Source organism: Leptidea sinapis, chromosome Z (assembly GCF_905404315.1).
Source record: "Leptidea sinapis chromosome Z, ilLepSina1.1, whole genome shotgun sequence".
In the NCBI taxonomy this organism is placed as follows: domain Eukaryota; kingdom Metazoa; phylum Arthropoda; class Insecta; order Lepidoptera; family Pieridae; genus Leptidea; species Leptidea sinapis.
In genome coordinates, this window is record NC_066312.1 from 2,596,704 (window position 1) to 2,832,806 (window position 236,103).

Here is a 236,103-nt window from a genome sequence, read left to right on the forward strand (position 1 = left end):
TAGATAATCAAAATATTTATGAGTATGAATATACAGTGTGTTTTTTTTAAGTGGGACAGTATGGGGAAATCCTAAAGTATAAGAGATACAGGGAAACTGTCTTAGGAAACATTAGGTACTTTTTTGTGAAAAAAAAAATAGTATAGTCAAAATTTTGGTCAAGTGTGAGTTGTCCCTAAAAATGATTAATTTTGATGAAATTTTTTTTTGACGCACATCTACTCAGTTTCATGAGGGGATCATTTTATTGTATGGGAAGAAAAAAATCGGGACAGCAGAAGTTAGTCAAATTTAAGAAAATCGCTTTCATTATTGCAACCCGTGTAAATTGCCTACCACTGCCCACTGCAAGGTTTTTATTAAAAAAAATATTGCTTATTCCAGTTTTACAACAAATACATAGGTGCGTTTCGTAAAACTGAGCTCTTCTTAGTCAAGTTTTTTACATTTGTCGTGAGCTCATCCACTGTTTTATTCTATGTATTGAAAAAACTATTGTCTCGTCACATTGGACCAACCACACAGAAATCTGAACCAACTGTGCCGTTTCATATTATTTGCATATTAATGCAAATTATTTATCAATGACTATTTCATCAATTATCATCATCAAAAGGTCATTTAAATAACTAATAAATGGTTTTGAGTTGGTTTTTCTAAACGTTCGCATTTATTTATTTATTCGAACACAAGTACAAATTATTAAGATTGTATATAGTCTAGTATATCTACTAACCCTCTTATTCATAATAGTCTGCTAACTTAAAGCATTGCTAATTCTCACTCTGTCTTCTTCTATTGACCTAAGTCAGAATGAGAAAAAATACTCCTTAGCGGCTGTTTAAAGTTAGCGGACCATTATGAATAAGGGGGTAATTTAAGGCATTCACAGCATTTCAAAATATATATTTACAAGAGGCAATAACAAGACTTAAAAATTTTAAACAAAATTCTAGTAAATTAAATGAAACTTTGTAGAAACAAAATATGATTGAAATTGACAATTTATGAGTAATTTATAGAGAATATAAGTAATTTTCGTTAGACATCCGCTGAGTTGTCGTTGAATAGATCTAAATAGTAATATATCTAATAGCCAACTGACCTAACAGCCCGATATTAGCAGCCGCGTTAGCTAGTAGTTTTAAAATACTTAAGGAGCTAATGTCAAGCGTGGCTCACTGTTTACGACTTGTCAGTCAAAATCGGTTACAGTAACAGTAGATTCGTTTTTCTTTTCTATCTTGCTGTTAGAAATGTTCTTCTGTATGGTTTAACAGTAATCTTGAACTTCAGTTACATCATCATTGTTCATCGAGATTTAATAAAAAATAAAACCCGCTGAGTTTCTTGCGCCCGTTCTTCTCAAGGCTAAAGCAAGTTTTTGACGTTTAATAAGCGCTATTAAATCCTATTTTGAATTAAAATGTTTGAATTTAAATTTTGATTTGAATACAAATAACAACCGTGAATGAAAATGTCTCCCACTCTTTCAATCGTCTCTTTGCACACACTCCTTCTCTTTCGTTTATATTAAGACGTTTCCGACGGTCGGTGAGCGAAATATCTGAATTGCACGCAGGCAATACGCGATGTCTACGAGAAATGAGTATCTTAAAATCTAATTAATTATTAAAATAATCTTTCCGTTTGTTTGAAGTAACGTAACAATTATTTATTTTAAACTTATTTTTAATCACCGTGGGAAGTTTCACAATATTATAGAGGTGCACGGCCATTGGACTTAAACGTAGCGAAAACGCTTCTGCTGTAGAAGACTCTACGCGCAATGTATCTCACATTGTTGTAGCTTATAGTCAGTGTTCAATATTATGACAAATTATTCGCATGGCAAATAAATTCCTATTGAATTTTGTGTTTTTACCAAAAAATAAAGTGGAGACCGACAAAATCATACGCACAATAAAACTCACTATGGCGAGATACTATTTTTAAAGTGAAAAGTTTACTTTAATTAACTTTAGCGGCGTTGAGCACTTTTCTTGGGATGCGTATAAAATCTTAAACTTGCGTCAGGACACGTGACCTGATCGAAAATTCGTAAGAGAGTCGTTGTAATTATGGATGAAAATTGATTAATTAAAATAAGCGTAAACGGGCGCAAGTGAAATAATTGTAATAGCTCTAAGTGTTAAATTTTTTATGTTATATAAATTTTCTATTTTGTGTATGATAGCGCAATAAATGAATATCGTATTTAACCGCATTGATTATTAATTATTACTGCTTTACGGCAGAAAATGGCACGTCAATATATGATTGAGGACTTATTTTTGCTCGGCTTTATTTGCCAGTAGTTGCTCCATACAACTGTCATGGAGTTTAGCGGGAAAAAAAGTATTCATGAGCCAAACCTTGCTGAAAGTGCATGCCAAAATATATTAGATAGTTTAAAATGTAAGCGAAAAACAACCATCGTATTAATTAGTGGACTTCATACGTGTAACGAAAACTAAGAATTGTAACATGAGGTAGTTATGGAACTGAAAAAACTTCTACATGACAATTAAAACATATTTAGCGATAAAAATCAAGATCCTTCAAATAAATAACGTCTGTTTTAAGATTAATTTTTCCAGTGAAAATCTAGGCGTAGAGACCAGTTTATTTTGTGGGTGTGAACGCAAATTTGCAGTTAGGCTATGTAGCGCTCCTGTAGATAAACTCGGGAAAAATCTACTATTTTTAATAAAAAAATACTCAGGTTTAAGTGTCAATCTTGACACAGAGGTAAATACAATAGAAACTAGGTCTGTCTGCCTACTGTTTATGAAAATAGGATAGTTAGTTGCGTGCTCCGTACCAGTCCAATGAATGATCACCTTTTGTTGTCTGTTGTATGTTGGCGCCAATGCGTTGTGCGAGACAACACGATTGAGACAGAAAGCGGCGCGCTATTAAGGACTTGCGACTCGAGACCGCATTCGTCGGCCGCTCGCTCGGCCACACACAATTTTACCTCATTACTTGCTCGACAGTTAAAGCGGCCTGAAGTGTTTCGAAACCGTACGGCGCTTAACTCTTGAAAACTTTTAAATTTTAGTTTTAATAAATCAAAACGGCGGCCATAATATTTTTGGGAGGTGATCATACAATTGATCACAACTTCAATAGTCAGTTATAGCCCGGGCTTAATTCAGCCGCGAGTTTTATTTAAGAAAAAAGTCGAGGTTATTTATTGTTGGTTTCAATATTGTAGTAGGTAGCTCCGTGAAGGAATTGAAAATGACGAAAAAGCAACTTCACAATCAAGCAGCTATACCGCTGGCTCCTGCTGTATTTAAGGTAAGTTTGTAATATTATTACTTTTCATTAATGCGATATTTGTAATGCTAGCGATAAGTTCAAAAAAATATTTTATACACAAAAGTAGTTGCAAGTGCGAATGTTTTACAGCAGTGCTCGTATTTATGACAGAAAGGATAAGAAGGTGACAATACATAATTATTTTAAGTTAAAACCAGGAATAATGATAGAAAACTATCAATCAAATAAGTGCAGTTACTATTTCCAATGTAATATTTTATCCAAGATTGCTCAAAGGAGAGTTCAGATAGAGCTCTTTATAAACGTTATTTAAAGTAAATAATATACGAACAGGCTATTATTTCTTACAAGTTGGTGCAGGATATACGAAATAAATTATCGAATAATAATTCAAGATTATCTTTATAATATGATACTCTACATTGGATGATTTTAGGTTAAGAATCAGAGCGTATCAAAATATGTAGGTATTCAGAAAATTTAATTAATGAATATGTTATTATTCTAATTTTTAGATACTGTTTTGTAGAAATATCGCTAAAGAAATGCACGGTCGATCTTTCCGGTCTGTTACACTCAGGACGGTGCGGCTCTACATATACGTTATATACGAGTACATACAAACTAATTTTACATTAATGATATCATAGTTGGTGTGATTTTTACGACAACTGTATATTTATATATTTTACATGTGGTAAACAAAAAAGATTTACTATACCGACATTAAAAAAAAGTTACAGAGATATGTCTCTACATTTTTTTTTGGATGACTAAGATTTTAGAACGACTGTTTACTTGAAAATTTCATTCATTCAGTTCATGTCTAAAAAAACGTTTATTAATTTGTTTCAAGTCTTACTGAAATTAACAGGTACAGTTGCATCTTGAAGGTGTTTTAAAACTGAAACATCTGATGCAAGGCAATTTGGATTTAAATGAAATTACATTCGAAATCGCAAGCGGAAATTTGGGTTGCTTAAAACAAGAACTACTCATGTCAAACACTAGTAGCCCCCAGAGGTTTTCTAATGAGACTGTTATGGAACTCATCTGACTATAACAATGAATATTTTCTCTGACAATATTTGTTCACATCTCTCCTCCTCTCTCCAATACTTAATATATCAAAACTAGCTAAAACGCATGTACCCCTGTGGCTTTTTCATTTAAAATAGACAAACAACATAAACTCTTAACTTCTAATTGACACCGTCATTGGTAAAATCTCGAAACTTCTTAATTCTTACTTTGCAAATGATCAACTACTATACAAACGTTCAAGTCAACTTATGAAATGTATATAATTTCAAAAATTCTTTCTTATTTGTGTTTCAAATTTGTGTCTACTAAGACTCTACGTGAGTCATTTTTAACTTAACTTTTTTTTAGTAATATATAAAAGTAGAGACAACTTTCAACCACTACTAGAAAAACACATTACATCTTTCATGCCTTGTAAGTGCGTTATAACTATTGGATCCTGATGAATAAAGTAAATATTTGCCACCAATGGCGGTTCACCGACAGTGACAGATTGTTGAAATACAGAATGAAGCGCTTTGTTGGCTGGTGATTGTTCGCTGAAATTGTCTTGGGTTTTAACATAAATCTATTTATATCACTTTGTAATCCATCATTCCATAATCGCGTTGATTGGACCATCTTATCACTAAAATGAATAATATTCAAAAAAGATTGTCGAAACGTAATTCAATGTAACTTGGATGTTTCGGAGGTCAGTCGGGAGAAACAGGCGAATAGTAAAATAAAAAATTAAATACAACATTTTTAAGATATTCGTTAAAAAATCTGTTATTTTTTTTGTTAATTGAGTCACAGAGCAAATATTAATTCATTATAGTTCTATTGTTAGTTGTACTTGATATATTAAATATGAACATCTAATTCCTCAGTGAAAATATATACGCATAAAAACTACGTTTAATTTGCTTTCACTTCGGAACATTTAACAACCATCAATCAATAATGCAACTAAATAGTAGAAAACAAAAAATAATTTTCAATTCTAAAGTCATAACAATAATGACCGCTTTCTCTTGTCACGCAAAATGGCAAAAGGTTTGAATTTTGCATTGAATGAAGTGTGCGTTTTGTTTAACATTATACTGCACAGTTCCTTTGATATGTTTTCATTTGATGACGTAATCCTATTATCGATTTTCTACTTATTCAGGCGAAACATGTAATTACACTTAAAGTACATTTTTAAGGGATAAAGAATTTCTATCAAACATTCAGTCTAATAAAGTAAGGCATTTGAAATAAATAGACTACAACGAATTTATTTCAGAATATTACATATATTACTTTTATATAACTAACGAAACTTCTTTAATTCATGCTCAAATTCTTATAATTCCTAAGGCACATTTCCATTGTCTTACGAGCATAATTTATTACTTCTAAGACTTTGTGGACTCCTTAAAAAACTTTTAAACGACATCTACTAGATTTACAAAGCACGTGGTCTCTCCAAATGCGGTCGTTAGCCGACAATCGGTGCTCGTGAATGGAAAATTCCATTCGACGGCGCGGTCGCAAGCGGCCAGTCCAACCTAACGCTTCGAGTCACAACAGTAACTGTATGTAAATTATGAACAATGACTTCTTAAATTCTTGACAAATATCTAATTCAAGAGCTAGAGACACTTTTTTACTTACTGTAATATGATATATGTGTATACCATCTATATGTTGTTTAATTTTAATCATTAATAAAGTAGAGTATAGAAGTAGGCGTTACTTTGCGGAAATCCATAATTCTATACAAATGATTTAAGTTCCAATTAAGTAGTATTAGTAAAGTAAGTAATTCCGCCAATATTAGCGGAATTAACACTAAAGAAAACTTAAATCATTTGTATAGAGTATATTAATTACGCCAGTGACATTACTGAAATAAATTATTATATATTTAAATCATTGGTATAAAATTAACATAAATTATTACATGTGTTTTCTATTCAGCCATAATAGAGATATAAATATACATAATTGTGTAGGGTTATTCCCTTCTAACACATGCAGGCTAGTTTTTGTAGAGACCATTTTCAAGTTCCATTCGCCAAACACACATGCATATTATAAAATCCACATACAATGCTATTCAAAGGAACACAGAACTGAGGGGACGTGCAGGCTTTCATAAACATTTTAAACGAGTTATTATTGTTCTAGAGCCCGGTTTGCAAACATTCCACGACAGCGCGTAAAATTTCCACCATCATCTATCATCAGATAATCAAAATATTCTTATGCAAGTATAGTTAAACTTTAACTCCTAGACTATTTTTGGTGAACAATTATAAAAATATTAATTACAATGACCAACAATTCAAAAATTTCATTTTAAATAATATTCGCTTCGTTTAAATGAAATTTTGCTTTTGCAACATTGAATTTTCAAATAAAAAATCGTTTAGAATGAAACATTTAGTGTACAGAATACCCAGACAGATTATACTATACCAAACAATTCTAAATATAACACAAAAATACAAGGCAGACAAAAAAGAATCCAACAAAAGCTAACCTTGAATGCAATGGGTTACCGAAATTTCTAGAACACGTCCCATGAGTATTTCTCAGAAACAGCTCGTCTTGCTTTGGAAAAGACATCAACGATATGATACACGGTTTTATTGTTATTATATGCTTTTTATGATATATATGATAATTATTTTAATGTGGTGTATAACTAAATAAATATTTAAACCGTTCAAAGATTATTCGTTGCTTATTTAAACTACGACTTATAATTTAAATTTGGAGTCTTAAAGATTAATAAGTCATGACTATAACAGATATTTGTCTAATTTGTTTAATTTCTAAGCGGAAGAATTTTTTACTGAGCACTTTGTGAGCATTGAATGAAACTCTTCTGTCACGCTCGAATATGTAACTTTCGTTCAGGTAAAGATTGTTAATGCCATCATCTAGTTCAGTATTATTTCTGCCTTGTCTCAAACTTTCAGCAAACTTTCATATTTAGAACTCGAAAGCGATTGTTCAAATCCTGTCTGAGTTACGAAAGAGACAAGGCTAAAATATATACAGTCAATCTCATCAACAGCCAGACAGACATTCACTGTGGGAGGTTATTGTGTGGATGTGTATAGCTCTACTACTTTCACATAATAATAACATTGTTTTAATGATTTAACTGTTCTCGCGTGACACTCTAGTAGAAGTTATTATTAGACTTATTATTTAATATTTAATAACCACGACATCAATGGGAAGAGGATTTATACAGTTGCAGGCAACTTATGATCAAGAGTAGCTTATTAAAGAGGATACTGTAATAAGTTGTAAGAGGCCTTTGTCTGTTGAGGACAAATGGGCGTTGAGATATTTAATTATTAATATATAGTATCATTTAAACTAGGCTTCGAAAAGTCTGTAAATATCTCGAATAATGGCTTTAAAAAAATTACGACATTATATACGTTGCACAATAAAAGTACATTATAATATCATTGAAGCATTAGATATATTTTGTAGTAGAAAAGCTATCGCAACTCATTATCGCGTACATATTTATTTAAAAATAACAGTTACTTGCCTCGGTTTGTAAAACTAATGTTAATGCTTGAGTTGTAGATAATATATCATACGGCCTTTTTGTACACCAGAAGTAGTTACGTCAGTTTGGTATAGTGAGAACTTTCAAAGAGAATAAATAAGTGCGAAAGATGAAAGAATTACTAGAACATGTACAAATAAATAAATCAAATTAAACAATTCCATCAATTCAAACAAGGGTCTCAATGTCAGAAAAACGGCAGATTAATAAATACAGTATGAAACGATTAAAGAGTTCGTATTTCTCTTGTTGAGTAGTACGAGTAGTAGCTTACCGCCATATTATAAGACTGTATTAACGGGGAAGGCTCGTGAAATTAAAAAAAATTGCCAACTACTTAAATTTCAATGACTGGGCAACTTCTGGCTTACACAGCTCTGTGCATACTTTTTCGAATGGGTGTTAGTTTTTGACTTTCAATTAGTGAGATCATATCCTATTTCGAATAATTAATATTTTAAATTTGATCTTACCCCGTGCTCAACAACATTCTCAAAAAGGGGTCTAAAGCATTCGCATACATACATTTATAAGAAGTGCTTTGGTATAGGCATTTTATTGCTTCGTCCTTTAATATTATATACAGCACTAACCAACCTACGATTCACGTTATCCGAGTCAATAGAGGAAATAATCTAAAATGGCCTATCATGCCTTCTCACTCGCCCACTATTTCTAACAATACAGTTAACACACACGGCGGTACCGTGTGCATAAAAATAATAATATTAACAATAAAAAATAATGTCAAAATTTTAAGTGAAAGCTATTATTTCTTCCATATGGAGTAGGCTTATAATAAAAACACGGATTAGCATAAGTTAGACAGTATATCCCTAAGTGGCTAATGCTTATCCCAGTATATAATATGCTAGTTTTCCCACTGGCCCCTGAACCCCTCTAACAGGAATACAACAGTACAATTGCACTATGGTGATAGAGATAGGTATTTCATCGAATCAGTGAGAAAAGTTGTTTTTTGTATGAAAATAAGGGACGAGACGAGCAGGACGTTCAGCTGATGGTAATTGATACGCCCTGCCCATTACAATGCAGTTTCCTGAGCGGCACTTCAACTGCTCTCGTCACCTTCAGACATGAAATGTTAAGTCTCATTTGCCCAGTAATATCACTAGGTACGGCGCCCTCCAGACCGAAGCACAGTAATTATTACAGATAACTGCTTCACGACAGAAATAGGCGCCGTTGTGGTACCCATGATATAGCCGGAATCCTGTGCATAGGAGCCTCCCACTGGTAGTGTGTGAAGTACTGCAAGGTACTGTGATTACCCCACAGCAGATGACTGCAAAGCTAGTTGGTTAATATTAAATTAGGTCGTTCGACTATTATACAATATATTTCAAAATATTTTCATCTGAAATAATAACAAAACGCACGTCCAACATGCAGAGTTTTTAATCATGGTATTATGGTGTTTTATAACTATTTTCAATAACATTTGTGTAACAATAACGTTTATTTTAACACCGCATTCGATAAACGCAATTTTAACACGTATCGTGATTATCAACGAGTTATATTCTCTGCTATAAACTTTTTGGTCATCTTTTTATATTCTGTGGTTGTTCATGACTTGATTATACGATGCTATTCATCGATTCAAACGCACGAAGATAAGATAAGCGAGGCCTTGAATTCGTTTTTATTATAGTGTGTAAGCGTTTAGCTTCAGGGAAACGTTTTGGCGAACTTGTTTAAAGTTTATTCCTTTTGTTTTGCTAGTTTTATATTCAAACATGTCTTGTAACAAATAATAAAAACGGCAAGAACCTCAACCTGAAAGTTCTTCATTACATTACGTTCTTACATCATCTAACGCGTGCTGCCTTATTGTCGTTGGAAACTAAATTCGGGATCTACAGACAAACTAGCTTTCTCACAACAACAGCCTTGTGAAAATCTTCTTAATGTTTATCCATGACATCACAATACAAGTAATAGAACTATAACGTAACCCAGAGATAGGGGTTGGTACATCATCATCATCAGCCGGAAGTTGTCCACTGCTAGACAAAGGCTTCCCCGAAGGATTTCAACGACGATCGGTCTTGCGCTGTCCTCATCCAATGTATTAGGTCCATCTTGTGGGGGGCCTACCAACACGGCGTCTTCTGGTACGTGGTCGCCGTTCGACGACTTTACTGCCCCAACGGCCATCTGTCCGTCGAACTACGTGCCCAACTGTATGGTTTGGTACCAATAAAAAGTAAAATTACGGATTTACAACGCGGGCCCGCGGCGCGTCGCAGCAAATTTAAGTCGGACAGCGACCAGTCTCGGCGCTCAATAGTTTTGTCTGCCCAAGATTGCTTAGCGGCCATGTAAATCGTGTGTATGTGTGCGTGTTTCGGGCGCTTTTGTGTGAAGTTAAAGTACTGTTCTATTTCTGTATTCTTATGATATGCATAATAATAATAATCACATATCCCACTTCGAGGACTAGTGTTGTATTACAACAATGATTTCATACTCAGTGAAGGTGATTCCTGACTTTATTATTATCCACTAAGACATATTTCGCGATACACCGACAGTCGATAGACAAGCCTAACCGATGGAATGGACTAACATTAGGCAAACGAAGAGTCAGCAGACCAACCAAACGGTGGACTGATGACATAATAGAGATTGCAGGAAAAGGCTTGATGCATAAAAGCTGGAGGAGGCCTTTACTCTAACGAGATCGACTCAAATAAATAGAAAAAGCAACTAATCTTACTAACACCAAACAATTTTATCTTACCTACTAATACCACTAGTAACTCGCTTTGTGAAAAAAGAGTAATGATAAATGAGGCCTTATTATTATTATCCACTAAGACTATCTGTACGTCCCTGGAGTACAGTCCAAGTTGAAATACCTGTACCGAGCTTAAATAAATAACACAGATCTCTTTAAATACTGGCTGGTACTCCCCTTCCGATTTTTTAGAAAGTTATTCCATGGACATTTTTCTCAGTAAGATTCATTTTCGTGCGTAATCTGATGTAAGCAAGGCGATGCTGAGACAAAGCAATATAAATAATCTTAATTCCTTAAATTGTTTTGATTTTTAATTTTGGTAGAAATTATTAAATTTTTTAATTTTAGATTCAAAATCGGCGGTAAATATATTATTGACATAGTCATGAAGTTCTCATATTTTATATTTTATAAATTCATGAATGCAATAAATAATTGATGCTGGTTTAGTGAGAAAAGAAAGTACAATATAATAATTGAGTCTTTCTAATTTGAAGTAGTTTTATATTTATTCCAAGACGGTACAAAGCTATTGAATGTATAACAAAATTTCATGACAAACGTTCATTAGCTTCGCAGTAGCATGAAAATGGAACCTGGCACTCCCTGGTACAATCTACTTACGGCTGCTTATGATATGCCCGATCTATAGTTTAAGAGTATTTCGAATCCATTTATATCAATCGAACTTGAATCTGAAAATAGCCAAAACTTCTTTCTGTCACAATGTTTCTTCTAAACCGTAACATTGCTCATATCTTGGTACCCTATCTCAACTTGATATTGGCTCAATTGTAGTGACCTTTTCGTAAAAGCCACAATGTAAATAAAATAATAGAACTCATACGGATTTTAAAAAAGTTATCACCAATATTTTTTCCGATTCATCTATCGGTTACTGAAATGGCATTATCAGGAAATGGAACAAAATAAACAGATCGCCATTTTGAGTCTTAGAGTCGGCCGTTAGTCAAGGCAAGGCTAATGAACACAGTATATAATAAAAAAGGACGGAAATGTACTTGTGTGATAAAAGTAACACAGATAAAGTTGTTTTTTTTTTTAAACTTTACATTCTTAATATAATACTCCTAATAACAAAAGCCGCCTTCAAGTATGGTCTGGTGCAACTCAGAATCAGCTCGAACCATTTGACTGCGTCCAACGCAGAGCTCTGTGAACTGCTAGATAACTTGGCGTTGCGTAGAGACGTCTCTTCATTGTGTGTCTTCTATCGCATTTATCACGGGGAGTGTTCCGAAGAGCTCTCTCACCTGATTCCTGCCGCCGAATTTTACCTTCGCACGAAACGCCACAAATTAGGATATCATACCCACCATATGGTTGTCTGGTGTCGAAATAGCTTTGTTGTACAATGTTTCCACAACGAACCGACATGGATCTTACTTAGGATATTAACAATTCATTCCTTTTACCGGATTAGAGTATAAAATTTTTGATATTGACTTTGAGTATAACCTCAATAATTAATCTTGCAGCCAATTTACAGAATGTGTATTAAATAAACAAACAAATGCAATTTAATTTAAAATAATAGTAATTATTCATATATATTATATTATATGCTATTATTATAAATGTGTTAGTAACTATGCTTGCATGTTTGTTACTCAACCACGCAAAACCCTGCTGAATGGATCTTAATAAAATTCGACAAATGTCTCTCGACGTTTTATAAATGTAGGTATGTAATTTCAACGCGGACGAAAATTGTTAAATATAATCCTTGCAATACACAACCAATTATATTCTAATCATGACAGGTTATCGAAAAAATATAATAATAACCTGAGTCGATCACGACTGAACAATCATGCGAGTTGGTGAAAAAATGTATAATTCTCTAGAAAACGGTCAATGACCTGTATAAATATAGAATCGGATCTATGAAACCCAACAGCTAAGATGAACATGTATTATGCTTTCACGTAATGAGTTGAAATAAATCTAACGCTTTTGATTAAAAACATTGTAATATTTCGCGAGCCTGTCTGCATTACATTAGATATTCAGGGGTGGAGTAGTTGGACTTACAACAGAGCCACGTTTTATTAAAAAATGGCTCAGTCGTAAATCCTACTACTCCACAGTTGAATATGTAAGTGACCCGACAGCCTGGGACTAGATTATGATTATTTTATAGCAATAGCAATGACAATTCAATATTGTATATTTGATTAAAAAGAGCGCAAAAAAAATGCTGGGAGAGTTTCTTGCTCCGCTTCTTCTCTCTCAGAGCGCCATTTGCTTCCGAAGCGGTGTAGCGTCTAGTATAGACGTTAGAAATGACATCAAAAAGAATTCTAAAGCAATCAATTTTGAGAAAATAAATGCCTTTTATGCCTTTTTAATGTGTCATGGATGGTTCTCGTGTCGCTTATCGCTGAACATTCATCAAGCACTTTTTAATCGTGATATATATATACATTTATGTGATCCCGCATCCATCCTATGTTTGACGTACTTAGTAAGGCCAGTGTGAGGAACATAAAATATAATCGTTAGTCACTTGACATTTGACATTTGTTTGAAGGGTGCATCTAATATACAAAATTTTAAACCTTAGTGTTGGAACTGGTTTTAACCAGTTTAGTTGAGGCCCTTGTCACTTCAAAGCTTAAACTGTGTATATCTTATAGGTATCAAAAATTGTGTATTGACTTAGAAACAAATCGCAAAGTAGTAGAAACAAGTTTCTTGAACTTCTTATTACTATGACTACCACTTACTTGCCATAAATACTGTGACCTCCCTTTGCATACTGCTTCAGGAGCTGTTTCGATTTTACCGCCCTGTTCTTCTTTAAATTATCAGTTAAGAAATGACCAGTACGTCTCTTATAGGCTGCAAGTCCTAAGTCATCTTTCAAAATACGCGACATGGTACTAGGTGCTATTTTCATCTCCCAAGATAAAATCTTTTGCTTTCGGACGGGATTTCTTCGAATTCTTTCCCTTACTGCTTTGACCACCTTTTTCATACGAACACTACGGGGACGGCCAGATCTTTTTGTCACAAACAGTGGAGGTCTCATTGTACCTATTAATAGCCCGATACGCAAACATTCTACTAAGACAAAAGAACAGAGAGTTTTAAAAATTGCATTTGGCTCCATACCTACCTTGTGTAATGTAATCACAGCGATTCGGTTTTCTTTATCACCCCACTCCATTTTATACTTTATTATTAATTTGTTAAAATTACTGTCTTATAAACGTAGTAAAAAATATGTTTGCTGTGGTAGCTTATAAGTGATATAACTCTGTGTGTGAGTGTTATTTGTTAGTTGCCCAAATAAATAAATAAATAATAAATATTGTACAATGTATTGGCGCCTAAATGAGAAAAATCATATAAAAATCATAGATTCCAAATTCAAATGAAATATTTTATTTATTTTAAATTGTAACAGTATTTATGGCCCTATTATTATTGTTATAATTTGACTCTTTTGCTGTGCGGCAAATGATTCAAGTGGATCATCTGATGGAAAAGGGAAACCAGCTAGGTGCCCTATCAACACCAGAGGTCTTGAAGAGAGAGGAAGACCATTTCCGGCCTTCGAAGTAAACGTTTGCTTTTAGCTCTTAGCGGCTTGATAATTACCAATACCGGTAGCTGGCAGCTGATTCCATAGAGTGATTAAAGTTTCTTGCAAATCAAGTTAGCTGTAGAGCCCTAAACATCAACGTTGATGGTGAAACTGGGCTACCCGTTACTAACCAATTCATCACAGAACTCTGTGTTATATATGTGAAATTATCTATATCTTGGAATACCCCCACACCCACGGACCTTGTGTTGAATACACACCCTTAACATCCTTCAAGTATGTTTGTTCAAATTGTCTGGCTAATAGCTCATGTAACCGTGTTTGACTGTATTATATTCTCACGAAGATCTCATTTAGTAGTTAACGTAGTGTTCTTATCGAAGTTCTCTTTATCTTTTTATCTGTAGCAATTATGATAATAGTGCAGTTTAATATCAGAAACATTTATTATGAATACCCACGTCAGATCACATTCTGATATCAACCCGGAAATTAGAATCCAGACAATATTATTATAATCATTTTAAGATAAGAATCTCTGACTAAACCGATAAGTGATGTCGCTGATGTTTCATCGCAATTCACAATTTTTCCGTAGTGGAATACAGAGGACTTACATAAGCTGCAACTATTCATATTTCCTTCACAATAAAATGAGATTTCAAACAAATTAACTTGTTGTAACTAGTTTCAAGCGGTTTTCAAGTGACGTTCGGTTTTCGTTTATAAATTGCGAGGTTGTATTGACAAAGCAACGACTGCATTCAATTTATTGTTTAGCGCGAAAGTAACTGTTTCATGGATAAAGATGTTTTATCAACAATTTTTTTATTCAATACAATTCATAGGAATCGGTGTGAAAATTGTGATCTTAATTTTTTTTTTAATTGTTGTTAACCAAGAATCTATTGACAAGAAATTTATAGTAGAATAACTCGTTATTATGATCGATCTGGAAGTAAAGAGAAATACTGCAAACGCTATGTGTCTACTGTCTTTCATATTATTATATCTTTCTTCCTTTATGTCAGATTACGTAGATACTGATATCAAACCGGAACTCAGAATCCAGACAGTATAATTATAATCATTTTAAGATAAGAATTTCTGACTAAATCAATGTGATAGCAAGTTACTTAACTTTTATCAAATCTAATGATATTTACGATATAGTCGCCTTTTAGAATACACTTGGAAAACCATTTTTATAAACTTAAAATTCGTTTCTACTAAAACTGATTATCCGGCAAACATAAAAATAATGTACTGAAGTGGCTATAGCTTAAATAGTAATTCCTTGAATTGCAGTTATAGCATTGCATGGTCCTGGATCTGTGAGACGAGGCATTATCTTGATGGAACAAAATAATAGTTAGTTTACTTCTTCGTTTCTCAATTTTTTTTTAGTCTTAGTTTATTTTAATTCAGAAACGCCACAACATTTGCTTCGAGATTTCAGGCAGCAGGAGCGTAACCGAACAACGGAAACAATTCCTTCGATCTGCGGCATCGCTTTCTGACGCCTACAGCAGTCTGAAATGGCTTATTTGGATATCATGGCATATGTAGATGATCTGACACGCACAATAGCCTAATCAAGAATTCTAGTGCGTAAATAGCCCAGTTCCCAGTCAAACTTACTAACGCCCATATGATTTTAAGTCTCTCCGTCTTTGCGAATAGCAGTATCTCTTTCATTTATTTGGGTCCATATTTTTATGTAACAATTACTTATTAAGTTGTGATTCAGGTAATTAAGAATTCAAGTACTGTGACTTATTACAATAGGAAAATGTCGTCATTGCATGTATCACCTCAAATAATGAACCGTTTAAAACCAGTTATTTATTTCGACAGCACAGCGTGGTTATAAAAAGAATTATAACATTCTATTTATTACGCAAACTTGATGTTTCAAAAGCGATAAGCCACACGCGTATACTTAGTACCTACGTACATACTTGATCAATCGGTTTGATGTATTTGTGTGTCAATAAATTACTTGTATTTAATTTTACGAATAAAAAAAATAATGAAGAAATAAATAAAGGAATGTTAATGAACTATTCAATACAGGCCAACAACATTTGTTTGTAATCTAACACTTCCATAGTTTGTATAAAATGCAATTTCATGAAATACGTTAATATTGCATCATATTAAACAATTCACTGCTATTTGTTTCAATTAATACATTTTCTAATACGTCTTTCCCTTATATATATCTAATTATCATGAATATAATTGAAGTACATACTCAATAATTACTTTGCAGTCAGTCATTACATTCACAAAATGTTTATATTATCGTAATCGCATCTAATTTTCACGAAGTAATTGTAAGCTATATTTTATTTATAAATGGTATAATTATATGATAAGTTTGTTTTATGTATCAACATTTGACATGCAATATTTAGTATTTATTAATATTTTTTAATACATAAGTATTATATTTCAAGATCCCACCGTTCGATTCTGCAGGTACGTTTTTTTTGATTAAACTAATTTTAAATGAACGATTAGGGATTATAAAATATGTAAGTACCTGTAATTAATTTCCTGATGTAAATTGCTACCATATGTTTTTTTTTATAAATTGAACGTCGTTGTAAAGGAAATTAAGTGAAGAACTGAGAAAAAAATGGATGCCAGCTCTCTTGCTTGCGGCCATTTTTTAACTGGCAACCATAGTTTATAGTGAATAGTAATACATAGTTTATCGTAAATAGTAAGATAGAAATAAAAGAAATTATTTTTCGAAATTTATCTGTTTGTGGATGTGTGTGTGCTAATCTTAGAAAGCGTTAGTTGATTGGAATAACGCGCCTTTTACTGATGTATTGTGGCAAGTTTATCGTAGTATTGAGTTTTATTCGTTTCATTCCAATTGGTTCACAAAAAACATAAGTTGAATGAAATTACAAGCTGAAATAGAAACGAACAAAGTGGCGGATACCAGTGATCTGAATATAAGCTGTTATCAAAGTCATTGTGAAGCTCACGTCTGACAATGAATACAATATACCTGGCAGTCCCTACCCGTGAACGATAGATTACTAAATGTAAATAACACGAAGAAGCCATGCAATGCGACAAAAGCAGGAAGACGATACTGCCTCGCCAGATATATCATAGAACTGCTATTTCATGTATACTATTATTGAAATAGGTATTATTTATTAATGTATTATATTGACACATATAGCTGAATGTTAGTGACTCCGAATTCCAAGTCATGGATGTTTATATGTATTTATGTATGATTAAGTAATTTTCTGTTCCGTGCGGGCTATGCCTAGCTTGGGGCAACATAATTTGTGCAAAAGTGGGTCAATATTATTATTTTTACTCTCGGAATAAAATGAAATTTCGGAAAAACTAATAATTAAATAAGTAATAAAAAGAATACTAGATTTTTTCGTTGGTAAATTTAGTCGGTGCTTGTTCTACAGATTACTTAAGTGAATCAGCTGTCTTGTATTCTAAAACTGACCATAATTTTTAGTCCAAGGGGTACCAGATCTGGGCTAGACACAAGAGTCAGTCTTCACTCTTGTTAAGTCCGCAACGTTGACTTCCAACCATGCATGAGTAGTTCATACCGTGTGATGCAGAGTGTTGCGAGAAAGTCCTAGGTTCATTTCTAAGGTTTCCCAATACGATCAAAGACAGTCTCTTCATACACTTTGGCTAGAGACGTATCTTTTGTCACAAAGATTAAGCTTTGTGACTCTTTATTCTTTCAAAAATGAAACTTCTTAAGAGCTATGTGAGCTACACTTTGTCAATTTGCTTCTTGTGAACTTGAACTTCTTTAGTTATGGACTTTTTTTCACCCGAGAAAGGATATTTTTGTTCTTAACACAAACGTGTGTCGATTGATCAAATGTTATTGTTCTGTAAATCGACAGGCTTCAGATTCTTTCTTCTTCTTTTAATATACGCGATTGAGTCTTAGCGCGAATCTTAATTTTTTGTATTATTATAGTATAGCATTTCGACGAATGCTGGCTTAAAAAGCATGAACATTGACTAGTCTTTTAAGTTTAACTGCACGATCGCTTGATCTTTTATGTACATACTATGAACTGATGTACTACATAGACATATATATGTCTATCGTATCACGATATGCGAACATACGTCTGATATCTAGTTTTTGGAGTGTTTTGAAAATACAATTCTGTATTTTTTTTCATCCCATTCTATTATTGTGATTTAATTTTTATTTTTACTTCAATTATAATATGAAATTCTGTAAGTTTCTAACATAATAAATGAATTCCAAACATGAATTATATAACAATTTTACCTATTGTTAGTCTAGTTATATTAATTAAGTATCAGGTAGAATAAATGATGATTTTAAATAGAGTTTACAAAGAGAACAAATCATTTAAACCAATATGAATTGCTGTTCTAACGCATATAACATAACAGGAAAATAATAAATTCTAAAAATAACATTATTCGGGTTCGCACAGAAAGGGATAGCCAAACACATTACTATGATGAAGAGGGAGAAGGCGCGAGACACTATAATTGACGTGTACGTACGAGTATGGAACGTATTAATCTTAATATAAGACCCTTAGATCATTAGAAAAAATTTTGATTGAAAGCAAGCTCCTCTATTTTGACCAATGCACGCACATTGACATACAAATCGCGAGTGCAAGAACGTCACTCAAACTAAAGTAATAAAAAGCCAGTCAAGCAACAAAAGGTTCTATCTTATAAATTATCTAAGATGAAACCTTTAAATGATCTAGGTTGTTAGAATTTCAGTCATGTGCCAGTAGACCAGAATATCAAGAAGTCCATATAACTGAAGCTGGACGATGTATAATAATAACACTCTATATTCCATAAAAAAAAAATATCGAATGATGCGGAACTCGAACCCGCGACGTCTCGCGTTCCGTGCGTTCATAAAATGTTGTTTTCAAATTTTATTTGTGTAACTAATCCCAGAAGTGAGGGTTATCACTTTAAAACATAACAAATTACCCTATATTTTGTTTAAGAATTTATTTACAAAACTCAATAGTCAATCCATTTATTACGGAGTAAAATCTTCTTACTTCACAATGCAGAAGTGTTCCAATACTATATTATAATAAATTGAATTAATAAAAATAAATTATTCTTAATAACAACCTTTTCCAAGAGAGCACGGGTTGCCGTGATCACTAAAAAAAATTAAATCAATTCGTCAAAAAAAATCTTATTTTCTTTTTTTTCTTACCAACTAGGTTCTATTTTCTACCCCCATACGTTATTGAAAAATATCTGTCAAAAAACATTTTGTCCCGCCGAATCGTACAGGCGAATAATGTATAGAACGTCATTGCGTATAATATATTTATTAATAATACATACTCGTATAAGGTAGTATAGAAATTACTAATTGAGGTTGTTCAACCATTTAATAATAATTTACTCAATGATAGCTTTATTGAAAATAGAATAAGATAATTGGTATTTTATTATTGTTGCCGTCACAATTAAATTCGGGTTAAATTCAAATAGTTAGAAAAGAAGTGTACGCTTCACATCCCCATAAAAATAAAATCTGAAAACCGTAATTTAGGAGTTGTTTTGACGTGCATCCAGAAATGTATGCGCGGGATACATTTCTGCATACAATCTGCGCAAAAACTAGTTAGTAGTTACTACTACTTATAACTTCTTACTAAAAATAAAATTCTAATTCGTAAAAATACGACGCGTAGGTTTGTTATAAAAATAATATATATTAGCATATGTCAGTATTACAATGATAGAAGAACGGTAGAAGTAATAAAGACATGAGTAGCTAATAGTTTTGCGAAATTCTAACGGAACTAGAAAGTAAAATATCTTTTAAAACGGTTACTAATGCGATACCCAGTAATGGTGATCATTCTACGGACATATGATTGCGAAACCGAAGTGGAGTGATGCAGATAGCCATTAGGGCAGTAAAGTCCTCGAATAGCGACCAAGTACCGGAATACGCAGTGCTGTAAGCCTACAAGATGGACCCATGGTCAAGATTGCCGGAATACGTTGGATGAGGGCAGCGCAGGACCGATCGTCGTGGAGATCTTTGGGGGAGGCCTTTGTCCAGTAGTGATTGTGTTCCGGCTGAAATGATTATGATAAAGTAATTTAAACGATAACAATTTACAGAAAGGCATAATACACACAGGATCAAACAAATAATTTGAAAATATTAAAGGTTTTATTAGACAAGTCTTAGTCTATCCCCTTCACGAGTTGCTCTCACTGACTAGGCAAACTTAGTAAGAACCCGTTAGTCCAACTTTAGACGTTAGTTCTAGGAACAAAACTATTGCAAACCTCAACGGGTCTTTATTTATTTATAAATTGCGTTACAAGCGACTGGCTGAGATCTACAGTGCGTACTTATACTTTGCTCAGACTTTACTAACGTAAAACTTAGCTAAGTGTAAGCTTAGCATAATCTTTAGTTTCGTTTGTAGAGTCATTTGACAGCTGAAATTATTATGATTTTTGACGAAATGTTACTTATCAGGCCTATAAAATTATATTATTATTATTTATTTATTTATACTATTATTCATTTACAGAAAGAATCTTAAAAGCTAACATAGTCCCGCAAAACTGTTTGGACAGTTTGCCCGCATGATCAAGTCTCTTGTTATACTTTAATGCTTATTAGAACATTGATTTTATACAAGTGTAATTAACAAATATTGATAAAAATATAATAAAAAATCTAATTTTAATTTAATATAAATACTTTACCACATTTCATGCAGTTAGCATTTATAGCAATATGTTTTACGGAAATGATAAGATTAACGGGTCAGTAATACCTACTTTTTTCGTTGCAGTTGAGTTTTATGAAAATAATTTGCCAAGCAATTCTATAACAATATTTTTTGGGGATCACAAAACCTGCTAATACTCTAATATGTATAACTACTGAATTTCTTTAATATCTAAAACCTAAGCAAGCGATGGATAGTCTATGCTCTTGAACAGGAGTTAATTGGGTGCTCTACTATTACGATTGGCAAAAATTGTTTAACTTTATATTTGTTCAATGTTGTGAATAATTGAAAGAATGGAGTTATTTTACTATCTCCCTTTTCCTTCTTCTTCTAGAAGCTTTAAAATTTATTCAACCAAAATTATAAATAAGTTAAGATTGAAATCCTTATTATAATTTTTTCACACCGAATGCCAGGCAAATCCAATACAGAGTTTTATACAAAGTGCTCTGACTTATGTGATAAAATAATTCACACTTCAAAGACAATGTAATAACTATATATAATATATAAAGTTATTGTGTGGGTATACAGGTTCGTTGACCCGCTGAAATTTGTTTATTCAAAACTAAGGCAACGCCCCTACCTTGCCTTTGGAAAAATGTGAGTGTTGAATTATGATTTATGTTATTACAATTTTAAGGATGCCACAAAAAAGATTAGTGTACTTCAGTTATTTGCACAGCATCATGACGTACGGTATTTTACTATGGGGTCATGCTGCTGACATTGATATAGTGTTTGCTCTGCAAAAGAGAGCTGTTCGTGCTATATATCAGCTTGGTTATAGACAGTCTCTCAAAGAAAAATTAAAGAAATAAATATTATGACTCTTCATTGTCAGTACTTTTATGAAAAATTAATATACGTTCACAAAAATCATCACCTTTTTGCTCTTAGTAGTGATTTTCATTATTATAACACTAGAAATAAGGGATTGCTTGTAACTAATTCTAGTAGGCTTCATAAGATACATAATAGCTTTAAGGGTAAATGTATACACTTCTATAGTAAAGTCCCAGTCACTGTTCAGGCATTATCTATAAATAAATTTTTTATATAATCTATAAGTTTTATAAATAAATGGCTCTGTCGTAAATCCTATGACTCCACAGCTGAATATCTTAATGATCGGACAGCCTGGGACTAGATTTTGATTATTTTATAGCGATAGAAATGACTATACAATATTGTATATTTTTATTGAAAAGACCGCAAAAAAAGAATGCTGGGAGAGTTTCTTGCGCCGCTTCTTCTCTCTCAGAGCACCATTTGTTTGCGAAGCGGTAGTAGTATCTAGTATATTAGAAATGACATCAAAAAGAATTCTAAAGGAATCAATTTTGAGAAAATAAATGCGTTTTATGCCTTTTAATCCTATCAGGGCCGACTTTAAATTTACATAATATTAAGAGTAAAAGGATCATTATTTTTTTTCTGTTTTATTTCTTACTCTTTTCGTGGATAGAATAACATTTTTGGGGTCTGCTAGTATAATAGTACACCGTCCTTTATAAGTACATGTGAATATTATTCGCTAATAATGATGAAATTTAATTGTGAACACTGCAATGTAACTCCACTAAGTATGAAAGCTACGCCTTGCACTGAGGGTGATCGTGATTTGTTATCGGGAACTTTTTTCGGCGCCAACAAGGGGTGGAATCCAGACTGTGACGTCAGTTAATATATTTCACCATTCATTCCTTGCTACCTTGTCATTACAAGCAAATATTTGGAATATTAATGTTATATGGACTTATTATTATTGAAATGTTAGTGGATGAGACTTGATAGATGATTTTGTGTTTTATACCAAGGGTTCTGATGGTATGTAACGCTAAAAATTGATTTCATTAATGATTCAAAAGTGTACTCAAATATTCTTTTCAAAGTTTGTGTCGATTTTTTCCTGATTGATATATAATTCAATAAGCCTATTTAAATACCTTAATATTACTATAGTGATAATTATGTCGCATTACAATAGGCCGATTGTATTAAGAATGAAATTGTATCACTAATTTCAACAATTGATTATAAGTCATTTTGGACGCGCGGTCTAAGGCGTCAGATTTAAGCTTTGGTTCCCGAGTGGTAGAGTAGGTGCGAACCCCCCCACATCCAAGGTTTCTTATAGTTTTATTATTTAGGAATAATAATAATAATAAGTTAAGCATTTTTTATTTACATTATTATGGTCATATTATATGTCATTTTGTTAAAAAAAAAGTTTTATAAAACCACACAATTGCATTTTTTGATAATATTCCGTCAGCTTAATAATTTATAATTATCATATCATATTATGATTCAATATTGACAATTGACTCTGTAACCGTCATCACCTTGTAAAACGTACAGATATTATGTTACGAGGAAGTGATTTCTAATTGTTGCATAGATCAGTCGCCGGTCGTCTTGCAACGCTGTTGAGGCTTTCCGCAATTCTAAGCCAAAACCTTCAACATTTTACAATTGAGTTCGTTTTTATAAAACTCGTAGGGTTTCCTTCTGCAGATACAAATTCTTAAGTCATCTTTTTGATCTGAAACATTTTCTGGGGCAGTTTACAGCATAGTATAGTAATATATAATATTGACACACGCTTACACAAATTAATTTGTCCCAAACTAGGCATAGCCTGTACTATTGGTACAAGACAACGATATATTTAATACAATATAAACACTTCTACAATATATTATATACATATTTAAACATACATAAATACTTAAAAACATCAACAAACTCGGACACAAACATTTTCATTATGTGTTTTCCACCTACCTTGATCTCTCCCGCACACGCACTGCATGCCGATTATACCCAAGCTAAGACGAATACAGAATCATCTTATACTAATCATACTGTACTAAGGATATGGTATAAATAATTCCGGTATATTATGTTCTAACTGAGTCATCTTGATCCGCCTTATACGAGCGAGCGTTACATAGCCAAGCGTGATACTGACAGCTAAATGCCCATCGCGTCATAAAAGTATTTACTTCAAAAGCGTCAACTAACACAACGAAGAAATAAAGTTTCATGCGATCAAAAAATAAATGATTACCGCCAAAACAGAAATGGGCCTGGCTTCTTCGGTTTTTCGTAGAGATACATAAAACAACAAGAAATACCGGTTTTAATATCAACAATTAGTTGAATTGATAATATACATTTAAATTTGTGAAAGTGTTGCTGAATAAGTATCAATAACCAGCCACCTATTGTGATCCATCCAAACATTTTCGATTACAGATTCTGTGATTCAACTTATTCACATGATTACAACGAGACTTAAAAGCGATGTATGTATTGTCCTCGTGGGCATAGTAATTTAGTTGACTGATTATACCTGTTGTAACTTCTGTTCAGTGCAAGGTTATACTCTGTGACGCGCTGTTATATAACTCCTCTTGTTGTAACTAAACGGAAGTTAAAATAGACCTTATATTGAGTCGGAGATTTATATGCCCATCAATTGCGTGTAATAATATGCTTGATATACAATGTATATTAAATATAACTAAAATACGTACTGGACTCTTCAAACATCGATAGATATTAGAGTTAAAGATGACGGTCTAGAGACATGTAGACCGTTCCAATGAAGACGAAAGCAAGTATCAGTACAGATCAGTGCCCATCGCATCAAAAACCTAAGCTAGTGGTCCCAGGTTTCGAATACCGGTAGGTGCAATCATTTATATGATGAATATGGATGTTTGTTTCAGAGTCATGAATGTATATTTAAGTATGTATTTATGTATGTTTAAGTAAGTATATTATATTAAATATATTATCGTTGTGTTGTACCCATAGTACACGCTAGTTGCCTAGTATTGGCATGTCTAGTTTGGGGCAAGATAATTTGTGTAAATGTGTTTGTTCAATATTATTATTATTATAAAAAAGTTTACACTTCAAAAGCGTCTACTAAAGCAATAAAATAATGAAGTTTATTATTTGTATTTCCTATTATATATTGCCCTCATTATTTGTCGCTTTAAAGAAATATTTTCGTAATCTAGATCTCGTATTACATAATACTAACTTCCCCGACTCTTTGTGTTCTTCGCTTTCCAAAATTTCCCTTTTTACGTAGGTAGTATGTCCTTTCTCAAATTGGTATAGTCTATTTTTGTACCAAATATAATCAAAATTAAAGTCAAAGTTAGGCGTGAAAGCGTGACTGTATCCACTTGAGTCCACTCCATACGAAGTTTCGTTCCTATTTTTCATCCCTACACAAGTCGAAAATTAAAATTGGTAGAACAAATATTTCTTTATAACTTATCAAGTGCCTAAATACAGAGTTTCATGGTGTTATCTTCGATAATGACAAACATCAACCCCCTATTTCACCACCTCCAAACCTCTAATTCGCGATAAAATGTCTATGTCCTTTTCTAAATTCTATTTTATCTCTGTACTAAATTTCTCAAGTTCGTTTCAGTAGTTTAGGCGTGAATGCGTAACAAACAAACTCACATTTATATTAGATAGAGAACTATACGCCTTCATATACAAGTACAGAGAGCGCCGGTGAACGATAGGTTTTCCTTCTCTTTCATTCGCATCGCCACGCATACTATTCCTGTTTCATTAGTTAGCTTTTTAACCGACTTCAAAAAAGAGGAGAGTCTTCGGTATGTTTTTTTTTTATGTTTGTTCCCTCAAAACTTTCGACTGAGTGAACCGATTTTGATAATTCTTTTTTATTTGAAAGCTGGTGCTTCCCGTGTGGTCCCAAGATAGGTTTGTAACTACATACATAGTAATAGGTGAGATGTGCTTGAGTCTTGAGGAGGCGAGAGCGGGTCGCGGCGGAAGGACACCGACTCCAAAAATAACAATAATCGTAACTAGAATTAGATTAATTAATTAGATTATATAAAAATACTCAATTATTTTTATACTTTTTAGTGCATATTATATCTATTATTTTGGAATAGTGTTTTTGAAGTCGGTTGTTTTTTTGTTATTTTCGCCATTGTACTTTAAATACTAACCCGGCCTTACCGGAAAGCCTTTATATCAAGCTCGGTCGGACAACTAGCTGGCTGTCATAGAGTCGTCCTACCAAGCAGTGGTCCGCATCCATTTGTTTTGCTTTCACTGCGCATTGCACGCACCAGGGTCACGAGTGAACCGCGCTATGTTTCCTATCCACCCGAACGTCAAAGCGGCTTTGGAAATATGCGGTCGACTCTAATGAGTTACGACCTTTAATCTTCTTTCATTATCAGCTGGAAGACGTCCATTGCTGGACAAAGGCCTACCCTAAAGATATCCAAGACGATCGGTCCTGCGCTGCCTTCATCCAACGTATGCCGGCGATGTTGGTCAGGTCATTCGTCAATCTTGTGGGGGGCCTACCATCTTCCGGTACGTGGTCGCCATTCGAGGACTTTACTGCCCCACCGGCCATCTGTCCGTCGAACCATGTGCCCTGCCCACTGCCACTTCAGTTTCGCAATCATTCCGGCTATGTCGGTGACATAGACATAGTGACATTTGTAATCTTTTTTACTTCTTACAAATTATTGTGTCGCATATAAGAGGCGATAAGGTTTGTTATAGTGTTTGGTTATTTTCCTTTACTCAGGCTGAACAATTGTAACGAATGTTACGGGCTCAATCAAGCATGTTACGAAGCAAATCAAAGATGTATAAAAAAACAGTGTTGTTACTATTGGCCTTGTTGGGGACATTGTTCTTTTGTTTATTCGGACTGGTTAACACCATGCCACCTAATTTTATAATCGCACTATACATGTTCATATATAGAGTTTTATAATTCGCTGAGAGGGACAGGCCGACATATAGGGATGGGATGTGATTAGTGTCATTATTCTTAGGACAGTGCATTCACGACGAAAAGAATTGGATTGAAGAAGATTGGTGAGAAGACTCAATGACTAAGTGTCACATTTAATGTTTTTGTGTAATTTTCTGAGGTAGCACATCTACTTTATCTAAATAAAGCTTCGTTGAGCAGTAAAATATAAAAGGCCCAAGTCGCGCAAGCTATTTTTATAGAGTTTTCACTGAACTTTAGTGTGCACTGCGAGTTAGATGGTATAGGAATAGTCAAGTGCACTTAACTATTTCAATAGAAAAATGTCGTATCCTATTTGGTTTTCGGTGTGTACATTACATAATCATATCATTAATAAATACACAAAGGCAATAATTGATGCTCTGAATTGACGAGTAAATATACAGATACAGGAAAAACAGGTAGTGTTTATGAGCATAATGACACGTTGATTATACTTAGTTATGTAGATGTTTGTTGCTTCTCCTGTGGCAGTTAATGATGAGATTAGATATGAGACGATAAGTGCCATTTCCGTTTTATTTGCCATAAGTAACAATTCCTCAAATTTCGCCAGGTGGCATTATAAACATTACTTTCAGTTTGAAATTTTTACGGCATCAAATCGTATGGTCTATAGATAGAAATTTGAATGTGTTAATAGTGTTAATCACATTTATATGGTTGGGCGGTTTTGACGCACACCAGCACATAATAGAATTGATATTAATATGAACTGAAATTCGTATATAAAGGGAAAGTGTGCATAATATTCTTATACAAGTAAACACTTGACTAACAAAAGCACAGCCAATTAGAAAAATACATTTTGTGATCGACTACTGAGTTCGAATGAAATGTTGGATAACTATAATCAACATTACCAACCACAAACCATTACCACGACAGTCTCCCAGAGGAAAAGTTCTTGCCCTTTTTCCGTTTATCCCCGATCTGTTTCACACAACTCAACATAACAAACAGCTCTTAATATGCAATTTAATACCAGTGGGAGGCTCCTTTGCACAGGATGCCGGCTACATTATGGATACCACAAGGGCGCCTATTTCTGCCGTGAAGCAGTTATGTGTAAGCATTACTGTGTATCGGTCTGAAGGGCGCCGTAGCCTGTGAAATTACTGGATAAAACAGACTTGACAACTTGTGTCTCAAGGTGACGAGCGCAGTTGTAGTGCCGCTCAAATTTTTTGGGTTTTTCAATAATCCAGAGCAGCACTGCATTGTAATGAGCAGGGCGTATCAATTACCATCAGCTGAACGTCCTGCTCGTCTCGTCCCTTATTTTCATAAAAAAAAATATAAATTAAATTGCGTTATTATGAAATGAAAGTTCTTTATTCATTTAGGTACAATTTGTACACTTATGAAAGTCAATTTTGATGCCATCGGTTCAAATGACTACCAGAATGCCTTGTGCTGAGACGAACTGGCAAGAATAAAATATAATTAATATAGAATAATGGCAACATATCTGAGATGGATTGAAATAAGAGATCACCAAAACATTTCATAGATCAGTCATTGAATTCTATATCGGAATGCCAATCTAAGATTGCGATTGACTAAAGATATTGACGGTCATTCGCTTACATTTTATAATGATCTTGACTTATTGTAGCTTGAACTAGTAAAGTCAAGTAGAAACTAAGAATTCTATGTTTGTGACCTAGATCAGAAATACTAAAAATGATCAGAAATAAGAACATCGAACGTGACTTCCATTATATTATATAAAACTTGCATTAGTACGTGCTTCAATATATAATTACACGTAATCTTTCAAAATTTAGGTTAACCATATAAAATGCAATCACAAAAATACTGTATGGACGTTTTCATTTACATACACAAGTTAAAAAATCTATTGTGTGCTTTTATGAAACCACGATGCAAGTTTAACTTTTTTTGCACTAATAAACATAATAACCGAAAGAAAAACCAAAAAAAATTATTTACCTGTGGGATTTTTGCACAGGATGCCGGCTAGATTATAGGTACCACAACGGCGCCTATTTCTGCCATAAAGCAGTATTGTGTAAGTATTATTGTGTTTCGATCTGAAGGACGCTACGCTAGTGAAATTACTGGGCCAATGAGCAAAATCTTATATCTCAAGGTGACGAGCGTAATAGTAGTGCCGCTCAGAATTTTTGAGTTTCAAGAATCCTGAGCGACACTGCATTGTAATGTGCAGGGCGTAACAATTACCATCAGCTGAAAGTCATATTATTTGTATAAATAATTAATGAAAGCTTTATACAAGCGTATCACGCTTTCATTCATTATTTCAAAAGAGATAATCTGGTCACCAGTTTTTTTTATTTAAAAGAATTATACTCATTAATAATTAAACTAAAATTATTACTGTATTTAAAGATACTAAGGTCGTGTACAAGTAATAAAATCAAATAAAGCTAGAACAGAGTTACTTAAAAAAATATTTAAAATGAAGAAGGCGTATACTTGAAGAATTGGAACAACTATTAAATTAATTTGAATTTATTTATTTTACCAAAATACACACATCATTACAGAATATTCCAATGCGATAAAGGTACATACATTATTAACACATAAAAAAAGGCCATGCCACACTACAAAACCTTGGCTTTGAGTTGAGTTCTGGTTTTTAGGTGTGGCATGGCCTTTCTTTGACATATTTAAAACATTCGTAGTATATTTTACCAAACCAAATTTGTTGTTTATTTAAACACAACTGCAACGGTTAAATGTATGTACGAAAAGCGATATGAGAAAATCAATTGGATTTTTATCCCTGCTAATGTAGTGTATATTTATATTTAAAGATGAAACTAATGTGGAAAGAGTTTCTATAATTATTGTGGATTATTGTAAAGTGGGCGAGTATAAATAACATTTACGGCTATTTTCTATATTCAGGAATTTAAATAAGTGATTTGAGAATAATATTTCAATCCACTTTCTTCTTTTGGAATTTCGATAACGGACCTATGGATTGTATATTTATTTATTTGTATATTACATAAAGGTATAATAAACGATGATATAAAATATGGATTCAATATTATCTTAAAATTACATTCTTATGTTGAATGCAGGCAATGAGTGTGTTTTTTTTAAATCAATCGGTTTTCAGATACAAGATGTATGTCTTAAGAGTCCTTTGATCCATTTACTGTATAAATGTCGTCTGGTTGACATACTGCTTTCAGTTTCCAATCTCTTATTAAATATATATCATTTACATTTTATTCTTTTCGTCAATCAATCCAGAATTAATTTACAAATCCATATTATCGAAACCGCTTCTCTGTCACATGTAGTCAAATGCCATTGAAGAAAATGATTACCAAAGCATTGGAGTGCTTTATGATTTTACGAATAAATTGGCTGTAAAAATATGAAAAATACGAAATAAAAAAATAGTTTAATAAATATTGGATCGCCAATTTCATATTGTGGTTAAATATAGAAATCAGCGGTTAAAAGAATCTTTGAACAGTCCAATATGGCTTCAGACAAAGTGATACTTTTTACCCCCTGAGCATCAGTTTGGATTGTGCGCAGAAAAATTTGAGTGCCTAATATATATATATATAATCTTTGTATAAATGTTTCACATTTACCAAGGGTTTAAGTGTTTATTCGGTATAAATAGGTGATCACCAAGATCGCAGATTAGATGAAAATTATATTTCCATCTCTTCTTGATTGTAAATAATGTTTTTGCAAAACTAAATGACCTCATGAAGAAGGACTTACTAATAATAGTTTGGAGTGGGTTGGATGTTTTGCTATTGAAAATAGAAACATACTAAATCTTCAGATTTATTTTAAACTACCTATTTATTATCTGCGACTTCGTCCACATCTAGTTAGTAATTGGTGTTCCAATTCTGCCACATGCATATATATACAAAAGAATCATTCTAAGCATTTTATTATTTTTAAGCGATATCTCTCACTTGTGGGATTAAATATACTTAGTATCAATATGTATGGACGATTCCTAATATTCAATTATTGGGGTTTAGCAGGCTATCAACTGTAAAGTAGATCCTATAGATAGAGACAAACATACCAAGATTTACGGATCAAGCGGCATGCGACGTAACCTGAAAGGTGCGGGTTTGAATCCCACATTGTCAATATAATTTGGTACCAACTCAATTTGTATAATCATATATTTATCGTTAAGGCTGTGTTCGTAAGAAACGTATTCATACGACCGTTTTTCTTTAACTTACTTTGCAAATCCGACTTCCACAAATAAGTCAAGCGACGAAAGACAACCTCGTTTAAGCTAAGATATAGCGTATGATTGCCCAAATAATTTCGAAACTGACGTGGCAGTGGGCAGAGCACATAGTTCGAGGGACAGATGGCCGTTGGGGCAGTAAAGTCATCGAATGGCGACCACGTTCCGGAAGACGCAGTGTTGGTAGGCCCCCCAAGATCGACCGACGATCTGATCCGTCAAGATTGTCGGAATACGTTGGATGAGGGTAGCGCAGGACCGATCGTCGTGGAAATCTTTGGGGAAGGCCTTTGTCCAGCACTGGACATCTTGCAGCTAATGATGATGATGATAGTGTATGACAATCACAAATAATGTGGCTTTCTCTTGGCAATAAAACTTTCAAAATCAGTTCAGAGATTACTACTCTATAACCTCACACACATTACCTCTTTATGTTTACCTATATAATTGTCGATAACTTCGTTTCTTATTAGATCCTTCAGCGAATTCGTGATCTAGTCGTACCGTGAGAGTGGCCTTGAATCTGTTTTATATCCAAACAATTAAAATAATTTCAAATTAGGCACACTTCTCTGGACAGTCCTTATAGTCTATTGTTCCTTTTTCTGTAGTATTCCTTAACGGAAGAAATAAACTGGTCATCTGGTCTGTTGACAGATCTTTTCTTGATACTTATATAATTTTTGTATTTCTATATATTGTTTTTTTTTTGAAGAGGAGGACAAACGAACGTACGGGTCACCTGGTGTTAAGTGATCACCGCCGCCAACATTCTCTTGCAACCCCAGAGAAATCACAGGAGCGTTGCCGGACTTTAAGGAAGGTGTACGTGCTTTTTTGGAGGTATCCATGTCGTATTATGGTGTTCCGGAAACACCGCACAAGGAAGCTTATTTCACAGCTACGCCGACTCATCCAGATGGTCGGGATGATATCCTAGTTTGTGGTGTATCGTAAAGGACCTTGTAAAATAAGGAGACGTTTATCAATAGAATGTAAATAAAACAGAGCTAACACGTGTTTTACTGCGCCTTCCAAATGTGAGTCATTAATTAAGACATAACTGTTCAGGGTCATCTATCAACCTTCCAAATTAATATCAATTCCACATAGTATTCTCAAACTCCCATAATCTTTATGCAAATTGTATTTAACGGGATCATTAGAAATGTTAATATTTGTTACTCCGTCAGTAAAAGCGAGAAACCGGAAATATAAAAGTAGATTGATAGATCTGAATTTATTTTGTATGGTAAGTTATATTTATTTAATCGAAGTATTTATCCGTATATCTTATTTATCTGTATATTTCTTGACCTCACGGGAGGTGATTTTTTGCCTTTTATGCCTTTAAAGTATAACTCTGGGGCACTGGACACAACAAGTTCTGTGAAGCATTTTTGTAATCCTTCTTGGGATGATTTTTTTTATCATGTCCAACGTTATCAGCTATAAGCAATATATAATATCTGCATCTAGCCTCTTTTACCTATTCTGTGGGAGTACCCACAGAATAGGTAAAAGACATCTCTTCTGTGGTTATTCCGACCCATGAGGTCGGTAATAAATTTTGGGTCAACATAACTTTTTTATCCATGTTACGTATAGCCTAAATGTTGCTCTAGGCTACGTTATAGGCATTGGTTAGTATCATGAAAGTCTGTCCAGTAGTTTCAGTGTTTAATGCGTTAGCGTGGATAAAGAACGGACAGGCAGGCGGACATTTTTTTAAATTTTTTATATTCGTTCCTCTACAGTTTTGTTGGAGCCATCTCGTTAAAACAGCCAGTCGATTGGAGGGCTAACCCATATTTTATTGATTGTCGACGTTCAATTAAATTGCTAGTCCGATCGTTGATTGATGGGTGTAGCATCAAACAGCCTTTAACTCGTTGGCCTATCGTAAGCTAGCTTGTTATAACAGACTTATGCAGGCAGGTGACCTTAGCCGTCAAATTAAATATATGGCGACATCGTCCAAACAATGAATATTTTATTAATATGTTCTTGAACTCGATAAAACCCTTAGAAGACACAAGTTTGTGTGAAGAGTATGTTTGAACAGAGCCTGCGGAAAACTTGGAAGATACTACCGACGTCCGATTCCGTAGTCACTTGGAAAGTGAGGGACAAATTCGCCTCATAAAGTGTGCGTGGCAAGCCGAGACAGTACTTCACGGATAGTGATAGTGATACTTAATTTTGCCTGTTTGCCTTTCTGTTTGCGACCGCCGCGGCCGTCACTCTATGAGGCGTGAATTCAGCTTCATTTGGAGTAGATATTGATCTCTTCTCACCTCTACTTCTGACATTTTTTGATCTCTGATATTATGTTGCCATTTGTCCGTTTGCTCCGTTTCAAATAAAAACCTCAAGTGACCTGAATAATTAACCATAACCTAACCTTACAAAATATTAGAAGGAAATGAAAGTTCACTTTTATTTATTGGCTAAATATTTTTCAGTTATTTCATGAATTACCTTTCAATCAATGCACTGGCTTACTATTCAATTGACCAGCAGATTTGAAATACAAATACGAGTTAGATTAAATTAAAAGTTCAGTCATATTATTAGGTTTTCTCTGATAATGTCATATCATTTCGAGGCAAAGAACGAATGGTATAATGTGTTGGTTCCCGCACCATTTGACTTAGTGTTCAAGGTGCCTGAACTACTGACCCTCGGTGATACTAACCTCTCTAATCATTAAAGTGCTAAATCACTGCTATCCGGTTGAAATTCATTGAGCAATCTTGCAATATAGTTATTTGCATCCTGATTTCGTGTTATATATACCTCCTGGTCTATTTGAGGAGTCTCTATATTATTTATAAACTAGCAGTAGTCCATGACTTGACTTGTGAATTGCCTGAACCCTAATTTATTTTTAGTTAGTAGCTTAGTTACTCCTTAGGACATAACTATGTATCAGTAAAGGTCCCATCCAAATCAATTATTCAAGAATTGCCGTTTTTAGCGGTAGTGCTTATGTAATATTATTTTACCACTTCATTCTTGTAGGAAAGAATAGGCTGCATAGTTCCTTCCACATTATGATCACCCAAATTTTAGCTGTTAATAACCAATAGTTCTGAAACTAGGTTCATCGCTTCATATTACGAATATTAGAAAAGAAAATGAAATCACGTATGACATTTCGGTAGGACTGAAAAGGTTAAAAGTTATTATGAGTCTTGAATATTTGCCAACACGTTTGTGTTAGTTGTGTGATCATTATGGACGCTGTTATTGTAAAAAAACAGTACTGTCAATACTTATAAGAGTTTGCAAACATCTCATTACTGTGTGTGCCAACTTTGGCGTATACATAGTATAGATAGCAACATTAAAAAAAATGTTAAACTTGATCTTAATATTGTTTATTGGTTGATTTAACGACACATTTTGGAATAAATCTTTTCACTCTAAAAAAAAATAAAAGTACCGAAATTTACTTCTAGTGAAGCCCCGCCTTGTTTAGCCGTTTTCAAATGAACCTGAACAAATAAACTGACAGACAATAGCGTGAAGTTAGATATATGACTATCTAATGAATAGTTGAATAATGTAATAACTGAGTCTTTCAAGCGACTTCGTCTGCTTGAATTCATAATAAAAGAAAATTTCGAAAATTTTTCTGTCCTCTCCTACTCAAGTACGTAAAATTTTATGATTGGTAATTAAGGCGTGAAAGGATCACTAAAAATAAAACAAACTCATACATGAGTGTACACATAGAGTTAATATTTTGAGTTGTAAATGTTTTGTACTGTTATTGTTTGTACCTACGCCGATAACAACCAGCCTAAGCTAAACTCTAACAGCTTGGAAAAATCAGAACTCTTGAAATTGATAGAGTTAGAAAATATATTTGAGTAAATTTTAGACTCTTAGTAGTAGTAGTACTTGGAAGTTTAGTGCCACTTATTGCCTCGGAGGTGGTATTTACGGTAGACAGATGGTTTTTGGCAAAATTTTCTGACAGTGACTGAAAAATTAAATGTCTGACTGAATCACACACAAGATACACGCGTCTTAATCCTTTGAAATATTTTATTTAAATTGGGTACTGCTGTCAATGGAAACATTAGCAGCAATTTTTTTCATACAATGGTTTTGGTTTTTGTTGACTGTTTTCCCTTGCTTTTTAAGCCTAAATTAATATTTTCTTCAAGTAAGATCAATATCATCAATATATGTATTTTTCTGTTTTGATTTTTTGATAGTATTGCTCTTGTAATTGCTAGATTACTTGTAAGTTGAAACATCCGTAAACAGAAGCCGGTATACAACTTTGATTGTTGATTTTTTTACTGATGATTTTAGATTAAGGAGAAACTTAAGTAATTGAGCCGTATGATGTAGCAATCTTTCGAGTCACATCGATCTTTCATGTCGGAATTCGGTGTGCGGTCGCCTGACGGATTGCTAATGATTACAATTTTAAACGCCGTTGAAAATGTTTACATGTTTTTCGGCATAATCTGGAGGTGTGTCTTGATAATTTAAGAACAACCTCCCTTGACCTTCAAACGTGTTAATGCGCACTAGTTTCGACAAACAATATACCTATGTATCATCATCATACGTTTTGCGTACTTTACCTATTAGTGTGTACCATATCTCGTGATCAGGAACACAATAGGAATTATTATCACATAATATACTATAGGTACTTAGTTGTCGTGATGGCTATTGTTTACAGTACTGATATACGCCGTCGGTGTCATTTAATTTGTCACGATCGTTAAATACATAGTTAAACACAATTTCGCGAAACTATTTACTTTTTTTTATTCTATGATTACAGACAGATAATATATTTTATAATTTCATTAACAAGTTTTAAAATATATGTTTTTTATAAATAAAAACATATATAAAACACGGATGAGTAAAAAAAGAAGGACTCCGCGCCGTGATATTAGCAAGTGAAGCACCTTTATGCTAGTGTGTGTGCGGTTACGAGGGATACTAGTTACACAATTTTTTCTCCCTTAAATAATCATATATGGCCACAAAAACTTTCAGAGTATCGTTTTTACACTTTTTCACAACGCACGACAGCCTTATTTAAATATTTTATTGCGACGCAAACTGATCTGTCAGACGATGGCAAATCTCATAATGGCGGCCGATCGGCTTGTATTAGTGCAAGTGTGTGAGTGGGGCTATCTATTTAGTCGTTTACCGGCTTGTTTTGGTGCTTCACTGTTATGTAAGGTCATTTTTAACTCGTCCCTGATATAAAGTTAAAACGAATTTTGACACGCTGGTACCAAGCGAACTGTATAAGTTAAGAAGAAATAATAATCTGTTTGTAAAGTCTCGGTGTTTTAGCTTATATATACGTCATCTACGTATAATTCAGTGGTAATATTAACATAGTGGTATATAATATCATAGGACTTAATATTTAGTTCAGAGGCTGATGGCAAGCTTATTTACAAAGTTTAGGAAGACGGTGCAGTACTACAGAAGTTTGTATTCAAAATAGTTTTAACTTCTAACGTTCTTGAATAATTGTTATTTCATTATAAAAATTAAACTCAATTTTTTGTTAAAATTCTCTGACTAAATGTATATTAACATATATAATGTAATATATATTATATAGAACCAACAAGTAGTTAGGTGTATTTCGTATGTTAATTATCCACTTTACATGATGATGTATCACTTGTGTCGCTAGGTCTTACACAAACACACACACACGCAAAGTTTTTTATATTAATTAATATCAAATGATCCATTACTGAGAATACATAAATAAAAATTCCCTGCCACAATACATTTTTCAAAATGGTGCGGAGGATACGTATATCCAGTTAGTTACAATAACAACTTCTATTTCTGTCTACGATATTTTTATGTAAATTCAAATTCAAGAATATTTTTATTACATTCATCCTAATTTAGCTATCCTAGTTCCAAGTTTAGTAACCAGTTCTGTCCAGTTCAGCAAACAAGCGGACTTAGTTAACTACCACACAGATCGGAGCACTTGCAATGTCTTTAATGTAGATAGACTTAAAGTTCAATTTATTTTACTGTGATCGTAAGCCAAATATCGTGAATTCTTGGTTGAATACAATAATTAGGGGAATGGAATCGCATGAATACAATGGCCACATAGTATCTGACCACGCAATGTAAGGGGCCGCTGGGACCAGGTGGCTACCAGTTTGTTTGTTCATTTAAGTTTTACATAAATTGTATGCGAATTGAATCCAAAATTGTGCGTTTGTACGTTCGTTTGTTGTTTTCAAAAAGGTTTATTAAGTATATTTAACGGAAACGATAGGTATTTGTTTAAAGTTAACGGAAATGTTCAAAAAGTAAAATTTCAACTATTTTGCTCAAAATTGATTCCTTGGTAATACAGGAGAAAAAGCTGTATAAACTCCACCAGTCTTATTAAAATACGCTCTTTAAAATATAATACTTATAAATAATTGAATTTTGTATTTACTTACAAACTCATTTTACTCAAAATATTATTTGAGCTTAGTCACAATACGTATGTATGTGTGGTTACACTCGCAAGATTAAGACAAATCGATTCAAAGAATCATTAAGATCGGTCCATGTGTATACGATACATAGACGTGCATTCCCTATTAAATGAATTACACTTCTTTGATCGTGCAGGCGAGTAATTATAGCCAAGTATAGCTACAGCGTACTTATAAAAAATTATGTTATGTACTCGTATTTTAAAAGCCAACAGTACAATTGCGCTCGTCACCTTCAGACATACGATGTTAAGTCTCGTTTGACCAGTAATTTCACTAGCTACGGCGCCCTTCAGACCGATAAACAATAATGCTTACACATTATTGCTTCACGGCAGAAATAAGCGCCGCGGCCGTTGCGGTACCCATAAAATAACCGTCATTCTGTGCGAAGGAGCCTCATAAGAAACACTTGAGAAATAATATAATATCGAGATGAACGATTAGGTATTAATAAAAATAAAAAGATTTGCAAATCGGTGATGATAACTACTTGAATAATCATATTTTGCTTAGACTTCTTTATGGAAGAGAATTAACGAGCGTACGGGGCTGATGTTAAGTGATCACCCCCGGCCGCCCACATTCTTTTGCAACACCAGAGGAATCACAGGACCTTTGTCGGCCTTTTAGAAAGGTGTATGTGCTTTTTATAAGGTATGAGCAACGCCAGACATCCATATGGTGGGGATGATATCGTAATTTATGGCGTGGCGTGGGTTCTAAATAACACCAAGCAAGAAATTGTGAACTATGGTGATTATACCATCAAATGACCTGCAAGCTACTAATGCGTTCTTATTCCATAAAAAACTATTATATCAAGCAATTCTTTTATTCAATTCAATTTTTAGAATACAAATAAGCGTCTACACATCTAAATAAATTCCATTAGGGTAAATTTTCACGTAAAAGAGTACCATTATTTATTAGAGATTATTATCATCATAATTACATTCAAATTTATGATAGGGATATCACTCGCTGGGATTATTTGAATCAAAATTGATACAGCCAAAAAAGCAAAATACCAACATAAATCCATAAATAATGTTTAAAACAACATAAATGGCCTCTTCGAAAAGATCGCGAATCGCGTATTCTGAATTCTCAAACGATAGCCGTGATATATTTAGACTCCAAATATAACTCACGCGCCGTCACGTGGCAAAAACACGATCATACCGAGCCTAACACGAGTGCCAGAACGTGCAACGTCACTGGAGAACGGAGACAGAATTGTAATTATGGACTAGAATTGCGTGTTACAGTCAAGCCAACACAAACTGGACAATTAATAGCGGCAATTGTCTTAAGGATAGTCTACGATTTTAATATTTGATTTCTTCAATATTGTCACAAATATTTGGTGGCGGGGATCACTTATCTACAGCTCCAATACAATCACAAAAGTACTGATTTCATATTATTTAATTATTAATTCTTACTTAGGGATTGAGTCAGTTTCTATTGTCAAATTAATTTACGGAGTGCTATGAAAAATCTACGTCATCAGTCGACGACGCAGACGAATTACAGGAGCGCTGTAGACTTTTTGTTCATCTAAAACTTTAAGCGTCACATGTACTTAGTATTATTCTTTAGCAAATTTCTGATGTAATTATAATAATTTCATTGTTTCAGAAACCTCAAATGCGGCCTATGATTGCCGAGTATGATCCGAAGAAAAGAGGTGTAAGAAATGACTTATCTGATGTGGTTATGGTCAAGTAAGTGTCGATGTTCTATGTTATTCAACATCTGTTCGGGCATTCATCACAAAAAATAAATTTAATATAGCTTTGTTCGCCTAGTATCTGTAACCAACATCAGTATACCTGATGCCACATAATAAACTTTAATTTGTGCTTTTAAGTAAAATACTAAAAAGTTCATGAAGCATGATTCACAGCTTAATCTCATTTTCTTGAGTGGGTGACAGTTTTTGATGAATAATATTGCAGGAAATCTCAAAAATGTAATAATATTCATGATTTTTGTTCAACAGGATTTTGAAAAGAAAATGTAGCAATCTTTGATCCAACCTTTGCGACTTTAAACCTTGAGTAAGATCTCAATATAGAAACAAATGATCTACGGATCATAATTGTGCATATTTCATTGTTATTTAATCAATGTTTTGTCGTTAAAATGGTATTTTATATTGTATGTTGACTGTTAAGTATTCGCTCCCTATACAAGCTTTAAAATCGCTCGTGGCCGTTCGGAGACGATCCGGAAAGACGTGTGAGCAGCTTCCACGAGATCAAAGTCGTACGACGACCTTGACCATCTCGCTATGGACTCATACACCGGTACATCATTCCATTTTATGGTTTCAATTTTATATAGTTTTTGTTTTGGTATTGGTTAAATTTTGATAATGAAACACATGTCTTTATCAGGAGTTGTTATCAAAGCTGTTGTGTTTGTGCTTCAGCTTTGATTCATCTCTCACGCGCCATCTCTGTTCAGGTTCGGGATTGGCCCAGGTTCCTTTGTTTTTCTGTACAAATTTAATTTAGCTTTATGAATTATATCGACGGCTACTTATCTTTGATTTCGAACACTGTTATTACTAGCGGAGCGGTCGCACAACGTAAAGCTGCATTGAATTTCGTCTTTGGGTCATTCTTTTGTAAATGCCGAAGCTTAACAGAGTGAAGCGCTACGACAATATCACTTACATATTGGAGACCATAAGTAATTTAACACACTTTCACAATACACATATACAATGTACAAACAGTACCTTATACAAAAAGTATGATTATCAAAAGAAAAATCCTTGTTATTATTAAAGAATTGTACACAATTAATTATTCTTCTCTTAATCCATATTACATACGCGTTCGCAAGAACATTATCTCAAACGCACAAAATTGGCTGCATATTAAGCTTTATATGTTTTCATTTTTAAGTTCATAGTTCATACCTAGTTTCAGAATCGTTCATAAAACTACACATAATTCACTCACATTCTGACATGATATTATATTGAGCTATTGATAAACTTTATCCTTTATATAATAGATATGGCGCATAATTCACAGGTATAAAGTTGATCCAAATGAAATCCCGGTGGAACAACAGGCCGGATCGACTCTCCCACTTATGGAGATTCCGGGTCGGGATATCGAGAGCGATGAGCATTACAATCCATTTGAACATAGGAAACTCGCACATCCTACATCGTAAGTTTTTAAATACAATTAATCTTTCTATTTCTTCAACTATTCTGGCACAGCACAAAAAAACACAGAAATAAACCCATTTGCAAACAAAACGGGCACCCAAAACTTTTCTGTACAAGTACGGAAATCTTAAACAAAAAAGGCATTATATTCATTCAATTAATTAGAAACAATTGTCTGCGTATTTAAAAGGACTGGCAAGTTAGACGGAGGAGTATAACCAGACACTATGTTTGGCGTTCGTGGACTATGAGAAAGTCTTTGATTCGATCGAGATCTGAGCGGTGCTTCAGTCTCTTCAGAGGTTCCACATTGATTATCGATATATCGAAGAGTTGAATTGTTTATATGAAAACACCACCATGTTATGGGTAGTTGTTAGTTAGTTTATTATTCAAAATGCTAAAGAGCCACTCTAAATCTAGTTTGGTATATCTTTAAATTTTTTGACAATATTATGTATCTTTTTTTGAAAATATATAAAAAATCAAGTGATACGCAAGGTCTTTGAATGACTTCAACACTTTATTCATTGTTATTTTTCATAGATTTACCTAAATGTACTGTTCTTACGTTTCAGTGACATGGACACGTTAATACATCTTCTAAAGGGCTCACTAGGAAGTGGAATATTAGCAATGCCCATGGCATTTATGAATGCTGGTCTCTATTTCGGCTTGGTGGCAACTTTTCTCATCGGAGGCATATGCACTTATTGCGTTCATATTCTCGTAAAAACAGCCCATGAACTCTGCAGAAGAATCCAGAAACCTTCACTTGGTTTTGCGGAAACTGCCGAAGCTGCATTTTTGTCGGGACCTCCAGCTGTTCACAAATTCTCTAGGCTTGCTAAGTAAGTTTATTAAGTAATTCTTAACACTTTTTATCCACCTGTTTATATTATAGATGTTCAAAGTTAATAAATCCTTTTCAGATACGAAAGTTTCCTCTGTTATATAATGGTGACCATTTGCCCGATCCGATATCTGTATCCGTATCACCGTTTCATTCGTCGTACCTTATCAAATCAAAATCAAATCATATCGATCAGATATTTAAAGTGTACGAAAATTTTGTATTTTCGTGTCTTTTGTTTATATTTGAGGAAAAAACGGGTAATAGGTTCACATGATCGAAAGTGAAGCAACCGGCTTGGCCAGCCGCGTTAGCATCGGCATCAACTCAGGGGATCAATTCTGATCATAATAGTACTATGTAGTATCTATATCAATCTGGCGCGCTCGACTTAATATTATATAAAGTATACTTTATATCCAATTACATTCTAATAAGGATACTTCCACAAATTCTTAAAAAATGTTAAGTAATTTGTTAAGCTGAATAGTTTTTTTTAAACACTGGCAGTTATTAATATCTGCTGGGTCTGCATGTCACTTGTTACCCAATGACGTTATGTATAGAACGTCATTGTTGTTACCAAACAAATATTTTGCAACCACCGATTACTCCATCTGAGTATAATTTATTAATCTAAGTTTCCAACTCATAAAGTAAGACCCAAATTTGTAATCACATAATATTTGTATAATGTTCTTAGCAGAAATCAAATCTGCAACGGGTCAATATATGCAGAATAGCTTCCATTCCATTTCAGCTGTGCAAAGCTGGACAATGGTCTCCCCCAAAGATCGCCATGACGATCGTTCCTGCGCTGCCCTCATCCTACCTACTCCGGCGAACTTGACCAGGTCATTGGTCCAACTTATGGAGGCCCAATAACACAACGTCTTCCGGTACGTGGTTGCCATTCGAGGACTTTACTGCCCCAACGTCCATCCGACATGGCTGGTGGTATTTTCTGTTTTATGAACGCAAAGGATGTGGTGAAATTAGGCCCCCAATTTTCTTTTTTGTTTCCTATGCCTCTGCTTTTTAGCCAGTATATTTTAACAAGAAACTTTGTTCAAATTCACATTGACATCTAAGCTAACGAGAAGTTACGAGAACGTAACTACTGACGGCAAAGAATAATCGAAGTTCGAAAGCCAACAGTAATTGCTTAGTATGTTTGGATTGGAGTTCAACTACCTCCGTTTTTTAAAGTGTTATAGCCGTGATTAAAATCGGTGCACGTTTCATACTATCGTTATTTTTCTTTAAAACTCTCGCTAGACTGTACCAAACAAAATTTTGTATGTTAATTTTTCAACGTGTTCAATATCAATTGTATCCATTTCAGGGCTGTTATAAACTGGTTTTTGGTCGTCGACTTGTTGGGCTGCTGTTGCGTCTACATTGTATTTGTGGCAAAGAATGTGAAGCAAGTTGTGGACTTCCACGCCAAAGAGAGTGACTGGCTACCACAAGATGTCGACATCCGTGTGTACATGGCAGCTCTACTTCCACTTTTAATTCTTATGAATCTTATCAGGAATCTCAAATATTTGGCTCCTTTCTCTATGATTGCAAATCTATTAGTTGGAACTGGAATGGGAATAACATTCTACTATTTATTTCAAGACATCCCTGAAATCAGTGAAAGGAAACAATTCGCTGGCTTTGAACGGCTTCCCACATTCTTTGGAACTGCAATCTTCGCCTTAGAAGGTATTGGCGTTGTGATGCCTCTTGAGAACAACATGAAGACTCCGACGCACTTCATCGGATGCCCTGGTGTCCTTAATACTGGAATGTTCTTCGTCGTATCGCTGTATGCATTGGTTGGATTTTTCGGTTATTTGAAATATGGAGATAATACTGCAGGAAGCATCACTTTAAATTTGCCAGAATACGAAGTGTGAGTATTAATTACATAAATTGAGTCCGCACAAGATTTAGTATAATAATAAGGAATATTAAGAGATACATAATATATAAACATCAATCAGATCAAACATAATAACAAAAATAATAACATCTATCTTGCATAAAGACCCTGTTTTTCCTTGCATAAGGGTGACATAAAGGGTGGACACACCGAAAGAGGATGGATGAACAATAAAGTGATCTTATAAGGGTTCCTTTTTTTAAGATAAGGAACCCAAGAAGACGTCAAAGATTTCATGTGTATCTGATTGTTTTAACCCGAGAGGCGCGATTTAGAATACTAGATCGTCCCTAAAATTTTAGTTACAAATTTAATTTAAATGAAAATATGTAACATAATGTACTGTTTTTTTTTCAGCTTGGGTCAATGCGTTAAACTAATGATTGCTGTCGCCATTTTCTTCACCTATAGTCTTCAGTTCTATGTTCCTATGGAAATTATTTGGAACAATGTTCGCCATTGGTTTGGAGCCAAGAAGAACCTCGCTGAATACAGTATCAGAATAGCCATTATTATATTGACCTTGTGTATAGCCGTGGCTATACCAAATCTCGGGCCTTTCATATCGCTTGTCGGTGCTGTATGCTTGTCCTTTTTGGGCCTTATTTTCCCTGCTGTAATCGAGACTGTTACATTTTGGGACCGCCCCAATGGCTTAGGCCGCTTTAACTGGGTATTATGGAAAAACGTTTTCTTAGTTTGCTTCGGTATTTTAGGTTTCTTGACTGGTTCCTATGTTAGTATTTTAGATATCTTAAAAGGAGAAGAGTAAGACAACTAGTAAAGACATATATAGCAGGGCTTCTATGGTATATGTTAGGCCCGAGACCTAGTTTATTTTTTTAGCTTGTTTCATTATGTAGCACTTGAACGGAGATTCCAGTTAGTGTTGATGCTATCAATGCTCAAATAAAACTGTTTCTGTCTTATTAATAAACGCAATTTAAAGTAACTCCAAGTTTAAAATTACTTCTTCCTGTCATGTAATTATTTAGTGACAAAGGTAAGATAAGGTCAAAAAGTTTTAAACTTGGAATAACTTTACGTTGCGTTTATTAATAACACAGTTTAAGATTAGTTTTAAATGCAGGATTTTTAAGCTTCTCAACAAGTTTGTTTTGTATTTGAAAGCCCGAATCTCTATAACCATTTCGGAAATACATTACTTTTTAAATGTGTGAGAATTTTCTAGTGCATTATTAAAATGTGATAAAAGGATAGTTTTAATGAGAATTTTTGTTTAATGCGTAAGGAATACGATTGTGAAAATTAGGTTATTCGTTTGCAAAACGTTGACAATATCATAGGTAAGCTTACCTTTTACTTTTGGAAAATTATATATTGCAATTACTGACATACTATTATATTTTGTGATATATGTAATAATATAATGGCATTTTGATAACCAAAAATATACCAACTATGAGAGTAAACTAGTAAGGAAAGTTACTAACTTTTTTTCTATTTACAGCTTTAGTGCAAAGTATTATGATTAAATTAATTAGTTTTATTAGCACTTGATACGTTCAGTAATAGCTATAATTCAATTAATGTTATTTTACTAATAATTATATAAACAACAGTAGTTATGTGCTTAAGATTACTCTAGAGAATGCGGTTAATAACATGGAATACAGCTAATGTTTATTGTTCTATATTCAAAAGTAATCAAATTTTACTCCAACTGATTTTGCCCCTTTTTCCGACTTTATCAGAACGAGCGTTAAGAGAACTCAATGAAATAAAGTAAATGCAATTTCATTTCATATCGATGAGTGCGCGGTTCTCATCAATCGAGCGAAGTTACAAGGTGAACTGTATAAGTAGATTTGTTTGTTTAAAATTATGAGATTTTATTTTTGAATAAACAATGACGAAAATTTTATTCGAAAATCCAGTAGGTACGTGTGGAGCTCACATTCTGAATATTTTTCAGTTCTGTGAAAATCCTGCTTGAATGTTAAACATATTATCTAGTTATGAAAATATTTTTTTTTATATTATAAACCTTAACGACAAAACTTTTGATATAAATATATATAAAATATAACAATCTTCGATTCATGTTCTATAGAGTCCTCTTAAATAGCCAAGTGTGCTAGATCAGTTTCATTCAACGACCCATAAATTAAGTGGTCAGCACCTTAAGGAAGTTTTCACTTCAAGACGGCAACTTCACTTTAGTTCCGAAGATAATACCTATATAATTTAAATGTATTCAAGATATATCTAGCACATAGATAGTGTAATATTTTGTTTTATAGAACTGTTACAACTTCGTTGTAATGTTCAAGTCCTTGAGACGCTAAAATATAATTAAGAGCAATTATTTACTAACGTTGCATATAATTTATAGGCAGTATTTTCGTATCAAACGAAAATATTTTTTTATACAAATAGACACTTGACGAAGAAATGTTGGTAATTAGAATTTTTTAATAAGAAAGTGTAATGAGTTAACGGAATTACAAATGAATGTATTACACAGTACACGCATATATTTTACGATATATTTTCTAGTTCTTGGCTTTAACGAATGGTACGAGAGTAAACGTAAATATATATTTCTAAATTTAGACCATAAATACATATTATGATACTTAATATCAAATAGATAAAATTATTAGTTGCAATACGTACCTACCTACCTACTCAAGCGGAGTTCGTTTTATAACAAAAATATGCCTACAAATTATTGTGATGTGATTTTCTGTTATTGTAAGAATAACAATATTATGTACCTAACCGTTTTAAAATTTATAATAATTAAATAAATCTCGCCGTAGGAAATAATGACATAATGTTCCTTTAGTCGAGTCTGGATAATATTTATTAGAATTTAGATAGCATCTACTCGAACGGATATGTTAAAATTGCCTAGATGATTAGTAATTAATAATACGATTTGAGTAGTTCAATGTAGAGCAATTTACGATGGAGGATAGAAGTCGCAAAATTGACTGACTGAGAAAGTTTGAATAATAAATTAATTGTCTGTGCATAATAAAAGAATCATTATCAATGGCCTAGCTTATAAATTGAAAAATTATTTTGTATGTAGTTACATTGCAGTTAAAGTGTTACACGTAATGCCATGTACCTAATTTTGATACAATAAAAACCTACTGCGAATACTATGTCTACAAGTAGGAAATTATTCAAAATTTCACATGACTACAAATTGAATTATGAAACTTGATCTGAAACTGATAGAATCTGCCTTTAATTTTGAGCAATTTTGTTGAATTAACTAGTTTCCCAGTAGTTTAGTATATTTTGTTAATTTTATCATTATTATATTATGTAGGTAATTAATATCAAGCTCCCGTTCACCTCAAATGAAAGAATTTTAATTTTGAAAACAAAGTCAACGTTCAAAGTTAGTAAAGTTTGACTCGGTAAAAAGAAACAATAAGATCATTCCTAAAACTATATATTTTGGTAAAAACGATTATATTTTGGTTTTAGAGTACCTTTACACTTATCAAGGGAGTGGCGATGGTTTCGTTACAGTATTAAATAAACTATTTTAAGGGAAACTGTTGTTTTATTTCTCTTTAATTAAGCTGTTCTGTTATCAGCTCAAACAAATATTTGGATAATTATGAATTTCTGCAAAATACCACCCACTTATATAAATTTTACATCCCTTTAAGTTAAATATAGAGTCAAGGAAACGAATTATGATTTAAATGACTTGAATTACATTTCTATTAAAAAACGATATAAGTAAAACTATATTGATACTAATCTTTTAATATTTAAGTGAAATAATTGAGATTTAAATATTTCAATGCCGTCGATTTTGAATGTATGAATTATGTGAGGAATTCCGGCGACCTTAACCACATCGTCGGTGCATCTTGTGGTGAGGCCCCCCAACCAACAATGCGTCTTCCGTTACGTGGTCGCCGTTCGAGGACTTAATAGGAATACGTTGGATGAGGGCAGCACAGGACCGATCATCGTGGAAATCTTTGGTCTTGGCCTTTGTCCAGCAGTGGACGTCTTTCGGCTGATGATATGTATAATACCCTTTATGCAGTGGTGTTAATCTAAGAAGTCATTAATCTGTTTTAAAGTTTGAAGTTTAAGTGGTCCTGTTCATTGTTGGACTAAAAATAGAGGAAGGAACGTTAACTCATAATTAATTTTATCTTTAAAGATTTCATATTGAAATAATCGAGTCTTGTTTGGTGTTCTGCGCGATATGGGCAGCCTTGATCTTTTAAATCTAGAATGCTTATGAAATTATGTTGATTACGCTCTAGCCTTTCAATATGTACATTGTATTGGAGATTCCAAGACGGTAAAACGTATTCAAGTGCATTTCATACCAAATTGTGAAGAAATACAATTACAAATGGATTTCTCAAATAATTACAGGTACGTTTGATAAACCCAGCATTTGCCAAAATTTAAGGGCGATTTTATCATATATTAACATATTATGGTGTTGAGACATATTATGGCGCGCATATCTTCTCGTCTAAATGGGGCTACTGGAAACCCAAGCGCTGACAGCTATTTCGATCAACGGATCAGCCTAACTATCCAACGCAGAAATGCTGCCGGTATTCTTAGTACACTTCCCCGTCATGATAGTTTTAATTTAATGTAATCACAACATTGTAAATTTACTTATAAGCATAGTTTTGTTTGATTATGTTAATAAGTCTGTCAAAATCGCGAAATCTTAAGCTGCCTACCTACTATGAGTGCACCTATATCAAGTCAAATAATCCGTAAATTGGGTAAAATAAAATATATTTCAATAACAATTATTCTGTTTAACATTAATAAATTTAAAAGTAAAAAAAACTGAAAACACGCTTTTAGTTCTGTTTATTTATAAAACGGGTGTTTTTTTAAAATATTATTTGCATATTTTTATTATAAAGATATTAGATAAATTGGTTAAGATATTGGTTGAAATTTAAAATTGGTATCAATTCCCGAAATTATATAAATTGACAAATAAATTATTTTGCAAATTAAAAATGGAATAATTTTATCAAATTAATGTATTGTCATCGGTCCTTGATAAATCTACGAAGTTTGCACGAAATCTGGCCGTTTAAAGTAAGCCCAAATGAGTTGGTTACAAACAAACATACATGCAGGTGAAACTAATAAAAAAAAACATGCAAAAATAATCTTTTCTGGATGTCCATAAGTACGTGGCATGGAAATTGGTCGAAAAAAATATCGTACCGGAATGGAAATTGGTTGAAAAAATTACCATAATTGAACTTTTTTTTTATTAATATCATAACAAATTTAGAAAAAAGCTTTTTTTATTTAAAAATTGTTTTTCTAATATTTTTGGAAAATAAATAATATTGTAATACGGGGCCATATTGTACTATTATATATACCTATTCTTTGACAATACATTTACATTATATTTATCAACTGTTTTGTGTATGGCATATTTTTTTTAATCAAAATTTTGTCATAGTATATGTAATTTATTATTACATAGACTGAAGTTGGTAGCTTCATTCCGAGTCTGTGGTACCTATCATTAAGAAAGTCATATTTTATGTTATAATAATCTTTACCAAACGCTTTTTTACAATTCTTTTGAATTTCGTAACACATTTGTTTTTTACATTTTCTGGGATCTTGTAAAAGCATATACATCGCCCAACAACAGACTTACTAACTTGACTTAACCGATTAGTAGGCATATTGCTTATCAGGTTTGTTCCTCGTGTTAACATTATGAAAATAAAAGTTTCTTGAAAATTGCTTATGAACAAACATAACTTGAGATGCAACAGTTAAGATGTTAATTTCTTTGAAAAAATCTCTATGATTATTTAGGACCTACGTTTTATGTGGCGCGAAGAGCCACTTCTGCAGCACAAAGATGGTATTAATATCGGTTGCACAGCCCCATAGAAATACACCATAGGACATGGAACTATGAAAATGACTAAAGTAAGCTAGTAGCGCCGTATCTACGTCAGTTAAATTTCTTATATTTTTAACATTTTAAACGGTGATAGCAATGTAATGCAATCCATTACTAGGGATACGTTATTGAAAACGGCCGTAAATTTATTAGCCAATCCTTCAGTAGGGGGGAAATTATAATTAGGAATCAAGAGTAATGTCAAGAAATATAGTATCTTCCACCTGCTTTACCACTTCTCCGTTTCACAAAAAAATTGCATCTATATTTTGACATTTGGCACGGTGAGGCTAGAGCGTTATTATTTTCTTCATGTTAAACTTGGCTTCCTTTCACTTTGAATATGAGTGAAGCCGCAAAACAAAACTAATTACGTCGTGTTTTTTTCCGACTTACTTTCTTACTATTTTATCATTTCGCCATTAAACTCTCATAACCCTTTATCAGAACGGAAAGCTTCTCTTTTATAGGTATGTAGGTGTCAATGCTCGTGTTATAGTTGTCTCAAGTTTGCAAGTAGTCATTAATCGCGTCTTTGATTTCAGTTTTGTCTACAGATAAGACGGAATTATATATTTTGGTGATGCGGGAGAACGCGAAGAGTGCGTGGTGTAATGTTCTGATTTAATGATTTTCTTACGATATGTAACATCAGGCAGTATTGAAGATGTCTTCAGATCAGATACCTTTCATATGCATAGGAAGTAAAGTCTCACATTTTTGGCTGAAAAGTAGATTTATTTAGAGCAGTTATTTTTGTTATCAATTTTTTCCCTTATTGTGTCAACCAGGGAATATCCATTTCTTTCTTTTTTGTCCATTGAAGTAACAGACGCGCAGACATATAAACATATCTTTAAATTAATTATATACTATATTATATTACTTATTTATTTTTCCTCTCAAAATTATTAAACTACTACTCATTTTGTGCATTATAAAAGTCAGACATACACATTCTTGAACTATGGAATAACAGACCGATACACGGGGAGTCCTAATATCCTAAACACAGGGAAACTTAGGAGTTATAGCTCAGCCATGTACTAGTAGATTGTTGTCATAATGTAGACTACATGCCTACCACTCCAGCAAAATATCAATTTTCTGGAAAGGCACCAGTTTTTATGTCTGCTTCACATAAAACCTACTGTCTGTATGTGCCTAGGTTCTTTAAGAAGTCCTAGCAATAAAAACTTCGTACCTACTTGTCTAGATGCACTTACCAAACATAAGTATGTAGGCTTCTTCTTAATGTTTGTATCTAAAGGTTGTGATGTATAATGTTGTGTAGTAGGTATTATGAGTATGTAGTAACATGTACATGGCTTTTTTGTATAATACGTTTTTCTTTTGAGACAAAATAAAATATTTGTATTTGTATAAAGTACCTATGATTGATAGAAACTCCTCGTTAGCAGTTTTATTTATGTCCAGCACATGTTATTGATTTCTGATACAAACAATATAATATGTTGGTATATTTATTGACGCGATAACGTTGCAAGACAATAATAACTATCTACGCATTAATTCTTACTTGAATGTCAACTTGTCAACATTGCAAGTTATAACCGGTATTAAAACCTTGTGGGTAAAAGATCGTAAGGGCCGTGTATTCGGCGCAATTATGCGATTATTTCAAAACCGACATTGTTTGTTTTTCAAAGTCAAAGTCAAATAAACACATTCAATTAGGCTTAAACTAAGCGCTTTTGAATCACTATAAATATTTCTTTTAAATTACTCAATTTACTATTATAATATGTTCGGAAAATGTAGAACTCGTGAGAAGAACATACAAGAAACTCATGGACCACGCTTTTCAATTAACAGAGTAGGTAGGTATTTTACAATTACATTATCAATCATGTTCAAAGCGTTTTAAGTATTTCATTAAATGTAATTAATAATAAACTATATAATATTATATTGTTTGCCGAAATAACTTTAGGACGTAGTTAGGTATGTACTGATATAATGATAACTTATTGATTAACACAAAAGATTCACTGTTTTACAGAAGTAAATATTCAGTAGCTATATTTTCTGTTCATAATCTTAATCTTTTGCACAATTTTTAATACTTACTATGTAATATGTGAACGGTAATTTTGTTTTAATGGCAAAATGGATTGTATATATCTAAAGCAATGAAAAAAAACTACCTACGATACTTGCTATGCCTAAATAACTAAGCGTGTGCTGTATATCTAGTCTTGCCATAAATACTGAAACAAAAAAAAATTGACCATTTCAAATAACATTTATTACTTTTACAGTGTATTAGTTTAATACATAAATATTTATTGATTTTATAATATAAAAAGCTTATTCGAAGTGGTCTCCATTGGCTGCAATACAGTCCTTTAAACGTTGAGTCCAGTTATCAATAGAAGCTCACACTCTTTCCATGGGAAAAATTTTCACTGCCAATCGTTTTAGGTACTCCAAATTATCATGGCGATTAGAGCAAGCCGTACTTACTCTCTAAAACTGACCTTAAATCATAATAGATTAAGATCGGGACTAGACGACGGCCAGTCTTCAGCTCTGATTTTTTTTTTGTTTTTCTGCGTCGTGGCAATCTGTTACTTCAAACAATAAGCCACTGTTTTGGCTGCATATATCTGCTCAAAGAGTCATCGCCGAGAGCCCGAAATTGATGTAAAATTACTTTGCATCAAACTCTCCATTTATTATTGATATCTTTTACTGAGATTTGTGATATCATGTCTCTTAAGCCTGGTGAACTGGATGCCACCCTTTCCACTCAAAGACTTGGCTAGCTCGTTGACATGGGTTGTTAGTTTGTCCTGGTATTTCAGGCTAGTTTGGATTATTTCTTGCCGGACAGTTTTTATGCCGAGGTCTAGGTACATGTATTTATTACTAATTCACTGTGGGATACTGAATAATATTAACTTTTGATATACCTGTACTTTAAAAAAATGAATAAAATATAGGGTGTATATTTAGTGGGTAATAATAGCGGCAGCTTGTGATATAAAAATGACAGATTCCAAATTCAAATGTAATATTTTTAATTGTAACAGTATTTATCACCAGACTAAGTAATATATAGTAAAAATAACACTCCTAAACACAAAAGAAGGTTTCTTATCTTCAGTTAATATTTTTTTAAGTTAATTCGTAAGGAATTCAATAACGCATGTAGTCTCACTGCGTTTGTCAATTGAACTTATCTTAAGGCGGCAAGGCATAAATTGGATTGTTGGATGTTAATTACCTTGATGCGACAGTTTTAAATGTAACTTTCATTTGTAATTGTGTTTTAGTGTTATTATAATATATCAACATAAATATCTTTCCAGAATAAAAAATGCTATTGCACGCAAATTATACTTTTTTACAGATTTAAAATTATAAAGGTTAATGAGAAGAAGGAAAAACTAGCTAAAAAAAAAGTAATCCAAAACAAATATCCAAGATATTATGATGTCAAGTAAAACTACAATCTAAAAAAAAACAAAATGTCGATTACATGTTCTCGCTTATAAAATACAAATCAGGCAGACAACGTATGTACTTACACACCTTACTTTTATTCAAAACAACATAATGCTCATAACTATATTTAAGTGATATTTATATTACTTTATATGATTACATGAAGTTAAAACTAGCACCACCAGGAAGTGTATCTAAAATACTGGCATTATTTCCTCGTTGGATAACTTAGTAGTTATCAACGGCTGATCCGTTGGTCAAAATAGCTGCCAGCGCATTGGTTTCCACCAGTCTTATTGAGGCGCGTAGATAGTACTTTGTACATTCTCCGCGTCTCTGGGCTTCAGGGGCCCAGGTGTCAAAGGAACAAACATGTAAGTTTCATTGTGAGCTTTGCTGTCTTCGGCAGTTTGTTATTGGTGCTGGACCAAGAAGTAGCTTAGACATGATTGGCCAGAATGTCGATACAAGTCGCGTCCCATACCAGCGCACTTCTCCGTGCCAAAGCCACTCCTTGGGTCATTCCTTCAGGAAGATTGTCATCGCGACGCGTATAAATTGGCTGGTGTATATTAATAGCGGCAATTGCCCTACGGATGACTACATTGATGCTAGCGTGATGATTAATGCATTCTGCCGAGTATGGGCAGAATAGCCCAATCACCAAATCGCAATGGATGAGGATCGTTTAATTTTAATTGAGCTTCGAGCAAGCCGAAGCCGCTAGAATTGTAAATCATGTGATTTACAAAAATACAATTAATATTGCTCGGAAAAAAAGAGATACCTCGATCTTGTGAATTTTTATTTAATAAAGAACAAATTTCTGACTTCATAAAAAAAAATTCAAGAAGCAAGATTTCTGCGCAAGGAAAGAAAGTTATCCCTCATCTCAGGCTGCGACCTGGATCCAGCGACTTTAATAAAACCGGTCGCCCTACGATACCGTTGTATTACAATATAAACCCCCTCGGGAGTACAAATCGTATGCTCCTATGCAGCCCCATGCTTTTACTATAACTTTCCAATTCAATACAATCATTTACCGCGGGCTTACAAGCCTTCTAAGAAAACCATCTAAGCAATAAGGCTCATCTAACCAACGTTATAGTGTCAAAAGAAGAGGCAGTAAGAACTTTTGACAAGGAACAGCCGATTCGAGGAGGCAGATTAAGGATGTTCCGGGACATATGTGGCATTTTCGTCCTGCTTTTTCCGATAGTGGGGTGTGCCAGAGGTGGATTTGCTTGCGTCCAGTCGTGCTCATGTCGTTCCAAAATACTCGCTCTAGATCAAACATATCATGCAGCGTGGTGACACAATGCGTTTGCTTGGGAATGGGGATGCAGGGTTAAATATCTACGCTAGGTTCAGCCTTCATTTCCCAACTGCAAACTTAAAGCCAAGAGTTCTTATGAATCTCAATCGAGCGGTAATCAGGCAACTAGAGTTCAAATTGATATATCTGTCGATGGGCCGTCCCCTGACGAAACTAGAAGAATTGTACTCAAATAAAGACAACCCTAATATAAAACCTGTAGGTATGTACTTTTGAAAAACCTGATAATATACAAATGGGTCTACTTACACTTAGTTTATTTATGTTTTCTGCCACCACTGAACCACTCTAGCCTTTTCGCATATTTTAGGAAATTCGCCGTCTGGCGTCTGAACGAAAATGGCCTTAACAGTGAGCATCGCTTAATAAATATAGCTGGAATATCATCAGGGCCCGGCACTTTATTAATTTCGAGGCTTCTCTATTGCTTTTTTACATCTTGTTCATACACACTTGAAAAATGACAAGGTACCTACTGGTTACAAATATCTGAACCGTTAGTAAACGAATAATCATTTAGCGTCATTAAAGCTGTATAGTCGCATTTATTACTAGGCTTTTTTTCAAATACTTAGAAAATATTTAGGATTAACTTTTATGCTACTCTCCACCGTTTCTAGGTAACTTTTAAAGTCCACATTGATAATAACTTCACATCTATCTCCTAATAATTTAAATTCTATTTCAATTAGAGCATTGCGATAAGTTTTAAATAATATACATTTCGTTGTTTACCCAGAGATCTTCAAATTTAGCTTCCCAAGAATGAATTCTGTAACATCTATATTTTTTCAATACCGAAATCAAAACCCCTCCACTATCGAATTTTCTTTATGTAGTGGTGTCACGATCACGATGAAATACGTTATACCTATCGTCAATGAACTCATTATTTGAATAATAAGATTAAATTTATGAAATTAAATTACTTCTTACTTCTGTTCGAAATTTAATATTGAAATGATGGGCATACGATAGTATGCTGTAGTTGTCACCACTTATTATTGTTGTGGATTCCGTCAGCTGATTACTATTTTGTAAGTACCCACTTTACTTTTCACTTTTTCACAACAGTTTTATTAACGTGTGTTATATATTTTCGACACTTCACCTTTATTGTATTGTAATGATCATTTATATGCTATAATATTAAATTGTTAAGTGTAACTTGATCACGATCACTGAATTTAATACGTTTTCTTCACACACTATAGTACGGTATGGTTAGAAAAACAAATGAACGACGAAGTTCTCAGATAACCAATATTAAAAAAAAATATAAATGACTTCATAGCCTTCTCCGTTTATTGAAATCGACTGAACATAAAAATTCTTATTATTAGCTATTAAATGCCGAAATCTTATATATTTGCATGGTTTGGCTCAGTAGGGATTATATCAACCGACCAATAACACGGCGAAATGCGCAGCGGATTTGAATCGTATCAGTATTTAGAGAAGTGGAGTTGTAAGTATATTTGATCAACAATCGGTGATATTGAAACGACTTTCTTACCGGAGCTATATAATTTGTTATCGAAAATAAACATTGTATCAACAAAAGCAGCAGGATCATCAAGGGTTATCAGAAAAACAAAGTCCTCGTCTGACTTCGCCTCTGGGCTCTGATATCAACAGTGTTGCCAATTGCCATAATATCGTAGACTCTGCCAAACAAAAGTCGGTACTGGAATTAATAAAAAACTTTTGACACGGCCACGGCATCTATAATAAACGTCAAAAATAATTTTGACAAAGTCAATCGTGATTAATTAGTATGACCATTTTGTCAACTGTCAACGTCAATTACTTATTTCATTGCTAGATGGTACCTACACCGATGAATCGTGAGTGAAGCTGATTTTAAGAAATAAAGTTAGTGGTGACTTACGAAAGTTCAAATAAGTATAATAAGATAAATAGATAAGATCGAATAAATATTTACGATGCGCGCGCACAATGACATCAAAATTCGAAACCCTGATGTTGCTTGGTCACCTATACAATTTATAATTGTATCATACATCAGCAACCAGAAGCCACTTCTAACTAATATATTTAGAAAACCACAACCAATAGACGAGAATTAAATAAATTTCAATATAATAAATAAATTAAGGTAAAAATAAGAAATATAAAATTGATTTAGTGTCAATTAGCAATACTATATATTTCATATAGGTACTGGTTTTACTTATTTGTTACTCTCTTTCCATAAAAGAAGGGAAGCCAACAAGCAACTTATATTTCATGAAATGTAATTGAAGTAAACTTTATAATAACTAATTATATTAAATAAGAAGACTAACACATGGAAGAGATTTTGGTCGTTAAGTGAAATCAAAGATAATTTAAACACTACGTGAAATAATGAAAAACAAACAGTTGCCAATGTCAGAGAAACGCAAAGTTTTTAATCCTGCCATGTCTGACATACACATGCCATACTAGATCCTTAACAGAACAGCAGCAAAATAAAATCAATATATTATGTCAGAATGGGATAGAGAGAAGCGTATTGGGAGTAAGGAGAAGGGATAGAGTACAGATAAGATAAAACGGGTAACTAAGTTCAAAAAAGTTCAAAAAGTATACAGAAAATATGGACAGGACATATTATGTTGAGAGAAAAGAAAATGAAATGGACCAAAATAATAATATAGAGAAAGCAAACGAAGCAGAGGAAGACAGAGAAAGAGATGGGAAGATGATTTTAAAAAAGCAGCGGGCCCAGAATTGTTACGTATAGCAAAAGATAGAGACAAGTAGAAAGCCTTAGAGGAGGTCTTTGTCGAAAGACAAGCTGTTGCAAGGGACGAAAAACCGAATGCCAATGGCAGATAGATAGTTTAAATTTGAATAATGATATTTTTTTATCTCTATTAAACTTTTAATATGTTTTGTTAATTAAGTTCAAAATAACAGCAATAAATGGCTTATTTTATTTATTGTTGTTGCTTATTGTATTCCGTATCTACGTTAGGCATTTTTAGAAAAAAAATTGTCATTTCCATTGAAGGTCGGGTGTCATTATAAATTTATATTCTTCAAATTATAGCCCACTTTAAACGTATGATGCAGTAAAATGGGATAATGTTTCTATGTTATTCATTATCATTCACTCTCCTTCTATGATAACTATTAATCAATGTTGCCCTACTGATCGAAGTGTAAAGATATCCGATTTGACATTACTGCTTTCCGCCATTAAATATTTCTCATTTCACAATTCTCTTTTAGCCTACGGCGTGCTCGAATTTGGGGTCATCACTGAATTAAAGAAATAAGGTAAAACCCAGCAATAATTCTCTTAATTTTTCGTATTTGTATTTATTTAGATATTTTTCAAATATTTTGCATTAGAACATAAAATTTTGAAACAATATTGCTTTGAGCTACTTGCCACATGACGCGTAGTTGTCTTAGGTATAATATTATTATACGTACAAATATGGAAAATAAGCAGTTAGCTGTTAAGCACGAGGAATTTGGATGTATAAACATATTTTGTTTATGTGACAATTTCTATATTTTAAATATCTAATACACGCAAATATTTAAAGTTATTCCATTTAGTTTGTTCAAAATCCTAAATCTCCTTATGTTCTTTACCGATTGTTTCGAACCTTTTACACAAAATTGTATTCATATTATAAGAGGTATACTGGCTTCATCTTTGATTACTGTAGTAGTATTTGTAAAGAAACCGAAGAGTAATTATATTGTTTGCTGTTGTGTTCAAGATATTGTGTTCATTGTTCGTTAGGAAATACAACAAATTAATCCCATCATTGTTTTTATTTGTTTTCAAGTTAAAAGAAATTGTATGTGTTATTTTTATTATTCATTCAGAATTAAAATTAAATTAAAGATACTGGTCTTAATATTACTGTGCAAAACAATTACTATATTTATCCCAACTATTCATAAATTTTAATTCTATTTTTGTTACACTTGAACATCTTAACTAGATCACTAATGAGTTTTTTCAAACATATTGCCCAGCATACCGAAATTAATTCAAAATTCAAATATTTTTATTCAAAATAGGATGTGAAATCACTTATTGAAAGTCAAAAAAACTACCACCCATTCCAAAATTAATGCCTCAGGCCTGAGAAGAATGGGCACAACAAACTCAGCGGGCTTTTTTTTCATCAAAAATATGTATTACAATTAAAGTAAGATTAACACAGTAACATTGTACAATTAAACTTATTATTTAATAGCCTGAGGGTGGTCGCTTCATTCCCAATCTGTGGTATCATTAAGAAAGTTATTTATGTTATAATAACTTTTACCACACAAACGTTTTTTAACAAAAAACGAAAAAATATAGGGTATATATTTTTAAATTTTATTTTATCCTTCCATGGTTTGCAATAAATCCAGATCCTCTAAGAACTATTTAATTAATATTATTACCCTATAGATTCTAAAATATCGCATCTGATAAGCTCCGATTACTTAAGCTTTCCAGGACAATATGATATGGGTACATTAAAAAAGAAGCGAGTACACCTTTCTAAAGTGCCATATATTAAATGAACCCACAAGAAACTCTTGAGGGAAAAATTCAAAGAAATTCATATTACGACATTATTCATATAGTGCCCCTACTAGTCTATTGTCTGTAAAATAAGTATTTCTTTTATATGCAATGGTATTAAATTTTCCAATAAGGTACCCAAAAGTGAATCTGAATTATCTATATATAAATTTAAATAATTTATTAAATGCAGACTCAAGTCAAAGGCTTATTACAATATTAGTGATTACATTAAAAATATTACAATATGGAAGTAAATAGTATTATTATAGTTGTTACTTTTTAAAAATTTATGGTCCATCCTTGTGTTAATTTTATATTTTTTATTTAAAATATATATGTATTAAGTTTTGTGAAATTAGCATGTGTTTATATTGTATTTTTAGAGATTGACTTCTACGAGTAATCTGTTGATTTTATGTCAGTAAAGTTTTGACTTGTAAAGGCAGGCAACATCCTGTGTTTCCTCTGGTGATATTTCAGGTTACTAACTTGTTTTTTATTTAGTTTTATGTATGGTCAAGGCAAGCAGATATTGCATCATTGTTTTGTTAAGTAACATTATTAATTGACATCACAAAATGTATGCGAGCCCTACTTCAAAAATAATGTGACTGCTGGTGCAGTGAATACTGCCTTACATACTTCTTCATTATTAGTTTAATAATTATTAGTAGTCTAATGTTTCTTAGTATTTTGTTGCCTGTCTTATTACTTTAATCTCTTGTTACAGTTCCTGATCAACCATTTCATCTATTATTTCGCATTCTCAATTCTGTATACAATGGCTGACCGTAATCCAATCAAGTTTGGTCCTGAGTGGCTGCGTAATCTGCATGGAGAGGCTAATAGAAATAGTCAATCAACAAGTACGGCTGTGTCAGGCAACCAGCCAGTATCACCTGCAGGATCTAACAATCCACATCAAGTAACAAGTGCCATTAATACAGCTAATCAAGGTTCACAGAGAGATACTGCAGCTGGAGGAAATGTAGGAAATAGTCCGAGCACTTCAGGCACAAGAACAACTAACCCAGCTCCAAATATTCAACTATCCAGAATGAGGTACTTTTTTTTCTTTGCTATCATCACCACTTAATGCCATTTCACACTAGTTCCTCTTTATGTTTATAACTACATTATTTAATTATTTATTTAACAATCTGGTGCATAACTCATATTTGCATCATCAATATAATGTAGTCTTGAACTTTGTATAAATGATATACTTAAATAATGTAATTTAAAACTTAGTCTGGCCAGGAGTTCTATTCTAAACAATTTTTTTTATTTGTACTAGAACTATTGTCAATACTTGTACTTATTCACTTGTTACATATTGATGTCTTGGCAATAAAAAAAAACCAAAATGGCGACTTTTGGGCTCAAATTTGGCCATCAATCTATGAATGTTAGCCACTCCCTTTTCTAGAGATATCTTAAAAGACTCACTGGTGATGTTGTATAAAACCAACCATAATCTCTAGTCTGACTGAGGGACACAGTAATGGGGATAGGGGCCAGTCCTCAAGTCTTACTTGTGTTTTACAATTTAATATTTACTCCTTTTCTAACAAAATTAAAGGTTTGTGTCACCTTATAACCTCCTCCCCTATTGAAAAGTGACTGAGGCAAGATGATAATGTGTCTGTACATCCCAATCTTATTGTGCTATTTTCATTAATACACTTTTTAAGTATATAGATTATAGATTGATTTAAGACTTGTTATTGACAGTGAGCACAAGAGACTAGTCTTACTTTATGCGAGTGAGTTGTGTTCTCATTTTTCATGATAATATTGTTTGTTCCTTATAGAGCTTTACCAAACTCTATTTTAAGCTATACAAGTATAGCTGGTAATAGTATAATATACTAATATTAAACTAAAAACAAGCTTGAAGTACAACTCAATTACTGTTTGTTTTCTGTAATATCCCTTTTTCATTTTGTAATTTAATATAATATATCACAAAAGTAATATGTGGAATGGTAGGAAATGATTAAAGTTGTGATTTTATCTTTATTAATGTGTTTAAAATTTTATATAGAAAGAAAGTTTATAAGTAGTTGATATATGGCCAGTCTAAGTTATAGTATTAAATGCTATCAATTCACCATATAGTTTTGTGAATTTATTGCATTTGGAGCACTTCCGAAAAACTCACATTCCAGGCATGTCTTTGGCTTTGCTTTTTGCACGTTTTGTTTGCTTAATATTCCACGCAATACAAAGACTGACGTTCCTTAAGAATGTGACTTTTTTAAAAATACAGGTATGGCAGAGAGGAAATGTTAGCTTTGTGTGACAGAAATTCGGGGGCACCAGGGCAACTGCAGTCCAACACAGCATTGTTCCAACCATCCAGGAATTCACTATATGCACTAGAAGCCCATGAAGAAGAGGATCATATTGTAAGTACTTTATTATTTTACTTCTGGTACACATAATAATCATAATGGTGGTATAACAAATTGAAATAACAGATTATATTAATTTGTATTATTGTTTACCTGAATGAAAGACTTGTTATTATTATTAATAGCCCATTATTACATGTCTTTTAATTGTTAAGAATTTACTACACTACACTACAAAAGATTGTAGAGTAAAATACACTTAATGAAAAGTTCCTATTATTTAAAAATTTATTTACATAAATCTAAAAATAATAAACATGTAATTAATAGTGGGAGTGTGTGAGAAGTGGAGTACCTATACCCTGGAATAGGATTATGAACAATACAAGACCTAATAATGCTGCCGCAGCTGCTTTTCATGCAGGAAGAAGGCCACCTTTTTCAAGACAACACACAACAGGGAGGTAAGTTTCTCAGGTACTTTATTGTTTCTTGCTAATTATTACCAAACAAATTAAACATTTACAAGGAATAAACTCAAAATATGTGTACTGATCACCAACTTTTTAAATGTTATATATTATACATTATTACACATATTATGTTAGTAGTAGTAGTCACAATAACAATATTATATTAGTAGTTAATTAAATACTTCAGAAATAATCAATAATCTTTATTATGAGCCTGTCAATGAGTTATAATCATTAAATTATTACATAATTATATTAATGTATATATCTTGACTAAAAATCTTACAGAGGGGGGCCAACTACAAGACCTCGTTTACCCAGTTTTAATGCAGAGGAAGAACATCCAACAAGATGGAGTTCCAGCAATGGAGCTAGTACAAGTAGAACAGTTCCAGCTCACCAAACTGAATGGTCAAATTCCAAACTATTTACAAAGAGGTATTATACCTTCCTCATTCATCACATATGTGTATTAATAAAGTATTCACACTCTTGTGTAGTAGTTATTTATGTAACTGTTGTGTAATAAGGGGTATTAAAACATGAATGTGGGTTTATCACACGAGGCCAAGCCGAGTAACCTAATATCATCCATTACTGATTATATACAAATAAACTAAGTATTAATGAAAGAATTATATAATTTAGTAGTAATTTACATTTTGTATAGTGCAATTGTTAAAATTCACTTGAATATTATGCTCTTTTGCAACTTTTAAAATATCGAAGGAAAATGGCGGGGATTCGAATAACGTACTTTTTTTTACGAACCGCGCGGTTCTGCCACGCGCGTAACCGAAAATGTTATTTTTTTGAAATTCATACGGATACTACACATCAAGCTATAAGAATGTGGCTGTCTGTTGAAACTCTGCACATGGAGGTATTGAAAAAAAATAAAGGAGTGTTGTTATGAAATTCACTACAACATTACAACACTTGTTTGGATGATGTATTGGTTATTAGGACTTTGGGTGTTTTAATGTTGGCAATAAGCTAACTGATTTAGAATCTTTAATAGAGGATTTAAAGCATGGGTGTAGATAAAAGTATTTATTGCCCTTATTCAATTCATCCCATTATATCTCTGTAGTGTTTATCGTTATAATGTATTAGATATGATTTTAGACGGCAGCTAAGTTCAAATTGGAGACTACCAAATCGAGATGAAGGTGATGAATGGCGTGAGAATTCTGCTGGCCGGGGCAATGGACAACACCAACACCAAGGTATAGAAATTCATAAATATTATTATTTATTGCATTTTGAACTTTTATTAGAATGCATATGTATTTGTCGATTATAAATAAGTCATCAAGAATTGATACTCAGCTGTTAAAAGTTAGTTTTTTTGGTTTTCAAATTTGTATTTGAATTTTATAATAGATTTTTAATCATTATTTTCGTACCCATTATAACTGTTTTATTTATAGATTCTAATATATTCTTATAATAACAGTTTTTGTTCTGTTGTTTAAAGAACGAGAATGGAGTGAAAGACAAATACAGGATAGAACACGAAAATGGTACAGCAATCGCTATCGATCTTGGGGAGGACCTGATAGTCAACACAATGACGACCTTCCCGAATGGTTTGTATAGTATTTAAGTTATCCTATCCAAAGGGTAACGAATGGAAGCCTTACTACTAACACTGCTGTCTGTTTAAACACAATAGCTAGACAGTTGAAATTTTGAAAGTGTGTAAATAGTACAGCCTCTATAGCAACAAATAATAACAACAACTCAAATTCCAATGAATTTGCTTTAAATAATGCAGTGTCATATCTTGCATGATTTTTTGGGGATGTGAAAACAAGCATTGAAGTTTATTTCAAAGGGCATAATATTATGTCAAATCTGACACTGGGACCTTTATGGGTATTTTGTCTTTGCTGGACATACATGTGATAATATTCATTTGAAGGCATTTCGTTGATTACAGTTCAACTTATTTTAAATTTCCAAAGGTTGAAATGGAAATATTGCTGAAGCACCATATTTAAGTTTTTGTCCTTTGTGAGCCCTTCCGTCCACACATGGGATAAAACAGTTAATGTAGTACTGTTTGTTAGATAGATGCACAATAAACAGTTACTATGTATTTAATTGTGTATTAAGTTGTGTCACAGAAGATATCATCTCCTGTGCTATTCTTTTAGTATGCTATTTTAATTATTAAATTAATATTTAATTAGGACTTACATCTGAAGGCCGACCACCCTGCCTTTACTTCATCCTGTGTCTCCATTTAGGATACTTCTTATTCGCGTCATTTAAGTTTTAATTTTAAATAAATTTCTTTTTTATCATTACGAATAAGATCTTATTGTTACAATATCAATTTTAATGATGTGTTAATAGGGCTACAGACAATGCTGAAGCGGGTGCCGGAACATTTGATTCTACTGGAGCATTTCATGGATATAGCAATGATGATTCTAATGTACCCAAACAGGAACCACAGTACCGTAAGTTATACATAACAGTTATTTTCTATTTACACATCTATTTAATTTGTGTGTACAAATTGAAGTGATTAGTGAGTGATTAATTCTATTGTAATCATGCTAATAAACTGATGTGGCACTACTTGTAGTGTTATTTACTCATTTAATATAAAATCACAATTTCGTGATAATTTTCAATAAAAATGTGAAGAACACCTTTTCCCTATTTCCATCCTTCACCTATTTTCAGAATGATGTCTTGATTCTGAAATTCTGAGGATATGCATGATTATGTTGTTATTAATTGTCATCTAAAACTAATCTAAATGATGTTGAATGTTTTATTTAAAGAGTTAGCACGTTCACAAACACAAGGTGCTATATCATCATCAAAGACAGGCGAGGAATCTGATGAATGGTGGACCTCAGAGAAAGCTAAGAAGTTGTCACCAAGACGATTTCCTGCTAGAGATTTAAAGCCAAAGGTTAGTTATGATTAATATACTGGCTCAACTAAGATTATGAAATATCAAAAAGTATTAGGACATTATAATTATTGTTTTTAATATTTTTTTTTAAATATCCTATTAATGTCTTCTTTTCAGGAGTATTCTGAGGAATCAACTGAGAGTCCGAAGGGGCAAGAAAAAGAAAGTGAAGAGATAAGTGAAGAACAAGCTGAACAAATCTTGATTAAGCTGAATAGTATGAAAAAAAAGCCATCAGTTCAGCCAGGCACCTCTGTGTCTGATAATGACAATGACACAAATCAAAGAAGTGACCGCAAATCCTTTAATATACTGCAATTAGTAACAAATACAACTACTGATGCAGGCAATGATGATAATAATTTCCAATCTGTAATGCTTAATCCAAACAATACTCTTCGGCAAAAACATCAGAATATTGTCACAAAGGAGGTGCAAAATAAAGGGAGGCCTATTCTAAAGATATATGAAACAATTAATAATCTCAAGCAGACAAGTGGTGCAAAGTAAGGAATACAATTTTATTGAATTGTAATAATGTTATATACAGGACTGGGCTAGCATTAGTGGGAAGCTAAAGTTATGAGCATCAGAATAATCTCTTCGTGAAATATGTGAACCTAAGCAGCAATATACTCATTTGACTCTGAGGCCTCTGTCAATAAGACACTGCATATTTTTGCCTTGTTATATATAAAATAACTAGCTGACCCACCAAACGTTGTATTGCCGATATTAAAATCGCGATACAAAAGTAACTGTTGATCGTAGATGAGTGAAAATTTGTAGTTGTATGTATTTTTTTTATGCTGACTCATAATCAAACAAATTAAAAATAAATGTCAAAAAAAAAATTCGTGTGGACCACCCTTAACATTAAGAGGGATGAAAAATAGATGTTGTCCGATTCTCAGACCTACCCAATATACACTTAAAATTTCATGAGAATTGGTCAAGCCGTTTCGGAGGAGTTCAATGTTTAACACCATGAGAATTTTATTTATTAGAAGAAGATATTTAGGGATTAACATATTTATTATACACATCACATCTTTATTACAAACAGGTAGAGGGTTACCACATATGCCATGATCTAACAGCCTCGGCAGCTTTTTCCTGTCTAGTGTTGCCTCTGCCTATGATCTTCCCACCATACATCTCCTTTTTTTTAAAGACTGATGCACAGACATAACATAGACATTACACATATTCCATATTTAGTAAAAAATGACATTTATGTTAATACCAACCCATAAATTTTCATTCTTAATAAATTTATTTATTTCCAATCATAATTTCAGTGACGCTGTAAGATCTCATGAGGAGAAAATAATTGAAGAAATGTTAGATTTGAATCTTGATGATGACAATATTACGTCTAACATTGCAAGTATCTCTTTACCATCTTCCGCTAACGTAGGTTTTCAACAACCATCTGAAAATCAAGGGGAGTCATCAATTTTAGATCCATCAAGATTACAAAACCCACAATACGGCATTAACACTGCACCAGCGATGACTTCGTCAATTAATAACCCTGTTGAAATGCAACATTCAGCCTCCAATCAAATACATAGGTTGCCAATGGGGGCAGGTACGAGCAATAACATGATGCCTGTACAAGGTGGAATGGGTCAGGTTTTATCTAATACACAAATGGAGGGTTGGCCCTGGTCTCAAAGCTCTAATGTGGCAGGAGCATATGAGCCAAATGTTGGCTTGTCTCATATTGGAAACCCAAATGTTCCTCTATTATTTGCACAAAACCAACAGGTAAGTTATTACAACATAGTAGACAGTTATTATTAAGATAATCTGCCATATTTTGTTACAACATTTCTCTACATACTTATAATTTCAATTTGGAGACCTGATTGCATAATTAAATAACATTAACTTATGGAAGTATAAAGTAATGTATAATTTAGATTTTTTTTTAATTTTTTTTTTATTTTTTTTAATAAAAAGTAGAATGAAAGCAGTTTCTAGTTTCTACTTGCAGAACAAAAACAACAGTAACTTTCTATGTACTAGTTGCAGAATTTATGATATTTGATTCGTTCTCTGATAAATAAATAATGAATAAGAAACCACGTCTGAGAGTTACAAGATTTAAATATGATATTTGTTGTTGGTTTAATGATTGGTTGCTGATGATAAAAGAAAATTTATTGAATTAGGCGTTACTTTGCGGAAATCCATAATTATACAAATAATTTAAGTTTTCTTTAGTGTTAATTCCGCCAATATTTGTTTTTTAAACAGGCATCCTCAGGACGTGTTGTCTCGCCAAAATCTGGCATGAGAACCAATCTCGACTTAGTCTAAATTAAATCATTTATATGCTGATGATAAATATATTGCTAACTTCATAACTGTATTTTAATATTAACCTTAAAACTCAACAGCAACAATTGTCAAGTAGTGAAATGTATACACCAAATCAACAATTATTCAGCGGTGGTCGTAATATGGATCCAAACTCAAACCGTGCATTTGGCTCCCTGTACAATAGTACCTTCTTGCCAAATGTTAATCCACCCAGTACACCTGAATTGTCTGAACTTTGGTACTATGAAGATCCGGAGGTATGTTACTTATCTTTACTTCATTATGTTATTTACAGCGAAATAATTTTGAGTTTCTATATATGTATATATATTCATTATTAAAAATGAATATGTTGTGTGATCATTTTTACTAATTATTCCTTAGTTTCACTTAGCTGGCTTTTTTGCGAAATTATTTGTTTAAGACTGCAAAATATGTATGTAGCAAGTACTAATATATACAAATAATTTCATTAAAAGGGTAATAATTAATAAAAACCTAAAATATTCAATAAACGATTCAACATATATGTATCTGTGTACTGATTATTTTGTTGTTGGATGCAATTACTAATTCTGACAGTAATAACGACCATCATGTCCACAAAGCATCCTTACACAACCAATGAATTATTCAAGCTCTAAAGGTTGATGCATCCAGTATACCATAATTTATATTTATACAGTTTATTCTTTATTAGTTTATATTGGATGCAGCAACTTACAAACTAATTTGTTATGTATATTACAGCCATTGTAAAATACTCTATTTGATTGAAAAGACTGGCCGTAGAGTTGCTTATATTATGTTATTCTCACCAGCTCAACTTTTTACAAACATATGGTAAACTCAGTAATTTAAAAGAAATATTTGTAGTGACCATTGAAAAGCGCTTAGTTTACGCCTAAATGAATAAAGTTTATTTGACTTTGGTGGATCAGTCATGCATGTGGGATCAAGATCAGTTATACATGATTTTTCTATGTCAAATAGAAATAAACAGTTTTATTACAATATATTAAATATAACATATGATTGTTATTATTTCCAATGCATTCATATATTCTTTTGATTTAACTATGTATATCTAACTATTTATTTATTTTTTGTTTCAACCTTCTAAGTTGTTATTGTAATGTTGTATAGATATACGTTTAAGTACATTTTGGGCACAGCAAAATAATTTTAATTCAAGGCTACTGACCTTTTAATTAATTATTAATATCTTCCCTGTAATTGCTGGCTGAGTTTTTATTAATAAAACCATAGATACCATATTTAGTTTCTTTATCTTTTCTTGACCATTGACACAAAGTAATGTTTAATATATAGTTTGATCTCTTTAACACAATAAACATATAATATAATAAACATTTAACAGTGTTATTGTGTGTTCTTAAAAAAAATAGTGTGCTTAAGATGACATAACAGTAGATAAAACCTTCATCAATGCATAATACAACCATCTCTAGTTGTATATTAATATAGTAATAAAAATAAGCCTTTATTGATTCCGACAATCTTTATGTCTACAATATAACAGTTATGCTATTGGAACCCTACTCAGGGTATATGCCTCCTCCAGTTTACTCCATTTATCGTTCTTCTGGGCTTTAATTCTCCATTATTTTCCTGCCATTTTTATTATTTCATCTACCCATCTATTTTTTTGGGCGGGTTCTTTTTATTTTGCCAGATGGTCCTTCCCAAATTGTCGTTTCAATTGTCCATGAATCTCGCCACATGACCTGCCCAGCACCACTTTTGTGTGACATCGTACTCAAGATCATCTATCAGTTTTGTCCTTTTCCTAATGCTGTCACTTCACTACTAAGTTATTCTCACGAATCTTTTGAATTTTTCTTATTTTCAGCAGTGTTCTTTTGTGTTTAACAAAAATATGTGCTTAAGATGCCACAACAGAAGATAAAAACTTCATCAATACATAATATAATAATCTCTAGTTCTATATTCATATAGTAATAATAATAATTACTTATTATCTATAACAATGTGTGTAAATTGCTATGGTTGCTTTGATTGATCACACTCCCGTAGTCAACCCGAGCCACCACCTGAATGAGTGTTACAGGGCTGAGTATGACCACTCAGACACATACAATGCATAATAAAATGCTCAGAATGTCTAAATGAGTTTTCACTCTCTCTTTATATAAATCAAGTTAAAAAAAAAAAAACAATATTAATTAATATTATATTAATTGTGTATAGTAAGAAACAAAAAGGCAACATTTGGACAGAACTGACTGAAACATTGCTTGACAGAATTGGGAAAATAAAATAAGGTTTTCCTGCAATGTGTGCATCTGATCTTTTGATTTTGATTGTTAACTGAAGACCACACATATAGTTTCATAATAGTTTATGTGTGTGTTTTTATTTGAATAACAAATTTAATCCAATTCTTGAAGAGCAGGTTTGCTGTTACGCGGAATTTCATTTGCGAACGGATCTGGTCCACGTGCGTCCTATTATTTTATGGATGAATCACGCGTGCTGCACGTGGACCATGTTGTTTGGAGTAAATGCATGCGGACATCGCGTGACAGGAAAACCCGAAAATAATTATAGGCGTTATCATGCAGCTGTTGCAAGCGCGGTAGAGAAAATAAGGCTGCATTTAGTGCTCGACCGACGGACAGCGCTCACGTCGGTCGAGCGTAGCGAGTACTATACGCGCTGACAATGTTGCGTTTAGTGCTCAGCTGATAGCAAACTTGATTGCGTGTGTACAATTGCGAAGAAAAATGATTCAATTTTAAACCTCTTTAATAGGTGCGTACCTAGGTACTACTCACGCAAATGATAACGGAATAAATGGCGGAGAAGATAAATCTTGTTTACCCAATTATTATACAGTGTCAAATTGAAGGAGAAATTTATGCAATACATTCGAACATGAACTAGAACACGAATTTTTTTTACCATGTTGCACACGCGCGTATGGTTGGTCGCTCGGTCAGCGTCGCACCGAATGCACTAATTTATTTCCATAGCGCGTCAGAAGTATTCATCAGCACTGGACTGAACGGGTTTCATATGTTAATAGTTTTAGCTATGCTCGACCGACGTCTGAGCTGACTGTCCGCGTCGGTCGAGCACTACATGCAGCCTAAAAGTGCCACGCAACTATCGCGTGCTACAATTATGCTGAGATCCGCAACGTCGGCTCACTCGCGAGTCAGCTACTTTGTGTGACATGACGCCTTTATCGAAATAGATAACAAGTTCCCTCAAAATATGACATTTCAAAAATTTGAGTGAATTTGGTTACACCGTCCTCTGGCATTGAAAAGTCGAAATTATTATTCTTTAGCGTGATTGCTTGTTATAGAAAGTTATAACATTGCATGCGAATGTGACATCTATTTCGGACTAGTAGTGCTAAAAATTGTAACTAATAATCTAGCGTAGAGTGGCGAACTTGTTGCCGAATTGGATTGTTAAGTGGGAAAAATATCTAGATTATATTGATTTAAGCTTTTCGCATATATTATATTTAGTCAATTCATTGGTTAATTAGAAAAAAAGGTGTTTGAGGGCACTTCCACTTAACTGTTGGTTGCAACATATTTATAATTAATATTGTTTGGCTTGATGGCGTATCCTTTCGAATGTGTATTTACTCAAACAACGTCACGGTGAGAACCTTTCACCGTAAAGAACACTGTTGATGTATCTAAAACAAAAAAGACACACACAATATATACAAAGGGTTAGTTGGTTAAAAGACATACAAACTAAAGTTTGATATTTTTTTGTTACATTATATTTTTCTTATCTTCTTCCATTACGAGTTTCCTTCTTGCGACATTGCGATTGAATTACTCAATGAAAAAAAAGTCATTGAATGCATTAAACTTAAACTTATTTCCCATAATCCATCAACAATAAAGAAATAAGTAATTCATTATAGCAACACATTAATCTTAAGCTCGACAAAGAAAATGCTAACATATTTATGTGTATCTTTTGTTTTATGTTTTAGAAAGTGATACAAGGACCATTCTCATCGGTTGATATGTATGGTTGGTACCGAGCGGGATTCTTCAGTCCATCCCTGATGGTTCGCAGGGCTTGTGATACTCATATGCGGCGTCTTGGTTCTTACGGCCCATTCGTGCCTTTTATAAGAATGGTAAGGTGTAGCTTTTATTGTTATAATATTTAGCTTAGTATTCACTAACGGCCATTCCCAATATTCAGTCTTATCTCTTACTTCAGATAAAAATCGTAATTGTCGTTGACTTTTCTGTCCCAATAAACTTATCGACGGTAATGCACCTTATCCGTACAGGCTGTCTGCCAATGGGACGACGTATAGCTTACCAGCGATAGAATTTTGTTTGGAAATTGCAATTCACGCGACCCAATATAAGCGATAAGAATGACTTATCGGGTATATTGGGACAGCTTCAGATTATTGAAAGCTAATTACGGACAGTAGAAGGTAGTAATTTATCTCTATCTGCAGATAGTATATTGGGAACGGCCGTAAGTCATCTAAACATAATAAAAACGTGCCATTTTGTGTACATTAGGATATTTTTCAAATAAAAATTATGCCGGTACCTACTTTAAAATATGTCACATCCTATTTTGAATAAAAATATTTGAACTTGAATCTATGAAGGATTGTATTTCTAGTGTCAATGTATGTCTTGTACTATTTCAGGATTTGCCATATGCTTGTATGGTTCAACCTGGTAATGACTTTGTAAACAATCAAACCAACCAAGGAATTGCTGTAAGTCAAACCTTTACATTATATTAATATTCTACTTGTTAGACTGATATCTTTAAGGGAATGCCGTGATTATGTTATTGGTTACTACATGTGCCGATAGATGTCGCTAGTTGTATCCCAAGTAACAGTCTTTTATATTATAATAATCCAATGCTATGATGTAAAACGTCACAGTTTACCTCTTTTTAATGTTTACCCTAAATTCAACTTGACTGAAAATTTCAAGAATACGTGCTTGTCTTATGAATACTAGTTAAGTTGTTAACGAAAGATTTCCCTCAAGCACAATAGTGATAATAAATAACTGAGATCCATTTATCACTATCGAAGTTCATCAGTAAAAAGATTTAGAAAAATAAATCATTATTGGCTATGCGTCACATTTACTCATTTATTTAACTAATTATTTTTCACTGTATGGTCTTATTAACATTTTTTTTTGAATAAACATTTATATTTAGGGAATGTTTCCGATTTGAGCGATGGGCTTACCTGAAAGTAAGTGAATCATTTTCGGATAAGTTGTATTTTTATTAAACATGGCAGTTGCTTTCTAGGTGAATGCAATGAATGAAAATAGGCCCACTATATATCCTGGCAATGATGAGATAATAAATGTGCAAATGCATCCACCATTACCGATCCCATTAATGGTAAACAACTTATCTGCCCTTAAATTATTATTTCAAGCTTGAATTTATATTTTCTTTTGCTTGAAGAATGAGTTTGCCCAAAATTTATTTTACGAATTTCAAAGAGAATTAAGTATGTAGAGCGGTATGTGAAATAATTCTCATACTGAAGCTTCGATACCATCCGGTAAAATGGCGCTTTACTTCCCAATAGCTATAAACTCCCATTAGAATAATTAAAATTTACTTCAACTATCGAACGATACAAATCGCTCTATACTTTATCAAAACTCTTCAGATGATACAAGAATTGGCAAACGTTGGTTTGCTATATAAATTAAGTACCCCCCGCTCGTTCATTGTATGAATTATTTGTATTGCGAATATAATTTAGGTACTTCTAAGTCAAAAAAAAATATACGTTCCGAATAAGTAATCACCAAAACATATCATATACTAAAACCTCCTCCGAAACACGCTGCACTTATGGTAAAAGTATTATTACGATCATTCCAGTAGTGTTTAGTATTTGCAGTTAACTCTGTATATAAAATTCTCGTGTCACAATGATAGTTATCCACTGACCTGAATAAATACCACTGGGCAGGTTGTTCCATATGTTAACAGCAAATTTTTTATGCCTATTTTAAGCGCCACTCGCGAGCGTCCAGAGAACTAATTTTGACGTATAATGCAAATGGCTGCAAAGGAACGTACAATACTCTGAAGTATTTTTGCATTTTGAATTAATTTCGTTCGTTTTCCGTGTTATTTATACTTCAAGAATCAATTATAAGTACTCTATTTTTTATACCGAAACAATTCTTTATTGCATTTTTTTTATTAATGTATATGGCAATACAACGTTTGCCGGGTCAGATAGTTAATGTATAGATATATAATTTTATATTTGACTTTATAAACTTCATTGGGAGTTCACGACATTTCAGTGGTGTTTTCATTGATATATATCATTTATGTCATTTCAAACAGTTTCAAAAACAAAAAACGCTAAGTTGATTACAACAACACACGCTATTTACTGAAAGCACTTCGGTCGGAGCAGATGATAATTTCATTACGTGTACTTTGTAAATGCATTGAGACGGCGGGCCTGATTTTATTGGGCTTTTATAGATATTATATACTCTTTTGTATTTTCTACTTTATGTACACAAAAGTATGGTACCAAGCACAATAAATTAAAATGCATATAATTGTGAACATAATGATAGTTAACTGTGTTATTTAAAACTTAATAAATGCGGGAGAAATTGCGAGCATACGTTCTAAGTTATAAATTGGGTAGGTAGTGAAAAAAATTATTAAATTAGAGCAACGAAATCAGCGCGAAAAGATGGCCCTGGCCTCTGCACAGTGAATAATTCATGAAATGCAAAGTGTCTCTTTAGTATACGTACGTGATCGTTTTCGCGTCAGTGTCTCACCGCGAGGAGAAACGAGAAGCTGTGTGTGAGTGATGATTGCTCATAAATATATGTAGTTTTAGTAGTGTATAAATTTGAACCGGAAACGACAATCTGTGAAAAGTCTATAGAGAAATACCTAGAGGCCGTATTGTAAAATAATTATGTAAGTTTTTATTTTATAAATATACCGTTGATTGCCTCCCAAATACTTTGTATAAAACGCTTTATAACAGTGTTGTTATGGATATCCATATCCGTAACTGAAACTATCGGATATCCGATATAAAAAAATATCCGTAACCGTAACCGAAACCGAAAAAAAAGCTATCCCGCTACCTAATGACGTCACAGCGCGAGGTGCACAGCTAATACGTACGGGTTATACTTTATAGTATAATATGACACGTCGTGACAAGTTTTTGTTTTTGCCCGGCTGGCAGACTACCGCCCGCCCGTTTAGTCGTAGCTTTGGAGTCGAAAATCTAGAGTTTAGAGGTACCTACAAGCTACAATTAAAGTCGAATATAATCTTATTTGTATTTCATTTTACAGTTCCTTAAAACTTCATTTTACACTTCCTTTCCGTAACCGAAACTATCGGATAATCCGTAATAATTTAATATCCATTACCGTAACCGAAACCGATATTATATTTTACCAATATCCATATCCGGATCCGAAATTATATATCCATAACAACACTTGTTTATAATAACTACACAAATGGAGCCTCGATGTAATCACTAATGATCAACTTTTACACTTGTATGTAATGAAATAAAATATATATTATGTTCAATGGATATCCAATATATTCTATACAACATACAAGAGACGAACAACATAATTTTTTGTATCCGATTTGCGATGAATCTATAGCGAAACTGAAATTGAATTTTAATCAAACAGATACCATTAGCATGAGATATGTTTCAATCCGAAAACACGTAAATCATCTATTGTTTACTGAAATTTGGCTTATTTGATGCACTTATATATGGCTGAAGCTTAAAATGTGTTTAATCAAATAATAATAAAAATCGAGTATTCAAAGCATGTAAAAACATGATTATTTATTTCTTTTGATATAATTTCTAGTAAATAAAAATGAACGAATGATTCTTAGATTTTCAGATTGAAATTGGTACCGAACCGGAACCAATTTCATTTCGGTACAATTGTGTGCTTGCTGTAATTTTATTTTATTTTAAAATTTTACTTGGCATTTTACAATTTACATATCTACCTTATATGAACAATTATGATTAAATTTTAGAAAGCTTTTTATGTGAATGATTGTTTTCTATTTGTGCATGTATTTAATTTAATTATTTTTTTCAGAGCTCTCTCTGGGGTCAGACTAATCCGCAGGATCGTTTGTGGTCATCGCCAGAATACACCAATAATAATAACAGATCAACTGCCGACTTTGCCACAATCTTCAATGACCTGGTAATTACGTTTATATTTTGTTGCATGCGAATTGCGAATATACTCATTTTATCACCTGTGCAAGTCCTATTGACTCACGTCGTTTTCGGCACTGTACAAGCCTTTATATTATATAAGCACACACGAAGAAAATGCCTTCATATCGTTGAGATTTAATGGGTATATTCAAGCATAAAAAATAATAATATAACAATGCGCACATGTTTTTGCTATATTGCAGATTGTATCTGACAAGTTCACCCATATGACATTATTTGTTCACAAGTCATTGTATTTAATATCATTATGTTTGTATATTTAAAATAAAAATAGCACATGTATTTATTTGTTTATTTAATATATTTATTTTTGGCATAATTAAATATTTTTCAAGTATGCATTTAGGTCGTAGGTCGTATTGTATCATAGTATATGTATACCATGTACTTTCATAAACATGCATAGGGCTTGATGTAGTTGTGGAAAGAGTACTGAATGAAAGCTACTGATTCAATTAAGAAGAAATAGTTCTATTCAGCCCTATAGAAGGAGCTGGAGGATCACTATTCACTCAATTTTTGGTTTAAGTAAACACTTCAAGATTAGTTGATGACATACACTGTCCGTAGTCACCAACAAAGTTTCCAAATTTAGTAATTCATTTTCAAATAATTCGATCAATTTGTTATTACTACTTACAATGTTTTTTCGAGATTTGCTCAGTAAAAAGTAAGAAATCGCCCAAAAATCTGTTTCGACCCGATTATAAGACAGTCTTAATATGTGTCACAGGCACTTTTACATCTACACAAATACAGACATATACAAAATATAAAAAACTGACAGACATAAACATTACTTACCTATTGCTTGGTGATGGTGTGTTTTTTTTATGGTTTGGCTTTAATAGTATGCCATTAGTTTGATAAAGAATATCTATTTTCTGAAATTCATATAATGTTTCAAAGTGTATTGGAAAGTTGAGGCGCAATTCAGGCACTCAGGCGTATGACAAATATTATCTAATAAAACAACAAATAACATTATGAAGCTGTGTATTAGACTATTAATGATATCATTTTAGGCACTTTTATCTACCTTATAACCAACAGTTTATGATGCTAAATAGTACATATATTCTTCTATGTACACTTGATCAATGGATTAGCCGATTAAAAAATACACCGTAAAAAATTATGTTGTTATGTGTTTTAATGTGTTTAGTTAGTGCTTTAGCGCGTGTATAAAGTTGTCTAATGTCCAGTGTTTGGGCGTGTAAGTTGAATTTTTTTGCGTGCTAGTTCTTACGAGTGGTGTGGGCGTATATGAATCCGGGTGCGCGTAAGCATGCGTATGTGTGAGTTACTTGTGCGAATATTTACGCGGTTTTAGTGAGGAATTGTGAAGAACTAGTTTATTTATTGTATATCATCATCACGTGTGAATGAGCGCACATGCATGTTTGCGTATGTACAGGTGCTAAGTATACTAAAGAACCGTCCACAAGCCGACTACAAATTCGTGTAGTGTGTGAAATGGCTTCTAAGCCGCGACGTGAATGCCGTGTGCATCCTCGTGTTGCCTCCTACTATATTCAGCTACTCCGTTAAGTGTAGGGTTTTCTTTACTAACACAAAGGATTTGCGTTCCTCTCGCGCGAGCATCATTGGTAACTAATCTAGATTTTTCTCAATGCAATCTCTGTTCATAAACATATTTAATTCTCATCGTCTTTTAGACTTAAACTGATTTCTGCTAAAATAAATTCTAGTGCTAGGCTCGCCTAGAGTCGTCGCGCGTACCTTATGAGACTCATATGTGTGACGTATTTATAATGTTATGAAATGTTATAAAAAAAAATAACTTTTAGTGCTTTATTTGATAGCTAATTATAGCCATAGAACAGTAACTAATCTGTGTTATTAAACAGGTATGATTGATTGATTTTTAGATATAGTAGAAGAACCATTGCTCCTTTTGGCTTTCAGTAGTAGTTGTTGGCTTAGCGGGCGATATTTGGGTGAAATACGAGCACAAAACACAATGATCAAGGTTTTACACTACTTTAATTTAGATGTAACAATATTATGTCAAATATATTTTTAAGAAAATAGACATTAAGACCGAGCAGTGGGTAAAAGGCACCGATCTTATTTTTAATCCAACCTTTTATTACATGTTCTTAACAATGATCCAATTATGAATTGCTATCAATCTCCAAAAATGAGTCGCAAAAAGAACTGTCCGCGTCCCGCTGAAAGTAAAGATGGCGCATCGACCCCGCTTGAGGTACGTGCCCTGCTTCCGATTGGTCGTCACATATATATCAATTCTTAACTTTTATCAGATTATTAAGGTTTTACAGCTTGGAATAAAATTGAATTAAGAATTTTAAAAGTAATTAAAAATATTATCAAAAATTATTGTGCAACTATCATACCGAATCATAGAGTCAACTTACGAAGCTGAAGTCCGGTGACGGCAGGATCGTTTCGTCTAAACCCGAACTTTTCAGGGAGGTCGAGATTTAGTTCTACGTTATACACGACCGCACGGGTACCTGTTACCAACAAGGCTGAAGTCCCAAGAGCCAATTTAACCCGACACTATACCGAAGATATCCCAGACATCAGCCTGTGCGAGATTAGTATAGCCCTACAACAGCTTAAAAACAACAAGGCGCCGGGTGATGATGGAATTACAGCTGAGCTTCTGAGAGCTGGTGGTACTCCTGTACTTAAGATCCTCCAGAAGCTATTTAATTCCGCCACCCTCGAGGTTAAACCCCCCCCAAGCATGGCACAGAAGTATAGTGGTGCTGTTCTTCAAAAAGGACGATAAAATGTTTTGAAGAAATTTAGGCCCATATCACTTCTGAGCCTTGTATATAAGCTATTTTCTAGGGTTATCACAAATCGTCTCGTTATATAATATAATACGTTGGATAAGGGCAGCGCAGGACTGATCGTCGTGAAGATCCTTGGGTAAGGCCTTTGTCCAGCAGTGGACGTCTTCCGGCTGATGATCATATTAATCCTGTTACACGTACCTACTAAGTAAAAAGTCCGAGCGCGGCGCAGATCATAACTTCTACGGGAATGGGCTCTAATTTGCATTGTGGGAGGGTCCGGTCTTCAGTTTGCCTCCGGCTTTCACTTGATTACCACGCTATTTCTCTTTCTTTGCGGCCATTCTATCTCGCTTTTGAAAGAAGCTATCACCAAGTAATTGCATTTGTGTAACATTTTATATAGGAAAGAAACTTTTATAGAGACAGTACAGATCTTATATAAATGAGATCAATATTCTTTAATATATAAATATATATATATATATATTATATATATTGTATGTATTTTTACTATAAATATAATAATATATAAATATAGTTGCAAGTTATCTACAGATAACGCTCAAGTTGAATGCAGAGTTCAGGAATCCGAGTGCTGTGACCTAGTTAAAATTGATGACGATAATCATGAGTGTGTCGATAAGTTTAAATAATGCTTAAAGTTTAAAAATTTTATCTTTCACATTTTTTTCGTCAGTTTAACCCTATAATTAAATCTCAAATTTTTAGTCTGCCTTTCTTCAACACACACGTCTAATACATTTATCGCCATTTCTCGGGAAAGAAACCTGATGGACTCGGATCAGTCATTATTAAAAAAATATAACACGGGATCGCAACTTTAGTATTAACGCGATATCACGGTAAGCGACGAATACGGCACAGCACTACACTGTAGGGGGGAGATGCCCCCGCTGTTTATCTCACGCCACGACTGCATTCAACTAGCGCGGTAACTGTACTTATTGTAGACCGAAAACAAACATCACACAAGCAGATGAAAAAAAAAACATTTTCATGTGTTCTTTATAGAGGTTGAACTTTAGCTGTAGGTGTTAGTCCGGCACAATACTGCTCCCATGAGCATACGACATGATCATTATTCTCCGTACGCGGATAAGTTTCCAGTATGCACGATTCCTTAACAAACATGAAGTATTGTCCGTATTCTGTTCATTTCACTCACCTCTCTATTCTACTTACCAATGTATTTTACTTACCATGTTTTGGTGCACTCTAGCAGTGCACGTGTTGTTTTTTTAAGAGCCGATTACTCAAAATCAAGTATTTAATAGTCTATCTCTAGATATATCTAACAAACAACACCAATTTCACGACTGATTCGTGTACAAACTGCAATTTGTGACAGCTCCGTTGGGCAATTTTGCTCATTACGTATGCCTTTTTGACATAAAAAGTTGACCATGGAGATTTGTTTAACATTAGGAAGGATACGCTGTTTTCGTCTGCTGTTGTGAATATTTATTAATTTCCACCCAGGGATGGGTGCTATCGGACTATCCCGCGTATTATTGCAATTATACTTACACATGTTTGTCAAAATATTTTCGCTTTTATCAAAATTAAATATGAGACTACAATATATTTCACTTGCCAGTACGGCAATATAGCACAAATGAGCAGCAACAAGTAAATAATAAGTGAATGGAATTCATTCAGTTTCATTCTTAATAGATGCACAGAATAAATATTAAAACATTAATACGAATAAATGAACATAAAAAAATTAATAAATCTTTTTCTGAGTAAGTTGATGAATGAAACTAGATTAACTATAATATAGGTGTTCACAAAAAATGAAGCTGGATTGTTGATTGTTTCTCTGTTTGGTTTAGATTGCGTTAATTATTTCTTTGTGAAACTATTGCGTAACATTTTTCAGCATGCAAATGTTGAGTGGTGAATTGGAAATAGAAGACAAATACTGAGTTTTTAATGACGCAGAAAAAAGGGAAGAATTGAAATGAACATACCAAAATAAAATTAAATATATGTGATTCATTATTACTATGATTATATAAGTCGTATAGTTTCTGTAATATATTTTTTGTTACTGTTTTTTGTTCAAGAGTAACTTGTGAGTCGCTCTTTGATTTTATGCTCGTTTTTCCTTCATTTATTTGTCTTGATTAAAAATGAGTTCACTCTTATGTTATCATAGACATATTTTTTTAAGAGGGTAGAACCCTTGTCATTTTTGCTACATTATTTCGTTTAATAATTTTGAACTAATTTTTCATTTGAACTGATATTTCAATATAAGTATTTATTACTATTTAATAGTAATGAGTTCTATCTTTATTTTTATATTAATTTTTGGCATTTATAATAAAAAAAAACATGACAAGCCGCGACTATTTTGTAAATTTTCATAGAAGATATTTCTTATCGAAAGTACGATACGAATATCTCACCTAAGTATTTATAACCGGCTATATTGTTAATACTTTTCATTTAACTTAACTATAGTTGTCGTTGTTTACGGTTAACTAATTAGTATCTATGTATACGTTGATTTTTAGATCTTTGTTTGACTTAAAGTGCGACCTTTATTTTAGGCTAGATACATAATATGTTAAGTAACTCTCTGGTCCAGTTTATGTAGTAAGTTTTTTGTTTATAAATAGCAATTTAAATAACCGAGACTGCGAGTTTGACTTGCCTCACAAGAAGTTTATAGATTGTGTTAGTTGTTAGCATTGTAGACTTAAATTCGTTGATTTAGGATTGCTGTATGTGATATTGCAAGGTTTCAGACAGTTGTAAACTTTTTTTTACAGTCAATTAGACGTAAACAATTAGCTTTTTATTGCTATGAAACCTTAAAACTATAAATACCAGTTTCTAAGTATTTTTTTTACCAAATTATTAAGTGTGGAGGGCAGGTATCATATTATATAAACAAAACAATCTGTGTCTCTCTCTCATTTTGTTATTAATGTTAAAATACCGAAAAAAGACCAATTAAGAAGTCTATGAATATTTGACTTTAAATTATAAGATTGGACGGCTCGTAAATTTATGATAGTTAATTATATTCCTTATTATTATGCATTTTGGTAAGTTGTATAAAAACATTTCCATTTTGTGATAAATAGATTTTTCTGTGTTTGTATTTTGAGACTGACTCTAATGTACCTATAAATAAAATGTTTTAGATATCGTTTACTGCACATCTAATAGCTTAATATAAAAGTTTACATTTTGTAAAATATATAAATGTTTCTATAGAATAAAAATATATAAAAAAGGTTGTTGTCTTACCATTATGGTAAAGTGAGAATTTATTCTCGCCACAAGCACACAAGAACTAAATATTCTAAAGTCTGTTTTTCCTCACTTGCCTTAAATAGTAAACAAACACGACTTTGAATGAAATCCACTAATTAAAGCTATTAATCTTTTATATACATTATTTTTGCTAAAATTGCAAAAATAACAGATTCAACTTTCACAGATTGATGAACATAAGATTTTGACGTTTGGCTATAGAGATGGTACATTTAGAATGAATTATCGAGAATGGAAACAGAACTTTTATTTTGTTGTAAGGGCTTGGCACTGACTTCAAACCTATAACCTCCTATAGGTAGCACATTAAAATTTTGTAGCACATAAAATATTAAGAGGTTTTTAAGGTAAAAAGAAAACGTAGGGACATAAGACCCGTTCTTTATATTTGATAATGACCGAGTACTGAGTAAGTTGATGAATGAAACTAGATTTTCGCACCCCTAATTTAAATTCATACGCATTACGCACATAAACACTGACTATTCACACACTCAGATAGTATGTGTTTCAGGCGCAACGCGATACCAATAATTTCTTAAAATATCTATTTTTCAAATTCACCTTGACCCTCTTAAAGGTGGCTCGTAACAGAAATCTCCCGATTGCTTTGTCTTTTTTATTGGTATATAATAATATTATAAGATAGGCATACTATTTATCATCGAAATCCGAATAATAAGATTAATAAAATAACTTGTCGTATAATTTCTAACATTATACGCAATTCGTTCACTGCATAAAAACCATTAAGATTAGTCGTACATTCGTTCGATGATCCACATCTCTATGAATTATCTCTTGGTCCGAGCTGGTTCTCTGTACGCCATATTTGTTTATTATTTAAGACAAGTAAGGAAAAATAGACTATAACTATAACAATTTCAAATTTTCACCGCCTATTTTATTAATAAAAATTTAAAATATAATTAAAACATAAAGGGGACAGTTATTTTTGGTCGACGATTAGGCCCACCTCGAAATTGATGTGTAGTATTGAAACATATATTGATTTATTCCTTATAATCTTTAGATTATAACGGTATGTTTAGTTAGAAAAGGTCTAACCGGAATACTGAGAAATACGACTAAAATGTGAACGTCAAAATAACCTAAAAATCATATAGAAATGTTAATAATATATTGAGAAAACAGAAACGGCCATAATTAGGTAAGTATGGGTAGTACTATCTGATATCAAAATAAACAGAGCCTGTAGGAAGAGTAAGGATACAGCTGATAAATGATGGTTTACAATGATGCCCAGAACAGAAATGTTTATCACACAAGTAATTAATAGTCCCAGGCGTGACTGACATCTCAATACTTCAGTTTAGCAGTCAGGGCACTACCATAACTACTAAACCAGAAATGTATCAAGTGTTTGCCTTTTTATTATAATTTCATGGACCCGGTTAGATTTTACAATAAAATATGGCCTGATTACAATAATAAATTAATTACAATTTTACTAGCATAATACTATAAACAACACCATATCCAGTGGGCCCAAAAAAAAATTGTCTCCTTTGTTAATAGTGTTTAACAAAAATAAAGTCACCCAAATATACATCGATGAGAAGAGATGTTTTCTTTTTTTATAGAGCTGATAAGAAAAGCTATGTTTAAAAACATACAATTTATTATTATCGTAATGAGACAATACGGTTTCATGTTTATTGTTCTCTTTAAAGGCCTATGCCTACGTTTACGTTTTTCATAGTTACTAACATTTTGTTAAGGATAAATAAAACTTATTGTATCATATTTTTGTGTATAATTTATCTAATGTCTCCAGCTACATTAAAATTGTCTTATTATCTATGAGTACCTTTTAAATTTAAAAAATGGGAACTAAAGGCCCGCTCATAATAAATAATAACTGGGCAGCAAAATATAAAAACAGTATAATACAAGTGTACTGCGACTTTTACGACTTACCTTTAGAATATAATCTGGTGACACTCTAGTACAGCTGTTCTCTGCTTTTTGATCTCATGTCCTCACTTATCACCGATTCTATGGTGAGGGCATATAACATAATTACTATCATCACTTAATTTAAGACTCATTGTAGTGTGAAATTTATTTGGCCGTTTTCCAATTTAGATATTATAGTGAAAATTTAATTTTGTTAGTTTTTAACATTAATAGAATGAGCGTCTTTTTACTTCTACCGCTCGCCGTGCTAGGGCGCACGTGCAGGTGAAATCGAGGGCACCACTCAATCAATCAATTTATTTAGGTACACTTTGCTTTATCACGTAAATGGCAGGTACTATTACTTGGTATTAATTGTTTGGTAAATAAACGTGTAATCCAGTTTAATTAAGTATATTTTAGCTTCATGCTTGTAACATATACATACTCAACGCAGCAATGTAACTTGGTCCAGAGGTATTTCTTATATCTTGCTTAGGTTTATAGGAATAGGTACTGAAGGGCTATTTTCTGCAACTACGTCTACTGTGTCCCTATTTAAAGTGGAAACGCTGTGGGTGAATCCAGAGCCCAAGTGTGTGTAGGTTTCATTGTGATGTTTTCCGTCACCGTCAGAGCTTCGAATAAACGTATTATCGACAAAATTGAGTCGTAACCCATCTGAAATTAATTTTCCTACAGTCGTAATAAACAAGTATTAATACACTGACAGTTCACCAATAGTCATACAATCTTTTTCGTGTCAATGTAAACCTGTTTTTATGATTAAAAAAAAATTATCAGCAAAGTGGGTCATGAATCCATTTTGTCGATGGTACATATGAATATCTGGCGGGCGAGGACAGCTTGCCGTAGATGCTTTTCATTTGTTTTCAAGCGTGAAAGCGGGATCCAGTTTACCAGTGGGAGGCACCTTTGCACAGGATGCCGGCTAGATTATGGGTACCACTGGAGTAATGTGTAAGCATTACTGTGTTTCGGTCTGAAGGGCGCCGTAGCTAGTGAAATTTCGGGGCAAATTTGACTTAACATCTTATGTCTCACAAGGTAACGAGCGCAGTTGTAGTGCTGCTCAGAATTTTTGGGTATTTCAAGAATCCTGAGCAGCACTGCATTATAATGGGCAGGGCGTATCAATTACCATCAGCTGAAGTCTTCAGAGTCTCGTCCTTTATTTTCATAAAAAAATAAGACTACTAATTATATATAATTCCCAGAATCCGGGGATAGTTGTTACTATATATTTATGACATTGACATATTGGTGGCGTATATTAAATCTGTGATATTAGTAGATTGTGTACCACGAGTATAAAGCAGTGTCTTGGCTAAATGGATAAATTTAAAATTAGCGTTGCGATTGCAGCGAGGGGTTTAATATCACCTAAGGATAAGTCAACGGCGCCTATTCCTGCCGTGAATCAGTAATGTGTAAACATTGTTTTGTTTCGGTCTGAAGGGCGCCGTAGCTAGTGAAATTACTAGGCAAATGTGAATTAATATCTTATGTTTCAAGGTGACGAGCGCAATTGCAATTTTTGTGTTTTTCAAGAATCCTGAGAGGCACTGCATTATAATGGGCAGGGCGTATCAATTACCATCAGCTGAAGACTTCAGAGTCTCGTCCTTTATTTTCATAAAAAAATAAGACTACTTTATCTCCGAGGAACATATTACTCTACTTTTTGTACCAACTGAGAGGAAATAGAACAAATTTATTGAAGTAACGTATTAATTCGGAATAGTATTATTATCATGTTAGAAGTTTTAATTTTTAGTCGTCATGTTAAAGCATACTAATTACATGGAAGTCTTTGCTGTATTGTGCTCGATACCTTTTTTATTCTTTGTTGAAAAAACGAAAACTGGACAATATGTCGATTCGATCAACATTTTATTTGAATTTGTTAAATTTTAGTGTTTCCAGGGATTTTAGAATATAATATGTTTTCGGTTCAATATTATTATTATTTTTCTCTTTTCAATTTAGGACAGGTTTCAATCTACATTATTGTTATTTAAGTGTTCCTAGAGTTGTTTTTAGAGCCTTTCAATGAACAACCTTAAGTCGATATAGTCACAGAATATATAATTTTTGAGCAGATGATACGAAAAATTAATTTTTTGAAGTACTTAGTTACTACTGATTTTTTGGTGGAAATAAATAAACGCAATTTTTCATCAAATTTTAATATTTGAATCACTATTTTTTTTTTCACATAAACAACAGTTTTAGGTTGCGCAATGTACTATCCTTTTGTAAATTAGAAAAAAATAAAAACGAACACTCAAAAGGCTAATTCGTAAATAAGTTGTAAATACTAACATTTAAAATTAATAAATACTTACGTTTACTATTTCTTCTTTATCATATCACATAGTTATCAACTATCATGCGAATTATGGAAGATTAATTAATGAACGCGGATCTTATTTAAATTTCTGACTTATAAATATATTATGATCTTGTCTGTCGAATCTGGAGTATTGCTTTTTTAATTTTTTTTGATAGTGAATAAGTTGTTTCTTGCAATTTAAAGAAAGGTGCACTAATAAAAAATAGAACTTAATATTAGTGTGTCGATAAAGTGGTGTACAATAACAGTTCTATTTTTCATTCACTCATGTTCCATAACCGTAAAACATTCATATTTTTGATGACCTGAAGCTTTGCATATTGGTTCGAGTGTCCCGAGGCAAGAGACTGACGGCCATTCCCAATATTCTGTCTATCTCCGGTTGTGGCCTACTTGAGATAAAAAATCGTAACTATCGTTGACTTTTCTGTCCCAATAAACTTATCGACGGTAACTCACCTTTTCCGTACACTCTGTCTGTCAATGGGGCGACGTATAGCTTACCAGGGATAGAAGTTTGTATGGAAATTGCAACAGTAAACTGGCGATAAGAATGACTTATATTGGGACAGCCTCAGATTATTGACAGCTAATTACTGACAGTAGAAGGTAGTAATTTATCTCTATCTGTAGATAGTATATTGGGAACGGCCGTAAATAATCTAAAATGACGTCGCTCATTATTACGTTTCGATCACATCCTTTTGATGTCGCGATATACGCGGCAATACTGCGTGCAACAAATATAAGCACTAAAAGAATGACACAAAATATTTTGGACAATCGACCAGTTGAATTGCTGGCGAATGTTACTTTTTTCTACTAACTGTGCTGCTGTAACTGCAAATACAAGCCGTCATTTATTTTGCATACTGACACGGGTTATAGCACTGTATTTACTGTTCAAACTAATTAAATGCTTGTTGCTTAAATAAGTAATAGTACTTCTGGTCTTTCTATCTGCTTGACTTTTGGATGGCATCTTGTTATTTATATCTGCATGCATTTATATCTGACTACTAATCGACTCCAAACTTTCATCAATCCTAGTTTAAATTCGACATAGCGTTGGTTTGTATGATTTTGTCTGAAGTAAGGCCAGTGGGAGGTGATAAGATTGTATTCAAACAGATTTATACTGGATTTCGTTACGAGAGCCAGTGATATAAATATATACGGTATAAATGCCATTTAAGGCCGTCTATATTTTAGGCATTCAAGCTTATTGGAGCGTGTAGACCTCGGAATATGTTTTTATATTATTTATCTTGTTCCGTTGGCCTAAACTTCATTGATAGTGCTGGCTTTGCTTTTGTTTATGATAATGTCGTTTGTAAAAAATGGGGCTTTAAATGTTTAGTTTAAGGTATCACAATATTAATAGATGCATCTTACGAAGTGTGCATGTTTTTCTTTGAAGTCACCATTAATTATTCATCTCAGGATTTTTTCCAGATAAAATGATTATGTGCTTATCACTATTATTCTTTATTTTCGCTTCTAAAAGTTAATAATTAAATTTCACAGGTTAGTTCAGGATAGGATTTTATGGTGCAAGGTTTTGTTACCATTTCACTAGAAAAATTGTTTAGTTTAAATACATCATTGCAATATTGAAGCCATATTATTTTAATAGCACGATATGTAGGGTAATATTTATAATAATCAATGGCAGTCCATTTTTTAGCCTCCATCGGCAAATGCTTCAAATTCTCTCTTATCCCAGGGGATTACAAAAGATAATATGTTAACTGAGGATGAGATTCTAGCACAACTGAGAGCTTCTATGGCAATTCCCACGCAACAACCGTTCGTAAGTAATGCTATGCCGATGACATCTGAAAGAGTTACAAATAATAATGACGTAATTGCACAAGTAGCACCAGCAGCCCCTGATCTCGACGAACTCCAAAAACTGTTGCCTCCGATGACATCCACTTTGCCGGAAGTGAAAGAAAAAGAGATACTCGAAACAGAAATGGTAAGTATTGTTTAAAATATATTGATGCTACAAAAATATCTCCTGTTTTTTATTTTAGATTTTTTTTTCAGAAGAAGGAACGTGTTAAAACCGATGTAAACGTTGAAAGTGATAATAGCATGGACAGCCAGCGCATAGAAGTGAGCAACACACAGGCCAAAGTAGCAGAATCAAAGGTTGAGACAAAAGTAAAAGCGGCTAAAATTGAAAATGACAAGGTGGCCAAGCATAAAGAAAATAATACAACTACTAAGAGTAAAGCTAAGAAGACAAAGGAAGAAAAGAAGGAAGAAACTACTGAAGTTAAGATAAAGGAGGAAGGGAACAAGCGTGAGGTAAATTTTGAGTAGATCATTAATGTGTGATGGATTAATCTTCAATGTGATGCTTGTTACAACCTGGGTTAATATGAACATCTATAATGAGCTATTGTTATTTTTATGTTTAAAATAAACCAGAAAAACTAAGAATGTAATATCAGAATATTTATTTTTAGAAATCATCATCCGGCGTTTCATCAAAATCGAAGAAAGAGGAAAAGCAATCTAAAAAAGATGCTGAGATGGAGAAGAAGGTAATTTATGATGTATATGCTTTCGTAACGTGCGAAGTCATAGCGTGATTAATTAAATGTTTAAGGTTATTTATACTCCATATATGTGAGACTTTTCATGTATGAAATAAACATACTGAAAATATTAAAAATATTACTTATTCAAAGAAAACCAAAGTATCGTTGATGTATTAAATAGAATTAAAAGTTCCAAAGATGAACTATATTATATTATTAGGTACAATTTTATCGTTTGATTTAATGTGGTCAATGTTTTATTATCTCAGCAGGCATTCATTTTTAACATTACTTTGTATGGTGTTTATTAATTATAGTTTTAATTTTAAAGGAATTAATCAAAGATGGCTTCACAATCGTAAAAGGTGCAGAAAAGAATAACAACAAAGAAAATAAAAAGAAATTAGAAGAGATTAAGGCGGCCGAGGAAAACGAACGTAAAAGGTGATGTTAACAACATCAGTCCCTCTTATTTTGAAAAAAATGTTTTATGTAGAGTACCGTGCGTTCTACTCTACTTTACTGCTTCGTGGTACAATACTTTTTAGAATTTGAGAATACTATTTTCTAATTGGAGAATTCGATCAAGGTAAGTTCTACCGTAACTAGTAATACCATATCCTACTATTGAGACAACAAACGCATTATAGAGCATATGTTTCGCTTTCACTCCTGTCCTAATGTAAATGTTAGCCAGTAATGCTCTTGGCTATTTGAGGTTGCAAGTTACACATTCTGTCTATGACCAGAACAAGATATATATGCCTTTCAACCAATTCAAGAGTAGGTCATTGACCAATCTTGCAATATTGTACACTAACATTTTTTACATAAATAATGAAGCACTGTGAGTATGCAGTTGTCTTGTCAGTTTGTTCATAAATATACATACGCCAACCTCAAAGTAGGTAGTATAAAATTCACCATAAAATAATAATTATTACAAACTTGAAAGAATCTATAATAACACACACACAGAACCCAACTAATTACTACTGTAAAAAACTGAAGGTTATAAATAAAACTAATAATAATTGAACTTATTGCTGGTTCATTTAATAAATACGGCCGATCACTTAAAGCAATCGCAGAAGCAGCTATGAAATATTTGCCATAAGCTTCGGAATCATGGGTGCTCTCGACCCATATCTCGGAACCGGCGGTAAACTGAAGAGGGAAATACTCAAAATAAAAAGAAAAAATGGGGGAAAAAAACCTACTAAGACTTAAAACGGGCCACAATTATACTTTTTTACATTAATAACTTACCAACTCAGTAACTGAACATGGAATTAGTACAGGTATTTTTGTGTTATTCGAATTTTTTAATATTATTAACAATTAAAAAACTATTGATTTGATACATTAAGAAGAAACAACAAATTTTGAAAGTTTTTTTGTTTACCGGTCATCAGTCCCAGAAGAAGAAGCTTGTTTATTGTCTATAGAAGCTGTATTACCCCTATGCCGTCCAAGGTACGACCGACGCCATTGAAGAGCGTCGTGATCATAATGCACATGGTTGCTCTGCAAACGAGCTGGCAACGTCGCTTTTAAATTTTCCATCCTTCCGATGTTCAAAGGTTCATCGAAGCATTGACCTTAGTGATCCAATTCTACAGCGCGTTCATATGTTGTATGTATTTCGTGAGAAAATTCAATAATCGTAATTATAACGTGACTATAACATGTAAATACAAATTTCGATAACAATTTTCTTATCGCATTTCAGGAAAGAAGATTTAAAAATTGCGGAGGAAGAAGAAGAAAAGAAAAAGATGGAATTAGGAAAGAGTCAACAGGTAATTGAGGTAATTAACCTCGAAGGCTGAGATCTATAGAGCGTAATTAGACTTTGTTCTGAATTTACTTACGTAAAACTTAGCTGAGTGTAAGTGTAGCGTAATTTTTTGTAGTCGTTTGACACCTGAAATTATGCTGAGCTGAAGCTAAAACAGCCTAATGCATAGGTCAATTTCGAGTTTTATCACAGATAAGTTGTACGTAAGTAAAGTCTGAGCAACGTCTAAGTACGCTCTAAGCCTGGCTGATTTTTACATGTTCTTTTCGGTTTCGACTCAAAATTTGTTGTTGGGATGGTATACGAAACACACTTTAATTCGAAACACAAAACGGCAGAATCTTAGAAAAATATTTTTGACAAGTCCTTGTCAATCAAGTTTTTGTCAAAAATATTTATTTAAAAAGCCTGCACTGCACTATATCGAATGGAAATTGCCGGTTTTCAAAATGACTTAACGCAGAAGGTCGCATTTCGCCCGATCAAATGTCCTACACATTTTTTTTTATTCTGTTAACTTTAAAATACTGTGGAGTCTGTAAACAAAAATTCGGTTAAACATCTATAACATATTCGATCCAGGTTTATTTTAATATTCCATGCACCACACGATAAAAGAAAGCCGGCCATAGTTGAAATTTTCTTTAAATCTCAGGAACACCATCACCAAAAGCTGTTGGCTGCTGAATCGGTGATGAAGAAGGCGCCTTGGTCGGCCGTCGTTCATGCCACGTCTGTTTCAAAGGATGGGATGATGACGTTAACTGAAATACAGAAATTGGAGCGAGAAAAGAAGATGGAACAAATGAAAGAGCAACAACACATGATGCATTTGATTGCGCAACAACAGGCTGCTGCCGTGGCAAGAGAAGAGGTTTGTTTATCTATGATACTATACACATTTTAAGACTTCGTATGGCAGAAGCATACACATATATAGTACCTATACTTGCGCAACAGACGTAAACCTGTGCGAGAGTGATACAATTATCCTTACACAATAACTTACGTGTGAGAAAGAGACAGAATACATAGACCGTGAAACCGTTTCAAAACAATTTAGTATTCATTACTCTAGAGTCTAAGTTGGGCCGTGTTTTAATTTTAGTGTTTTTCTCGTAATTATACTGCGTTTTAAGAAATATTAATAAAAAAATAAAATAAGGTATCGTGTTCTGTTATTGAGTTGTTATATACAGCAACAATCTAAATAGAGAGACATTTCTCAGGTAAATAATAATTCTTCAATACTACTCTCATTATTTTTACTCGTTTATCAATATTTGTCATAGGGATTGACCACAAGCAAAATACAATCTATCGATATGTCGATATTTATGTCTGTTGTACAAAAGTACCTTTTTCGCAAACACATCGCTCAGGTTGCCTGTGGCTGCCGATTCGACGGAAAAATGAATTTAACATAAGGAAACAGCTGTCTCGTTCAACTGAATCAATTTCACATACTAAACGGAATTTGTCACTGTATGTTTTTTATTTGATTTGATTATTAGTTCTAACACAAACATCCCCATTTCCTTTTGTTAAAAAATTCGCGGCCATTTGGGAGACTAATAAAGTCGGCTTTCTTTTCTAATTACACAATTTTATTATTAATGTGTATATCTTTTAGGTTATAGATACTTAATTTTTTATATTATGTTTATTTTCCCTCTCGCAAAAGTAAATAATATACAATATAATAAGACAATAAACAATATATTAACTAAATCTTATAAGTTTTCTATTATTATTATTACTGTAACAGATCAAACTAAAGTCCAAGTGAACGATGAAGAAGTTAAAGATACACTAGCGCTTGTTCATCATTATTGTTATAATAATGCACTTTTTTAATTTCCATCAAGTAATAATAATCAGTGTGATATGCTGCAATATTGCCATAGTTTTTGCAGTGACGTCGATTTCATTTCACTAAGTCACTAACACATCTGTAAAATTAGCACACATGAACATTTTAAATTTAGTCTCGCCGTTATGAGGATACTTGATGTTGTCAGTTTCGATAGTATACCTACTAAATATATAGGTATAAGAGATGGTAAATGTTTCGGTTTTTATAAATAAAAATTTATTCGTTTTTGATTTAACAGGAATTGCAAGCCAGTTTTGGTTGGGGAAAGATAAAAAATAGCGCAAGTCCACCAGGCAACAATCTTGCTGAAATTCAGGTAATCTAAAGTTTTCTTTTATTATTGTGCTTCTTTGTAATTGTAAATGGCTGACAAAAGCTATAAACGAGAATTTAATAAAATATGAAATTCGCGTCAGCTTATTAGTTGGGTACATGTAATTTAGGCGGAGGCTCGTCGTCAAGCAGCTAATGTGGCGGAGGCGAGTCGACAACCAGCTAGTACGATGGAAACCCGTCGGCAACCAGCCAGTGTGACGGAAACTCGGCGGCAACCTTCTAGTACGACGGACACACGTCGACAAACAGCTGGTGCGACGGAGACTCGTCGGCAACCAGCTAGTGCGATAGAGAATCGACGCCAGACATCAACCACTGGAATCACGCAGCCGAAAGAGGAAGCGCGGGCCAAGACACCAACGCCCAACAACGTAGCGTGGGGAAATAACGCCAATGGTAACATGATAAGCTAAAAATCTTTTTATTTTCAGCATTATGTAAAGCACGTTGCTGAAAAATTTTTTGGTTCGTGTTTGTTATAATTTTCATGATAACTATTAAGAAATATTAAATTCCTTGTATTCAAGGGTCAGAGGTCTGTATTCCAGAGGGGGTAATTACTTTACTGCAACATGTTCTATCTGTTGTTATCTTCTGTCATCTTTATCCCAGAACGATACCTGAGGTGTCATAAAAAGATAATTATATTTATAGTCACAGGATAGTTTTTTGTCATGCTTTGGAGTTTCAGTATTATTTTGAAAATCATCTCCGATATTTTCTATTCATACCGGAATAACTGGAGTTGTTTTTTAGTGTTGTTTGACAACATATTTCTGCTCTTTGGGACTGAGATATCGAAATGTAGAAAGTCTAAAGTTATCACCGCATCAAACGTAAAAATGTTTGCTTTGCTTCGCCTCGCTCACAATATTCTGTCAATGCCTGTTGCTGGCTACAGCAGTAATTTTACGACAATACCATCCATTTTCTTTGTGTAACTATAAATGTAATCAAAGTAATTCAACATTTTCGAAACGGGCTGATTCTTAATATCTTTTAATAGATTAAGATTCTTTATAACGTATAAAACCTTCTTTATATTTACTTCAAGATGTTTTGTATTCATAACTCTTCTAATTTTAAAGGTGGTTTCTGGACCCAGCAGTCAACTCAACTGCCAAAATCGGAGCCGCCGAAAATAGAACTGCCAAAAGCGGAACCGATCAAAGCACCCGACGTGACTAAAGTAACTGAGTCGAAAGTAGATAAGGGCAAAAAGAAGTTTACAGTCGTCACGAGTACAAAGCAGAAGGAAAAGACGCCGGCCGTCGAGTTTGAGACGTGGTGTACTAATGCGCTATCCTCTTGGAGCTCTAAGATTGATGGTATGTTGATGTGTAATGAGTTGATGTTACTTGAAGTATCTAATTGAGTCGTACGTAATAAATTATTTGTGGAAGAATTAACTGGTGTTCCCCGAACCCCGTATTCCAGTCAAAAACACTGGCACTAAATTCGAGACCAAACATACAAGTGGGCTATTTTTATATTTTAATTATCTCACTTTATATTTATTTAAATATCCATTGAGGTATGTCACATTTTGGGCTGGTTTAGCTATTAGATAAGTGTGCTAGGAAAAAATGGAAAGGGATAGTCCCTAATAATTCCCCCTATTAAATTTATATGAAGTAGAAACTTACAATATACAAACAATATATTTTAAGTTCTGTTTTCTTTTGTTTGTTCCAGTAAAAACCTTCGTTACATTTCTTAAGGACATTGAATCCCCATACGAAGTTAAAGATTATGTTAAGTGCTATTTAGGTGAATCGAAGGACACAAGTGATTTTGCTCGACAGTTCTTGGAGAAAAGGTTGGTAGTATTTCTTTTTTAATAACCTTTACATAGTATGATAATAGGATCGCAGTCAATGAGTCAAGCCCGATGTAATAAAAGTTTGATGATCATTCGATCGAATATTTTAATGAATATTATGTTAATTTTTTTTTAATAAAAATTTCAAGCATTGGAAGTGTCCCCAAAAAGTGAAAAGCATGAAGAAAAAACACTAGGTTTTCATTTCAGTAAAATATAGTGGTTTGTTTTGAAGTTACTTTAAGTTTTTTAAGTGATATGCCTGCCTGATGTCACAACACAGTGCACCGCTGAGTGCAGTGTGGTGACGTCATAGCGGTCACATAGGCTATGTTGATTTCAGATCTAAATTACTACGCGCTAGTACTGTGACTCCGTCGGACGATTTGTGCTCCCCAGCAATTGCCATCAACCCACGAAGCTCATCTGTGGACTTTCAAGAGGTAAGGCGTCTTCTCCGCATTTTTAAATACAAGTGTATGGGAATAGCAAAGTGCTATACCTTCCTAGAATAATTCTTGTGCCTAACTTATATTGTAGATAGAAATAGAGAGATATATCATTGTCTAAATTCTTAATCAATATTCCAAATATTGTTTTGTTTTATTAAGAACATAATATGACGGTTGGTCGTTACATCAAAAAATCATCGCTTTAACCAATATGTCACCATCATTAACACAGATTCATTTAATTCGTGACCGATATCCCGATATCTCTACTGTATGACTTAAATCTCTTATCAGGGTAAAGGAAAGAAGGCTAAAAAGAATAAGATGACCAAAGTTGATGCGCGGATCCTTGGGTTCTCGGTGACAGCTGCTGAGGATAGGATCAACGTGGGTGACATCGACACCGCCTGATCTAAACGGTATCGCCGTTTTAAGTATTATCACGCAACGGTGAAACCAAAATGAACTTATTTATTTATAGTTTGTACGATCGAACTGGTTGGGTCGCTTCCTCTATTCATCTTTTTTCTAGATTATTTTGTGTATTTTTTTCGAAATTATTTGTTGAACGATTTTTTACATAAAGAAATATATCATTTATTAATTAAGGTCCATGCCTTTTATGCCTTATCAGTTTTTTCCTATTTATTTATTATTTGATTTATTCATACCTTAAGCCACATCTCTGGTGCCATAAAAAGTTTGTTGTAAATGCAATGAGCCATAGCCTAGGAAAGTACAAGTTCGCATATCAATTTCAAATTCTATACAGTTCTTAAATTTGGATTTAATTGGTTGATATTTTTATGTTTTTATTCAAAAGTGCACATAAATAACTTATTTTTATTTTTTTTTAACACCGGACTCACGCCTACCACTCTTGGGTGCATATAAAATGACGTCATAGCTCAAACAAACAAGCGGGAGATTGGTTGAAAATTCAACATTTATTGGCCATTCGAATTGACTTTTACCAATACTGTCGCTTGCTATTCAAATACATTTTAATTAATAAAGTATCGCTCAAAATAAAATTATGATTAAAAATATTGAAGTAGTAGGCTCACTAACTTCTCACCTTAATAAATTTTATTCAAAAAATACTAACTCTTATTACTTATTACATAATTTACATATATTATACTCTATTCAAATTATAGTCCAAAATAGGTGTTAAATGTGCGACTCATCCGTTTCGATCGTTGTTATTGTGTTATATGTGTATTAGACTACTTTTTTTAAATAAATGCATTCTGTAGTATGTTGTGTGTATGAAATTAATGCGATTTTCCAACACCTGATGTGATGGTATCCATCCGTGTTGGATAAACTGCATTAACTATTGAAATTGAATGGCTGTCAATTATTGTAAATGTGATTTGACCAAACTCCTACATTGTTACAAAAACTGTTTGGTAACATCACAATACACAATAAACATTTAATTGGTGCGAGCTGGCAAATAAGTGATTGCAGATGTTTGATAGAAGTATAATTTTTTCAAACCAAGTATTGTTGATGAACTAAGTGCCACCACCTTAGCTTTCAAATTTCCAAAATTTTTTTTTGCTATTTGATGAATACTTTGTAATCTTTATTTTCCTAGTTTTCTACACTTTTTCTTACCTTAATTGCTTCCTATAATCAAGGTGAAATACATAAGTTAGGAAGGCGTTTAGCAGTTCAGTAAAAAAATAAATCTTTCATCATCTCTCGTGGTGCTGCTTTGAAAACATTGACAAACATTAAGTTACAAAACCCTGCAATTACTTATTTTTTTATATATAAGAGGGGACAATTGGGCAAGAGGTTCCCGGGATGGGGAGAGGTTAGGTAACAGCCAAGCAGGTGTCAAGAGATGCGTTGCCGGCCTTGTAAGTCCCTGAGTCGTATAGGTTCGGGAAATACGCAGCCGGTAATAAATTCCACAAAGTTGCTGTGCGAGACAAGAAATTATCCGGATACCTCACTCACCGGACGAAACACAGCGGTAAAGCCGCCATTTCACGCCGGTTATAAGTGGGGGAGTGGTATCTCTCTGGGCGTGCCAGCCTAATTCAGTTGTGTCCTAACACCTCCTAAATGCTTAAATTAAAAACTTGTCAGCTCAATGCGCATAACTCAGCCGCTTTTAAAAGGAAATGTATGTCGATGTTGCTAAAAGTTTATAAATGGGTATAACGAGGGTTCCTAAGATGCTACACCTTTTTTAAGGTTTCATGATATTTCGTTCTGAAAACAATAGTAACATGATTTGACTATTGATTATAAAAAAGAAGTAGTTACTTGAGAACCAAACTATGTTCTTACCCCACTTATATGGAGGGGGTTTCCTGTAGAAATAAATTAAAATCGCAATTAGATTTCAGCCATACAATTTCGATTAAACAGCTAATAAATTGGCAAACTGTATTATTTAATATTCTATTGTATAATAAATTCAAAATATATATTAATTCACCTTTATTATCTTAAATGTGGTTATGCTGTTTGACAGTGCTTTATTTAGAATTTATTTTTGAGTTTGAAAGGGCATAATAGTGCCTTATAAATAATATTTGTAAAGGTATCAATGAATTCAAATTGGGCAATTTTGAAATAGTATAATTTATTCGGTAAGTGTTAGCTACCTATCCTAAGTGAAAAGCAATAGTTTTATTGTGATCAAATATTTGCTGTATTACTTATAATTAAAATTTCCCAATTTGACCATAATATGTATTGCGTTGTATTTTTGCTTTTCCTTTTTTTTTAATTTACCTTATTCTTGACTATTAAGGTCTTGAAAATAACTTGCCATAACATCATACATAATGAAGTGAGTGCTGTGTGATATGAAGTTCGAATAACTAATGTGTTGAAGTAAACATTCTCTCGTTCATCTGGTTGGTTTTGTCGGGATGTTACATCTATCGTCTGTAGAGTATCCGCTAGGTAATTTAATTTGAGATGCAAGTGAACATTAATTTTTATATTATTTTAAATTTTAACATCTTTGTATTCCATTTTGTAATATCGAAATCGATTTTAACTGTCCAATATTAGATATATCATAGGCATTTTTACTATAATTAGTTATGTACATTAATGTTTGTAAATTGTATAATCGTTTGTAAATTAATTAATGTAATTTTTGAGGAATTTTAAATGTATTTAGTGAATTTGTAAAGATGAGTGTGCTCCCATTGATAAAGGCTTTGTATCTTGACAATGCAATTCATGAATCTAATTAATTTTATAACCTTACAATCTCGTGCGTTAACACTGCGATTCTTTCGGTGGATGGAAGGTACTGGAGCACAAGCTTTATAAATACAAATACGCGCTGTGAATGCTTGCAGTGTCACGAACGAATTCGTAAGTTGAACGTCTTTTGAATGTGCTCAAATAACATATATTTAATAAAATAATCACTTGCAGAGTGGCATTCTATGTAATTATAGTTATAGATGTATGAAATAGCTTTAAAATTTCTCCATAATATTAAAGTGATAACAAATGTATGTATGTAGCTTATAATCCTTGTTGTATATGTATGGATTATTGTATATTTGGTATACAATAATTCGATTTACATTGAAGTAACATTCTTAATAACTAATACTAAACGGCCTTTTAATGTATAGTTTTGCGATAATCGTTTCATAGGCAACATTGACAACTGTATCACGAGCACAACAGGTTTCAATACAGAACACACGAAGTGACATGAAGTGTATCACTGACCTGTATAAATACCACTGGACAGGCTGTTCCATATGTTTGACAGCAAATTTTTGTGCCTATTTGAAGCACCACTCGCATGCGTCCAGAGAACTAATTTTGACGTTACAAATGGCTGCGAAGGAACGTTTCAATACTCTGAAGTATTTTTGCCTATTTTTAATTAATTTCGTTCGTTTTCCGTGTTATTTATACTTCAAGAATCAACGTAGTAAAGTTCACATTTTTTTTTGTAAATAGTTTCCCGCCATCTATCCATGTTTGCTGAGGTTGTCATCGGTAGTTTTAGTACCGCAGACTCTCGCTAATGGCCAACAGCGACAAAATGGCGAATATCAAACAGGTACATAAGCACTTTGTCAGCCGCCAGTCCAGTGGTATATAGTAGAGGTCAGTAGTCTATATTTTATTTTAAGGTTCATCGAACACATTTAGTATTTGATACGGTTGTTATTTCATATTCATTTCTATTATTATTATTATCTCTCCATTTATATATACACAATGTATAAAAAGTAAATTGCATTGCTGGTGACAAACACTAATTCACACACATGATATATTAATAGTTAATTTTCCATTAATACACACCACATGCAAAAAATATTTCATGAGTTAATTGGTTAATAAATTAATATTCTTTACTTCATTAACACCAAGTGCGTATAAATTGATACGAGCAATTGTTTAGCATCAAAATCACAATCGCACAGGTGATATTAAAATTATTTTTCCATTCATACACACAACATACATAAAAAGTATTTAGCAATTATTCAGAATGAGGCATTGCCGGGATAAAGGGTCCACATTGTTATTTTTTTACATGTTTACAGTGCAAAGAGTATCGAAATTTTAAATGTGTTAATTAATCTAAAAACCAACATTGTAATGAAATAAACGGATTCCTTGTACTGTGGCACACTCAACTTAGTTATAAATCCTTTATCATAACTATTTTAACTGAACTTAACCTTTAAAAGCTAAGTGTTTATTTTATAAATGATTTGTTTTAAAATCGTTATATCTATGTTAACCACTTAAAAAATATAGTTACGTAACGATGGTTGGAATAAATTTTAAGATGAAGTGATGATATGTACTGTAATGTTGCTATAGTGTGTGACCGGTGGTTCTATTTAAGATTAAAAGTTACTTTTCAATAAAATAAATTAAATTTTTTGTCTTTTGTTTTATTTTAGTTCGCTGAGTGATAAACACAATTATTTGATAGCATATTATAACATTATCGATTATTTCATATCGTGGCAAAGTTAAAATATAAACTATATTGCAGTTGCATTTTACACGCATAAACAGAAAGTTCAATAGTGTATACCTACACACTAAGACAAACAAAATACAAACTATTAGGTACTAGCTGACCCGGCAGACTTCGTACTGCCTAAATAAAATACCTAAACTTTTGTATAAACTAAACTTAAACAAACGGAATCCTTTTTTATAAAAACAAAAGAAATGCTCGGTACGAATGAAATTTTATTATTATTTTCTTACAAAACAGAATTTTCCTGAAATACTGGCTTTTATAAGGTTTTATTTTGATATTGATAGACACACACAGTTATGTTACAGTCTGTTAATCAATTCAAAGCTTTCTGATAAACTTTTTGTTTTGTTGGTGCGGTTACGTTCAATTTTATTTTTGGACAAAACTTAAGATTTATCAATCTACATAAAAATAATCTTATATATAGTTAACAACTGTAGTTAATCTACCTACTACAGTTACCTAAAATGAAGTTTTTTTTCCTCCTAAGAAAGAAAGAATTAAAAATTCTAATTAGTTATTCATTTTAAAATATAATTTTAATTTAATTACTGAACTACGGGCGACACATCAAAGAAAAATCAAAATCGTTGTTTTTATTTAATTCCGAGCATTTTCATATTTATTCACCTTTTAAACCTTCTCTGGTCTTCCACAAATAATTCAAACCAAAATTAGCCAAATCAGTCCAGCCGATCTCAAGTTTTAGCGAGACACTTTTATATATATAGATATGAGCAGTAGAATATTGTAAATGTTTCTGAAGTTATACTTCTTTAGGCGCGTTATGAAAAAATGATGAGAGTGAAATTTTAAGATGCGCGCGTATCACTGTAACACAAAAGTAACAGGTTGAACACGGCGTGTGCACTTAGAACATTTCTTGATTCATACAATACCATCACATTTAAATTAATTTGTCAACTTGTCTATAGAGGGCACTGATTGATACAGACCCGCATCGCCCGCCTACACAGTAGGTAGCCGCTAATCGCCATGTTGTTTATTAATTTATTTGCCGCCATCGCTTTGCGTTGCTTTTCATTATTGTTGTTGTTTGGTGTTCGTTCATTCGTTGCGTGTTGAGTATATACTGATTTCCGTTTAATTCCTTAAAATGCAAAGAGCATAGTTCCGAATTGACTGACAAGATATTTGCTATATCTACTATGATATTTATATGTAATAGTTATCAGACTATATTGTTTCAAAGTTTTTATAGAACACATGTCTGAAATTGTTTGTTATGTGACAGTAACCTGTAAAAGTGTGTAATCATAAATTTTGTGAAGAAGAATAAGTACCTACTATAATGTTTATGTATGTACTGAACATCTAAATAACGGCGGATAAATTATTACATCATATTTTTATGTTCTCATGTAAGTGACAATATTATGTTTTTAATGAGAAATAAATATCTTTAAACCTAATTGGTGCAGTCCATCAATAAAATACTTCGAGGAGCAATTTCGACGCACGACGAGGAGGATATAATGCAAACATTCGCTATACAATAAAAGAAGACGGAAATAATATGTTTAACTATTGTAATTTAAGTTCCTGATATCTATATTTCAGTAATTCTGCCATTAAATTTATGACGCAATTCCTGTGTCAAATTAATATTACAATTAAAACAACCATAATACAGCATAAAACAGGTATTTATGTTATACGTATATGTAGATATAACCGAGAAATGTTTCGTCAACTTCCCACGCGATGTCGCTTTCGCCTTGAAATTAATCGACAACTCTATACCTATATTATATAATGTACTCTATGAGGTTGAAGTTGGTTCCTAAAATTTTCTGATGTTTGCGTCATTCGTTTTTTTTTTCATATATTTCGTCTATTATTAGGACAGACAAAGAGTTCAAGCCCATACAGCCGTATTCATGATTTAATACTCGTAATTAATTGTCAAAGCCATCTTTGCAAGGTTTCTCCAAAACGAAGAATAGCACGAGGAATGACATTTTAATGATTTTTGCTTCGTTAAGCCAAAGAAGTATAACTTCTTGCGTGGATACATAAGTACTACACACACACTTTTTTTTATTTATAATGATACTAATCTAATATGCTGTCAGATTTTCAACATTACCTTAGTTTATCCTCAGCAGCACGTGTATTCAGTGGTGTAATCCTCATCCTTTGCGAATCTTCTCGCCAGGGCAATTCTGATTAATAATTGTACGCTTGTCATTTGACTCGTACAGTTTGACGTTTTCCACTAATCTTCACTGCATTGCTGCTACACGAATACTGCAATAAAACTGCTAGAAGTAAGGTTACCATGTCATCAAAATTAATTTCTACCGATGCACGAATGCAAAAACAGATATGAATTTATACAACTAGCTACTAAACGCTCAAAAAAATCGAAGTGGGCTTAATATTGTTTTTAAAAATGATGAATGAAAAAATGTTTTGGTTTGAGCTGATGGCCTTACCGCAATGTAAAATTAAAAAATTGAATGAAGTGCTCACCAATATATGCATACTCAAATTTAAATAAACAAAAATAAAAGTTAATGTTTTAATAAACGCTGTTAAATATTTAGGATTGTCAATGATAATAATTGGATAAAATCAGTAAACGCATAATATAGCATATGGAAGCAGTCTTGTCAAACTATGTAGATCTACCGTTGATTATTAGGCGCCAAAAAGTCCCATATTACGTCACAATACAGTAAACTATCATTGCATTAATTAAAGAGTATTATTGATTTTGAATCTGTGTCGATATTAGGATGTGCTTTGTCTGTTACTTTGTTATGCGCCCAACGTGATTTATGTTATTGGTTCTCAGCATAACATGATAACGGTAACCATTGTAACTGGTTCGCGCGTTTGACATATTGTCAATGTTTGACAGATACGTGGCCGATGCATGCGTTATGTATGAGGAAATCAGTCATAATAAAATAAATGGATTATGGAACTATACATATTAGCATATTATTACAAGCATATAAATTATATTCCTTGAGAAATCGTAAATAAATTTAGGAGAGATGAGGATACCTATCAAGCACTCTTCTTGCAATGTAGTGCTTACTAACTCTTGTAAAAGAAATGCTGCATGTGTGTTTTTTAAGGAGCCATTAAATTCTCCTGGTACTAATTGGTACCGTGTAAAAGCACGATGTTTTCTAAAAAGAAATCATCGTGAATTTTTAGTCTTAATTTTTAAATTGAAATTATCACATTTACATATGATTTAGTTACCATTAGTAATCAAATCAAATCCAGAATATTTTTACTTCATAGGTAAATCATGTTATTACACTTGATATATGTCATTTTTTCAAACAGCTCATTTGGAAGGCAGGTTTCCTCAGAGAGGAATGAGCAAGAAACTCTGAGGTTGCTCCTGTCAAAACATATTAGTTTTTACAATTTATTATTTTTATTGCACTCACAAATCATTTCAATTACAATACATTATGCAACAAAAATACTCAAACGTCAAAAACGAGTAAGTAAAAAAAAAGTAAATTAAAACTTAATTATTTCAATTTTCATGAGTTATTGAGTACAGTAGATGCATCAATCTACACATACCGTAATAAATAAAGGTATTATACGAGCATTATATTAATTTATTTTTTATTTTTTTATATTTATTAATAAAAAACAAATTTTACATTGCGGTTTCAAAGCAATAAAAACCACTGAGGTTTGTACAATTGCTAAATTAAGTCTACACCAACAGAGTTAAATTAATAAAAGAAAAAATAGTTCACAATCACTTAGCTATACATTATAATTATACAAATAAAAGTAAAAGTACTTGATACAATTAATAGTTAAGCACGATAAGTTGATCGGTGGTCAGTCAAGTCTTAAAAAGTATTTTTTAAATTCTGTTTTAAATTAGTCTCAGTCAACGAGTCGGTCAAGTCACGTGGCAGTTTATTAATCAGTCTAGGTACTATGTAAGCTGTTGTTCTTTCACCGAACGCATTGGATGCCCGAGGCATGTGCAGCCGGTTTAGACTAACAGCGTGCATATACACGGGGTGATCTATGGCTGTTTTTAATTTATTATTAAAATAATTTTCTTTTAGTATTGCATATAAGTTGAACAGCTTTTATCCATAATCTTTACAACCCGTCTTATAGGAATCTAAGTTAGCACTAGCTCGTACATATTTTTATACAGGAAGAGTAGAAAGTTGAAATAAAAGTGAACATTATAGAAAAACAAAAAATACAATAGAATACCATCACACAAAAATTTGAAATTAAAACCAAATCTGTTAGTTATTAAACAAATATTTTAGTTAATGATATGTTAGTAAAATGTGCTGCTACCTACACTATACATAATGCCATCCCTCAAAATACATTTTATTATATTTTAATATAAATGGTCTACTTACACATGAAAAGTGGTTCATTTCCCCTTTGGATATTTCTTTATCTGTTTTTAAAATCTCGCCCTACCAGGCTCCTATCGTACTCACTCGCCTTACCGAACTATGATATAAATCCGCTTGGCGGGTCACTTTATAAGCCCTGCCCACTAAGGGTTTACCAAGTATTGCCAAAAGTACTGAAACAAAAAAAAAAAAAATTTCTATTGCAAATCACGGACGAGTATAAAAAGAAGGACTCCGTGTCACCTTACATAGCAGTGAAGCACCAAAACAAGCCGGTAAACGTGTAAATACATAGCCCCACGCACACACTTAGACTAATACAAGCCGATCCGCCGCCATGAGATTTGCCAGCGGCTGTGACAGATCAGTTTGCGTCGCAATAAAATATTTTAAAAATGGTGTCGTGAGTTGTGAAAAAGTGTAAAAATAATACTATAAAAGTATTTGTGGCCATATATGATCATTTAAGGGTGAAAAAATTGTGTAACTGGTATCCTACGTAATCGCACACACACTAGCATAAAGGTGTTTCACTTGTATCACAGCGCGGAGTCCTTCTTTTTACTCATCCGTGTTGCAAATAACATTTTTTACGTTTACAGTGTGTTAGTTTAATAATATAATAATAATAAGTTTTTAATAGAGGCAAAATACCCAGTATACACATGAAACAAATAGGTACAATGATATTCTAATTTAAAATATAAAAACCTTATTCGAAGTGGAGTCCATTGGCTGCAATACAGTCCTTTAAACGTTGAGTCCAGTTATCAGTATAACGCACTCTTTCCGTGGGAATATTCTTCACTGCCACTTGTACGGATTGTTTGTAATAATCCTTAAGGATTACAATACGGACTTGATGACGGCCAGTCTTCAGTTCTGATGAAGTCCGGAACGTTCGTATCCAACCAAGACTGAGTAGACCGAGCTTTATGACCCCGCGCCGAGTCTTGCTGGAAGAACCATTCTTGGTTATTGAACATGGTGTTGTTAAGGGGCTTCACTACCTTTTGCATGTTTTGACACCTTTTTTACAAAAGTATAGCTCAGTCCCTCCTTCATAGCTAATACCCCACCAAAACCATCACTGAAGTAGGACACTGCCCACTCTGTCGACTAATTGGGAAGCTTTGAATATAAATACGCTTTTTTTTTGTTTTTTAAAATGTTGCTCAATTGTAAAAAAAATCAGCAAGTCCTAACTCATCTTTTAAAATACGGAACATGGTTTCTAGATGCTATCTTTATCTCCCGAGATAAAATCTTTTGCTTTCAGACAGGATCAGTTCGAATTACTGCTTTGACCGCCTTTTTCGTACGAACACTACGTGGACGGCCAGATATTTTTCTGTCACAGACAGACAGAACAGAACAGAGGAGGTTTCATTGAGCCTATTAATAGCCCCGTGCACAAACATTTTACCAATACCAATCGTATGAAGGCTTTTAAAAATTGCATTTGGCTTCATACCTACTTTGTGTATTGCAATCACAGCGATTCGGTTCTCTTTATCACCCCACTCCATTGTAATATTGCAACATTGTACAATGTATTGGCGCCAAAATGAGAAAACTCAGTGAACATTCATATAAAAATGACAGATTCCAAATTCAAATCAAATTTTTTGTTTATTTTTAATTGTACCTACTTAACAGTATTTATTGCCAGACTAAGTAGTTTTGGTTGCGCTATTTTAGAGCGTCAGAAATGCATCCATAATTTATACATAATATATATATGCGTTCACTGGATATAATTCAATTGGTACTATAAAATAAGGGGATTTGCTACACATCTTAAAATATTTTTTTTAGCGAGAACGAATCTAAAATCTCTTCATAACACGTTCCAACGGCACTGATTATCTGTACTTTCCATAACTGCGTTACGAGACGTTTAAAACCTCTTTCTGCACCAAAGGTTATAGCGGCACGAGGCTAAGTAAACCCCGCTGCCCACAGGGGACAAAAATCCTTGTTTTGGCGCTATATAAGGCGAATTGTACGGTTTTTGTCGCAATTATTATTATCAATGAGTTGATTAACCTAAATCTGCCGCCACCTGTAGGCAGATTATTAAGTTTAGATTCTATAGTTTCTATAGAATAAAATGTGGGGTCTTATGTACCCCATACCGCTCTGAAAACAGGCAGTTTTCATATTGTTTAGTGATGGAAAAAAAAATTGTTCATCTAGATGCTTTTTATTAAAACAGGTCACAATCCCAAACTATACATAGATACATACAATACATTACAGTGTTTAATTTATAATATTATATATTGTATTTATACACCAATTTTTAAATATATAGGTACATTTATTTATTATATTCTCACATAATTATTTCACACATAATTTGGTAATAAGTATTTTGTGCTTCGAAGCTCTAGTTTCACTCGTAGGTCTTTAATTCGAATACGATCTTATTTTAATGAATCTAAAATATGGTAATTTCATTGTGATATAGTTTCTTGTGGAAACATTTCTTGATAATATTTAAGATTTAATATTAGTATTTTATTTTTTATTAGTAGTTCAGTGGAGTGGCATTTTTCTTTAGACGATCTAACTAGGGGTACTCTAGTAGACAAGGATAAGCTTAAATTAAATTTAAGAACTGAAACTCAGACTTTATAACATAAATAGCTTGGTATTAAAATAATGGATATTGTATAACACAGTCACACAGAAAATAAAAGTATTAGCATCTACAGCGTCTTCGTCGACAACGTAATCTTCGTACTCTGCGTTTAATGCAACAACATGGTCTTCTTCGAGTTGCAAAGTTTTGATTGTACTTATTCCGGCATTTATAAAGGAAACCCAACTTTGCGCTTCGTTTTAATATTTCTTCAGTCTTTTTTCTTAATTGATAAGTTCTCCAGACGTCCCCAAATTTTGTTTCCAAATAACTTGTAATATCATTAGCTGATACTCCATTTTTGGACATCAGGCGGCGAAACGTGTCCATTACTAGTTTTGCAGTATTTTCATCCTGCATTTGTTTTGTGATGCCGGCCATTTTACCTATGGATTAATGTGTACCATTTCCTAATTTATATAAACCGAATTTGCATTGTATAAATTTCAATAAATTTTAAATATCTATATAAAATAAACACTGTCAAATGAGTGTCATTATAAACACTTTTTAATTGTACAGTAAAAGTATCACGCGTGAAATGAGTTTTGTTTTGCTAGAATAGTTGACTTTCTGTCTACTCTTGGCAGTTGTTACTTTTTAAGCTGTAACTGTTTTTAAAACCTGTTTTTAAAACCTGGCAACTGCCTGGCAATTATATAGCGTGATTTTCATAATATTTGAAAATGATATTGCACGTCCTTCACTGCGCAAGCAATATTTGCTACAAGCGTTTGGAAGGTGCTTCAATATTATAATGGGAAATCTACCTTACGTGACCATTTAATATTATGATTCTTGAGTCAGCGTAATGCCAATATCTATTGTGAATTGGTGAATGAATATTCTTGTTAATCTCCAGAGTCTTGAGTCTGTGCTGGGATAATTTGGAGGCATTAGGCCTTGTCTAAATACAGAAAAAGAAAATCAACGAAAGATCACACAACTCTTTCGGTCCAAATTAAACAACCTACAAGCTTATACACATGTAAAACTTATTCTCTAAATAAAAAAGAATATTTAAACAGAAGTTCCATGCTTAAATATGTCACTTTATAAGAAGTATGAAATCATTGTGATTGATTAGACGTCTTCAAAATTTTATATGAAAAGTTTTATGTCATTTTATAAATTTTAAAATTCGTGTTTGAGTGTTGTGCTGTTAAATTATTTTAAATGTCTTCAGACATCTTCGATCCCAATTCCTCACAGGAGACTGGTAGACTTGTTTTAAAGTATTTACACCAGAACAAGGATGGTGCGACTTTGTCCCAAATTGTGGAACATCTCAATGAGGAATATGGTAAAGGATCAACAGATGATTTAAATAAAACTGTGCAATCTGTTTTGGACCATGGCGCCGCGTTTGGATTCTTAGAGAGAAAAGGTTCCCAATTCATCAATTGGTTAGCAAAAGAAGCCGGTTGCTGTAGACGTCGCCGGCGTCGAAGAAGCTGTCGTCGTCGCCGTCGTCGTCGAAGAAGTTGTTCTCGTCGTCGTCGACGAAGACGTAGTTGTCGCAGGCGTCGTCGTAGGTGCTGACTACCAGAGTCGTCGGAACCGACGCCTCGGCAGTCAGGCTTCCAGAACTGAAACATTTTATGGAATTTTTGATGTAACTGTTTTTGTAATTTTTTGAATAAGATATAAAAAACTGTGACGTTTCTATTCTGTTTACACTAATTCAAAACCGAACATCCTCACTACAAACCGCAATTGACTTATAGTTCTGTATTGAACCGAAGCTAAAATTACTAATTAAAGCATCATTTTCGTCCAAAAATTGTATTGTATTGTATTTTAGTAGAATTTGATTGAGGGTACAAACAACGGCATAAACTACGGCATTGACCAAACGACCAGACGGGCCAGATCTACTAGGTTGTATAAAAACCTGTGGTTTTTGTATAACTTTGCACTCGTTCGTTAAGATTGAATTACCATATGAAAGTGCTTATAGAATACTTACACATATGTTAAGATGGCTTCGTAAATCTCTGGGGTGAAGTATGAGTGCTTCTTCAGTACCAGTGTAAGACACGACCGGATTAGTACCACACTGCTACTGGCGTAAAGAAGCGGCAAAGCACCACAGACCACTGACTCATTCATGTAGACGGACGGGCGCAGTGACGGACGCAGGTGCAAGCGCGGTGGACGTGGTAAACCCATTTACAATGGCCGCTAGGCATTTGCGCGAGTGTGACGTGTAGTCAGAGATTTGAAATATGGATGACGACGATCCTTTATTTTTGATAGAAAATTCAACCAAAAGTACATATGTGATGTGATATGTGAAAGATTTAAATTGGTGTGCACGAAATATATAAAGAAAGAGAAAGGTATGGTGAATTTTATACTTTATATCATCATATCAGCCGCATGAAGTCCACTGTTGGACAATGGCATCCCCATACTTTATAATCTAGTTATTTCAAACTTCATCAGGGTCGTCTTCTACCATCCGGCAGAAAGTCCATCAGTAGCACTGATCAACTCGTCTGTATTGAACGACATGGTAAAAAAATAAGATCATATATATTATAAACGTGCTATCTTTTCCAGTGAAGAGTTCAAATTGGGTGAAATTATTGACGTCGAAAGTGTATCGCGCTCCGCCGCTATTTCTATGTGAACATAAACAAGCCGCACGAGATTAGCAATATTATTCAGAATGGGACACCTTCTATATACGTTCTTTTCTTACATGGGAAATGGTTGTTTCCCATGACGAACCCACTGCTTCTGACTAACCGATGTTATCGTTGGTAGCTTCTTTGTCATTAATGGGTTTAGTTGTAGACCAACGTTCTCACTAGCAATGATAAGTTCTGAAAATATTGTTTCCAATTTTTTTGCTATCGTAGCAAATATAAAGAAATCGCAATCGATTCTATGATCATCCAGAAGGCAAAGCTAAATTGGCGTCAAAGAAACTGGTGGTCATTAAGTCACTACTTAAATCTGGCCCAGTTTTAGCGCTGTACTAGGTGCAGTTCGCGTCGTACATGTAGTTTTGCTATCATCTCTGGTCGTGAACACAGAATCATCTCGATTCATGACTGCGTCTGTACTCTGCGAACCGCTCGATTGATTGCCGTTTGTGTAGAGGCGCGTATTGTATATTCTTTACGCATTCAAAACGGAGACTGTCTAGAGCCTAATTTCCGCCGCTGTATTTCACCTTGGACGCGCCACTAACATCTGGATGTGTCGAGCCAGCGTTTTACTTGAAGGTGCCCTTATTTCTAATGGTAAATCAGTTATTACACACTTTACGGTAAATAAGCTATTACACCCCAATCAATTCGGTTTTACCAGGGGAAAGTCAACCATGGATATGGAATGGCACTTGTTAACATGTTTTTGGCTCTTGCAAATGGGAACCAAGTAACTCTTAAATGGTTAAGAGTTACGGCCACACTACACTACGTAACAAACATCTGTTTAGTATAGGTGTCACCGACAGACCGCTGTGCAGAGCCTGCATGGAGGCAGAAGAGACGGCCGCACACATCATTCTGGAGTGTAGGAAACACCTGGGGTCACCGATGACACTCCCCGAGATCATGGGTGACATCAGAGGTTTGATTAACTACCTTGAGGAGCTGGAATGGCAAGATCAGCCGTCCACTTCACCACGTAAAATAGGCGCGCCATAGTCGTCGAGTTGCGGATAGTAACCCGTGATAACCTATAACCTACGTACTGATGTAGTTTCTATTTCTACGAAGAGACGTCGTCCGAATAGCTGTTTAACCTGATTCCTACCGCCGGATTCCACCACGTCACGCCACTTAATTAGTGGATCCTAATGGATATCATCCCCACCATATGGGTGTGTGGCGTTAATCCACAGTGCGGTTTTAAAGGAACTCTCTTCCACTTACAACCAACCTGTGGAATAAGATTCCTTGCGCGGACCTATTTTCAGGACTATAAGATATGGGTACCTTCAAGTAATAATTTTATTATTTAAATAAATTTCAATTGGAGTGGATTACCCTAATATTGCAAAAGTCGAATATCGCATGTCTTAATTGAAAGTTCAGTATGTTTGTCCCTTTTTAATAGTAGCGACGGAGATTTACTGATTGAAGTTAAATTATAAGCTCAAAGTTCAAAACCATAACACATGTTTTATATTTTAGTTTCGTCATTGTTAGATTGATGGAGATAAGGTAGAATGACTTTATGAGTACTTGAGAATTGGCTTGCCTGTAAATTATGTTAATTGCAAAGAAAACAACAATTACCATTAAATAAGTTATATATTTGGTTAATACAGCACAGATATATTTTTAGTAGTCGCAAGCAGTGAAAATACTTAGTAATTGAAAAGTTTACACACACAGATACTAATAAAATAGAACAAGACGGATACTCGTCTTGATAGTGAAATACAAACTTGGAATTGAGATAAGTAATAGGACTCAAATCGGTCATAGAAAACGAATCCGGTATGACGCCAAGATGATCTTAATTCCAATGGATGGAAATTTCATAACACTTCTCTCATGTTCTCGTCCTCGCGTTGTTCATATGGGTGCTTACATAAAGAAAGCTTACATAAAACCGATCGGTGGGTACAGTGTTGATTCGCATAACGAAACAGGTGGATCTGTCCTTAGTGACAATCATGACCTCCAGTCGGCACCGACAAGTTACAATCTGTTTCTATATAAGTGAGTGAATAGGTTATATTGAAATATTATACCTGCGCCGATAGGTACCGACCCGTACAGATTTGTCTGTACCGGAAACCTGTTTCTTTATGTAAGCACCCTAAAATGTTATAAAAGTAATGAATATAATAAATACATATAGATTTTCATTTGTCTCAATTATTGTATTGTTTGTCAATGTCCCTTCTTGTTCTTTTTTACTATCAGTTATTACTAAGATAATTATTATACGTCTAGATAGACTTGCTCATTGTTACCTACACGTCGATTTAAATGCGTCGAACTGTAACTGACATACGTATCGCGAGTGTAAGTCGTAGCTTGTCACGCACACTGAAGTAGTAAACTTGGCTTGTACTCGTGCGTTGCCTAACAGCAAGAGGCGCTCTATTTAGACGTATAAATTATTTAGGAGTTATTAGTTTTACACATACGGATACAATGTGATGATGACAGATATGATACATATCGATACATACAATCATTAATGAATGGTTAAAGGATATAATTCATATTATAAATAATGATATTATATATAGCGTCTCTAGGAGAACTTTTACAAGAAAGTATGATACGCCAAAGATATACCAGCACGTGCATTGTCTTATATGAATGACACCTCTTTCCGGGAGAGTCTTTTCAGGGAAGGCGAGTTTAATTATCGAACCAGTGTGGTGTGGTTTTCGTTTTAAATATTATTCCTCTGAAGAAAGTCTCGGTGGCCCGTACGCTCATTTGTCATCCTTTCCAAAAAAAAAGATATCAACGCAAAATTACACACGGTCTCTGAAGTTTACTGACTCATACATTTCATTTTGTTTTCGACATTAAATGCACAATGAATGCCCAATTAATCCACCTTCTCATATTTCGTAGGCCAGAGAGAGAGGAACAGAGAGTAGTGTATAAAGTTTATTAAAAGTGTAGAAATATTGTCATTAAAATGTACAGAAATCTACAGAAGATAGAAACTAGACTAGGCTTTACTTATGTATAAATATGAGCAGAGACTTAAATCTATATCTATAGGTACATATAAATAAAATTGGAGTGTCTGTTTGTAATATTGAAATAACCAATTTTTGCCAAATGAAAGTAACATTTTTTTTTTACAATTTTTGTATGTCTGTCTGTTTGTTCCGGCAATCTCTGAAATGGCTGGACCGATTTGACGGGAGTTTATTGGCAGGTAGCTGATGTAATAAGGAGTAACTTGGGCTACGTTTATTTTAGAAAAATAAAGTAATGTTGCAATGTCCAAGAAACGGTCTAATTCTAAAAATATTTTTTATGGCAATAGAACGTTTGCCGGGTCAGCTAGTAATAAATATAATTTTTTAAAGTTTCAGTACATAATGAGCTGGTTATAATAAGTTAGAAATTATATTATTTAAATACTTTTTATACAAATATTTCAACAACTAACATCATAACCGTGACTGGACCCAAAACTCTCCTAAAATTTTGTGAATAGCAGACTTCTTGGAAATTATTTTAAAATAAAGTACTGGCACAAAAGAAGTTCATAACGTGAAAAATGTAACAATTGAAGTAGTAGTTAGTTACATTGGTTATTATTAATAAATTGATTATTTTATTTAAGTAAGAAGCAAACGAGTAGATGGTACCTCAAAGTATCTTTTCCTAGTGGAATAATATAATAATGAAAGTTCAGCTTGTTGAAATGGAGTTTCTACGGGGGAGAGCCACAAAGTTAGGTTCTGAGATACCTCCTGGAATAAGGACTTCGCACCTTCAATAGGACTTTGGGCCAAACGTGAAACTAACACCCCACGGAGGCCCTTTATTCCAGAAGATTTATAAGTACCTACACTAGCTGACCAAGCAAACGTTGTATTGCCGATATTAAAATCGCGATACAAAAGTAACTGTTGATCGTAGATGGCTGAAAATTTGAATTTGTATGTATTTTTTAATGCTGACTCATAATCAAACAAATTTAAAAAAAATATAAAAAAAAAATTGTCTGGACCACCCTTAACATTTAGGGGGATCAAAAATAGATGTTGTCCGATTCTCAGACCTACCCAATATGCACTCAAAATTTTATGAGAATAGGTCAAGCCGTTTTGGAGGAGTTTAAAGTTTAACACCATGACACGAGAATTTTATATATTAGATAATCCATGATTATTAAGCCAAGTTCGGGAATATAGACAAGAATCATATTTTTTGGTAATTGTTAAAAGACAAATTAATACAACCACATATATACCTACAAGGATTTATGTATGAAACATAGAGAATATTAGGCAAAAAGTCTTTAAACAAGTAAGAATATTATTTACCTACTACGATTATTCAACGTACAGTTAATATGATATTCCTATAAGGACTTAAAACTACAAAATGGATGCTAAAATTTTCCATCAACAGGGTACTACAAGCTTAAACTAAATTCTTTCAGATGATTAAAATGCTTGTTATTTACTTATCCAAATCTTAACAATAATTATTAATAAATGCTTGTATGAGAAAAAATCCTAATATACCGTAATAAATACAGTTAATATTTTAAATGAACATTTAATAAATGATTGTAAACGCATATTTTTTTAATACTGAGCTAAGTTTTACGTTTTTACGTAAGGAAATTCTGAGAAAAGTCTATGTACGCTCTATAGATCTCAGCCTTAGAATTTTAATCCAAGGAGAATATTCCATCGCCTCTCGACAGATAAAAACTGGTAATGGTTTAACATTTAACAAAGGCAATTATATCCAGTACCTTCAGATGAATGTAAAATTCATAGAATGAGCAATCTAAATTCAAGTTCTCGTCAAATCTATTTGATGTAGTTAATAATAAATGATATTTCAAAATTTTATCCAAAAAATAAATCCTTTTCAAGCTCCCAACAGTTTCTTAGCAAGGTAGCCTGGTACTGCATATATAAAAATAAAAATGATCAAGGCTAACCCAATAACGCCCAAGGTTCTAATAATGGTCCACTTGTAGTTGTGCCATAGAATGTACCTCAAAGACTTTAGTGGGTTCAAGAACCATATGAATGACGAGTCTGGTCGGCTGCAAAAAAATAAAAAATATTTAAGATCCACACTGTAATATAAAAAGCTAAAGACATTCATGTGTTTATAAAATTAATCTTACTTTGGTTTATCCAGGGGTTCTGGTTCGCTTCTTCCTAGTCCAGCTGGCATTTGGTCTGCTTCTTCACGTGTCAGTAGATGTATCTCTGCCTCTACTTTGCCAGTTAGTTCCATTTCTTCATTATCAAGTTTAGTATAAAATGGCCACCAGCCTTTTATGCGTTTTTGTTTAAATATATTCACCATCGGCACAGAACCATCACTTTTTAACATTTCCAATGTGCAAAGCTTGGACGTCTTAGCCCCTCGAGGGAATCGATTTAAGTCTAATGTTAGTGCGCCTGAAATAACCAATAACTTGTAAACTAAAAACTTTCAATAAAAAAAAAAATTTTTGCTATTATTACACATACCTAAGAAATCATCGGAAGAAAAATGATCAGCGTCCCAAACTTGCAATTCGAGACGTGCGGGTATTTTGCATTCTGTTTCATCCCAAGAAAATACGGATTCCTTTCGGGAGCTAACAATTTTCTCTTCAGCCTCCAAATATTCAAAGGGATAAATAAACCGCCAGTTAAAATTTCCCTCACCAGTCAATGATCGGTAGTGTATGTCAGTACACTGACAATCATCCGTGCCTTTGACCCATCTGTATAAGAAATCTGTAGTTAGCTTGGTCAATCATAATTCTATATATTTTTCTAATAAAATACACTGGGAAATATCGATCCAGATATAAAATCGGGAATAGGCATCGTTTCAATGTGATTAGACAGAGTGTGTGTACTATTTAAATAACTCTCACTCAAATAATAAAATAATTACCCTTTCACATAGATGTCTGACATTTTTTCACCCGAAAAAAATTCATCGTCTTCAAGAACCACCTCGTCAGTATTCCATATTATAACCCGCAATTCAAACGACTGTGGTACTCGTGGTGATATATCAACTGCCGATCTAGGAAGAGGCATATCCATTGGAAACATATCTATCCACATTTGTAGACGCCCCTGTTCAATTCCTATAAAAAAACATACATTTTATAATGTCTTTTCGGATTTTTATGGCATGTACAAAAAATTATAAAAAATTACATAATTTAGAGCAATCTCTTTGTTGAATGCATGTAATTTTTACTTTACTCACCAGGCTTATTAGAATTATACAGAGGCCGGGTTTCTATGTGGTCCAAAACAAGATGGGTTCCTGCTATTGGGATCTCATACCAACGACGCAGCACATTTAGTGCCATTTGTTCCTGAACCGCACAACAATTCTGAAATAGTTCATCTTCCATGCTCATGTTAAAATTTGTTCGTCCGATCTTAACATAACCATACTCATAATGTGGTGCATCTAATTTAGCATCTTTACAAAGCTTAGCCAAGATTTGTGTTGGTTTCATTGCGTCCCGCCATCGATTAAATCCTTCCCTAAAAAAACATTCAAATATTTTATTCAAATCACTTATTAAAGGTCAAAATGTACCATCCGTTTGAAAGAGAAAATCACTTAAGCCTGACTAGAACAATTACAACATTACTGCTTTTTATATAAAAATTTGGTGTCACGTTATTTCTCCGCGATGTCCTCGTAATTTTTGTGAACTTTGATCGAACCTGGGAGGTAGGATAGTTTTATGTTGATTCGTGACTTACTTTTTTTCATTTATAATTTTATTTGTGTATGCATATTTTCTGTCGCAGTTTGACAGTTTTGCTGTTACATTATTTTATTACAAGAACAGGAAAAATCTAAGTAATTATTATAATGATTGATTTTCTACAAATCTCGTAATTAGCAAAATCAGTCTTCAGCTAGTTATAAATTACAGTTTCTTTTGTTTCCGAATCACATGGATACTTACTCATCATACTTGATTGGTAATCCACATGTAGCTCGATGTCGGCTATAAAATCTATTTTCTAAATCGATTTTAGTTTCACCAATTAAATCATCTTTTCCAATCAAATCCCAGTCGAGAATCCTTATTGTGAGCATTGAATCATGTGGAAATGTAGCTTCTGTTTCGAAACATCTGCCAAACACTGGATTTAGTTGTTTTGACTGATAATGCTCTTTATCACTTAATCTGCGTGATCCAAGATGTAAAACAATATAAGGGTCGGCCTTCCCATTATAATCCATAGGGTGTAAGTCCATAGCTTTCACTATATATATTCTAACAAGTACACGAATTGGTTCGTTACTTGGAACTCCTTGAAAGAATCCATTGCTTGGGTCAAATCCCAATGTTGATTGATAATCGAGATCATTAGATAGTGGCCATTTATAAACTTTTAAGGCACCCTGAAATAAAATAAAAGTTAAGATAATTGCAGTTACTTGATAAGCTTTAGTATTAGTTTACAATATAGATAAATAAAATTGAGGTAGCAGCTTTAGAGAAAGGTGCATATTTTTTATTGCTTTCAGTCCGCTTGTTGTCCAGGCAAATTTTCGAAAACTTTTATTTATTGAATTAGACTTCAATAAATTGATGTATTAAAATGGTCAGATGTCCAGGCATACGGAATTTACGCGGGCGTAGTTGCATACATACATAACGATTTCCATGTTAATCAAGTCAGTGCAATATGTTGCCATAATTTTACATCAATATTATTTGCTAGATAACTTGGTTACAACTTAGATTTTATTACCTTGAAAGTTCCAACGATGCGGTTTTCGTCCTCAGAATCATCACCAGTTTTTTTACCTCGGTACAAATCGAACGAATGAAGCCAATCTTTGAATTCTTCATACTCAGGTACAGCTTCTAATTCATGAGGATGGACCTAAATTAAAAATTATTTTATTAAAATTTTTAATTGAACTACAACGTACAAGTAAAGTTACGAATAGGCAACTTGCTACTGATCTATCGAATAAGTACATCATTTTTGTTTCACAATGTTTTAATTGTGTTATCTAGCAGATAAGCATTTAAATTATGATGGACCTAGTAGCAAATATCATAATTATCTGTCTTGTACTGGATAGCCTGACAGAGTAACAACATCAAGTATTTGACAAAATAATGTTAATTTATATAATAGTAGGGCATCCCAAGAGGCTAAATATAGATTTACTCGAGCGTCGTGGGCACCTATGGATTGTGAAGGTTAGATGCTAAAAAAAGGTTATATGATGTATAACCTTTTATGGGTGGTTCATGCATTCTCTCAACCGCTAGGGTTGCAGACACTGGGGCAGAGGGCATGCACAGGGAGCAGAGTGTACAGATTTTGAAAAATGTAAAAATAAAAAACAGTCAAAAAGAAATAATTGAGCTCTTCAGAAATTAATACTAAATGCGCCATACGTATACCACGTGTTCCTGATAAAGGAAAAATATTAATCTACTGGTTTGCCTGGTGGGGGTGGCCACACAAAAGGCATAAAAGACATTTATTTTCTCTAAATTGATTCTGATGATGAGAATTCTTTTTGATGTCATTTCTAACACTACCACCGCTTGAGAAACAAATGGTGCTCTGAGAGCGGAAGCGGCGCAAGAAACATTCCCAGCATTCTTTTTTTGCGCTCTTTTTAATAACATATACAATATTGTACTGTCATTGTTATTGCTATATTATAATAATTATAATCGAGTCCCAGGCTGTCCGATCACTTAGATATTCAGCTGTGGAGTAGTAGGAGCAGAGCAGAGCCATTTTTTAATAAAACATTTAAATTTATCTATAGACTAGCTGACCCGGCAAACGTTGTTTTGCCATATAATTTATTTTTAGTGTTCAACGGTTTTTTCTCCGACGTATTTTACAAATACAACTACAATGAAAAAGTATTTTAGAGGGTTAATATTTAGTATATATATGACACTCATAAAAATTTGAATTTCTATTAGTAACAGAATTTGCAAAATCGGCTTAGCAGATCCAGAGATAAAGCCCGGCAATGATCTTTTGATTCCTCTGGTGTTGTTGTGTAGTTACTGCAATACATTTTTTGTATATATCCTTTGTCCTCCTAAATTATGTAAATTGATTTATTTCACTCAGCATAAACATGCAGATTTTGCGATTTAGAAACGTATGAGCAAGTCACCTAGAGTTGGCCGTAGGCCGAGGAACTCATTAACTTTTTGGGATAAAAAATATTTAAAGTGTTGCCCGGCAATATAGGGTATCAACGTAAACGTAACGTAAGTAGAGGCTTTTAACTGTCCCACGGCAACTCTTTAATTTTCTGGGATGTAAAGTATCTAAGATGTTGACCGGGGATGAAAGGTATCATCATGCAAAATTTTAATTAAATCGGGTCAATAGTTTCAGAGATTAGCCCGTACAAACAGACAAACAGACAGAGAAATAAGAAATTGCAAAAAATTCAGGACCTGTTCTACTTCTCTTCTTACATCCCCCTGACTCGGTTTTGATATTTTTTTTTCTTTATACAGAAATTTGATCTCTACAGATTAATTATAAGAATAGATAATGCCTGAACAGTGGCGTTATAATGAAGTCTCAACTTCATTATAAAAGTGTATACATTTACCCTTAAAGCTATTATGTATCTTATGAAGCCTACTAGAATTAGTTACAAGCAAACCCTTATATCTAGTGTTATAAAAATAAAATCACTATTTATAGCAAAAAGGTGACGTTGTTTGTGAACCTTTATTAAATTTTGCATAAATTTACTGACAATGAACCTTCATAATATTTATTTCTTTAAATTTTTCTTTGAGTGACTGTCTATAACCAAGCTGATATATAGCACGAACAGTTCTCTTTAACATAGCAAACACTAAATCAATGTCAGCAACATGACACCACACTAAAATACCGTACGTCATGATGCTGTGAAAATACCTGAAGTACACTAATCTAAAGGGATAGAAAATAGGAAAATTATTTTGACAGCGCGTCATTGAGAGGAGATTTTAAGTGAACCCTATTGTAGCTCCAATTCAAAAGACTGATTTGGACCTGACCAAAAGCTACGACCAATTTTCCATGACCATGAAATATTCAAGCACATCTGAATATTATCCAGATTCATCTTAATGGCCATTTCATCCTGACCTGACCTCATCTGACAATTATGTGAAGAGATTCTCTTAACTTGAAGTTTTGTGGTGAAACTTTGTGACTTTCCGATTTCCTTATTTTACGCTCAAATTGTCACATTATTGAATAGCACACTTTTTTTACTAATCTCATCGGCTGCCCTAGACGTTATACCCTATGTACAGGGCTCAGTTATTGTGTCAGTACTTAAATATAGCGGTGAAGTGATTGTAAAACGCAATCTGTTGTACTGGTACATGGGAAACATCCCCTTAAAGTAAGCTATTAATTTTTATCTTAAATGTAGATAGAAAATTTTACCAACCTTCACCAATGTAGACGCTGGAATTGCATCTTTAACTGTAACTATTGTATTAAGTTTTATCTTTGGTGAAATTGTTGTTCTTCGCCTAGTCCTATTCGATTGGGAAGTCTGAGCGTCATCTCTTTGAATAGTAGTTTCATCTATAATATTAAACGAAGTGGGCTGTGGTGAGCTGTGTCTCTCCTTTTTATTTTCCTTTTCCTCTTCAATCATTTTCTCCATAGATGCGAAATATTTCGACCACCAATCCTTGCTTGTCTCATCATCATTCATACTCGACTGTGTACTAGATCGCCTTCTTCTTCTGATGTCTCTTTTAGTCTGGCCTGGTAATTTGCGCTTAGGTATAGCCCCAGTTCCATAGTAGGCACTATCTTGAATATCATCTAAAAGCAGTGGACGGCTTTCCTGCTCATTATTACTGCAATAAACAATGTCATCCTGCACGACGCGGTTTGTTTGTAAATCGATATTTTCTAAATTGATTAATGGTTTTTTGCGATTTTCAATTTCACGGTCTCGTTTGGTCTGGGGGGTGTACATATACTTGTGTATAGAGTTGATAGTATGAGTACCAACTAGAGTAACTCTACCAAAGCTTCGGCAATCTAGAACTCTAATAGTTAAAGGTGGTCTATAAAGATCTTGATCAGGTAATTCAACGTCTATATACTTTACAGGGTTAGAAAAGTTGGGATTGCGCTTTGCATTTTGTATGATGGAAGAATATATAATATGGCCGGCACATTCTATATCTACCCTCGGCTTATCAACAGAAAGAAAATGAATACGTTTCAAATTTCTCAAGCCCCAGAACAGCACTTCAATTCGGTACTTTGATAAAGTTGGACGTATACCCACTGGCACAGGTAATATGGGGCCTTTTTTAGGATCAACTTGTGGCTTTCCATTTGGTTCTCTAGCATCTGGAAGCGCTGGCAGGTTTGGTTCGCCTTGTTTAAGTGGTATCTCGATAAGTTCAAACGTTGCTAAGAGTTCTCCCGCGGGTTCATCACCACGATATATGCTAAACCATTCCAGAGAAGGTGGAAAGTCTGGCTTTGCATATTCGTCATTTAGGGAATTAATGTGGGGTCTTGCTAATGCGCGACCAATGAACTCCGACTTGCCAACCTTATCTTGATCAAAAATTTCTATGGATACTACTGGAGGATTGTTTTTTATTTGCTCTATTGTACTGTAAAGAAGAACATCTTCAATAACTAATAATTCATCCCAAGTCGGGCTTAGAGTCTCGTCTATCACTTCTGTTGACGCGGAACAGTCGCTAATGGCAACTCTAGCAAACGGATCTGATAGTCCTGAGGAATCAGATCCAATCAGCGATCTTGCTTGATATATATATGCTCTCATTTGAAATTTCTGAAAAATAATGATTCCAGATTTATTATAAGAAACTGAAGGTTTTTTTTTTTCGTTTCATTCTTTTTAAATAAATGAATGATTGTATAGTTAGAACGTGAGTAGATCCAATACAATACAAGAAATAATTTAATTTTACGACAGTCAACAATGGATGAGCAATATGGCCCACTGTGTAACTGTTTAACTTTTCTTGTATGTGTTTTGTTAAATGTGTTATATATAGTTTACGGCGCCGTCAATCTTGTTTTTATAGCTAAAAAGATACTTGATTGGGATTATAAACGTGAAATGTGAACCTGACATTACATGATCAATAGGCCATTCAATATCAAATATGAGTTAAAATAATACTAGTTTTTGCCCGCGCCTTTGATTACCTCGTATCGTGTTCTTTTTCGAATTCTGGACATTCGCGATAAAATTTCCAATATTTTCTGCGGTATTCCTTGTGTGCAATATTTTATTATGATATAGAGAGAGAGAATGCACGTAAACAGATGAATTATAATGTTGTATATATATAATATTTTCTTAGAATCGAATTTATTCCGATTTAAAAGATTCTTTTCATACAAAAAATGCACAAAAATGTTTTTAATTTAGAGTAAAACTAAAAATTTTATGGTTTAGGCTACGCGGCGACCGTGAGGTGCTGCTTAGAAAAAAAATTTTTTTTCATTTCAATGATATTTGACACATATTTAAGGATATCGACGCGGATACAGCTGCAGGTAAAAATGTTACTTAATATAGACATTGATGATACTTCTTTAGAAAGATCAGTCATTCAATCCCGTTAAAAAATGGTAACTTAAAAAGTATTTTAACAAATAAATTTATACTCACATGTTTTTCACGGTAGTGTATAAGCGATGGGGGATTTACGCGCAGCTTGTCTGCACACATAATGTCATTCCGCATATCATACCCAGCGGGTATACCCTTAAAAAAATGTCTTTTATCTTGCACCACGCCCAGCCAAAGGTATATATCAAGTTTAGCAGGTACTGTCCAACCACTTGGCGTGGTAGCCTTCTTTCCTGGCCACTGAAAATAAAATGAAAAAAATAGAAAATACATCACTAAATATAGTAAAGGATCAATGGACACGGGTGAAAAATAATTAATCTCCAAAAATTCTGAGCGGCACTACAACTGCGCTCGTCACCTTGAGACATAAGTTGTTAAGACTCATTTGTCCAGTAATTTCACTAGCTACGGCGTCCTTCAGACCGAGACACAGTAATGCTTATACATATTACTGCTTCACGACAGAAATAGGCGCCGTTGTGGTACCCATAATCTATCCGGCATCCTGTGCAAAGGAGCCTCCCACTGGTAAACTTACGGTTTTACTTTACGGTTACGGAAACTCTTATATTGTAGAATCAGGTGCGAGTGATCTGCCAGCTAAGTCTTTCCACTACCTCTAAAAGATGGATTTATTTACCTCGAGGGTTCCTATACTATGTTTTGTACCTAAATTGGTCTAGTCTATGTCTACACGTCTAGGAAAAGTGCATTATATATGTGGCGTACCTTTAGAAATAAAGTTTGCATTTTGCCACAGAGTTTTCCGATCTCGTCTGATCGATCGGAATAAATCAAATCCCGGGCAGTTAGACGTTGATATGCAACCCGTTTCCCATTGCTTATCATCCAGATAAATATATCAGGCATTGCGTGCTGTGGCTAAAGGAAACAATATTAAGAATGTGAAATTATTGTGAAATTTTATTGTTAATAATTAGTTCATGATAATATTATATACTCACATCCTCGCACAAGGCTTTCATTCGATCCAAATACGAAACTGCTGTTTTTATGCGATCTTTCACTGAACTTTTGGTTATAACAGCCTTAAGCGTTCGAGTTTGAGTTGCCAGTAGTTCCTGAAATTTAAATTTACAAATATGTATTTTAATTGTATATATTAAAATGTCATGTATTTCTTTACCGTTAAGTTAAAACAAAAATTTATTTCGTTTACTTTCGCGAAACATATTTTTAATATTGAATTAGAATTCGAAGATCGTTCTTTGACTGCTGAATACAATTTAAACATGAAATACTTACAATTTCATGTAAGCAATGCTTGAGCCTTTCGCGGTCAAGTCTGGTCTTCCCGGTGGGTGGAGCATTCTTCATGAATTCAACATATCTCTTGCAATGTTGCGATACGACTTCCATAACAGATTTTAGAGCTGCCAGTGAGGTGTTGTCGAGACTTCCATTTTGTTTTAATGTTTGGTCAGCATCATTAATGCCTTCCTCCTATAAAAAATATAGTAAATGAATGATTGTAATGAAGAAATTTGAAACGTATTTTAGAATTTATTATTTAAATAGATAGGAATAGGCGCCGCTTGGTACACAAAAAACTCGATATTTGGGTGCCACATCAGCTGACTGAAAGATACCTTTATGAATCGTTTAACCATTTGCAATTATTTTTTGTGTTGTAATGAAACTGAACCATTTTTTAAGCGATTGATAAATGGTGATGAAAAGTGGATCACGTAAGACAAAGGAGTCGGTCACTCATGGTCAAGAGTATGGCATAGCCCAGGTTGAATCGCAATAAGGTGATCGTTTGAATATAGTGGGTGATATCATATATCATATCAATATAATCACGATAGTAAAACACAACCACACATATCTTTAGCCACTCGGCAAAACTTAAGTGTGTTTTTCTGATAGGTGTTAACGTCTGTCATATAGCGGCGACCTGAAAACCTCAGATTTCTTCAAAATTCTTTAGACAATGTCAGGTTAATAGGAAATAATCAGGAGGAGACTGCAAAAACTACTTGTCCCGTTTTTTTTCAAAAACTACTTGTCTGTTGATCGCAGTCTCAAAATTTCAACGGGTTCATGTTACTACTTACAAAGCCGGCAAAAAAATAGAAAAAAATTGCACATGCTGTAAATAATTGTAAATAACTTATAAAATTCGAAAAAACATTTGTCCAGATCTATCTATATATGATAAGTTAGCAGTTGAGGCATGAAAAATAAATAATCAAATTTGCGAACTCATTTTTTAATTATTAGTTAGGATACATACCAAAATTTCACTTATGTAATAAAGCATGTTAGAGTTGTATAATCGACGTCTATGGTCCGGCCAAATACTGCGGACATGCAAACAAGGCTTGGTTTCCCAGTAGGGCATGTAATAATAATGTTTATCGCTTGTGGATGGCTTAGTTTCTGGTGTTATACTTTTCCAATATCCTGTATCAGCATATAGATCATCTGAAATATCAAGTTCATTAGTAGTCTGTCTAAAATGCAATTTAAAAACAATTTTAGTTTTCTAAAATCACATAAACTGTAACTGATTTTAGAAAACTTAGTAAACGAATACTTTATATAATACGTAAAGAAATTGATTTCAGAACAGTGTCAATTCTTAACCAAGTGACGCAAGTATTCAATCATTTCATTATCAGAAATTTGGGTGCAAATTACTAAGACTCCGCTAACCATCTGTCCGTCCGTGTTATTGTCATCGGGTGTAGTTATTATGCTGCTTTTACAAGTGCAAAAATTATTAATTAAACTATGATTTCAAATCACTCATTGAACGAGAAAATCTATCACCCATCTATCAGGCCTGAGAAAAACGGACGCAAGAAACTCAGCAGGCTTTTAATTTTTTTTAATTAAATTTAAGGTATGTGATCATTAAGAAAGTCATTATTGTATAGTTTACCTTTGTATACCTTTGCCACATAAATGTTTTTAACAGTAATTTTTAATATGGTTTGTTTTATTAATGAGACATTTGTTTTATGATTTTTTTTAGATCTTGTAAAACCATATGAAACTATATACACCTACATAGTGTATCATGTGTGCATCATCCAAGAAATGACTATCTTCACTTTACCAAACAGTAGGAATAGCAAGTATACGTTTGTTCATTGTGTCAACATTTTTTTTTATTGAAAATGAGAACGTACGGGTCACCTGATGTTAAGTGATCACCTATGCCCACATTCTCTTCATGACATATCATTATACACTTCTCAGATTCAGATAATTTTTATAATTTTTTTTCTAATACACTCTTAAGTCGTTATATAAGGCATATATATGGGGTTTTGCATATACTAAAAACAATGTTCAAGCTCTGCATAGGTTATTTTAATGGGCTTTTCAAAAGAAAGGCTCAAAATATCCTTATGTTTTTTTTTTCAATTTAAATAATTTACTTTATTTAATAAGACGTATTAGATAACTGCCACGTGTAGCCTTTACTATGCTAAACGCACTTTTCAATTAATTCACATTTTTTTAAGTCATTGCTCTGTTAAACATACAACATAAATATCTTCATGATTTATTACTATTTATTTATTTATTAGGTTTATTTACAATCACTTACAATAATACACACAAATATAAAAAGTAGAACTAAAAACTAGGAGCTAAATGTAGTGATTACTTACAAATAAACACAGCATGCACAGAAGTAATTAATTTTAGGTATTATATAGAATAAAATACGAATTCAAAATTTTTTTTTAATTAATAAATGAGTTATAGACAGTTACATCAATTTTCCAATTATAACATTATTAAAGATTACGAATGATGCTGCAAATGGTCTTGCGGAATCTGGCTAAGGAATCAGCAAATATGTCAATATCAGCTACGCTATAATAATTTAAAATTTTACATAAAGTCGAGGGACTGGGGAATTGGTACCTAGGATCGTTCGACGAAGTGGACGACAAAGTGGAGTAATAGGCTTACGTGGAATTCTTACTGTTACTCTTAGACTAAATTTATTTAGCAATTCGGGGCAGTCGATAAAGCCGATCAATAGTTTATGAGTAAACAGAAGATCCAGAAGTTCTCTACGTTCATCCAAATTGGTCATTTTAAAGATGGCCAGCCTTTCTTTGTAAGAAGAGATTTTCTTGGCTTTACCGGCCCTAAATGCCACATGCCACAGAAATTGCTTCTGAATACGTCCAGTCTTAGGATATGTGTAGCATAGTGGGGACGCCAGACAACTGAACCATACTCCAAGATACTCCTAACCAGACTGAAATAAAGGAGCTATATTATTTTTAAGCTTTTAAAAATTTTTGTGTTACGAATACAAACCCGAGCATATTAGAAGCGCGTTTTACTATGTTTTCTGAATGGGGAAGAAAAGTCATTATTTTTATCGAAAGTCACACCAAGATCCTTAATAACTTCCAAAGTCTCTAAAGAATGTTCTATTATATGGTATTTGTATTCCTCCTCCACTTCAATTTCTTTAACTTACAATCCCAACAAGTGTGGTGCATCAAAATCAAAACGTTTATTGAACTCATAACATTGATTAACAATGGCTTAGGTTCAGTCATACACTTAAATTCATAACAATAATAAGTAATATATAACAATAATAATAAATAAGTAATAATAACATCAGGTTTGCAATATTACAATTTTTGTTTTCACTAGAACTTGTAGTAGTAAAAGTAATAAGTAAAAAAGATCAGGTTTGCAATTTTACAATTATTGTTTTCACTAGCACTTGTAGTTGTAAAAGTAATAAGTAATAATAACACCAGGCTTGCAATTTCACAATTATTGTTTTCACTAGAAATTGTAGTTGTAAAAGTAATAAGTAATGATAACACCAGGCTTGCAATTTCACAATTATTGTTTTCACTAGAAATTGTAGTTGTAAAAGTAATAAGTAATGATAACATCAGGTTTGCAATTTTACAATTATTGTTTTCACTAGAAATTGTAGTTGTAAAAGTAATAAGTAATGATAACATCAGGTTTGCAATTTTACAATTATTGTTTTCACTAGAACTTGTAGTTGTAAAAGTAATAAGTAATGATAACATCAGGTTTGCAATTTCACAATTATTGTTTTCACTAGCACTTGTAGTTGTAAAAGTAATAAGTAATGATAACATCAGGTTTGCAATTTTACAATTATTGTTTTCACTAGAACTTGTAGTTGTAAAAGTAATAAGTAATGATAGCATAAGGTTTGCAATTTGACAATTATTGTTTTCACTAGAACTTGTAGTAGTACAATATGTATTTACACTAGTAGAGGAATACCCTATTGTATTATTGGATTACTTACCACAAATGATATAAAATTAAGATGGTCAACTCTTCATACCGTCTTGCCTCGTCGGATAGCATAAGCGTAATACGGCTAAAGTAGGAAGACGGGCGACGTATGGTACAAGCGTAGACCCGTAAGCCTGCTTTAACCGTATGGGCTCACATCTTCCACCAAAGATTAGGCTGACGCTGACAGAATCTGTTCTCTTCACTTTTCTAACTTCAAGTACTTTATATTAATGATGCGTAAGCCAAAACGTATTTGTAGTTCACATATACTTTTGTAGACAATAATAAATAAAAAAACAGATTGAATAGTATATACAAATAATAAAAACGCTAACAATATTGAACGAAGCTTCTTAAATTTTTCAGAATTTTCTAAATCATCGCCGTTTTGCAGATGATTTAGTAATTGTTACCGAAAATACGACACACAATAACCATTTTGAATGAATTAACGAAAGAGATCAAGGATTAATGTTGTTCTATAAATTAACATCAACAAAATCAGACTAATCACAAACTTTGATGGAAGCGATTCTATCACAATTGATGATCAACAGTGTTTATTCGAGTCAATCGGTTTTATTTCAATTAATAGCCATACTGTAAAATAAATACACAGACGTATCGCCAAATGATGAATGTTGGAGTTTACGAGAAATAATGAATAACAAATAAATGAATATTACCTGGTATAAACAAAAAGCTCTTCGAAATAGCAAACTATGTTTGGCGGTTGGATTTCGTTGTTACAATTGAACACTTAGGAAATGTAAAAAAAATAGCTAGCTATAAGTTTAAATAAAACAGAAAGGATTTTCGCATTTAACTATGCGAAGAAAAATGAGAAGAAACCAATCTAAAAAAAACTTACTAGTAGTACGAGTGAATAAACAAAACGTCGTAGGGTCATGTATTTCGAATTCGGAACATTTACGCCAGAGGAAAAGATGGTCAGACAAATTCAATATCGGAAGAAGTAAGTTCAAGGAGGCGACTTCTACGGATTGGATTGGTTAGTTACTTATGTTCATTCATATTTATGTGTGCATATCTTTAAACGAGCAATTCTTGTATATATTTAGTATATAGGGGATTTTGGAGGCGAAAAATCGATCTAACTAGGTTTCAATTTAAAAAAAATTTAGTTTACACAACAGAAACAGCTACAATAACATTACATAGGTAAGGAATACAAAGGTAAATTTCACCACTATATACAAGACTGTAATAGCTCAGATTAAATAATAATAATTAATTTATAGACACTGAGTGATCCGGAAAGCAAAAGCCATCGAATCCAAATGTCCTATTAGTATTTTTTTTGTTCAAGATTGCGATAAGATCAATTTACGTTCAAATTTAGTTTTTTGTAAAGGTGAAAATTATTATAATAGTTACATATAAACAATTATATGTATATCTAATGCTAAAAACTTCAAATATGTACATGAGTAATAGAATATGTAGCCTTGTGTTGATTTTATTCAAAAAACATTCTTACCCAAGCACTCCAAGTCTTGAGGACACCTCATCGACGTGTAAGGTCCATCTAAAGAGTTGCCAGCGTTGCCAATACTCAGCTCAAAACTTATGGACTTATCAGAGAAGCTTTTATCAATCATGTTGACGTCAAATATACTCGCAAACAAGAAAAACTCCTCATGCTTCTCGAATGAGAGCTCGTTGATGGGTTGCACTTGTTCAACTTCAACTACCGATAAAGGCATGTCAAAACTATCAATTATTTCTGTGCGTATCGAGATCAACATCCTAGAACATAAGGGTGTTATTTTAATGGTATTATAAATATTGGTATTTTTGTTAGTAGAAAAATATAATCTGTAAGCAGAAATAGCTCAGCAACTCATAGCCAGCAAACATTTCAAAATCAATCAGAAATTTATGTCATTCAGGATGTCTGTAATTATTTTTGTACAGCATATTAATTACATTAGTTGCAGTGAGCTGCTACTGTTTAATAAAATTTTGGTAAGCTCTCAGAGGTTAAGCAGGTAAGTTAACGCTGCCGCGGCCCGCTACGCTCGGCTCGAGCGTTGTTTTGACTTTTCTAACATAACCTAACCTAACCAATTTTTATAAAAAAAAATTGAAATCTTGCTGATCAAGTTGTTATTTTGCGGACTGAATGTTTATTATGCAAACTCATGTTATTGTCTATTTATGATTTAATTTTTGACCACTATCAAAAATATTTGCGGAACATGGATTGCTTAATCTTTATATCTTTATATGCTGACCAAATTATTTCAATGCTGTTTTTTTGTGGCTCACCTAATTTTATAATTGCAAAACATTTTATTGTTTCTCAAAACATAATGTGCATTATGAAGTCACTTTCCGTAAAGAACAAAGCTAATTAACATATTATTTCCCCTGACGTGTTTTATTCATATGATTGTTATGTGCGGTGGCAAAAGTACGACCTGACTTACTCGGCTTATTTAAGTCCTAGGAAAAAGAAATAGGATGAACAATTTTCTGTCCTATTGAGGTGTGACACAGTTTTAATTGAGCTTTTTTTATTTTAATTTTAGACATACTCCAAAAATTTAAATAAATATTTTTTTATAGAATTTGAGACATACTACAATAATTGATACTATTGTATAAAAGTAGGTAAGTATAATAACAGTATTTGTAAAACAACTTTTTTAAGTTTTAGCTCTTCGATGCAATAATAACGAAGTATTTTTGACAATGCTTTTTTTAATCAATTACCTTGCTCGATATGAAACTCCTTCCCCCATTCCTTTGTTGAGGTTGGCAGATTGGTCCAGTAAAGCACAATTTCGGGTAGAACCATACATATAGATGTATGCAGGGCCGAATGTTGGTAAAAAACCTGTTACGTGTATAATTTACTACTGGATTATTAATGTTATACAATAATAATAATAATAATAAAATTATTAATTAAATTGACACACTTTTTCCCAAATTATCTTGCCCCAAACTATGCACAGCCTGTACTATGGGAACAAGACAACGATATATTTAGTACGATATACATACTTAAACATGCATAAATACATATAAACATCCATGACCCGGAAACAAACATCCATATTCATCATATAAATATTTGCAACTACCAGGATACGAACCCGGGATGTCTAGCTCATTAGGCAGGGTCACTGGGCTATATGCGTCATAATAAATAAATTCTCATTTTTATATACAGATATATAAATAGATCGATTTAATGTAACATTTCAAAACAACTTTTAACGGCCCTCTCAATAGTGCCTTGTCGGGCAATGTAATATATAACGTGGTGCGAGAAGATTCCACATTGAGGACTTCTATGTTCAAAATATTTTAAAGAATTAAATTTTCAACTTGATAAATAAATAAAAACAGGGTTAACTAACACTAATATCACAAAGGCAGAAAATTAAAAATTGATAACCTTACATCCAATTATCTACCTATGAACTATAGACAGAGTCTTGGTCGCAATCAATAGTGACCAAGTAGCTGATAATATCTGCTTTTTCAATTGGTTAACTTATTCTGTGTGAATTACAAGGTCAAATCTAGAGCGAGTCGTGTATTAAGAGATCGTTTGTAAACAAAATTTTATGAACGATGCGGGACTCGAACCCACGACCTCTCGCGTTCCGCGCGAGTGCACTCCCAACTGAGCTAACCGTTGGAGTGACGTATCGTAATAAAATCTTGTATGCTTTGTTCAACTCTCAGTTCTCTTTACTACGATCTACTTTACAGTTGATAACCTGCTCAACCCCAATATTTGCATATTAGAAATTGGGTTAATACTTTAAAAACATAACAATTTGTTAATACTAATAAAAATAATACGTACGCTCTGTACGTAACTCATGTGTTTATGTTCCTTCCAGTCTAAACTTAGTATACTAAATTCATACCTTTCTCGCCATCGTTAGATATATTTGTTAGGTCAATAAAGTGTGTAGCAATAACGCTCGGGTGTAGTGGTGCGTTGTCTCTCAACTGAATCATGATCCGCTGACAAAGGGGCGGAAACATTTCGGTAAATATGATTTCCTCATTCCACGCAGGGCTGCAGCAATTCTTTTGCACTGACGTCCTTCCCTAAAAGCGAAATATTACGATAATTTGATTAATAGTCCCTTCTTCACTAATGAATTATTGTATCAAAATAATGTATGGAGCAGAGTGTTTTAAATTATAAAGTTTATGCCCTTGAAGTCAAAAGGTATACGTAATGTGAGTTTTACGATTTTTAATGAAGGTAACTATAACTCACCGTCATCCCAGCGAAGCATACTTGCACATAAGGATCTATAATGTCATTACTTTCACCAGTTATTGCACTTTTTATGTTAGCCAAAATTGAAGTGTCCATTTTTGGAAGACCATCCGCTTTATGTATTGTCACAATGAATCTGGCACGTTGTCGATCTATTGGTACACCATCCGGAAGCAGTATATTTCTGTTGAAAAATAAAATTGCCTCAACATCTCTTTAGCGTTTTGAAAGACGATTGATAGCTATTTTAATTGAAAAAAACATGAACTTAAACATAGAATAGGCTCACGCTAGTTATAAATATAGTAATATTTATTCTAAATACAATATTAAGAAGCAATTAAAACACTACCTTTGCAAAATGTTGCAATCTACCGCCGTGAAAACTGACAAAGAAATTCTTAGGTGAATGACAGATATCGTGCCTGTCTAACGGGCCGTTTTCAATAACCTATCTATCCTTAATTTAACTTACTAGAGGTACAGAGATCTATCCTTTTACGCTTACTTACAACACAATAACCTATCTACATAGAGCATTAGACTATAACTATATTGGACATAACTATGAATAGATAAGATCTTGTCATTAAACGGTGATAGCAATGTATCCGTAACTAGAGACACGTTATTGAAAACGGCCGTAAATGAACAATGTAGCTAGGTCCAGATGATAATATGGACTAACAGTAGGTGACCACTATTATTGTATTTATTATCACTTATACTAATATTATAAAGAGGAACAATTTGATTGTTGTTTTACATTGAATAGGCTCCGAAACTACTGAACCGATTTGAAAAATTCTATCCCTGTTGGGAAGCTACACTATCTCCGGGTGACTTATTATATATTCAAAAAAGTTAGGGATCCTTATTAAAACTCAAATAATGTAACTCAAGCTGGAAAAAATTACCTAAAAAAGAGAAATTAGAATAAAATAATGTACTACGACTTTGTAGATCACATAATTATTTCCAAAAAGGTTTCGCGACAGCATATTTTAAAATTTTAAGACTGCTTTTATTTTAAAAATTTAATTGAAATATTACTACTACGTGCTCAGTCCTGTATATACGCGGACGAACTAGCTGGGTATCAGCTAGTCTCTTTATATATATATAAATCTTTTCTTTTAAATTTAATGATGTAAAAATTTAAAATTATAATATATATGCATATAATTAATATAAAATGAGATGTCCGTAGCGTAGGTCCAAGCCAATTCCGCTGGTGGTTACAGTGACTGTTTGAGGAACCTACCCACAATACGTGCTGGTCACAAAATAGCTACCTTCTGCACCTGATCCTTAACTCCGCTATTAGCGAGAGCCTTTTCAGATGTTGGTCGAGATTCTTTGCTTTAAGCCCGTTTAAGTTTAAATTTTATTGAATCAACATCCCACGTGTCAGTCAACTCGTGTGTACTTTGACAATTTATATCTTTCAGCTTTCTCGAGGTTATCATCACTCGGGCCGATGACATCAGCGACAAATTTCTGTAGCTTCAACCGATGTATCATGTCCTAATCAGGCTTATTGGCAACAGTGTCTTTATCAAAAATAAGGATAAAAGATAATCATGGCGACTATTCAAATTTAAAATGAAATTACTATTATCATTTGAAAAGTTTGTTATTTTTAAGTGATAATCCGCACTTCTGGGATTAAATATACAAATTTAACTTATATCAAAATATATGAACGATGAGGGACTTGAACTCTTGAGTTTCGTCCAAGTGCTCTTGAACTAAACCAACCGTTCAAGTGACGCATCTATCGTAAATCTTGGTATGTCTGTTCAACTCTTAGGTTTTGGCTCCACACGATATCATTCCGATAAGATCGCTACGCCCATTGTCCTAAGCTTAGTTACTTACTTAATAAATCGCATATTACAGGGAATTTGCATCATATGAATAAAACGAAATATATAACCCCAGAGAAAATTCTCTTCTACTTCATCATTTCTCACTTACACCTTATTCCATTCCCATCTACATTTACAAATGTGGCAATACTTTCTGTAAATGTAAAATATCAGTACAAAAATAATGACACAAAGTTTAAGGTCCATCCACGAGCGGAATTCTAAGCTATAGTTTGCATTCTTTTTTTTGTTAACTGTACTTCTGTAATTGAAAGTTCAATCCGCCACTTTAGTTTATCTTTTAGTTAAGCCCAAAGCTCTTATTACTTCACTGTGCCATTCATTTTGCATCATGAATACTTATACTGAAGAGAATACTTAAGACTTAAAATTTATTTAAATAATGTATAATATAATAAATTTGTACTGACGCTTCAATATCGTCTTCATCTCTTTCGCTTTTCGGTGGGATTTTCAGTTGATCGCCCTTACTAATGACACTAATGTCACATTTTAGGTAACCCTTAGGACCAGCTGTCATATCCTCAGGATCCGTGAGGAGAGCCCACTTGTGATAGAACTGTCGGTCTGGGAACAAACAGTTAATATTATTGTACAATAATAAATTATTATATAAATTTAAATAATCCAATCAATTAATTTTTAAACATTAACCAAAGAAAATACAAGTAAATAAAAATGTACGGATAAAGCATTAATGTAGCTTTTATTGGTGGTATGAATATTTAATATACATTCTGCCAAAGAACTACCGCAAAATACAAATAGTATAAAGGACGTAAAATGCTGTATGCAAATTTTGGGCTGTGATTTAAATCAAATCAAATTCAATTAAGAAATAAGGTAAAGTGTGAGGACTTACTAAATAAGTGGAGTGCATAATTATAGTTTTTATTGAACAGAAGAACAAATAATGATTGTGGTAAGATGTGTTTTATAATTTTTTTTTCATGTTTATCTTGGCTGGTTCATAAAAATAGTTTTATTTTACGTAATCGGGTGCAAAAGATCAGGTATCTCCTGCGAGAACGGCCTCGGCCTAGCTCCGGTAGAGAAAAACATATAATAAAATGTTATTGACGAAGCAGTGACCCAAGTTTAGATGACGAAGTCCAGTGGTATGTAACGAGGGACCTCACCTTCACTGACGAAGGTATGCTGGTATCCTATTCTTAGTACAACCCAGTTAGGTTGTGTAGCGTGTTTGTATTTGTGTTGGTGCCGCGTTCGCGAAGTGTCTGGGTCGTCTAGTAAGTCTAAGTTCGAAGCAGATATCTACATTGTAATGTCAGAGGTACTAGAGGTATTTATTCGGGATATGATCTTTTAGAGTGCCCATGTGATATTTAAAACACCGCACAAGCAAGTACAATAAGAATAATATGTGTCTTAAAAAAATTTTTTGAATTTATTTTCATAATATTGTTTGCATGAAATGTTCTTCTTTTTTCTTTCTAAAATGAATATTCTGACCACTGGATTATTTATTATTATCCAAGTTTTATGCAAAGCTCACTAACTCTGGTGCGCTTGAGGCATGTTTTGAGTTATTTTATGATTCCCTTTGCAGCAATCTCTGCATTTGAAAGATACACAATTCCTTTGTTTACAAAAGGGCTGGCTCGTTATCTATTTACATTTTCTGAATCACTTCTTGTTAGAGATTTAAATTTTATACAGAAGTGTGCTTTCATCTTTATTTATGAAAAACTATTCATAATTATTGCCTATACTGAATGTTATTTGGTCAGAAAGAGTTTCAAATTATTACTTGTTTGAATGCTTTTCATTCGCGTCTATTAAGTGAACTGAACAAATTAACAATATATGATGGTGAAGGTTACTTCTTATCTTGTTATCCGGAATTTAGATGAAAATTTTTGAAGACGCACTTTCAATAATTATAATACAAATAATAATAATAATATTGACACACTTTTCACACATATTATCTTGCCCCAAGTTAAGCATTATAGCCTGTGTTATGGGTTACAAGACAATGATGTATTTAATACAATATACTTACTTAAACATACATAAATACATATAAACATATATATAAACATACATAAATACATTTAAACATCCATGACTCGGAAACAAACATCAAACAAATGGTCACGTTAAATTTGAAGTCGGTTTATAGAATGATTGTTTTGTACTGCAACTTTGTAACAAGTTTAATTTATTACATTCTCGTGTATCATCGTATATTATGGGTGATTTCAACAATTAAGTATTTACCAGTGGGAGGCTCCTTTGCACAGGATGCCGGCTAGATTATGTGTACCACAACGGCGCCTATTCCTACCGTGAAGCAGTAATGTGTAAACATTATCGTGTTTCGGTCTGAAGGGCGCCGTAGCTAGTGAAATTACTGGGCAAATGAGACTTAACATCTCATGTCTCAAGGCGACGAGCGCAATTGTAGTGCCGCTCAGAATGTTTGGGCTTTTTAAGTATACTGAGCGGCACTGCATTGTAATGAGCAGGGCGTATGAACTACCATCAGCTGAACGTCCAGCTCGTCTTGTCCCTTACTTTCATAAAAAATGAAAACTAAATTTAATTCTAATTTTGATTTGTTATTTAAAAGGTGGGTCGAAGCCATAACAAACCTGTTTGATTCCATACTGTTGCGACGTCCAGCTTAAAATTTCCCAAAAGTTTGTTGGCTCGCAAGAAATGCCGAGCATGAAACACCTACAATAAGATAAAATTGAATTGAAAAATGAAAATGAAAAATATATATTTCTGTAACAAAAATGGTACAAACACTATTATAGTGGATGTGACCTTCTATTAAGTGAGAAACACCTGTGCCAGAAGGCCACGCTCTTCCATATCAATTAAAATTAACAGTACCAAAAACTATAGATCACAAATTAAGTCTAAAAATATAATTTAACAAAAGAAAAATATTATACAAACAGGATGTCTGAGTGTGTGTGTGTGTGTGTGTGTGTATGAGCATGTGTGCGTGTGTGTGGTATGTGTCATTGATAAATGAATATGATATTATTTTTGTAAAATTAATTGTCGTTAAATATCTACACTATATATTTAATCATTTGTGCATCACGGTAAAACTACTGGATAACGATTTCAAGTCTTAATAAACATAACACTTCTATGTTTAATTTCTTTGACTAGATTGACTAGATAAGGGCGAACCCATATTAAAAAAATATCGCCATATTATCTTCATTTAATATAAAGTTAATTTATTCAAGTTTTAAGAAACAACTATTTTTATAAGCACTTCGTGCTCAGTCATGTGTGTTCGCGGACGAAGTTGCAGGTATCAGCTAGTTAAATAATAATAATACGACTTTATTTTCTCTACACAATGGTACATTAAAATGCAAGAATCACTCATACTGAAATAAGCCAGAGCCTAGTGTATCTCGACAATGTTTCCCCGAATCGGAGGTTACATCTCTGTGACTTTCAAATTCAATTGTAAGGATTTTCAAATACAGATTAGTAATGTAATAAAAACAAAAATGTATTTCGCACAAATTGAATATAAAGTCTTAAAGATATGTATATTGATTATTTATTTGTATACATACACACACACACGCACACTTAAATCTTTTTATATGTGTGTTTATGTTAGCTGACTGAGTGACTACATCTTAAAGATTAAAACTATCATATGAACATGTTTAAGTGAATAGTCATTCAAAACTATATTCCCATTTTTGTTTTAAAAATTAATTGTTGAGAATACCTGTCGGTTTCAATCAAACTACCATCACTTTAGAAACAAATGTCGCTCCGAAAGAAAATAAGTATAGCTTTGTCAGTATCTTTTGAACCCTTTTTACAGTAATACCATTAATATTATGTACCTATAGTAATTGCTACGGATTTCAATAGTTCCTAACTGTTATATCGTTAAGGTTGCCTGTAGTAGACCTACCAGTCATATCGCTAAGCGGTCAAGTGAACCCTACTGACAAAATGACGTTTGATGACGCTCTCAACTTGCTTATATGTTCCACTACCGGTTCTTGAAGTAGATTTTCAGGTCACCTCACAAAGTTGAGAGGTAATATCTCATCATAAATATTAAAATAAGTCCAAGCTTGATAGATTTATCTGAACTCGCTTATATGTTCCAATACCGGTCTTTGAAGTAAACTTTAAGGTCACCTCACATAGGTCAGTGGTAAATATTTTATAAAAAAATGGCTCTGTCGTATATCCTATTACTCCACAGATGAATATCTAAGTGATCGGACACCCTGGGACTAGATTGTGATTATTTTATAGCAATAGCAATGAAAGTATAATATTGTCATTTTTTATTAAAAAGAGCGCAAAAAAAGAATGCTGGGAGAGTTTTCTCTGTTTTTTTCTCTGAGAGAGAAGAAGCGGCGCTCTCTTTCTCTTGGGTAGACGTCTCGGTTCTTGAAGTAGACTTTCAGGTCACCTCACAAAGTTGAGAGGTAATATCTCATCATAACTATTAAAACAAGTCCAAGCTTGATAGATTTATCTGAACTCGCTTATATGTTCCACTACCGGTTCTTGAAGTAGACTTTCAGGTCTCCTCACAAAGTTCGGTGGTAATAACTCATTATAACTTCGAAAACGTACCCAAACTTGGGACATATTAATTCTCAGCGCCTTTGTTTGTTCCACTACCAGTAATTGAAGTAGACTATCAATCAATTAACAAAATTAGTCTAGATTGAGTACAGAGGTACATACGCTTTGAAAGAGTTCAGTAATGATAAGGCTGCTTGGCAGTGAAATAGATTGCTCTATATCAATTATATTAGTCTGTTTTTATATGTAATCACAAAAACATTTTTGATCACTGAGTTTCTTGTGGCTTCTTCTCAGCTCAGTCGCGACAGTGAAGCCATAGTAAATTATAAATATAATTTCATTTATTTCTTTGAACTTTTTTATACCCAGTTGTACAATTCAATCCAAGTTGCAGGCAGAAAGGTATACCTAGTACAAGCAATACCCATATAAAATCGGTAAGATTATCTAGTCATAAACAAGAGAAACGAGTACTACATCCACTTAGAAACGAGATTTATTTTATAAACTCCTGTATTACTGAACCACTTTAAATAAAATTTTCGACACTGAGGAGTTTGGTGGAACTTGTGAGATAGAATAGTTTATATTTCAATTAATCGTAATTAATTTTTGTTGTAACTAATTTTTATTTGAATAATGATGTGAATTAAAAAAACGTATCTAATAAAATGAGAAAAGTTTACCCAAACTCTGCGATTTTTAGTTAATAGCCAATTTTTTACTATCTTTTTACAATCTTTCAACTCAACCATGTTGACACCAGCAGACACTTATGTGTTGAGGCCAGTTTTACTTTACACATCTTTCGGTGGTTACGGAGAACTCATTTCTACATTTCTAGAGAGTTTAAAATCTTAGCACGTTCATGCTATCGTTAAGATAGTGGATAGCGATTATTTATTATGAAGAAAACTGAATCTATCTTATATTTTAATATAAAATAGAAGCAAATTTTGTAACACCTTAACGCTTTGGAAGATTAAGATTTATTGTTAATTTAATAACGAAAAAACTAAATATTTCCTTTGAGTTTTTGAAATCTTTAAATTTGGTTATTTATAGTCAAGACAAGTGTTCAATGATATTTAACCAATTGTTACACTTTTTCGATTTATTCTAGTCCTTCTTTATAAGCATTACTTTTGTATAGAAATGCTAAAATCTTATGGAAGCGCTATATAAATCACATATACGCTAAAATGTAGGACTTTTACTTACTCAAATATTCATATACTCGAAAACATCTACATCTACCAATGTAACTAAAATCAAAGTTAGTTGGCTGTATTACCTCGCATCAAAAACTTCAATCGCATGAAGTAAATTGTCTGTTACAGGCCATATCATTATGTCATTAAATCAATTGGCGAAGAAATCAAATGGTGGAAAGAAGTGTTGCGGAATAAATGACAGCGCTCATTTGAATCCAATGATGTGTTGAAATAGGAATGGGAAGACATTGGCGAGAGTGGTTTTAATCCGAACTATTTCTCGTTCCTGAGAATTGTAAGCACTTTTATTTAACAACTAGCGATGCCCGCGCCTTCGCCCGCTTGCTTCTGGACGTGACGATGTAGTTGTGGTTGTAGTAATCAAAGCATATTGGTTTCTAAAACCACCAGGGGCATCTTAAATCAGCATTCAATATTCGTTCGTGTGTGTCGCAGCATAGACGATGATTTAGGAGAAATGCTGTATGTAGATGCTCCTGGTGGAAAGGGAAAGACTTTTCTTGCCAACGTGATTTTAGCAAAGATACGAAGCCAAAGTAAAGTGCACTTGCTATCGATTCAAAGAGAATAAAAGCCACTTTGTTGCTATTCAGATCGACTTAAACAGTACGGAGAGCCTTGATTGTAATATTTCTAGTAACAGTAATTAAGATAAGGTTTTGCGTGATTGCTGCCTTATTTATATGGGATTCCTTAGAGTTTGAATAGGATAGATTCCTTTAGAGTTCTTTTTGATGTAAAGCGGTAGAAGCAGAAGTCAGAACATTACATGATATTAAGCAAATGACCAACATATGGGTGGTGTTACTGTCAGATTCTACCTGTGACGTGGAAAAAGGGCAGATGAAGTAAGTGCTTGTGTAAATATGACATAAATGCGAGCACGAATTGGAGACAACGAAAATGCACAGGAGTTTTCGGATGTGCTACTTCAGATTGGTAACGGTTTGTATCCGCAGGAACAAAGAAAAGTTATTCTGCAAGAAAACTTATGATGCACAGTTAACTCTACGCGAGACCTCATAATATCATCAGTATATGCAAATGCAAGGCAAAAAATAGCCAGTAACGAAACTTCCTAGTTATGCAAAATTTAACTCCACATTAGTCGTAACGTTAGTGGAAGCAATAAACGCTAAAATTTTGAGTCATGTTTCGGGGGATTGATTTTTTTTATGGAAAAGAGGACAAACCCTGATGTTAAGTGATCACCGTCGCCCACATTCTCTGACAATGCCAGAAGAATCACACTTTGAAAAAGTGTATGTCTTCATTAACAGGGTTGTGGAAGACGCAGAATTTTTAGATTCTCTTAATACCCCTGGAATGCCCGCTCACAAGATAAATTTTAATGTCGGGTACCTATAATGCTATTTAGAAATCTGTCACTCAAAACTTTGCAATGTCACCAGGTTAATAGTAATGTTATAGAGGCAGAGGTTTTAATGGGCTGTGAAGCAGGTGGCAGGCAGAGTGTTTTTATACCTCGAGCTCCTTAGATTTCCAATAATTTCCCATTTACTTTCAAACGGGTCCAATCCTATACTATTACTACTATTAACAACGCCCATGGATAAACGCTGAAAATTGTGCTTGTGGATTTAACTGTTAGCTGTTTTTCACACGGGCAGCTTTCTGTGGCTTTGTCCCGGGTGAGCAATCGTAGAAACTTATATGCTTTGATCTCCGACGACATTACATCGAATATCGTGTACAGAGAAGCACCTTTGTTAGTTTCATCCATATTCACACCCGAATCTACATTCACCACAACATCTACATCGATATTCACATCCACAACACCCAAATCTAGTGAATAATATTTTTTCACCCTTTGTTTTACTAAAGGGTTTCATATGTACTTAACAGATCTTTAAGCCCACTGTGCATGTCAAAACGTGTATCATACTCGTACCTCCTCTGTCCTGGCTTATTTAACATCGATTTGAAATAATTTTTCAGTCCATTATGGCTCTACTAAAAGTTATAATAACTTGATGGAGCTTTAAGCCGACTGTAAATGACAAACGGCGGGTACGGTTTTAATACTCAATATATTGTAAAGAGTAGGTAACTAAATATATTACAGCCTGAAACCCCTTTAAGGCCCTTTTTGTCGTTACAAGCTATTACAAGTTATACTAGTAGATATTAATTTACATTTAAAACTTTTAAATGACCTAGAAAATCTAATCGCGTACACCAAAGCTCCTTCAAAGCAAGCTCCGATTTTATGATTTCTCTGTTATAGATTTTAGTCGACGATGATACTTAGCATCAGGTAACTGAAAAGAGCCTTTTTATCTAAGAAATAACAAGGGTATCAGATATTTATCAATATAGCCAAGTACAGAAAACGCACGAGTTGAATTCAGGGTTCAGGAATGCGATATTGCTGTGACTTAATAATTGATTACCATAATTATGAGTGTGTCGATAAATTTATACAATGCTTTAAGTTTACCATTTTAACTTAATTATTAAATCTCAACTTTTTGGTCTGCCTTTCTTCAAAACACATGTCTTAAAAATCTTTCGCCATATTTCGTGCTTGGCAGTTATTCTCAGTCATTGTTAAAATCAAAAAAATAACACGGGTTCGCAACTTTAGTATTAACGTGAAATGACGGTAAGCGACGACTACGTTACAGCACTACACTGTAGACGCGTGTAGCGAGGCGTGCGGTCACCGGGGGGAGATGCCTCCGCTGTTTTCCTCAGTCCCCTACTGCATTCAAATTGTGGACTAGCTATACGTATTTTTTTACTATATAATTTGCAACTAGGTCGATTTCATGCATTCCGATACATACAGCAATTCACTCCATGATATTTTATGAGTTTTGAAAACTGGTCGAAACTTATGGGAAACATTTATTATGGTATGATTAAATTTGTCAATAAGAAACAGTTTAACAAAGTAAATACTGTAACTTCCAGACATGGTTCCTAATATTAGAAAAACAAGAATTATATATTTTTTATGGAGTGGTAGAATTTAAGGTTCGCTATTATATTTTTACACATGAAAATGACAAACTGTTTTGAATTCATGACATTAATATCGTAAGTTTTCCCACTTGTCCACCCTGAATTTTTTATTTTATGAAAAAAAAAAATAGATTACAACCGAGGGTCTGAGAGACTCTCGCCGTGTCGGAGGAGTATGGCAACAATCACTGTGATACGACAACTTTATATATAGATAGGTAAAATTTCTTAAATTCTATGATAATTGGCTATTTAATATAGAAGGCTAGAAAAAAGCTTACCGAAAGTGTAATAATCTTGTCCAAGAGCATAATCGGTGGCATGTTGAAATCGAAGACGAAGTACTGCGGACATAAAGTTAGTGTAAATTTCGTTATACATTATCATATAGGATATAGTTAGTAGAAATCACAATTTACAGTTGCGTGATAATTTTTGAAAGTACCGCGTATATATAACAAATACCCTGTTTAAAAATGAAATTCATAAATTCCATGAAACGCACGTGTATCATGGTGTTTAGTCGTAATGTCAAAACTGTATTTATATAAATGTGATACAACATATGGCTATACTAAGAGCTGTATTTTGCAATATTTACTTGACATAAAAACCTCACATTTGGTATAATATAAGCTCATGTCTTAGAACGATTTTGAATTATTTTTGTTTAGTGGTGGCGGGTTAATGTCAATCAAACACAATCTCGTAAAGTGTTGAAGTAGAGATGTGGTGACATTACGCATTCAGTCGTTGTTAGAAACTTCTTATTTCTAACAACTGTATTTTCATCATCATCATCAGCCGGAAGACGTTCACTGCTTGATAAAGGCGTCCCCCAAAGATCTCAACGACGATCGTCCTGCGTTGCCCTCATCCAACCTATTCCGGCGAACTTGACCAGATTGACGGTGACAGAATTAGTTGGGGTCTGACTGCGTCTTCTGGGACATTATGTTTTTTATTTCCTTATTAACTTACATTTGAAAACAAAAACCTTGTTAACAGTCATTATTTTGGCATCAGATTATCAAACTTGTTCTGTTGCCATTAAAATCAAAAAGTTTATCTAACCTCATTATAATATGGGCAGTTAGTGCTCTCTTTAACGCTGGTGAATTTACGCTGATCTCCAACTTGGATGCAGACGACTGGGTCCATGTTGAGACCAGTAAGCTGACGCGCTTCTATCACTGTGATGCAGATTTGAAAATCAGCCGATTTCAAAGCCACCGGACCTGCTAGTTGAATTGCGGCTCGCCTGTTGAAAATAAAATAAAAGTATTACATTTTTTTACAATATACAAATAGTATACTAATAATATTTTTTTTTGGGTTCTGAAAAGGGGTGCCCTTTTGGATAGATATATATATAATATATTTATTGGTTTTTATAGTAATATTTATATCTATCCCCAAGTGCACCCCTTTTTATGGTCCTTCGAGCTGGATTAGCCATATTAGTAGCATAATTGTTACATATCTGTTAAAAAATATACATTGGTATAACATAACCATACCTAATTATTTTACAAGTATTCGTGCCTCACACTATGATCACCTGTGTCGATATGTATGTGTGTTTTTGTGTGTGTGTGTGTGTGTGTATGTGCGCGTGCGTGTGTAAGTATCTTTAAACCATTCGAATATTATTACATTTTTAGAACTGCGGTTAATCTTATCTATAGAATATAAAGTCTGTAAAACTCTAGAAAAATTTCAAACTACTAATGTGGCTCATTCCACAGCTTGATAGTACGCGGAAGAAAGTTCCTTAAAAACCTGACCTGTAGTCTGATGATAAAATTGTCCTTTTCAATGTCTTATGTACTATGCTTGGATTAGATAAATAAAATGTATTCTGTTTGCCTTACCATGAAAAGTGAAGCTAAAAAATATATGAATATTGTTTGCTTGCTTACCACTCGGATCCGAACAATCGTCCCGTTCAATTTGTAGTAGTTAATAAACCGCCGGCGTTTGAGGCGAGTCAATGCTGCCTTGTGCGGTCACTCAGGCAATATAGTCAACTTACGAAAACGAGTATAAATTTATCCATACTTTCAAACATTCATATGTACTTAATCAAAATTCACCTAAAAATTTTTGGTTCCCAGCTTTTATTCTTTATTTGTTTTGTAGACATTGGATGTGTCAATATAAAATTGTATACATCAACGACTTTGTTCTTGTGACTACGTTCTCAAAATATTTTATGATATTTTCGTACGGTAGCTTTATCCGTTGGTCGATTTAAAATTAATTATCACTCGACATGTGTAAAGAACTTTATGTTGGTTGTAGTATTATTATTACATTGTCATCCATTATTCCTTTATTGATGTAAAGATAATTTTGGCAGAATATAACACAGATGAATTTGTCTATTATTTCTTTGGTTAGTGACCTTGCCTACTGTGCTAGAGGTCCCGGGTTCGAATACCGGTAGGCCGTAGGTGCATCATTTATATTTCAAATTCAAATATTTTTATTCAAAATAGGATTCAAAATCACTTATTGAACATCAAAAACTACCACCCATTCAAAAGAGACTGCCTCAGACCTGAGAAGAATTGGCGCAAGAAACTCAGCGGGCTTCTTTTTTGAATATAAAAATATGGATTACAATGTGATATCGTACAATAAACAGTTATAATTAAAGAGCCTGAGGGTGTTCGCTTTACTCCCAGTCCGTGGTGTCATGAAGAAAATCGTTTATACTATCCTACCTTTCCCACACAAACGTTTTTTAACAATTCTTTTAAATTTCGTAACACATTTGTTTTGTACATTTTCTGGGATCATATTGTAGAAGCATATACATCGCCCAACAAAAGACTTACTAACTCCACCTAACCGAGTGGTACGCATAACAAGTTTATGTTTGTTCCTCGTATTAACATTATGAATGTCACAGTTTCTAGAAAATTCGTCAATGTGCTTATGAACATGCAGAACATTATCAAAAATGTATTGAGAAGCAACAGTCAAAATGTTTATTTCTTAAAAATTTTCTCTTTATGATTCTTTAGGACTTAGGTTATAAATCGCGCGAATAGCCCTCTTCTGCAGCACAAAGATTGTATTAATATCGGCCGCACCGCCCCATAACAATATACCATAGGACATAATACTATGAAAATAACTAAAGAAAAGTGAATGAATATGAATGTTTGTTTCCAAGTCATAGATGTTTATATGTATTTATGTATGTTTAAGTAAGTATATTGTATGAAATATATCGTCGTCTTGTACCCATAGTACAGGCTATGCCTAGTTTAGGCCAAGATAATATGTGTAAGAAGAGTGTGTCAATATTATAAAAAACTATAACTAATATATATAATATAATAAATCTGTATTGAAAAATGTTAATTATAAGAAATTCATTTGTATATGCTTAACAAAATTTATAATATGTAGAAAAAGGAACTGATTATTGGGTCTAAAAATAATTAAAAAAATATAATTCATTAATAATTAAATTAAAATTAATAATTAAAAAAAAAAGAATAACAAAAATTTTAATAAACTAATTTTATAAATGTATAATAAATATTTTACTTATTTGAATAAATTATACGAGTATGTCAATGTTCTTATTACACCTAAACATTTCTTGTAAAGGCGTATTTTAAAAGATGACTAAGGACTTGCAGCCTATAAGAGTTATTTCTTAACTGATAATTTAAAAAAGAATAGGTTGGTAAAATCGAAACAACTACTGAAGCGGTACGTAAAGGAAAGTCACAGAAAAATTTTGATTGGTTTAAGAATTTTTTTTACAAGTGATTAATATTTTAACCAACAAAATGACGGTATAGTCATTTTCCGATTTTAGTGATAATTTGTGAAAAAGGTATCAAAACATCGGCACAAGTGTATCAAGATACCATTCTTGAGAAGGATGTGAAGCCCCTCAACAAGACCATGTTCAATAACGAAGAGTGGTCCTTCCAGCATAACTCGGCGCCGGGTCATAAAGCGCGGTCTACGCAGTCTTGGATAGAATCGTACGAACGTTTCGGACTTCATCAGAGCTGAAGACTGGCCGTCGTCAAGTCCCGATCTTAATCCGCTGGATTATGATTTATGGTCAGTTTTAGAGAGTAAGGCTTGCTCTAAGCGCCATGATAATTTGGAGTCCCTAAAAAAATCCGTTCGATTGGCAGTGAAGAATTTTCCCACGGAAAGAGTGCGTGCTTCTATTGATTATTGGCCTCAACGTTTAAAGGACTGTATTCCATTCAATGGAGACCACTTCGAATAAGATATTTATATTTTAAATTATTTTATATTAATGCATTAAACTAACACACTGTAAAAGTAATAAATGTTATTTGCAATATATATTTTTTTCTTTGTTTCAGTATTTATGGAAAGACTAGGTATATAACATAATATTATAGTAGCAGAATTTGACCTAAATTTAACATTGTTGAACGAAAACTAAGAGATTAACTCATAGGAAACTCCAAACAAAAAATAGGAAAATCTACTAACTAATTATTAGAACTACACTCGATTTTAAATAAAAGCTTGTTTCTAGCTCTAGAGGATTCTCGTTCATCGCCGTCAATCGATATACCCAGCGACAAAAATATCGGGAACTATAACTGGTTTTAGTTCCCTGTGTTCAAATATTTATCATTCAAACAAGGAATCACCTCATCGTAGGATTTGATTGCGAAAACAGGAGCCTCTATAATTGAAATACACATTACCATCTATGACCGAGAAGTGAGGACAACTACAAATTAGAAATGTTTAAGCGATCAGTTAGATCCGTCTATAGTTCCCATATTTTTGTCTCTGGCGATACCCATTAACAGCTATGAACGAGAAGTGAGTAGAACTTCCTTAAAGAAATATATCCACGAGCAGTTAGATCCGTCTACAGTTCCGATATTTTTGTTGCTGGTTATACCCATTGAAGGCTATGAACGAGAACTGAGTAGAACTACAAATTAGAAATATATATCAGCGATCAGTAAGATCCGTCTATAGTTCTGGTATTTTTGTCGCTTGCTATACCCATTGACAGCTATGAACGAGAACTGAGTAGAACTACAAATTAAAAATATATCAGCGATCAGTTAGATCCGTCTATAGTTCCCATATTTTTGTCTCTGGCTATACCCATTAACAGCTATGAACGAGAAGTGAGTAGAACTACAAATAAGAAATATATCAGCGATCAGTTAGATCCGTCTATAGCTCCCATATTTTTGTCTCTGGCGATACCCATTAACAGCTATGAACGAGAAGTGAGTAGAACTACAAATAAGAAATATATCAGCGAGCAGTTAGATCCGTCTATAGTTCTGGTATTTTTGTCGCTTGCTATACCCATTGACAGCTATGAACGAGAACTGAGTAGAACTACAAATTAAAAATATATCAGCGATCAGTTAGATCCGTCTATAGTTCCCATATTTTTGTCTCTGGCTATACCCATTAACAGCTATGAACGAGAAGTGAGTAGAACTACAAATAAGAAATATATCAGCGATCAGTTAGATCCGTCTATAGTTCTGATATTTTTGTCGCTTGCTATACCCATTGACAGCTTTGAACGAGAACTGAGTAGAACTACAAATAAGAAATATATCAGCGAGCAGTTAGATCCGTCTATAGTTCCCATATTTTTGTCTCTGGCTATACCCATTAACAGCTATGAACGAGAAGTGAGTAGAACTACAAATAAGAAATATATCAGCGAGCAGTTAGATCCGTCTATAGTTCTGGTATTTTTGTCGCTTGCTATACCCATTGACAGCTATGAACGAGAACTGAGTAGAACTACAAATTAAAAATATATCAGCGATCAGTTAGATCCGTCTATAGTTCCCATATTTTTGTCTCTGGCTATACCCATTAACAGCTATGAACGAGAAGTGAGTAGAACTACAAATAAGAAATATATCAGCGATCAGTTAGATCCGTCTATAGTTCTGATATTTTTGTCGCTTGCTATACCCATTGACAGCTATGAACGAGAACTGAGTAGAACTACAAATTAAAAATATATCAGCGATCAGTTAGATCCGTCTATAGTTCCCATATTTTTGTCTCTGGCTATACCCATTAACAGCTATGAACGAGAACTGAGTAGAACTACAAATAAGAAATATATCAGCAATCAGTTAGATCCGTCTACAGTTCTGATATTTTTGTCGCTGGCTATACCCATTGAAAGCTATAAACGAGAAGTGAGTAGAGCTAGAAACTAGAAACGAGCGCCTATACAAAGGTGGTCAAAAATGTCCAAGTGGCATTGTATATACATATATATTGACTTATACAAATAACATTAATAATTCATTCAAATTAACCCTTTATTTCGTGGCAATAATGTTCAAAGTTTATTTATTATATACGCTCATTAGCTTATCAGAAGCGAGACGAACGTGAACAAAAGGCAATTTTTAATTTGTGTAGCAATGTAGCGTATATTTATTTATCAAATTGATTAAAAACGTAAGTTAATTTAGTTATTTTCTTTATCTTTCATTTAATTTTGTTAATTTAATGGGGCATTTATCCGATATACTTACTCCGTCCATCCCTTTTTAAGTTGGGATAACCTTTTATTTGGACTTTTTTTTCTCTAAGCACTATCACAGCGTTTTTTTCACGGCTTTGTATTCAAAGTGTGGTTGAAACTCAACTGAACGGAATGTCTGGCTTATAGACGTGTAGGCAGAAATTTTGCTTCAGACATTTTTTGAGCATGATTGTGAGCCTAGTTGTTTATTGTTCGTAGTAATGTACGGATTAGAAATGAGTTATCGAGCAGCTAGATTCGATTGTAGTTCCAATATTTATGTCACTGGGCATACTCATCGATGGCGATGGGGCCAGAGGTAGGGCTAGAAACTTGAAACAAGCTGGCGATCATCTAGAATCGAGTGTAGTTCTAATAGCTTTATTGCTGGGTTATAACGAATGTACGAGCGTGAAGGGCAATTACTCGCACTGTAATAGAAAATGACTGCTGGGGGTCGCTCAGTGAGTAATAATGATCGTCAAACGATCTTTGCTTGTTGAGTGTTATCTTTACAATACCTTGTTGCTGCAACAATCGACTGGAGAGAGTCCTCGCCGACGCGACAGTGTGAACAGTCAGAGATCAATTTATCATTTATGGAATAGTTGATAGCTTTCGTAGTAGTTAGTAGATATCTCGCCGAAGGTGGGGCAAGTGCCTCAAACATTGTGAATCGAATTTGCTCTTGTAAAAAGGTTTTCTATAATACGGAGCCTCCTACGAGTTAATCTCTCTATGTTTTTGTTTAAAGTTAGTAATTTTAATGTCATATTCTGCTACTATAATATTATATTATAATAAAATCCTTTACAAGAAATGTTAGGTATAATAAACGAACAATGACATGTTATTTAATTTATTAAATCAGTTTATAATATCAGTATAAAATCACAGAAATTATTTCTACATATTAATATTGTTAAGCACAAGTATACAAACAAATACCTTATACCGAAACTATTTCTAAATCAATAAATAAAAAATGGATGACAATGTAATTATACGTAATACTGCATCCAACGTATAGAAAATAAATATGTAAGTATTCGGGAACAATGTAGTGTTTTATTAGGTGCCATCTTAATAACATAGTTGTTACATATCTGTTAGAAAGTATACAATGGTACAGAGTAAGTAACTTAAATTTTACAAATATTCCGCTGTCGTTATCCCTTGTGTCGTGAGGTCCAGACTCTTCCCATATATTTTACAAAATAAAATTAATAACTTTGGTTATTCATTTTATTTTGGTTATTAATTTAATTATTAAAATTATTGATTTTTAGTTTCGTACATTTATAAGTTTTTATGTATCATTATAGTTTAAAACTATTAGTTTAAATTTTAACCATTCGAATATTACTTTCTTACAACTGCGTTTAGTCTTATCTATAGAACTCCTATTTTGCTTACAAAATTTACTGTACAGGCAACCAAGAATATATCATATAGAAAAGACTCTTGGGTGATTCCATAGCAGCGCCTTATGAGAAACGTGATTGTTTTTTTGCAGTTTTGTATATTTTGTTATGTAGAGGAGAAATTATAGCCATATTCGAAGATGGTAAAGCTGTGAGAAACTTCTGCAAAGTGCATCAATGTAGTATGACCAAGTTAAACTCTCATCAATTAACTCACCTAGATATTAAATGTGTGAGACTCGTTCAAGTGGTGTACAAGTTCTATTGTTTTGAGCATATTATGTTGTTAAGCAAGCATGCAGGTAAATATGTAGAAGATCTTTAGGGGCAGAGCGTGCGGATATATTAAAAGCTATATATTTTGTTGTTAATATTAATATTGAGGAGGTTATTTTGAAGCCATTGTGATAACTTAGATAATCCTTCCTGAGCCACACAAACTACATCGCCCCATGATTTTTAACAGCATACATTTACATAAAATATCGCCGTTGGTCCCAAAACACTTCCCTGAGGAACCCCATGGCGGGTTTTTACGAAATAACTAGCGTGTTGGCCCATACTCATACTTTGTCTTCGATTAATATGGAATCGATCTTCGATAAAAATGCAACCAGCAAAGCCTCTAACTCCATCCTTTCATATTTTTTGATAAGTATTGGCCGGGAAGCAGTATTAAAGGCCTTGGCTAGATCCAGGTAGGTTTATAAAGTAATAAAATGAATATAGTATAAGATACACAATTCCGCCAGACATTGATTTTTTATAGAGCCTCAAAGGGTTTAGACACCGTTTTTGTTGAAAGCTCCCAGATGGATTATTTTTTCCGTCACCTCCAACAAATTTATTATACTCATTTATACATAGACTTAACAAATTATATACTAAAACCGTCCTCGGGAACCACCCTATCCATTCATAGTCTAGGTGTCAACATCAACATAATAAAATTCTACTCATGCAAATTTTATCTTACTGTCTACACTTAAGGTTCAATTAACAAAGCAACCTATTAAAAGCATTAATTACAGTTGCTGACACATGTAATAAGAACACGCCGAGAATAGTTCCGCAAAATTTTCACGATGAAAGGGGAAATGAAATGAAAATTACAAATAAACACAAACAAATATTACATGATAGTTTCTTCGGGAGCTGTGGTTAGCAAAAAAATATGGCCACACAATTTTATGAGCCATATTTCTTATTATCTACTACATATTTGATCGACAGAGTTAACAATAAAAATACCATTATTATATTATGCTTCTATGAAAGAATAAACACAAATTTTAATAAATGCGTTTTCTTACACAGACAATTAAAACTAGGCACATAGCTAGGGTTAACTATCTTCGGACTAGATGTCTCAGTTGCTCAGTATATTATTTATATCATCGGGCTATTGAGACTATTGAGCCTTTAATTGAATGGTTTGAGATTGATAAAAAAAGTGTTAACAATAAACGCATGAATTATAATTTTTTTTACGGAAGAGACGACAAACGACCGTATGTGTTACCTGACGTTGAGTGATCACCGCCACACACATCTCTTGCTACACTATAGCAATCACAGGAGCATTGCCGGAACTTATGAAAAGTGCACGAGCATTATTTGAAGGTACCCATGTCTTATCGTCGTGGAAACACCGCACAAGGAAGCTCATTCCACAGCTTGGTTGTACGTCTAAGAAAGTTCCTTTAAAACCGCACTGTGGAGGAACGCCACACATCAATATGGCGGGGGTGATATTCTATTATGCGGCGAGTCGTGCGTAAGTGCGTGTAATTTGGCAGCAGGAATCAGGTGAAACACCACTTCAGAACATTTTTGCCATTTTAGCGTTTTGGTCTTTATGTCTATAGACACTATGTTTAGACAGTATTTGCATCACGTATATTACCATGGGTGTGGAAAATCAGCATGTCCCATGGTTCTAGTTTATCGTTGAAATGTAACACTTTGAATAGATACCTACCTAATCTTGCTATAAGACTATAGCTAAAGATATTATGGATTTTAACCATTTATATTAAATTTTGAGCGGGCATCCTCGGCTAGGTCCGCGTAGCGTCGTTTACTTCACATTCTGGCGATTGAATTGGATATTGTTCAAAATAATAAAAGATGTAATAATAAATAAATATAATCTTATTTCATTTCATATGTTGTAGCACGCATATAATATTCTTATAGATAAATTCTTTTAACTTTAATTTTTTGTTTCATGCACTAAACTTGCCAAAATAGATAAGTCACATTCAGATTGGCTAAGCCGATTCTGGAATAAGCCTGCACACACAAATCAACAAGTGGAAACAAAAATTGGTTAGTAATATTTAATGTCTCGATGAAGTTACAATTTTATTATAATGGTTAAATTGTAGGTAGATGCGGTTACAAAATGGATCAAGTCTTTTAGGAGGAGTAGAATATAAAACATGCTATTTTCTTGAAGGTCTCTAAGGCCTAATGGTTCGTAAAAACGGCGGCCGGTAATTGATTCTTGCAAATAGCGCAGTTGTTGAATGGATATCTGCATCAGTTCTTGAAACCATGGTTGTATTGATGTTGTAAGATATTAAATTTTTTTTAACTATTAAACGTCTGTACTACCACAGCAACCAATTCTTATATACTGATAGAGTTATTTTGCTATTCTTAAAGAATAAACACAATTTCTGGTATACAGAGTTTATTTATTCATCGCTCTAGACACATACTTACATTGCATGATCCTACTGTTGAGAAGACAATGCAGAGTAATAAAAATAGTATATTGTTATCAGTCCCTAATATAGGTGTTAATTTTCAAGTAAATCTGATGTCTTGAAGCGAGTGAAAATCAAGTTCATACTCTGTTACATACACCGATGCATGCGTTACATTTATGCTCCTTTTTATGTATGTTAATTAATTTAAAGCGGTTAAAAAATCACTTATTATGCTTCATATAGGAAGCAAGGCTTTGATAGATTGATCTATTAATTATTAGTATTGATACTTACTTCTGCCCTTGCTATCAGTAGCCGCCACTATCGACCATGTCGAAGATCACAAACTATCTATCATTTACTCTTAGATATATTTATTCTTTAGATTTTTCACACGTTGGCTCAGGATACTCTCGACGACTTTTTATAGAGAGTGGTTATAGCATAGACCTTTAGGCATCGGATAGATAAGGGCCTTAAATTTATTTGCTTATTTTATTGTGCTCCCACTGAGTCTCACATTGCTGTTATAAAATGCTTTCATATTATTAAGTAGTAATATTAGTAAATAGTAGTTATTATTTAAGTAGTGGGAGGCTCCTTTGCTAAGCAGTAATGTATAAGCATTAATTTATTTCTGTCTGAAGGGCGCGACTAACGTCTTTTGCCTCAAGGTGACGAGCGCAATTGTAGTGCCACTCAGAATTTTTGAATCCTGAGCAGCAGCAGCAGGGCTTATCAAATATCATCAGCTGAACTGATCCTGCTCGTCTCATCCCTTATTCTCATAATAAATATCATTATTAATCTTAGTAGCCGTCTCTAAAAAACGTTAGTTCAATATAGTTAATAATGTTAGTTCACACACACACGCTTGTTACTGCAGGGTATGCGGAGAGTGCGGGCTCTGTTGTTGCGTGGTGAGCGTGATTTAACTATTTGTAAGTATTTTCCATCAGTGTAGGAGCACTCAAAACATCTAACCTTCCTAATATTTGTTAGCAAGTATTAGAGTTGTCACCCTTACTTTCTCGTTGGCACTCGTAAAATACTTATCATATTCCACAGACCAATTTGTCGGCATATTCAGCATATTTTGTACTCTACTAAAAAAAAGGATTTGGAAAGGAGGAAAAACGGACACATGGTGCTAAGAGCAGTCCATTAACCATTAAGTGTTAAATAATTTGTATTTACTTATGTATGTACTACTTTACTATTTGTATTACTCTATGTAAGTACATACTATATGTTACAAATAAACAATTTTCTGTCTTTCTAAAGGCTTTAGTTTCGTAATGGTAATAATATTTAACAATAATTACGTAATGTAGGCAGGCGTCTTCTAAATAACTTAATCTTAGTCTCACGGCAACTTATACAGACTGAAGACTGTTTTTAACATTTAATATAAAAAGGATCCTTAAGAAAATTAGGTCATGTGTCATGAATGCCAACTTTAATCTGCTCTGTCTGCAAATTCCTTGCATTTGGCGATGATAGAAATAAAATAAAATATCGGAATAAAATAAAGAGTTTTATTGATATCAGTTTCTCAAAACTTGCTACTAAATATACAATTTTACAAGAGATAGAGACAGTAACTGTTTATATGTAAGTAAGTAAGTAACTGTAGTATGTTTGTATGTGTAAAAGTATAGGTATCATGCTACCAACACTACTTTGAGATTGATTTTCTGTAAATTTTAATACACATTATGAATAAGGAAGGCCTGGCATAACAATTCATTATAGATGATACTGATGATAAATTATATTATGTTTATTTTTATACATTACTAGGGGTTCCCGCACGCTTCGCTGGGCGAATTTTAAAAGGAAATAAATTAAATTTTATTCATCTTATTACAAATACAATAAAAAAATAACTAGCCATATACCATCAAATTTCGCATCGAATAGTGGTAGTTTCATGTGGATACAGTTAGTGGTTTAGGCATGAAAGAGCGAGCCTACAAAGACCATTTTGATATTACTGCTAATTAACTTTTGCACTTTTGATCATGTGTAATAGAATATTATAACCGTATTTTTATTTTTATAAAAGCTATAAAGAGCTTGTTTGGAGATATATTGTTATGGTAAGCTTGAGTAGCATTTTATGCAGATGACAAGTGGAAATACAAGCAGCGGAGAAGAGAACCCACCCTCCACGCCACTCCATTACTTCTCAACATAGAACTAATATAGGCACATAGAGCATAACAACACTAAGCATTGCAGTAAGCATTAGTTACTAATAAATAGTAAACGTAAAATACACAATAATTGACGTTAAATTCATAAAAAATCATAGAACACACACTTACCCAAAACGTATATTGAAGGTAATGTAGATAGAGTGCACGGCAACACGAAGCTACGCAGTAAACATAACAATCGCAGCCACAAAGCTAAAGTTCATGATTGCTGTGTAATAAGTAATAGTTAACTTCAATATAGGTAGTGAGACACAGACGGGTAAACAAAATACAATTAAGAGGGTAAAGACTAGAATAAGCTTTTCTACAAGAACTTTGAAAATCTAATACTTAACATTCAAATTTTCAAACATACAGCAACAACAAACATAGAAGAAAAGCAGTTCCATGCAATTATGTTATGCTAAGATGAATAAGTGTGTATAATATGTTTATTATTTAAGTAAGGGAAGAAGTTAAGTAAAGTTTAGTTAACTCCAAAACCCTTTTTTACAACAAATGTATTTCTTACATTTTTTTGGATTTAGGAGTTTCCACACAGGAGGCACCCTGCGGTTCATCCGATGAATCAGTGTGGGATGATTGCTGGTCATCCGGCTGGGAAGAAGGACCAGCAATAAGCCCCTGTTCATCATCTTTTTTATCTCCCTGTCGACGACGCTTACTCAATCCCATGAAATTCTTCACCTTCTTGAAAGTTGATTTTTTTTGAGCTGGAGGATCCGGTGGACTTTTGTTGTCTTGTCTTGCTGGAGAGCTCCGTCTGTTGGGATAGTAATACAATTAGATTAGAATGTACTTATAATAAAATACAATCGTATTTTTATTGTTCTAAAAAATTGTTTGCGCAGTTCAAATTTATATCAAGCAATCTAATCTAATCGCCGCATTAGGTTGGATGAGGGCAGCGTAAGATCGTCTTAGAAATCGTTCGAGTAACCTTTGTCCAGCAGTAGACGCGTGATGACGATGATGAATCTAATATTTGCGACTTCAGAATTAGATCACTTTTAGTTAACTAACATAAATGATAGTAGATAATAGAAATTTTTATTTAATTGAGAGAACTTGGAACAATGACACTTTTAATATTTTACTTTGATTTCATGATAGCATTAAATACGGTCCCCATTAAAAAAAAAGGAGTCATCAATCAAAGAAGCATAAAGATGACCTGACTACAGGAAAATGAATGACAAATTTTGATGTGTGCGTTAGTTTTATAATCAAAATACTTAGGATGTAATATCAAGCATGCCTGATTGTTAACGAATTGTACATCAAAATTGGTCACAGAAACAGTAGATTCACTTGCCTTTTCTATCTTGTTGTATCTTGCGTTAGAGATGTCTTCTCCCTCAATTTTGATTTGACATTGTGTGCGTTAGCTAGTGGCTTAATATTAAAAATAATAAGGAGCTAATGCAGTGTGGCTGACTGTTTATGACTTGTCAATCAAACGAGACGCAGATGTCTCGACAAGGGTATAAAAATGAGCAGAATTTTTTGCCTAATGCTGAGGTATGTGTTTACGTTAGGGTGAATATCTGCTGTGCCGTCTCGCCAATTTTGAAGGTAGGAACTTCTACTCTCTAGCTGCTGTAGATTTGAGGATTTACAGGTCCGATAGTGGTAACGCAGAAACAAATCATCTCATGGGCTGTGTTTGAACGGAAATTGACGACGTGCTTGCACAGATCCCCTCTGCTGAAATCGTAGTCTTGGGTGATTTCGACGGGCACACAATCTTTCATACTTTTAAAGGATGCAGAGAGTAGGGGAAAGCTGCAACAAATTTTTTTTTGCCCACACTTCTAATAGAATAATTTATTTTTAAAATACACAGATCACTCCAATTACAATGGCTGACAGTCTTTCTGATTTGTTGAATCATATATAAAGATTATAAATAGACAGAGTCATTACTAACACAATTTTAATGCAACTCTACTAATGGTATATAAGATTAAAAACAAAAAGAATTCTAAAGGAATCAATTTTGAGAAAATAAATGCCTTTTATGCCCTTTCATGCCTTTTATAAAAAAAAATCGAGCTAAAGACTAATTTGTTCAAAGTTTTGCGAAATAAGCTCGGGTCTTACCTCAAACCCCGTATCAGGTTAGACCCGAATTGTTAGACCGAAGTTAACTGTTCCGGATGAACTTTGCAACTGTCTCCTTCAGCCACATGAGGTAACTTCTTTTCCGCTTTAATTTTTGACTTGATTACGTCTTATACATTGATGAAAACCGGCTGTTTCGTTACGCCTGAGCCGAGCAACAATCGGTTGTTATAGAGAGGCAAAATCGACTTAAGGTGTGGTTTTAAGTAAAACAAATATTTTCGTATATTTATAGAAATTAATGATAATTCAGTGATAATGATTCAATTCAATTCATAAAATAATAAAATTTTTCATCAATGTTTTCATAGACGTTATCATATTATTTTCTAACTCTTCTTTAAAGTATTGCTTATGCAATAATGTTTTTTATTGTTGATATTTTTATTGCTAGGAGATTATAAATTATTATATTTTTTTCAAATATGAAGATAATCTAGTTTGCACAATTATTTGAAATAATTTTTCGAACTCTTGAAATTATTTTACTAATAAAAACAATTTATTTTTATTGAATGTGCTTTGTATAGCTTTTGAATTGTTGTTCTTTGTACTCCTTTAATCCTCTTCTGAAAAAAAAACACACATTGCTCATTCTTATTCAGGAGGTTGTGGAATTGGAGGCAAATTTCTATTGGGCCACTTTCTTGTAATAAAATCAACAAGATTTTCCAAATTGATAGTTTTTGATTTAGCTGACTTAGGTCCAGGAAAACTGTTAATGATTTCTTCTACAAGATCCTTGTCTAAGGACGCTCCAGCTCTAGACATTGCAACAGTAAAGTTTTTAGAAGTCATAATTGCTGAGTTTTCTTTTAAAAGATTCATAGCAACAATAGCTATATCAATATAACTCTTTTTCCGTCTCTTAGTGAGAAACTCAACACGGTTTAAAACTATATCTCTCATATCAGGCTCTATAGGTTGATAGCTACCAACGACTCTTCCATAAGTTACGACGATATTATAATCTTTAGATTTTTTTACTTCGTCGAGAAGCTGCAAAAATTTATTATCAACGAATACATCATCCATTAAAATATTTTTCACCTTCACTGACTTCAATTTAATTTTTTGTAACACGTTGAAGGCATCTTCTGTTGTAATTGAGTTGTATGATAAATTTAATGTCACTATGTTTTTTGCTTTATTGAGTGCAGTCACAATATATTTTATAGCTTCTCCACTAAGTCTATTATGACTCAGATTTAAAACACGTATATTCTTCGATTTGATTATATTTTTCATAGCGTTTCCAATCCGACTACCATTGAGAGAGTTCCAAGATAAGTTTAGTTCTTCAAGCCTATTATTTTCTCCAAATTGTTTAAGTAGATCAATAGTCCCACATTCTGGGGCAAATAGTTTATTCCATGATAAATCAACATGAGTAAATGTGTTATTATAAATGTTGAAAGCTTTTGCTAAGCTGTTCAGAGATCTACCTGTAATATTATTGTGACTCAGACAAATATGTTCGAGATCAATTCCAAGAGAAACTTTTTCCGCTAGATATTCGATACCTACATCGCCAATTAAATTTCTATTTAAATTTAACAGACGTAAACCCCTATTCATCAAAAGCCCCAAGAAAATACGTTTCGCACCATTAGGTCCAATTCTACAACCAGTTAAATCCAGTTCAAGAAGAGTATTATTGTAGATTAACATTTCTCCAAGGTGAAAACAAGCGTCTTCATTGAGAAAGTTATCAGTAAGATTTAAAATTGTCACAGTTTTATTCCATTGCAAAGATATCGTCATCGGTCTTACACCAAAAGCATTGACACAATAAAATCTTAAATCAACTGTATTTGTAAGTAAACTTCGATGAAAAGATTTGACAGGGCTTTGATTCATTTCCTTGCATATTTCTAAATATAAGTCTTGACCATCGTTAGCAAAACTTAGTTTTTCTTCAGATTCTTTTAGCGCAGACATTATTCCAGGGTCTAAGATTGCCGGGTAACTAATATAAGGATGCAAAAGAATTGAGCTTTTCGACATCGTCAGATATTTGGTACATATATCTCCACTGCCAGGACTATAAAGATCTTGTGCGTGTAAGACCCGCTTTTTGTTTTCTTCTTGCATTTCAATATATAAAGAAGGACATTCTTCCGTTAACTCGTCATTATAACTCTCTTCCATCTCAGCATCGAAGACAAGCTCTGTTTGTATTGACGACATATTCGTTTTTAGAAGGTATTATAATATGTTTTAATTGAATTAATTCACTATAAATAATTTAAATAATAATATTGCACAACTTGAATCAAAATATAACATGTCAAATATTTGACATAATTACATTGTCTTAATGTATTTTTAATTCCATAATACTTGTAATATGAGGTATTGACATGCCATTTTAAATATCAGTTTTAATCAGAATAAAGTCTGTAATAATTGATGGCAGACGCAGTCTAATTATGCATTGATGCGTTAAACTTCTGTCAGTCTTGTTAATTATTCTCAACTGCTGTATAATACCTTTGTATGTATTATATTATTTAAATTTCCTACTTCAGAAGTAGCACATATTATGTTTTATATACCCTGGAAGGTGCCTTCGTAGACAACCTGGCCAACAGTGCTTGACTTGTCTCCTTCAAATAATATATAATCGGAAAAGATATATGTAATTTTTCGATTTTCCGACACCTTGATGTTAGTTGTAATCTTGGATTGCTGTTAATTTGTTTCATGCTTCAGCTACTATTAAACTTTTTAAACTGAACCACAACCAGTGGACGAGAATTATATAAATTTTAATAAGTTTGAAAATAAAATAATTTTTATTCATTTATTTCTATTTTATTAAAATAAATTAATGATATTACATAGTCGTTATTTAATTAATTATGTAGTCTAATAATATTTTCGTTGGTTTTGTTAAATACCTTCTTCATTACAATATTGTTCTTTCTACAAACATATAGTAGCACAAGTATATAAAGAATATCGTTAGGATGTCTATTTTGTTACACAAACAATTTTTGGCAGACTACAATTATACTGACTAGACATAATTTACATGAAACGTATGTGTCAGCCAGTGACAGTCGATAGACTTGGGAAACATTATTTTTTTAGCTGAAATTATATACTAATTATACCCCTATGTAACTACTTGTAGTATACAGCACTCTGACACGATTTATATGGTTTTATTCTTAGATAATTCATACGTCTGGATAGAGCCTCTTTCTGTTAGCCGAAGCATGACAGCAGGCCAGATTTATAGATTTTTTTTATGAAAATAAGAGACGAGACGAGCAGGACGTTCAGCTCATGGAAATTGATACGCCTTGCCTATTACAATGCGGTGCCACTCAGGATTCTTTAAAAACCCATAAATTCTGAGTGGCACTACAGTTGCGCTTGTCACCTTGAGACATAAGATGTTAAGTCACATTTGCCCAGTAATTTTTACACATTACTGCTTCACCCTAGAAATAGGCGCCATTGTGTTACCGATAAAATATCCGGCATCCTGTGCAAAGGAGCCTCCCACTGGTGTAGTCCTTAGTGTGCATGACAACAACGTCTTATAGTAGCGATACGTCTTAAAGTAGAGGCTAACAGTTCACCAGTATTTTTTGCGTCGGGTCCACACACATCTGAGTTTTTATTTATTATAATTTTTATAGATTTATAATAAAAAAAATTCACAATATACTCTGATATGTTAAGTAAGCTGGCACTATAAAATTATGTTTACATCAAACAAATTTAAAAATATAGAGCAGTCACTGGCAAATTTTTATAAAACCTTTTTGATCACAATCGCTATAAATACTTTTTATTAAGACAATAAATTTATCAGCTTTCAAAATTGTGATAATTTTGAAAGAACTCTTTGATGATAAATTTGAAAATTCTCCACTCTATCACAGAAGAAAGAGAAGGTATGACTCTATATATATAACCATACTTTAATCTAAATCTCTTCTAAGTGTAGTATTATTATTTGTTTAGTTTTTGTTAATAGGTAATATTAGACTATTCTACAGGAATCCCTGAGAAGGTGAAGGACTCCTCCAAAAAATTGCTCATGTCTTTGTTCTGAGAAGTTTCTATCCAGAAAGGTCCGACAATTTTCTTTAGTATTCTCGAATTTCTCCCATCTTGTTTTATTTCTACCACTATTTCATTTTCCAGACGGTTCGTGCCATCTTGTGTTTTTTTCTGTCCATCTTTGATCTGTCATTCTTGCAACATGGCCAGCCCATTTCCATTTAAGCTTTTTGGCATAGCTCAAGGCATAAGTTGCTTTTGCATGCTTCGGTCCATTCTTTGTTGGCAAGTGTTTATTAATTTTTTTGCCTTTGCTGTGAATTTCCATGCCTGGCTACCAGATGTCAAGTACTATAATTAATTTGAGTTCATGACTTTTGTTTTAACAGCTGTTCAAATATTGCCCTTAAATATCTCCTTCAGACTCCAGTATTTATGTGTTATGTGCTCTTCTTTCTATCTCTATTTAATTGCGTCCTTTGTAGACACTTGTTCTCTTTCCTAAATAATTGTAGTCTCTGTATATTATAGTGGTATAGCGTCAATAATTATAGATTTTTTAAGTTGTTTGTCATTGTTATAGTTATACTCAGATTCATTTCCAGGCCCACCTTTCTACTGGCTACACGTAATGATTCAACCATGTATTGTAGCTGAATCCAGATTTTAACCTTGCAACACCAGATTATCTGCAAATCTTTCATGGCTTAGTATATTAACTCGTTACTTGTACTAGTCCAGGTTACTAATAATATGTTCCAGCACGGAAATTAAGATTTCAGGAGAGAGTGGGTCGCTTGTCTTTCAATTGAAAAGCTGGGCCAAGAGATTCCAGCGTTATTTTACCAGTATTATTATGGTATAATCATTTAATAACGTTAATGTATTCTACTTTTTTACTACTACTTTACTGTTCTTCTAAACTTTCTCTGTTGCTCGTTGTATTTTTCTTTCTTATTTATGTAATTGAGACCATTGGGTAGGCGTATCATAGTTTTGAAGTATCATATTAAAAAGTCGAGCTAATGTTTCAGCTAATATCGTTTGGGCAGTCCTTTGTTATCTTATGCTATCTGGACTTTTTTCTAATGTCAATATTTTTATTAATTCTGTTATTTTTCTTTTTCGTCTATTAGTTTAGTGGGATCATAGTTAATATATTATACAGTTCGTGTGGTGTCTCAAACTAGTTTCAACTTAGTTTGAGTTTTTCAATCGATTTTTCGCCTTTTTTTCATGTCGTAGTACGTACTAAAATAAATTTTTGATTTGTCAATATTTGATTGTAATAACCGGGGAAAAAGTATTTTTCTTATAGTATGTATAAACTTGTAATAAAATTTCTTTATATCTGGGTAGTTTTAAATAAGTAAAATGTTCTTTTTATTAGCTATTTCTCAATCGGTCAAAATGAGTGAATCTGATCAGAAGCCGCGACTTAAACTTGTGAGGCTTATTTCATTGTTGGTAAGAGTAGGACATAGATGGTTTAAGCGTTTTTAATCCGGGAGATCGATGTCAAAGATGCACCCTCGCTCTAGTCCCACCCATGTTACGGAGCAATGAACACTATTTTTGAAGAAGTGGAGCAAAATTGGCATACCTAGCAGTAGTTACGACATAACTGAAGAACTGGGAATTGTCTACAAAAAAGTTTTAGGCCATTTGAAAAAAGCTTGATATTGGGGACCAACACGAGCTGATCAAATTAAATCAAAAATATTTTATTTCTTAGAGAAATGAATTTCCATACAGCTTATGCGGAAGTCATGAGAAAAGACTTACATAAGGAAGAACCAGCAAGAAACACTAAGACTGCTCTTTTCTTACTGACAGAGACCTAATGAACCGTGTATCCATTTGCAATCCTTTGTTGAGATTATACAGTATAATACGTATATTAAGTGATTTATAACTGATGATAACAAGTGGATCACACAGCATTATTTCACAGTACCAGCTGTGAGAATGTTGGGAATAAAAGAGCATTCGTTCACCACCTGGCAAACTTTGGATTTGGGTTTCTACGCTAAGAACTGATGTGATTAAAGCAAAAAGTTGGAGAGAAACGGTCGAAATTGATCAATAGAAATAGGGTGGCATTTCTCCTCATTTCTAGCCACGCAACACTTAAAAGAGTTTGGCTGTGAGGTGTTAATACATCGCCATATAGCCCTGACCTTGCACCTTCTGATTTCTACGTATTTCATTCATCAGGTGACATCAAGAGAGGACTGCCAAAAGTACTTGTCGCGTTTCTTGATCAGAATCCCCAAAAGTTTAAGCCTACAAGATGACAAAAAGTCACCGAACAAAATGACACATATAATATTATCGTTATGAAATGTAAATAAACTATGAAAAAAATGCATACAAACTTTTTCCACAACCTATTATTAAATAATGCGACCTAGTATTAATTAATTTAAGGTATAAAATAAGTTACACTAGTATATTTAATTTTATAAGCGACATGTGTGACCCAGTTTGGTTTTCCAAATCTAGCAGCAAGCATTTTAATTGGTGGTATATCTGAATAGCTTTGTATAAGTAAATTTGCAGAAATGAAGTTGTACGAGTACGCAATTGAGTTGGTTTCCATTTTAAATTTCTCTCAATGCCAAGATACTTTTCAAAACGTTGCTAAATATTTTTAATGCTACGAAAAGAGATTTCTATTGTTTTTTATTTCAATAATTTTGATTATTCATTTAAAGATCAAATATAAACCAATGCGTTATTAATATATAAAAATAGGTCTGGTGTGTTTTGTCGTACGTTTTATTACTGCAACTAATAATTAGATTCCTTGTGGATTTTTTCCAGGACGATACCACAGGGGTACCTTTAAAAAACCAAGTACACCATAAAGGCCGGCAACGCTCCTGTGATTCTAACATTCTGTGGTACTAACATGACTTGTCAATGAAAATCTGTTAAGGAAACAATAGATTTTTTCTATATTGCTGTATCTCCATTAGAATTGTTCATCTCTCTTTCACGTTAAGTTTGTCTATACGCTAATATACTGTTATTCACAGAAGACACAAACGGTTCCGTTAGTAACAGGGTTTCCATTGGGTACATAACTCTTAACTAAGTATATAATTTAACATGTTTTTTTCTCTCTACCTCGATGAAAAGCTGTCTTTTAGTGAGTAAAAGTGGCCCACTCTCTCCCGACATGACGGCTTTTGTCCCTCGTACCAGGTACTAAAAGCGAGCTTTTCATCCAGGTGGGAAAAAAATCGTATACGCATCACGTGAGATAAGTAGAACATTGCCACCTTGAGAATGACCTACTTTTCTCCCTAGGTGCGTAATATACTATTTTCATTAGTTTGTGTATGATATATCAGCCCTCTTTTAAAGATGTGAAGTCGCCTCCCTGACAATTCTCGGAATCCTATTAATTATATCCTGCAAATGTTAGATTGCTTTTGCCATAGTACTAATAATAGCTAATACACGGTACTAATCAGTACTAATACAAGGTCTCACACATACGTCACAAGTGGCGTATAGAGTCTTGTGTTTTTATTTATAAATTTACTTTATTTCATATACTCGTGTAAGGTATTGAGTGGTTCGTTGCCACACTTAACATATATTGTAACGACGATTTGCATGAAATGATTTGTAAACTATGAAGCTGTAAATGTTGATTTACAAGAGTGCCAATGAGTTTCTTGTGACTTCTTCTCATTATAGCTCCTTTTCCGAAGTGGTGATAAATTTAAAAAGAAAAGGAAAACTTTTGGCATTCCTAAATGTCATTTCCTCGACCTACATGAATAAAGTTAATTTATTATATTATATTATTTTTTGTCGCAGAGCTTTTTTATTCTTATGAATAAAGTATTAAAATGGAGTTTACCTTAACAGGCGCCTCCCTGCTGATCTAATTCTGCTCATGGGTGGTTCGTCATCCGTCTCCATATCAATGATCGTATCATTTCGTTGAGCCTGGAATGATTGTTCCACGCTTGCAATGTTCCGTTGTATGTTTGCCAAGCCAGTGTCATCCATATCAGAACCAGATTGATCATCTGAACCCCTAGGAGACGCCTGGGAAGATGATGCTCTTGAACTGCTCGCCGAGCCAAAGAATCGATAGCGGGGCCTACGGACTGGCACTGCCACTCCTGGTACTTGACGTATTTCTGGTGCTTGTGGCGGTTCTGCTACTGCGGGAATCGCTGCCCCTGCTTGTGGTTCAGGTACCACCAGTACTTGAGGTTCCTCATTATCGTTTTCTCGGTCGGCATCTTCTACAACAATCATCGGGATGGCGATAATCAAATATACGTCCATCTCGATGAATGCCTGAAACAAAAAAAAAATATATTAACCACAAATGATATAATTTCCGTATATTTTTAAAAATAGAAGACTTAATAAGTCATTTATGATTGTATTCATTCATATTTTAACTTTGTAATATGAATACATTGGTAATATATATTCTTGATAATATTATTAGATACATATAAGTGAATTTTATAGAATCTGTCATAACCATAATGGGCCAAAAATCTTATTAAGTCTGCTATTCGGCTAAATCGAGGTATTAAGACTTTTTGGGGCTATCAATGTGCTTTAACAACATGATAATGAGAAAATGTTCAAAACAAATGTATTATGAAATTTAAAACAATTGTTAAAAGATGTTTATGTAGTAAAGGTAAGTAACTATAACATAACACGTTTAAATGACTTTCCTTATGGAGATTGGGAACGAAGCTACCACCCCCAAGCTATTTAAATTATAAATTAAATTGTAACGTCGTTTAATAGAAGAAAACAACCAACTTCAAAAAAAAACTATTCCACAACAAAATAATATGTAGTAAAAAGTAAAAAAAATTGCGTATTCTTCTAAAACTTAATAATAAACTGATTTTTAGAGTAAGTAATAAATAAAGTAAGTAATAAACTAATTTGTAACTACATTATATTGTCATAATACATAATTTGATTGACTTTTAGATAGTAATATTTGTCATCTCATTTTATTTACGAGAACTCTAAAAATTAGTTTATTATTAAGTTTTAGAAGAATACGCAATATTTTTTTACTTTTAGTGCATATTATATTGTTTTGGAATAGTTTTTTAGAAGTCAGTTGTTTCTTTGTTATTTTTAATTTTTTGAGTTTTAGTGAATCTGAAGTACACTAACTAATTTGTCTAAATATTTGTACACCTGCTAAACGTGCTGCAGTGAGACAGCGCCATTTAAATGAAAGAGGCATTTCAAGAAAGACTTGCGAAGAGTGCAAAAATAGATAGAACGCTTTCGTCGTGTTGCAATGTACCAACAAAGCAGAATCAAAGAAGTTTGATTACAGACAGTTTATTGCGAAATTCTGCCACAGATCGCTCTTTACTGTAAGCCATTAAGGGGGTCCATTTATCATCATATTTTCTTTTCCTTTATTTTAAATGAAAATAAGGGCAAGCGAGGCGTTCAGCTGATGCTAATTGATAGGCCCTGCCCATAACAATGAAAAGCCGCGCAGGATTATTGAAAAACCCAAAAATTCTGTGCGGATTGTTGTTAGCCACGATACCTGAGGTCCGAATTCTGTGCGTGTCAATACGCAATCCACGCACAAATGTTCTCTGTTTTTATTTTAACTATGCACAAAAGAGACAATTGGAGTACGTATTCAGGAATGTGGAACAGAACGTGAACGTATTCTAGAATATGGACCTTAATGCTAGACTCTAGACTGTATCATGTTTCAGTCTTATCATTGGAATTTCTCCAACGCTACATCTAAACATTAGTGTCTGTGCACACGGGCGGTGCGTCGCCGCTCCGTTGTTACGCCATAATGATGTGACTTACAGTCTGTTAATCTTCCTTCATATTCTCGCGGGATGCAAGTCCAGTGTGCTTGGAACGAGGCTCTGTATCGCACCGTGTGGCTCATGGATATTAGTATATAAAACGTCGGAGCGACAACGCTCGGGCGCCGCGTCGCCACCGCAACGCATCGTGTGCACAGGCACTTAGTGACAAGGGGGGCCAATCATCACGTGATCAGATCGTGTGCTGATTATTACTATAGACCAGGATCTCAAGAGATAACTTTCAATTTATCCTTTAATTTAAGAATTTATTTAACACATTGAAAATGTATCCATATCTCATATAATATACTAGCTGACCCGACAGACGTTGTTCTGTTCATAATAAAAAAAACTCTTGCGGATGGAATTTTGGAAAATCTTAGCTGACCTCTACTCGGTGAAAAGAATTTTCCTACCAAATTTCAAGTCTTTAGCTCTAATGGTTCCAGAGATATCGCGATGAGTGACTATATACGTGGAAATCTCTTATATATATATATATATATATATATATATATTAGATGACCCGACAGACGTTGTTCTGTATATAACAAATAAAATACTGTTCTTATGAATTTGTCAATAATATTTCATAACATCAAGAATTAATTCGTAAATCATCCTCCATGTTGTTATAATTGTCACAGTAGAACTGTCAAGCGTATGTCCGTAATTCTTCCCTAGAAAATATGTCCATACAAATATTCGAAATTAAAATAATTATGGATCCCAAATCGAAATAACAAATATCCTATCACTCAAGTTGGACTTAACTGCACTCCATGAAGTTGTCCCCATTAAAACTCGTTCATTAGTTTAGGAGTTCACTGGAAACAAACATCAGGACACTGCTTAAAATATTGATACCTACTTATATCTGAAGTATTATATAATTACTATGTGTCTAATTAAGTACTTAAACCTGTAGGTGAACGGTTCGTAATATTCGTCAACAACAATTATTTGACCATAACGACGGCCGAATATCGTTGAAATAATTGAAGTTCCGTTACTTTGTCATAGATTCCATTATCAGAACACAACCAAACTCTCATCAATCTACACTTGAAGTACATCCTTTCCAATAAAAAAGAATTTAGAACCTAGTTCTTTTTTGAAGTCGATTAAAAAAGCAGAGTGCTGAGTTTCTCTTGTAGTAATTGTTGTCTTTCAATAAGTGATTTAATATCTTATATTGAATTAAAATATCTGAATTAAAATTTAAATGCAGTAAATCGTACTTTGAGAATATTTGATAAGGATGGTGGTCAAGCTGAAAAGAGATGCGGGTTTTAACTTCAAAGGCACGGTAAGGTGGGATACGAAACGATGTAACAACCTGTTACAGTGCAGTTACATTTATCGAGATTAATAACGGCGTTCTTAAACAAAGCTGCGACAGGGAACCGAATATATAGAGAACCAATCTTCAAGCTTTGAATAGGCATACATTTGAATTCGAAAAACGAACACACATTGTGAAAGTCAACGGTTCTATCTATTGCGCCAACGATGCTCAAATTAAGTATTTAATTAAGTAGAATTAAGAAAAATCTTAATAAGATTATTACTTAATCTTATATCAAATCTAATATCTATTAAAAGTTCGAAATTCTCGGTGCTCTCAAGTATAAATAGTCCCAGCTATCTGTATGAACGTCCAAATTGAAATCTCCGTAAAGTGGCAGAGAAATCGCGTCTTTATTTTGTAATAAGTGAGCCTTGAGTATAGTTCAGGATGGGTGTGTTACTTGTAGTGGAAAAATCGCAATGTTTTGTTTTTTATAAATCGCGACCGAGACCGACACACGTAAGGCGTGATAACAAAATTTTAAAAACTTAATATTGTGTGGATTCATTCTGTTACTCGAAAAATGCTTCGTATTTATCAGCAATTAGAATTTAATACCAGTGCGCGTTTTCTTCAACAGTCAATCCGAAAAACACACACAAGAACTTAGAGAAAACTACTTTCTATTGCTCATTTTAAATCACTTTCATTAGATATTATTTTACAAATAACTATAATCTACTAATTCGTATTCTACGTTTTAATTTTAGATTATGCACACAAAAGATTAAAATTATTATTAAAACAGACAAAATATGGTAAGTCATGTGGAAGTACTTTAATAATAGTTTTTTATGTATAAATTTTTGACACGAAATTTGTAATTAAGGTTTTCGCTATGTCGCCCGTTATAACACAATCAATGCTAGCGCAATCTAAATTGCAGCATGACGTAGCCTGACAAAAGAAGGCGTCTTAACGTAGCTGATGAATAAGTGTATTGTTGGCACTAGCTTTATTTCACGACATTTAATGAATAGCGAATTGAAACACTTTCTGGAATACAGCGAGAACGCAATATAAGGCAACGACAATATGCGATTCAAGATGTCGAGCCATTCACAGAGCATTTAATTAGTCAGCGAAAGCTCGAGCGGCTCTATGAAGCTGTCAAATGGATCGATATGGTACCGGGTCGCACTATTCCAGAGATTATAATGATGCTAATAAGTCTTTGCTTCTATGTGGCCCTGGTACTGGTAGATATTTTGCGAATCGACATATACACTGAATAGAAGTAAGGCGTTATTTTCGATGATTCAACGTTTTGGTCTTTCTTATTTGTTAACTATTATAATGATGCTTATAAGTCTTTGCTTCTATGTGGCCCTGGTAGTGGTAGATATTTTGCGAATCGACTTCTACACTGAATGAAGAAGTTAGGCGTTATTGGAGTTTAATCCTTAAGAATTGATTTTCATATAAGGCACCCGGTATGAGAAAAATATGGAGAGTAAAACCTACTCATCAAATGAGATAGTAACGTTTTTGGTGCGTATCATTTCTCGCGCACCTTTCACTCTACAGTTGGCGTAACAGTCTAGACGCTCGGTCCCTACATTAGTTGTATTGCAGTGATACGGATAGCAAACATCATTTTTCTTTTCTTGTATTTTGAAGATTTATTATATTATTGAAATTGATTTATTATTATACTTTCATAAAGTTAAGTGAAAATTCTATAAATTATGGAAGAATGTGGTGTAAATAATAGTGTCGGAAAATCTGATTATTCATCTATATCTGAGAATTCATACATTAATCTGACATGTATTATATATATACCTAAACATGTGTGCTTTGTATTTATTAAATATTAAATTATCAATATAGTTCTTCGCTTTATATGGCCCTGGTAGTGGTAGATATTTTGCGAATCAATTTCTACTTTGAATGAAGAAGTTAGGCGTTATTTTCGATGATTCAACGTTATGGTCTTACTTAGTTGTTAACTAGAACTTGTAAGAGGGGCCAAACAGTGCGTTGGTTTTCAGTTTCAGCTGAAACTGTTTTTCAGTGTCACAGCAACAATTGGTACATAATTCAAGAAATCCGTTTTCAGGACTGGTCATACTAAACCCTTATGTTAAAGGAACATTCTAGAATGAAAATTCTAGAATTCATGGCATGTTCGAGTGAGATGGAAGAAAAGAATTTTCTAGGAACTCGGGCAAATGTTCTAGAATTGTGCGACTATGATGGAATGATATCTGGATAGAGACGTGAGATCGAACATTCTAGACTTATGTGTCGAAATAGAACCTTAACAAGGAAGAAATTTCTCTAATATTGTTCTCAGGCATATATAAGCAGGCCGCCGAATGCCAAGTCAATAATTTCAAAGAGATAACAGTAAGAATATTGTGAACAGTTATTAATTATTAAATTAGTGTAAAGAGTGCGTAATTAATGTCAGTGTTTTGTGTTTGCCTAGTCAGTCTATTTTATTGTGTATTTAAATAAATCTCTTATATTTTCTTTCAGTAAATCCTAAATTATATTTAGTTTAACAACTTTTCTATCCACCAACCCCTTTCTCGTTTATATATAATATAATGTTTAAACATTGTGGTATGTTGAGTGTCCCCTTTTCACACAAGATAGTCGATGTCATAATTAAATTATTATCCGATCATTGATAGATATTACGCGAGATATCTTGTCGTCGCGACGCAATAAAGCAATTAGTCTAGAATGTGCAGTAAAAAAATATAATTACGATATAAGATCCGGCAATTTAAAACTATACTATACATATTATATTAATAATACGTTACTTATTTATTTTATGATATGAATACAAATATATGGGTTAATAGTGAGTTCTAGAAGACAGAAACTGCACCACGTGTTTAAATCTATCTTTATCTTTAAACCACAAAACTATCTTTCTGCGTTCAGTGTTTATTTATGTCTAATATTAGTGCAGTAGGTCTAAAACTTGAGTATTAATCAATATTAATAGACCTATAAATAGAAATTAATCTATTTAACTGTTGTTTTTTTTAATTTTTTAAATTTGTAAAAAAAGTGAAAACAACAACATAAAAGTGAAAATAAAAGTGAAAAAAAAAAAACAACATAATCAATGATTCATATGTGTACATTAAAATATATATATTTTACTGATAAATTTATCTTTCATATTTTACACCTTCATCTGTGACTTAAACAAAACATTGGGCTTTAATAAAACGTTATAAGCAATGAATGTCATCATTCATGTATTTTTTATGAAAATAAGGGACGAGACGAGCGAACGTTGAATTGATATTAATTAATACGCCCTGCCCAATGCTGAACCGCTAAGGATTATTTAAAAATCATAAAATTCTGAGCGGCACTACAATCGCGCTCGTCATCTTGAGACATGAGATGCTTAGTCTCTTTTGCCCAGTAATTTCACTAGCTACGGCGCCCTTTAGACCAAAACACAATAATGCTTACACATAACTGCTTCACGGCAGATAAAGACGCCGTTGTGGTACCCATAATCTAGTCGGCATCCTGTGCAAAGGAGCCACTTATTTTAAGGAATAGTTTTATTCTATATTTTGAATTATTTTAATAGCAGTGTATGTATAATCTGATTGTAAGATATTTAGGTTAACGTACACAATAATAAGGCTGTGTGTGATGAGCCATTTTGCAAAATTATATAGCGTAGGACGTAGGTACTAGCGAACGTGAGTCTGACTACTACTTTAGGACAGTTTTAGATAACTTAACCTTTTCAATCGCTGTGGGCTTGCACCCGGATCTATAGTGGTTCATTATTTTAGTGTAGACAGCCCCGGTCACCACTATCGTTGCCGTGGCAGTGCAAGCCGTCTTTCCTGCCATATCACGAAAGACGTCATCCAACGGATCTTTACTAACGTCAACGTGCTGGCCTTTATAGAGCCAAACTGACGCACGTGACGTAAGCAAGAAGTCAGGCTTCTTAGTAGGTAGGGCAATGATTTCGTATTTTATTCCAATACTATAAGTACAATCGAGCAGTTTATAACTTTTTTTTATATTTGTGCAACGTTTGGAGCATTATTGAGTTAATGGTCAGATAATATGATAAAAATGGTGAACTTAGGCAGAAAATTATTTCATTTGAAAACTTTGACTACGTCAATAATTAGTAAGTTGCGAGTGAATAACTGCTGATTTACGTCTCTTCAAAAGATTTTAAATACTGATTTTTATCTTTATTACAAGCTAGGTGTAGTAGAGATATATACCTCATATTCTCAAAAAAGTTGGAATTGAGACTATTTTTACATTTTAGGCAAATATTTTATACTCTCAACTCAATGCCTCATAGTCAATCAATACAAGACGTACAAAGAAAAAATTTGGAGCCAAAATGTTGTAAAAACATAGCCCCTGTCCCTTGAGTAAATCAGAAAAACGAATTCACTGTTGTTTATCTTATGGGAAGTATAATCGATGTATGAAAAGGAGATAAACAGAAACCACAAACACTGTAGCGAGGTCGGGATGAATATTTTGGCGCGAAACAGCCCAGGGGAAGCAAAAACTCGTTGGAGCATTGTTGTCCCTTACGAACTAGTTATTTACACGAAAATATTTTATGAAAGCGAATAAAGTGTTGGAACAAAGTGTGTACAAAATTACAAATTACCGTTTTAAATATTTAAGGCCGGTGACGAAGTACTAATAAGCAATAGCTTACGTTATATTTGTAATCTTACTTTGTGAGTTTGTGACTACAACTTCGCCTGTACATTAATACTACTGATAATAGGTGGTAAGGTGTTGGTTTGGTTAAAATAATAAAACTCATCAGAAACTATTCAGTACTCCCCAGGTCTCATATATTATTAGATGCAGCACCATACAAACTAATTGGTTATGTAGATTAAGCCATTGTAAATACTCTATTTGAATGAAAAATGTGGCCGTTGAGTTTCTTATATGTTCTTCTCGCGAGCTCAACTTATTACAAACATATGGTAAATTCAGTAATTTAAAAGAAATATTTATACTGACGATTTAAAAGCGCTTAGTTTAAGCCTAATTGAATAAATTTTATTAATTCGACTTTGAGCACGTGCTAAAGGTTAGGCTCACTTCGGTTACCTTCGATTTATCAAACCTTGCTTATATTACTTTTCTATACTTCAACATTAATTTTGTTTTATATTGTAAATCTGTTTATATCCATCATAAATACTCATATACCATAATTTCACGTGTCACTCTATTATCATGAATATTTAAATAATACAAGCCCATTGTGTTTACATTTACTCTAATTAATTAATTAATTATAATATTAACATTGCGTTATAGTAGTATTAACTAGATGCTAAAGCTACAAAGCAAACTATTGTGTGCTAAGCACTCTCTGTGCCACTGATGGTTCCAGACCTATTGAAGCACTACTACTGTGTCCATTATTAATAATTAATAATAAGCGCGCCTGGTTCAAGCACATTGATAATTCATATCGTTGAGAGCTACGAATGTATTCGTATAAAGTTTGGAATATCCAATAGTGCATGCCTCGTAATTTATTTTTTGACAATACTCTAAGGTGTGTAAAATATATAGATAGATATACAAAAATAAAAGAAGAGATATGATTATAAATTAAATGTAGCTAAATACTTTTTATTGCATTTGCTGACGATATACAAAAAATGAACGAAATCGGTGAACTATGTAGAGGCCAATATGTAGACTTTATGTTTGAGCAAATATTAACGCACTGTAGAATTTGGTCACTAGGTCAATGATTCAATGAACTTCAATCTTTGAACATCAATAAGCGATGCTGCCGTTCCGCACACTTCAAGTTCAAAGTCGCTGGTCCTTCATCGGACAGATTTAAAGCGACGTTGCCGCCTTTTGCTTCTCGCTCCTTGCCACATCTTGCGGTGACTTCAAAAGAAGAAAATACCCTTAGCTCCAGAGGTCAATGTACGTTATCAGTACTCTCTGTAGTATTTCTAAATTTATTTAAATATTTTTTTAGTTTGAAAATTTCACTTTATCAATTTAAAGTTTTTATTTAAATGATTATTTTTGCGTTACTTCTATGCACTAGTATTACTTATATTTTTTATTTATTTCATAGAAATGTAATCCAGACTGTAAACACAGAATAATCATTAAACGATAGTAAATTTCACGCTTATTTTAGTTGAGAATGTCCGCAGTGTGTTAATTTTTAATAATAAAAAACATATTCCGGTACGAATTTGTTTTCGATCAATTTCCCTACCACATACACAAAAATATTATTTTTATTGTTATTATAACTCTGTTAAACAGAATAATTGTTATTGGAATATATTTTATGATACTCATAAATTATATGACTTGATATAAGTGACCTGTAAGTGCGATATAGATAAAAAAAATCAATTACACTTTCGACAAATATGCTTTTTTCGATTGTATATTTTGATATGCACTAGCATACTGTCTAAATAAATAAGTAGAAATTAAAAAGATAAGTTCTTTTTAATTTCTAATTAGTAAGCACTTATGACGAAATATTTTTCATAGGCCTATTATTTCACTGTATTCTGATGTCATATTCGAAATAATAATGTGAACTAACTTTCCTCCTTGAAGCCTTTTATGCAAATCCACCGTAATGTTGCGTCGCGAATTGAAGGGCATTACATCCTAAGTTAACATTTAATTAATAGAATTTTTTTGACAAATCATATTAATGTTGTTGTAAAAGTATATATGATTATCCCTGTCATTTAGTAGATAACTTTAAATATTGGTAAAATAATTCAATTTCAATATTTAACCAATTATAAAGTCAAAAAATATTTGAATGATATAAATATTTGGGACTCATGTTTGTAAACTTATTATTATCGAATGTTAAATATATAATGTATTCATTTATATACTGTTTTTATAAGTTACTTTACTATCTTCCTCCTGAACTGCAGTAAATAGTTTAAATAGCGTAAATAATTCGCAATATTTACTCTCTTGTGCTGAACATGCCTATATAGTTTGAGAGATTGCTCCTAAGCTCTAGATTTGGTCAGATTTACCCGGTCATACAGTAACAAACAGAATACCGTTAAGATATTCTGTATTTCATCAAAGTTCTTGTAATTCCTCTTATACCGTAAGATAACTTATACTGCAAGTTCACTTACAATCAGACCTCGTAAGCTCGCCTTGTCCATATCCATGATCAAAGAAATATGCTACTTAGTTTAATTAACTCTCAACATGGTTTGTATAAACTATAGTATAATTTTATTATTAAAGTTTTGACTGACGTTAATGAAAATGTAAACTCATTAAATTTAATGATTTGCAAAGATTTGAGTTAAGTCCTTGAAATGAGAAAGTTCTTTTAATTTTAACCAGGTCACGTCCGTGTTGCTTCTGATATAAATTTGTTGTTAGCTTAAAAAATAAATTATACTAACGGCCACTTTCCGAAGCTAATCTTACTTATCAAATTTTGTGAATAGGGTGCGCTAATTTATTTTAAAATTGTTGTTTGTTATTGTTTTTGCAAAGCATTAGTTAAGAACTTTTGCTTTGCAAAAATAACACATTTTTGGTAAGTAAATTTTTAAATTTTAAATTTTACTGTGATACAGCCAGACAGATAAGGAAAGGAATTTACAATGTATTTCTTATATCTAATAATGGATATAAGAGATTGGCACCTATACAATATTCACATATATAGATATATAGTCTCATCCCGTATTTTCAAAAACAATCTCAAAAAAAGTATGTGATATTGCAAGAAATTATAGAATATTCTGATAAACGCCGAAAGAAGTGAAAATTATTACAGTAATATAATTACTGTACATATTGTTATCACAATATTTAAAAGTATATATTAAAACAAAATATAGTTGTATTTATGGTGTATTTCGTATTATTGAAAGTACCTGAATGAAGTTTTAATTTTTGTGATACGTGTGAAGCTGTGGTGAGAAATTAACAAGCTGCAATTATTGTTCGCAAACATTTCAGTGAAACTATGCATCATTTGGACTCTGAAGAACAAATGAATAATTCAGACAGTGTGTGCTGCCGGCCTATGCAACACAGTACAGCCCTAATAAACACACGGAATACACAATATAAAGCCGGATTGTGTTTCATCAAATCAAAACCTACACATAAATAGAATTAAAGTGTCTGTTGAATATAAAAATTTATATATTTTTACTGAAACCTTACGAATGTTAACGTACTCTACAGAAAGCAATAATTAATATTCACAATTAGGTATTGGTCCTTTTTAACATACTTTCGGATTTGATTATTCAATATTATATCAAATCATCCACTTTTATCGTATAATTATTTATTGAAATTAGTAAAAAATGCTATTTTCCGCAACAATTAATATAAGGTTTAGTTATAATATGATTACATAGATTAAAATTATTTTAAAATGTCACCAACAATTGAGTTAGGGATTATGTATTCGAAATCTTCGAACAATTTTATAAGGAACACGACTAAATCCGATCCGATAGGTTTAACAAAAATAATAAATTATTAACAACAGAATACAAAATTTCATTTAATTTTTTTTTACAAAAGCTTTACTCTAACGAGCTTATGAAGCGCGTTGATATTGTAGAATTTACAAAGAAAATAGGTGCTATTAAGGATATATACTTGCGTATGTACAAACGTATTATTCGGTTTAAGTTTATTTATAATAGGACGTTGTAAGACGAGCTAGGCCGTTGTCAGCTTCCCTCGCCCCGGGCCTACTACTACGCTGCTACGAGGGGTAGTCGCAAGCAACGCGTTACCAAGATCTCCTCTCCGTTCCTGTTCCTCATTTGCAGACGTGAGCTATTTTGTTCAAGAAAATGCAATTATTAATAGTCTGATATACCTAAGTATGCTTCTAAATTTAACTATAGCCTTGCTGTGTTTATTTTATAGCATATACATTAGGTAAAAAATATTTAGAGGTTTATAACATTACTTATCTATATATAATAATTATCTACAATACGTTACATTAAGTAAAAACTATCAGTAAAATCAAGAATAAATTATTATATATTATACTAGCTGACCCGACAGACGTTGTTTTGTAGATAATAAAAAAAAAAACTGTTTTATAGGAATTTGCCAATAACATTTCAAAACATCAAGAATTAATGCTCCCTGTTGTTATAAATAATGAAATTGTTTGACAGTGGAACTGTCAAACCGTGCGTCACTAAATGTGTCCATACAAAACAAATATTGAAAAATAAAAATAACTAGTCCCAAATCGAATTAAAAACTATCCTATGTCTCTAGTTGGACCAAACTGCACTCCATTTAGTAATCCCCATTAAAATGAGTTTATTAGTTTAGGAGTCCATCGCGTACAAACAACGTGTCACGTAATATATATATATTAAGATTATAATTACTTAAGTAGTTATAGTAACTTTTCTTAGAGTTAATACCAATAACTAATCTAATATATTATTAAAACGATCTCTACCGGTTTATTAGAATGAAAGTATGGAATGTAATGGATATACTTTGTATCTACACCTCCATTGGATTTAAAAATAATTGGACAACTCATAAATTATCCTGTTATCCTGGATAAGGATAGATCCTAATTACGCGGTTAATTAATTGCCTTCGTATGTTATTTAATTTACCTCTATATCATAATCTGCTCCTTAAAGATGAACACATAAACAAGACCATCATATTGAATGCAGTAGATGAACTCGTGGTGGTCATTTAAGCGTGGGGCCAAATAAATTAATTGACAAATTCAAATTCAAATATTTTTATTCAAAATAGGATGTGACATGACTTATTGAAAGTCAAAAAACTACCACCCATTTCAAAATGAATGCCTCAGACCTGAGAAGAATGGGCGCAACAAACCTAGCGGGTTTTTTTTATGGAATAAATATGTTTACAAAGTAATATTGTACAATTAACCTTATTATTTAATAGCCTGAGGGCGGTCACTCTATTCCCAATCTGTAACCCAAATATAATGTATAACAAAAATATAATGTAGAAAAATTCAGTATTTCTATTCCCTTATGGGTAAGGGAAGGGCGTATAACTTGCCATAAATCTATCTCGTCATTTCTCCACATAAGAAATTAAACTATTATTATTATTATTAGATTATCTCTGGACTTAACGTCGATTAGTTACGGTGATACAAAACAAGCATCACTAGGATATAATTATTAATAAATAAACTACGATTAATTTTTTCAGTAGGTTTTATGCAAAGGTGTTGTGATATGATGCAGATTATTATTATTATAATGAGAAATCAAGCAAAGAATCTGGGTTAAGTAAAAAAAAAATAATTTTCTCGCAATACTATAATAGTAACACAGAACAAGAAACTACAGAACTATTAACATCAAAAGTCAAACTATAACAATTAAAATATCACGACATGTACGTAGCGGTAATGAAACTGCAAACCGTATTGACGCAACAGAACGAGCGCGAGGGGATGAAAGAGGATCGGCAAGGGGGGGTGCACGTTCAAGCGAGGACCAGAGATAATGTGGCGATGTAGTAATAACAATCTTATGAATCAACTGATTTCACGTATACCAGATTTTAATATTTTATGGTTGACAGTATTTTTTTTTGAGAATAAGGGACGAGACGAGCAGGATGTCCAGCTGATGGTAATTGATACGCTTTGCCCATCACAATACAGCGCCGCTCAGGATTCTTGAAAAACCCAAAAATTCTGAGTGGTACTATAATAGCGCTCGTCACCTTGAGACATAAGTTGTTAAGTTTCATTTGCCCAGCAATTTCACTACGGCGCCCTTCAGACCGAAACACATTAATGTTTACACATTAATGCTTCACGGCAGAAGGCGCTGTTGTGGTATCCATAATCTAGCCAGGACCTGAGGAAAGGAAGGAGGCCTCCCTTTGGTAAAGCATTATCGATATCGATAAACTTTATTCGTACGTTTAAAATAAATTCAGTGAAGTGCAAATTGAACTTTGTAAATCTGAGTTTTTCAATGCATTTTGTGTAGTGAATATCACGGACGGAAGAACTATGTAAATTTTATTTGGCAAGCTTTTTCAATAAAGTCCATTCTGTTTATTTTCAGGTACAGGTCGCTTTTCACTTTGAGTATATTTAATAAACAGTGACCGTTGCACCGGAAAGCCCTCGCTTTGATGAGTAAGTTTACAATGAATGGGCACGTTTTATTAAAAATTTGTCTATATTGGAAACCGTTCAATCCAGGTATTCAATAAACGCGTAGTTAAAATTTTAATATCAGGCTTAATTGTGTAGCCAAAGCGGATTGTTAGGAATTTCGATACGAAATGAAAGGTAACAAATTATTAATCATTTTAGTTTTCAAGTTAGCAATATGAAAGTTACAATTAACGTTAACGGATATTTAAAAAGAAAATAATTATGATAATGGATTTTTTTGAATTTTTTTTATATTAGTGCGATCCAAAGTTTTAGTTTGTTATGGTCGGTGAAAAGACGTCAAAATGTAACGTATACGAGCAAACTTACATTCACAGTTATAACATTATACATAGTTAAAAGATAAGGTTACAAACTATTATGAAACAAGTCATCTTTTAACTCCTATTGTACTATATAATAATGAGGGTAATCAAATAATACAATTGAACATAAATTACAGCGCAAAAGGCATTTCGCACCTTCCGTATTATTTATTATCTACTCACAATAACGCTAGGAGCTAAAGCGACAGTCGGATTGAGCTTCACAGCCTTATCTGGGAGACAGGCGTGCATATATATGTATGGATGTATTTTTATGTGTAGATCAAGGAAGCCAGAAACAGTAGTTTGCATTTGGGTATTTAAACTGCCTGTTAGAAGTTTTCAAAATAACATAGTTTAATATTATGAGAAGCCATACTTTCGAATGGAATTAGAAACATGACAACGGATCGCGGCTTAACTTTAATTGGGACATTTCGTTCTTTAAACTTGTCATAAATTTTAATAAGCTTTTTACATCATCAGAAACAAAGGAACGTCCTTAATTTTTTTTTATTTATGCTTCTTTAGGCGCGTTATGAAAAAAATATGAGAGAAGAATTTTAAGATACTCTCGCGTCACTGTAACACAAAAATAACAGCGTGAAGTGGGTTCCTAAAATATTCTAACGTTTGCGACATTCATTTTGTTTTTTGGTTTCTTCATCCATTATAAGGATAGGCAAAGGGTTCAAGCTCGTACAGCCGTATTCGTTATTTAACAATTAATTGTCGAAGCCATCGTTGCAAGATTTTAACAATATTGTTTATACAAATGTAGAATACCACGAGGAATAAATAATTTTCAGGATTTTGGGTTTGTTAGGCCAAAGAAGTATAACTTCTAGCATACATAAGTTCACCCACACTTTTTTTTATTCAAGAATACCTTTAAAATAAATGTAACAGAGAAATATTAATGGTTGCTACATTTCAAACTTTTTCTGGAAATATATTGGTAAGTAATAAAAAATAGTTTTTACTTTATAACTTGTTAAAGCCAATTTAAAAATTGTTGCAAATCTAGTTAATGGAAGTGAAGAATAAACTGTCTCTGTGAAAGTTCTTAATAAGAGTATGACAGTTGGTGGAAGTTGCAACTAAGGCACTTTAAGTTTTACTTTTATTACTTAAAGAAATATCGTTGTAAAACTCCATTTTAATTAATTTTAATTAATTTATTGGCACTTGATAACACCCTTGCTTTATATATTTAGGGGCTTTTATATGTATGTACATGTCAGCTCCATTATAATCTTAGAAAAATAACACTAAAACATAAGAAAACCAAATTTTTTAACTTAACAAACTAAAAAAACAGTTAATGAAAGGAAAAGCAAGTTATGCTGTCTTCAACAAATAAGACTTATGGATTCAAACAGACTTATGGCATCCTTAGCTGCAGGACGGGCAAGTATATTTACAAACATACCCACATCAAATCTGTTCAAACCCATTAGTCCTACAATTTTGTCTCTACTAGGTTTCGAAATGGTTGCCTGGAAGAGATCACTATATATTGAAAAGGCCGCCATTTGCACCATATGATGTTATTATGTATGTTGTTAGTTAAGTTATATTTTGTTAATGTGGTGTCAAAAGGTGTGATAAATAAATAAATGAATGATTTTAATTGATATTGTAAAGTAAATAAAGGTACATGTCGTGATATTTTCATGCTGTCACTATTTTGAATTTCTTTGTTAAAAGTTCTGTAGTTTCTGCTGTTCGGTTTCGCTATAATTGTACTTCCGGAAAATAAATACTTTTTTAACTTAACCCAGTTTTTTTTTATTAATTTATCATTAATGTTATAATAATATTCAGCATCATATCACAACTCCTCTATATAATACCTACTGAAAAAATTTATGGTAGTTTATTTATTGATAATAACATCCCAGTGATGCTTGTATTGCACATCGTAACAAAGGGAAGACGTGACGTCATCGAGATCCATATATAATGTTAAGGGGTAGTAATTTTAATATTGAACAATTGACTCTAATGCTAATCGTCTCGATTGAATGCACAATGTTAACACTTGATTGAGCACATAACCGAGTCTGTATCTGAGAACGATAATAAAGTGGAATGTATAAAGTAGTTAGTTGTGGAATGAGCTTCCTTGTGCGGTGTTTCCCGTACGATACGATATGGGTACCGTCAAAAAAAGTTCGTACACCTTCCTTAAACGCCGGCTACGCTCCTGTGATTCCTCTGGTGTTGCAAGAGATTGTGGGCGGCGGTGATCACTTCACACCAGGTGACCCATCTAGTTTAAAATATTTCTGTTTGTTTGTCGTAGCTTTAACCTAAGTTGCTTTTATTTCTGTATCTTTATCGATGGGAACTACTTTGATAGTACTGGCATATATCTAGGTCCATGCAAAAATGTTGTTCCGTGTCATCATCATTATCAGCCGGAAGATGTCCACTGCTGGACAAAGGCCTCCCCCAAAGATTTCCATGATGATCGGTCCTGCGCTGCCCACTTCCAACGTATTCCGGCTATCTTGACCAGATCGTCAGTCCAACTTTTAGGGGGCCTACCAACACTGCGTCTTACGGTACGTGGTCACCATTCATGGACTGTACTGCACCAACGTTTATTATAAAAAATATTTAATGCATTTATATAAAGCTAATGCACAAAGATAAGTCTATCAATACTGGAGAGTTAATATTTGTGTAAAGGTGTTAATTAAAGCTTATTAAACAGAACCACCCCTTGCGTGTTTCAAACACAAGTGTTGTTTACAAGGAGTGTTATTAATATTAACCCCAACTTTTCATTTATTACTGATTTTGCCTTGAAATGGTATTTATAACATTAAAACGAGATTTACTATCATGCTAGCTGTTACCCGCGACTTCACCTCTTCACTAGTGTAACTATATTAGTTTATGTTCCAATGCTATACTTGCATATCTTATATCTTTAAACGAGCAATTCTTGTATATATATATATAATCTGAATCTCGCGAACGGCTCCAACGAACGGCCGCAGTGAATCAATAAAAAATATGAAACTTGTACCTCATTATAATAATAATAATATTACTATAGATAAATTGACGCATACACTGTCTGCTATCACCCGTAGTTGTCACGCACCTAATACGATTCGTTTTTTGTAGCAAATGTTCATAATTTCGCATAAATCATTCATCGATGTCCACTTATTTCAATAAAACTAATATTCAAATTTGTTTTGAATACAGTTATGATTTAGCATACTTTATATTGTTAAAGTTTGTTTAGTAATAATCGACAATGTACTTTGTATATTGAAACGCGTGCTTGACCTTTCTATTGGACTGTCTTGGCTTAAGCTCAGCATAATCTCAGCTGTCAAATGACTATATATACTAAATCAATCATTGCGCTAGGCGAACTCAGCTGGTCTGAGTACGACCTATAGCTCTCAGAGGTAGTTAAACGTACCGATAAGTATTTTTTTCTTTCTTCCAATAAAAGAAAACATTAGTGATCAATTTAGCACACCGCATGCATGCACAAAGCAAGAGAGAGAAAATTGTGTTTTCTCTCACCTCTAATTTTTTAATAAGATTAATATCACAAATATTATAATAAAAGAGGAGGAATAATATATAAATACGGGTCACCTAATGATCACTTACATCGATACCAAACATACCAAACGTGGGGGTTATGGAACCAGGGACTCCGTCGTGACAGTCAACTGCTCTACATGTCCGTTACCGACGCGGACGCTTCGAAATTCGTAATTGTATTGACCATTATACGTATGTAAGATTTGCTGATACCTGCGTCTTCGTCCGCATGACTGAGCACCTAGTGCGTTGTTTTGTCGTCGATTTGCGGATAGTAGCCCGTGATAACCTAAGTATAACCTATCCTCTTAACTGTCTATCATTGTCGTTCATTACGTATTTATCACTATTGGAAGTCGTAAATATAAAAAAAAGCTATAGAGTTAGAGATGGAATTAGAGGCTTAGTATAATGCCTATTTAATCGCCAAAGATAACAATTTGAAAAATTGTATCTTTAATTTTATAGGATTAATAAATTTGATATTTGAAAAACAAAATATTAAAATGAAAAAGGCCGATTTATAATCCAATCTAATTGGAAAGTGGAGCTTACGGCTTATACAAGTTAGTAATATTTATAAAATATAATTTCAATTGAAGTCAACAATTTTTCCGCCCTTGCTCTGAATTAACAAGGAAAATATAATAATATAATATTAGGGGTGAATGAAATTGCCGATTTCTACTGAAATTTGAAATTGTATTTTTTTTTTAATTTAACATATTTATTTAATCAAAATTATTACCATTATGCCTTTGCGATAGACCTGTAGTGATCTAGATTCGACAAACTGTGTGAAAGCATTTTGTACTGCCTCATGAGAAGAAAACTTTTTTTCACGAAGACAATCCGAAAGTCCAAATCACAAAGTCCGTTGAAGCAAGGTGTAGCGAATACGGAGGGTTACGAATAGTTTCTAATTCCGATTCTTGTAGAGTTGAAACGGTATTTCGTGCTGTATTAGGTCTCGCGTTATCATAGAGCAAAGTGGTGAAAATTAATTCATGGAGTTTTTTTCACTGCTAATTTTGCTATCATTGTTCGGAGTTTAGTACAGTCGACATCTGCTGTTATTGCTTGACCAGATAGGAGACAGCTTGCTTTATGCTTTAGACTTTTGAAGGTAAGATGATTCGTCAAAGTGGCCAAGCGTGGCAAAAAGTTTCTAGCAATACGCGCGTTTGCGGAAAGCTCGACACCAACGTGTTGCGATGGGAATTTCCCAGTTTGACGTAATTTACGGACGTGTAAGTTGCTGATATTATGCGATAGAAAATGCAGAAACCACAGGTCCCCACTCAAAGCCAGTGAAAGATAACTTTATAGTCGATGTGAGGCCAAATTTGTGCTTTATATCAATAATTTCCAGAAAAAACAGTGAAGTGGTAAGAATGTAAGTATGTTATCGGAACATGCATCGTTGATAGCAGCCTTGATGCTACGATTAGCCAATGGAGTCTTGGACTTACTGGTTGTGCCCATTTATGGTTAAGATATACAATAATATCACTAGCTTAACAGCAATGGCAACTGGTAATAACATTATGAATGCTATTTTCATATTTACTCAGGTTACGTTAAGGCAGTCCTCATAGACTATATATTTTTATTTAACAGAACAAAAACAAAAATCCTTCCTTTTATATTCAGAACAAAGGCAATTGGTATTTGCAGTAACACAAAGCCTTTACAAAGCTCAAAACTTGAATTGGAGCGACAAATACCTGAAATTTTCACACCACCACATATTAAATTCAGTTCGGGTGTCATAAAGGCTTTAAAAATAGACAACATTCCCGCGAACATACCTATTGATTTTCATGAAACACGGGTTTTAAAAAATAGAAATAAAATGAACTCCTAAACGCTTTATGAAAAATTTCCAGTAAAACTTTATTTACAGAGGGAAATTGAAGCGAAGCTCCGGTAAGCTACGGAATCTAATGTAAGGCAAAGGGTGACATCAAATTATTACATTTAAAGCAATGTTGGACGTTAATAAATGTATTTTCGAAACTAGAAGTTTTACTTAAGTAAAACGCTGAGTGTGAGCTTAGCATAAATTTTTATTACGTTTTTATTGTAATTTTATGCTGAACTTAAGCTAAGAAAGCCCAATACAACAGTCAATGTCTGTGTAAAGTAACGCGTTGATGCAGTACTTTAAAAAAATTGCAAGACTTTAACAGTGACTAGAGATTGAAAGAAAGAAATTGTCGCAGTTTTAATAGGTTCTATATAAGATCTAGAAGCATATATTTCAGTTGCAACTCTTATTCATTACCATGCAGTTACTCCAAATGGAAGCGTAAGTAATAATTATTAATCATGTTGTAAGCTAAGGGTAGAAACTAAGAAATATAGTGGCATACTATTACTCTTATTTCCATACATCAAGAACGTTATTCCTGTGCACTATTTTAGTACAAGTCTTACATTAAAATTAAGAACTGACGGTAATGAAAATGTATGCATGAAACTCATTAAATTTCATGATTTACAAACTCTTCACAGCTAAGTTAATTCGTTGAAATGAGAACTTCTTTCAATTCTAACTAGGCTACGTCCGTATTACTTAAAATGTAGATACATGTGTTGTTAGCCTAAAAGATAAGTTATAATACCGGCCACAAGGTTTTCTGGTCTCTATAATAGTAGTTGTGATCTCTAGAATAATGGCGTCGTCACACTTAACGATTACAGCCTGTATATGACTTCATTAGTAGATGGATATTGCATTAGTCCTCTTTAGTAAATTAAGGATTAAAAACAAAAAAAGGGAAAATCATTTTTAAAGTTATACTTCTTTAGGCGCGTTATGAAAAAATTATGAGAGTGAAACTTTAAGATGCGCTCGCGTCACTGTAATACAAAAGTAACAGGGTGAAGTTGGTTCCTAAAATTTTCAGACGTTTGCGACATTCGTTTTATTTTTGGTTTCTTTGTCAATTATTAGGATAGGCAAAGGGCTCAAGGCCGTACAGCCGTATTCTTTATTTAACAATTACTTGTCAAAGCCATCGTTTCAAGATTTTTACAATATTGTTCTTTCTACAAACGTAGAATAGCACGAGAAATAAATAATTTTAAGGATTTTTTCTTTGTTATGCCAAATAAGTATAACTTCTCGTGTGCATACATAAGTACTTTTTTTATTTGCAAAGTTTGTTCAGTAGCAGTATAAATACACAGAGTTTTTTTAAATTACAATAAACTGAATAAAGCTGTGGTGAGACATTAACGAGCTGCAACCCAAACATTTCGGTGAAAATTACATCATGTGGACTCTAAAGGACTAATGAATTATTCAGGTAGTTTACTACAGCCCTATACAGAACAGTACAGCCCTAATAAACACACTGAATACAAAATATTGGATAAAAAAGGAATAAAAAGCCGGATCGTGTTTCATCAAATCAAGATATCCACATAAATAGAATTAAAGTGTCTATTGATTACCAAAGGTAATATTTTTACTCAATTCTTACGGAATATTAAAGATTATGTAAAATGTATTGGAAAACTGTTTTTCATGATTGTTGTCCATAACATACTTCAAAAACTTTTATTGTACTTTTTATAGAAAAGCAGGAAAGAGCATACGTTTCACCTGGTGTAAAGTAATAACCGCCGCCCACATTCTATTGCATCACTAGATGAATTGAAGCGTTGCCGGCCTTTAAGGAAAGTAAACATGGGTTTTTTGAAGGTGTTCCTCCCGGAAACACCGCACAAGGAAACTCATTGCATAGCTTTGTGGTATGTGGAAGAACGCCACACATGCAGATGGTGGAGATGATATCCTAATATGTTGCGTGTCGTGTGAAGGCGAAATTCGACGGCAGGAATCAGGTGAAATAGCTCTTTCTAACACTCCTCGTGATAAATGCGATAGAAAAACAAAAGTGATTTTAGGATGGCATTGATAAAACCAACACAAGCTCATAAATATTTTTTTCTCTTTTGCTAATATTCTTGTATTCTTACTGCAGAGTCTAAGTCAGTAGTTATTTGTAGTTTAGTTTATTTAAATATAGGCCAAATCCATATAATTTCCTTAACTTAATTAACTATAATGTTAAAATGACAGAAAACAGAGATTCACTTTTCATAAGCAAACATTACTTGTATATATAATAGTCTATTTAAAAATCTGATGGAAATCGAATTTCAAAACAGAATCGCTCAGGATTCTTAAAAACTCTATATTTAAACTCTAAATTCTGATTGTATTCCAAGCAACAAATTAATCTCATTTATGAAATTCAGATTGGGATCTATACAGGCTTTAAAGATAGAAAATATACCAGTTAACATACTAATTGACTTTCATCAAATCCGACTTTCAAAGAATCAAAAGAGAATTAATTTGTGGAATACTTCAGAAAACGTTGCTTGCATCACAAAGGTAAATTAATTGAAGCTTACCGATAAGCAAACGTAGAGGATGTTCCTCTCGATGTTATTGTAAGTATCACTTCAAACTAAATAAATGAGCAAATGGTGATTGGATATGAATTAATACATCGCCGTTAAAAAAAAATATATAAGTCTAATATGAAGGTAAAAGGTAAGGAGGTAAAAACGAAGCACACTTAGAGATGCTCTAGCTCTAAGCACAGACTTTATTGTGTATACATAAAACCGAATGCTTCGTATTAATATGGAGAAATTATATCCACAATTACTTCATATTAACACGTCAACAATCATCTTTTGCTAATTCTAAACTCGTAAACAGTAATTTGTTAAATTTGTATGCACGCGTTTACAGCGTTAGCAAATAAGGTAATATTCTTTAATAACATACATCGCTGATGTATATGTGAGGAGCCGTCTACACGCACAAAAGAAGCTTATAATAGTAGAAATATTAGAATAGTGTGCCAATCTACGTAAGGTGAAAAATTACAGGTATACGACGAGTGACTCCACGCATACATGATTCATCGTGAACATTTACTTTATTCTTCTAACACAGCTGTGGAACTCATCAAGGCATTGCGTTCACAAGGCATTTTGATGCGAATCGGTACGTGGCGGATGGTCCAAAGTCGACTTAAATTCAAATATTTTTAATCCCAAATGTGTATGTCATCACGTCTTATTGTCAGACAAAAACTACTTTATACTATCATTGGTTTTTTTTAGTTAGTACATTTAGTTCTCGTGGCTAAAACTTATTGAATCATGGAAATAAATAGTAAATACAAATAAAATGTCTCAGGATTATTTAATTTATCGATGTGGGTCACATCGACTGTTTACAATCAGTAAACACTCCTAAGTTATTGCACTAACAATATTCCGTGCTATTGTTTCTGTTACGAGGGGATATTTTCATCACTCTCAGTAGATGACCATAAACCATTGCACACGTTATAGCATCTTTACTTCGAAAACATCCTCAAGTATTTTGGAGTGAAAAGTCCGAAAAATAAAGGAAAAGAAAGAGCTACTTTTATCCCTCCTTAATGAAGTTTAACTTCTGTAGCGTGGTCTATCATCATCATAAAAAACACATCTTTTTCCCATATCTTCAAGCTCCCAAAAATCAGTCCCTAATCCGTAAAAGTTATTCCATATAAGCCTATATTTTTTTTATTTCACTCCCTAATTATTTCAGTTCAGTGTCTAGTTAAATTTTACCAAAGAAATCTGACATCTGAATGTATGTTGAGACTAGACTACTATCCCAACTTCCTTACAGTAAGTATATGAAATATTATTTAATATTTTTAATAGTTAAAAACTAAGCAAATGAATTACTTTCCAAACTTGTTCATTACTGTTTAAACCAAATTTGGAAAAGAGTAGAGTCTCTCAAATATAATGCAATTAAATATTGGATTGAAAAGTCATCACACAGGAATTATAAAAAAAAATATAAAAGAGGAATGTACATAGCACGCACACTTAACAGTCGCTCAATAACTTTTCATCTCATTTCACTCATATCTGAACTGAACTTTTAGCGTTTCTGCCTGTTCTCTTTCGACACATTAGTCGAGAATCTTCGGTTTTCTATCTCTTTTCAACTTGTCGTACAATTCATGAAAGTTCTTTCTTTTCTCGTCCTCCTGAATTCTTCTTTTTCTTCTCTAATCTTTTATCTCTTTCCAGACATCATTACATGTTTATCACACAATTTAAGAACGTTATGAAAAGGCCTCGAAGTTCTAGAAGAAGTTTTCTTTGACCCGTCTTCGTAATATTTATTACTCACTGGATATAAAACACATACATTTTTCTAGTACCAATGTTAAATTGGTTGAAAAATGTTGATTTGAAAATGGGAACCTATGTATATTTGAAAGCATTTCATCGGGCGTTGAAATTCTCGCCCCATTGAAACTATTTGTTTGGCATTAATTACAGACATGCTGGTTTTGTTGTTGGGGTGCGCTCCTGTTTGATCTGTTCTGCCACAGCTTCGAAATTATATATTTAATGAACGATACAGTGACCGTACAATGCAACTCAGTCAATATCCGCGACGGCTAAAATCGCCAGTCCATATCACACCACGGCTCAAACATTACATATACTCTTTATATAGATCTAGATTTCTTTTTAAAGTTTTATTTTAACATTTATACTATTATTTCAGAGTTACAACCCCAACATATTTTATCTATATCTAAATAAATAAATGTATAAAGATAGTCTAATACCTTTTAATTATTATTATTGTAATAATTGGATTAATTTAGTTATTACTGTCTGAAGGGCATCGTAGCTAAAGATCTTACTAGGATAGTAAGACTTAACATCTAATGTCTCTTACTACAGATAGAGATAAATTACTACCTTCTACTGTCAGTAATTAGCTGTCAATAAACTGAAGCTGTCCCAATATACCCGCTAAGTCATTCTTATCGCGTTATATTGGGACGCGTGAATTGACGTGTGTGAGCTATAAGTCCTCCTAATGACAGACAGCGTGTACGGATAAGATGAGTTGACGTCGATAAGTTTATTGGAACAGAAAAGTCAACGATAGTTATGATTTTTATCTCAAGTAGCAGATAGACTGAATATTGGGAACGGTCGTTAGTGACGAAAGTAATTGCAATGCCGCAAAGAATTAAAGGATCAATCAATAATATATTCAAGCGATTCCCCATCAGTGAATGTATTGCTTGTTTCGTCATATTCTTTTAAATATTAATAAAATCCTTGGAAGGTGTTCAGTCAAACACGTACAGCAATCGTATTCACAGCAATCGGGCCGTAACTGCAATAACTCAACTTCCCCAATCACTTCCCATCAGATAAACGAGAATTATTTGCAAGTTAAATATGCCAAAAGAGTTTATGGCTAGTGCTTCGGTATAATCTAGGTATCAGTGCAAATGAGACTCTGAAATCCTTTTGAAATATACAAATCTCATTTGGATTTATTCATTTCATATTATAATTGCATATAATTTTCACTGCAAAAAGTTCCTCATGCTTTTGTCAGTCGTAATATTTATATTCCCTTTGATCAACACGACTATTAAATTTTATGAAATTCAAAGCCTTTTGAAAGGATTGAATTGCATGTAATTATTACTGAAACTTTAAATTATGTTCAAATCCATTTATAATCACACGCGTTTTATCCCTTTATAAGTATTTTATTTCAGCGGTAAAATGAATTTAATTACTATTTTCAATTATTGTGGTTTCAACTTATTAAAGAATAATTTGTATTTCATGAGATTTTTATATGAAAATTGCGTTGAAGTTATTTCAATTTCTTTATTAAAAAGAATAGTTAAGTTTTAATATTGAAGTTTGTCGTCAGTTTTATTAATTCTGTTTTTAAATTTCTTTTTCTTACCAAACTGGAATTACTGATTTAAAAGAGAGCAATATTGCTAAGAGCTTTCAGAAGGTACATAATTTATTTTCTATTTTCGTGAATACAGAAAACTTTCTCGTGAAAATAGTTCGAGCCACTGAAGTAAAGTAATAATTTGCTCAAGTATTCGAATCTAGTGATTATTCACTACTTGCATTGTTAAAGCAAAGTGTATTTTGATTTTTGCATATTTACAATATTTGTTCGTTCAACCATTTACAGATAACACTTTCTCTGGTCAGACTTATGCCTTATATGTTGGAGGCAAGGACTATTTTTGTTATCTTCAAATATTATTCCTCTTAGTGGGAGGCTCCATTGCACAGGATGCCGGCTAGATTATGGGTACCATGACGGTGCCTATTTCTGCCGTGAAGCAGTAATGTGTAAGCATTACTGTGTTTCAGTCTGAAGGGTAGTAGTGAAATTACTGGGCAAATGAGACTTAACCTCTTATGTCTCAAGGTGACAAGCGCAGGTGTAGTGCCGCTCAGAATTTTTGGGTCTTACAAGAATCCTGATCGGCACTGCATTGTAATGCGCAGGGTGTATCAATTACCATCAGCTGAACGTCCTGCTCGTCTCATGCCTTATTTTCATAAAAAAAATATATTGACAAATCTATAATAACGCCTTGAGTAGCCAAGGATCCATTGGGTATGTTTGATGCATAATCGAGTTTCTTGACCTATTTCTTGTCCTCATTTCAGGGTCAAACCCGACTATTCACAACAAACTGAAATCTTTTACCATTTATATACATGGCGTTTGTATACTATGGCATGTTCATTTTCTTAGACAACGAAATAAAAACCAAACTGATAATTTGTTTGTTCTATGTGCTTAAAAACACTTTTAATCCAAACTGTTAATTCTATCATCACATCGCTAGGAAATCTACCTTCAGAAAGGATATCGACCCTCCGAACAACCCACCGTGTACCTCGTCAACGCAACCACGACCACTCTGACAAGAGTGTCCGCCTAAGAAGAAGTTAATTCTATAAAATTTGCTTCGGACTACCGCCTATAAGACATTTTGATATTATTACACTTAGATAAGAGCCATAGCTTATTATAAGTATATTGCACGCGTCACAACGCGCAAGTGAGTGCTCTAGTCTCGGCGTGCCGCTGTGTGATGATTTTACAATAAAACATTGTTCGCAAGTCTCAATTTAGACAGTTAATCATTACAAAAGGGATGTTTTGAATATGAAATTAATAGTTTTAGTTTTAGCGTTGACTACAAACGAAATGGAATGTAAAAAGTGTTAAAATAATAGCTATTATTAAATTAAATCATTTATCATTAAAGTTAGTCGGGGCTATCTTTCCGTAAGGGTACCTAACCTACTGTTTGAAATTTGACTTTTTAGGTAGTTCGGAACTCCTTGACAGCGTTTTGATAGATTAACAACCCTAGACTAACCCGAGCCCTAAAGAGTTTGTCCACAACTGTTGAAAAATAATGCAATGAAAATTTTGGGCATATTAATTCAATGATGCAATCGTTATTATCCTAAAGTCAATTATGATGAAAAGCTCTTGTATAATAATTGATAGAGTTTGAGAGCCAATCAGACTAGCTTATCGGATAAAATTAAACTCTCGAATTTATACGCGGCAATTAGTGCTGAAACCCTTGTGTTATTAGCGATTATTATCGTAACCGATACTGCATTGTATCGCTTGCCAATTAGACTGAAAATTCGAATAATATGAAGCTGCAGTTTAAATTGCTCCGTAATCCAAACGTAATTCTACTTCAAACATCAAACTCGATCTTGTTTGATGTTTCAGTTGGAATTGAAAGTATAGCGACACACTAATCCAACATGATTATGAAAGCAGATTGTATTAGATACGCCTCATGGTTCAAATGTATAGGAGCCGCGGCCTATAGAGATAGGAACATATTATAGATTTTTTTATGAAAATAGGGGACGAGACGTGCCAGACATTCAGCTGATGGTAATTAATATCCTGTGCTCATTAAAATGCAGTGCCGCTCAGGATTATTGAAAACCACAAAGATTCTGAGTAACACAACTGCGCTCGTCATCTGGAGACATAAGATGTCAAGTCTCATTTGCCCAGTAATTTCACAGATGTTGGGAAATTATATTTCTAATGGCATGCTTAAAAAATAATGAGATGATTTTACGATACGCGCGCATATGATTTAAGTATGTTGTAGATTTTCTAGATGATCATAAATTGTAACAAAGGACTTTAATTATTTTTTTGCCATACAAAAAGGCGGTTCCCAAAGAAGTTAATTCCACGTATAACATGACTGTTGATAAATTTTCCTTTCGGGGTATTTTCAAGTCAAACTGTCATTGCCTTTATATAAAGCATATCTTAAAATTTGAATTTACTAAATTTTATAAATTTATTTATTAAATTTGTATTTTTATAATCGCTTATAAGATGATCGCATAATATATTTATTTATTTACGCTGCGTGTGGATTGATGCATCTTTAACTGTACTCAATAACTCTCGTGTTTTGTACTTCTAAATTTAACGTTTACTATTTTTTTTTTTTGACATACTCGTGTACATGTTGAAGCTGTAAATGTTGACTTAAAAGAGTGACAATGAGTTTATTATTATTTATACGAGGTAATTAATACCTATTGATAATACGAAATATATTTTTTAAAATTCTTCTTTATTCATAAAACAATAACAATGCCAATAGGTATATAGTGTATATAATATATATTGTATTTTAGACGATTAATATTATCTAATACCTATCATCTAATACACAATAAAATAAATTCTTCGCTGAATCAAAATCCAGATTTATCACGTTATATAGGCGAGTGTTCAATTCTGTCACATTTAATAACCACAAAATGAAGCCGTGAAATTTTTTTCATTCTTGAAAAACCCAAAAATTCTGAGCGGCGCAACAATTGCGCTCGTCACCTTGAGGCATAAGATGTTAAATGTCATTTGCCCAGTAATTTCACTAATACATAATACATACTAATACATTATAGTCTTTGTGCTAAATTTTCTGTATTTTGTAATATGTAATGCAACGTACATGCATGCCAACCTCGATAAATTATTCAAATTTTACAAGATTCCTTCATTATAATTTCTAAAAAGATAAGAAAAACTAATACTTAATCTTCACTTAAAATAAAACAGGGGGCGATCTTTTATATAATAAACAAAACAGTGTTCGAAACCCGAAGCGGTGGGCTGTAAAGAAGCTCTGGGAAGGAATTAATTAGTGTTCAGGTGGAGCATTAATTAAAGTCCGTAACAAGTTGTATTGCTGACTTAAAGTTTCGTTTCATATAAAGGAACTAAACATATTTTGAGTTTTAATAATCTGAAACAATCGTATCCAAATGAAAAAAAGTAGATGAGTAATAAAAAAAAAATGCTTTAGGCCGTGTGTACGTGTGCCTTTCTCATACTTTACCGGTGGGCTCCTTTGCACAGGATGCCGGCTGTATTATGGGTTCACAACGGTGCCCGTTTCTACCGTGAAGCAGTAATAATTATTGTGTTTCGGTCTGAAGGGCGCCGTAGCTAGTGAAATTACAGGGAAAATGAGACTTAACATCTTGTGTCTCAAGGTGACGAGCGCAATATTATAGTGCCACTCAGAATTTGTAGGCAGAATCCTGAGCGGCACTGCATTGTAATGGGCAGGGCTTATCATTTACCATCAGCTGAATGTCCTGTTTGTCTCGTCCTGTATTTTCATAATAAATAACACGGATGAAATAAATATATATCTACACTAATATCATATATAGGTATAATTTGTTAGATTGTAGTGGTACTAACACTGAACCGATTTAAAAATTCTGGTCCAATACAAACCCAGAGTTTGCTTGAGTGTCATATAATATAAACCCGAAAACTTAATAGACTTTTTCATGGTAACAGCAAGTCATATAAATGTCCGATAAAACGATTTAGATTCCGATCTTAGACAGAGTTTTGTCTAAATTAGAATTAATATATAAAACTTGCACACGCTCAAGAATCACATCAACAATTATTTCGTTGATTTTTCCTGCTGTTGTAATCAAATCATGTTACAACGGATCTATCAAACTGTATGTCAAAAATTTCTCTCATAGAAATATTCATACAGCTTTTTTATAAACAAACTATTACCCGCGAGTTCGTCCGCGTTGAATAGTTACTTTGGGCAGTTTTATTTATGTTTTAGGATACTTTTCAAACAATACACACACTAACTGCTCATTCCATTGCTGGCTATGATCATCTTTGATACAGCGCGTATCCCTTGTCATTGTCGACAGTCTTTTTAATTGTTTTTCCCTGTGAACTTTAATCTTCTATTTCATCCCCATGTAGCTCAAAGTTTCAAAATTGTTCGAACAAATGTTTATAAATTATTTCTTATCAAGTGCCTCAATAGAAAGTTTCACGGATTTATGACGAATTTCCATACAAACTGTCATCCCCTATTTCAACCCCTTCATTTTTTTGGATAAAAGAGGTATTTTTTTTTCTTTTTTCAAGCTCTAGTCTATCTCTGTACTAAATTTTATCAAAATTGGATCTGTTCTTTAGGCGCGAAAGCGAAGCGTAAAAAACTCACATTCACATTTATAATATTAGTAGGGATAGTTAAACAATAAAATTGAAGAAAGCTTAATCAAAAAACCTACACCTGTATATATTTATGATTTGGAAATGTTTAAGAAATAAGATTTATTCAGTTAATAAAATATTTTCATTTTACTTTTAGATCCATAGAAACATAACATACTCGTTCTGAGATTTGGAAAGAACCTTATAAGCTTATGCGGGATTATGATTTGATAATCCGTCCGTGAGCAATTCGCACGTTGTCAAGTATTTGGCACAGCTCCAAATGCTTAAGTCCCGCCAAGATCAACAAGTACAGTTTCCAATGAATGGCTAGCCTGTTGATTCACCGTTATAAAAGATCTGAGAACTGATTGAAATAAATTATCTCGATAGCAAACAACACCCAAGTTTATACGGATTTGTTTTTTACCGTTTTACTTGTAAGCAACTAAATATTTAAGATTAAAATTGAAGTTATTATTCAAGATCAAAATGGAGTACCTATTGTAATAAAAACTTGACAAGAACATAATATGCTCATGCAATTGATTACTACTATTACAAATTGAAAACTGATGACGTATCAGCCTGTTTCGTTAACACGCCGGTAAATTAAGCATGATTTTGAACAACTCGTAGTCTACTGAGCACCTATTTTGCGCAACTAGTAGTCTACTGAGCACTTATTTTGCTCAACTCGATGCTTACTGAGCACCGATTCTGTGTGATAGGAAATCTCCTAATCTCCCACTACAAGCACGGTATTGAATCCAATACCGTGCTTGTAGTGGGCTAGTACATGAACTTCACACACAACCTTTGATATTCTGCACTGGTCTATAGGTTTCCTCACGATTTTTCCATTACCGTAAGAACGTAGAATAAACGTAACTGTGCATAAATTCGGAAAATCGAAAACACATTGGCACGTGGTTGGCGAGAATTATACCGGTGTTTCTCAGATGAGAGCGTAAGTTCATATTTATATATTATATAGCACTATAACAATAATATATGGGTGACATAATAATATTTAATACTAAGAACCTTCACATTTTTATATTTCCCAGTCCTTTGCATTGCTTAACGTAAGCACTAGTTTAAATAAATAACAAAAGAACATAAAACATTCAATTATCTGGCTGAGGAAAATGTTAGTTATGCAGAAAATAAATCTCGTGCACTTACGCCATCGCTACGAAATACAACAACAATTTTATGGAAATATAATTTCAACTTATTAAGTCGAGTAAATAACACAACTTAATAAATTGAAATTGCTTGAATGTAAATTTTATTATGCGCTTCAACAGCACCGTCTAGTACTCATATAAAATATGTATTACCAATGTATTAAATGAAATGAATTAAATATTCATTTTGTAAAAACAGGTCGGGGACAAAGTATTTTCGCATATAATATGTAAGAAGTTGTAATAATATCTCTTTGGGTCTAATTATTTGTGTCTGGCTGGTTTTGATAACATAATATTGTTTTCAGATATATTTCATACTTTGTTTTTCTGTGATTAAAAATTAATGAATTTAGTGATGAAATTCGATAAGTTTGATATTTTTATAATAAAAATGGAATAATGCAAATCACGAAATTGTGACGTAGGTATGTACCTATTGCACGGTTGGTTGAAGCGTTTTCAATCCAGGAATTTTAATGTCAAAGATGCACCTCAGTCTGTTTGTTCTGTTACGGACAATAGCTAAAGAACTGGAAATTGACCAAAAGATAGTTTTGACCCATTTGAATACAGATTGGGACATAAAATACTCGATATTTGGGTGCCACACGAGTTCACTAAAATAAACCTACTGTGTTCTAATTTGCAATTCTTATTCCGACGATCTGGTCAAGATCGCCGGAATACGTTGGATGAGGGCAGCGCAGGATCGATCATCATGGAAATCTTTGGGGCAGGCCTTTATCCAACAGTGGACGTCTTCCGGCTGATGATGATGATGATTCAGATGTAATTAAACCGAACCGTTTTTGAAGAGATTGAACGTTCAAAAAATTTCGTTGGGGTCAAAGGTCGGTCAAGCTTCACAGACTAGACAAAACGCGGGATTAATGGCAATAGGGGTGATGCAGTGTTTATTGCAAGAGCAGATGTTATTATTTTATCGAGAAACCATCGAGTCGGACTTAAACTTCTATCAGTTGATGGGATCTAAGCAAGAAGTAGAGAGAAAGCGGCTTGAACTAAATAATAGAAAGGGTGTGGTTTTCATAACTATACCTCTAGACCACACACATTTATAGGGACTCAGCAAAATTTTAAAGAGTTTGGCTGTGAGGTGTTAATACATCTATCATATAGCCCTGAGCTTGCGCTTTCAAATATCCACCTGTTTTGATTTCAACGGGCCCGTATCTATACCAGTAAAATAATATAATAAACATTGAAAAATAAAATAATATAATAAACATGTATCAAATGCATTAAGTTAAATAAATCAAGCAATGATAACTCAATCGAAATATATCAATATTATTAATGAATTGGACCTGGGCCATGTTTTGTTCATAATAAACTATCAGGTGTCGGTGAATTTGCCCGCCCAATATTCGAATCGAAAGAATATCTTTCGGGGTGATTGCCACGACTCATCGGGAAAATCTGCAATCGGTTTAACCGTTTCCCATCTAAGCATGTAGAGATAAGTAGAGAAAAACTCGAAACTACACTTTTTGCACCTCTTACATGAGTAAATGTATTTTTATGTTTAGTGTACTCACACTGCGCGCTTATTATTATTGTATGTATAGAAGATAGTTTGGTATTATTATTTATTAGTATTGCCACAACTATTTCTTACAAAATATAGCGATGCACTTATTGTGTAGTCACGGATTGAAGTGTTCCTGTTTGGAGGTTCTGGTGTCAAACAAGTTCCATCTTGAGTCTTAGGCAAATGGGCCCAATGCAATGTAAAAGTAGAAGTTATTTCTTTACACTTATAAAACTGTGGACATGTACAAAAAAACTTGCTTCCATTAAAAATACAAATACCGTCTGGATGCGGCGCAATTATCTATTCTCTTTTTTGTGTTATGGAAAAATAGTGGAAAGAAATACCATAGACAACAGACTCATTGTCACCTCAGAGGTTAATTTAATGACAGTTGTCTCATCCGCCACATAATATAACCAAAAAATAGTTTGGTCCTTCGAGCCGGATAATATAATATGTTTACATTTGCACGTGTTAATACACCGTCAAGATTCCATGACCCACGCATTCCACCCATAACTACTTTTTTATTCAAACATTTATATTAATATATTTTCTATTAAAAATAACCAAGATGTAGAGTAGAAATTGAAAGCTCAACAACATTGCATTAAAATTTCACTAACGCTAAAGAACAAAGCTCACTTACATAATTTATATGCTTGGTTATTAAAACAATGTACAGCACAGCACAAGTGTAGGAAGGAATGAAATGATATTTAAATACACTCACGAACCTCCTGCTCCATTTTTATAAAACCAACAAACAAATGATCGAGAAATTGAAAGCAAATTTTGCCAGTAACGGGCTACCGAAACAAGCTCTGTAATGTGTTTATAATTGTGTGTGATGTAAATTGTCTTGGAATTTTCTTTTATTACGAAAATATTTTAAATATATATATATTAGTATTAGTATGCCCATTGTATTATTATCACCTTTTATGAGTGTGTTATTTGAAATCTAAGAAAGCTGGATTGCCCTAAAGGATTTAAGCTTTTAATTACTCTTAGTAAAAATATAGTATCAATATTTAGGCAAATTTAATGGTCAAATTGTAAGTGAAGGTGTTTATTGTTTCATAATATGAAGATAAATATTTTTTTTGTTATTTGGTTTAGTTCTCGTGACAGACTTCGTCATTTTTTTTGGTGTGCGTGGAAGATGACTGTACTCAATAACTCTAGTTTTTACGTATTAATTTATACTTTTACGACTTAATTACTTAATAATTACTTTTTTGACTTAATCGTGTAAGTCATTACTTTTATTAGTATTTAAGTTGCGTCACTTAAAATATTATAGTTGAAATTATTTGTAAAAAGCTGAAGCTGTAAGTGTCGATTTAAAATACAATATAGACGTAGTCCATTGAGTCCGTGGTTCATTGAGATTTGTTTAACTATAATGAATCAGTCAGTTTATATTGTTATAGAACTTTATATCTCGTATTATTTGAACCGACTTATGTTTTCATTTGAAAACTATTTTAGGTGTGCTGAGATTATTTGCGAGTATTGAATGAGAATGAGCTGTCATGCTCGGCTATGCTCAACGCTCGTCCGAGTTAAGTTTGCTGTAGTCGGCTATGGATTTGCTAATTTCCATTCGGTCATAAATGTCAGGATTCCATTCATAATCAATACTGACTAGTACATATTTAAATGAAATATATGAAGCTGACGATGGTAAAAATAATGTGAAATCGTAACTTTGTTAATAAAAGTACAAGAACAAGAACGTAAGATAATATGCACTTGGAAAATTCTTAATTTTCTTCTACTACTTAGCTGGCCAAGAAAACAAACGTTAAATTTGAATTATCATCAAACATAAAATAGTTAAGTGTTTGGAAATATAAATATAAAGGGAAATGAATAATTTATTTAAGAATAAATTGTGTAGAAGACAGTTTGGTGCTGCGCCAAGTGACGAAAATGATGATTCACTTGAAAAACTCTCAATCATCCTGATAATATGATGTATACCTATATGTAAAGGCAATTTAAATAAAGTCTGTCATGCACTGGTTGATGGAGTGATGTCAGCGACGAATACACACTTGCAATACCAGAGGTATCTCAGGAGTCAAGTTTTTGATTTTGATTCGTTGTTAGTTTGATGCAAACATGATAAAAGTACAAAATACATAGATTGTTGTATTTGGTAGGAATACTAATAATTTGTTCTTTGCAAACCAGATTAATTTATATGGAAATACTGTTGAATAAATTTGTCATAGTAAGAACATACCCAAGAAAGCATAGAAGCTTTGCCAAGGTACCTACGTCAAATTGTCACGGAAACCACGTGAAGAGAAGTTAATTTCGCCATTGGCTCTCCGTGAAAGAGAGTCTTTTGAGAACCGCACTTTCCTCACTGATGTAGAGAAGTAATAGTAAATAAATAAAAATACGTAAATAAATAAAAATTATTAGCGAATGTGAGGAAATTTTATATTCATCTACGCGTTTCGCTACGATATCTACGGGCCGCAACCGACTTGCTAACAACTCTAGACTTGATGAGTAATATTATTTCCGACGTTAAAAATCTTCAAGAGCGTGTGCATATAGAGCAGACATTGTTTAATGGTTGTTGTTTGCTCGATTGTGTTGTAGCATTAGACATGCCCTTACGAAAAGAACAATTCTCTCTTCCACACTTATACATGTGTGGAGTTCTACTACTCATCATCTCATCATCATCAGCCGGAAGACGTCCTCTGCTGGACAAAGGCCTCCCCCAAAGATTTCCACGACGATCGGTTCTGCGCTGCCCTCATCCAACATATTCCGGCGATCTTGACCAGATCATCGGTACATCCTTTGGGGGGGGGGGGGGGGGAGAGGGGGGGGCAAACCAACACTGCATCTTCAGTTTGCAATCATTTGGGCTATGCTGGTAACTTTGGTTCTCCTACGGATCTCCTCATTTCTGATTTGATCTCTCTAGCCCCTCTCCATTGCCCTCTGAGCGACCATGAGCTTTCTCATAATGCCCATAGTTAGCGACCACGTCTGCGTAGATCATCACTGGCAAGACACACTGGATGAGAACCTTCGTTTTCAGGCACTGGAGTGTTTGGGACGAGAAGATTTTACGGAGCTTCCCGAATAGTTTTATAGTTATTATTATTATTTTATAACTTCATAGTTCTATTACTACGAAAATGTAATTTGTTTGATCTCTAATGGGTTTTGTGATTTAAAATAAATATTTGGGGTTTCCATGAAATGGGCATCTCAGACAAGGTTTATATAATTCGTAAAGGAAGTTCACACTTAACTGCTATATTATTTTTATTATTCAGGATTCTGTTACCATTTAGCATGCTAACTAGTAGTAATTAACATATTGTTATAGTTAGCTTAGGTTAATACTCTCTTAGGCATCGTTCATATATATACTTATATTTTATATAATTTTTTATACAAATAGTATATAATTGAATGTAATGCAGACTATAAAGTAAACGAAACATCGTGGTAAATAGTCATTTAGTATATTATATTTCTGTAAAAAGTATTGTTAACATTTATTTATAATTTTATTCAATTTTATTTTTAATTGTTACAATAAATGATGGAATACTATAGACGCAACCACACAAAAAATTAAAAATTGAGGTGGATATAATCTATAATATACGATACTAGCTGACCCAACAGACCCTGTGAATAGAAAAAAAAGAATGTAAGTAATAATAAAAAGTGATAACGATTAATATCGGCATAAACAGCTTTTATATTACCGTTTTAGTAATCCCAATTTTTTAAGTAATAAAATGTTTAAAATATGTTATAAAAAAGATATAAAAAAAGATAGATATATGCTATCGAGGACTTTTAAGGTACACAATTCCACCATACATATCTCAAAGGGTTTTTAGACAGCGTTTTCGTTGAAAGCTCACAGACGGCTTATTTTTCGATATCTCAAACATGATGATGATGGTTAATGTATTCAAATATATATATATATGATAAAAAAATGTATACTAAAACCTTCCTCAAGAACCACGCTATCCATTGGTGACTACAGTATGGAAATCAGTGTAGTATTTTTTGAGTTTAGCGTACAGACAGACGAGGCGGAGGACTTTGTTTTATAATAACGAGTGATGAGATCAAATGACAGTTTAGTAACAGCAGGAACTAAGCTTGGAATGCAGAAATATAGAGCTAATTTATTATGATTACGATAGCGTCTCTAAAAAGGACTTTTAAAGCTGTCAACATAAAATAAAAGGGAATTGAAGCCACAATAACATAATGCCTAAGAAGTTGAATGTTCATAACTAAGTTAAGCTAGTCAATAATTATAAATTTTGAAAAAAAAGAAAATATGTGAAAAAAAGGGTCTTGAGAAAAAATTACGTTTCTTAAAGTTGAAACAACAAATTGATGAATTGTGAAATTGAAATTCTGGTTTCAAGCCTATGCGTGTACGAGTGCAGAACATGCCTAATATTATTGTATATAGCATAGCCTATATTTTTATAGAGGCAAAAATATTTAAGCAATAAAATTCAAACAAGAATAGTATAAAACTGGCGGGCGATGTTGTACGGTTGAAATTGAATATGGAATGATTGGAATTTACGTGCTTTTGTACGTGAACGAGCAACCTGCAATTGAGTTATTCAATGTTTGAGTTGATAAAAGAATTTGAGAGGTTCACCTTGTTAGTATCTAGGAAAATAAATTCTATAGATTGGACGTGGCTTTATACTTTATAATCACAGCCAATTATGTCCTTTTGCGATTTTGCGTGTTTCATAATTTACCTACAGGAGGAAAACATGCGATGTAAAAACTCATAATGTGTTAGCAACATTGGGTTTTGTTTTGTATTTTCTTTTAATGATGGTAATTGGATTTTTGAGTTGTGAGAAAGATATATCCGTAAATGTATGTAATGATTATAGAGATTCGTAATCAGTAACAAATAAAATTACGACAATCTACTTTAGGTTTCCTTCGCTTGGACAACAATGATAACAATGGATATTGGATTCGAAACGAATTTATAGAAAACTTTTATAGAAAACCAAACACAAAAGAAGAAAATATTTTTCATTGTTATCAAAAAACTTTTGAGACACACCATTTTGAACATACCCCGTGTACAAAATTAAGCATAATTTTTTTCGTCATGCCGAACTATATGAGTTCTTTGGGATAGACATCTTTTGTCGTATATATTTCATGGTAGGGGCTTGTCAGTCACTCTATTACTTTGTGCAGATTTTGAGTACAGCGTTCGCATCGACACGTGTGTCTGCAGGAGCCATTGTAACGCAAAAAATGATAATCTCATGGGTTGCATTTAAACGGCATTTGAAGCCATGCTTGCAAATATCCTCTCCGCTGACATCGTAGTTTTGGATGACTTCAGGGGACATAATGCCGAATTACTTGAGTGCTACATCATAGACTATGCAACACAATCTACGATGTTCGACCATTGCCTAGTCATTGATAGTATTGGAGGTTCCGTATACACGAGCCATCCTTCTCTTCTATAAAAAGACAGTATTCCTAATTAAACCTTATTGAAAATTATTTTCTTCTTTCTAGTTTGGTTTCCCCTCAAAGCGTGTTTCTTAGTTTAATAACAATTATTTGTATTTGCTATTTTCTCCATAAAACAATAATAACTTAAAACAATTTCAAAGATTCCGTTACAAACAAACAAACATGCATGCCAAGCTTATTAAGACAGGCCAAATTTATGCATTGTTGTCTGTGCTCGATAAGTGTACAAAGTCTTACTTGAATCAGACGCTTAAAATTGGGTTAAACCCACGTTGAAATATTTTGTTATTTAGTTAGATTCTATGTTAATAAAAGCGTATTAAAAACTATTAATGAATGCACCCAAATATAAAGATGTAAAAGTCGAAATCCCGAACAAAACAATAAAACAGAATAGGATAAGTTTGCCATTGATATAATCCAACTTAGCAGGGTCAAGTATTGTATCTGTGAGGCTTACATAAGATCTACAGCAATCTAGCTCTATAAATATCGAAGTAATATTGCCTTTGTTTTACAATAGTATTCCGTCAATATTGTGGAATAAAACTGAAGTCTCGTTACGAAACGAATGTGTACTGTTAACTTATATTGTGAAAGTATTTTACTTGTTAATCCATAAACCACACTGAAAATAATATGCATAAACTAAAAAAAAAAACATTTGCATTCTATTACCTATTTATCAAAAAAGAGAGAATTTCGTAGGTTTTTTTATAGAAAGGTATGTTGATACATACTCAGAATTTATGCAAACCGAAAGCTCAAAGCCATACCTTGATCTCATTCATCGCCTTGTGTAAAGTTTCCGTAGCAAAGTAATTTCAAATGCTACGGCGCTCTCCAAACCGAATTAGAAAGGGTGGTGATAATAAACCATGTAACTAAAAGGGTAGATAGTGTATTACATCATTGTCAATGTCAATCATCACATTACAACGTTCCTTGTATTTTTCTTATTTCTTTGAATCATCCCCTTAACAAATATAATAAAACTTCACAGTAACCGCAAATGAAAAAATTATCCAAGACAATATTTTATTCTAATAAATCAACATTAGCTCGATCAAATAAACTCGAAATTAAATAAAAAAAATTACAGAGTACCTAAGTCATTCAAAAAATGTGCGGTAGTAAAAGTTTGTGTTTAGTACGACATAAAATTTTATGCATTATTGTAGGCTCGTAGAAGTCTCGTAGCTAACGTATCTGTATCCTGAGTTATAACAGATTAATTTAACGTATTATCTAATATGAAAATAAACTTCCTTTTATGCGACAAGTCTGTCTATCATCGTATTTCCTTATAGAAGTGTAAATCTGAAGCGAAACATATGCACTATTTTTTTATTAAAATATGGGACGAGACGAGCTGGACGTTCAGCTGATGGCAATTGATACGCCCTGCCCATTACAATGCAGTGCCGCTAAATATTATTGAAAAACACAAAAATTCTGAGCGGCACTACAAATGCGCTCGACACCTTGAGATATAAGATGTTAAGTCTCATTTGCCCAGTAATTTCACTAACTACGGCGCCCTTCAGACCGAAGCACAGTAATGCTTACACATTACTGCCTCACGGCAGAAAAAAGGCGCCGTTCTGGTACCCATAATCTAGCCGACATCTGATGAGAAGGAGCCTCCCACTGGTATATGTAATACACCATTTGTGTTATAGTATAAACTGAATCAATTTGCCATTTTAAGTGTCACATTTTTTTTCTGAATCTAACAATCACATTGTCGATAGTCCACAGCAATAGCAAATCAATAGACGACGCAAAAAGAGTCTTTGCTGATATGGGCTAACAGTTTCGGATTGTTATTACAACTTTTTGAATCTACGAAAAAGTAAAGCATAGATAGATTGTATAATTTTTTGTACAATTTTTACAATTCCACATTAGTTTGTACAATCCTGTAATCACTATATGAAGGCAAACGTAACGCCAAATGCTTTTATCACAGAAAAATAATAAAACAGTGTAGAATACACATTTTCAGAATGTACAGAGATCAAAAGATGAGAGGTGTATTTGGGTTTTAAGTACCCATAGCGGAAAATGAGCTCTGTTTGTCGGCAAATATAAAAAGTTTTAGCAATAAGGAAAAAACAAAATAATATTACGATTTCTTTCGATTATGTCTCGCTATCCAATCCACTAAAATAATATGCAGTATTGTAAATCTATTTAGAGTGGTTCGGAAGTCCTTTCCAACATCCAAGTGACTAGATACATATTACTATTACTCAAGTAATAGCCACACTCAAGGAGAAGTTGATTTGAATATTAGTCTGTAGAAATTTTTCTCATAATGTTTCAGCAGATACCTGTTATAGAACGTAATTTGTTTTGTAGACTTTATTTTGTATTCCTTCACTATAATTTGTAAATTGGGTTTTTATATAATCAAACTTCGGTAATAAAGTGTACCCGTACAAAAATTTTCAAAGGTAGGCAACTTCTATACAGATCTTATTGGTTCGCATAAGAGGATGTTTGTTCTCCTTAGAGATCTAACCCATTCACGAAGGCTAACAATAATTTTCCATCTAAAAGAAAAATAAATAACCTCAATGCCTTATTAAATTCAGTGTCTTTACAAAACTATAGTTTTTTACTAATAAATGATTTAACTAAGAGTAGACTAACACAAATTACCTAGACAAATTTAAATTATATTCTCATGGAATAAAATAAATATTTGCAAGCTAAAGTTATAATGAAGAAGTTCAGTATTAAATTAAATAATTAAATCCAGTATCAGCTCGATCCATTTGACCGCGTGCAACGCAGAGCAGCTCGAATTGTCGGGGACGCAGTACTCTGTGCTGGATCACTTGGCGTTGCGTAGAGACGTCGCTTCATTGTGTGTCTTCTACCGCATTTATCACGGGGAGTGTTCCGAAGAGCTGTTCAACCTGATTCCTGCCGCCGAATTTCACCTTCGCACGACACGCCACAAGTTACGATATCATCCCCACCATCTGGATGTGTGGCGGTCCTCCACAGTGCGGTTTTCAAGGAGCTTTCTTCCTCGTACCACGAAGCTGTCGAATGAGCTTCCTTGTGCGGTGTTTCCGGGACGATACGATATGGGTACCTTCAAGAAAAGCGCGTACACCTTCCTTAAAGGCCGGCAACGCTCTTGTGATTCCTCTGGTGTTGCAGAAGAGTGTGGGCGGCGGTGATCACTTAACACGTGACCCGTACGCTCGTTTGTCCTCCTATTCCATAAAAAAAAAAAAAAAAATTCACCGTATTGTAACCGAAATCGCATAATCTACTTTGAATACTGACTAAGTATTTTTAACTATACTAAATTTTAATTGAATTAGGTATGCATATTTATCCAATGAAAAACTAATAAAGAATTTAAAGGTTTCTTACAATCTGATTGACTTGTAGCAATACTTACAAGTACAATAATTTATATTGATAGAATTATCGCTCTCAGGGTTCCAATTTGTTTTCAAAACTGTGGTAATTATTTAACTGACCTCAAAGATGAAAAATAATAAAATCAATCAAATTATAATATACTTGACGACTCTATAGCTGATGTGATGAGCTGATGATTGTTGAATACCACAGCATGCCGTTGTGATGAATACCACAGCATGCCGTGTAGATGAATATCACAGCATGCCGTATAGATGAATATCACAGCGTGCCGTGTAGATGAATACCACACCGTGCCGTGTAGATGAATACCACAGCGTGCCGTGTAGATGAATACCACAGCATGCCGTGTAGATGAATACCACAGCGTGCCGTGTAGATGAATACCACAGCATGCCGTGTAGATGAATACCACACCATGCCATGTAGATGAATATCACAGCGTGCCGTGTAGATGAATATCACAGCGTGCCGTGTAGATGAATACCACAGCATGCCATGTAGATGAATACCACAGCATGCCGTGTATACAAATACCATTGCATGCCGTGTAGATGAATACCATACCATGCCGTGTATACAAATACTATAGCATGCCGTGTAGATGAATACCATACCATGCCGTGTATACAAATGCCATTGCATGCCGTGTAGATGAATACCATACCATGCCGTGTATACAAATACCACAGCATGCCGTGTAGATGAATACCACAGCATACCATGTAGATGAATACCACAGTGGCGCTTTTTCTGCTGTCAAAGAGAAGAACGCAAACAACATTTTCGTTTCGATCTGAAGGGCGCAAGTGAAATAACTGGGCTAATAGACTAAACATCTAATATCTCAAATGGGCGAGCGCATTTACGCTGCCACTCAGTACTTTGGGTAATACAAGAATGCTGAGCAGCACAACTTTGTGTCTTAACGTCACTTTTTTTCATAAAGAAGAAACTGCAGTGAAAGACGCATTCAAATCGCTTAAGCTGTTAAAATTAATGGAATTCATCGCACATACAAATTGACGTTGTAAATTATAAAAATTATATTCATGAAATTAAGATTGTATAGATTTATCATTTTTAATAATATTTGTGTTACGAGTAAGTTTCGTATTCAATTACATTTTTTCAACCCGTTTCTAACTTGGTTTAACTTGCTAACTTGTTTTCAGCCCGTTTCCGTAATCTGATAACAAAAGATAATTTCTATAGGCATTTTAACTGTTTCACAGTTGCACAGGGTTTACTATCGAAATAAAAAAGCAATAAAGAGTTATATTAGTGATATTACATTTAATATTATGGTAAAAGGGTTGACGTATTTCTATATTCATCGTAACGCCAAGCTATAAATCCTAATTTTATGAAAATGAAATGATTGCGCTTCGCCAAATGTCCGCAGTCAATAATGTGATTGTAATACGTACTGTATGTACATTTGGATTAGCCATAACTTTAAGCATTTATAAATGAATGTTGACTAAGTGACCGTTAGGTACTTTTTCAAGAGGCAAATGCTGTTTGGTTCTTGTAAAATACGAATATTGACTAAACCAAGTCATTATTTACAGCCTTAAATTTTAGTAAATTCAAATGCTGTTAGGTAATTTTCATATGCGCATATAGACTACGTGACCTTTTTTTGTAGAATTAAATGCTGGTAGGTTATTGTAAAATGCGAATATTGACAAGGTTATCTTTATTTTTTGTAGAGTGAAATTCTGTTACGTGATTTTAAAATGTGAAGATTGACTAGGTGACGGTCACTCGTAATAGAGTTCAATTCTGTTAGGTCATTTTAAAATGCGAGTATTGACTAGGTGACCTTTACTGGTGTCGGGTTTCTTCACAAGTCTGTCGTCAGCAACGTAATTGAGGTGGGCAGCGTGTCGACCAGGGTAGCGTACATAATACTCAGAATTACTAAACGGTATTCGTTAAAGGTCATTCTGGTATAAGCTCCGACTCCCCCCCCCCCCCCCCCTTAAAACTTTAAACCCGAAATGCCAAACTTCTTCGAAAACTGCGGTGACTGTTTTGACGTGTACGAGTATAATTTCAAGTTCGTGACGTGTTCGTGAAGAACCGAACAAAATCGCAGACTGAACCGTCAAATTGATGGATGTAATAAGTTTTTAAAATAATGGGAAGCTTATATTCACGTAAAATTTTCTTTAAATAGAAATAATAGATGTCATTTCCTACATTGCATTTATGATCTGGGATTCAGGTATCAGGCAGAATACTAAGTTGAAAAACTGTTTTGTCGGTATTTAAATATGTAATATTACTAGATAATTGTCGTAATATTACTAGGAAAAAATGCGCATCTAGCCAGAAGCGTTTTCAATTTAGTGTAATGATTTAATTCATATTTTTTTACTACGAAGAAAATATAAACTGAATTTACAAAGTTAGGGACAGCAGATTTTACTTTTTGGATTGCAAAACATTAATTTTCTCCAATCTTAGATTTTGGTAGATACGTCTTTTTTTGTTTTGGCGGTAGAATTATACTAACTTATAAAAGGGCCAGGATAAATCAGGTCTTTTATATCAACAATTAACTTCCGAACTTTCCAAACGCCATAGAACTTGAATATTTAATACGCTTCTGAGGCAGAAGACATTTTTATAAAACGCCGATATTTTCATTTGAAGAGGGTGCCTATTTGACTAGTCCTGTTGAGTCCTATTCCAGAATTGAACTATTGTGTAATTAACTTTGAATTTATTTCCATTTGAAAACTACATAATATGAAACAACTGCATAATATTCGTACCGCAAGGACTTAATAAGTTTTAATAGCTACCTGCTCTATGTCGCTTGCACGTTAATTTAAATGAACCTTAGATCATTTATCTGCCTAGAGAGACTGTGACAGCTGTGAAAACGTCGAAGTTCGACGACGAATTGAGGTTCGCGCACACTAAGATATAGTGTCATACAAATCGCGAGTGTATGACGTAGCTTGCCACACATACTAAAGTAGTAAACCTGTCCATTTTTAATCGGTTGTCTAGCAACTAGAGACTTTATCTAGACGAATAAATTATTAAAGATTTATACACATAAGTAGTATTAATAATCATACGCAAACAAAAATTACGTTACATTTCCTGTTTGTTTCATTCCGATCGGAGTAAGAGACAGAAATGTCATGAAATTATGGGAAAACACCTACGCGTACGAAAGCACTCGCTATTCATATATAAATTGTTTTATTCTAAAAGATTTTGGCAACAATCTCTTCCTACTCAACGTGACTGTTTACTAACAAACCGTCATAAGGCCGTTTTCAATAACCTATCTACCCTTAGTTTAACTTACTAGAGGTAGACAAATCTATCCATTTACGCTTACCTACATCTCTATAACCTATCGACATTGGACTATAACTATATTGGATATAACCATGGATAGATAAGATCTTGTCATTAAATGGTGTCAGCAATGTCAAGTAAAAAATGAATTCTTTTTAATTGGCGTGAAATCACTTAGGGTGGATTTACTGCTCAACTGAGTCGGTCTAGCGTACGTCGGTCCGCTGACGTGCTATGGCAATAAACAAGTGCGTTCAGTGCCTGGTATATAGTGTATTATCTATGTTTAAGTGCGACACTGACCATGCAACCGGCCGTACGCGCGTGCGTAACATCATAATCAAAAATGTAAAGAAAAATTCGTGTTCTGGAAATTTCGAACATATTGTATAAACTTCTCTTTCAATTAGACGCTCTTTAATAATTATATTTTCTCCGTCTTTTATTCCGTAATCGTTTGCTTAAGTAATACGCACATATTGAAGTGGTTACAAATGGATTCATTTTTCTTCGCAATTGTACAAGTACATGAGCGAAGCTTCGCAATAAGAAATATCTTAAGCATACTCAAAATACTTTTTACAATTTAAATTAAATGAAATAATAAATACAAGTATAGTAATAAATAAAAATACATATGAGTAGATTTAGTGCTCAACTGACGGTGAGCGCTGACGTCAGTAAGGCGTAGCACATAACAATGAAAAAATATGTTCGCGTACAGTCCAACGCTGAGGAATTGCTACGCGTACAGCTACGTCGCACTGACGATACTCGTTGGTAGAGTTCATCGGTCCAGCTTACGTTGGTCCGCTAACGCGCTATGGCGATAAATAAGTGCGTTCAGTGCGTAAAAAATTGTAAACAAAAATAAGTGTTCTGGAAATTCCGTTCATATTGTATAAACTTCTCCTTCAATTAGATGCTATACGATAAGTATATATTGTCCGTTTTTTATTCCGTAATACGCAAATATTGAAGAGGTTAAAAATGGATTCATTTTTCTTCGCAATTGTACAAGCGCAATTAAGTTTGCTAGCTGAACACTTAACGCAAAAGTACATGAGCGAAGCGTCGCAATAGCAAATAGCTTCAGCATACTCAAAGTACTTTTTACATATTCTTAAATAAAATGTGTGGTAATAAATAAAAATACAAAGGATTAGAGAACAATGATGATTGTCATAGAAATCTAAGTAAGAAGGTAAAAAAATGCTTTAAAACGTAATTCATTGCGTGATGATTCTCTCCTAATGAACACATGCATTATATTGCTACGTTTGCTTGACATGCTCCAGATATTGAGGGACTTGTCCAGCAATGGTTTGCCTGTTATTTAGGTAATAATAATTATCATAGTGAAAAATTTATATAAAAAAGTGTGTTGATACTTAATGTACTCACGCAAATAGTTATCCTTGTTTAGCAAAATAATAAAAAAACTTATTACTCTTGCTATTTTACGGTTGTAGAAAAAACCAATAAAAATATTATCATACCGCATAATTCAGTTAAATAACGTGTAATCAATTATTATTAAATTATATTGATACAGTTAGAGAGCAAGTTTTTTATGTTAAAACTTTTATATATTGAAATTTGTTCAATTCTCGTCCATTGTTTGTGGTTCAGCAGACATATGAGTTACAAGAGGCTTGGTAGCTGAGGTATGATACAAATGGTCTAGTTCACCAGCTAAGGTCAGGGTGTCGAATTTGCGTGACGGTGGGCGCGAGCATCATAAGATTTACCCTCACAATTTTTCCCTATCGAGCCAAAATATACATAACTTCAAATAATACCTTTTGTTTTATTTATAACAACAGCAATTTAAGCTTTGATTGCTACAAATTGGTAGATAACAAAGAGTTGCTGCATATACTGTAAACCTTCTTATTTAGATTTCTATGCCTGACTGTGGCCGACAGATCGCATTTCCAAAAGCCCGCATGTGATTTTCGCGTGCGGGCACATTTTTTTATTTCATACTTTACGAGATTTATTCTTAATGAGTAATTGTTACTTCGCGACACTCCATTTTATATATCAAATATGTTTGTTTATGCATTATATGTATTAAACCACTGTTTTTGATATAAGACTTTCCACATACAACGAACGATGACGAAAAAAAGCCTGATAAATGTGTGTCTTCTGTTTATATCGCAGACTCTTTATATCACGTTCCATAGCTTTGTTTCATCGTAATTTGTTATATGTGGACTTGGCTTGAGATAATGTCGCGAGCACCCTACCGCGCATAGCCAAACTAAAACAAATATTATATATACCACGATCTCAGCATACCTAGAATTAACCAATTCAAGAGTGTGGTATTGGACACTATAAAAACAACGGCAGATTAGTGATTACTGTGTTTGCTATTCTTAATATATATTTTTATAAGAATTTACTACCTTTGTATACACTTTTGTAAACTGCTTTTATGTTTATTTGTTTCTGTGTATTTAGTATTAAATTTTCACTAAACAAATGAAGCACGCCATAGAAATAATTTCATACGTTACTACACAAGAACAAAGTCAATGTGTTAAACTTGAAAGTTACCTCGTAGAGTCATATTTCCTAGGATATGTTCTGATGTCATATGATGAGATTTGTATAAATAAATAATAAAGAACTTACCGGCACGCATTGGTTCCCGTTGTCCAATAGGGAGTCCACGATGTTTATCATTCCTTCTCTCACCACCCTGTCCAGGCCAAGTCTGTAGACCCCCGCGACGCGAGGAGCCATGAAGAGATGGTGGATAAGGAGTCTAACCATAAAGACTTCCCCTCTTCGTATTCCGTCATTTGCGGGCCAAAAGAAGGTCTGAAAAAGTTTTAATAGTTTTAACAAAACGGCAAGAGATGTACCTACACCATTAAGTTTAATTAACAAAAATTGGGCTACATAAAACAACTAGCTGACCCGGCAAACGTTGTTTTGCCATATAAAGTATAATTCACGTGATAGTTTAATAAATAATAAATAGCCTATGTGTTATTCTGGTGTGTGAGCTATATTATTGTAAAGTTTCATCAAAATCCAATCAGTAGTTTTTGCGTTAAAGAAGTTCAAACATACATCCAGACATACAAACTTTCACATTTATAATATTAATAGGATTATTATTATTATTAAGAAGTGTAAATGTTATAAGGTAAGATTTTTTAAGGTAAGATATTTACTTTTGTTATTAGCCTAACGAATCCCACTGCTGGGCAAAGGCCTCCCCTGTTTTACTCCATTATTATAGGCCATCCAGATCGTCATGCGATCGTTTTCAGGGTCTGGCTTGCCCGTCCCGAGGCAACCAATGCGCGACACCAATCGGTACCTACATGGTATATTGGATGCACACAGACCTCAGCCCAGTTCAACTTTTCCCTGGCGTTTTTTACTCCAGCATCAGCAATGGTAGTTCTGAAGCGCAGTGCCGTAATTATTTATTTATATTTATTTAATTCATATCCAAAAAAATATATGATCGATTTGATTTCGTGTTTTTTAATAATAACGTTAACGTTTTTTAAAAACAACGGTTCTTGCTCGACATAAATATAAACAACGAAGGCAATATGATATTGAGGTTTTTTGCCAATAAATTTGATGAATACTTAAATTATTTTTTCCATTACTGATTACTAACCCTAAACCAGCTTTTGGGATGATAATAGCATAGGGTTGCAGTTCTATGTTAAAACTAAATTTAATAAAAATCAAACATAACATTTTTAAAGAACAATTCGTATTTTTTCCAGCGCATCCCTTCATTTAATATCGAATTAAGCTTGCTAATAGCATGAACGGCCTTAGGGATCAATTAGTACTAAACACGATCTAATTATATCTGCCTGGGTACACCGTCGCCGGGTTCACGATATCGGTTCGGTTTTCATAATTCGGTTAGTAGTAACCTAATCAATATTGACTGTGAATAAATAAGACCATTTACCAATTTAACATCGAAATTCAATTGAAGCTTTCGTTTGTAAAATTAATAATTTGTAATAAAAACTTAACAATAATTGTTTTGTTTACTATATTATCATTGTTTCTTCCAAATCAATACATAAAATGGCTTACTACATAGAAATCTAAAAGTAAGTAATATTGCTATGGGGCAACGCTGCCGATATTAATAAAATATTTGTGCTGCAGAAGAGGGGTATTCGCGCTATTTATAGCCTAGGTCCTAAGGAATCATTGAGAGCAAAATTCAAATAAATTAACATCTTGACTGTTGCCTCTCAATATATTCTTGATAATATAATATTTTTACCTATATATACACATACATTTCATAAAAACGTAAGGTTGCGACGTTTCGGATTTTGAGGGACCTAAGAAGCATTGGTCTGCAAAATGTAGCGATACGTATATATTAATTAATTTCATTAAAAAAAAATATCATTATCTAAACTAATATTATAAAGAGGAAACGTTTGTGTTTTTGTATGTATGTTTGTAATGTTTTCACACAATTTTTTTTTCGATTTCAAAAATTATTTCACCATTAGAAAGCTGCATCTTCACTCAGTGACATAGGCAACATTACATTTTCAAAAAATAGGGATCCCAAATGAGAATTCAATAATAGGTCCAACTACTGTAGTTATGCCACTATAACTACTTTTTACATTTTAAAAGTTGATTAAAGTGCCGACAATTGTTAAACCATATTATTCATACCTCTTTATCAAATTTATCAAATTTAATGGTATTTTATAAAGGACCGTTTCAATACCTGTAAAATATTTCATTCCATTCAAAAGATAGAACGAATTTAAAATGCTGGCTGCGTTCAGAGCAAGTGTCGCCTCGAAATAAGACCGTTAACGATATAAATAATATCAAAACACAAAAAGTTCCCGGCCAGGTTAAACATTACAAATCGATGGATACAGTTTCTAATACAGAAGATGCAGTTCATAAACCAAAGGAATTTTTAAATTCACTTAGTCCCACCACCTCACAATATTTATCATTAAACATTGGGACACCTATCATGCTTTTGAGAAATTTAAGCCCTTCAAACATGTTTAATTACCCAGTAATTACACTATGTACGGCGCCCTTCAGACTGAAACACAGTAATATTTACAAATTACTGCTTCACGGCAGAAATAGGCGCCGTTGTGGTACCCAGAATCTAGCCGGCATCTTGTGTAAGGGAGACTCCCACTGGTGTGTTCATATGCAATGAGCGACAAGGCGTAATGCGAATAAACTCACGTGCAGAAGGTAGTAATTTGATTAATATTCAGTGACATCAGATTAAAGCGGTATCAAGTAATTTATTTATAATTCATTTTCCTTCCCGGACCTAACCACTTTTATACCGCAGCACTTCACAACCCAATTATAAACAAGCACTTTGATGTATGTGCGGAACATAATATTAAGTAAAATAATATTATTATTTCAACGGAATGACCATTAAATTTTGCTCTATTTCCTGTTTCTTATGGTTTTCTTCACATTTACAATATTTAATGATTTCATCGATAATCCGTTTGGCATTGCAAGTGCATCATACCTCTGGGGCAGGGTTTGTTTGCTTTGGATGATCTCAGTGTCTATGTACGTAGAAATTGCTAATACATGGCATGGAAGTTTTCATACCAAGATCAAAAATCTCAGCCCGGGCTCGATGTAATTTAGTAACTGACTACAATAAACAGGCGTATCTAACCTGGCTGGTGGCACCGGGTACAAATGATCCGACTGCAGAGTTCTAAAGATGAAATAATAGGATATCTCCATATTCTTCAAGCGGCAAATAGCCCGTGAGCAATCTAAGCATGTCGTCAAAAAATTAGCGAGCATCTTTCAAGTTATCCGCATGGAGCAATCTAGTTGGGGGATGGCATCCTGGCCTATACAAAAAAAAGGAAAAGGCCGATGGTCGCCATGGTCAATCGCATCTCTAGTCTGGGACCCTAGTACGGACCATTGGACCGCATACAATGCAGAGCTATACAAAATGCCGGGGATCCAGTAGTATGTGAACGGCTAGATCACTTGGCGTTGCGTTGAGGCTTCATTGGACTCTTAATTCATTTATCACGGGGACTCTTCAGAGGAACTGGTTGATCTGATTCCAGTCTCCGAGTTCCAAATTTCAATATTATCGTCTCCATTTGAATGTGTTGTTCTCCACGTGTGGTATTCAACGATATTTCTTCCACGTACACCCAAACTTATGGAATGTGCTTTCTTGCACGGTATTGCCAGAACGATAAGAGATGGTTACTTTAACGTACGAATACGACGTAAAAAACGCGTACACATTGCTTAAAGGTTGACAATGTTCCTTTGACAGTTCTAATGATGCAGCAGAACCTGGGCGGCAGTGATTATTTAACATAAGGTGAATCTCCAATTTAAAAAAAAATTGTAATGCTGCCCGACTATAGCGCCACATATAGTTGAACTGTACACATAAACACAAATGTCTTGTAGCACCGATTTTACAATTTTTGTTTAAATTTTGGACTTATATACATTTCCAGATATGATACCTATAATGTAGCATCCGAGTCGTAACGAAATACATGAGACTAATAGTGCTTCTGCATCTAAACTAACAGCAGATGCAGTAGGATTTGAACCCCACTTTCCTGTTTGAGAAATAGCTAAGCAATATGTTAATATGTTAATATTATAAAGCTGAATTGCTTTTGTCTATTTTAAAAAGTCCTCCACAAATGTATTGTCCGAGTAAACACAGTGTTCTATAAAGATATTGAAATCCTTTATTTAGATTTCCTAATGATATGATGACTTACTAAGCGTAACAGAAAACTATGGCACTGTATTAAGCTTAACAGTTACCTGCAACACCCCCAAATTATATGCGTTCACTGGCGAAACAAGAATTATTCAACTGTACACATTTAAAAGGTGGCACACGGATTTATATGGCATCATTTGATATTAATGCAATACGCAGCCCGCTATTTAAGATATTGAAATATTTCCAAGGTGACTCAGGTGGATCAACAATAAAGTGTTGATGGATTTATTCAAGCATGAAGAGAAATATTGGAATAATTCACGTGAAAACATCTTTATTATTTTATCAATTAACGCTATCAAATTAAATTTCTGCAGTTTATACTTTGTTTTTATGGTCTGCATGTTGTCTGCAGTTGATACTTTGTGTTTATGGTAGTTTGCAATAACGCGAAATATATGTTTAGACTAATATAATTCGATTAAGCCTAGTAGGTATTAACAATTATAAAATTATTTAGAGTTGTCACTTCTCAATTCAAGATATTGTTTCATATCAAGAGCGCGTAGAACCAGCTGAAGAAACTTATACCAACCAACCCTCCTCTGAAGCTGCAAGACGTTATGAGCTGCTCTATTAACTAACTAGCACTTGCCGTTGACTTCATTCGCACATAATTTCTGATTTCTATGAGATTATTTTCCTGCTGAAGGGCAATCAAACTTATCGACAAAACTTCTACCGCTAGTAAAACCCGCAGTTCATACCTAAAGAGGTCGTTATTTACATTTTTTTGGAATAAAGAGATGTTCTATTTATTCAAAATTCCCCGTAAACAAAATTTTGAATTTACATATTGCTATAAGCTTCCACGTAGGTACAACTGGTCGTGAAAGAAACAATATCTGAAATCTACACCGGCTATTTTCAAAATTTTGATTTTGGCTTTATTAATTATAATAAGATTATCGAGTAGAATAATTTCGTAACCAGAAATTGTTTAAATCGCAATTTGAAATCCGATGGTATGAAAAAAAATTGACAGCCCTAACTTTTTTAAACTTCCATGTAAACAACATTTCTAGTTCTTCTTTCAGGTTCAATAAAAATCTGGTGAACTGACTCTGGAACACGCCACATACAACTGGCCATGCAAGAAACAATCATTTCTGAGATCTATACCGGCTGGTTTCAAAGTTTGGCCCTGTTCTATATTAATTGTCATCGCGTAGAATAGTTTAACGAGAAATTGCAGATATTGAATTCAAATTGGTAATCCGATGGTATCAAGGGAATCTTGGGATAAAGACGGTTCACCTTCGTTGACGCCAGTAAAAATGGTGGCTTCGATCACAGGTTTATGCAAAGTCAAGGAACTGAAATCTGGTTCCATTGCAAAGTTTTGGAGGGTTTACATTAAAATAATTGGAGTACCAACTTTGAGGTATAGGATGCGAGGTGTTATTGCTGGTGGGTCAAGAGTGTGAAGAAACTACGGGATAATGCACAGCATCATCGATCTCCAATACAGTGTCTAAAGATTCATATTTTGTTTGAACTAGAAAATTGTTAATACTATTGGCAATACGCTTTATAACAAAGCGCCCTGGACTTTCCACCAAGAATCAGCACCTGGTTACAAGACAAGCATGTGTGGCAGTGAATATTCAGGACTTTATAAGAGCTGAAGACTGGCGCTCGTCTTGTCAAAATTTGAATATCTATACATATAAAAATGAATTGCTGTTCGTTAGTCTCGCTAAAACTCGAGAACGGCTGGACCAATTTGGCTAATTTTGGTCTTAAATTATTTGTAAGTTTTTAAGTCCAGAAAAGGTTTAAAAAGGTGAATAAATATGAAAATGCTAAAACAACTATTTCGTTTTTCCTTTGATGAGTCCGTCGTTGAGATATTAAATTGAAATAATAGTTTAAAATGAATAGCTAAATACAATCCTTATTTCTTTCTAACTTTCTCCGGAAGTAAAAAACAAACTAAATTTGGGGTGCCTATAATAGTTGGTAGATTTTATGTACAATTTAATATTTGGTAGGTCTGAGAATCGGTCGTCATCTTTTTTTCTATACCCCAAAAATTTTAATTATATTACTTTATATGGCAATACAACGTTTGCTGGGTCAGCTAGTAAAAAATAAATTTATTTTTATTAGTAACAAAACTTATGATCAGAAGTATTTATGGGTAATAAAATTATGCAATATAAAATACTCACCTTATTGATATCAATTATCTCCCTGCCATCGTTCGGTAGTACAAAATCGCGAGTATCACCTAGAAAAAAAAATCACAGTTAGTTACAAATAACCACTAACATAATTTTTAATAAAAAGCGGTGTATGTTTGCCAACACGACAGAAATAAAAACTTCAGTAAGGCGAGGTAAACTTTAAACCAGAGATTTTACTTTAACAATTGCTACTAGCCGAACGTGACGACTCAGTATCATTTAATCCCACAGAATAAAGGATAAAAAACACTCAAAATTTTGATTAAATATCAATTACGGAATCTACCATACGTTCAAAAAGATTTGCCTCAACCCTAAGATGAAAAAAAAATTATGTAATAAGTATTATATGTAATACTGATTTATTTTTGTATTAATATCAAAAATACAAAGAAAACTACCACATGGTATATGCCATAGGTATAACTATAGGCCAAACAACAAACAAAAACTGCAAAAGAGAAGAATATTTCTAAGAGAGATACAGCAAGATACAACAGGATAGCGCAATAGATTCAATAAGAAAAAAATTTTTTGGACATTCGCAAGTGTCATTTCCTTGACCTACATGAATAAAGTGACTTGGATTTGATTTGATTTGAAATATACGTCACGTATTACTAGGCTATCAGGTTGTCTATACGTTAGTATATTCTAAGTGAATGCGTATAACGGATATGATTATTTCTGAAAACTTCTTTTTAGTTAAAATTTTGGATGCACCTGTCATAAGTACGTATTAAATCACTCATATGCGACTATTTTGAAACTCGCCTTTGGCGCGATTCATTTATCTCGCTCGAGTTTTAATTACCTTTATCATAAGCCAGTTGGATAAATAACTATTTTTGTATGAGTCGTGACTCAGATTTAAATTATGATATTTTCAAGTAGTCGATTTCAATTGAATGTTACGTTAATGCTATCTGGCTTAAAAATTATTATATTTTACTAATCCTACATATTATTGTGTCTGTTTTTCCAGCAGTCTGATAGAAACAATTTAAAACCGACTCAGAAAAAAATTACACATGATAAGTAAATAACAGTTTCATATATTTATTTATTAATTAATCTGTACATGTAATAAAATTATAAGCATAGTACCTTTTTAAACGTGTAATTAAATGCTAACCGACGTCAAAACAATAGTATTTAGAGTTTTAACTTTTTGTTTGTGCACGCTGATCTTGGTGAAAACCGCCAAACCGTTTTAAATTCAGTATTAAGTGATATATTCCTATAACATTAATCGTTTGTTCCATTCCAATGGCTCACAAACGAAAAAGTTAATAACAATGAAACATATACGTATTCACGGGAAAAGTCGCGGGCATTCACTCGTTTGAAATAAAGATTGATAAATTTATTTATTTTAATAATATGATTCAAAGTGTTATAAAGTTTCAGGTTGCTATGAAAAGGACACGTTCAATAGGCGTACCTACTAAATGCTTCCATAAGCGCTGAGAAGCCTTTGTATTCCTTTGTTGATACATCTGGCAAATGGTGGTGATTACAAGACATGTAACCCGCCATCATGATTGTTCGTCGATTACATTAAACGTAATATAACGTGCGGTTTCGACAGTTTTTGATCATTCTTAATAATAATAATATAAATGGTTAGTGTTTGTCAATAACATAGTTAAATAACACTATTAATTTAACTAAGCAACAGCTATATATAATATTTATATAATCTTATACATAAAATTCTCGTGTCCCGGCGTTTGTTAGCAAACTCCTCCGAAACGGCTGAACCGATTTGTATCAAATTTTGCGGCAGGTATGAGAATCGGGCAACATCTGTTTTTCATGGCCTTGTATGATAAGGGTTGTCCTTAATTTTTTGACATTTTTGTTATTTTTATTTAAATATCATTCTGTATTGAAAAATACATACAACTTAAAATATTCACCTCTCTACGATTAACACCTATTTTTGTATCACGATTGTTATATTAATCTGTTCCATCCACAGATCGATTACATTAATCGAATACAATAATTATTGTAGTATGATAAATTTTATGTAAGATATATTTGATAGGTCTGAGAATCGGTCGTCATCTAGTGTTTATACCCCAAAATTTTTAATTTATGTATTTTTAATACGATAAATTTTTATTATATAGATAATAATAGCAAAAATAAAGGGCAGCACAGGACCGATCGTCGTGGAAATCTTCGGGGGAGGTCTTTGATCAGTGAACATCTATCGGCAGATGATGATGATGGTGACATCACAATGTCACTAAAACCAGGCCTTTAAATTGTAAGAAATAAAGTCTATTGACAAAATACCGTTTTATTATATTCTCACTAGTTAAATTATAATATCACGGCTTTTACAACATACCTGCGATTTAAACAACACAATATAATTTCAAATATTTTCATGATATAATTGTGCGATGAAGCTTAAATAATACACTGCTTGTAACATTTTCATAGTAAATGAAATCTTAATTACGGTATGCTGGAATACGCAAAAATGTTTAATAATAGTTCGATTGTGTACATTCCGAGCATAAATCTATCGAATCTAATGAATACTGAAACAAAACAATTCAAAATACTCGCAATACGCTTGCGTTATTAACTATTGTATCATTCCAATGATCGCAAGTTTGGAATAATCGTGAATGTTATTCATTGCTCTAATGAGGATTAATTAACTGGGATTTATTATTATTAGATATTAATTCCTGATGGTTTAACAATGCTTGAGTAAAACATTTAGAAAACAAACAACATGGATAGTGACTCGAAGGAGAGTGAAATGATTAAAATTTCTGAATAAATATTGAAGGGGAAAAATCATAAATAATGTAACATAGATGTACTAGTAAAATATCGAATGTTTTTTTATCTGATGTTAGTGTTTTGAAGATTAAAATTTAGAAGGGTGAAGTCACGCTGTTGTCTGACGACGACAACACGAAACTTGTTTTGTTTTGTTTCAGATTAAATAATTTTTAAGGCTGCTATCCCAAGAAATTGTAACCATTTCTTAATGTTTTATATAAAGCTTATATTTTTACAAAAAGTTATTGTATATCTACAGAATATGAGACGAAAATTCATTCTTTCTTTACATTTCCATTTTTATAGAGAGTACGAAGAAAAATTGAGCCATGCGAATCATTTAATCTATATAAAAATTGTACGAAAATATATAAATTGTACACCAATACTAATGAATATGACATAGTTTTGTAAAGAAATTTGTATTATGTTTGTAATAAATTAAATATGCTTCTAATTCTGAATTTAAACTATCTTGTGCTAGAGAAGTAACGTAGCTCCGCTCGATTCCTCAAGACCGTTGGCCCGGTCCCCAGCCTTAAGTAAAATTTATGACGAAGGTGTTCTCAAAACATAACGTTACATATTCGTAATGAACTGTTGGAACTTGGTGGTACGTCAAGAAAATACAATATAGTTTTAAGGTCAAATTTAAATACTGTTATATTTTATTAGAAATGGCAATGGTAATATTCAAACTTAACATATATAATATTAATTATATTTAGGTTTTTTATCTCTTAGACATTCATATACTTGGTGGAGAAGTGAAAATCAAATGACTGAAGCTGTCAATTATAAAGCCGCCTACTGGGTAGGAATAAATATATTAATCAATTTAGAGGCTGCACCTATATTGAAGAGATCCGCAAACTAGGGAGACTAGTTCCTAGTGTTTTAGACGATATATTTAAAAGACGTTTATGTGGTAAAGGTTACTGTAACATAAATTACTTTCTTAAGTATAACCACAGATTGGTAAAAGCGACCGCCGTCAGGCTATTTAAATTATAAATTTGATTGTATCAAAATTTTACTAATTAACATAAGTATAGTATAATTCTATTTGAAATAAAAAATATTTGAATTTGAATATATCTTAACGCAAGTCCTCTTGAGGGCAACTAAGGAACATCAACACGAATAAGTCGTATTCGGTTCAAATGATATGAAATAAATTTGATTTTGATGATTGTTTTTGCGGGATAAACACAAATCGATATTAGCCTTATCTCATTGTTATCACAGTTTATGTTAAACGAACAATTCTAGTAAATATATTTCGTAAATAAATACATCAACAATTTTTACGAAATTTACTAAACAATATAAAAAATTATTACATATTTTAAAGGATAAATCCGGCGCAAAAAGGCTCTTGAAGGCCTCTCGTGTTAAATTATTTAAAATCCTCCTCACGGTTGGCAACACCCTAATTCAAACTTATTACAGCTACGTAAAGCTCATAACTAATTCAAATATTTTAGCAAGAAAGTAATACTCACGATTATACTCCCGGGTTTCCTTTTAAATAACTCTTATTTCACTAACCAATTTAAAACCTTCAAAAATAAACATAAAGCGCGTACACATTCCTTAAAGGCCGGCAACGCTCCTGTGATTCCTCTAGTGTTGCAAGAGAATGTGGGCGGCGGTGATCACTTAACAACAGGTGACCCGTACGCTCGTTTGTCCTCCTATTCCATAAAAAAAAAACACTGGGACATAGTTTATTATGACAAGAAGTTTTACAGTATTCGAGTGTAATCCATTCCTGGATTAATAAATAGTGTCTCAGCTACAAATTAATGCAAAATTATAAGTAAAACGTGAAAGTATGTGGTTTCTGTAAGCCTAAATTATCCTGATGAGTGCAATTAATATATACACGCATAACAGGTACAAAGACAATATGTTATCGAGGCTTGTAAAATAATCCAATGAGGTTGAGATAAGAAATTAAATGAAAAAAGTATAAGAATAATTACACTATTCACGACTACGCGGCACATGTGGTAAGAGGCGATGAGGAGAGGACTGAGAGCAGTCGTGATTAGAACTACTTAGTGCAACTCTCTCAACGACAAAATAGTAAATAAGTTGAAACACAAGCTCCTTAAGCAATGTCTTTTTGTTTTGACAAATAGAATTTATTCATCCAATTAATTGAGAGCGACGTGTAATGAACGGTGTTCAATTTTTTGAGGTGTTAATGAGAACCATAAATAATTAAATGTTCTTTTTCAGTCAAGTTATTCTGATTATTTTGTTAGTGCTAAGTGAAATACAGTATCATAATAGAATAATACAGACTAAATTAAATAAAAAAAAAAATATTAACAATTTATTTAAACGGACCGATACACTTCAAATGCTTAAATACCATACTTATTTCTTATTTGTATTAATCACTATGATTCTAGTACAACTAATGAAGAGAGAATAAATTTTTGAAGTGAAAACTTGTTTAGCGGCGTTGAGCACTTTTCTTGGGATGGGTATAAAATGTTAAACTCGCGTCAAGACACGTGGCCTGATCGAAAATTCGTAAGATATTATTATTATTTTGTCTTTGAAATTATCGATGAAAGTTGATTTTTCTGAGATATAAACTTTTTAATGTATAGTAATTGTAAGTCCTGAACTATTAAATTGTTTATGTAATATAAATTGTAATTTTTGTGTAGGATAGCGCAATAAATCAATACTGATTTAACCACATAAATGCTAGTAATTTAATGCTGATAAATAAAGCAATTCGTGAAATTATTCCCTAACCATTCCAAAATATTCAAAAATGCACAACGTTAATGTTCAAGTTTTCACTTCTGCCGGCACTCTCGGAGTGCAACCCATATTTTTTTTATGATTGGCTTATGTATATATTGACAAATTTTTACACAAATAATCTTGCCCCATACTATGCCTGTAGGTGCAATACAACGACATATTTATTACGATATATTTACTAAAATATACATTTATAGTATCATATATGTATCTATTACTAATAACGTTCCATATATATGTATGGAACGTCATTGATTGCTGAGTACCTGAAAGAACTTAAAGACAAACGGCGTATGAATCTTCCTTAGAATTCCTTTTAAAGAAAATTCTCGCTTGGTGAAAAGGTTACTGCAAATTCGTATTTTAATACAATACGCTTGCCCAGAGTATTTGAAAATGTTTGCACAGCAAAGTTTGCCAAGAAAAAATCTGTATTTGAAAGCCTCAAATATAGAACTAGTGATGCATTCATCTTAAAACGAAACGATAGAATAGCAGTTGAGATATTCCGTAACCAAGAGGCCACAATGCAAAAGTGTGTAAATAGTAGAAGTATACTTTGAACTACAAGAAATATTCTGAGAATCCACAGACATATATTAGAATACTAAGATACACAATAATCAACTAAAATATTAGATATTTGAAAATAGATTTAAATTTATTCAAATCTAATGGACTTACCCTTTCAGACAAAATATGATTATTAAATCTGGGACTTGAAATCGGTAAACAATGATCGTTCATAAAATTTAATGTGTCCGTTTTTATACTGGACATTCAATGGCATATTTAAGGCCATTAACTTCAATATTGCTCATACGCATCTTTTTTGCTTGACGCAATATAAAAGTGCAATAAAAAAACTTAACGTGCGAGAGGTGTATGTGGGAGGCTTTGCACAGGAAGCCGGCTAGTTTATGGGTACCACTTCGGTGGCTATTTCTGCCATGAAGCAGTAATCTGTTAACATTATTGTGTTTCGGTCTGAAGTCTTTAACATCTTATGTCTCAAGGTGACAAGCGCAATTGTAGTGCCACTCAGAATTATTGGGTTTTCATGAGTTCTAAGCGGGACTGCATTGTAATGGGTAGGGCGTATCAATTAACATCAGCTGAACTTTCTGCTTGTCTCGTCCCTTATTTTCATAAAAAAAATACAAGCTGTAGATCGACTTATCGCCGCCGAAATCCCCTGTATACTAAATTTTATGAAAATCGTTGGAGCCGCTTTCGATATTCAGGTTATGTATATATATATACAAGAATTGATCCTTTAAATATATAAGACACTATATATTTAAAAAATTTACGACAAAACCGAAACACATAAATTATATTTCATAATCGAGGTCATTGTCACTGTTCTGGACTATAAATGAATCTATTATCACTTCCTTTGTGGTACAATCTAGAAAGTTCACAAACTGTGTATTAGATAAGCTAAACCCCTATTAAAAGTTTAATCCACCTGTATGTCGGGAAATTCAATTTACAAGCTTTATTTACGATGGATTTTTACTAGTATTATGAACATCAGTAGTGCAACTCTTTTGTGATTGAGTCAGTTAGTGAGTTAGTTTTAACTAATTATTTGACATTATTTCTCATTCTCCGACATTTTTCTTCATTTTTTATTTCAGGGGTTGTTTTTTTGTAGGATTCCATAGCAGCAAGTAATGTAATATAAGTTTTATATAGAAACAAAAGGATATTAAAATATTTAAATGGAAAAGGCAAAAAAATCTTTGCTCTAAATCTGTCCGCAATAAATAAGCAGTCAGTTCTTGTAAGCGTTGATTTTGAGAAAAAAGAAAATTTTTTTTCTTTAACATTCATACCAGATAACTGTCGTGGACTTATTTATGTTAATATAACTTTTCATGAGCGCTTAGGCAAACGCTGTGAAGGCAGTTAATTGACTTTAGCATTAATTAGTTGACAAATAACATCGTAAATTTTTAATGAGTTGAAAGTTACTATTAACTCTTTCGGTATGACTATTTGTATTTCGATTTGTAGAACGCAGTAGCTAGCGAAACTCAATAGTTAGTTCAGTCCAATTAGTGAAGCCTTAATATCTTATGTCTCAAAGTGACGAGTGCACCTAAATACACATGAAACCGCTCGCAATTTTGGTTATTCAAAATGTTCTCCATTCCTCCACCGCATTGTAATTGGCTAGTCTAGTATTTCTTGTTATTCGTCGATTTATCTATTGAGTTTAGCTGCTCATCTCGTCTATTATTCTGATAACAAAAAGATTTTTTCTCTGTCTGTATTCCTTGAAATAGAAATTTCAACAAATTATTCAGAGTATTGATATAATGATCCCGATTGAAAATTCTCTCTTAAACAGCTGGACTAAATTGATTTTGTCAGAATTTTCAGAGATATATAACCATTGTTAGAAAAAGTAACTTGGGTACTTTTAGTGTAGGAATTTAATTAGCGTTCTACGCAAAAAAGTAAACCCATGCTAAAGTTACGTATCAATATATATCAACTTGCTTCAGGGCATATATTGAAATTTATTGGATCTGTGTTATTTTATATTGGAAGCTGTCGCTAGTAGCCCCTTGAACCTCAATTCGCCAACTTTCTTTTTCCATTTTGTAATAAGGTATATATTATAAATCAACTAATTGAAACTTACTTTTAACAAATTTTTATACAAGTAGAAACAATACTAAATTAAAGCATTTAATTTTTCGCTCTTTAATAAATAAACGTAATATTTGTGTCACCTTGTAACATTTTTACTATTACTTTTTATTGTGGTCAAAAACATAACTAGATAATCTACTATTGAATTAAAAAAATATTAGCATTTTAATTACAAACTTTATAATTTACAGTAAAAAGACAACAGCTTTTAAGAAATGTCACAACGTTTTCAACAAATGTTGGTACATTCCAGTTTCACGTTCCTAATGAGTCATTAGGGACAGGAGAATGAAGTTCTCGGATACTTGAGACTCTCTCTCTACCTCTACCATAGTTAGCTGAGTTTCATTTCAGCAGTTTATATTTCTAGACAAGTTTTACATAGATAGTAGAAAACATAATACGCTCTGCAGGAACTGACGATATGGTCAATCTAGAAATTCAGTTAGGGCTGCATTTAGTGCTCGACCGACGGTCAGCACTGACGTCGGTTGAGCACGTAGCTATAAGTATGAAACGTTCAGTCCAGTGCTGATGAATTGCTACGTGCGTAGAGCTACGTTGCGCTGCCGAGAATCATTGGTCGAGCTCGTCGGTCCCCTGACGCGCTATTGCGATATATTGTGCGTTCAGTGCAACACTAACCGGGCGATCGATAGCACGTGTACATATGACATCGTTATCAAAAATCGTAAACAAGAATTTGAGTTTTGGCATTTTTGAATATATTGTATAAATTTCTCCTTCAATTTGACGCTATTATAATCCGTCTTTTATTCCGTAATCGTTTGCGTAAGTATTACGCACATATTAAAGAAGAGGTGGATTCATTTTTCTTTTTTTGCTGTCAGCTCAGCAGCTCGACCGTCGGCCAAGCTCTAAATGCAGCCTAAGCTCTACCTATCGACACTTAAGAGCCTGCGCACTTTATGGAGTTATTAGTTGTTGTTACATGAAAGAAATAAAAATCAATAGTATTTTACTAGTGGGTACTGAAAGTTTTTTCGTTAATAGTGGCAAAGGGACAAAAATGAACTGCCTGATGAGAAGTTAATTGGTATGGACTTAAGCAATACCCGTGGTCAAGAAGTGGTTTGCGATCTTTCAGATAAAAGTATGCTTTAAAATGCCTATGTCGTAAATATCGCATTTGTTTTGCGAGAAAAATGTTTCTTGCGAAACGCACGGACGATGTATTCTGGTAGAGTTCTATTCGTTCGCATTCTAACGTAATGTCTTTTGGTGAAGTTCAGCATCATTTACCAGAATAACCCCTGGGAATCCTTCCGAGATAAATGTGATAGACGACTCAGAGAGATGAACCCAATTGTAAAGTAGGCCCTACCAGTATGTAAGCCTTACCATTATGTTAATACATTGAGTATTGAGAATTAAAAGTAAAAAGAATATTGTAAATATTCAGCTGATCGTTAGAAGCAGTAATACAATAAGGGATCTATTATTTAATCAAAGATGGATACTGTGAAAATTTTTCAACTATTCAATAAAAGTTAAGACAAAATTTCTAACAGCTAGTAAATGCTAAAATCAGGTGCGCCATACGATCATTTTAACTACACCATTGCCGAAGAACCCTAAACTCAATTTCACACAAAAATCGAGAGAACCCAGAAATCAAGTGAGCACTACCATCAAAAAAACCTACCATGAGTTTAGTGCCTGCCGTCGGTCTATCTATATCACTGTGAACGCTAACATCAGGCTAACTCTAACATCAATTGAACCCTAAAATCAAATTTGAGAACACTTTTAATATCTAAGATGGTGGCAATAGAGGCAACATAAAAAAAACAGCGTCTAAGCAAACTTCTACAATCTGGTAAATCTTGACATCGGGTTAGCTCTGTTATCAGTTAAACCCGCCCATTAGTTGAGATTCATCATCAAGTGATCCTTTGCATTAAACGGGTGCTACTATCAGGTTACTACCTCCACGAGATAAAATTATCGTTAGAAGCTAGATTCAAATCATTTTTTAATATAAGTTAGACGCTGCGCAAGAGTTTCAACGTTCTAATAAATGTGTTGGTTGTTTAGTTCTTTTATTTGGTGAACCCTTACAACAATCTGCCTCTAGCATTAGTAAAACCTAAATAAAGTGAATTCTATAATCAATTGCACCCTATCATCCAGTGAACCTTCCATGCGATTAGTTCATGATGGAAAATGTTTAAAATTTTTAACTTTTCAGAGTTTCAGTCATAGTCAGATGAGACCTGTCAACGACTTAGCAATTCCATCAAGTGAATCCTAATAACAAGTGTGACCTACCATCAAGTGAAAACTAAAATGAGGTTAACCCCTAAATCCAATATGCCCCAACTATACAAATTTGCCAACTAAACATTTAAAGACTCAAAATATAATTCTGCCAATAGGTAAGTACTAACAGCAGTTAAGCCCTTTTACATGCAACATTCTCAACTTTACAATAACAATGTGTCAAAATAAAACTCTACTATCTGGTAACTCCTTAAATCAGGTAAGCCCTTTTATCGATTAAGACCGCCCATTACTTGAACCCTACAATAAAGTGAACCCTACCTTTTAGTGAGCCCTTCTATCTTGTCAAACATGTAAAATCCAATATGGCCGCTTCGCAACACTCTCAACTTTACAATACAATATGTCAAAATAAAAAATAGTCTACCCTCTAACTCTTAACATCAGGTAAGCCCTTTTATCACTTCATACCACCAATCACTTGAACCCTAAAATCAAGTGAACCCTACCATTCAGTGAGCCCTTTTAAATTGTCGTTCTATCTTCTTCAATATAAGCTGATGGTAAGTGGCTGAGAATTAATATAAGTTTTTTTTTAAATACAAGATGGCCGCTGGGCAACATTATCAACTTTACAATTACAATTTGTCACAATAAAATTCTACTATCTGGTATCTTTTAATAACAATGTGTCAAAATAAAAAAGTCTACCACCTGGTTACTCTCAACATCAGGTAAGCCCTTTATCGATTCACACCATCCATCACTCGAACCCTAAAATCAAATGAATCCTACCATTCAGTGAGCCCTTTTATCTTGTCAATATATCTACTTCAATATTAGCTCTATAAATATAACATCCAATATGGCCGCTGGGCAACATTCTCAACTTTACAATAACAATATGTCAAAATAAAAATACTCTACCCTCTGGGTACTCTTAACATCAGGTAAGCCCTTTTATCGTTTCATACCACCCATCACTTGAACTCTAAAATCAAGTGAACCCTACCATTTAGTGAGCCCTTTTAACTTGTCGTTCTATCTTCTTCAATATAAGCTGATCGTAAGTGGCTGAGAATTAATATAAGTTTTTTTTTAAATACAAGATGGCCGCTGGGCAACATTATCAACTTTACAATTACAATTTGTCACAATAAAATTCTAGTATCTGGTATCTTTTAATAACAATGTGTCAAAATAAAAAAGTCTACCACCTGGTAAGTCTCAACATCAGGTGAGCCCTTTTATCGATTAACACCACCCATTTTTCGAACCCTAAAATCAAGTGAATCCTACGATTCAGTGAGCCCTTTTGTCTTGTCAATCTATCTACTTCAATATTAGCTATATAAGTATAACATCCAATATGGCCGCTGGGCAACATTCTCAACTTTACAATAATAATGTGTCAAAATAAAAGTCTACTATCTAGTAACTCTTTAAATCAGGTAAGCCCTTTTATCGATTAAGACCGCCCATTACTTGAACCCTAAAATAAAGTGAATCCTACCATTCAGTGAGCCCTTTTATCTTGTCAATCTATCTACTTCAATAGTAGCTATATCTTATAAAATCCAATATGGTTGCTGGGCAACATTCTCAACTTTACAATAACAATATGTCAAAATAAAAAATACTCTACCCTCTGGGTACTCTTAACATCAGGTAAGCCCTTTTATCGTTTCATACCACCCATCACTCGAACCCTAAAATCAAGTGAATCCTACGATTCAGTGAGCCCTTTTGTCTTGTCAATCTATCTACTTCAATATTAGCTATATAAGTATAACATCCAACATGGCCGCTGGGCAACATTCTCAACTTTACAATAACAATGTGTCAAAATAAAAGTCTACTATATAGTAACTCTTTAAATCAGGTAAGCCCTTTGATCGATTAAGACCGCCTATTACTTGAACCCTAAAATAAAGTGAATCCTACCATTCAGTGAGCCCATTTATCTTGTCAATCTATCTACTTCAATATTAGCTATATAAAAATAACATCCAATATGGCCGCTGGGCAACATTCTCAACTTTACAATAACAATGTGTCAAAATAAAAAGTACTCTACTCTTTGGGTACTCTTAACATCAGGTAAGCCCTTTTATCGTTTCATACCACCCATCACTTGTATCCTAAAATCAAGTGAACCCTACCATTTAGTGAGCCCTTTTAACTTGAGAAGATAGAATCTTCTTCAATATAAGCTCATCGTAAGTGGCTGAGAATTAATTAATATAAGGTTTTTTTTTTAAATACAAGATGGCCGCTGGGCAACAATATCAACTTTACAATTACAATTTGTCACAATAAAATTCTACTATCTGGTATCTTTTAACATCAGGTAAGCCCTTTTATCGATTTATTAAAATCACCCATTACTTGAACCCTACTTTTGAAGTGAGCCCTTTTATCTTGTCAATATTAGCTGATCGATAGTGGTTGAGAATGTTTTGAAGATCATTTTTTAAATCCAATATGTCCGCTGGGCAACATTATCAACTTGACAATAACAATTTGTCACAATAAAATTCTACTATCTGGTATCTTTTGACATCAGGTAAGCCCTTTTATCGATTTCTTAACACCACCCATTACTTCAATGCTAAAATCAAGTGAACCCTACTTTACTGCTTCACGGCAGAAAAAGCCGCCGTTGTGGTATCCAAATCTATCGGGCTTCAGTGCAAAGGAGCCTCCCACTGGTTTGCATTTTTTTTTGTAGTAGACACGCATTAAGCGAAGCGAGGCGCTTTGAATTTTATTCTAGCGTCCGTAATTTTTTTCCGATTACTTAAACAGCTTTTACATGACCCCTTTTTAATTGCCTATTTTTAAAATGTATTATAGACATATGCGTCCGCAGACTTTTCTGTAGACCTATATAAGATATACAATTCCACCATACATTATTTTGTTGTTTCTCAAATCAGCAGCATCAGCAGAATCCGCGTTCTCGTTGCAAACTCCCGGACGCCTTATTTTTTCCGACATTTCCAGACACAGTATCGTTAATACAGACAAAAATTTATAAAAATCTTAAAAAAATATACACAAAACTTTTCTTGAGAACCACAGTATCCAATGGTGAGTTTTCACCATTCACGGTTTTCACGATATCCATTAGTGAGTTTTCAGCAGGAAAATCGGTGCAGTAGCTTTTGAGATTATCGCGAACAAATAGACAGACGCGGCGGAGGTCTTTATTTTTTAATATGTACTGATATTCATTACTAACACTATTCCAGTTTTCATGGTAGTTTAACACAATGAAATTTATTAGTTTACCAATAATGAAATAATATATTTTTGTTTAAAACAAAGAAATGTAGAGATTTTATATTAATATTTTTGTGTAGCAAGCGCTTAATGTCTCACAAACCGTAGCACGTCGTAGCAACGGCGTGTGGAAATTATCATAACTTATTTCTGGTCATTTAGGAATTATTTTCTCTGACAAAATAAAATAATCACTTTCGATAGCTTTATTTATTCGAATGAATTAAGAGTAAATAGTTTTACTGAATTTATGTTGTTTTTTGATACTTTTGTGAATTAATTTTAAGAATTTAGATAGATAAATTTTAAGAATTTTCCAAGAAAAATTAAATTTGTCAAGAAAAGTATTGTCAAAATAAAACAAGTTTAGGCAAATGAAAGCTTCAACTATGTCGAATTGATGTAAAAGAACAAGCAAAAGATTACGAACACTTTTAGAAAAGCAACAATAAGATACATGACAAATTAATTAAATCACAACATTTAATAGTTTACTTACCACGAAACTCCAACGATATTGACTTCTGATCTGTGCTTCTCAGGATCTTTATACGTTTAAAGAAAACTTTAAGCGACATTTTTAGATAATTGAATTGACGATGTAAGATAAATTCACTGACAAGGCAGCGGTTCACGCTAATTGCGTGCCGCCGCAAATGCTGTACTCAACAACTTTTACGCGATATTATTTTTTAAATACTTTTTCAGACGTCTATCCGCTAAGTGAAACCGCACTGAAGTGAAGCTCCCTGCTCGGGCTCCGGGTTTTATAGCCCTGGCTCACTGGCAACGCCCACTGGGATGAGTAAGAAGGCTTACGTGCGTAATTACATGCAGCGGTAGGTATCCTTTGTACTTGATACTACTGCGCTTTGAATATATTCATTTTATTTTGTTAATGTATTTATTTTCCCTCTTTTTTGTTTTCTTGTCTTAAAATTCATACAATACTGACTTCCATTTACCTACCTACCTATTTTGATTTACCTGTATCTATACAAATGATTTCAGTTTTCTTTAGTGTTAATTCCGCCTATATTTGTCTTTAAACAATTGTACACGTGTTTCGCCTCTACACGAGGCATCCTCAGGACGTGTTGTTTAGCCAAAATCTGGCACGAGACTCTTGTTTAAAGACAAATATTGGCGGAATTAACACTAAAGAAAACTCAAACATTTGTATAATTATGGATTTCCGCAAAGTAACACCTACTTCAATAAAATTTCTTACCTGTAACTGTTTATTTAATATAATTAAAATGAATACAGTATCATTCCGACGAGATAATGCTTCCAGTTTTTTTGATATACATTAGTTTTATGCTCTACTTTTTCCGAACATACGGTAGAATCAGTAATTTAAAATAAATATTTATATTGACGTTTCAAAAGCGCTTAGTTTAAGCCTAATTGAATAAAGTTTATTTGACTTTGACTTCGATATACTAATCAGCATTGTTATATTTCGAATCCTATTTTGAATAAAAATAGAAAGAAATTAGAATGATAAGTAAATAAATCAATGGTTATACGTCATCTTATATACGCCCTGCCCATTACAATGCAGTGCCACTCAGGATTCTTGAATTACTCAATAATTCTGAACGGCACTACAACTGCACTCGTCACCTTGAGACATAAGATGTTAAGTCTCATTTGCCCAGTAATTTCACTAGTTCCAGCGCTCTTCAAACCGAAATATAGCAATGTTTACACATTACTGCTTCATGGCAGAAGTAGGCACCGTTGTTGTACCCATAATCTTGCCGGCATCCTGTGCAAAGTAGCCTCCTAATCCTGAGCGGCACTGCATTGTAATGGGCGTATCAATAACCATCAGCTGAGTCCCTCACCTCAACCTCATCGTGGTCCCTTATTTTCATAAAAAAAAAAATTAAATATTCAAAAATAAAAAAAAATATTAATGACACGAATACAAACATTCATATTCATCAAATAAATGACTGCACCTACCGGGATTCGAACCCAAGACCTCAGAACTGAATTATATATCAGTCTACTTATGTTTTTCTTGGAAACCCCGTCTCCGTAACTTTTCCATGCATTTCACACACTTGCATGCACACATTTTGTGAAAACAGTTTATTTAAAACTAAGTGCTTTGCTAACGGATTTATTGACACAATATTATGTTTAGGTTTCTTGGCCACATCTGTAGCCGGGACGAGAATACGAATAAATGGCACATGACCAATCGTATACTCCGATCTTCAAACGTGCAGCAGCTAAAAATAAT

The 236,103-nt window shown here is 33.2% G+C and overlaps 4 protein-coding genes across 9 annotated transcripts; 2 read left to right on the forward strand and 2 right to left on the reverse strand.

Annotated features, from left to right (window-relative positions):
- Positions 1–2,940: 2,940 nt before the first annotated feature.
- On the forward strand, positions 2,941–47,174 carry LOC126978396 (proton-coupled amino acid transporter-like protein pathetic). 2 transcript variants are annotated; one of them, XM_050827167.1, is made up of 6 exons: positions 2,941–3,306; positions 39,298–39,383; positions 40,707–40,847; positions 41,428–41,700; positions 43,048–43,605; positions 43,993–47,174. In XM_050827167.1, exons 1-6 carry the CDS (start codon positions 3,247–3,249, stop codon positions 44,405–44,407), a joined length of 1,533 nt encoding a protein of 510 aa, XP_050683124.1. In that variant the 5' UTR covers positions 2,941–3,246; the 3' UTR covers positions 44,408–47,174. The 2 variants fall into 2 exon arrangements, with proteins under 2 accessions (XP_050683124.1, XP_050683125.1); XM_050827168.1 differs by lacking the exons at positions 2,941–3,306; positions 39,298–39,383 and adding an exon at positions 39,421–39,968.
- Positions 47,175–57,568: 10,394 nt separating this feature from the next.
- LOC126978383 (GRB10-interacting GYF protein 2) lies at positions 57,569–99,481 on the forward strand. Of its 5 annotated transcripts, none has more exons than XM_050827141.1 (27): positions 57,569–57,653; positions 59,648–59,979; positions 61,190–61,328; positions 61,605–61,738; positions 62,036–62,185; positions 62,864–62,976; positions 63,228–63,339; positions 64,112–64,218; positions 64,549–64,682; positions 64,803–65,191; positions 65,987–66,458; positions 67,094–67,273; positions 71,026–71,175; positions 71,713–71,784; positions 75,188–75,298; positions 87,425–87,718; positions 87,790–88,053; positions 88,215–88,292; positions 88,621–88,733; positions 90,022–90,100; positions 90,746–90,964; positions 92,205–92,282; positions 92,410–92,698; positions 93,391–93,630; positions 93,998–94,121; positions 94,468–94,567; positions 94,871–99,481. In XM_050827141.1, exons 2-27 carry the CDS (start codon positions 59,699–59,701, stop codon positions 94,985–94,987), a joined length of 4,539 nt encoding a protein of 1,512 aa, XP_050683098.1. In that variant the 5' UTR covers positions 57,569–57,653; positions 59,648–59,698; the 3' UTR covers positions 94,988–99,481. The 5 variants fall into 5 exon arrangements, with proteins under 5 accessions (XP_050683098.1, XP_050683100.1, XP_050683099.1 ...); XM_050827143.1 differs by having other exon boundaries at positions 90,022–90,091; XM_050827142.1 differs by having other exon boundaries at positions 87,793–88,053.
- Positions 99,482–114,187: 14,706 nt separating this feature from the next.
- On the reverse strand, positions 114,188–221,588 carry LOC126978888 (otoferlin-like). Its single transcript, XM_050828003.1, has 26 exons — positions 221,498–221,588; positions 220,035–220,093; positions 213,702–213,890; positions 165,141–165,589; positions 155,631–155,882; positions 143,284–143,470; positions 142,491–142,553; positions 136,039–136,123; positions 133,831–133,987; positions 131,526–131,712; positions 131,164–131,350; positions 129,992–130,115; positions 128,754–129,022; positions 124,215–124,405; positions 123,221–123,418; positions 122,920–123,036; positions 122,684–122,836; positions 121,991–122,191; positions 119,759–121,141; positions 117,061–117,195; positions 116,265–116,707; positions 115,544–115,830; positions 115,220–115,418; positions 114,805–115,043; positions 114,453–114,732; positions 114,188–114,368 (listed from the first exon to the last, which is right to left on the reverse strand). Exons 1-26 carry the CDS (start codon positions 221,586–221,588, stop codon positions 114,188–114,190), a joined length of 6,306 nt encoding a protein of 2,101 aa, XP_050683960.1.
- LOC126978394 (uncharacterized) lies at positions 157,627–159,507 on the reverse strand. Its single transcript, XM_050827164.1, has one exon. The coding sequence runs from the start codon at positions 159,431–159,433 to the stop codon at positions 157,841–157,843; it is 1,593 nt and encodes a 530-aa protein (XP_050683121.1). The 5' UTR covers positions 159,434–159,507; the 3' UTR covers positions 157,627–157,840.
- Positions 221,589–236,103: the final 14,515 nt, after the last annotated feature.

What these genes read in the sequence shown, in the direction of transcription:
- LOC126978396 (XM_050827167.1), top strand. Translation starts at nt 3,247, where the DNA reads ATGACGAAAAAGCAACTTCACAATCAAGCAGCTATACCGCTGGCTCCT. An exon ending in TCTGATGTGGTTATGGTCAA is followed by an intron (nt 39,384 to 40,706) that starts GTAAGTGTCGAT and finishes CATAATTCACAG; the next exon opens with GTATAAAGTTGATCCAAATG. An exon ending in AAACTCGCACATCCTACATC is followed by an intron (nt 40,848 to 41,427) that starts GTAAGTTTTTAA and finishes CTTACGTTTCAG; the next exon opens with TGACATGGACACGTTAATAC.
- LOC126978383 (XM_050827141.1), top strand. Translation starts at nt 59,699, where the DNA reads ATGGCTGACCGTAATCCAATCAAGTTTGGTCCTGAGTGGCTGCGTAAT. An exon ending in GAGGAAAACGAACGTAAAAG is followed by an intron (nt 88,734 to 90,021) that starts GTGATGTTAACA and finishes ATCGCATTTCAG; the next exon opens with GAAAGAAGATTTAAAAATTG. An exon ending in CATCTGTGGACTTTCAAGAG is followed by an intron (nt 94,568 to 94,870) that starts GTAAGGCGTCTT and finishes ATCTCTTATCAG; the next exon opens with GGTAAAGGAAAGAAGGCTAA.
- LOC126978394 (XM_050827164.1), bottom strand. Translation starts at nt 159,433, where the DNA reads ATGTCGTCAATACAAACAGAGCTTGTCTTCGATGCTGAGATGGAAGAG.
- LOC126978888 (XM_050828003.1), bottom strand. Translation starts at nt 221,588, where the DNA reads ATGGCGGGTTACATGTCTTGTAATCACCACCATTTGCCAGATGTATCA. An exon ending in ATCTAACGATGGCGAGAAAG is followed by an intron (nt 130,116 to 131,163) that starts GTATGAATTTAG and finishes TACACGTAACAG; the next exon opens with GTTTTTTACCAACATTCGGC. An exon ending in TCAAGACTTGGAGTGCTTGG is followed by an intron (nt 124,406 to 128,753) that starts GTAAGAATGTTT and finishes TTGATATTTCAG; the next exon opens with ATGATCTATATGCTGATACA.